Here is a 288,358-nt window from a genome sequence, read left to right as displayed (position 1 = left end):
CTCCTCCCACTCTGCCACCTGATGCAGGTGCCTCATCCTGTTTCATGGGTGGGCTGGCCCTGGGTTCTAGTGAATTCCTGAAATAACAAGCATCTAAATACTTGGGTTTGCCCCAAGTATTCCAGGGTTCACCTGGACTTACAGCTGGTTTTCAGAAAGCCCCACTGAAAAGATTTGGGCCATAGTCCCAAAAGACTGCCTTGAGAATAATTAAATATTCTAACATTTTGCAGACGGGTTCAAAAGTGAAGAATGTTAATCTATATAAATACAAATTTAGAAATCAGTAGTAGAATTTAAATTTCACAGAAAGCAAGTCAATTAATTTCTCATCCAAATCATGCCAAATTCTTCAGTTGATTTGTAGCTCACCTCCACATCATCCTTAGTTCCACAGCTAATTTACCCTGAATTAATATCACACACAGATCCTGCTCCAAATCAAATGTGCTTTCATTGAAATTTCCTTTCCCATTCACCGAAACTACCCCCACCCCATCACCTCTAGCTTTAAGGTGGAGCAAAGGCAAAGCTGCTTTCCATGCAGAGGGGGGAATGGAGCTCTGCGCCTCCCTCTGGAAGAGAAAAAAGTGGGCAGTTATGTCATTCCCCACCCCCTTGACATCATCCAGCCTGTCAGACCAAAACAGGTTACTCCCCACGTCCTGGTTTATGAGAACATCTCACAGTCTTACTTTTAATGCTCTTAATGTTCCGATACCATCCCCCCCTGCAATATATGAGCCTGTCAGTTAAGATAATCAAAATACAGCCTTTTTAGCGGTAGCACCTGACTCCAGACATTTGCGCAGCACCGTTTTTGTGGTCATTTAGGTACCATCCTGTTTCCTACAGCTTTTAATTAACAATAGCTTTTATTTATTTTTATTATTATTATTATTATTATTATTATTATTATTATTAAGGTTTAGTTCTGTGCAACTATTTTAATTCTTTTATTTGTATTATTTACAATATTTTTGTTTTCGAAGATTTAAAAATATATATGGAAAGCCTGGATATATAGATTTCTTAAATAACAAATTTCTTGCTACCCAGGACAGTGGCATCAGTGTGCATTGCTTCTCCTCAAGTAGGAAATGAGACAACATACAAGTAGACCTGGAGAAACAGGGTTTCTTGGAAGCTGGCTACCATAGTTTGCTTTTCCTGGATCAAAGTGTTGTAGTTCTGAGGTCCTGACATTAACAATTTATCACAACATGAGGCTGGCATTAATATCTAGTTTTGCTAATCCTGATGGACAGGATAAACTTGTGTACAGGTAGGTCCTGAGACATTGGATGGAGAAGTTGAATTCACTATCACAAGATGTTGTGATGACCATTAGTTTATATCACTTTAAAAGAAAATCAGATAAATTCACAGATAGGACTAACAATAGTTATTAGTTATGATAGTGAAATGGAATCTCCATATTCAGGAACAATGTGATACCATGTGAGGAAGGGCTGTTCCATGCATGCACATGTTGTTGGGCTAAAGTTTCCATTATTCCTCACCATTGGCAATGCTGACTAGGGCTGATGGGAGTTGCAGTCTCCACCAACATCTGGAGGGCCACATGTTCCCCAACCCTGGCTTAGGGCTTCTCAGAAGCATCTGATTGACCAGTGGGTCGATCTAGCAGTGCTTCTATTTCTGCAAAAGTTTTTTTTTAAAAAAAAATTTACACCTGGGGTGTTAGAGGAAAATGTGGTGCTTAATTTTGGGCAAGCTGCTTAGGTTATGGTGTTTATTGAAACAATTCCTTAGAGTTAGGTGTCATATTTTGGTGACCCCTCCTATCATATCTCACTTATATACATATCTGGCCCAGAGGGGCAGGCAGTGCATCATGCACAAGGGCCTGATGTGTAGCCCTTTATCACAACCTAGTACTGGAACCCCTCCCACCCACACCCACCAAAAAAAATTGGGAGTGCAGATCACTTCCATTGTTTAACGCATTCTAGGGTTACCCACACATTTTTTCTTTTAGGAAAATCCAGGTTAACTTTAGGGGACAGACTGGTACTGTTCAGTCAACACACTAAGCCATGGTTCAGCTGCTAACCCTTTTGCGGCAAATGGTTAGTGGGCGTGCTTAAAGCATGGTTATGTAGCCATCATGGTTAGGAATGGTTCACACAACACACTTAAGGCATAGTTCACACAACATGTTAAGCCACAATATTAAACTCAAAACACTAAAACCACCATGGCTTAGCTCAGTGGTACAGCACATGCTTTGCATGCAGAAGGTCCTAGGTTCAATCCAGTTAAAAGGATGAAGTAGCAGATGCTATGAAAGACCTCTATGTGAGACTCTGAGGAGCCACTACCATTCCCAGTAATACCAGGCTTGTCTGATCTGGTATATGTCAGCATCATATGTACCATCCTATTTCAGCATCCTGAGACCAGGACCAGAAAGACACATACTGTTCCAGGTATATGCAAGTTACTGACATGTTGCAATTTCTGGTGACCTCTGAGTGGAACAAGTGGCTTGTCAAAAACTATTAATCCAGTGTGCTCTGGCAGTGAAAAGATTAGGAAAACCAATTGAAAATAAAATAGCAAATATCACAGTATTATATTAATTTACGGCCTGATGACATTTGGCATACTGACCACTATCATCTCTCAAAGGACACAACAGAGGGGTAAAAGGTTCTGTAAAGAAGAACTTGCAGTCCCTTCACATGTCTGGTCAAAAGAAAGCCTCAGGGAGTTCGTTGGGGCTTGCTCCCAGCTCAATGGGTATATATTACAGCCTAAGTTGTTAAGAGATTGGAAGTAAGGCTAAAAGTAGTTGGAGATTTTTAGTTCAGAAAAGGCAGTGGGGGTGTTGCATGATAGAACTTTGGATTATGAGCAGTACTGAAAGAGTGAATCAAAAGAGAAAAACCTCACTGTTTCTCTTATACCAGTACCTGAGGTCACGTAGTAGAACTGACCAGCAACAGGTTCAGGAAAAATGATTGTAGTTCCACATGGTATGTAACTAACATGGGATTTGGTACCACAACTAACTTCAAAGAACCCAAAATACTACGATTAGACCAATTCATACAGGATAGTTCCATTGATGACTCCGAGTTCAGAGGCAAGTATACTTCCGAGTACATACAGAATACTTACTGCCTTCATGCCTGGCTTTGGTCTAAACTGGCAAGACACCTCAATCCTTGTGCTTTTCAGATCAGCGCCTCATTGCTCCAGCTGTGTTTTCTGAACCCGTACCTCTCCTCCAGCTGCCAACCATCACTAGTCAACAAAATTCCAAATGCTATAGACATTCAGGTAGCAGGTTTAGAATAAAAGTATGCAAATGTGAGTTGACTTATTCTGGATGCAGAATTTGAGCTTTCCTCTGCTGATACTATCTGTGTAATGGCTATGGTAAATCACTATAACGAAGCCTATACAGCCTGAGATGAATTGCAGGGTTGCTTACCTACTGAAACCTTGCTAGCAGATCTTATAATAGGAAAGGAGCTAGTGATGACATCACTGAACTTAAGCCACCATTCTAGGGAAGAAGATAACCAAGGAGATTCTACTTTTCCTGTTTCCATCTGGCCTATGGGGTGCATATGGGAATAGGCTGTATTTAACCTTTGTAAACTGCCCAGAGATACTATCGGGCAGTATACAAATGGAATAAATACTAATACTAGTAATTCACTTGACCCTCCTATTTCTTATATCTTCATTGTAGCAGCTATCTCTACAAAGTCAATACTGCATTCTAATATCATTGTACTGGGAGACCTGCACTCTAGTTCTATCTAGCAATATACCTGGTGGGTGGCCTTAAGACAAGCTAATCCATTTTTCAGTTCTATAGGAGGATTGAGGAAGGAATGATTTAACTTACTAGGTATTGTAAGGATGAATGTAGTAGGCCTTGCACACTACTAAGTGCTAGAAATTGTGAATAATCCAATTTATTATACAGCTGACTGATGTAAACAGAGTCCTAGGAGATAGCGAGCCCCTTCTGTGCTATGGCTAACAACTGATAGGGCTTAATCCTGTGTTGTGAATTGAGGAACTGTAACACCCCCGCCATGTTTGATCAGCACAAATGATTTCTTCACAGAAAGAAAACAGGATGGAAATTTACGTAGGTGGGCAATTTGGGTCAAGTGCTGTGGGGGGCTGCAGGTTATATAGATGTTCCCTGACAGCAGCCAATCTAGCTCCAAATCAGGTTCTCTCCAAATCTCTTTCTAGTGTGAACCAAGTGCCAGAAATCCCAGTCCCTTGGTGCTAACCATGGGCAGCAATTAGACAGCACACATAGCCACTCTGTGTCCAAATGTTAGTTTTATCTTTCAGCGTGAAAGATTTCACAGTATCAAAAAGTAAATGATTTAAGAACAAACTGGGAAAAGCTGGTCCACTGATGGCCAGTGGCATATAGCCCAAGCCCTCTGGGAAGTAGGGTGGGCACCAGCCTTAGAAGTGGTTTGGAGGGGGCGAGAACGAACCTGGGTAGCACCAGAAATCAGGGTCAGAGACCCACCACAGCTTGCAGCTGGAGTTAACATTGTCAAGTATGTGCGGCCTATGATGGGGGGGAAGTATTGTGCAGGCAAGATTCTGCAGGAAAGGGGCAATTCAGGGTGGTCCCCCACACCCCCCCCCCCCGTACTTCAGCAGAGACAATAGGAAATCAAAGTCAAACACCCTGGTGGGTTTGGCAGGATAGTTAGTGGCTCATAAGGGAAATTGATCGTCCCAACTGGTCTACTGGGGTGAACAGTGTTGATAGGTGCCAGAGTAAAATCCAAGGGCACAATTAAGCCCAGTACAGCTCCAGAGTTAGCTTGACAGTTGCTATGGTTTTAAAAGGAAAGGTTAACGCATGTGCAAGTCAGACTCATGGGCTTAACTGCAATGGGGCAGTAGGACAGCTCTACCCTTTTGCCCGGGAGAACCCACGGGCTTTTCCAATAGCCCTGCTCATCCTGAAGGGGCTTTCTCATTGGCACTTTCTTCAGATGGGTTGTGATTTAATAGATATGACCGTCCTTTTACCAGCGCAAGAACTGGAACTGAGGCAGTTGTGGGATTGCAAGACTCAAGAGTCTGCCCGTTGTGGCAGCAACCAAACTGCTACAAAGCCACAGGCACTTTGAGATGCCAGCGAGTGTGGTCACCCCTCAGGGTAAGGGGGATGCTGTATATTGCAGGCCATTCTGGGGGAGAGAACCAAGCACCTAGAGCAGGGCTGATTCTGAAAACTGGTGATCAGAGGAAGAAGAGCAGTGAAGGAACAGTGGAGCAAAGGAGAATGGAGTTACTTACTTTCCAGCAGAGCTAATCTGCAGCATTGTTAACAGGGCTGATTTTACAAAAGAGGACTTTCCCGTGTGGATATCACTTTCCTGTAGGAAATCATATCTACATGGTTTTGCATCAGGAGCACCACTAAGTTTATTGTGTTGTGAGAGTCTGCAGCCAATTGGTGGCATCCTGCTGTGTGTAGTCATGGCAGGGCAGACAGGTGTGCACTCATCATATACGGACAGCGCAACAAACAGTGGCCTGTGCAGAAGTGATGCCCACACAGGAAAGTGGCCGGTCCTATGGGAAGAGACCTCAAGCTCCTGTGGAATGTGCCTCAAACGGACAGAGGTGAGCTCCCCTGCTCAAGAGGGAGCAGGAAATGCTGGCTTCCGTAGGGTACCTGTTTGAGCAGAAGCTGCAGCCCTTCCACTGACACTAGGCTCCTTGAAACAGTGCAGCATTTCAGCCAAGAGACTAAGATACCCTGAGAAGGAGGGTAGAGCAACCAAGGACCGAATGACACAGGCAGTCACCAGGACATGGAGGAAAACTCTATCACCCCCCCCAGAGTTCTGGTGTTGTGATTGTGCAAGGAGAGGATGGGGTTTTCACACCCAGAAGTGCAATCCCTGTTTTCTGGCCGTGGCAGCTCCGTGTGCACCTGCCGCCCTTCTGCAAATCAACGGTATCTGAATGGAACTTGAGCGAGAGCCAGAGGGCAGCGGTTCCATCATGCTGAGTTGCTGCAACTGCTCGTCTCCGCCGACAGGGGCCACTGCCCCCCCAGCCCGCAGGGGCCAGAGAAGCCGGAACAAACAACAGAAAAGTTGGGTTTTTTAAATAAAATAAAAAATTAAAAAGTCCTTTATTGGGTGCAGCCTGGTCCCTGTGCCACGCTGGGCCTCGGCCGATCAAGACTGCCCCTGGGTTTGGGGCGGCTCAGTCAGCATCTCCCCGAACGTCGAACACTGAGAGGTGAGGGACACAGGGGCTGTCCCGGCCCCGCCTACAGGCTAGGAATGGGAGCCCCATGGGGAGGGAAAGGAGGAGGGTCAAGGGTAGGTGAGGTCAAGTGTCTGTCTATGGGTTGGGGGGCGGGGAGGCAAAGTGTGGGGCCCTGCACATATACCAGGGGTGCACCGCACACCTCACTGAGCTGCACTTGAAGTGGTTTTCTTCAGGGTGAAATTGGTCCAGTTCACAGCCACTTTCTGCCGGGTCTGCTTGGCGGAGTCCAGGCAAAACCTACAAGCACAGAAAAAAGTGAGAGGGAATGGCAGGGCTGGATGCTCATTTTACGCACTGCATGATCACCGCTGCGCACCATGGCTTATTTAAGCCACGACAAGAGAATGCCTGTGGGCGCCACGTTACCAATTAAGACCACGATTTGTTGTGTCATCCAAACCCAGGCAGCAGGGTTGTCTGTGGGTTAACCCTCAATAACCCCTGCAGCCAGAGTTTGGACAACACACTGAGGGTTGCATGTTCAAAATGGCTGCCTCCTCACACTGCAACCCACTGTGGTGGTTTTGCAAACCAGCCCCCTTCCCACCCCTCTCTCTCTCTCTCTCTCTCACACACACACACAGAGCTGCCTGTCTCTTGTGAACTTCCAACTTCCTAGATGAGCTACTTTTACAGTGTTTTAAGAGTTGAGGGGGAAGAAGGATTCAGATGAATTGTAACAGGTGCAGAGAAGGGCAACTAGAAACTATGTCCGACGAAAGATTGAAGGAACTGGGTATGTTTAACTGTGAGGAGAGAAGACTGGGGTGGGGATATGAAGGCACTTCTCAAGTACAGAAGAGGGCTGCAAGCTGTTCTCTAGCATCCAGGACACAAAATATTGGCTTTAAGTTACAGGAAGGTAGATTTCTGTTGAACATCTGGGTAAATGTCCAAAGAATCTGAGCAGTCAGACAATGCGAACCAACTGCCAGGGGAGGTGGTGGGTTCTCCATTGACCAGAAAGTAACCATCTGTCAGGGATGCTTTAAACTGGATTCCTGTACTGTGTGTGTGTGTGTCCCGACTCAATGGCACCTTCCCGCTCCAGGATTCCATAAAATGGTCAGCAATGGCATAGTGGCAGGCAAGGCCACTTCCGTGAGGCGATAAAAAGATTAGTTTGGAGAAATGCTACTACAGAACAGAGACAAGAGGGATATTTGCTGTTGGGAGGAAGGGGTTACACAGGAAGAGATGCTGGGCAGACAAGGACATTGAAGATGAAGATGTGGAGTAAGAAGTTGGCTTCAGAGGAAGGGCAGCTAAGGGACAAGGAACACGGGGCAGCTGAAGGAAGGGGGCAGAGCAGGCTGTGAGGGAAGAAGGGGTTTTCACGTGAGACCAGTGAAAAAGAAGGACCGGGGTGGGGAGGGGAATCAGCATCCAAAGATGAAGGGACCAATTGCTGTTTGCAGACCAAGAGGAGACAAGAACTTTAGAGCAGGTTTGAGTGCCATGCAGGCTTTTGAAAAGGAAAGTTGCCCTTTTTGCCACAGCTGAATTTGGGCCAAGAAACTGATAGTGAAGTGGCCATTTTGGTGGCACCAAGGAGGAGTGCAGCCCCCAGAACCATCATAATTGCCCACTCCTGCTTTGCAGGAACAAGTTACCCAAAAGAAGCCATGTAGGGGGAAGCATGGGGGTGTGAGTTAATTTGGTGAATTCCTCTGGCCCAGCTTTGGCCAATCAGGTGCCCTCCAATGTGTTTGGCTGTGATTTCCATTGTCCAGTACTCAAGGCCAATGCTGGCTGGGGGTGATGGCAGTTGTAGTCCAGCATATCTAGAGGGCTCCCCGTTGGGGAAGGCTGTACTAGAACTCTCTGACCAAGGATTTTCAGCGCCTTAGAAAAAGATGCTGCCTAAGTTCCTTTGTGGGGGCCACAACAGCCAAAAGGGAGTCCATGGCGGGGTGATTGATTGTGCCTCTTAGAGAGGATGTGGTTCTGGCCTTCTCGAAGAAGGTGGCTGGGAGATGCCTCCTGAAGACACCCTCTCTGGACCTAGGTGGTTTTACCTGCTAGCAGCCAACTGCCAATCTTCCCTCTTTGGCCGTACATCTTCAGACATTCCTGGATGAGCCAGATTACCGAGAACAGGGATAGGCAACTTGATGCCCGCCAGGTGTTTTGGACTACAATTCCTAGCCAGCATGGTTAATAGTCAGGGATGATGGGAGTGGTAGTCCAAAACTTCTGGAGGACACCAAATTGCCTACCTCTGATCCAGAACCATTTCCGTATGGCTTCTGGCTCTGTTTTGGGGCTGAAGTTACCTTGGTTGCTCTGGTGCGCAACCTCCGGTGGGAGAAGAACAGAGTGTGACTCACAGTTGTCCTAGACCTCCCGGCAGCTTTTGATACCGTCGGCTATGGCGTCCTCCTGGGTTGCTTGGCTAAGATTGCTTGTTAGGGGCAGCATGCTCTGGTGGTTTTATCCTACTTGGTGGGATGATACCAGAAGGTGCCAAGGGATTGCTTCTCTCCCTCCGCCATGGCATTTGCATTATGGGGTGCTGCAGGAGTCTCTCTTGTCCCTCATACTGTTTAATATCTACATGAAACCACAGGGCAAAGTTGTTAAGGGGGGATTTGGAGTGAGGTGTCATCAGGCTGTGGATGACACTCACCTCTGCTTCTCTTTTTTCCATCTAATCCAGATTCAGTGGATGTTCTGAACAGGTGCCTGGAGTCAGTAATGGGCCTGATAAGAGCTAAGAAACAAGTTCAAATCCAGACAAGACAGGTGATGTTGGTAAGTGATATGGTTGCCCATGAAGGTATGCGTATTGTATTTTTATTCGATTTTCTTCTTAGTTAACCACCTTGAACTTAAATTTGGTGGAAAGCCAGGGCAAATAAATAAATAAATAAATAAATCACGCACACTGATCAAGCAACATACTGAGAAACAAGGATCTCAAGCCCTGCCTTAATAATGGCTCAGAAATGCTTGGATGGCACCGTTCTCCATACTATGCCACAGGGAGTGAGGTGGCAGTTGTGATCCCATTCTCACACAGACACACCAGCTGAATTCAGTCCTGATCTCTACAGTGGAAACCGCCTGCCCAGGACCCACATTCCCATAATACACCGGACTAGAGCTTCCCCTCCCCAGCGTGTTGATGGATGACATTTTCTCTGCCCGCTACAACATCAAATGCTGTGGCATTGGAGGCATATGTGTATATACATCTATACAGCTTCCCCAGCTGCTTGCAAATCCCGGAGAAGGCAAATAGAAATACACTCTTTTCCATCCCTCTTGAGCCCGTCCCCTCCATGTGCGGCACAGATTTCCTTCCCATCTGCAAGACCCAAGTCACAGGGCCCAAGCGTAAGTGGCTCTGTCTTACCTCTTGAAGTACTCCACTTCTCTGTCAGTCTCATCCATTTCCACACCATCCAAGTCTTTGGGCAGGAACACATCATCTGGCAAAACACAACAGCAAAAGACTTCGCTGAGCCACCGTGCTTCCCAAAAGGAAGGGTCAGTAACAGGGATCTCCCTCTCGCCCAAAGGAGGCACACGCTTCACACTATATAGCAGCAGCCCAAGCCAGGAAGCTTTCCTGCAATGATGCTAAATGTGCCAAAGGCCACAACCCACGGGCCAGAGCAGAGAAAGCAGCGTGCACGTCAGAGAGTCTAATGTACTCTATCCCATGTTTGTGATTCAGCAGCAAATGATGGACGGCCCCCCAAAAAAATTCCCAGTGGGAACACAAGCAAATACCATAAATACTGTGCAAGATCCCACGCGGTAGAATCTGGGTTCAGGGGAATTACATGCATTTTATTTAAAACCAGCATGTTTCTAGCCCTCTTCGAGAGAAGTCTGGAAATACACAGCCAGGCCTAAACCAAAGGCTAGTTTGGTCCAGGTCTCAGCTTTGGGGCCCCGCATAGATCCCTGTTTCTTCTTACCTTATACTGCCCTCCTAATCTTCTACTGCCCCTTCCTCACATCAGTCTTTGCCAAAACATTCCAAATTCTCTTTACACAAAAGAAGAAGCTAGGCCCCCCAAACATGCAGTGTTTACTCTTAGGGCACAATTTGGTAGAGGCAGTGACAGAGCTGTTCTGCACCCATCAGGATGGGTGCAGGTGTTAGGGGGCAGGTGCCTTCTCCCGCCGGCCTTCCTGAAAAGTCTTGCAAAGCCTGGGCAGAGGTGGGAAGTGCCCCAGAGACTTCAGTGCCTAAATGTCCCGTTCTATTCTTCATAAAAAGCAACAGAGCAGGACATTCACCCAGCCCCCCTGACACTCACCAATGGAAGGGCTCGCTTTCTCCATTTTGTTCCTACTCTTCTTGCCTTTGCCCTTGGGCTGGGGCAAGTCGTCGGATGTGGCTGCGTGGGGCAGGTGCCGGTCCCCAGTCCCCAAAAGAGCAGGCTCGTGCTCCGCCTGATCGGCCCTGCCGCCTTCACCTCTCCGGCTCTTCCCATCCACGCTCTTCTCCTTGTCAGCTTTTGAGCCGCTGCAAGCCCAGCCCTGCCCCTGCCGCGGCCCTCTGGTGCCATCGCTTTGCTCTGTGCTGCCGCCGCTTCCTCTCGGGGCTTCGGGCACCGTGCCCCCCCTAGGGGCATTCCTCTGTCCCACCCCCTTGGAGCCGGAGCTATCACTAGTCGCGATGGCCTCCCCCTTCTTGGCTGGGCAGCCCTGCCGCTTGCCCTTCCGCTGCTTTCCAGGGGTGGGCGCTGGCTCCTGCAGCTCCGCTCCCCTGCCTGGCGCTGTGTCCTTGGACTCGTGGCCAGGCCCGCCCTCTTGCAGAGAGTCTGTCGGCTTGGGCGACTGGACCCAAATCATGCGGGAGAGGTTGGGCACAGCGTTGAGCCGCTTCACCACGCCGTTTTCGGAGGCAGGCGGCGGGGGGCGGCGGCACCTCTCCAGAGCCCTCCGCCCATCGGGGGCCCACCTCGCTACGCAACAGCGCGTGGTTATGCGGCGTGCCCAGGCTGAGCGGGGACAGGTCAAGGTCAATCTCCTGCAGCTCGGAGGAGCCGTTGAGATGGGAGAGGAGGTTCTTCTGTTCCAGCACTGCCGCTTTTTTGGGGAAGTCGTTGACGTCGAGGTTGAGGTCGTAGACGCTGAAGCTGGCACGGATGGAATCCTTGATGGTGTTCTTGATCTCCTGCAGCCGGCTGCTCAGGAAGCTGTTCACCCGCTCCAGTTCAAGCTGGGGCCACTCTAGAAGCTTCTCTTCGGCCAGCTCCTGGTCCTGACCCGTCGGCGGAGTTCGGTCCACTCGCTTCTGGGCCTCAGCCTCCAGCTGGGCCTTCTCCTTCTCCTGCAACACCAGAAATGAGCAACATGAAGCCTTCGGTCGTTCCCTCACGCCCAACAAGCAGCTGGGAAAAGGAGGGTGGTGGCGAGGGTGAAAGGGGGCGGCCAAGCTCAGGCTGAGTTGGATGAAGAGGCCCTTGCCTGTCAGGCTGGCAGTCAGTACTTTCATGCCACCAGATGGGCACGCCCAGCAAGCCACACTGGACACCCGGGAATTGGTGCCGGGAACCAATGAGATGGCACACACAAGGCCTGCGCCATGGTAACCAACCTTAGGGAAGAGGTGCACCACCAGCCATTTCCCACAGCCATTTCCCTGGGCTTACAAGCTCCAACAAGGTTGCTACATCCCCAGCCCTAAACTCAGCTCATGGCTCTGCAGCACTTGCCGGGGTGGGTGGGAGGAGGAAGGGTGTGAGCAGAGAAACACAGAGACATTTTCAAGCCGCCCGGCTCAGCTTAGCAGTCACGCAGGAATGGCTGTAGGGGTCATTTGAATGACTGAACTCACTTCCGTTCCTGACTTGTTTACACGTGAGGGGGGGTGAATGTGGATCTGTGGCAAGTTCAGGAGCGTAATGCACCTCTCTCATTGATCTTTCAGAAGTGGTCCCATAAAAGGGTCATCAACTCCTCTTTGCAAAGGCGGCAGGGAAACAAGAGTTGTGCTTTTATATGTATTTTATATAATGTTTTATACTGTTTGTTTTATACTTTGAATGGTTTTAATTTTTGTGAACCGCCCCGGAAGCTTCGGCTATTGGGAGGTATAAAAATGCAAATAAATAAATAAATAAATAAATAAAGAGAGAGTTCCTTGGCAGCAGATACACGGCGTAGGGATGGGAACCCTTTTCTCCCTCAGAGCTGCATTCCCTGTCAGGAATTTTGTTGGGGGTTATGACCCAGTGGTGGGTGGGGCTGAAGCTCCCCAACACAAACACACACTTCATACTTTTCTTGGATTCTCCACAGTAATTTCACTTTTTCAAAAAGATTCCACTGGCACCTGTGGAAGCTTTTTTTTAAAAAAAAAATTTAAAGCCTAATTGCTGCATGAGGGTAATTGGGGGGGGGGGGGGGTCATAATGTGCTTCCCCAGCTGTGACTCCCGGAATTGCCAAATTATCCCCCATGGAGCAATTAGGCACTTAAAACAAAGCTTCTGTGGGTGCCAACCGAAACTTTTAAAACCCTAATTGCTGCACAGGGGTGGGGGGTGAGGAGGGGGCATTGCAGGCTGGAGGGGGCGGCCCCCGTAGGCTGCATCCCCCCCTGACACAGTGACGCGTGAGCAATGCAAGACAGCACACAGAATCGTGTCCCTGAAACGCACTGTGTCAGCCTTCCCCGGCCTGGTGCCCTCCAGATGTATAAGACTACAACTCCCATTACCCTGACTGTGGGTGGTGGAAGTTGCATTCCAACACTTGGGGAAGGCCTGTTGATGCAGGTTAACAGCCATGTCAGCACCCTTTCAGAAAACCTCAATGAGCTACGACTCCATGGTGGAGCACGGGGGTTTTGCCAAGCCCAAGGCCCCTGATGGTGCCAGGGCAGAAGTTAGCAGGGACCAGAACGGCCTCTGCCTGAGACTCAAGAAAGCTACTGCCAGTCACAGCAGTGACTGCTGGGCTGGATTGGCCAATGATCTGGCTCGGTCTTCTGTTCAGCCTCAGGGATCCCTAACTGCATCGACAAGCTCTAGGTTCAAGATACCTGCTTGGCATGCTCACATGGATATTTATTATAAGGCAGAGTCCAGCCATGGAGCTCAGATCAGGCTGACGCGATTTGCAGTTCGACTAATTGCAGTATGTGGCAAAAAAGAAGGCAAAATTACACAATCTATTTGCAAGGAGAAAGATTGTGAGCCAATGATTTCATGACACCTTTTGGCACCTGTAGCAACTGTTTATGAAAACACATCCAAATGGACGTGTGAAAAATAACAGACTTTGTCAAATATTTCATTTCCCCTTCAACCCAATTCTTTACCTCAGGGGCGAGCCCTCCAGATGATCTGGCCTACAACTGCCATCATCCCCAGCCAGTATGTCCAATGGATCATGGGAGTTGTAGGCCAAAACATCTGGAAGGCCACAAATTGCTTACCCCCCTGATCTGCATCCATCTGCTTGCCTGACTGCACATCTATTCAGGGTGGCGGAGGACTGCCCCATTTCCACGCAGAAGCGGCAGGCTGGGCCAATTCAGATTCTACGCAAGTTCTCTCCCATCTGTGGCATCAGCCCTTCCCTTTAAGCTCATCTCCTAGCAGGTCTGGATCAGTGCGCGCTCTCCCTCCCGCACATTCTTGCGCGTACACCCGGGCCCACCTTCTTCTTCTGCTTGTGGCGCGCCCGCTTGGCAGCCTTGGCGCTGTTCAGGGGCTTCGGCTCAGTGCTGTTGATATAGTCCAGGAGCTCGTCCACGTCCCGGTGATCTACGGCCGGCTCGCCCGAGCTGCTGCTGTGCCCCAGCTTTTGAGGAAGCTCCTCTTTTCTCTTGGTCAGCCGAGAGCGCAGCTTCTCCCGGATCTCCGCGTAGTTTCGGCTCGTTGGGGCGGCTGGAGGCTGTGGACAGAGCTGGGCTATTGGCCTACTGTAGATACAGCAGACTGTATAGCGTGGAGCAGCCACCCCACTGTCACGGCAAACAGATATCATCCCCAGGATTGTCCATCCTCTCCCCTCCGCTAGCCCGCGGCTTTGCAGAGATCCCCCGAATGTTTCCTCCACGTAAGCATTTACACTCGGTTCCGCAGAGGTCCGAAGCTGAAAAAGCTCGAGCGCAAGGTACAACCACAGGGCTTTATTTCAAGGGCTCAGGACAGAGCGGCGAGGACGTCCAAGGCTAGAAGACCAGGGTGGGGAGATCGCAGGGCTACAAAGGCCAACTGAGGTGAGCAATGCGGCATCATGTTCTCTCAAGCCACCACTCCACCCACATCTAACCAAAGAAGTCTACAGGCGAAGGTCATGGGTGGCGGCCAGCCATGCGTTTACTTACCGCGTTGTGGCCAAAGAACTCACAGTAGCAGCAGTCACAGAATTTCCCATCTTTCTGGGTGGTGGAGGAGGATGTGCAGGAGCTGCGCTCGGAGCTGCTGTCTTCGTCCTCGCCCAGCCCCTCATCCGCTTCGCAGGACTGTGGCGCGTGGCAGCTTGTACCGTTGGGGAACTTGTGGCCCTTGCAGGCAGGGTCCCTGAGAGAGAAAGAAGGAAGAAAGAGCAAGCAGGTGAGAAATGCTCACCACAGTGACTCTCACCTCCCAGTGGATGTGCTGATGTCCAGAGTCGGCAATGGGCTGGATGAGAGGCCAATAAACTGAAGCTCAACCCAGGTAAGATGGAGGCACTGTCACTGGGAGGTTTGCCTGGTGGTGATGGTCCATGTGTTTGTGAAGGGGCTGCACTCTTCCCCAGAAAGAGGACGTTCACCCCTTTGGGTTACTCTCAGATCTGGCCCTGTCCTTGGATGCTCCAATAGCATCTCCGGCACGAAGTGCCATTCACCAACCTCAACCGGTGCCCCAGCTGTACCTCTTCTAGAAAAAGGATGGCCTCGCTACCCAAGCTTCATATCTTTCCAGACTAGATTTCTGTAATGCGCTGTATTTGGGGCTGCCTATGAAAAGTGTTTGGAAACGTCACCCCCTTCAGAATACTACAGGGAGATCATGAACAGGAACTTGCCAGTGTTGATCTGCACCGGCTTCGTATGTTTTCTAAGCTCAGTTCAAAGGGGTGGCTTTGACCTACAAAAACCCTAAACTGGGGGTGGGGGACGGGTGGCCCTCTTCCAGATGTTTTTAGATTGCAACTCCCATCAACCCCAGCCAGCTTAGCCAAATGTCAAGGGATGCTGGGAGTTTTTTAATTTATATTTTTAATCTTCCCATTGACAAATGTTCTCTGGGCAGATTGCAAACAGTTAAAAGAATAAAAAACCAACAGAAGTAGTTTACAGAATCAAATGCAGTGTTGCAGTCCAACAACATCTGGAGGGCCACACCATTCCTGACTCCTAATGAGCTGGGACCAGAATATCTGAAGGACCACCTCCTGCCATGTGGATTTGCCTGATTATTGAGGACATCAGTAAAGTTCCTGCTCCATGTGCCAGGTGGCTATTGGAGAAAGGACATCTTCTCTTGCTGTAGTGTCCCATCTCTGAAGCACACCTGCCTAAAAGGCCTGCTTGGTGCCTACAACTGTTTCACCTGGTACCTGAACTAAAGCCACCTTCTGTTCCCTGAGTGTTTGCTGACTGGTTATGAATGTTACTGCACTTCATTTTTTATTGCTGTTTGCTTGTTTTTAATATGTTTGATGATGTTCTAAAACAGTGGTTCTCAACCTTCCTAATGCCGCGACCCTTTAATACAGTTCCTCATGTTGTGGTGACCCCCAACCATAAAATTATTTTCGTTCTTCTCTACACGATCCATTGTCATGGGATGGTTTGCTAATGAAAATAATACATAACAATAGCTTTAATAATACAAAAGATGATACATGACATAGTTCAGTCAATACAGTTTCCTAAGACCATCAGAAATATGTGTTTTCCGATGGTCTTAGGCGACCCCTGTGAAAAGGTCGTTCGACCCCCAAAGGGGTCCCGACCCACAGGTTGAGAACCGCTGTTCTAAAAAATCACTTTGGTTTGCTTTTCAAATTGTGTTGTTTTAAAATGAACAATTTTAATATGCTGTTTTAAATCTTTTTACTGGTTTATTTCTTATGTTCACTGCACTGGAATATCATCATCATCATCATCATCATCATCATCATTATTATTATTATTATTATTATTATATTTTATTTATATAGCACCAACAATATACTATATAATAGTACATATTTTTAGATATGGAGCGGTATATGAATATTGTAAATAAAATAAAATAACCCCAGTAGCACTTCTCATCCGGTTACCCTCTTCTTAAGAGGAGGCCCAATTCCATTATCCTGTGATAGTTACAACAAGTTCTGATATATTTCCTTCATGGATAGTTATTGATGAAGGAATAAACATGAACGGTGTTGCACTGGAATACAAAATCCCCATGGACTCTGTAGCAAAGAGCTGTGTTAGATTCCTGCCTGCTCTTGTTTGCAGATCTTTCCTTCCAAATCTACATCAGTTTTGCATTCTTGTGTAATTTTTCTCACTTGTTTTTCCTCTGTGGAAGAATATGTCACGTCAGCATCAGTCCTTGATGGAGCAATTGAGGACTCAAACATCAGTGGGATGGTTAAGCACAAAATACAATTGTCCGGAGCTGGCACTTCTATTTAAGGCAGGAATAGGCAACCTAGCACCCACTGGATGTTTTGGACTATAACTCCTCGCAATCCTGGGCTATTGGCCGTGTTGGCTGGGGCAGAAGGGAGTTGTAGTCCAAAACATCTGGAGGACACCAGCTTGCCTACCCGTGATTTAAGGGTTTCAATCAAATCCTACCTGGTACTGGTTCCAGAGGGGTTTGACAGAACCCATCTCAAAACGTATCATAAGAAGCATCAATAAATCTAGAAGAGGAAATGCACAGGCTTCCCTTACTGTGGCAATAATCTCCTTATACAGAAAAGTCCCAGACTGCCTCTGGTTCCAATTCTTGAGGACAGGATTCAACACAAGCCTGCTTTGGGGGTCAGAGAAACACAGCAGGGGACAATCAGGGTTACCAGTGCAGCTGCCTATTGGGCACAGGTGAAAAGGGCCTCAGTCTGCGCCTTCTGGGCATCAGTCTGCCCAGTGTTTCTAAGGGCTCACTCACACCAAGCAGAGATAATGCTCCACGGGACGTTATTCTAAAATGTAGGCCACGCATTCTAAGGGGCACACCTCCCATGGAAGCAGCAGCGATTTTTTTCCCAGCTCGGGCAGGACTACCCCAGGGAGATGCCGGGAGCATTCCCGTTAGCAACACCGTTGGCCACTCACCTGTTGGTGCTGGGCAGCTGATGCGAGGCAGTAGGAGGACCCAAGGAGCCACTGCAATGGCCGTTGCATGGATGAGTGCAGCCTACAGGCGGTGGGATCTTCAGCAGTGGCACATTGGCAGCGGGCAGGTGGGGGCTCTTACAAGACCCAGTCGGAGGGGACTCTGCTCCTGGCTTTGGGGCTGGTGTGTGTGGACTGAGGGCTGGTGCAGGGAATGGGGCCGCCTGCGGTGAGGAGCTCAGGTGGACGTGAGGAGGAGGAGGAGAGCCGAAGGGCCCGGGGTGGGCAGGCATCTGCTTTGTCGGGAGGAGTGCCGGCGGCTGCGAGGGGAGGCCTGTGGGGCTGTTGGGAGGAGCAGTGAGGTCTACGTGCCGGTGGTGCTCCGAGGAGTGGAAGGCCTCTCCTGCAGCCAGACAGGACAAAGACACGTTAGGTCCAATCCTTGACAGCAGAAGCTTTCACGTATTACAGTGAGGGGCCAAACATCCCACACAGGGAATGCTCCCCACCCCAAACGATCAATTCCTCCCATGGGGATTCTCCCTCCTGCAATGCTTCCAAGGCTCTAAGACCCATAATACCTACACACCACAGCTCAATCCAGCCCAGTGTGGTGATCATGTTCTCAGCCTTCTCGAAGCTGTGGTACTTGCCCACACGGGGCAACGCCTCAGTGCATGCTGGGAAGCCCAGCCACAAGCTCAGGGAGCTGCAAGCTCTGAGCCCGCTGAACATCCACAGGAGGGAGAAGCAGCCGCCAACCCTTGCTGATCTGGCTTGGCCATGCTAGCACCCAAGACAGCACAAGCCCAACAAGAAGGGAGAGCCCTCAGTGGCAAGCCCGACAAAGCGGTGCTACCGCTGCCCTGCAGGTGTGGTCTGTTGGCCTTTCCCCAGGCCCCGCACATACAGACCTGGCGGGGTGGGTCTCCGGCACATGCTCTTGAACTGCTTGGGAAGCGTTTTGCAGAAGTCGAGTGAGGTAGGCAGAGGTGAGCCTGGGGTGCCGCTGGGAGCTGGGGAGAGCGCGTGGCTGTAAGGACAGGCTTTGAGCCCGCCTCCCACAGCAGGGGCCTGGTTGGCACACTCCGGAGGGAGGCCGGGGTGCTTGTCACCTGAAATGGAGTCAGAGATGGAGCTGGCTGCTCTCCAGGCCCCTTGCTCACCTGCCTATTTGTGGCACCTCTTCTGGGCCCATGAAAGAGAATGGAGATTGTGGAGGCCTCTAGTAGGTAGGCCTCTGGGGAGGAGCCCAATAAGCAAGGGCCGTCCAGTAAAGCATTGCTTGCCCCCAGGAGAAGAGAAAGACGGAGGCTTGTCTACAGCCTCCTTTTCCCTGACAGAACAAATGCATGTAGAGGTGAGTGGGAGATGTTAGCACTCCCTTTACGTAACTGAGCAACTGCCTCCCCCATGACTGTCATAACAGCCTCCATGAAGAAGCTGAAGGGAGAACCCCACAGCTACAAGGGAGGAGGCCGTCACTAGCCCAGCACCAAGACAAACTCACCTGGTACAACAGGTGTTCCCCCAAGGGAGCTCCCCTGAGCTGCCCCATTGGCATGCTGGGAGTTCCAGAGGCCCGAGAGCTTGTGCGCAGACAGGAAGGAGCTGGGGTCCCAGTCTCCTGAGTTCCCGTGGCACGAGGATGAAGATGACGAAGACGAAGAGGAGTGGGAGCCTGCCCCGCAGGACTGTGACTTGCAGGCTGTATGCGACAGTGAGACCTGGAAAGAGACAGTTGATGGTGGCTCAGGCAGCCTAGCCCAGCCAACAACATGATCAATCTGTGTGGGATAGTATCTTTGGCCTAACCCGTGCCCCAATCAGTTCCTGTCTTGGGCCTGCCATGGTGCCTGCCTAGGAGAAGGAAGGCAGTGGACTCTTAGTAAAGAGAGGCCACCCTGCATGGCCTTGCCTTCGCTCCTATTTCCCTTTACCACCACCACAAATGGGGACAGAGACAAGGAAGAAAAGGTTCAAAGGCCCTGCTGTTGTAGCAAATGCATCCACTAATGCCACAGTTGGCAAGTCTCACAGCTTGGAGCTCAAAGCAGTTAGCAGGCCGTTGCATAGCACAGCCACCTGATTCTTGTGAGGGGTGTGAAGTTGGACCAGGAAGACCAATCCAGGTGCCAGCTCCATCCTTTGTTACCCACGGGCATCTGGAATGCACTCCGTGGGGTCCAATGCTTACCGCCAGTGCCTGCTCCTGGACTGCCCTCCTTTCTTCCTCTTCTACACTCTGCCTGCAACTCTGGCAGATCCACAGCGGCATCTCTCCCAGCAGGTTCTGCACCAGCGTCGGCACGAAGTCCGGAGGCAGCCGCTCGCCTGGGGATACCAACCCATTGTGGGATGGCCCTCCCCAGTCTTTACGCTCCCGGTGGCACAGCAAGCAGCACGTTTGCACCGACTGGTTGGAAGTAGGCAGCACCTGCAGCAGGGCACATACAAACACATAGCGCACGTTGCTGGCACATAGGCTACCACTTGGCCAAGGTAGGCACCCTAGGTGTCCGCCTGGTGCATTAACCCCCACAGCTTTAGGCAGGGCTCTTGCAGAGCCACAGGCACACTTTGCCAACAGGCGATGCAGACCCAATGCCCAGCGTGTGTTAATTAATTCAATGTGTATTCCTCCCAGGACCCCAAGGCGGTATACATAATCCTCCACTCCATTTTACCCTCACAACAACCCTGTGAGGTAGGTTAGGCTGAGTGTCAGTCACTGGCCCAAAGCCACCCAGTGAGCTTCACAGTAGGGTGGGGACTAGGGTTGTCATGAGCGTCCAAGAGGGTCTATGAGGGCAGAGCACCTCCCCCACAAATGGCCCTCATGGACCCAGTCAAGCGCCCTAGCAGTGAGCACGGATCACAGCCAAGCGCTTGTGAGGCCCTGGCATGCGCTCAGCAGCCCCCCGCAGCCGATGCTGAACTTGTGCCCTTCCCCCCTCCATGTTAACGGTGGCTGCCATTGGTTACCCTTATGTCAAGGGGGCCTCTAAGGCCCCAATTGGCATGGGGGGTGGGGACGGACATGATTTCCCAAGGCTCCGGAAATTGCACGTTTCCCCTTTCACACTAATGGCGGCCGGAAACTGTGTGTAAAGGAAAACAGATAGACTGCACTGAGCAGAAGACCAATGGGTTATGTAGTTAGCCTGATATCAGTGAATACAAATTCTGAATGTCAAAGAACCTTGGCCAGCCACCAGGAAGCCAAGGGAGGGGTGAAACAGGAGTTCAGAAGGGTAATCCTGTTTAGCATCGATATGCACCAAGTCTGCATCACAAAGGCCCTGGCCGAGCCACCTGGAGGGGGAGGGCGAAAGGAAAGGCGGGGACACAGGTTTATAACTGAGAACCCGCCCCCAACCCTCCAGTTCTGATCTTTTGGTGAAAGGATGTGGAGAGAACCACGACGAAGGGCGTGAGGCCCTACCTGTGAGTAGACAGCAACAGTTAAGGTTTTATTGGTTTTTATGCTATACATGTTTTCGAGTTATTCTTGCTTAGTCTTCCCATGTATTTACCCTACCCTTAGTCTTCCTGACTGTTAGAGCAGTGCGACAATGGAATCAGCTACCTAGGGAGGTTGTGGGCTCTCCCACACTAGAGGCATTCAAGAGGCAGCTGGACAACCATCTGTCAGGGATGCTTTAGGGTGGATTCCTGCATTGAGCAGGGGGTTGGACTCAATGGCCTTGTAGGCCCCTTCCAACTCTGCTATTCTATGATTCTATGATTAATAAAGCTTTTTTGCTTTACAATCTGTGAGCCCCCTTTGTCTTGGCTTGGGTCCATGCTAAGTCCAGTATGAACAGGTCACAGAAAACCGTGCTCAGTCTTGACACTGTGCACTTCTCCCTTTCATACCAATGGCAGCCACCACTGACGTGGAAAGGGGAAATGCGCCACTGCGGCACCTGCTGCCAGTGGCTTGTGAGCACTCGGCAGAGGCTCACATGGCTCGGCAGGGGGCAGGGGGCGGGCAACAGCAGCGGTGAGGCAAGTGCTCGCTGAAGAGGACCTGCGTGATTTCACCCACCCCTAGTGGGGACTAGAACCTGGGTGTCCTGAGTCCCAGTGCTAGGCTCTCAACCGCTACACCACGCTGGCTCTCAGGAGGCAGCTAGATGCTTTCAGGGACCTTTTCTAAGCCCCACTAGATAACTCTGACCCCTTCCTCATCAGTCCCTACTACTACTGCAATACAGTTCACACTAAGCATCCCAAGCCAAAGCCCAGTTCACATCCATTGGCACATCAGCAGAGTGGCAGATACCAGAGTGAGGAGAGAGAAAGAACAGCCCATGGCAGCACAAGAGAGGCATGTCAACAAGAAAGGCATCTGCTTTTCACCCACCCCTTTCCCGCTGATATCCAGGTTTCGACTCCTGCCTCAGCCCAGTCGGCAGCTTTCCCCACCCAATACTTTCGGCACTGTCCCAAGGCCCTGTGGGCTCGGCAGGCAGACAGCCTGTCTCTTGCCCGACACTTTGTGCGACCGAAGGACGGAGGAACAGCTGCAACATGCAAGGCAGGGATCTTCTCCTTGCTGCTCCTTTCATTCTTCCCACACTACAAGGACTGGCCTTGGCTTCCTGTCTGGCTCCGGGGCGGAAGCCAGGCGACACATCGGACTCAACTCTGCTTAGAGATGGTGACAGGCATGAAGAGTTAAGGGCAGGGTCGCATTGTCTCCCCCACCAACTGAGAAGCCCGGGACAATAGGCTATGCATCTCACTGCTGCCGCAAAGCAGATGGTCTCTCTCAGGCTCAAGGTGGGACAAAGCAAGTGCAAGGGGGCAAAGAGTACACTAAGAGCAGAAGGGAAACTGGCCGCCTCGCCCCCACCGCAGGGACAGGTGTGCTGGGAAGTGGGTTCGCAGCAAAACAAGCTACAAAGGAAACGTTCCGCACCAGGACATGGATTGGCACTATCAGACCATGCCCGGTAAATCAGGCACCACCACCCCCTAAAGGGTGAAAAGAAACTCAGACCTAACTACACGCCAGCACGTGTTTGGGAAGATGATTATAAATCCATCCCCTGGCTATGTAGATAAAGTGAGGGGCTGTTTTTAGCCCTTTCATTATAAAGCCTAAACATTCTCGTCATCTTAAAAGCAAGATGACTTGTCTTCTCCTTTATCATGGAGAATCTACCTTGTGAAGGGCATAAGTGAACCAATGTCCATGAAGAACGGCTGGACGATAGTGGTTTTAAAGTGTTTGCACTGAAGGCAAGTGTTCTGTGTTCGCAACCCCCTTCTGTGCCCACCCAAAAATATGTTTAAATTATCCTTTGACATATTGTAAAAGGGGTGGGCAGAAGGTAGATCTCCAGTTGTTTTGGACTTCTACTTCCAGGAGCATCTGCCAGCATGGCTAATCATCAGGAATACTGGCCCTCCTCTCTCTCTCTCTTGCTGACTGATGATGCTGGATATCCATAAAGTAATTTCCCCAACCCCCATTTTAGTGAGCTTTCTATTTCCTTAAAGGACAAGGGGAGCCTGTGTGGCTTTGCACCATCCTGTTAATTTAACACAGTAATTCCTCTCTCAGATCTTGGATGAGGCTGAGTATCACCAGCCAAGCAACCTCTTTGGTTTGTCTTAGGGCTGATCCAGATAATATTCGCTACCAGGTGTAGAAAAATTGTCTTGCAGGGTGTTTCCACTGCAGTTTTTATGTTGGGGTGTGTGTTATTTGGAAATGTTCCCACATGAAAATTACACCCATTTCACAATGCATCCCTCTGAGAAAATGCTGACTTCCAAGACTCCTAGTGGAGGTGGTAAAGGGGCATTGAGAGGTAGTGGGCTAGATGCAGGAAACCTAGGCTGTGTACCTCTAAATCTGAGCCCATTGCTCCTTCCCCTCCCACACAGCTTGAGCTGAGCTTCAATGGCTTTGCAACCCATTTAACACATATTAATCAATGAATCCAATTTTGATTCAGGACTCCATCTTGCCCTCCTCCCACTTCAGGCAGGCTGCCTGGTTTAAAAGTAATGTTTTGTTTCAACACAGCATAAATGTTCATTCACTTGAAGGTTCATCCAGAGCCCTATATGATCTTTTTAAAAATTTAAAACTCTGAAGGGTGAATGGAGAAAGTGACAGTGACATCACAGGGACTAGCCAATCAGCACTCTCGATGACCAGCTTCTGCAGAAAGAGGAAATGTTGGGTTCCCCAGAGATGGATCCTTCCTGCAGCAAAGTAAAACATTAGGGGTGTTTCTATGAACACCCCACAAGCACTGAGGAAGAAAGCAATGCCATGCCTATGCTCCACTGGTCGCACATGAGATGGGCCCCTACCCATGAACCAATTGCTATACCCATGGGGGGCAGGGAGGGATCCTGTGCCAGTCAGGGACTTCTCTCGCATGGAGGAGCTTTGCAAAATTGGGCAAAGATGTAGCACATATGGGTCATCTGAGAAGCAAGAGGGTGTTCTTCAAACTGTTTAATGTTTAATATGAGTTAAAAAGGGTTGGTGTCAGACTTGAGTCTCCCTCCCCAGGATCTCTATGAGATACATTTCCAAGTGGGGGACTGAATGCATCTTGTATCTGATGCGCATGCAGGTCAATGAGTGCACACAGGCAGCATGCAGTGCACAGTTGTCCATTTTGCCCACATGGGAGACTTATTACAAATATTTATTTTATTTATTACATTTATATCCTGTCTTTTTTCCTCCAAGGAACCCAAGGCGGCATACATAATCCTCCTCCTCTCCATGTTATACTCACAACAACAACAACCTCCCTGTAAGGTAGGTCGGGTTGAGAGTCTGTGACTGGCCCAAAGTCACCCAGTGGGTTTCCATGGCCGAGTGGGGACTAGAACCCAGATCTCCCGACTCCCAGTCCAACACTTTAGCCACTACACCACACTAGCTTAAGACAATTATTTTTTTCTAGTATAAAATTATTTCCTTTGTTCTTTCGCATTTATGTTCTGCCTTCCACCCAGGAGCTAAAGATCTCCCCATTTTTATTCTCACAACAATCCTGTGAGGTACTGTAGGTTAGGCTAAGAGGAAGTGACTGGCCCAAGATCATCTAGTGAGAAATAGAAGGCATTTGCTAGTCCTCCTCAGTGTCATTCCTGTCTGAGTGAGGCAGTCTGTGTCTCTTTCTGAGGGAGTGTGTATACACATGTGTGTATATGAGAGAGAGAGAGAAAGAGCTTTAATGGGTGTTTATGTTTTCTGTGTGCTGCATGCTGTAAAAGGGGAAGCTTGTATTTGCATTCTCTACCATGGAAAAGATTATTCTTTTGCTTCCACTTGATGTCCACTAAAACATGTAGTAAAAATATTTTTGCACTCTCCTTGTACATTGTTGACTGTGTGTGCATGCACAAATGTTGTGTGTGAGTTCAATATTGGGAGCAGAATAGGGGGGATCATTACAGATGGCTAGTCCTGGTCCCATCATGGCTTTGATCCGGCCATGCATCTGTACACAACCTCAGAATCAAAGCCCTGATCAGCCTGGAAGCTAACTGGGCACAGTCTCTTGCAGCCTAGATAGCCAGCCCCACGGACACTGCTTTGAACCCCTTAACACAAACAACAGCAATAATAAAAAATGGAAATCCGTTTTTACATAAGCAATTCTACCCTGTGAAAGCTGAAGTGATACGGTTCCCCCAGAACTCTACCAGCTGTAACAGGGTCTTTATACTGGACACTAGTTAGAGCAGAGGAGACTGAAATTATATTTTTAAAATGTATCATTGGGCGGGTTCGGACATCACTTTATTATTTATTTATTTATTGCATTTTTATCCCACCTTTTCCCCCTCCAAGGAACACAAGATGGCACACATAATCCTCCTCCTCTCCCATTTTTATCCTCACAACAGTGACTCTGTGAGGTAGGTTGAGCTGAGATTCTGTGCCTGGCCCAAAGTCACTCAATGAGCTTCCATGGCTGAGTGGGCACTAGAACCCCCACCTCCCAACTCCGAGTCCAACACTACACCACACTGGCGCTCTTCAAGCCATCATGGAGTAATAAGCTATGAACAGTAGCTTATTTTTTAAATAGTCCGCAATCCCACTCCACACGAATAAGCTACACTGTTTGTACCTTATTGAGCTCTCCCCCACCCCCACCCCCACCCCCAGTCCCACTGTAGTCCTCCTATCTTGAGCATGCTGGTATCCCATCTTACCTTGCGGTGTTCAAGCCCATTTAAGCCTCCCACCCAAGTGCACAGAAGCCCATTTAAGCTGTTTCTTGTGCCCCAGTAGCGCTATTCCACTCATTCACACAGTTGAGCATTTAACCCATAGACGCTACCACAGTATCCTGTTTAAGCTGTTCCCTATGCCCCAGTAGTGCTATTTTGCTCGTTCTCTAAAGCACAGTAGTGCTATTCCCACTACACAGAGATCTCCCTCAAAGAACAGACCAGCAGCAGCACTCTGAAATGCTCTTGCCACGCGTCTCTATAGGCGAGCAAATTAACCCATGCTGCCCAACAGATGACATGATAACTCACAGTGAGTTAAATAACCCTTACTGCAGACTGTGTGTTATCAGAGTGGGTTATTTAGGGCAAATAAGGCATTGTGGATTTAAAAATTCCCAACGAACAGCACAATGGGTTAAATAAACGATCTTGGTTTATTTAACCCATTGTGCATTATTATGTCATCTGAACCCAGTCTATGACATGTCATGGGACTGGAGACCTCTTTAGTAAGAAAAAGGTTTGATTTCATCATGACTGGTGCCTCAGTTTCCAGGATATGAATCACTTAAAAGGGCCTGTTAGGTCATGCTCACCCTACTGACTTGGGGCTAAGCAAATTATGTGCTGTATTGTGTTCTGCACTTTTTAAAAATTATTATGTTAAGCAATCATATGTACGAAAACTACATTCATATCAACCTTCCCTCCCCTCATGGCAGGACTCATAACACTTCTTACAAAAAGCCTCTCCAACGGATTCCAGTCCTACCAGCATCACATGGAACTCTCTCTAAACATCATCAAGGTCTTAGGCATGTGGTACAGCTACCTTGGAAGAATTTCATGTACTCTGAGGCACATCTCCAATTTACAATATGACACATAGACAATAGTCCACCCACATAGAATAAAAATACCCAGAAAGACCTTTAACATGGAATAAAGTCTCTCCCATGGCAAGTGTTTCTATCAAAACACCACCCAAAACACCACCATAGCAACTACAAGGCACAGCTACCACTGTAAGACTTGGTATTTATTTACTTATTATTGCATTTATGTTCCGCCTATTTTCCTCTTAAGGAGCCCAAGCCGGCATACATAATCTTCCTCCTCTCCATTTTATCCTCACAACAGCCCTGTCAGGTAGGTTGGGCTTAGAGTCTGTGACTGGCCCAAAGTCACCCAGTGGGTTTCCATGGCCGAGTGGGGACTAGAACCCAGATCTCCCAACTCCCAGTCCAACACTTTAGCCACTACACTAAGAGACTTCCTTCAGCAACATTCAGAAATACATTGAATAATCTCCAGATTTCTTTTGACCAGCATTATGTTAAACAGAAAATGATACTCCGACACTGACACTTTATAAAACAAGAACAATTAATACTAACTTCAGCAGAGAAAAGTATTTGGTAAAAGAGCATTCACACAACCATCATTTAAAACATTTTCCCAGCCACATCCCCCAGCCCCCCCCCCCAAAAAACACCCCATATAAAAGCCAAAGTCCTAACTAGAGTTATATCTATAATTTCAATAAAGTCCACCCCTTCTTGGCCCTACCCCCAACCAGCAAACAGAATGACTGAGCATGCTCAGCAGATCCTCAAAAGCTTCATAAAGGAGATAGCCATCTTTTAGGATAGTAGTAAAGGAAGGCACTGTATTCCCATCCCTGCTGGAGTCTCTGAATATATGCTTGAAATATAGCTGAGCAAATAGATTTATTAATTATTTTTCTTCAAAGTTTGTTATAGATCTTAAGTGTAAGCTAGCTTAAATACATGCACTTTAAACCCTTCTCTGGCTATAACATGTGCTACCTAGTTTATGCTGTTCTTCTTGCTAACACTTGAGACTATATTAAGATATGAAAGCTAAGCAGGTAAGCCCCTAGAGAAGCCCTTTTAGATATTTGGGGAGTGAGGATATACTGAATAACGCAGCTCCTTCCGATTTTTGCTGCTGTTCTTAAAGATGCTGCTTTTCCTGTAGGCTTCAAAATAAGAGCCTATTTTTCTTGTGTTTTCATAGCTAGTAGCTGAAACTCCTCTGTAGTATGGCTGTCATGCTTAGTGTATGTTGAGATGTGTTATTCCCCTGGGATCCTTGGTTGATTAGTAAGGGACTAGTTTTCCCAGAGAGGAGATGCTAACTTGTCGGATAGAGCCAGTTGGTCAAGTTAAAAGGCTAAGGCTACACAGCATCTCCCCATCTCTTGAGAACGGGACTAATTTTGATTCCCCTCACCTGTAGGTAGCCTGTTCATCTCAGAGTTGAGTATAATGATGTTCTCTGAAATGTGGATGATTCACTTGCCCTTTAGAAAATGAAGAACACAGGTGTTTAGAGTATTGGGAAGAGTGTTGGAGGTGGTGAAGATAGAAGAATATCCATCTGAATTAAGGCTGCAAACAACTAAATCTGTAGGTAAATCAGCTAAACCGTTAAGTGATTTGACTCGGGGGGAACTTTAGGTAGTGGCGCTGTTTTAAAATCTCATTTTTTTATTTAAGGCAGTTTTAGTTCTGATATATTACTGCAACAGGGAAATGATACAATACTATAAGGAAATGAATGGTAATTTACTTTCATGTCATGATCCTAATGCTCTATTATGGTCTAGAAGCATGCACATTTATGTAAATTTACTATTTAAAGGCAGGTAAATAGTTCGTTTTAGTTTAGCTGACAAACCTAAATGGAACAGTGAAACAAGTATGAGATAACTATTAGAAAACAGAACCTAGAAGGACAGGTAATTTGTCCAGGCAATTAATTGTTTGATTTTATACTTTGTTCTTATTATAATGCCCTGATAAAAGCTGCTCTAAAAGCTCTGTTAAGACAGAAGGTTATTTTAAGTGAATAATAAGACCCAAACCTATTTTTCCATATCGGAGAACAGAAGGAGCATCTGTCTATTTGGGTCTTGACAGTTAACACAAATGCGTTCATCCAATGTTGGTCTAACTTAAGTCCCATTCATTTCAGTGGGTTTACTCCAAGTAGGACTAACATTGGATACAATCCAAAAGTAGCTACACTTATATGAAGTCAAATGTTGATGTCTTTTAAATCTTAAACTTCTGACTGATTGGGTGGTTTCCTGCTTAGAGCAGGTAAGCTTTTAGATTTAGTTCAGCAAAGCTTTTGGCTTTGAGCATAGTGGACAGCTTATGTCAAAGGGTGTATAGCTGAAGGAAGAATTCCAGCTTGTCTTTAACAAATTGTTGAGGAGCAGCACTGCTGTGCAATATCTGAGCAGTCCAAAAGTTGATAACAAATTAGCGCTGATAAATGTCTGCCCAGTCTCTTGTTGATTCTCCATATCTCTAAGCTAGTCAGCACCCTCTCTACATAAGGACCGGTGGGGTGGGGTGGGGTAGAAAGGGCCATTTTATAAATGCTTACAATGGGGAGGAGGGCTTTTAATCATTTTATCATCAACAAACACATCTGAAATGGTAACTTACTTGCTATACTTCTGTCATAGAACCTGTCTGTGATTATTCTCTTCTTTCTGTGATGGGACCTTCTTTCAAAGTGAGCAATTTTAAAGACCAAGATATGTGAATGGACCAAAATGGCCAGCAACTATGGAATCTTGGCATATGCAAAGGAGAAAGATCTTACGCAGTAATTCTTAAGTCTTTATTGCTGTGTCTTTCTCTCTAATCTGGGCTTTCATCCAGAAGTGTGTGGGGACTTCCTTTCAGCAGGTATCAGCTGAGCACCCGAACTGTGATCTTCTTTAGAACACCCCTGGATTTGAAAAGCATTTTGGTACAAGAGCTGCAGATATCTGTATATGCATACTGGAGCAATTCCCTCTTGCAGGAGATTTTGCACCTGACCTGCTTTTCGAAAGTGGGTATTCAGAAGTTTGGCTCTGCCCCAGCCCCTTTCCAACCCAGTGTCCTTGATGTAAAGAGCTACTGGCTGTTTAATTCTGGAAAAGAAAATGCTGTGCACATTTTTCACCATTAAAGAGTGTGTCCTAAGAGGGGGGTGCAAAGACATGCTTGCATCTAGAACTCCCACCTCTTGGTGCTTAAGCACATACAGTCTATTAGGGTGAGGGAGTTACCCACATGCATGAGCTGCTATAAGGAAAGAAAATGAGATGGCAACTTCTCTCTCTCTCTTTCCTGGCCCCCACCCCTTTTACCTTAGACGACTTGTTCTGGATAAAGAAACCTTTCTTGGTGTTCTTGTGCAGAGAAAAGCTACACAGGTATCCGATGTGGTTAGAGCGTTAGACTGGGATTTGGGAGATCTAGGTTCTAGTCCCCACTCAGCCACGAAGCTCACTGGGTGACTTTGGGCCAGTCACTGACTTTCAGCCTAACCTACCTCATAGGGTTGTTGTGAGGACAAAATAGAGAGGAGAAGAACCGTGTTAGCTACCTGGGGTTCCTTTCAAGAGAGGGAGAAAAAGGATATAATTGTAACAATAATAAATAAATAAACTGACTTCTAGTAGTTGGGACAAGTAGCAAAGATTACCACCGATCTCTGCCACTACCTCTTGGTTGCTGTGAAGTCAGCATTGTGCCATCCCCTTGCAGCCTAGGCAAGCAGTGGTGGCAGCCTCCCCCCCCCCTTCGTCTGAGGGAGGTTATCTGATCCTTGACTGTCCTTGTCAAGAACACCCACTAATACCGAAGCACTGCTTTCAGCACCAGGGTATCCTTTCCTACTGAGTGGCAGGAAGGACAGTGGGCTAGCCTCTTCTATTACCCAGAACAACAGATGAGGGATCTGGCTTGGAGGGTGGTACACCCCACACCCACCCACAGATGAATGGTTGGCGACACATGGGTGGTTGCTATAAGGTCTTTTGCATCTTCTCCTAACTGCAAGTATCTTCCACTACTGGGATAACGGATTGCAATAGCAGTGAGCACCATCATAGCAAACTGAAGCACCAGCACCCTTTTAGCACTAGTAAGGGGAGGAGAACCCCACCTGTGGCTTTTATGCCTTGACTCTGCAAAAGAAAATGTCACAATGTGGAAGTTTCATATATCGTGCACAAGTGCATGTTTCCCCACTAGTGTTGGGGTCATTAGCTAAAGAGCAGAAAAGCACAATCAGTCCCCAAATCGTGGCTGTATATTAAGCCAAGCACTGTGGAGGCCTCATGCTATGCGCTATTGCTGGCATGCAGTTGGCCATTTGGGTGATCACCCAGAGGTAGTTGCCAACTGCAAGGCTGACTGGGTGTGACAGCTGCTGAAAAGAAATATACAAAAATAACTCCACTTAATGCACCTCTGGATCATGGCCCTGGATAGCAAGATTGTAACTAGTACTTCAATCAGGGAGGTGGTGGTGGGGTGTTAAACAGCTCTATTAATTCAAGTTAGTCAATCTGTCCGGCTAGTACAGAAGCTGGTCTAGTACAATGGGAAATGAGCAGGAATCAGACAAAGATGGCACAACAGCTATGCGGAAATTGGTTTGAGCATAGATAGCCAACTGCAAATAAGAACTAGCGGTGATCATAAGGCAGCATTCTGAAAGGAAATTTATACGGTTCTGAATTCCAGTGACAGTGGTCACCTTTTACTGCTTACAGCATCGTACAATCGGTAACTGTTGACAGCTGTGCCTATGAGAAGCTGGATCAAAAATTAGGAAAGATCTGAATACCTTCTGTATATTAAAGCTGAAGAATCTGGCTGCAGTGCTGAGCAGCATCAAGTTATAGAGACGTCTTTCAGTATGTCTCCCCTGTTCTAAGCTATATGGCAAATCAAAGTCCTACTTTGTGAGCCTGGGGGATTACTACTACCACTAGTACTACTACTAGTGATGATCTGTTGTGCAAAACTTGTATAATACTAGCTCTGATGTGCTGTCTGGCAGCATCCCTGTTCCTTCTGCTTGGAGGACTAACTTTCTTTTTAATTACTTTAATTAGACTATTGTAAGTTACCCTCCATACAGCTCACTAATAAGTGCTGTGAAGGTCAGCTCTGCCATTACATTCCTAATTGGTTAGAAATGAGTATACAAGAGCAACTTGCCTCATTGTACGGAAGTAGGGCTGTCACTTTAACTGCAGGCTCCTGTGCCTTTAAAACCTGCTTAAAAGGGAGATGATCAGTAGAGGCTGTTTCTCTTAGCGCTGTTGTGGGAGAAGATGCATCTGCAGATGTATCTTGCTACACAGCTTTTAAAGGTAGGGAAGCTCTGTCCTGTACGGTGTAAATGGCGACAATTACCTTGTCAATTTCCAGCTTGCTCTAGAAGTCCTCAAACAGAGAAGGGGAGAGTGTACATATGTGGGGCTGTGTGTGTCCAGATTCTATGCACACTAATCAAATTTTAGCTCTGCTTCAGAGATGCATGGAGGGAAGGGAAATGCTGTCCCAAAATCTCACTAGTTAGCCTGCCAAATGTGCATGTAGCTGCACTGTCCCTTTCACAGAGCACTTGTAGCATCCATAAGTTACAGGCAACCTTGTGTTTATCTATCTCCTCAAACCCCTGAACTACTAAACATTATACTTCTTGATTAAATGAAGAAGCACTTGTTTAGTATAAATGAAACTGGATGTAAAGCACTTTGACCATCTAAAAGCACTACATAAATGCTAAATGTGTAATTTTATTCCTAATGACGTGTGCAAGTGTACTACCTAGTTGAATCTATTAATGTATCCCCATCTTATGCTCAAAACGAGGGCTCTGTGATTGAGACAGGACAAGGACAACAAATGCACAAATCTATACTAATACACTCTGCCTCTCAGCATTCCCTTTCTGGGACTTTCAATTCTTCTGGGAGTGAACCATGTGTACCAGCAGAAAGCTCATCTGATCTCAAATTTCTACCAAGGTGAAAATCGCATATTGCTTCTCCATACATGTGGATTGAATCTTCACAACTACATATGTGAGAATCATCCAGGAAGCAGAAAGGGTGAAACTTTAATTCAGTGATTCTTCCCCACCTCCTTGCCACATCATATCTTAACCAGTGATAGGTAGCTATTCTTTCTCTGTTCCCATAGCTCAGGGGCCACTGCTTTTTGCTCATTAGGAACATAGGAAGCAGCCTTATATTGTGTCAGACCATTGTCCATTCTAGCCCGGTGTTGATGACACTGACTGACAGCACCTCTCCAAGGTTTCACGCGGGAGACTTTTCTAGCCCTACCTGGAGCCAGGGATCGAACCTGGGACCTTGTGATTGGAAAGTATGTGTTCTACCACTGAACTACAGCCCCTCCCCTTTCACTAATCAACAATGCTCTGCAAATGTATTTGCAATGCTTAGGTACTCCACATGCTGCAACTTCAAGTATCTTGAGATTCTGTTCTCAAACTAGCTCTCCTGATCTAACTGGATTTCTAAGACTGTTCTGGGCTTCCAACTTCCACTGCAGCTTTAAATCGCACTTCATTATACTTGGAGCCATTAGTGCAACAGCTTTGTCAAAACGCTACAGCAATTGCTCTTAAGTCTGCAACAAGCTAATCTTTCTAGTGACTCTATTTTGTGTTTAAAGTATTGGAGATATAAAAATGGCATATTATAAAACTGATTACAGTAAAACATAATAGATCTTTTTGAAAAGTTGTGTATTATCCTGTGCTTAACCAGTGGAAGTCAACTCCTCACCCTACCTGCCTGTGGCTCTGTTCACATGACACCTTAAACCACGGCGAATGAGGTGTTTTGCCTTATTCACCGTAGTTAAAGCCATGGTTTAAGGTGTCTACTGAACAGGGCCACACGCTTCTATTGCTGTACTCCACTCAAAATGTTTCAATATCTTTTGTGTGAACCGGCTAATTTCAGAAGTCTCTCTCTTGGTAGTGGTAACGCGTATTAGACACCCACCCAAGCATTTGGATTTAGGCCTTTAGAGGGGCAGGTTACAGGACTGCTTTGAAGTGTATTTTTCACAAGTATTTCTTCCAGTCAACCACATCTTTTTGCTAATGTTCTAGCTCACATCCCTCTGAACCAGCAGTATACCTGAACCTGGATTGTAACCTCCACAAGGAAGAGATCATGACACTACCTGAAACAGATAAATCATATAACTAAATTTAAGATGAAGAGATTCATGCCAAAATCTTTAACAGGTGGCGGATCTACCCTGGCTGAGCAGCTCAAGGCCCAGAACCCTGCTCCAAACATTACCTTATTGCCCCAACAGCTTTGCAATGAGTGCTCCCATCACAAAATGTTGAAAGAGAAGGGTGTTTGCAAAGTGAAAGGTGGGGTTGGGAAAACTGTACCCCCTTCTCACATCAGGGTGACACCTCTTCACTTCCCAATGGAAAGCAAGAAACAGTGTAATTCCCTATCTACTTCCCCTGTCAGGTTGGGATTGTAGGATGCACAGACACATCTTTTCATGCATGTGTATGAGAAGCATCAAGAAGTCATACCTTCTTGCAGCAGAGAAATAGGGGCAGAGTCTGGACATTTGCTATCCTTGCTATAGATAAGAAGGACCAATACCAATCACCCACCTCAGCTCTCAAAGCTGCTGTGCTGCATCTTAACTGACCTGTCTGTTGCACATCTTTGTACCAGTCTTTTGAAACTTAGTTCTCAGCAAAGAATGGGGCAACGCTTAAGCACCAAGGCAAGTCACCTCCGGCTGCTATCCTATAGTCACTTACCTGACGGTAAGCTCCAGTTAAGCACCAAGGCAAGTGGTCCCAATCCTACTTTGATACATTGTAGCAAGGAGCTCATTTCTACTCTCAGAATTACGGAGATGGCATATTCCGCAGAGGATCAGATCAGTGTTTGAATTTCAGAGGGTCCAGAGCAGGCCTGGCTCTGTTATCTTGGGGGCCAGACCCCCTTGTTACTTTGATTAGGGGGCTAAAGGGGGAGGGGGCATGGCTTGATTAAAATTGGAGTAGATGCACAGCTGTCACAGCTGTGTGCTTGTGGATTTCACTAAGGGACCCCCTACCTTTTCACCCATAATTAGGTGTAGTGGTTAGATAATTGGACTGGAACTTGGGAGATCTAGGCTCTAGTCCCCACCAGGCCATGAAGCTCACTGGGTAACATTGGGCTAGTCATTGACCCTCAGCCTAACCCACTTCCCGGGGTTGTTTTGAGGATGTGAAGAGAAGGAGGCCCATGTAAGCTGCCTTAGGTTCCCTGCAAGAGCGAAAAAGCTGGGATAGAAAAGTAATAAATAGATAAGACAGTAGCTCCTGCAGCAGGTGAAGACAAAGAGGCACAAGCAGACAGGAAAGGTTCACTGTCCTCCTGGCACAGTGGGCTTGCTTCCAACCAACTCTATACGCTGGCAGTGTGCGAGCCACACAAATATTCTAAGCGAACGGCATCCTATCCATGGATAAAACTGCTTCTGTGCTTGTTTCATCTGAAATCCCCAACCATACAGCTTTTGTTCACCGTGCTGGAAAATGTGTGTAGCCCCTCGAAAGGCTGCGAATGTCTTGCCGACTGGCACAGAATGTAGACAAGCCCTCACTTCCACATATTCCGTACAACTCTGGCTGAGGCTCCTGCAGGACTGCTGTCTGCCAACAGCAGCCCAGCTTCCCAGAAGGCTAATTCCACAATCCTTAGTTAACACAAAGCTGTCCTGGGGATTTGCCACCTCAGTGTATATGGTTAACAGTACAGAGATAGGAACCATTTGCCCAGTCCCAATAGGGTAGATGCTACCTATCCAGAACCAGGCCCAATGGGCACACCAGACAGTCTGCTGCACATCCTCCTTTGGACATGCCAGGTTCTAGCTCTTTCCTTGGCTCAAACTGCATCCTGCTTGCAGCACAGCTCCTGTCCAATTGTCCCACAAGAACTCTGTGTCGCCTCATGCCCACAGTCCAGCTGTAGAACTCAATTCTGGTTAGAGGGCAGAACATCACTTACACAGTGACTTTCTGTGGAGTACTGGTCAAGGCTGTCCGCTGTCAGCCTCCTGAGTTCTCTATCCACACATCTCCCCCCACCCCAATTACTGCAAAACAGCCTCAAACCTCTCTTCTTGGCAAGCAGCAATAGTACCCTACTCCACTGTCATGCAATGATCTCTTTATTGTTTAGCACAAGTCTGGACTGCACAAGATCCAGTTGACTGCCATCCCTTACTACCGGCTGGAAAGGGATGCATGCATGTATCCAAAACAGGCCCAGACACAATCTGAAGGACAAGATGCAGCATGGTCCCAGGGCAAGGTTCCACGAAGAAGCAGGTGAAATGGGGAGAAATGCTCCAAATATAAGCTGTAGGTGCTAAACACTGGCTGGCATGGATGGGGAAGGCCTGATAAAGATCTAACAAGGCGCCTCAGTAGCTGCAGCATACAAAGAATGTGTGGGTGCTCTAGCAAGAAAAGCTAGGTACCAGGTTTAGGGTAGTGGTGGTACAGAACAAGGTGCATCCAACATATGGAATAGTGCTTCCCTAAGGAAGCTAGAAAGGGACACGGAAGCAAACGTACAAAGCCTTTTGCATGCTGGGCTGCACAACGCACTGCTCTGTGCAAGTAGAAAGGTGACATGCTGCCTAGAAGTACAGCAGATAGGGTTTGAGGTGTGTAGGTTGAGTGCCATATGTAACAATGGGCTGGGTGAATGAAGACAGCACTGGGCATGATTGATCAGTGAGGATCTGGGCCTGACGGGTGCTGGATATACGGGGAGCAGGTGGCTTGAGTGGAAGGAGGGGGGAGATAGAGGACACAGGCACCCTCTGCTGGGTCATGATCTAGACAGCCGGGATTCAAGGTGGATGTTGAAGTGACTGCAAGGAGTCCGGTGGGTGCTATGCTAGATGCATGGTGGAATGGGAGGGTGCTCGAGCAATGTGTTGCGGGAACCGCATTCAGGAGGGCGATTCCGGGAGGTGGGGGAAGCGAGGGCGAAAGGGTACCTCCGATGGCTGAACGTGGGCGATCCGCGTGCAGACGGATGAGTGCAGTAGGGATTTGGGTGAAGGGTGGATCGCGCCGCAAATGGATGCGGCGGGGCAAGCGATCTACGGGCAGAGGGGTGTGGATGCAGGCTCGGATCCGGGGGCAAGGCGGGATGGGGGCGCTCGCGCTCGCTCCCCGTACCTGTGAGGCTCTGCTCTGCTCCGCGCTGCTCGCCGCCGCCGCCGCCGCCGCCGCCGCCGCCTCGGGATTCTCTGGAAGGCTGGGCCCGGTGGGGGGCGCGGGCGGCTCTGGGGGGGCTGCTCCCCCCGTCCGCTCCCGTCGCGCCCCAGCCGCGCCCACCGCCTTATTCCGCCTGCGAGTCATGCCGGTCCTGCGCCCCACGCTGTCGCGCTCTCGCCGCCGCTAACGCCGCTGTCGCTCCCCGCTGCTGCTGCTGCTGCTGCCGCTGCGCCGCCGCCGCCGCCGCCGCTGCTGCTTTCAGACAGGACAACAGCCAATATGGCGGCGCGGCCCGTCCGGCCCCTGCCCGCGGGGGGAAGCCTTCGCCGCCATCGCCGGAGCGGGCAGTGCCTGGGCAGCGCGCCCCCCAGCGGCTGGAGGAGGTGCCGCCGCCATTCCTTGACAGCGAGCGCGTGTGGCGGAGAGGAGGCGCGGAGGTGGCTGAAGGATGGGCCCGCTCGCTTCTGAGGCGACCCAGGGCGGAGCGAGAGGAGGACCCCGATGAGAGCCCCTTTACCTTGGAATAGTCTAACCCTGCCCAGGGTGCTGAGAGCCTCGGTGAGAGGGAGAGTTCGGGGCCCAGCCCGAGAGTGGAGTCTCGCTCTCCCGTTTTTAAAAAAAGAACAAGCAAAAACTACCCGAGCCCTCCGCGTTATTGCACCGCCTCGCCAAAGGGTTGGATCTGCAGAAGCTGTGCCGCCGCCGCCGCCGCCGCCGCCACCCCGCACCATGTAGGCCTACACTTCTTGTCGCTCCCGTCCTGACTTTAAAAAAAAAAAATCCTTCAGCATTACAGTGCATAACGCTCGCAGATATACCGTGCTTGCTGGGTGTGTCAGTCCCTGGGCCTCACCATCTCTTAGCTGATCACTTCTGCATTAAGGTGCATGCAGCAGGTCCGGGGTGCCGGATGGAAATTTAAACAACCGAATGGGGATGGTTTAATTTACAAGCCTGTTATATAACCTGAAGTATTACCAATGATACAATTAAAGATTGATTAGGGGAGGGGGTGGGAGAAATAATATATACCAGTACGTTGTAGTACACATTTATTGCGGGTGGGAACATGCCTCCATATAAATCTAGAAAGTGGATTGAAGATGTATTATAACAGGAACCGGAAGTCAACATATCTGAAAACCATGTTAGATCAAATCCCTATATTTAATAATATTGTATTTGGTGGGGGGATGTTATGTGCAGAATAGCTGCAACAACTATTCTTGATCCAAAAATTAGATCTTTGTACATTGGACGTTACTAATGTCACCACAGTGACAACAAAGGTCCGCATAGTTAAAGCAATGGTATTCCCCGTAGTAACCTATGGCTGCGAGAGCTGGACCATAAGGAAAGCTGAGCCAAGGAAGATAGATGCTTTTGAACTGTGGTGTTGGAGGAAAATCCTGAGAGTGCCTTGGACTGCAAGAAGATCAAACCAGTCCATACTCCAGGAAATAAAGCCAGACTGCTCACTTGAGGGAATGGTATTAAAGGCAAAACTGAAGTACTTTGGCCACATAATGAGAAGACAGGACACCCTGGAGAAGAGGCTGATGCTAGGGAAAGTGGAAGGCAAAAGGAAGAGGGGCCGACCAAGGGCAAGATGGATGGATGATATTCTGGAGATGACAGACTTGACCTTGGGGGAGCTGGGGGTGGCAACGGCCGACAGAAAGCTCTGGCGTGGGCTGGTCCATGAAGTCACGAAGAGTCGGAAACGACTGAATGAATAAACAACAAAATGTAGTTACAGCGGTAATCTTATGCACACTTGGAAATAATTCCCATTGAACTCAGTAGGACTTCTGAGTAAGCATGCATACAATTGTGCCCACCATACAAGGAGCTCATCAGTTGCTGCCAGGGCCTAAGTCCTACTATGCAGCAGGATGAAGCAATCTGCTTCAGGCAGCAAGCACCATTAGGGGTGGGAGCTGGATGGAGGGATTAGTGCTTGAATGTTTCAGCAGCACTTTGGCCCTTGTGAGGTAGACTGGAGACCACTTGAATTCTGCTTCGTACAGTAAAATATCTTGGGCCGTCACTAAGTGTGGGGAAAGTCTGATTATTACATTAGCTAATTATCCTACTGAAGTGAAAGCTCCAACATTAGGACAGACTCTGGCCTAATACAGTGTAAAAGCCACTTCATGCAATACCCACCTAAAGTAAGTAGCCTTGTATAGGTATCCCAGGGTACAGCAGCTAATTGGGAACTCCCAGCAGTAAGTACCTGTACCAAAAGTGCTGTGTTAATATGTTATATTTACTTTTTTAGCATGTACAACTAAAAATGTCAGGTGCAATCCATAACACTGTTGCAATGTTGCGGAGCAACTGTGTACAACCCCCCCAGCTCCAATATCTCAAGCAGCATTGACGATGGTTTTGCAGCTGCTGGGTTGTGAGATATCTTTGACATGAAATTTTCTGCCTGAACTAACACTGGAGGGTCATTGACACTCCACTACATCAGTGCTGATTTAGGGGCAGACAAATATGTCAATTTCAGTTTCTCTCTATTTCTCATCTTTCTAATCTTCAATTCAGTTCATCTCGAACTTTGAGAATTTCTTCAGCCTTAAATTCGGTTCATTCTGAACTTAGAGATTTTGTAAAAACAAACATGAAAATTAGCACTTTGGTGCACATATCTCTCAATACATGCATTTTGCCTAATATGCATATGTTCAGAAAGCAATTTTCCTTATATATTTATTTTTGTACACATTTTTAATTGGAGAACTCCATTGCAAAATTTGGAGAAGTGTGAATTTCTAAGTTTCTGTTCACATTGTGTTTGGGAATGTGTAATTAAATAAGTCCCCCTTAAAATGGACCAGGTTTACATTAAAATGCAAACTGAATGATTTTCTTCCCCCATCCCAAAGTGTTGTACAGAAGAATTGCAAGATATACCTTCAACATATGAAGTATGTTGTGAACTGCCCAGAGAGGTTATTGGGCGGTATAAAAATGTATTAAATAAATACATAAATAGCCCCTGTGATCACAAAATAGAGGTGGATGCTTGTTAGGAGGAAGAAACCTTATTGCACTGACCTTCGCAAAAGAAAATCACTGTACAAAACAATGCTACAGATCAAGATGGTGGCCAATTAAGATCCAGATCACTTGGATGAAATTGATTTTCTAGATCCATTTCAATTGAAGTTTCAACCTTGTTTCAGCACTAAAACTACTTTGATCTCCTTGTGGAATGATCTTTGCTGCGAGGACGACGGGGGAGTGCAGCCCCGTTGATTCAGTTGGGCCTCTCAGCAACTTTCAATATCATCAACCATGATATTCTTCTGGAGAGGTTAAGTGAATTGTGGGCTGTACAACTGTACAGATGTTCCATTGATTCATAATGTCAGTTTCTAGAAGGTGCTGCTGCAGGATTTCTTTTTGTCTCCATGGCATTTATACTTTGGAGTCCCACAAGTTCCAGCTTATCTCCCATGCTCTTTAACATCTATAAGAAACAGCCGGGTGAGATCATCCAGAGATTTAGAGTACAATGCCATCAGTATGCTGATGACATGCAACTCTATATTTTTTTCTGATTCAGGTGAGGCAGTGGAAGTGCTTAATCACTGCCTAGCCATGGTAATAGTCTGGATGAAGACCAATAATGGACTAAATGAAGGCCAATAAATTGAAGCTCAATCCAGACAAGATGGAGGTACTGCTGGTGAACTGTTCATTTGTCCAGATTAGTGGTGTTCAACCTGTTTTGGAAGGAGTTGTGATCCTACTGAAGGACCAATAGATCTACCTTTGTCATTAGAGACACAAGTGTCCTTTGCAGCATGGAGTGCCTTTTACCAGCTTGGGAAGGTACACCAGCTGCATCTCTGGATAGAAAAGGTCTGGATTCAGTGATCCTTGCTGTGCGTGGTACCATCTTGTTTAGTTTACTGCAATATTCTGTATGTGGAGCTGCCCTTGAAGACAGTACAAAATATATTTTTGGTACTGACTGGAACTTGGTATTATGGTCATTTTACTCCAGTATTGTATCATCTTTACTGGCTCCCACTTAATCTACAAAACCCTTCACAGCACAGGGTCATAGTACCCAAAGCAGCTCCTCTTTCTATATATTTCTATACAAGCCTGAAATAGTCTGAGTGCCCTTGCATGCCGAGGTGGTTACTTGGGGGCAGGCCTTTTCAGTAGTAGTCCCCCAATTACAAAATACCTTCCTTGGAGAGGTCTGCCTGCTGCCTACTTTGTTACCCTTTTGGTGACAGAATACAAGAACACTGTATTCTCTCCAGCCTTTTAATTCTTTATTACTTCTGTTATGGTGTATTTTTAAGTAGTTTCCCTCTTTTATATTTTTAGTTCTTGTAATGACTGTTCTTAGCCTGTGATTTTAATTGATTGTTCTGCTGTTCGTTTGTTTTATGTGAATTTTGGATTTTGTGTTTTTATTGAACATTGCTCTGAAAGCTATTAGCTACAGGGTCATTAATAAACCATAGAAATAAATAGAACAAAATAAATAAACCTGCCTGAGACTACTTACAAGTAGCATGTAAGTTCTATTAACAAATTGAAAGAGAGCCCCCACAAAAAACATGGTTATATTTTGCCATATGTTAGATTCTTGCACTGGATTGATAATGGACTGGAAAGAGTTTATAGTGGAGGGGGTTGGCAGAGCAAAAGGTTGATCTCCAGATGTTTTGGACTTAAACTCCCATAAGTTCTTGCCAGCATGGCTAATGGTCAGGAATGCTGGGAATTGAAGTTGAAAACATCTGGAGATCTACCTTCTCCCCTCTGGTTTATAGAACTTCCACACATAAATGTTCATGGGTGTGCTTCCACTTTGGCATACAGCAGAGGGCACTGTCCCTTCATTCCAGGCAACATTAATATAACTTGTCCTACCAGTATTCTATTCAACCTGCATTTATTTTATGGTCACTGGCCAAAATGTGGATTGAAGCAGAAGAGATCTGCCCTTTCCATTTTGGGGAGTGGTTGGCTATCCAAAACAGAGCTATTTGGCATAAATTTCATAGGTACTTCAAAAGATTGTACTGGATCTACAGATATCTACTTGACGATATATTTTAATGTCTGCTTTTTCTTGGGCTCTTCCAGATTCATTCCTTATTTAAGCTATGCGATTGTGATCTTAATTATTTCATTTTTCTTTGATGCCTCCAAACATACCCATTGCAACTGTAGACCTTTTTGTGCTGAGCATGATAAACAACAGATAGATCATCAGTTTTCAGAGGCCTTCATCTGAAAAATCTTCATGCAGTGACTTGTCTCGGTACTTCTATCTCTCTCTCTCTCCCTCTCTCTAGTAATGCTTATTTCTCAAGAGACCTGACCTTCATGGCTTCTTTCTTCTCAATGTCTTCCTTTTTCTTCCCTCCAGTATTTATCTGTAACTGGCCCATGCTGATTAGGCCTTGGTCATATGAACAGGGACGGGTTGCAGTAGGACTACATACCTATTTTATTTATTTATTTATTTATTTATTTATTTATTATATTTACATCCTGCCTCTTTTTTTCAAGGAACCCATAATTCACCTCCTCTTCTTCATTTTATCTTCACAACAACACTATGAAAGATGTTAGGACGAGAACCAGTGACTGACCCAATGGTGAGTGGCATCTGGATCTCCTGAGTCCCAGTCCAATAGCCTGACAAATACACCAATATCTTTAAAATAAATGTTTCTGTGAAGCTAAAACATCTGATAGGCTGTCTGCCTTGATAGCTAAACTACCTATCCCTAGTATTGTTCTCCCCCAATTTCTCCACCACTCCTGCCCCCGTGTATTAGTTTTGAACTATACAGTGAGTGTTAATGATGATGAAATGGTTCTGCTTGATCCATAGTTTAATACCACAAGCTGACTTCTGGAATATGAGATTCATTCATGAGGAGTACTTCTGAACATGGGTGGAGTGCATTTCTTTCTCCAACAATCATTCCCTACATGGCCAGGATAAGAAGGAAGGGAGTATCTGGGGCATTGTGTGTGATTTCCAGGCAGACTTGAGGCTTGGCATGTTTGAGCTAGTTGAGGCTCCTTCTGCAAAACAAAGCACAAAAGAGTAGCTTAAACATGTCTTGGTGCAAAACTATATAACTAACACACAGGTGTTCCAAGACACTAGCTCAGATCTGTAAAACATATAACATGTATTTGCTTTTTACTAAAAGACTGTTTCTGTTAATAGGTGTTGCATTACTAGAGAGTCTTGTGATACTTTTAGGATGCAATCTTATGCATCATTAGAGAGAAAAATATGATACTGGAGAATGCTGGGAATTGTAGGGCTTTTTTCTGTCTAAACATGCATAGTATTGCACTCTTAAAGACTAACATGTATGTTGTAGCATATGTTCTCATGGACTAGAGACCATGAGAACATATGCTAAATCTTGGAAGTGCCCTCAGTTAGCAGCTACGTATATAAATGGATAAGAGGAGGGGGGAAATGAACAGTGGGGCCAAAAGCCATAAAGTGCAAAAAGTACATTCTGTGACATTTCTCTGCAAACTTCAAATGTATACAAGATAAGCACAGTTAACATTCAAAACAGCAGCCATTGATGATAACACAATCTTCTTTGATCGTGGCCTAAATTAATAGAATCAAACTTGCTAAACAAGATTTTATTAAAAAATGTCATGCTGGAGTTTCCTATTGCAGGTTCCCTCCCCCACCCCTGAATATTGGTGACAGCAGCAGTTTTTTTCTGTCTAAACATGCACAGAATTGTGCTCTAAATCTGTAATTTTATGTTACCACAGGACTCTACTGGTTTTGCTTTAGCAAACTAACCTGGCTAACTCTCAAGGACTGCCAAATATCTTTATATTAAAGACTGTCACTTACTACAGACCTTAATAGTACATAGTGAATACTAGAGCTGTATATCAAGGCAGATGGCTCCTTACATTTATATTAATACTTTATTGAATTATTCTTCTTGTTTTACAATGAAACTGTAAGTCAGTTGATGTGGAAGGATAGAGGAGAAATAGATTGTGGAAGTTGTTTCTTTATTACTTGATATCCTAAATTTTATCTACTTTGTCAGACTTCAGGGTAGACCAAGCAACAGTTTGCTGTGTACTGAAGAATAATTGCAGTGTTGTTTAGCAATAAGAGTTACAATTTTTCTATCCTGGGCTTCTTCAACTACTAGTCTATGGGTGTTTCCAGATGGAGGGCTCCTACTGCTAGCAATCAGAAGGCACCATACAGCAATTCCATTTAAGAAAAGAAGACTGTTTCTTTGTGGTAAAGAAAACAATGGAAGAACAGTAGGAAAGATGGGAGTGTTAGGAGTGAAAGATGTCATCGTCTGGAAACACACACACACCCTTTAAATTCTCTGAATGAGACAGGGTGATAGTGCCATTCAAACCTTGTCTGGAAGCACTCTTAATACCTTCAAACTATCATTTGATTAAAACATCTTGATCTGGATTACTGGAGGAGGCTATACAACTACTAGATCTATTACGACCACATACTGTATGTGTTTGCTTTTTAAATGGTTTTCTATGATTGAACTACTTGATATTTAGTATGCTTTTCTCCTTGTTTCTTACCTGTGCTGTGGATTTTAACTTAGGATGTTTTTTTCACAAGCTACTCAAAGTGATGCAAAGTATGTAGTTGAGGCAGGCTGCTTGCTTTATACCGCTAGGGTAATTTAGATTTTTCAACCTGTAATATGGATAGAGGTCTATTGTATTATCCTGCTGCAGCATAAGAGGTTTTGTGCATAAGCAGTGAAAGGGGTTTCCTGAAAAATGTTGAATTGGAAACTTTCCGGAAAGTTTTCTGCTGCCCTAAATCAATATATACCTTGGTATATCTGTTTGGCTGTTTTTGTGAAGAAAATTGTATGTCATGTTTAATATGCTGTATAAATTGGAACGTTTTTCCAATAGCCAAAAGTAGTTGCTGAAATATTTGATTAGGAAACATAATATTCAGCAATGTGCACATAGTATGGTTATATTAATTGTTATTTTAAAAAAAGAAGTTTAACTGTTTTTTAAAAAAATAATATTCAAAGACATGCAACCGTTATCTTTAAAATCTAAATGATATTAAGTGGGGGAAGGGGAACAGAGGCACTGAAAACTGTTAACATGCTAATTTTAGCATGCTTGAAGGACTGTGCATATGCATTCTAAGGGTAGTCACCTGAAAATTTAATTACAGTTTAGACTAGCATTGTATCCATTGCAGTTGCTCAGTTTGGCTTGAACTGTATTTGTTCATTATGTTACTAATTTTGTGAAAATACACTTCTGGAAATGGAACTTTTTCAACCTCACATGCACAAATGGACAAAGAATTCTTGCTCTGGGTGCCTTATTGATGATTTGGAATCACTATATGGGTCTCTGGAGAGGATTCCAAACTCATTTTAGAGGCATCTAGCGAACACACAGGCAGGCTGATTTACAGCCCAATCCTAGGTATATCTACATAAAGATATACTTACTCCTAGGTAAATATATATAGGATTACAGCCTTAAATACTTTCTTCTTACTAGAATAGAAACAGAGAAATACAGATAAGGTGAGTTAGTCACGCTCAAAGCAGAGATCTCGCATATACTTGTACTTTTGGACTATTTAAAAAATAACTGCTATCTAGTATATTTTACATATGTTTCTTAAAAGAGTGAGCAGTAATGTCCTTATTGTCCTACAAATTTTAATTGTAATCAAATACACTAGTTGCTCACCTCAAGCTCATCCCCTGGGTTGTCTTTAAGTAGAGACAGGATTTTAGTAAGACTCATCAGGGATTAGTGGGTTGGGCCAAGTTAATTTAGGGTGCAATCCTATGCATGTTTAGACAGAAAGAAGTCCTTCAACTCCCAGCATGCCCCAGCCAGCATGGCTGGAGTTCTAGGACTTTTTTCTGATTAAACGTCCATAGAATTGCACCCTTAAGCTCCTGTTAATTTCAGTGGTGTTCAGAGTTCATCCATAGGCTATATTGCAATTATGGCTACTGAGGCTATAATCCGATGGGACTTATTTCAGCTAAGCATACTTAGAAAATAATGGGACTTACTTTGGCATATAGGATTTTGTTGTGTAATATATAAGATCATAAGAAGAGCTGCGCTGGATCAGAGTAGGGTCTGCCTAGTCCAGTATTCTATTCAAACAATGGCCAACCAGCAGCTCATGGGGAAACCCAGAAACAAGACATATGTGCAACAGCAACTGATATACATAGACATACTGCCTTGATACTGAAGGTAGCATATAGCCATCAGGACTCGTAGCTAATGATAGCCTTATCCTCCAGGAATTTCTCAACTCCCCATTAAAAGCCATCAAAACTGGTGGCCATCACTACATCTTGTGGTGTAGTGCTATGTGAAATTCTTTTAACTGGCCTGAATCTCCCTCCAATCAGCTTCATGGGATGACCCCGGGTTCTAGTATTATGAGAGACGGAGAAAAATGTCTCCCTATCCACATTCTCCAGACCATGCATAATACTGAACACCTAACATATCTCCCCTTACTTACCTCTTTTCTAAGCTAAACGATCCCAGATGTTGCAACTTTTCCTCAGAGGGGAATTGCTCCAGCCCCTTGATCATTTTAGTTGCCCTTTTCTTGATTTTTTCCAACGCTTACAATATTCTATTTTAGGAGCAATGACTAAACTGTACGCTGTATTCCAAGTATGGTTGCACCATAGATTTGTATAAGAGCAATATGATATTGGCAGTTTTATTTTCAATACTTTTTCTAATTATACCTAACATGAGATCTGCCTTTTTCACACTAGGTTGACATTCTCATTGAGCTGTCTACCACAATCCCAAGATCTTTTTCTTGGTCAGTCACTGCTAGCTCAGTTCCAATCAGCATATATGTGAAGTTGGGATTTTTTATCCCAACATACATCACTTTACACTTGCTTACATTGAATCACCTTTCCATTTGATGCCCATTCTTCCAGTATTGCTAGTCAACTGTTGGGGTGGCGGACTAGTGGAGAAAAAATGCTTCAAAAAAGAAAACACTAACTTGTGAGACCTTCCCCAAGTCCTGTACAGTCACTAGCGGTGCAATCCTATTCCTGTCTCAGAAGTAAGTCCCTGTGGGTAAACAGCCTATGTTGTATTTTTGGACAATCAAGGGGCTATGGCAGCTTTCCCTAACCTGATGCTCTCCAGATGTTTTGATCTACAATTCCCAGCATCCTGACTATTAGCTATGCAGTCTAGGGCTGATGGGAGTTGGACTCCAAAACATTTGTGGGGCACCAGGTAGGCCTATGGCATCTTTTCTCATCTTGACATCCCTGACTGTTGACACCACACCCTCAGGCTACAAAATTCAGGAACAAATTTTGGTATCCTTTGCCTTCTACCCCAAAGCACCACATACCGTATTTCTTCGATTCTAAGACACACTTTTTCCCCCATATAAACATCTCTAAAAATGGGGTGCATCTTAGAATCGCGGGTGTATTTATTATTTCTTAGAATCAAAGCTTTTTTTCTGTTGGTGGTACTGAAATTAGTGTGCGTCTTACAATCAATGGCGTCTTAAAATCGAAGAAATACGGTACTTCCACAGTGTGCTAAAGAGGTGCTTGTATCAGTAGTTGGGTAGCTAAATGGTATTGTTAGGAAGTCAGCTCTAGTCTTGACTGTGGTATTACGTAAATTGCATCACATTATTTATTATGGTGGTATCTCTTAAGCTTCTTACCTACTACAGCAGAAGCTTTTGTTGAAACAGAAGATGACGGGAAGTATCCTCGGGGAAAAGAGAGATTATTATTATTTTATTGCCAGTGTTTTAGCTCAGGGACCATTCTCCAAAGGCTGGACTGGGTGGGACAATTCTAAAGTGAGAGCTTTTTTTTGTTTTTACACGTTGAAGAAATAAGATTTCATTAAACAAGTTGAAACAATTATGGACTTTTTAAACAAACAGAGATTATCTAACAAAGAAAAGGAGCTCTCAAACTTTACTTGTGAAAAACTATTTCCCACCAGTTCTAATTAATACATATGCAGAAAGGGTGCATGTTTACAGCCTGCCTTATCTCATGGGTCCTTTCCTCCAGCTGGTGTCCAATGAACTAGTTTTTTCTCTTAACACATTAGATACCTTGGCAAACAAGAAGAGGCATATTAATATCGAACTACTTTGATATTTTGTATAAATGTAGTATATAAATACTATAAATAAAAATAGATTAACCTCTCCAGCCTTATTATTTGCATTGTATTATCAATGCATTGTGCTCTCTGAACGCCTGACTCTGAGCACAGGTGTCTGTGGCAGTTTAAACAGGAAGTGACTACAGCAGCAGGAGCTCTTCCCTTCACCTACCAGCAAAACATCCACTCAGCCAACAAATGTACGATTGCCAGCAGAACCCCCAAAGCAAAAATTGCATAACTACTTGAGGAAATGTTACATAATTAGTTTTAATGCAGTGCACATGGGAAGATAGAAAGACACCAGTTTAAGCCTTACATCGGAAGTACATAATCTTCCCTAGCATTGTTACAAAATATGTCGTTTATAGTTGCTTACCAAATGAAATTAGTCATAATCTGAAGTTTTTTTAATTCAATTTATATCCCACCTATATACAGAATACCCTAGGCAGTAATAACATTCGGTATGCATATATTTATTATTCCTCATTGCGAGCTGACGAATTGGTTGCTGAACAAAACGGTGCCAGTTTGCAGATTAACATTGAAAATGTAATTGATTGATGGTGCTATATAAATAAATAATAATAATAATAATAATAATAATAATAATAATAATGGGGAGAACTCTGTGCCTGCCTGGTGGGTGTGCTGAGTTGTCTCAACCCTAGAGCCTGTTTGAAGGCCAAATCCGCAGCATAGAATAGTGCTTCAGAACAATCCAAAGGATGCCTTTCCTTCAGACTGAGTGTCTACAGCTAACCTCCACACAGTTGGCATTAGGAGACAACAATGGCAGGCAAGTATGAGCCCAGCCAAACATGTAGTACAACACATCTAGAGCACACCAGGTTGGAGACAGCTGATGTAGCTCTCAAGTAAGTTCCCCCCTCAGGCTATCCCTGCTGCTCTCTCTGTGGCCAATTCTGTCTCTGATGTTGGTCTGAGGGGCAATCCAAGGGGTCAGCAACCCAGCCAATGCTTCTCTCATTCTTGCCCTTCTTTATAATCGAGGCAGAACGCCTACAGGTGCAGCTGCTCCATCCCAGTGCCCAAACAGCTGTTTAGGGAATCTGGAAGGGGCAGTGCTCCCCTGTTATGTTTCAGGCACATGTACCTTGGTCTTGGGTTAATTCCCTGCATTCTATGCAAACAGCTATTGTTGAAATGAAATAAGCCCATACACTACTAGGTAAGAATCCTAAAGCCACAAAACCCTTTCCTTCAATAAATAAATAAAAAAGATGTATCTGTGTTCATTTACCCTCCTTTAGTAACACTGCTGTAGTCATTACAGAGGAGAAGTATGGGAATTGTTTTTAATATTCTTTTCAAAATACACAATTGAACTTTGCAGCTGGAGGCAGGTTGTAGGACATGGTCTGGATGCAACAGCCTGACATGAACTTAAGCAAGGCTGAATGTGGTCAGTTAGTGTCTGGATGAGAGACCGTTTGAGAAACCCTCAGAACACTGCCTTGGGTTCAGCCTCCGCCAACCCCGTGCTCTCCAGCTGACTTGGGCTACAACTCCCATCATCCCGCTGCCAGCATGGATTGGCTGGGGTGATGGGAGTTGTAGTCCAACCGGCTAGAGGGCGCCGGGTTGGAGAAGCTTGGTTTACAGGACTGAAAAGTGTAATAAATAAACCTAACCACGCCTGATTTTATTCTCTCCAGTCATGTGAAATGGCGTCCCTAACTAAGCCAGTCAAAGCGGCACGTGCAGCCTCTCATTTTTACCACATCTATTATGCCTACACCGAACTCAGCTTGGCTACTAACCCGGCCAAGCTCCACCATGCACCAACGGCCTTCATGGAAAAAGGAAAGGGCTGGATGATGTCCGTCCGGGCTTGGAGATTGAGCGTTAGAAAAGAGTCAGGCAGCTCCGTCTCTGGCTTCTCAAACTCGGAGCGATCCTGCGGAAGACGAGGAACGAATGTGCGGATGCAGCCCTTCCCGGCCGATCCGGTTTCACCCCGCGGGACGAGTGCTCGTTCGCAGGGAGCTGCAGTCGCCCTCAAGCCGTCCGGGCTGGGCGGAGATCCGACCCGGCCGCTCTGACACTGCGACCTGGTGCATGCGACGCCCCTGTCACTCCCGCCGAGCGCCAGCCGGGGGAGCCCATCCCGGCGCTCACTTGCCGACCCGGCCGCAGGAGCCCCGCCTCTGGGCGGTGCCGAGCGCCTCAATATCCCGCCCCGGGTGCCAGAAGCCCCGCCTCGGGGCGGTGCCTAGCAGTAGCCGCCCCGGGCGGAGAGCCCAGAGAGCTCAGGTGAGTCGACCGAAGCGCCAGAGAGCGAGGGTGCTTTCTCCGGCCGCTGCGCGCCTAGCCCGAGCCATGCTGCCCGCTGCTGTCCGGAGGTGGCTGCACAGACCCAAGGTGAGGCTGGATGTTCCTCCCGGCTACAGGAGGGACTCTTTGTACCCCGGGTGGAGGCTGCCGGGCTGCCTGCCTCCTTGCCTCTCTCCCGGATCCACAGCTCAGTCTCTGGGCCAGACCTGCCGCGGGGGCTTCTCTTTCTGCTCCCGGCTTGTCTCCTTTGGGGAAGCATCTCCAGTCGCCGGTCTTGCCTTCGCCGAGGGCAGCCTCTAGTCGCAGCTTCCTCGTCTGATCCGCTCCTACTTTCGGTCAAGGCTCCGAACGCAAGAGGCAGAAAAAGTTCTAGCTTTGACTTCGCCGAAGCGGTGTCTTCTTTTTGAACCTTTACCCTATCAGGGAGGAGGAGAAGCGGGGGCAGTGCTAATAATTATACTTCAGAGTGATAAATAGGATTGATTCATGCAGATGAGTTACTTCCCCAATACTTGAAGCTCCCTTCTTGCTCTTGTTCATAACCGGGGTGATTAAAGACTGAGAAAGGGGATCTCCCCCCCCCCCACCTTTTCAGTGCCTGCTTATGAATGAAATGGGGATTTCCGCGAGCGTAGAAAAGGGCGTAGGGGCTCTGCTGGGGTAACTTAGATTTACAAAGGTGTGCCTGTGTGTACGTGACTATGGAGTTGTTTCTTCAATTCTCCACCCGCTTTGTCCTCTGCCCCTTGTGCATTTCTCCGCCGTGTTGGTAAACTTGGTTCCTTTAAGTTCTAAGCAGATGAGGTGTTGCCGTTGCACTCAGGACAGCGAAGTGCGTGTGCTCCCTCCAGCGGCTGTTGTCTCAGGGTGTCAGGATTTCTGCTTTGATGGCCGTGGGACAGACTGGGGGGGGGGGGGGACTGTTCCTTAGCTCCAGGGCAAGCAGGTATGTGATGTGCCTCTTTTGCCCTGTCAACCTATGCCAGTAGCTGTGCCGCAAGACGTTCTCCCCACGCAAACAGCTCCGTTCCTGATGCAGCTAAAGAAAAGGCAAAGTTTGACAACTCCAGGTAGGCGTGGTTAATTTCCCTCCTCTCCAACATGTAACACCATGCTCAAAGCAGCCAGCAACAAAATAAGGGAAATCCAATCATACGATAAACTAAAAGCCAAAATGGTCCAATAAACAAGAAGCACGACAGATAAACAGCAAGTTTTAGGAGCCACCCAAACAATCATGAGGTTGGAATGGAAGTGTTCTAGTCTGATGTCTACATTCTGCGAGGGAGAGGGCTGGGGATGCCTGCCTTGGTAGCAAAAAGACCAGGTGTTTAGGAGGGGGCGATCTGGGATGGCTGTGGGTGGAGCTGAGGGTTTAACATCAATGTGAGATTTGGATTTGTGCCATCACTACTCTGGAAGGCTGAAACTGAAGGTGTGGGTGAATGCAACTGGCTCTACAGGGAGCCGTGTTGACTATTGGCTGGCAGGCGATTGATTTCCTGCTGACTGGTTTATGACTCACATTCCACTTGGCCAAGTATACGAAGGTGTAATTCAGCGAGAACAGTATTTGGTGTATGTCAGTAAACAATTAGGATTGCTTGCTGTAGTATAAGCAGGGATGGGCAGAGTTCAAGGTTGTGGGACTGACTTTGTTGTTGTTTGAACCCTGAAGTCTACCAACTAGAGCCAGGTGTAAAATAGTAGCTTAGGCAGGTGTATATAAGCGAAGAATGATGTAGCTGGGTGCCTCTGAGCACATGCTCAGCCCAGGAATTTGTGATCAGTATCAGGACCAAGATCAGTATCGGGACCAAGTCCTTTCAAGTACAAAACTAGTCTTGGTTTTCCTCACCACTGCCACCCACACATTCTTTTCCAGCAACCACATTTGGCGGGCAGGGGGAGGAAGCTTTTTAGTTGTTGCTGTTGTTAAACTATTGGGAGTCAGAAACTCTTGCTGATCTACTGCAAATCACCAAGCGATCTATATGAGTACATCCCAGTCTACCCACCCCTGGTCTAGGAAATACACCTAGGTCACTGTTGTGTGCCAAGACAAAAATTCATCTGAAATTGTCAGTACCACCTGATTTGCTATGCTGGAGGAACAATCATTTCTCAGAACTCTCTTGTCTTATGTGTGAGAGAGGAACACTTCTTCGCCAGAATAAAGCTGGAACAGGTTTGGAGAATTGCTTATGATCCAGAGAGTTATTTAGCAGGCAATGAATAAATAAGATTATTTATTTGTAATGTGGCTGAGGCAAACAAACACTAGTCATGGCCTAAAATGGATTTTGACAGGCTAGATTATTTGGAGCTGGAATAGTAAATGCCTACAGACTTTTGGATGAGATATAAATCAATCTCTGATTTTGGGGAATTGAATGTCAAGTTGGTGGGGTGGGGTGGGAGGCGAGAGAGCCATATGCTTTGTCAGTGGGTCTTGTCTTTTAGAGTAAATTAGAACATTATCTAATTTGAATTGTGCCCAAAAAATCACAGTAAAGCCTTTGCTGTGACATTTTTGACAAGGTTCCAATTGGAGATTGGATCTTTAACTAGACAGGCAACAGAGCGATCCAATCCATTAGCTCTTGTGCTATGTAAACAATGTGTAGCAACAAGGGTGATATTATATAGAGGAATTCAACATAAATGGAATGAGCTCGAAGACTGGGAAGATGAAACTCGTAGTGTAGGTGCTTGGATTTTGAGGCCAGTGAAGTAGTCAGAACTATGCCTGTATAGTAGAAGATGATTGGTTCCCTCTTATGCTTCTAATAATGAAGTTGCTTTTAAGTCCTTTCTGTTTAGTTGTTGGGGCTGAGACCAGGCTGGACCCAAGACATTTTGCTGCCTGAGGCAGAGCAGCAAGTGGCACCTCCCAATCAAGGTGCATAGTACCCAAGACTTATCAAGTTATGTTGACACTGATATTCCCAGAAGCACCTCTTTTCTCCACCCCACCCCCGGCAGTAAAAAAAAATACAACAATAATAAATTAACCAACAACTTGCTGCCCTTTCATGACATCTAAAATCAGCTGCCTGAAGTAGCTGCCTCACTCTGCTTAACAGTAAGGGCACATTTATTTTTTAAAAAGCTATTTTGGCTCTAGTGTATTCCTGTAATAGGGAATGAAAAATAAATTATTAAAGATGGTTTTTTTCCTTCTAGCACTGTGGTACCTTTTTTTAATTGGATTGTAAATTTTCTTGCTCTTTCTTCAGTAGTCTTAAAAAGGCATTAATATAGAAATGTTGGTAATAAGCAGGATTATTTACATCTGATAGATAAAAAGCCAGATGGTGAATTGATGAAAACATTTTAATTGGTGGACGATCTTCCTAATATGGAATATTTTGAAAATAGTGTCTAGATTTGAGGGCTGCAACTGACGGCAGAATCAGTCTTTCCGTTAGTATGTTCGCTCTTTATGGTTAAAACGTGTCATATTTCTTACATGAACAGGCACAGTCTCAACCTCAGCTGTTATGATAACCATCTCTTGTTCTTTAAAAAGGCATTTAGTTCCTCATATTTATTTTCCAATAATTTTCTTATTATTCACTGTAATCTATCTCTTAAATTTCCCGTTTATTATGAAGTCAAGCATCTGGAGCATTTTAGCTTTTCTGTCCTATCAATTATAGCGGTTCCATAATTTTGAGGGTGGCTCCAATATTTAATATTTATTATTTATAAAGTTGGCATCGTTCTGAACTGGATACCTGCGGTGTTGGTTTCAGCACGGCTTAATACACACACACAAAAGAGCAGCCCGCAGGTCACTATTGATTATGCTAGCATAATTCTAGCATTGTTAGTTACATTCGTGCTGGGATCTGCGTAACTAGTCCTGCAGGTGTTGTTTGATGACTTGGGCTAGATCTACACTACTGCTTTATAGTGGTATTGAAGTGCACTGATAACTTTGGGTCACAATCTACATTCCATATACCACTTTCATAGTGTTATATCCTGCTTTTATTTCACATCTGGCCTTGGTCCCACTGACACAAGAGAAATAAGCTGAAATCCCTGTACTCTAATAGGACTAGCCTACAGATTGCACTGCCCGTGCTGTGGCCAAGAAGAGGTACTTATGATTAAGATGGCAAACCTGAGTCTGGGTGTATTATTATTTACATTCGTATACCGCCCCATAGCCAAGGCTCTTCAGAGTATCACTCCAGAGAGAAGGAAATGGCTTGCATTACTGCATGTGATACACTATATATCTCTTTACGCACAGAAAACTAGACTTCTCCTTGAGCTCCGCTTTCCTACATGCATGGATTTTCAGTTCTGGCTTGTGGGGAACATTCAGTCATTTTTGTGGGAGGGGGTTGGCATTCAGTCATAGGACCCCACAGGACTGTGGCACAGCCCAGATACAGGCTAACCACCTCAGTGAGATCTAGGCCACAGTTACATGGAAAATGCTTTTCATGACCAGATATTTATCTATGAAAATACTACTGATTGTACGGAAGTGGTTCTTCCAGAAAACACTTGTACTGCCAGCTGGACATCTATATATCTCTAGTAGTTACCAACTCCTGAAAATCCAGTTCTTGTTGTTTTTACACTGAAGGAACCCAAAATAGGTTGTTTCCATTTACCACCAGTAATCTTTGGTTATGAATTAGGAGCCTAAAATTGGGGCTATGCTTCCTCTTCAGAGATTTCATAATCTCACTAGTTGAGTATTTTGTATAGGCATTTTTTATTTCTTAAAAAATGTCAACAGTATAAGCAGCAACAAAAAAACACCATCCCACTTGCCCTTACTGACTGCTTTCCCTGAGACTGAGTGAAGAATGCATAGCATAGAAATGAAGAAATGGCAAGTCAGTATGAAGGGGGGCAGGAGACGGGACAATTGTTTAGGTTTTTTAAAAATATAGCATTGTACAGAGGGCCTCAATGTAACTTTGTCTCAGCTGCAGAGACTCCAGAGCATTCGGATTTTTGCTTGCTGAGATCACATTTATTTGTGCATGAGTGGGACATAACTTATGTCTGTTCTGAATTTCCGTGGTTCAAAAGCAGCCTTCCCCAACCTACTGCTCTCCAGATGTTTTGGACTACAACTCCCATCAGCCCCAGTTACTATAGTCAAAGGCCAGAGATTATGGAGCTGTGGTCCAAAACATCTGCAGGTTTAAGAAAGTTGGTTCAAGGGATGAGGTCTGCATTTTCTTGATCATTGTGCAGTCCAGCAGATGAACAATTTGAATAGTTCACATGATGAGAATTGGCAGTATAAAAGCAGTTGCCTTTGTGCAAGGCAAGCCATGATAGCTACACTATTGCAGGAGTGTTGCTGAAAACTTCATCTGCATATAAGCATCCCTAGAGGCAGCCCAGTTGGCTTGTAATGACCCATAGCATGCTAATGCAAGATGCACTTCTAGTACAGGAGTCCCAAAAGGAGCAGTTGATTTAAAAGTGTTATGAACAATGTAAATAAATGTAGCTAATTATTTTAGGTTGCAGATGTGGCCTAAGACAGTGTTTCATGAGGTATGGGCTAATATTTTCGTTTTGGTTTTGGTTGGATTGCTGACCTACGTTGCTTGAAGTCCACCACACTGTGCTTGTCATGATTTGCTAAGACACTAAGGCTAAAATCTTATATTCTCTTACCTGGAAGTAAGTCCTATTGAACTCAGAATTACTTTTGAGTAGACATGTATAAGATAGCCCTGTTAAACTGCAATTCTATGCTCACTTCCTTGGGAAAATCTCCCAATGAACACAGTGGTAGGCGTTGTTCAAATTTAATACTTGGATACAAATTATTTTCAAAATTAGCAGGCCTGGATATTGATGTGTAGTATAAATAATGAGGAACAGAAATAGGTCATCACTGCATTATTTGGATAGAAGCAAGATTATTCATAACTTGCCGAGCATGTCTGCCTTCACACTGTTTTTAAGTCTTTCGGCATGCCTTTCTAGCAACGTGCTTTCTGTTTGCTACCACAGTATGGCTTAGTTATTGCTTTGACATAAACAGCCAATTTAATTCTTGCAGTAATGGATTCTGTATGGCACCACCCTTGTCAATGTACCTATGAGACTTACTTGTTTTCAGAAGCATAGGAAGTTGCCTTCTACTGAGTCAGATCATTGCGCCATCAAGCTCAGTATTGAGCGTTGACTGGCAGCAGCTTTCAGCATTTTCCAGTTTTCATAAGGTTTGAAGCACTGGGTTGTATCCAGTGCTAGTCCCACTTAGAGTAGACCCATTGAAATGAATGAGACTAAGGCCTTAGCTAGACAGGGCAAAATTCCAGGGCGATCCCTGGGATCATCCCTGTGCATTCACATGATTCACAGGGGATCCTGGGATCATGGAGGGATGATCCCTCCCTTGCCCTGAGATCTCACCCTACCCTTTAGGCCCAGTTTTTCATGGTCTCAGGCTGAGCCCGAGACCGCAGAATGTGTGGCTGGGCACTGCAGTTTGTCCCTGCTCCTCGCGAGAAGCCAGGACCTGCGCACAGGGCACAGAGCTCTCTGCACACATCGGGGGTGGGGTGGGGTGAGCAGGAAAAATATATATTTTTAAAAAATACTTACATTTTGCGCTTGTGCACTCCAGTCGCTTTAAAAATAAAAAAATGGCAGGTGCGATGCCTCTCCCTCTGAGGTCATCGTACGCCGCATGTGAACAGAGGGGGAGATCTCACGATAAAAAAATCGCAAGCTCTTCACAACTCTGTCCCACTAGACCACTAGGTCTAGCTAAGTCATATAGCTTTGTTAGCTATATGACTTAAGTCCCGTCCATTTCAATGGGCCTACTGTCACATTGGGAACAGCCCACTGGCCCTTGCCTATTGTTTTCATTTCTATCCTTAAGGGCACAATCCTATGCATATTTAGACAGAAAACAGACCTACAACTCCCAGCATTCCCCAGCAGCCATGTTGTCTAAACATGCATAGGATTGTGCCCTAAGCTTCTCACATGACGAAAGGTCACTGTTTCCTAGAATGCGTATAGTCAGATTATTAGTATTTGGATTCTGTCTCCTGGTGGTTCAGAGGTAGGTTGCTGAGAGAGAGAGCGCTAATTAATGCTACCCGGACAACCCAAGCTTCCAGCTCAGCTATGCTTCCTGTGCCAGTCATGGGAATGGATGTGTCATTCAGTATGCCGAGGAAGAAGGGATTCTGTGGATGACTGGTAAGAGGCTGTGTTGGCTAAAGTTGATGGGCTGGCTGTACAGGTCACTGTAAGGCCAGTCCTGACGAAACACACTATGGGTGTTTTTATGATCTTGTGTTTGTGATGAGCTCCAACGAGACAGATGAGTGGTCAGAGAAAATCAGAACCGACCAACTAGACAGTAGTAATCTCTGGAGAAGTTCTAAAAGTACTGCATTCTTTTGTGGCTTTTATTTCGATGGCAAAGGGTTTAGAGTGAGTGCTGGCTAAGAGAGATCTAGAAAGATCAGGAGAGGTGAGAATTCCTCTTTCTTTATATTTACATACACACATCTTACCCTGCTCTTCAGTCCTTCCCCCAGGGGTTCCCAGAGTGGCTCACAGTGTAAATAATCATTGACATAGACCAAATAAAATTGTGACACATCGTAACATTAAAAACCAGCAGAACAACAAATAGATGTTAGAACAATATAAATCCACATCCAAGCAGGGGATCAAGCATCTGCTAATGCAAACATCTAAAATGCCAAGGCAAATAAAAATGCCTTCATCTGGCACTGAAAGGACATTGGTCCGTGCCCAGCGAGCCTTCCTGGGGAGAGCATCCCAAGAACAAGGTGCCACCACCAAAAGTCCTATCCCACCTTGCCTCCAAGGGCTGTGGGGGACACACAGAAGGGCCTCAGAAGAAGATCGCAGCATGCAGGCAGTTTCATGTGGGAGCAGGCTGTCGTTCCAGTGTACAGGCTTTAAAGGTTGAGAGTAGCACTTTGCAAGTTTACATTGTTCCCAGAAATGGATTAGGAGCCAGTGTAGTTGCTTTACAAATGGTAAGATACATTCCAAATACCGAGTTCCAGTCAATAATGGCTGCGCTAGCTAAAGTTTCTGAACAGTTTTCAAAGGCAGCCCATATACAGCACATTACAGTAATCAAAATGGAGTGTTATCAGAGCATGAATAACTGTAGCCATGCTATCTCTGTCTAGGAGGGGTCATAGTTGGAAGCCATAGGAGCCATTTGAACTTCCCAAAACAAGGCTGAATCTAATAGCTCCCCCAGACTACAAATATGATCCCAATTCTGAATGTACCCCCATTCAGAACACACTGAACCTCACTTTCCTGGTCAAACCAGATTACCTCTCCCCAAATACTTTTGCCTTGCCTGGATTGAGCTTCAATTTATTGGCCTTTGTCTCAGCATTTCCGCAGCTTCACATGAATTTAATGAGAAAGAGAACTGCATGTTTTCAATATCCTCTCCCTCCGCCCCATGACGTCTCTCAGTGGTTTAATCGGGAACAAAATATTGACCCTGGCACCGCAGAACAAAAGCACCCTAAGACAGAGCACCACCTTTTGGAAACAGCCATCCAGATCAGAACAGAGCCACGGAAGCGACGCAGAAGCCCCCAGTCCCCACTTCAGACAGCTGTTCTAGAAGGCTACCATGGCCAATGGTGCTAAAAGCTCTAAGGCAAGTGGCAGAGTCAGAGGCCCTTTCCACACCTAAAGATTATCCCAAGCAAATGGAGGGATTGTCCCTGCCTGCTCCCGGGATCCCCTGTGTGTCATTTAGATGCACAGGGATGATCCCGGGACGATCCTGGGGAAAAAGGCAGGTATAGAAATGGCCAGAGTCACGCTCCCCATGTCCTTCTGCAGCAACTCTGTTACCTATTAGAATACCCAAAGCTAGAAATTAAATTGAAATGGATCCAGATAATTGGTGTCATCCAAGAGTGTCTGGAGTTGCACAGCCACCCCCTACTCAAATCCCTTGCCCCAAATTTGGCCTGCACGTTATCCCAAACCAATCTGTGGAGCCGCCTGGAGCTCCTCGAAGGAGTGGGGCATAGCCTCTGAGCAGGGCCGGATTTACGTACAAGCTAAACAAGCTACAGTTTAGGGCCTCACATTAGAAAGAAAGAAAAAACACGTTTACAACATTGCCACCAGGAAACCATGAACATCATACAAAATGAAGACCTCTTCAGTGGGGGAATAGTGTTATGTGGTTGGGGTCAGTCTAAATTATCTCCAGGGATCCCTTACTCTGTGCCTCTGATCGCAAAGAGATTGAGGATTTCCCCCAACTCTGTTACTCTTGAAGCATATTATATTGTTTAATTGTGTTATGTGTTTGACAAACTCTTAAATAACGTGCACACATATAACTTGCATTTTTAATACCTATATTACAGGACTATCAAATTCTGTTTAATTGTACAGCCTTTATTTTGCATTTTTAAAAAACGTTATTTGTTGAAGAAGAGGAAAGGGCCTCATTCATGTGATAGCTTAGGGCCACAACAAGTTTAAATCCACACCATCCCCCTGAATGAGTCTCCTCTGAAGTTATCCCTGTGGTTATAGAATCATAGAATAGTAGAGTTGGAAGGGGCCTGTAAGGCCATCTAATCTAACCCCCCGCTCAATGCAGGGATCCTGATCTGAGACTGGAGATTGCTGCACGGCAGCAAGAATTGGCCCATGCTGGGAAGAGAAGCTACTCTTCTCATTGCAGGCAGAGTAGCTTAGTGCGGCCCCTAGGGGTCATCACGTGAAGGCAGCCACGCTTCCTGGGCAGGCTGAGTCCCTGTCTTTGCCCAGCACCTCATGAAACCAAGTAGCAGCTGCACCATCCAGCTCCTGCTTAGTCCCTTTCTATGTGCTGGAGGAGGCATGGAACTCTGTGCCTCTTCCAGCACAGAGACCGAAAAAGGTGTCGGGGGTGGGGCAGATGACATTCAGTCCTACACACCTCTGATGTCATCTAGGCTGCAGTGGGCCTGGTGGAAGGCAAGCTGCCCCCACCCACCCTGAAAAAAGTCCTGCACCTGATTTTTTTTTTTTTAAAAAAAAGCATCATGGTGTAGAGAAACTGGTTTTGGGAGTGACCACCCTCTCTCACAAAGAGACATTTTATCACCTCCTGGTCCCACCCTGTCAACCCACTCCAGTTCAATATAATGTCCCTGGAGAGGCAAAGCTCGAGCAAAGAGGTGGTAAGACCCTGTCCTCCAAGCATCTTGTCTATGTCCTTGGCAGGGCTGGGCAGAGGGGGGCAGTGGGGCCAGTTGGCATGGGCCTACGATTTTGAGGGGGCCTGCTCCGAGTCCCCCTGGCAGAGGCAAAGAGATAATCAGAGATAATCTCTTCTCCCAGGCATTTAACAGCATATGCTGGGTTTTTTAACTGACCCCAGAATAGTTGTGTTTAAATGGATATTGTCTGTTTTTGTTTGTATTTTATGCTTTTTATGGTTTTAAATTTTGTATATTTCTTTTTAATGTTCACTGTTTTTAACTTTTGTAAACCGCCCAGAGAGCTTCAGCTATGGGGTGGTATATAAATGTAAATAATAATAATAATAATAATAATAATAATATAATGGGAGATCCTTTGGTATAGATTTGTTACAAATTTGTTACATTTGTGGACTTCTTGATTTTTGTAGCACTTTAAGCAGTTTGATGAGAATGAGTTGTCACAAAAAGCTAATCAATTTCAGCTGCGATACCCAAGTCATATTTCAACTGACATTCAGAGTGAAATGCTTCTTAAAAATTTTTTTGATGTGAATTTCAAACTTGATGCTGTTTTACCGAAGGAAACTTATGGTCAAATGTTGAACTTGAGATTGGGCAATATTTCTCCAAATGTCCTCATCGTATTGCTCATTTTTCTGTCATTGCCAGCAACAGTGGCCTCTAATGAGAGGAGCTTCAGTGTCCTAAAACGAATCAAGTCATACTTTCGGTCCGCAATGGTGCAAGAACGTTTGAATGGATTAGCAGTTTTAAACATTAACATTGACAAGGCAAAGTTGCTTGATTTTTCTGATGTTGTTGATGAATTTGCCCAAAGAAAAGCACGTAAAGCATTTCTGAATGTGAAGAAGTGATCTTAGATACATCTTGAATAAAAGTGCCATTACCTTTTTAAAAATATAAATCGTTCTAGTTCGTATGTATTTAGAACTAATTAAAAATACTTAATGAGCAGTTTGAAACTGGACCTACATTTCCCATCTGGCCCGGGCCTATTACCAGCTTTGCCTGGCCCTGGTCCTTGGGCTTCCGTCACTGAAACTCATCCAATAATACCTTGTTCTCTGGACACATTCACCGGCACTGCCGTCAAAGTAGCATCCAAGCAGATGCCAATCTGAGCTACCTGAGCATCAGGCACGCTTAGCAAACAAGCCACCACAGGCCTCAGAGGGATTTTAACAGCTCACTGCGGCCCAGGTGGAGAAGGCCACGCGCCGCCTGAAAAAGCTTTGTGGGGCAGCACTGTGAGGATGTAATGCGTCTTGGGATGTTGGCCTGGGTTCTGGCACCTCTTGTTTCTCCAACTGGTAGTTTTGGCCAAGGAAGTGCTGTTTTCCCCCCTATAGAACTCCATGTTTCTTGGCACTGATGTTCACACCACCCAAAACTTTTGCTGTTCTCACAGCTTCTGAGAAACTGAGGCACCAAGTAAGCCCATGATAAACCTAGCATCACAGGAGAAAATCTTTGTAAAAGTTCTAATTTAACACAGGCCTACGTTTGACCCCTTCCCACTAGCCTCCCACAACCTGGCATGCTCCAGAGGCGTTGTACTACATCTCCCATCACCCCTGCCAGCACAGCCAAAAGTTTGCTGGCTGGGGATGATGGGCATTATAGTCCCACACTCCTAGAGCATGGCAGGTTGTTTGTGGAAGCTGCTTCGGGCCGTGCTGTTTCTCTGGCTCTTGATCTAACTGCTATGTGAACTCGAACTTGCATCATCAGCTAATATTTGGGTGGAGGCTGCTGGCTGTGTGGAAGTGCGCTGTTTGTGCTTCTGTGATTATCTTCTTGTTTGCGAGAGCTTCCTGCCCTCCCAGCATACCTGAGAGGGGTGTGCATATGACTTCATGCCACGAGGCTGTGCACATCCTGAGGTGGCTGTATGATTTCATTTTCTGTTCATGCTGCACAAAACCACTACAGAGTCAGCTATTTCAAGGATGATCCCACATGTCGCTCCTGATTATGTGAATTTGTGGTCCGGACTGAAGTTGGTTCTTGGTTTCTTGTGGTCTTACCTGTCTGGGTCAGATTGGAGGCAGAAACGGAGGTTCTGCCTGACCAAGAGTGCTAACCTGTCTGTGTTGTCTCCTTGAAAGGCCTTTCCAGACAATAGTATAACTGGAAATCCTTTTGAAAAAGAAACTACATCATTGACCATGTGCATCCAGTGTCACAGTAGAACATTGCATTGGAGGTGGCTAGCCTTTCTGTGGTGAATGGCACTTAGGACATTTTTTAGGAACAGGTCTGGTGCCCCATTACTGGTTTTGCACAGGGGGATGTACAGGAGGACAGTGGCACACACCTTGCAAGGAAATTTAAAACTTCAACACTATCGCAGCTTTTAAAGCTCAACTAAAAACTTTTCTTTTTCCTAAAGCTTTTAAAACTTGATGTTGTGCAGACTTTATACTGTTAGTTTTACCCTACCCTGTGCCTGCTTACCCTACCCTGTGCCTGTTTGCATTCTCTTCCCCTCCTTATTGTTTTACTATGATTTTATTAGATTGTAAGCCTATGCGGCAGAGTCTTGCTATTTACTGTTTTACTCTGTACAGCACCATGTACATTGATGGTGCTATATAAATAAATAATAATAATAATAATAATACTGAAATGATGGGACAGTGGATGGGGAGCGATCGCTTTTGTGGCTTACTGAGGTTGCTGCGGGCTTTAAAAAGAAGAAGATTGCTGGATGAGAACCTATCTCTAGTTGCCGAAATGCCTCTTTCACAAGTGGCAGAGTTGGCTACCTGGCTTGCTTGCTGAGGAAGCCTGGCTATGGTGATGTGTTTGTCCCCAGTGGGAATGCTACAACAGTTCATGAAGGATTCTGAAAGATTAACTATTCTTACATCCCTTTGGCCTCCTCTAGTAGCTTGGGATCCTGGCAGTACTATTTGTTCCCGCTGGAGGTGGGGATCATTAGAGGACACCATCAATGGTTACCAATGAGCCCGCTTTGTGTGTGTGTGTTTGTTTCATTTACATGGGCAGACAATCCAACTGTAGCGTTGTACTGGTTTCTACTCTTTTGAAGACTGCCAAGAAATTATCTGCAGTTGGCATTTGATTTGCCCTTTGATCAGTCCGAAGGCCTGTGGTGGGTAACAGGGTTTGTCTGTAGCAGCAAAAACGCAGTATGCTGTCACACCTCCTTAGATTATTTTGGTTCATTGTGGCACGAACGTGCTCAGGCAAGAGCCTATTTTGTTATAAGCCTGAAGTGGATGGAGAGGTGCTTTCTCGCTGAGTGGCTTTAGAAGCCAAGGGATGTAGCTAATGTCCAGTATCTGAGGCAGTAAGCCTGTTGCAGGCAGTAAGCCTGTAAGGCAGTTGCTGGGGAACATAGGTGCGAGGGTGCTGTTGCACCATGTCCTGCTCATGGGTCCCTGGTTGACAGCTTGTTGGCCACTGTGTAAACAGAATGCTTGACTAGATGGACCATGATCTCATCCGGCAGGGCTCTTCTTATGTTCTTATGTTAGATCTACTTAACGTAGAACTGTTGAAATGAATGCTAGACTAAAATTGGATACATCACATTGGATACAAACCCAATACTCCTAGAAACTCTTTCTAGATTACTCATCCTGTTTATTGCAAAGATGAAGAATCACTAACCTTTGAACATAACCTGTGAGTGACCCTTCTAGTCAATAGAGCCAGGGGTGTGCAGTTAGGACACTGTCTGCTGTCCAATGGATCCATTTTCTTCTAAAGCTGCTGAAAGGGAAGGGCAAATGCAGAGGCGCTTGTGCGAAGTGAGTTGCTTGCTACTGGCTATCTGGCACCTTTAGAGCAAGAGTTTGAGATTTCTGGCTTGGCCCGCGAGGTTAATTTACTCAAATATGCTGACTCTGCTGGCATGCGGTGGTGATAATCTTGCATGTATTATTCTTGCCTTTGCCTGTTCCTATTTGGCAAAGCCTGTTATATGTAATTGCATGGTAGAGATAGTAAGGACTGTCTTGCGAAGAGGTCCAGAAAACTTAATTAGCGCACACACATTTTTACTACCTTGCCTGGATTAGCCACTTGTGAGCTGAAAGGAAAGTTTCAGTACCCAAAGAACTTTAATTCCTAGAGCTCATCAGGAGAAGCCTTGACAGGTAGTCCCACTTTAAATTGGTTTGGTTTACAGTGATTCAAGGACATCTGATGCCTTCTGATGCCTCTGATGGCGTCATTTCTGGTATCAAAGACCTACGTCATGGGACTCCGAGGGGCTGTGGCTCAGGGGTAGAGCAAATGCTGTGCACGTAGAAGGACCCAAGTTTTGATCCCTGGCATTTTCCAGGAAGCCTAGAAATATTCCTGCCTGAAACCCTGGAAAATCACCTCCATGCAGTGTCAACAATACTGGGCTAGATGGACCTATGGTCCGACTCAGAATAAGGCAGCTTCCTATGCTTGATGTGTTAAAAACTGCATGGGAGATGTGGGGAGTCACATTCCAGAAGATCAGTGAACCACACTGTGGCCTAATGAACCCTTTTGTTTGGTTTTAAGCCGGAGTTAAGGACATGTCCTTGAAACTCTGCATTGTTGGTACCTTGCCCCCATACGGTTCCATCTCATGAACAGTTTGTATTTGGCATCTCTTTATAATTCTCTAGCAACCATGACTATTCTCTTCCTAATGCCCATCCCCACCCCCTTGGGCCATCCATTTTTGGAAAGGCTCATTTGGCTGCCTACATACAATATCTGATAGTGGAACAGACTGCCAAGGCAGGTGGCAGCTTGTCCTTCACTGGAGATATCTAAACAGAGGCTGCATGGCCAGATGCCAAGGGTGCTGGTGTTCAGGGTGGGCGACCTGTAGCCTAATTTCATGCGGGCCTCGCATTACTTCTCTACAAGCAATCAGTTCAGACCTCTAGCAGCAGCCATTTCCCCCTCCCCTGGCAGCCTGCTGGGCTGGGTAGAAGGGGATATCAGGGTGAGGGAGAGAGACGGGGGTGGCAGAAAGGGAGAAGAAAAGGGTGGTCTGCCCACTGCTGACTTTGGCCCAGCTCATTGCAAATATGCATCCCCCGACAGGTTGCATTGTAGATCCTGCATTGAGCAGGGGGTTGGACTAGATGTCCTCCAAGCTCCCTTCCGACTCTAACATTCTATGATTCGGTTCAGCTGATGTGATAACTTTCAACTCCTTTGATCATATTGTATTTTTTTGTCTCAAAACCAGACATGATATCTTGATTTATGTGGATTTACTGTTTCCTTTTGTATTTTACATTTGTATCATGTTGATAAATTCAATTAAAAAAAAAAGAATTCTGGTAAAAAAGGGGGGAAGGGGGGAGCCCAAAAGCTCCCTGGCAGCCTGAACCAAGCACTGACACTTCTGTACAATGAGCTTTTATTTTTTTTATTTATTTTTGCCATGAAGTGCCACCATCCGCCTCTCCTCCTCGGCTTGCCACCTTGTTTCTTGCTTCCGCCCATCTCCCATGGTGAATATTTCTACTGCTTTTGTAGACCACTTGTTGAATTGGGAAATTTTAAATCTTGATTTGTGTGTGTGTGTGTTTCACAAAGTATCTTTTCAGCCCACTATGGACGCTTAATCACTTTTCTCGCCTTCTTCCTCCCATCCCCCACGTTCTTTTTTTCAGCTGTTATTTGCCACAAATCGGCTTAGAAATCAGTCATCTGGAAAGCCCCTTCCATCAGGCAGGCCTAGGCAACTTCAGCCCTGAGGGTCACACCAACATTTTTCTTCTGCCAGAACTGTATTACTCTTTTCCAAAAACAAATAGCACAGAATTGGCCGTGTGTGTGTGTGTGTGTGTGCGCGTCTGTGTATGCTTTGGTGACCTGGATGTGGTATAGAAATGTAATAAATAAAATAATGTAATAAATAAATAAAATTAAAGATTTTCTGTTGCTTCTCATTGACATAAAACCCAGCTACTGGACTGGATATGACAATTCCAGAACTACCTAAACATCTTTTGTGCTAGATCTCTGTAACATATGTTAAAGGTATAGATGTGAATGCATGTGTATAATGTCTGACTATGCAAGGTCACTCTCCTAAAATGTAGTTCTGGTGATGTCTTGGAACTTGAAATAGATGTCAGGGCTGGCCCTCTCATTAGACCAGGGGTGGGGGACATGTGGCCCTCCAAATGCTCTTGGACTTAAACTCCCATCAGCCCTCACCATTGGCTGTACTGGCTAGGGCTGATGGGAATTGCAGTCCAACAACTTCTGCAGGGCCACACATTTCCCACCCCTGCATTAGACAGAGTGAGGAGGCAGGGAGGAGTAACAAGGTGATGGAAGACAGTGTGTGTGCTACGCGGCCTGCCCTGGCCCTCCTAAGCAAGCACGGATTGAGAGACTAGCTCTGGTGCCGATAAAAATGATTAAAATCTTTAATGATTCTTGTCTGTGTCTGGAATGCTCGACGTTTCGGATTTGAAATAGTCCTGCTGCTCCTAGGTGCAGTAGGGGATGCTGTCACGTTGCCCGTGTTGAAGTTGGATCCAACAGCCACCCTTGTTGACTTTCATACACGGAATGAGAGGGTGCCAACTTGCCTGTTGCTTCAGGCAGCGAAATGTCTTGGGGCAGCCCTGCTAGATGTCTTCCCACACCACTTAATTGACTTACGGGATTTTCTTCCACAGGATGTGGTGATGGCCACAGGTTGAGGTGGCTTAGATGAAACCTCCATATTCACAGCCAATAAGCCACTATTGTGGGCCTGAGGTTCAACAATGCTGCTGTAATCTCTTCTGCTAATAGTACCTTTCACCTGCAGAATCTAGTTTATTTTCTGCTAAAATATACAAATCAGCTTCTGCAAGGGGTCATTGGAAGCTGTATTTGAGCTAGTTCTCATAAACGGAAGATGAGACAGTACACTTGTTTCTGGGCTGTACCATTTAAGTTAGACTGCAGGTGGGGGCTCACATGACTTGAAGCACCTTCATGCAAAAATAATAATCCTGCATATAGAAAACCAGCACATCAGGGAGAAGCCTAGGCTAGAACGTTTCTCCCTGGCATCTAGGTTTTGTGTGGAGGGAATGTCTTTATTTGTATTGGGATACAAATGCTATGTTCAGCCTGAAGTGGCACAGTCCAGAAACAGTGTTATTGTTATGTCATGAGTGCTAGCCCCTCAGGATGTGTGGCTGTGAATAATCTGCATTTTCCTCTCTCCGTTCAGCGTTCTGATCCCAGACTACTATCACAGTTTTTTTACGCTGATGAGCGAGTGACTCAAGTGGTAACGGAAATCAACTGCCTGGATGTAGAGACAGATGCTCAGCAATACCTGGCGCTACTAAACCAATTGCATGTTAGTCAGGTAAGGCGTTCTGTTTTTGGGTTAAACTAGATAATGTGATAGTGGACTAGTGGTCAGAAGGGGCCGTGGTGGAATTTTAAAGTGCAGTGTTGGCAGGCAGGAGCTGACCCGATCCTCACCCACCCACAACCCCAGTTTTGCGTTATGCAGGCAAAGATTTTCTAGATGATTTTCTTCTGGTGAAGCTCCATTGCTGGAAGTAACCTTGCTGGGGAAAAGAAACACAGCCTTAAAAACAAGAGGTTTCCCATGTGACAGGTGTTCTGCTTTCCCATCCCCCTTACGCTGCACCTTAAATTATGTTCACCACAGCCAGCCCTTCCTGGAGGCAGGATGAATCCTTCACCTCAGGTGGTGGATTCTGAAGGGGTCCTTCCTTAGAGCAAGGCCTGGTGGGGAGGTGGTGCTGCGGATCTCTAGGGGAGAGATCTCTAGGGGATCTCTCTCCACTCAAGCAAGGCACTGAGGGAGGAGAGAGGCCTGCTGCCAATGCCACTGGGAAGAGGAGGAGGCTAACAACCACTGCCCAGGAAGGTAGGGGGTCGAGGAGGGGGGGCATTGTGGCTGGGGGTAGAGAGGAAAGAGGGCAGAGGTGGGGGAGGAGGAGGTTGAGTGGCAGTTGCCATCATTGTTATTGTCAGGGGAGGGGAGGAGGAGGAGGAGGGGCAAGCGCCTGCCTGCTGCAAGCATGGCCATGGCGTGGGGGGTGAGAAGCGAGAGCTGTAGTGCCAGGGGGGAGGAGGATGGCCAGCCAACCACCACCACCACCATTGTTGCCAGGGGAGGGAAGGGGGGAGGAGGAGGAGGAGGAGGAAGAGGGTGGGCAGCAGCTATCCCTGCCCCCATCATTATCCTCGCCCCCATGATTGTGGCCAGGAGGGCAGAGAAGGGAGCATCAGGGAGGGGGAGGAGTGAGGGATGTGGTTGCTACCGTTGTGGGGGGGGGGAGCAGGAGGGCAGGCATGTTCAGGGGGAGGAGGAGAGGAGAGAGGGCAACAGCACAACTTCTCGCTGGTTCTTTGCATCTGTACGCAAGATAGTGTTGTGGTAGTTTTTTTAAAAAAACTATCCTTCCATTTTAAGAGTAAGTTTCTAGCCCTCAACTACAGGAAACTAAATAAATCATAGACCCTTCCCACATTCCTCCCCCTCCTGGCCACATAAAACTCTGAACCATGCTTTTCTGTTACGGCTGGCTAAATCCTTGTTGCTCAGTTCCCCTTTTGACTGAGCCGTTAGGCTATGAAGATGTCCTTTATTAATGTTCTGGGAAGAAGTGACCTCTTGTCTACCAACATGGTGGCTATGCCTGGAATGTACCAGAGTTGAAGGGTAGCAATGTCTCTCACTAATCTGCCAGGCTGAACTGCTGGCCATCATAGAGCAAATCATGGATGAGTGCATCCCCAAGGAACGTCATGGCCGTGACTATGTCATCAAATTCCCTGAAGACCTTCTCGTGGACAACCTCCGGAACCACCTGCTCTTTGCTGCTGAGGTGAGCCATGGGGGAGTGATATCTGGGTGCTTCCGTGGCCCGTTGGGTGTGCCCTGCTGGACTGGAACGTCTCATGGGTCTTTATTTGTATGTTCTATTTGTATCCCAAATGGGATACAGCATGAAGCACTGTCTGGTGCTTGGCCAGATGGAACCATGAGCTTTCCCTTTTTGCCATCCCATTAATCATGGCCTGGGTTTCTTTTGCTATGTTACCACCGGCTCCTCCTGAGAAGATGAGGGCTGGACCTTAGGGGAATGTTGCTTTATTGCTTTACCGGGACGTCATCTGGGACAATTCCTGGAGTTCAGCATCGGCCGTTCGCTGGAGTGCTCATCCTAGCCGTGAAATAACTTCAGTGATACAGTGGGGCGAGGCAGCCAAAGGAGCAGGAGTGTTCCTGAACTGTCGGTCTTCTCTCCCTTCAGTGTCTGATGGCGCGCACCTATATTGATGTGGAAGAGGCAGACGGGATACGGCTACGACCACTGGCCAAGGATCTGCTGTGCAGCTTGGAGTTGGTGCGGACGGTACTCCGGGAGCAAAGCCTGAGCCAACCTGGGCCCTTTTCAGAGCCTATCCGTAGGGCTTTGATCCGCTTTGATGCACTCTTTGCTGAGTTTGAGCTGAGGTATTTGCTAAGCTCCCCCAGTATTGATCAGCATTGTCCTGGCTTGGGTGCTTCCCAGAGGGATCTGGTTGGACCTTGTGGAACTAAAGAGGCCTTTTGTCTGATCCAGCAGGGCTCTAATGTTCTTATGTTTTAGTGTTCCAGCCTAAAGTGCAGGAACAAGACTGTAGGCTGGCTGGTTTTTAGATAATATACTGAACTGAGGTATGGAGCAGAAAGTGGGCACCAAGGCAAAGCTATTTCAGTGCTGCTCTTTTGATGTAAGCAAAAAGGTACTAAAAAGCAGGCTTGTTGGCCCCAATCAAAGTTGTTGTGGGCTGGAAATGGGAATTTCTGAGCAGGATCAGTGCTGCTTTAGATGTACGATCCCAAATGCCAGCTGGAAAGACAAAATAGGAGATGAGGCAATGTCCTGGGCTTTGAATGCAGAGTAGGTACGTGTTATCTGTGTGTGGGGTGGGGAGGGGGGAAGGCTGATCTGGTTTTTCAAAGCCTGTTTCTTTTCTAGCTACGTGTCGTCGCTAGTCTCGGTGAAGTCACCTGAAGAGATCTATAGGCAGCAAGAAATTGTTGTGCTCTTCTGTGAAACTGTGGCCAGGTGAGGATTTTGTCAGGATGTTGTCAGTACCCTTTGTGGCTTGGACAAGCACCACCAACGTCTGTGACGGAATAAAACCGCCTCTTGTGACGCAAGCCTGTCAAAACCCCTTTTGATGCAGGAATCATGGTCCAGCTTATGTCTAGGATAATTGGCGGCTTGGACTGGGGCATTTGACAGCTGCCTGTGTTGTTTTATTTTTTCCCCTCATCCTCTGCCCCTTCTCTCCCTCCCTCGTCTAGAGCTTTGAAATGTGGCTACTTGACTCAGGAGATGATTGATGGGTATGAGCCCCAGCTGATGTTCACCATTCCCCGCCTGGCCATTATTAGGTATGTGGTCTTACCAGTCATCTTGTGGTTGAGTACAGAACCATGTAGCAGCCTAGAGCTTCATCAGCCAAAACCTCTGAAATGTTTGACATGGCTATGTCAAAGCTGGCGGGAGAGGCGTGTAATCTTAGCGGAATAAATTGGGACAAGTCTGATTATGTAAGTGGAGTTCTTGCTATTGCTTCAGCGTTGAGTGCCTTCTCACGCTCCTTGCCACTGCCATGTTGAAATTCCTCAGGGAAGTTTGTTGCTCTACCAAAGAGTGCATTGCAATACGGTGAAACCCTTCTCCCTGTACACTAAGCAAATGTGATCCTCTTTATTATAGCTTACAACTTGCTTTGTAACTAAACGCCTTCGCCATTGTTGAGAACAATCCCCTCTGGAGCCTTCTGGAAAACCTATTCCAGGTCAACGTTTATGGCGTGATGGCTGCAATTTCTCCTTTCAAGCACCCCCTTAACTTCAAGCAAAGTTCTCTCATGGCTTGGTGTCCCTTTGGTAGCCTTTCCACCACATAACTCTCACTTGTAGCCTTTCATCTAAAAAGTTCTCTGCTTTTATGTTCTTTGTCATGCCTGTCAGCTTGTTTCTGTTTTTAGAGCACAGGAGGCAACACCTCCTAAATGCTCCTCTCTGGGTGGGTGGGTCTGGGGAGGAGGCTGTGGGCCTTCTAGGTATTCTCTATAGGGGTGAGGTAACGGGTGGCCCTCCAGATGCTGTTTGTCATTCCTCGCCACTGACTATGCTGTCTTGGATTGATAGGAGTTGCAATCCAGCAACATCTGGAGGGCCACATGTTTTTATTGTTACATTTATATCCCGCCTTTCTCCCTCTTCCAAGGAGCCCAAGGTGGCTTACATGGTACTCCTCCTTTCCATTTTATCATCACAACAGTCCTGTGAGGTAGGTTAGGCTGAGAGTCAATGACTAGCCCAAAATCACCCAGTGCGTTCCATGGCCGAGGGGGACTAGAACTGAGATCTCCTGTGTCCCAGTCTAACCACTACACCACACTGGCTCTCTCTCCTGCTCTGTAGTCTATAACTTGATGCAGTTGATGAGGTGAGACTGCTGGTTAGTGATTTGTTCAAAGCTTCTGGACTGTCTCTCTGTTCAAATTACCATCCTGCCTAGCCCTCCTCATGAGGAAAAAGTGACAGATTTATAACTGTAGTCCTCCGGATTTTGATAGGGGCAGCTGTTGCATGAGGGACCATTCTTAGACAACATGGCTGTTCACAGGAGTTCAGATAAGGATAGGCAGAATGCATAAAATAAGAGAAGTTGCATCTAAATTGGATAGGTAACCCATATAAGGGGAAGAGAGGGTTATAAAAACTAATCATGAAAGTGATTAAGATTAACATTTTTTTCCTGTTTGGGGAAATGAAAAGTATTGTTGTGATTATTATTTTTAAAGCATTGAACAGGGTTCATGAGTGTTTCTGCCTTGTTGTGTTGTGCTGCTTTCTTCTTGTTCAAGGAGCCCTCATAGTAATGTTCCTTATCTCCTCAAAGGAGATAAGGAAAGGGCAATTCTAATTAGGCAGTTCTAATTAGGCTGTCGAAAGCTCCCTCCTGTTAAAACTCTTCCTGAATGAGTTTTTTTAAAAAAACATATTAGGTCGCTCTATCTTGTCTTTTCTTTTTCTTTTTTTTAAATTGCCCTCTACACAGTGGTCTCCTGATCTATCCAGATGGACCCCTGAACTTGGACCGGAGGCCTGAGGAGATATCCCGAGTCTTCAGCCCCTTTTATGTCTTGCTTAGAAAAATCAGGTGGGTGACTAAAAAGCAGCAACGTTGCACAGGAACCTGACTGGAACTTGACTAAAATAGGAGGCCTTCGGGCCCTTTGTGGAAGTGGGATCATCTGGGAATAATTTTCCTGGATGCGTGTCTCCACATATTATTAAGCTGCCTCCATGTAGCAGATCAGACAGAAGTTGTAGCCTGACCCTTCTCCCAGAGGTAGTATTTAACACATTCATGGGGATTCCTGCTCCCAGTAGTATTTTCTCATGTGATTTTGCTCCAAATGGTTGATCAGTTGTATGTTAAATGCTTAGCATGGGAGGTATTGTAGAGATGACAGTGGAGGTAGCTTTCTGCTGCAGACAGACATGCAGTTCACTGAGGTTGAAGTGGGATATTCTGACAGCGAGGTCAGACTTTGTGGGCATGTTAGGGAGAGATGATCTAGTGGGCTGGGTCTTCCATGGGCTGCCTCACTGGGATGCAGAGTACATACTAGCATAGGGCCTGCAGATGTGTTGGACTACAACACCCATCATCCCCAGCCAGCCCGGCCAATAGGGGAAGCTGGTATATACATTTGCACATGGCATGTCTGGTGCAAGCCCCCTCTTGCAGGCTTGGCTTCCACATCACACTTTGTCCTGTTTTCCTAGATGCCTCCTTTATAGGCCTTTTCCCTTTTAGGGACTTGCTGCGTGTGCTGTCCAAGGAAGAGCTTTACAAGTTGGAGAAACGCGTGCTGAATCAAAGCGCTGCGGATTCACAGACCTTCATTGATGTGGACTCTCCTGATTTCCGGGGCTTTGCGACTTCATGCGGCTGCCCACCTGTCCGAAGGTGCGACCAAGTGCCTCTTATTTCCCCTGCCCCTCCCCACCCACCCCACTCCAGTGGACTACTTGCTTCCCTTTATGTATTAACTTTCTCAGTTGACAGCTTGGATGCTGGGAGCAGAGAGGAAATGGGCTCCAATCTAAGCCACATGACTCTTTTTGTCTCCAAAATGTCTGAATGTTGCCAGTAGTTGTTGCTGTCCTCCATCACAGCATCAAAAGACTGTGGCCAGGGGTTCATAACCCAGAGGTTCTTCTGCAGTGGTGCATGGTGCATTAGGAAGACGTTTGTGGCTTTTGATCAGTGTGAAGTAATCGTGAGGGGTGGGTGTGGAAGGGCGGGGTAATAGTGGTAGCCAGGTCGTAGTAAACTACAGCCCCTGAGGCCTGATTGAGCAGCAGTTGTACTGTACCTCTGTCAGTATTTTCAGTCTCTTGGAAACAGTAAGAGGAGTGCATCCATGTTATCTGCCCCAAAGCTAATATGATGCACATGAAGTGCATACCTTCATTGTGAGTAATGGCCTTTCCTCTTTCCTTTGATGGTGTTCAGATATCTGTGGCAGATAATGGCCTGATGGAACCCTCCCTTTGAAAGAACAGGGGGTAAAGGGTCAGAGAGTAAGCACTTTTCACCTCTTCTGTTTGTTGTCTTCTAGTAGCACCCAGGTAGCAGCAATCACAGACGTTCCACAGAATGCCCGGTGGCTGGAACTGCGAGCCCGTTACAACAATACAGAGGACATGATACACACATTGTTTGTCTGCATCTCTGGTGAGTCCCCTACTTTTGCCAAGGACAACAGACTAGCTCTCCATTGCCCCACGTCCCACAAAGCAGTAGGGGGAGAGTGGTTAGCAGGTGTATTGTAAACAGGAGCTTAAACAAGATAGGATCATCTGCATTCGGTCTCTCTCCGGAGTCTCCTTTTCCCAAGATTTTGGACAAAAGCAGATGTGTTCCAATGAAGGAGTGGTGCCACCAAATAATAATACTATCCACCCTCCCAAAGTGGTGCTTCCAGAGAACAAAGGGCTTAAACCATAGGTTAAGCCTAGCCATGCTTAAAATAGAGCTAGAGAGATCTGTATGTGGTATGTTAAAACATAATGTTCTCTGTCCTACACTCCTATTAAAATTCCCTGTAGCTCAGAAGATGGCAGTTGTTGGTTTATTTACACGTTGTGGGAGTAATAACTATTTTAAAAATTATTATTTCTTCGTTGCATTAATACTTCACTTTTACTTAGTGCAGTTCGCTATGCATCATACTCCTTAATTTAGGGAGCTTTGGAATTGCCCACCTTATACGATTGCCCTGTATTGCAGACGTGGGGCTGAGAGTAATTTGCCTAAGAGTTTGAACTGAGAATGTCCAGGTTCATCTCTGCCATTGCACTGCACTGAACAGTGAACATTTTAGTGCACAAAGTAGTGTTTTTTCCCTTTATTTAAAAAATATAAACATTTTAATATCATTTTCAGCCCTAATAATTTATCATTTTTATCTTATAAACCAATTTGGGATTTTAAAAATGAAACACGTTATAGAAATTCTCAGAAATAAAATAATAGTTTGATCAAATTAGTCATTCCAGTGCCTAGACTCTTCAGGCTGGATGCCTATGTCAGAGAGATCAGTGAAAATGAGAGTTTCTAAATTCTCCCCTCCAAACACACAATAAATACAAGGAACCAATCCAGGGGTTTTGCATTTGACCTCATTGAGCTGGAAACACTGTTATCAAACTCGTCCAAAATATTCTCTCAGCTCCAAGCGGGTATCAGCCAGGTAGGTCAATACATGCATTCCTCTGATGAAAGCATCACAAACCTGTCATCACCTGCCACTTCTACCTCCTCCCCTCCCCCACACAACATCCAGAACTTTCTAGGGGCTTTTCTCAACTTTGTTAATTGAAGGAATGGTTCGTCCTCAGAAAAGACAACCATAAAGCTGACAGGAGATAGATGAAAAGGCCCCTTATTCATACTTTCCTGAAGTATGTTTTGAATAAAAACATAAAATGATTCCTAAGCATCTCTGTCCCTGAGAAGTGCTTTTGGGAAGGGAGCATACTTGTTGGTCCAGACTTCAAATGGAAATAATTGTTTGGTTAGTGAGCATCGTGAGGCTGTTTGCTTCTGTTTCTGACTAAGGAAAGAGGAATTTTGTGTTTGTTGACTGCAATTCATCATTATCTCTTGGCCTTGTATCATTGTTCAATGGATATACTCAAATTGCTGTGTTGTGCATGGGCAGGAGTGGCAGACCAGCTCCAAACCAACTTTGCAAGTGACCTGCGTGCCATTCTGAAGAGTGTGTTTAAGATTGTGACATCGCGGACAGAGGAACTGGAGGTGACAGACACAGGCCGTGAGTGACTCTCCTTGACTTGGGAGTGGTTCAGTATTCCTTTTTTTAGTGTTTGCATGAAGACCAGTGTGAGGGGCAGATGGTTAGGAATGGTGTACACACCATGCTAGGGGAGGAGCTGTGGCTCAGCCTTAAAGCACATGTTTTGCATGCAGGAGGTCCCAGGTTCGACCCTCGTCTTCTCCAGGTTGGGCTAGGAAATAATCCAGCCTGCAGCCCAGAGCTGCAGCCAGTCAGTATCAACCATACTGGGTGAGATGGACTAATAGTCTGACTCAGTATAAGGCAGCTTCTGATATTCCTCTGCCAAAACTGTTTCGACACATCTCGAGTTGCGATGTTGTAATGCTTAGATCAACCACGTTTAATTTCCAGCATTCTGGGGCTGTTTCCAAATTATGGAATAACTTGCCCCAAGTGGCTCATTCCCACCCCTTACTCCTTACTGCCTTCTGTTGCTTGGTGAAACCTTTCCTGTTCTGACAAGTTTTTGTCTTGCTGGGCAAAAGAGGTTTTATATGGTGAACCCTGTACAGGGCTTTATACCTGCTGAGCCTGTTTTTATATTGTTTGGTTTTTACGTCAGGGCTTTTTTTTGTTATGGACTGTGGCATAATTTTGAATGTTGTAAGCCTCTCTTGAGTAATGCAAATGCATTAGAAGGGTGTGAATAAATATTTATTCCTTTCAGCATTTATACCCTGCCTTCCTATGACAAAATCAGACTCAAGGCAGTGTATAAAAACCAAATAAATAATATATACAATTTCATTTATGTTCACCCTGTTCTGGATGGGGTTGCACTCCCCTAAAGGATCGGCTTCGTAGTTTGGGGGTGCTCTTGGATCCAGAACGGTCACTTGAGGCACAGGTGAACTCAGTGGCAAAGAGCCTTTTATCAGCTTAGGCTGATATACCAACTGCGCCCTGATCTGGACAGAGATAGCCTAGCTATACTTATCCATGCTCTAATAACCTCTCGTCTGGATTACTGCAATGCGTTATACGTGGGGCTGCCTTTGAAAAGGGTCTGGAAACTTCACCTGGTCCAAAACAGGGCAGCACATTTACTAAAAGGGACTGGCCAACAAGACCACATCACGCCAGTCCAGATCCGGACCCGATTCAAAGTGCTGGCATTAACATTCAAATCCTTAAACGGCTTGGAGCCAGGCTATCTGAAGGAATGTCTCCTCCCAGATGTACCTGCCTGGACGCTAAGGTCACCCTCAGGGGGTCCTTCTCCATGAGCCCCTGCCAAATGATGCGAGGCCTTCTCTGCTGTGGCACCCTGACTGTGGAATGAGCTCCCTAAGGAGGTTCGCCTGGCACCTACACTATACTCTTTTAGATGCCAGGTGAAGACCTTTTTATTTTCTCAGCATTTAAACAGTCTATCAAATTAATTTTAACTTTGCTGTTTTAAATTTATATTTTAAATCGATATTAATTTCTGCATTGCTGCTTGATTTTTTCCTGGCTGTGTTTTTTATATTGTATTTATATTATGCTTTTATACTGTTTGTTTTATATTTTGAATGGTTTCTATGGTTTTAATTTTTGTATACCGCCCTGACAGCTTCAGCTATTGGGCAGTATAAAAATGCAATAAATAAATAAATGAATAATTAAAAAAAAAGGAATCCCCAGCAGTAAAAACTGCATCATAAACTTCATATGGGCGACAGTAAACTAAAAACACTATCAGGGCCCTAACTAAAAAATGTCTTCCAGAGTAAGTCAGGGTCAAGAGCTCATTTTCAAGTTGGAAAAATGGAGGTGGGGGCAGATAGACCACTCTTGGAAGGCTGTTTCATAATTAAGGTATCACATCCGAAAAAGCCCTCATCTCTACCAACCGCACCTGTTGTTGTAGGGGCCTTAAACATAGCACAAATTTTGATCAGATTCGTCTTGGAGGAGGTGATTCTGGAGGAACGCTGATCCCAGATTGTTGGGGACAAATCCAGTACCTTGAAGTGAGCCTGGAAATATGCAGTGAAAGCCTATGAAGTTGGCTTAATATGGTCCATTCTGCCAACCATGCTAATTCATGGAGAATGTGGTCAATTTTGTGCAGCAAGGATGTGGTGTGTGAAGTGGGCACTCTTCTCCCTTGGGTGTATGTTGGCACAGCATGATCATCCCTGGAAGTGACTTGCAGAGACTCCGGCTGCTTTGAGATAAGGCTTTTATTATGCAATTGCCCTGTCCCATTCACAGAATTTTACATGCATTTGTGTGTCCAGGCAACATCTTCTATTTGTAATCTTTCCATGTTTTCCCAATGCTTCTTCTATCTTTTTTTTACTTACCCCCAAAAAATCTGTTAAAAGAAAAATAGAATGGCAGCACAATGCTTTTTGACTGGTAGCAGTAAGACCAATCCATCTGGAAGTTTTTATTGGGCTTTGAGCAAGATTGTTGTCAATATTCTTGCTGCGGAAATCATGCCTGGTAATTGTAGTGTGATGTTGCTCAATCCAGATTCCTGATACTTTGCCTTTCAGATGTGTCTTAGGAGTCATGCTAGCATCAGTGAATGTAGGGGTGCATGTTGAGGTGATGAACGTGGAGTTTTGTCTCTTAATACAGGCACTGGGTGGGGGAAATATCTCAATGGACTGTGTAGACAGTCCGTGGTGCTTCTGGACTAGCCTAGGGGAGGCAGTAATGTTTTCTCCATCTAATGTTTTAGGGTCAGACTACATGTTTTGTGAAATATGTTTTGAATTTCACTTAAAAAGCAGCCATGGGCACCTTCCCCACGTAAACTGAATAAAGAGCAGCAGTGATGGGAAAAGGAGTGTTGTTCCTCCCCTGCCCCATTTTCCTGATCTCCCATAGAAGAAAACATAGGGCAGTATCTAAGAGGGCCACTAAACTCTTGCTGATTGGTTGCTCAGTAGGACCAACTGCTTTATAAAGGAACCTCAGAACTGAGCAAAGATCATAGAATCATAGAATAGCAGAGTTGGAAGGGGCCTACAAGGCCATCGAGTCCAACCCCCTGCTCAATGCAGGAATCCACCCTAAAGCATCCCTGACAGATGGTTGTCCAGCTGCCTCTTGAAGGCCTCTAGTGTGGGAGAGCCCACAATGCTAGTTTCTGGATCATGACTGCAAGCTCCTCTGACTTATCCCGTTCCAGAAATGAGTATTTCCACTCATTTCAGGTTGCTTTATGAACGGCTAGCTCTCCATTGCACTAGCGGGATGTTCCACTGGCACACGGGCAGCATAGGATACTGCCTATTGATACTTGTGTGTTATATTATGTCTTCTCCAGTGGGGCAAATAGAAGGTTCAGAGGGCAATTTAGGTGGGGAAAATGGTGAAGGTTAAAAGCCCACTCTGATCCCTCTCACCAAGTCTCCCCCCACCCTTTTAAGGATAACAGACGCTGCCTACATGGGAATATACTTCTGAGATAGCTGTGAGTGTTGTCTGAGCTCTGGCATAGATGTATTTTCATGGGGTGGTAACAACCTGGATAGTAATATAGCTTTATTTTTCTTTTCAGAGATGGAAGTCTGTTTGGCACCAACAGCTCCTCACCTGGCAGACTGTGCTCTCTGCTCCAATAGCAGGGAAGGCACTGGGAGAGAAGGTGAGAGCCTAGAGTGTGAAATGAATAATTTACAGGCTTCTGCTTGAGCATTTGTGCTGTCCCAGGGGATGTTGCACCTGCACCCACTCCCCTCTCTCGCTCTCAGCCCAACATTCAAGAAAAGTTCATCCCATGCTCAGGGTTCTTTTAGGCACAGCCAGGGACACTTTGGCTTTGCTGACAAAGAGTTTTGGTCTTCGGCTTGTAGTAAAACAGAGATCCTGCTCATTATCCACTTCTTGCCTTGCAATAGCTTTCCCTCTTTTAAGATGCTATGTTGACTACACCTTGTCCTACGCTTGAGCAGATGGGCTTTCCCTGAATCTTTGTGCTGCTTGAGCAGATGACTTCTAGCCTGCAGCTCCTTGTAAACCCCAGAAAATCTCTATTCTTGTGCTTTGCCATTTAATAAATCATTGTGCCTGATGTTATATGCTGTGGCCAGATGGGCCCCATGCATTTACACTGAATGTAAGTTCTCTTAACACTTTTAGCTGGGGAAAGTTATAGGGCTCAACCTTTGGAAGAAAGATGCGTAGCCATGTCACTGACTGCCCTTCTGCTCCCTTTCAGATGCCTTGGTGCCACCAGACTGGGTGCCAGACAGCACTTGCAGCCACTGCATGGCTTGCCACGCGTCCTTCACCTTTCTTCGTCGAAGGCACCACTGCCGGAGTTGTGGGAAGGTAGGAGAGCAGGGCTGCACAGGGACTCTTGCCAGCACCTTCATTCTGGGGGAAGCGAGAGCAGCAAAATGGCTAGACAGACAATGATTATGCATGCTTTGACCATACTGTATCTTGTCTTGGGGGTAATGGTTGGATTAGATCAGGGGTGCAGAACGTCTTTCAACGCAAGAGCCAAATTCAGTTTCAGAAAATTGAATTGGGGGTGGCGCATTCCAGTGGTGGGTGGGGCCAAAGGCAAAAGGGGGGCAGGGGTACAAATACCAGCATATTTTAGCTTAAAGCTCTTCCTGTCAGTAATGAAGGCTTAGAAGAGGCATTTCACCTTTTAGAAAGGGAGGGGAAACATGCAACAGCCAGGAAACCATCAAACGATTGCTGGTTGTAGGCGGGGGTGGCCCTCTAGGGAGGTGTAGAGGGCCAGGCTGGGACTCCAGGAAGGCCAGATTCAGCCCTCAGGCCTGAAGCTCCCCACCCCTGGATTAGACGATACTTTCAGAGGGACCCCCTTTCAAACTACATAAGCAAGGGCTGTGCTCAAAGGATAGCTGGAGATATAGCGTCTCCAGGTGGGACAAAGTGGGAAAGGCGGCAGCTGCAAATGGAGGCAGCTGAGCTCTCAGGCAGCTCTAGGAGAGATTGGAGCAAAGGAGATTCTGCACATCGCAGGCAGCATATTGGGTGTGAGGAAAAGACTAAAATTAATCTTATTGGGTAAGTCCATGGCGAGATCTAGACTGGGTCATGGTAAGTCGTGTCTGAGTCTTGGCCCAGGCGGTTGTTGTTTTTCCTCCAAAGCGAAGTGTGGCTGGTAATACCAGGTAGCTCTTGACCCTGCCTGATGCAGTTTTATTTTTCTGCAGATCTTCTGCTCCCGCTGCTCATCGCACTTGGCGCCTCTGCCCCATTTCAGGCAACTGAAGCCAGTTCGCATTTGTACGCACTGCTACACCACCCACTTGCCTTCCACCAGCAAAAATGACGATTGCTTGTGAGCATAACCTCTGGATTGGGTCTTCAACAAATACCACCAGTGCCTGAAGAAACATGAGATGGGAAGGCAGCCACAGCCTGTACTTGTGGGAGCAACCACACATGTGACGTGTCTTATTAGGATGCACGTGGGAGCTCTCCGAAGGGCTTTTGGTGGCCAGGGCTTGGAGAGGGGGAGTGCATGGAAGAGGGAACTCCAAGGCTTCATAGATGGGGATGAAATCTTCCATGTTTAATGTAAAGAACACTTAGGGCTCATTTGGCTGGAGCTAGAATTCACTGCAGAAAACCTTTGGGAAACTCTTCTAAACGCCATGAAAGCTTCTTTCCCCCGTGTTCTCTTTTCCTGTGATGGAGTGAACTCTGGTCCCTGTAGGCATTGTCTGGTGCTGGTTACCTGGCTTTTGGCAGAGCCTAAGGATAATCTTCTGTGCTACAGATGTATTTTTTTACAAACCTGTGAGGTTGCATTACCAGATTGGGTATCAGTGCAATAGGGGCGTTAGGGTGCCTTTGACTGGAACTAAACGGCAAGCTCTCGCATCCAGCTACGACTGCCTTGTGGAGGATAGCCATGATCTTTTTGGTCACCAGCTTCTGATGTAGCGAAGGGCTTCAATGATCTACATACGCAATGTACTTTCTGTCAAATTCTCTTGCCACACCGTTGTGTGGAAGATTCTTTGGAAACCTCTCTAGGAGACTTACAGCTCCTCCTTTTTGAGACCAGTCTGAGCTGGTTATTCTCCTGAATACTTGAATAAATGCTGTCTATTACTATGGCCAACTTGTCTTCTTTGGCTTTAAAATATCTAATTTTGCTGGAACAAGCTGTTGGGTGTTGAGACAGAATCCGCTGCTGTGTTCTTCCTTCAAAAAAATGCAAATACAAACTAAACCGGGTTGCTGTGTTAGGTTCTTTGTTTTCTCTCCAACCGCCTCCACCCTTCACTCATGCCCCTATGACTCTGCGCATGGTTTGATTGGCAGCAACACCTGTCATCTCGCAATAGAGAATCTCTCTGATATAAGTTCAGCAGTGGGCTACATTGAAAGTGTGTGCTGGTATTCATTTGTTTACTCACTGTGCAGAGATGTATGTATACACACCAGCATATAGCTATCCAACTTCATCATAGTGCTGACAACACTTTTGCTGAGATAGAGAATGCCCATTGGAATTCATGAAAGCCAGGGTGATGGATTATAAATGTTTTACGATAGCGATTCTGTCATTCATTTAAATATGTCTCATGGGTGCAGAAACATGTGAATGCATGTCCATCAAGGTACTAACTGGTGAAAGGCCTGCCACTTCCCACATTGCAGCTGGTACATTTGCTTTGAACTGTTAAATATGGTAGAAAATCATAGTCATGTTCACCTGTCATAAAGCATATACAACTCATGCAAAGCAGATGTGCAGGGCATTGTGATAGCAAGCGCTTCCCCTGATATACACATATTCATTGCACTGTCTGGAATGTATACAGCGATGCATCTGGACGGCTCTTTGCGTATTTAGAAACCAAGGAGCCTGAAGCTACCCAGTACATTCATTGTCCACATGTCAAAACATCTTTAAAGAATTTAGGTTCTCTATACTAGACCACCATATGCTCTTAAATAGTGACCACACTCCTACTGTGGCTAAGCTGAATTTTTATTGTCTGGCTAAACAATATTGACAGTGTACAGCTTTCTTCTAGTAAATTCATATCTCTCTCCAGCTGTAATGTTGAGTTTCATTTATTTTATAAGAAGTAAAATCAGCTCTATTCTAAGTTTATTATTTTTAATTACAAAGGAAACAATTATGGTCAGTTTACTCCTTCCTCTGCTTAAGAAACCAGTGCAGGAGATGCTAGTGCAAAGCAATTGAATATTCAACCCAAACATGACAGCTTTCAACAGCCTGAATGGCATGTATGTGGCGAGAGAGGTGTTTAGACTGAGGGGACACTGGGGCTAGAATCCTATTACCTAGAAGAGTTTCCCATTGAAATCAATGGGAATATGTAGACACATAGTATTGTGCCGTAGAGTTTCTACTTTAAGCGGTGAAATGCATTCGATTGTATACCCATTTCTGCTTTTTCATCAATGTGCATCTTTCCATGAATGTGCCAGTAAATAAATTCAAATGTATTATTGACTAAAATATTTTTAAACTGCCCTTCACGTTTGCAGACATTAGGAGGTTTGTAGAAGAATGATAAAAACTGTCCTACAACTACAATAAAACCACATTGCCATAATATAACCAAGGAAGGCAGAAAATGTGGGGATGCCACAACAGAGAAGACTCTCTCCCTTGTCACATAATGTACTTGATGTACTTGGAGAAGGTCCTCCCCTGATCTTAATGCTTTGGAGAGGAGAGGTGCTTCTGCATATATTTGGGTTCCAAGTAGCGTGGCCATGTATACTATTTTTACAGAGGACAGCTTTCCATTTGAAAGGCTATCTGAGGGCAGTCCTCTGTTAAATACATGTTCTAGTTGAAAGTCAGTCCAATCCAACTCCGATTTAAAAATAAAGGCCCCTAAGAAGGCAGAGCAAGGAGGGGCCCTGAAGTTTCCCCATCAACAGTTAACACCTGGACAGCAGACGGAACAGGTATGCAGGTCAGTTGTTCCCTACTATAGTGAGATGTATTGTATTTCTATTTAAAATATAGCAATTCTTTCTAAATAGAATGTCTACAGAGATTAGCACATGCCAATTGTATACAAATCTGTGTCTTTTTTGGTGATATACATTGGCAAAAAAGAGGAATTGCAAGTGGTCACTCTAGTTTCGAGCTGTTTAGAGCTTTAAAGGTAAGCACCAACCCCTTAAGTTGGGCTTGGAACAGTGCAGCTCCCTCAGAATTGGAGTAGCATGATTTTGATTATATGAAACACTATTGATTTTTTAAAAAGTAGTTAAAAGTAATATGAATGTGCAAATAACCCACAAATCTGGTCTCTATCATATACTCAAGAGGGCAGGAACATCTTATAAGTGCTACAGATAATTGTCAAGGTATGTATATCTACACTCGGGATATTTTTGAATTATGCTCGGCCATTTATTGTGTAGTTAGTATTTGCTTAGAAACAGGCTAGTTCATGGAGAATGTGGTTTAACTGTCCTGCATTTTCATGTAAACTGTAGTATACTTTCATTGTGAGAAATTATTTTCCCTCCCCACAGTGATGAAGCAGGGGACCTAAATCTTCTATAAATGCCCCATTTATGTGGTACCGAAATTTCTGTAATGGCAATAGGGGACACGTATGCAAGGTCACGCAGTTTAGGGTGACAAGAGGGTGCTTCCTTGGCACTCTCCCTTGCACTCTTTCTGCACACGGACAGGCAGAAAGCGAGGATGACAGGAACGAGCCCGAACTCAGAGCAGTTATTGCCCTAGGAAAACACCTCCCGTCCCCGCGGCCGCTCGCTCGCTCGCTCGCTCACTCACCCACCTACCTACGTACCTACCCCTATATTCCCACCAGAGAGCGCTGGCCCCGCCTCCAATTCAAATTTGAAGTCTCTTCTTTTCCCGCCCGAATTTGTTTTGAAAGCGCAGTGACGTTTAAATGTCTGGACACGTCTGTCAGCCAATAATAGCGCTACTTTTCCCTAGCCACGCCCAGCGCAGGTTGAGATTCAAAACAATACAGCGGGGCGCCTTGCTCTTAAGAGGGAGGGAGGGAGGGAGGGCGAATGGGTGTCCCGGTTCCGGTAGTTCCAAACCCACCCCCTGCACGCGCACGCACACCCGGCCGGGCCTTCCTGCTCCTGATCTGCGCCAAACCTAAACGCGATCCCGAAGTCGACGACGGCCCGGGTTCGAAGGGGCGGGCTCAGAACCTCGGAGCGTTCGAAGGGGCGGCGTCGAGCCCGGGTTGGCTGCTGAAGGCGGTGTCTGGGTGGTTGTTGCGGTGTCAGTGGCCCAGAGCCCTTGCTGGGTGCGGGGCCCCTTGTTGTCATGGAGCTCATCGCTCGCAACATCCAGGTGCTGCTGCAAGCAGCCGAGTACCTGGAGCGCAGGGAAAGAGGTAGCTAGCTGCCCGTGGGGGTGGGGAAGAGGCGTACGTTGCCTCTGCTGCCCGCTGGCTGGACTGGTTGCCCTCCATGAGAATTGGGGGTGGGTTGGTGGGTTTTTTTGTCAAGAAAGTGGGTGGCGGGGGAACCCCAGGCATGGCGGACTAGTTTGGGAGCCTCTGGTTTTTCCTCTCTTAGAAGCTGAACATGGCTATGCTTCTCTCTCGCCTTATTGCGGCCAAGACGTGTTACAGGCGCGGAGGAGGCCGAAGCCTCGAAAGGCCCTGAATAGCCTCAGGTGAGACTCCTTCGCTGATACCCTGGGCTTTAGAGGTGGCATTCCCCCCTCCCTCCCCTGTTTGACCTGTGTAAACGGGCCCTCCATTGATCGTAAAAGCCAAATATGGTTTGGAACAGGGGTGGGCAGATATCAGGGTTATGAAATATACTTCTTTTTTGTGTATTACTAGAACCCCCAGAATCATCAACTGGAGCCCGGTACATAAGACCTACGTTTTGAATTAAAGAATTCTGAGCCCAGGAATTAGTTATGAGCACCAGAAATGAACAGAGCGCTCAGTCCTTCCATATAAAAATGCACACTTGATTTTACCTCAAGCTTTTTTTCATTTCAGCAGTATTATTTGGTGGGTGTGGGTGGGGAGAAGTCGATTGATGCTTCTACAATTGGGAACAGGAAATCCTTGCCAATCACCATGAGATCTGATACCAGTAATTTTCCAAATGCCCACCCCTAGTTTAGGGGAAAGACTTAATTTGCTCTAGGACTGCTCTTCACTCTGCTATTCTAGATTTGTTTTTGATATCTTGCTGTACTGAGGATAGCAGAAGAGCATTCACATAAAAGAAGGCTAAAATGTGAGTGTAGGAAGTCATCCTTTTCAACTAGAAAAATGGAAGATTATGTAGCCAAAAAGAGCGGAAGGGGAAGGTTGAAACTTCAAGTGTATGTGACATATGGCCATCAATGCAGTTATTTTTATTATTATTAGTGGTTAGCGTTGGCTCTGGTTTAAGAAAACTAAAATTTCTTCCCTCTGTGATTTTCCCTTGTTCTGAAATTGGACTAGAACTAGATGCTTTGTATTGTTTTTCTATTTTCCTCTGAGGCATGGCTTATATTTCAAGACAATGAGCTGGTTTGCACAACACGACAACCCACCATGAAACCAGGCAACAACGGGTTGTTTAAGGATTAGACAACCCTCAAATAACCCACAGCAAATTTTAAGGCTGTTGTGTTGTGCAAACCAGGCCATTGCCGCTGAGGTAATACCCAGTAGGAGACAGAAACCCTAACTACAGACAGAAACCTGCTTAGAATTAATATTTGTACATCTCCCATGAGATTGTGCAAAGTGTGAAGACATGTATCCCTAAAATAAGCAGTTAGGAATATTCCTATTATCTAGTACTTTAAAACCAGTTCTGCTACTGTTGCATAGATGCAAGCATAGGACACTACCTTATACCGAAGCAAACCATTGGTCCATCTAGCTCAGTATTGTCTGTGCTGACTGGCAGAAACTTTCCAGGGGTTCAGAGTCAGAACTATTGTTCCATTAGATACTCATTAGATAATGTCTGCATTATCTTGGGCTTATATCTGATCACCTTAGACTTGTGGACTTCTGGTATTTATTACACATTTCACAACTGCTTGAATGTGGAGGCCAATGTGGGTTGTGATGCTGGAGAAGGAGCAAGGAAGGTCTTGAATGAGAGCAGTCCAGTGCTAATTCCTGACCTTCTCCATAAACTGCTTCTGGGACATTCCCCTCCCCACCACCTGCTGCTTGCACGCTCACCACATGGACAATAGAGGAAGAGTTTGGGGCAAGGAGGGATTGGATGCCAGCTTAGTTTCTCCCTGCTTCACTAAGCAACGTGAACACAAGTAACTATCCATTTGTGAAATCTAAATGCAGTCCATCAACCTTATTTTCCTTCTCTCTCTCTGCTATCAGGTCTGTGCACAATGAACTGGAAAAGCACAGGTAAGCTTTTGTAGAGGAAAGTACAGGAACAATAAAGCATGGTTTCTCTCTCATTTCACTGGCTGCAGAGAGAGTTTAGCAGGAAAGGAAAGCTAATAGCACTAAGATGGCTCTAAGGTGAGGGATGTAAAAACATCCGAATGTATAAGTAGACTGCACCAGGTCACCTCAATGATACCTGCTAAATTTAAACGTGGGCACAATTCTTGTATAACCAGTGGGCATGCTGCTGACTAGTAGTCTTACAGTACAATCCTATGCATGCATGTCCAGAGATGTGAAGGCTTGGAAAAATTCAGGGGGGAAGTGTTTTTTTCCACTGACCATTTTTGTTTCCCCCCCCCCACACAAAAAGGATTATGAAATATCTTCTAGAATTTAAGATAAGTTACTTAAGTTACTGCCTTTATTTCTAAAAACTACTCAATAAGAACACTTTTATCGGAAGACTAGAGTTGTAAAATGTCTGGAAAGAATGAACCCACGGGGGGAAATGTGTTTTTTTTTTAATCCTGTCTGTAAGATTCCCAGCATAGTTATTTCTTCCATTCCTTATTAAAATTATTGATCTAATGTATATTTTATTGATAGGAAATTGGGATGCTCCAAGTCATGCCCACTTTCCAATATGCGAGTAGAGTCACCATATTATAATATGGGGAGGAAAATGCATTCTTGACAGTTTGGGTTTTGTTCTACAGAATTCTGTATTTCTGGGCTTGTTCTGGTTAGATGCTGTAAGCAATCAACTAATGTAGTTCTAATTCAAAGCCCACACATAAAGAAAACACTACAGGTTATTTGCCACTGTCACCAGATCCAACAGAATAGCGCATGGATTATCCCACCTATTTTCTTTGTTTAAAAAATGAACTTTGAAGCTTAGGTCTGTAGAATCCATTGCCACAGATTTAATAAAGTTCTCAGTTAGACCTCACCAGTAGAAAATGCTGCCTCAGCTATAAAACCTTTTAACTGCTGTCACTAGAATATCCCTCTCTACCTAAAAGACAGTAACCTGTGGCATATGTATGGGATTGACATTACCGCTAGAGACAACCTTTAAAATGAACAAAAAATAAGTTGTGCATTAATGGAAATTATTTATAAAATGAATAAAATGATCCATCAAATCAGATTTCCACCCCACAAATAGGAACAGGTTTAGGAATTTCCCTAAATTTCCTTGCACGTAGAAACAGATGCTGTACGCCAGTCTTCCTCTATCTCCAGTCCTTCCTGCTTCTTTTGGCCTCTAGGTTGCTTCAGATGTTTCAGGGACTAGTGTTGATTTTAACATTAGCATTAAAATATGTTAGATCTTGATTTGCTCATAACATTTTCATGTTTGGTGTATTAAATTTAAAAGCATAGTTTATTGAGACAATAATTATGCATTTACTACCTGAGTTGCATTTTTAAAGTTTGTAAATATAATGGTAAATTTACGAGCAAACCAATTTATACATAATATAGCTTTAGGACAATAAAGGTGCTTTATGTCCTTGAAGCAGATCTCCACATGTTTTGGACTACAACGCCCAGCATTCCTGACCATTGGCAATGCTGCTGGAGGCTGATGGGAACTGAAGTCCAAAGTAGCTAGAGGCACCAGGTTGGGGAAGGCTGTTCTAAAGCAACAAAGTTACTTTCAATCTGCAAAGAGCACTAAAGAAATAAACATTGTTTATTTTTCCATTCCCCCCACTGTAATTTCTGTCTTTCCTGTGGGAATGTTTATTCCCCCACCCACCCACGGCTTCAAAATTTCCAGAAATTTTACTATACATGTCTACTTAAAAGAAAGCCCAGTGGGATTTTTCCCCAGGTAAGTGTGTGTAGAGTTTTTAGCCTTAGGGATTTTATGCACCCCCCAGGCAATGTGGTTTTTTTGAGGGGGGATGGGGGGAGAGGTTAGTTTGGCTTCCTGCGTCTGACCTTGCCTTGAAGCCAGGAAACCACGCTCCCCCTCTCCCTTGTAGTTGGTGCGGACAGAACCAAACCGGACCAGCCACCTGTCTGTGCTCGGAAAATGGGAGTGTGGAATAATAATAATAATTATTTCTTACCTGCCTCTCCATTTTGATCGAGGCGGGAACAACAGTAAATTTAAAATACAGGGGGAACCAGGGGGAAGGAGGTGTTTGCGAGGAGGGGAGGTGACTGGGATGGCTGCAATATGCTGTATCCTATGGTCTCCCCCTCCTCTTTCTGTTCCCCTCCGAGGTGCTGCCCATCTAGCAGAAATCACCTGCTTAGAAGAAATGCAGAGCAGGCTGGATGGCCTTCACTGTCTTCCTGCTATCTAGCCTCCAACTTTGGAGCCGCTGCCAATCCACATAGGATAGCTCCCTTAGAGATATTGGGTTTTGTACTGTCACTGGAGGAAATCGCACTGGAAAAGTGCCAGAGGGCAATGTCATTGGGGTGGGGGTGTCATGAAAGTGCCACATGGGAACATCATGGGACTATACATATTTTTTCTTTTTTGGTTGGAGAATTACACACAGAAGGGAGAAATGAGACAAGGGAAAATGCCCCGTAGCCACCAGCCTCAGCTGATCAAATGAAAAGTCAGCCTGCCAGCCCATATACCACTTCGGAGCATTTTCAAGTCTTGTATATTGGGTCTTTCCAAAATATCCTTTTTCAATTTAATGGTGTGATTTCCCACATGTAGCCTCCATTGGGATTGAAAATCTGCGTAGAGTTTCTAGCTTTGTTCTTAATCTCAGAGTCAAGGTAGATAACGGAAGTGGGGACCCTGCAACAAAATATTTATTTATTTATTTATTTTTTATTTATTTTATTGCTGTATGAAGGACTTCTGTTCAGTCCCAGCTTCTCCATTCCATTCCACACGCACACCAATAGTTCACATTTTGTGCCTATTGAGCACACTCAGCCCTCATTGAGCTATTTTCTCCATTCTGGATGTGTGTGGATGCTTGTGCCCAATTCCACCTGCATTGTCAGCTTTGATTTTGCTGGTCAACTCGTGGATGGGTGGGTGGGGATGCCTAAGGTGAAACTAGCCACGTAAAGATTCCTCTGCAATGGGAACGGTGGGTAAATAAAGACATGGAAGCTTCATTGGTCTTGCCTGTGACTCAACCATTCCACTGATGTTACTTATTCGAATAGTCATCTGCTGCCTTTAACCATCCATCCATATGAATTGACAAGCAGACTGAAATCTAATTCTGCTTCCACTTTTGTATAGCGAGTTTATTAATTAAGGCAGGAGTGGGGTGCATGTGGTCCTCCAGATGATGTTGGACTGCAACTATCAGCTATGCTAGCTAAGGCAGATGGGAGTTGTGGCCCTCCAGATGTTGGACTACATGTTTCCCCACCCCTGGATTATGGGGTATGGGACCTGACCTACATGGAGGACTGTTGCTCTTTTGCTAGACACTTAATGGGAAATATGTGCCCATCTTGGAAGGTTCAAGGCCTTTGCTGAGACATGCAAGCTCCCATGCAGTCTCCTCCATCAAACCCAATGGTGTACTCTTTCTCATTGGCAGGAGGGCCCAGCTGCGCCAGTGTTTAGAGCAGCTGAAGCAGCAGGTCCCAATGAACACCGAACATTCCCGTTATACAACCCTGAATCTTCTACACCGAGCCCGGCTGCACATTAAGGTCAGTGGCATGTGACACTCCTTATAGGAGGCTGTGATGTTAGCAGTAGCTAAATGTTGCCTGCCTTACTGGCTCTGGTTGTCATGCTTTGAAGGCTGTGTGACAGGAGGCCTTGGACGGTCATCCTTTATTTGTTCTCCCTCCCCCCACCAATGTCCTTCCCCTTTAAACTTTGAATATGTGGCAGGACAAGTGTGTATGAGCAAGACCCAGCAGATGTACCAAGCAGGGCTGGGAACAAATAAAATACCTCCCAGGCTCCAGGGAAAACGCATCACATCATTGCCTAAAGGTTAACTTGAGCACAAAAAGGAGGAAGTTTAATATCCACTTCCAACCAAATGTTTGGTGTTGCTTTCTAAAGGGTGTACAATTTCTTCAGTTTTCTGCAGCTGCAGATGAGAAAATGCACGTTATGGGCTTAATCTCAGAATGTAACAGCTGGACCTTACTAGTCCAGCACCTGGTTTGCAACAGGGACCAGCATGAGGTTCTTGAGAAGCAAATAAGCAGAGCATCAAGGTCCTCCTGGTCAGCTCTGATGAAGTACAATGTTGCTCCAAAAACTTGCACAAGCAGCTAGCTGAACCTGTAGGGCGCCAAAGCGTTCACGCTAGTGATTGGATAGTGTCCTTGACGCCACACACACACACACCCTTTCCACTTCCAGAAGCTGGAAGAGCAGGAACAGAGAGCTCAGCAACTGAAGGAGCGGCTACGCTGCAAGCAGCGCCACCTGCACCAGCGGCTGGAAGAGCTGCTGGCCCACTCCAGCGTGGAGCGGCCGCGAGCAGACAGCCTGGACTCTTCCCGGTTCTCCTCCGAACACTCTGATTCAGGTAGGTGCTGCCTTGCAGCTGGGCTGTTGCAGTCCCTGCGGCTAGAGTTATGTAGGACATCAGCCATCCCACAGGAGCAGAGAGGGGCGCCCCCCCCCTTAATAATAGGCCTTGGTCCCCTACACGGCAAACCATCCATCTAGGCCCACAGTCTCAGGCATGAGATGGGACCCCTGTGTGTGACACTATTCTGCTTGGCTGGAGATCTGGGCTGAGGTTCTTTTCCATTACAGAAGATGCCGAGGTGGATGTGGAAGGTCTGGTGTTCAGCAGCATTGAAGAGGACGTTGTGGCTGCCTTCAGCACCGGGCGGGAGCACAGTTACTCCACCTCCAGCAACATCTGGTTGTGATGGACAGAAGCCTGGGGATGAGACCAGTTCTCATCCAGACAGATCTCCACCCTGCCAGCCACGGCTTCATGCCAGTATAAACGGAATGTGGCTTGTACCAAGACTGCTTTCTCTAAGTAAAGGAGGAACCTCTCGCCTGGTGCAAAGGACAATTCTGCTCACCCTGCACCTCTACTTTCTGCTCAAACCCAGCCAGAGAGACTTGTGCAGAAGCTGGCTAGCTTTCCTTCCCACTACTTGGTGACGGGTGAAAGAAGAATGAAGCTTCAAAGCACTTGATCTGTAGCCCGTGGCTTAAGCTATGTATTTTGGGGTGGGGGGTTTATATTGTTCCATTGCACCCTTCTGTGATGAAAGCTTACTGCATATCTCATCTCTGGGTTCTCTTCGCAGAGATTTGGACGGGCAAGAACTGGACGCAAATCCCAGTAATGGCCAGAATTAGACAATGGCATACCTGATCCTAGAAATTTTAAAGTTTTATAGAAAAGATGCACTTAGTGCTAGGCCTGCAGGATTAAAAAAAGCAAAAACAAAACAGGAAGCTCTTATTTTCAGTTCTTCCAAATGAACTGAGTTGTGCTATAGCTGATTAGAGTTGTGATTTAGTAACAGAACTGGGATTACACTTGTGGAGGGAGGGGGGCTTGTATCATGACAAAAATCCAATTTATTCAGATATTCCAGCTCCCCTGGAACAAAGCTGGTTTCCCTTGTGTGACCCATTCCCATATTTACTTGGCCGTATTTTAGTAAATATTTTTAATGACTTGCATCCTATGCACCTGGTTTTCTCTTACGAATGCAAAAGCACAGAACAGGCTGCTGTTGCATGTTTGCTATTCAGCAGCTGCCAGTTCCCCTCAACCAAGTTCCCCTCAACTAGTATACAGACAGAGGCCTCCACATTGCTAAGGAGGGAAGTGGAAACAGGGAGACTGACATTATTTAACCACCGTCCTGAAGAGCAGTGCCCACCTGAGGAACAGGCCCTGGCACTGGATTGAATGGAAGTCTACTCCTTTAATGATAATTACACCTTTTAGAAAGAAGATGATTGTCAAATTTGTACAGTTTCGATTTTTTAAAAAACATAAAACCTAGACACACTGGTCAGCGCTTGTCTTCCAGGGGAAGAGAAGCATGGGTACAGGTGAGCCTTCCAGTATTACTATGCTGCAGTGTGCCGGAAGCACTCCAGTTCCACAGCAGGAAAAACTGTTTCTTCACACATACTGTTGCTTCTTTTTAGTAGCTGCCTTGCTAGCCAAGTCCTTTGCTTTTTCGGTGGCAGCCAAGGCAGTCTCCTTGGCTTTCTCGGTGGCTTCCTTTGCCGTCTCCACCAGTGTTTTAGATGGTGCTTCACCTGTAATAGATCACAGCAGACTCATGAGAGTATCCCCACTGAACAGAAGCCCTGCTGGTAAATAGGATTTTGTGCTGAGTTCTAGTCTGTTCCCGCTACTTCGGTCAGCACTATACATAGGACTAGAGTCCTTAGTTGTGTGGAATGAGATCCACATTGCTAACCTATGTTTGCTTTTTTTGTTTTTGTTTTTTAAGTTTCTAGGCCTCATGTTCATGAAAAACACAAGAACTTGCTACACCAGTCTAGCTCTAAACTAGCACCAAATAGGTGTGGTCCATTTCCTTTTCTGCAGTATTTCCCAAGATAATCTTCTGTTGCTAAAAAATAATAGGCAGCCTCCAACCAGCTCTGCTACTCACCTTTCTCCACAGCAGGCAGGAGTTCTGCATATCTCCTGGATATTTGTCATGGCTCCCAAAACCTCTCCTTTTACTACAAAACAAATTGTTTCCCCCCAAAGTCCATGTCTTCATTAACCATAATCGGGGTGGGAGAGACAGGAGGATACACAGAACTCTGAATTTCCTCTCTTCACTCACCCCATTATTTGGAATGGTGGAAGTGCTCTTGAGCATGACTACCTGCTAGCACCACAAGATTCTCTTGGGATTTCCTGCAGGGGAAAAAAAAAAAAAAGGAAACAAGCCACACCTGTTTGGTGCAAACTTAAGGGCTAGATTGGTGTAGCAAGTTCTCATGAAGGAGGTTCACTGCTCTCTGCGCAGTAAACCAAGGGGAAAACTTTGGTGCTGCGCCATCCCTTTTAGAGCATTCTGGGAAAACTGCAAGAGGAAGGATGCCAATCCCACAAAACTGGAACACGTACCAATCCCTTGATCTTTAATTTCAAGGAAAGGAGGTGCAATCGACAACATTCAAGATGAACTTGTGGGCCATGTTGGACACCATCCCACTCTTTGCTAATGACACAGGTCCACGGCAACCCTTTTTTCCTTCATTGCCACCACCACAGATCTACTCACCTTGCATTTTGGCCAGCACATGCTCAAACCCTTTGGTGCTCTTGGTCACGTTGCTCTTGAACCTGGCCAAGCCAAACTCCTAAAACAAGAGCACAACCAGTCTAAGATGAGGAAGGGTGGGAGAGATGACCAGGGATCCCGTCTGTCTATTTGTGCAGCCTGAACTCTAAGGAATTAGTCTGGCCCTTCAGCTATGTAGCCAGTAGTGCCATAATGTTCATTTCTTGCAGGCAGGCAGACTCACACTCCTCATGTATCAGGCTACACAGATCTGTGGCCCACTCACCTGGACAGCACGGGAGACACCAAACAGACTGGAGGAGACCCAAGCTTCCCGCTTGACTTCTGTCCAGCTACTGTTTTCTGGGTTCTCACTGTAAACACACCGCTCCTCCACCACCTGCATGGGAGACGGTACAGCAAAATGACCACAGCCCCTCCATGACAAATGCCCCCAGCGCTTTACGCCACAGCACCCACCCTGCAGAAAGCCTGCTGCTCACCATAAGACGTGCATGATTGATATTCCAGGTGAACGTGGTCATGGTTCGGTTCTTTGGGTCCACAATGGAATCTTCAAGGATGTAGACAGAATGGCCGACATTGGATGGAAAGAAGCGCTCTGCCCAGCGGGGCATCCTATTGGTCTTGGTTAGGAGCCGCCTGGAAAGCAGCTTCTGGTCTTCTGTCACCTCTCGGTGCAAAATATCTTCTGTCAGGACATGTTTACTGGGGAGAAAAGGGAAAGGTTATTTGGGGTGTCCATTCTAAGCCATCCTAAATGAGCCTGGTTCAGCCATAACCAAGTGGCCGAGTAGCTAACTCACTGTCACTGGAAGCAGAACTCAGCAGGGATGGAAAATGCTGCTTTTAGCTGGACTGGTTTGCTTTCTGCTTCCAGAGCATGAAACCAACTTGCTTCTACTAGAGAGCTATGAATAAGTGTGCTACCAAAAGTTTGGCCAGGGTTCCTTGGGGGAAGAAGGAAGTCCTCTGGGACTCACTCCTGATTGCTCATGGGGCGTGATTTCAGCCTATTTTGAAATTTCACCTTGGCCACTATGCACCTATCATTCCTGACTCAACCTCTTCAGCAGTGATGAAGAGGAATGTCTTGAGCATATTGATTCATACATATAATTAGGGCAACCCACCTGCATGCATTTTGCCTTTGGGACAAGTAAAATATTTTTTATTCAGAAGGTTTTTTTATGCCGCTGTCTGATCATATTCCCCAGGAGGTTTACAAAACGAATAAAACACAAAGTAATCTCAAAGCTACAAAACAGTAAAGCAGCATTAAAACAGCAGGATTAAAATTGCACTGCAAAAACTCAGGAAAAAGGACTTTGGGAGTTGAATGGACAATGACATAGGTGCCAGGCAAGCCTCACTGTGAATGCGTTCCACCACTGGGAAGGCCCTCTAGTAACCACCCACCTTGTCGCCTCACTTATGATTAAAAAAATCCCATAGCCACTTACTCTTCCACATACACAGTCTCTACACTGTATTCACATCCGTTGCTTGGACACAGCTAATAAGAGCTGGAGGGCACACATGCACACAGATTAGCTTGCCTGAGCTGCACTATTTTAAGTAACATAGTGACTGATCATGGAGAAGCCACCATGGCACCTTCCCCCGCCATTTGCATAATTACCCGCAGTGTATGTTGCTGTGTCATCGGAACCCACATGGGTGGCTTACAAGCTTTACAATCAATGACTTGTCATAAGGGTTGTGGGGTGGGTAAGAAGCCACCCACACACCGTGCTGGGTTCAGAATTACCCTCTGCGGTCTTGCGGGTAATTCTGTAAATGGTGATTGTATACGCAATGCGCACGGGATGGGAAAATGTCACAGCGGCTTCTTTTCACCCTCTGATCATCCAAATGTGACCACTGTATAGCCAGTTTGGGTAGAGGGTAATTAAGGAAGAGATCACTGACAGGGCAATTGTTGAGCCTCAGAGTGGTTTGTCCTACTGGAGCTTCTAATTTGTATGAATCATTTTCCTCAGTGTGTGTAATTGACAAATATAGGGATAGGCAACCTGGTACCCTCTAGATACTTTAGATACAACTTCCAGCATGGTCAATGGTCAAGGGATTATGGGAGCACCAAGGTGACTAAATTCAGGTTCGGACAATCACAAGTGTAAAAGAATCCATCATGGCTTCTTTCTACCCCTGTGCATGACCATAATTTGCATAATTAACGTGCTGCAGTGCAGGCTACTGTGTTGTCTGAACTCCGCATGAAGTACAGATGACTTTGTACCCCTCCTACAAACCATGATGTGCAGTAGGGATTGTGAGGTGGGTACGAAGCCACCCCCACTGTACTGGGTTTGGACAACACAGCAAGACATGTTGCAATGTGGGTAATTATGCAAATTACACACGCATAGGGGGGAGAAGCCACGATGGCTTCTTTTACACCTGTGATAGTCAAAACACCACCTAACACATAATGAGTGCAAGAGTGTATGCATGCCAGCCTTCTCCAACGTGGTGCCCTCCAGGTGTTGTGGATATCAACAACAGTCCATGCCAGCATGGCCAATTGCCAGGAATGCTGGAATTTGTGATCCAAAATATCTGGAAGGCACCAGGTTGGGGAAGGCTGAAGCATGGGCCTTTAGCTCCAGCCCTGTGTTAAGGGAAGTTTCCTCAAGGAGTTTCCTTATTTAGCAACTTGCAGAGGCAAAAGGATCTGCATTGGTGGAAGGATCCTTTTCCAGACAAATCTTTAGGCCTGTTTTCTATAAATGCAGACTGATGGCTCCAGCATATGCGTCTGCACTGATCCCAGATCTGCCCTCAGCTAACAAGTCTTTCCGATCTTATTTAGTCCAGTCGCGTGTAGAAGAGCCCCCCGCCCCCGAAGTCCAGGTGACCAGCAGCAACGTGCCACCAGGGCTAAGCAGCTCTCTTAAATTAGGGTTGATCTAGAAAGGGCGCTCAGATGGCAGCAAGATCGCCTAGCACCGCTCCCACCCTCCCTCCATCTAGCGGATGAAAGGTTCATCCACCGGCCTCAGCCAATGCGGACGAAAGGGATCGGCTTTACAAGCACGCGGCGTCCTCCTGCCTGTCAGCGCCGCCCTGTTTTGAGATCGCCACTGGGCGGAAACCCAGGTCGCCGCCGATGTAAGCTGATCAGATCTGGCTGCAATCAATCCTATATGCGTACTTATCGAGGAAGTAATCGCGAACAGGATGAGGTTGCATAGTTGCACACCTGGGCACATTTATCCGAAAGCGAGGCATCGGGAAGTTATTTATTTATTTAATTAATTACATTTATATACCGCCCCACAGCCGAAGCTCTCTGGGCGGGTTGGGACTTACTTCGGGGGTAAACACCCACCCACAGGACCAAGCTTTAAAAATAAAAGGCATCCTACAACTTTGCAAGTTGCCGTCCAGGGCCCCTTGCGTAGAAAACACTGGAAACTCCCCCCCCCCCCGCAGGAATTATATCCTTCCCCAACCTGGCGTCCTCCAAATGTTTTGGACATCTAGCGTTTCTGACTACTGCTTGGGGCTGATGGGAATTGAAGTCCAAAACATCTGGCAAGCCTCCGGGTGGGGTCAGTGTAAATTAAGTCCCATTCATTCCAATGGGTCTACTCTAAGTAGGACTCACCTTGGCTACAGCCCCGCCCGTCCTCCTGCCCCCGCATCCTGCTCGCACTCACCTGTAGGGATTGGGATAGCGCTGCCAGAAGGCGGCGAAGACTTGGTCCCAGGGCCCCTTGAGGACGCTCAGGGTCAGGAAGTACTTCCCCATTAGCTCCGCGGTCACCGATCCTGCGGGAGACGGAGAGGAGGAGGGCTGGTGCTGCTGCTGGAGGTGTTGGGGCTGGGCCACGAGGAAGGGGCTGGCTCGGCCCGGCTTACGCTCCCTGAGCCCTCGGCCCGCCTCAGCTCCTCACCCGACACACGGGCGGCGGCGGCAGCCCTAAGGATGGCAGCGGCAGCAGGAGGCGCCCAGCGGCCGCCATGCGGGGACAGGGGAGCGGCGGCGACTTCCGACGTCCCGCTCGGGCTCTTCCGCTGCTGGTGCCTCGCTCTTCCCTCCGCCCGCTCGCGCTCCCAAGCCCCGCCCCTTGGGACGCGCTTCCGGACGCGGTGCGAAGTCCCGCCCCCGGTGGTGCCCCGGGAAGCTGCTCGGCCGCGCCAGCCACGGAACGGGCTTCGCCGCCGCCGCCGCCGCCCCGTCTCTGCCAGTGGTAGCCGGCGGGCTCCAGCGCCATGAGGCCGAGGTGAGTGCCGCCGTCCCGCTGTTTTCTTGGTCCACCTCCTGGCTTGGTTCAGGGTGGCCGCCGCCGCCGCCCGTACTTGGCCGTCGGGATGTCGGTCCCTGCCCGCGCTCCCCGCCGTTCGGTGCCGCTCGATAGCTGATCCCTCTCCAGCTTCCGTTGAGTCCACGTCGGGTCCTCCTTGACCCCGTTCTGGGCTGCATCACTGATGCCAGACGCGGCTGCCCAAGTGCTGCCGTCGTCGCCTGCTCATGCCAAGATTTCGTGGCTCTGGTTTGGTGGTGCGCTTGTGCCATCATAGGTCAAGTTAATGAAGGCCCGGGGAAGTCCGCGGGCCCCTCTTGACAGATTCACACACACACCCATGACAAGCAGACAACATAATTGAGTCACCCCTGCCATTAAATCTGTGTTGCTGAAGGACCAAATGAGGTTTATTTGATGATGATGATCATCATCATATCCTGCCTTTTCCCCTCTTGCAGAGAACCCAAGGCGGCTTACAAGGTCCTCCTCTCCATTTTATGCTCACAACAACCCTGTGAGGTAGGTTAAGCTGAGAGTCAGTCATCCAGTGACTTTTGTGGCTGAGTAGGAGCTAGAACACTGCTTCTCATTACCCTCTTTAATAACTTTGCCCTTGGGGAAAACTGCCCTCTCCCTCCCGCCAACCAATCCCCTCCCCCTGTCCCCAGCACTGCTACTGTGTGCCATTCACTTTGCAAGTGTCCTCATGCACTGTGGGTGCTCTTGATGGGGCAGGGCACTGGCATGTGTTTGCCTCATACCTGTTGTGATCCGGATTAGTGCTTGGGGGTGATGTGGGAGCAGGGAGGTGTATTTCTACTGCTCCGGAATCACTGTATTTCCTCATCTACTTGCCTACAGGTGAGCTTCTTCTCCTGAGCTGCCTCTCTCTTTGGCTGCTCCAGCTGACCCACAGAGGTGGGGGAATTTGGGATCCCTCCGGAGGGGAGCTCTTGGCTGCTTCAAGGGCAGGAGAATGAGTGGACAGCGTGTGGATGCCAAAGTTGTGATGCTGGGCAAAGAGTACGTGGGCAAGACCAGCTTGGTGGAGAGATATGTTCACAATCGCTTCCTGGTGGGACCCTATCAAAATGTGAGTGTGTCCTTTTCATGGCAGAGGTGGAGGCAGTTGGGCTGAGTTTCTGGACTTCCTCTCTCTATTCCTAACCCACCCACCCCACCTTCTAAACCTTTTTTTGCTTTTACGCTTAAGATTCTCGGGATATTTTTGCGAGGTGTGGTTGTAAACTCCTGGGAACTTTGGGCAGCAAGAGAGAAAGTGAAAGTACTTAATCAGAGGGGGCCATATTGGCTGGAGGAAAGAGAGGAACAGATAATGCCTATTGAAGCAGTCTTGCGATTCACAGAATTAAAAAAAAATTCAAAGAATTGCAAAATTCACAGGCATTCCTAGTCTACAAAAATGCTTGCTTGCCTGCCAGCGCATATCTTTGTTAGTCATCTGTGACATAGTGGCCTGAAAGCTGGAGTGGGGGGGGGGGAGGGAGGGAGGGAGGGAATAACTTCCTTCCCATTTACAAAAGCCTCCCTGTTTAGGCCACTGAGAAGTGATACTTCCTTGCCAGCAGGGACTGTTTACAAGGGGCTGATGGGGTGTGGTGTAGCTGCTTCCATATACAGTCTTCTTGTTTTAGACAATAGGTGCTGCATTTGTGGCCAAGGTGATGCCCGTGGGAGGCCGGACAGTGACCTTGGGAATCTGGGTAAGTCGGACTGGAGGTGGAAGCTATATTGGCTGTTTGCAGTAACCTGTAGCATGCAAGAGAGCCTATGGTGCTTTGGCCATACAGCAGCTTGCTTCTTATTGTAAATATTGTAAACACGGCTGTGATGAAAGGAACTTTCATGGTGAGGGTTGCTGGCCTTCCTGACTCTAGACTTCTGCCCCAAGTTCCTTAAACATGTTTGTTTCCGTTCCTCCGTTTTGATCATCCTGTTTTGCACTGACTGGAAGAGGGCTCTAGGATTCTTTGCTGCTGACTCCTTTTCCACTGCCATCCTCTAGGATACAGCTGGCTCGGAGAGGTATGAGGCCATGAGCCGGATATACTACCGTGGGGCAAAAGCTGCCATCGTATGTTATGGTAAGAGCAGGCTTGCATGCTGACACAGGTTCAGGGTAGTGCTGGATCGCCAGCGCTAGGAGGACATGCTTCTCCTGAGTGCATGCATGGGCAAACTGGGGTGAACTGAGTAGACAGAGTTGGCAAGGGCTGAGCCATTGTTCTGAAGGAGTTTTGTGTGTAAAGCTTTGAGAGTAATATGAAGCTAACAGAGAAGGAGTATAATCGTTGAGTAGTATTACATCGGAGTTTAGTGTTCTGTGCATAATTAGGCCCTTCTATCAGTGAGTGTCTTTTGAGGGTCTTCCAATCCCTCTCTCCTACCATCACCTTCTTACGCTGACAGACTGCCCTGGAGACGAGTTAATTCCTCTGCAGGTGTATGGCAAAGGTGTCTAGCTGAGAACATGCGTTGACCAGCCATGGGCATAACTCCTCAGGAGATGGTCACTTAGCCTCTGCTCTATTTGCCTGGAGGGCTGCTTCTTTCCCTTCTTCCTATGTTGCTGCCCGCACCAGTTCCTCCCTGCTGAGGAACTGCGTGCTCTGCCTCAGGATGAGCAGCATGAGAGAGATCCTCATGCAACATTATGGAGGTTGCTTCATTGTACTTCTGTTTGTCTCCCTGATAAGACCCAGGGCCAGCCATTCTGCTGCCTTAGGCAGAGCTCAAATGGTAGCATTTCCCTCCCGCCCCGCCCCGCCACTTTAAAATAGCCTTCCTCAGCCTGCTGCCCTCCAGTTGTTGTGGACTGCAGCTCCCAGCATGTCTGACCATTGGCTGGGGCTGTTGGGAGTTGAAGTCCAAAATGTCTAGAAGGCACTGAGTTGGAGAAGGTGCTTCAACAAGTCTTGCTGCAGCATCCAGACACCCAATTCCTGCATTCAGCTATGTCTTCCCGTCTTCTGTCCTTCCCAACCCCCGCTTGCGGTGCCACCTGGAGAAGGTAGTTTCACGCTGCTGCATGGCAGGGCCGGTCCCAGCTAAGATCTCATGCTTGCTACTATCCAAAAGAGAGGTACAAGGCTGCCTCTGCAGCACTGCTGTGTTAAGAGGGCAGTGCTGTGGAAACTGTACATCTAGTTCCATCTCCTCCATGAGCAGATGTTTTGGTGGCCGTTGAGTTGCTTGAGGGCAATCATTAGTTGCCACAGTTTAGTCATCACTGGGGAAAGCTTTCTGATGTTTATGTATCTAAACACGCAACTGCATGCATGCTGTAACGCTGAAATTGGGCCTTAAGAGGAGCAAAAGCTTCTCAACCCAGCCTTTCAACATTGATTTGGTGGACGTGATGCAATCAAACCATGCTCCTTTGGGTTCCTGAGCCATAGAGGCTGGGCAATTCCCATTAGCCTTGCTCTTCTTGGGAGGAGGGCTTTTTTGCCTATCTTAAGATTATGTACACCAAAGAATCTCAGAGACCTTTGCAGTGGTTCTATTAGGAACCATTTATGGAAGAGAGCAATGACTCATTGGCTCCAATCCCTTGATGTGTGCTCTTCCTGCATAGCGGTGTGTGGAACTGCTTTATGTATTTTTGGGTGGGATCTAGTCTTGACACCTCCCCACTTCCACAGATCTTACTGATAGCAGCAGTTTCCAGAGAGCAAAATTTTGGGTGAACGAGCTGCAGAACTTTGAGGAGGTAAGTAGATCTCCATTTCCAAGCAGAGAAAAAGCTATCCATGATGTTTCTGGGAGAGCAGCAGGGAATGTTACTCTTGCAGAGGCCTGCGTATGAGACTCAATATGGCTACCAAAGCGAGACTGCTGGGATACTGGAGAGTGGTGTTGGTGTTTATTGTGCGTTTGTATATTTGATTTATATCCCACTCTTTGGAAAGCTCAAAGTTTATATGGGGTTTCCAGACAAGTCTCCCATTTAATTTCTGATCAGACTGAGGTCTGCTTAGGTTTAATAGTGTAACAGCATCAAGTGTCCTCTGACCATTTACTCCCTGATCTCTGTTAATGGTGTTGCCCTGGAATTTCATTTTGGGCATTACAGGGGACAGTTTCAATGTATTAATGGGTTGCTTCTGGAGGTGAGCTCAGTTTGGCCACACAGTTTCTTAGGACCAGGTGAGGGCATATATACTTGCTAGACTGACCGTATATCTGCCATGTTCTCTTCCTCTGCAGAACTGCAGGATCTATTTGTGTGGCACTAAGAGTGACTTGTTGGACGAGGATAGGCGAAGGCGGGGAATTGATTTCCATGATGTTCAGGACTATGCTGATGGTGTGTTTGTTTCTTCATTTGCTGCTAAGAGGGTGTGTGTGCTCCATTGCTGGGGTCTGCGGTGGTGTCCCTTCTGAGTTATGCATGGGGCAGTTCAAGTTGACTTCCCAACTTACCATTAGGCTGAATATGTGCTTGGAACGTTGTTTGCAGCAACCATTTTAGGGAATTCATTCATTGACCCCACTGTGCCTGTGCCTTCTGAAACGTCAGGGTTTGGGAGGGGTGAAGGGGAGGGGAGCTGGCCACTTCCACGGGTTGGGAGAGGGTTGTGTTGAACACACAGGCTCTAGAGTCCACACCCAGCTTGAGGACCTAGGGTTGGGTGGTGTATCATCTGCCACTGATGCTTGGGGAGATTTCCCCTTAACCTCTGCCTTTGATGTACTGTAATTTCAGCGATCAAAGCTGAGCTATTTGAAACCTCGAGTAAGACCGGGCAGAATGTGGGTGAGTATCCTTTTTGGAGTGCATTTAATGTCTTTATGCTAAACAGGGTTAGGGAAACTCTTTCAGCCCAAGGGCCGAATTCAGTTTCAGAGAACCTCGGGGGGGGGGGGGGGGCAGCATTCCAGGGGTAGGTGGGGCCGAAGGCAAAAGGAATGGAACCAAAAAAAAGGGGGGGAATACCAGCCTATTGTAGCTTAAAACTCTTCTTGCCTGCGACTGAGCCTTAGGAGAGGCATTTATTTCAACCATTCAGAATGGGGGGTGGGGGTGGAAATCTGCACAAAAGCTGGGAAGAGGAGAGGCCTGGGGGAGAGGAGAGGCCTGGAGGAGTGGGCAGGGCGATACAGGGAACTTTGGAGGGGCCGATTGCTATCTTAGGAGGGCAGAGTTGGCCCCCTGGGCTTGAGGTTCCCCATCCCTGTTCTAAAGTGCAGCTAGTACATGTGGACATCCCAGAATGGGCAGACTTCTGGAATGATGTGGACTAGACTGATGCTCTCATCCTCGGACCTTCTTCTTTCCCCTATTTTGCTACTCTCTGAGCATGTTTATTCAAAAGCGAATCCCACTGAGTTCAGAACTATCACCACTGCAGTCTGCGAGTGAACAAGTGGGATGAATGGCTGGCCCACGAAGTATGTCTATTAATTTGGGTGCCTCAGCAATTGCTCGGAGTTTGGTAGGAACACCTGAGCAGATCTGAAGATAGCTGTGGGTGGGGCATGACCTTTTGGCGTTGGTTTTTGTTTTAGATGAACTCTTCCAGAAGGTGGCTGAGGATTATGTGCAGTTCGCTGCCTTTGAGATGACAGGTGAGCTTCTAAGCCAGAGCCTTCTGCTTTTCATGCATCTACACGCCCTGATGAAAATGCTTCTATCCTCTGCTGTAAATTGTTTTCCTGGACTGGCATGCACCCAGCACATTCCCTTCACATGGGAGTGAGTCTTGGAGGTGCTCTCTGAGTAAGTGACGTTGTTGTGAGGCTGTCCTAAGGAATGCTCACGTTCTTGTTATATACATAGGAAGCAGAGGGTCCATGAACATCACTCTGCTGCAGATATCTGGGCATCTACCTTCTGCCCACCCCTGCCCTGCTGGCTTGGTGGTAATGTGGAGGGTTGGAAGGTGGCTAAAGAGGAGGGGTGTTGAACCTTACACCTTGGGTGCGTCGAGATGATCGGAATGGGGCACAGTTCTCCCTTGGGAAGCAGAGGTGTCCTTAACAGAGCCATAAGGATCCTGCTGCCACAGGTCTGTGCCACTTGCCTAATCCTTGTATATGTTTTATTTTCAGAGGAAAAAGGAGTCGATCTGAGCCAAAAGAGCAGCACCACCTACTTCTACAGCTGTTGCCATCACTGAATTCTATCCTTATTTTGCCAAAAGCAGCACTCCCGTTTGAGGTTAGCCGTTCATGCTCTTCCGACGGTTCGTGCCTTTTACCTGCTATATGGCATGCCTTGCCCTTCGGACATGTAGAGCATCACTAGCACCTCTCCATGGAAGAGGGCAAGAGAAAATGCAGCAGACCCAGAATTTGTCTGCATATACTGCAAGACTTGCTGCCTTGTTGCCCAGAGACCGTGATTGCCTTGTGCTCCCATCCCCTCCAGAGGCTGACTAAATTATTGAAGCGTGTCAGGAATTGCTATTTTTCACAACTGGCTTCATGCAGAAAGACACCCTGTGCTGGCGGTCGTTGATTCTGCTGTCTTGAAGATGTTGCCTGATTCTTTGCTTGTTATTTAAATAGCTTCCAGTAAGTTATATAAATGTAAATAAAAGTGCATTGTGGTTCTGTGTTGTTGAGGAACATGGTCAAGTTTGTGTTCTTGGTGGAGCAGTTTCTGCAGCTGAAACTCTCCCCACGGCCCGAGTTCGATCTCAGCGGAAGCTGGTTTCAGGCAGCCAGCTTGGGTCGACTCAGCCTTCCATCCTCCCGAGGTCGGTAAAATGAGTACCCAACTAGCTGGGGGAAAGGTAATAATGGCCGGAGAAGGCAACGGCAAACCACCCCCCTATAAGGCCTGCCAAGAAAACGTCAGCGAAAGCTGGCGTCCCTCCAAGAATCAGTAATGACTCAGTGCTTGCACGAGAGGTTCCTTTCCTTTCCTAACACCGAGGGGCAACTGCAAAATATGGTGGCTGACTTTCCATCTGCAATTACGATTGGAGAGGTATGCTTTTAATCTATGGTTATTTTTACAAGGGCTGTCCATGAACTTCCAGCATTTTTCTGTGACGATTGGACAGCAAAGACAAAAGTTTGTTTTGGGTAAAAAGGCAAAAGTATGGAGCTCAGGCATCTACCGAGATCTTTTATTGGCCAATTTCAGCTGATGAAGGTGTACATGAGTTAAACAAGCCCAGTTGATCCTGTCCTGTGGAATCACCTTTTGTTATTGCTAACTGCTTGTATGTACAAGCAATGATAGGGTTGTGATTATAAGCAGGGATTCTTAAATCTATGGTTGAGCAGAACCCCATGGGTGCCACTGTGCACATCAGGTGCTACTAGGGAAAGCAGAGCTGCCAATGTGCTTTGGCATCAGTGTGGAAGCTGGGAGCATGAAATAATAGGCTCAGTGGGAAAGTTACAGAACTAACGCAAATATATTTGCCATTTGACAGGGTGGGTTATTTCATCAGTTTCCCCCTATATGATGAAACACTGCAGTGTTATACCTCAAATGAAATAGTGGAATGTGAACATAATACACTACCATAAGTTCATCACCCCAAGCAAATGGCTTTTCTCCCTTCATAGCCTTTGTTTTATGCTTTAAACGTATGACTGGAAAGCTTTTTACTACAATACTAAAGAATACCGAGACCTGCGTATATGGCACTCTCTGACACTGGGGTTATTTTCTGGACCATTTTCCCCCAAACATCCTTAATTCCAGATATCATTCTGAAATACATTTGTACTAGGATATAGTCCCTCTTTTGCATGGGATGGCAATCAGAATTATTGGGCATATTCCAATGAACCTGAGAATTTCCCCATAAATAAGCCTCTCAAGCTACACTACAGGGGAAGATAAGGCATGGTCAGGAAGAGTGTGTGCTGTTCCTAATCTCCCAGCCTTTTTAAGAATATGGACATGTTTATAGGTCTGATGAGCACTTGTAAAATCAGCAGGTATAGTCCAGTGGTTCAGTTTCTTTTTATTCTAGCTATTAATGTATGTGCAGTGTAATCCTAAGCATGTTTACTTAGAAGTGAGTTCTACTGAGCTAAATGGATGCGACTAAGGCTGCAATCCTATGTACACTTACTAGGCAGTAAATGCCACTGAACACAGAGTACTTACTTCCAAGTAAACATACATGGGATATTCCAGAACACTCTCATCAATTACCTAAAGGTGGCAATTCTTGAACAAATATCAACATGAAATTGTTGGAAATACAATGCATCAAGAGATTCAATTCTATTTTCTGTGGTTTGAATGAGCATAAACCTTTTTTTTAAAAAAATCACACTACATATGTTGATTGGTACACCACTGAAATTATGATTCTCTTATCGTCCAACTTTGTTTTGTGAATGACAGTTGTTAAACGTAATTATCGCTGTCTTTACTTCCTGCATTTCAATCCTTCACACAACACAATTTATCTCTCCGGCCCCCGCCCCGGCAGCATGTGTATATAAATCTACCAATTTGAGGTTAATACTTAATGCATCTGATGAAATGGACAATATCCAGGAAAGCTTATGCCAGGAAAACATTGTTAGCCAGAAAAACCACTTTTTGTTGTTTTTTGCTGCAACAGACCAACATGGCTGCTCTTCTGGAAAATGCACGGATTAGCTCTGCATGTTGGTTGTTTCTCCACTGAGTCATGGAAGTGAAAATAATAGTCCAAATTTTGTTCCACTATTAACTATTGCTTTTTGTAAATTTCTGCAACTTTCCCAAAGCTGATGCCCTCCAGAGCTGTAGGGACTATACATGACTATGTGAGTTGCAATCCAATAAATCTGGACAACACCAGGTTGGGGAAAGGCTGAATTACTGCTTTGATCCAGAGGAGGTTCAGCAATCCCAACTATGCCCTATAGAAGACAATGAATTCAAGGTCCCGGCCTTTCCTGGCACAGGTCTCTCTTTACCAGCTTCTTTTTGAGGTTAAGATGCTAATTAGAACCTATTCTGCCCAGCCTCAATGAAACAGTACACACAGTCAAGAGTAAAGTTACACTTTACTTTACAGTAATTGCTTTCTTTTATATACAAAGAATTACAGTACATATTCTGGGAACACCTGGATAGGACAACCTTTTTTTCCATTATAAGTTTCACATACACAGCCAACTGGGAAAGGGGGAGCAAAATTAAAGTGATCCATGATCCAAAACTCTTCCTCTTCTTCCAATGTAGATATTGTAAACATTTTTTCCCTTGCCAGCTCTCTAAAGAGAACGCAGATGAGAATTGGGTAGCTCTGTATAAACATATTAAGCTTGACTGTGGCTAACACCACTATATGCTCTGTTGACTTCCTTTTCCATTATCCATGCAGAAGCACAGCAATTAGTCAGCACTGGAGAGTCACTGCAGAACAGGGGTTTGTCTAGGCCTTCTCCTGCAACAGCTCTGCTCAGTCACAACTCCCATTGAGGCACTCTCCAGAGTCAGCAAGCAGCATGCCTGAGGATGAAGCAATACAGATCGCTTGGAGAAACATAATCTTCCCCCTCCGGCTCATGTTAGCACTGCTCAAGACTAATTTCCTCTCTTATTTGATGTTACTTCTCATCTAATGGAGTGGGAAGAGCCCTCCAACGCAAGCCCTTTCAAACACAACACACAGGGGTAGTCTGCTAAGCTTGTACAGAAGTAGTTCTCTCCAAAATACTACTGACACATTTAAAAGCACCACACCACGCAGTATATCAACATGTGATTAAGAGGGGCATCCTTCTCCAGCTGCCCCAGGGATCATCTTTCCAGAGAAGTAGGGGAAAGTTCTCTGTGACGCTGCTCAAGAGAACTGGGAGGAAAGGCACTCGCCTGCCCCTCAAGGCATCTGCATAGTACTCACTCCCGCATTCTAGAACTCTGGATGCTTCCAAGGTGTTGCTCTGCGCAAATGCAGAACCCATGTGATCACAAAGAAGAATAGTTGCTTGTGCAGGTGCAAGCGTACACTTTCAAAAAGCCACCACATCAGTAGCGAGAGTGCACGGGGAACTAGGGGCCCATAGAGACGCTGATCCCTACCTCCCTGAAAAAGGACAGAGTTTGGGAACTTAGGAGGCAAAGTTGTGGCCATCATTAATGGATGGTGTCCATGTATGCTTATGCCACAATAAATTTGCTTGTCTTTAACGTGCCACAAGTCTCTCCTTTGTTTTTGCTTCAACAGACTAACACAGCTACCCCTCTGGAAACTTCTACTTTGTTATTTCTATCATTACTTGAGAAATGTACTCTGAAATATCTTGCTCTCCAACATGAAGTTAACCTAGGCACATGTAATGTAAGACTGTTAAAATGTCACAGTTCACTTCCAGTGTCACCAACCCTCTGTATCCCATAGATGGGGAATTCATCAATACTGTAAAATGTCACATACTCAACACATCAGTAACAAACTCTTGTTATCATGTAGGCCTGTTAGAGTAGCTATGCAGAATTGAGGGGAAGGCTCGATCTGCTTTAGCACAGGGGGGGAAAGTGCGCCGAAGGTTTAAACGCCATTCCAAATTTCCAATTTCCATTAAAAACTCCCAACTCCACTCCACACTATACATCCCAAAGCAAGTAAATTGCAGCCAGCTTATCACCCCAAAAGTTATGCATCCCAAAGAAGCAAGGACCATTTGCAGGCACAGTTAGCAGCACATTACTGAATTGCACGGGCAGGGAGTCTCCAGATATTTCAACTGCTCTGGTTACAACCCTACCACTGGAAAAGGGAAGGAGTCTTGTAACGTTAAGATTAAACTTTAACCATGACAGGGACAGGAACTGAATTTAGCCTTACCCTGTTCAGGTGCCAAATACCCCACTGCTTAAAAAATAAATATTAACATTTTTTTAACAGACCTAGGCACCTGCAGGCTTTTGAATCACCATTTTTCTTCCCCCAAAAGTTAGGTCACAACTTTCCTATGGGAAGAAGCAAAAAGGCACAATTCTGCTCTCCAGGGCAACCTGCAGAATTCTGAATAGTGACCAGCATTGTAACATTATTTTTTCACATGAAGTACATTTAATAAAGGGGGTTGCAAATTTTAAAAAGGAGGAGGGAAGGCCTTTTGCGAGATCCATTATGAACAATCCCTCTCACCAATCTAGGTTGCAAGGACAACTACCTGGCCCAATATATTTAGGGCTACAGGTATTTCATAATTCTGTGAACATACTGAGCAACTGTAAAATCTGGTACTGGACATAGCATTCAACATCTTCAAAATCTCAGCTTTCAATTAAAACAGTTTCTAAAGTTGCAAAAAAGAAGTGGGGGGACAATTCCTAGTTGAATTTCAGATGTCCATGATGGAGAGATGCGGAGTCAAATTTGCAGTAGACACTAGTTCCTTGCCCCTTCATGTTATGGCCAAGAACAGAATTATGAAATAAGTAAAATGTGTGGAAAATCTGCTTATCCTCATGTCACAGAACAGACCATCATGCCAGAAGGAAGAGTCAATTTTGTTTCTGCCAGCCCTGCTCTTAGCAAAGGTAGTTTCAAATTCAGGCTAGAAAAGGGCAGGCAACGGACACATGAATATTGAATCCTTCTTCCAACACTTTTCTGCCTGTTGTCCTTTTGGCCAGCCATTCCTCAAAGTATTACAACACGCAGCCTCTGCTTGGTCCTCCTGCCTCATGCAAGTGAGCAACTCTTCCCATTTCACAGAGGAAACGACTCATGCCTTGTGTTGACAAAGGGCCAGCTGCTGCTTACTGTTCCTTTGCAACATTTCTCTAAGCTGTGGTTTCCTTGCTTACCCTAATGAACTCGACACCAGCCTCTGTACCTGAAGAGGTGCTTTCTACGTCGGATAACACTGAACTACAGACATGCACGGACACACACACGCACCAGGTGCAGGTCTCTGATTTTTTCACTTCAGACGCTTAGCTTCAATTTAGCCATTTCTCGTTTTCATGAAACAAGTCATTCAGGGAGGGAGCAGGGCTGTAAAAATGAATCTGTACAGAGACTCTCAAGGGGGAAGAGAAGGATAAAGCCAGTCGCCAGGCAAAATGTTTAAAATGCCATGCAAAATAATAGTATTATTTTTTAAAAAAAATCCACCTAAATTCAAAGAGTTCCTAGCCAAAGATTCAGAATGTGCTGCTGCCTTGAATCCCCTTTGCTACAGTGTCACATACTTGTTCCCTAGAACCTGCACTTAGAAGTGATTCAGAATGAAATGTTCTCTGTTTCAAAGATTTTAAAATAGCCTCCACCAAAAATATTCACAGTTTATTATTTTTCCATGAAACAAATAGCTAGTTAAAACACATGACATTGCAAGAACAGAGTTGGACAAAGCAGTGCAGATATCTTTCTTGTTACAGGTACAGCTGGCTGGGAGGGGCTGGCACAAAGGAAGCCCTAAACACACAATCTACATGACGAAGTCCAGCTCAGGGGGGGTGGGGAGGCCTAGATATGTGAAATTTAGAGCTTTGTAGGGGGCTTTCCCACACATTTAATTTGCTGAGCCTCATGATTGGATTGGCTTGCTTGCTTGTTTAAAAAGATGATCTTTTCATTTAAAAAAGAATGTTTTAGTTTTAGTAAAACACCCTTGGCTTCTTGTTTCTGTCTCAATTATTCAGAAGAATTGTCCTGTTTCCTTTTCTTTTGTTCAGGAATCACGCAGGAACAAAAGGTGTTTGAATCTCCCCATTTTCAGCAATGAGCAGCCCTCGGCCTGCAGGTCTTCAAGGAAAACCAACTTTAAGCACTAAGATTCCATTGGCCATAAAGCTTTTACAAAGTCACTAGTTGTACTTGGAGAGGGTGAAATGATTCAAAGGAGAGGATGAGATGCACAACTGCGAAGGGAATATTTTGCAGTGCCAAGCAGGTACCGTCATTGTGGAAAGTCAACATTGGAAAACGTTACGGATCAGAATTTGAATGTATAAATTGTAATACTGGTAGTAATTGCCTATAAGATCTGAAAACCCCAGCATTACATGTTCCAAGGTGAGAGGATCTGGGTGGGGATAGAACTAGGACTCGCTGCTCTGTGCAAAAAAACCTGGAAATCTACAGAGGACAAAACAGGAGCTGGCCAAAAGATTGCTGCTTGAAGCTGGAGCATGACAGACTGTGTGACTTCAGCTGTGCAGTCAAGTATAATCTAAAGGAGGCAAATGTTCATAGGAGGGGCGGGGCGGGGGGGGGCAGTGAGGTGATGGTCAAGCTGCTTCCTGACATCCTAGTGTTGAACGGAAACCACCATGTGAAATACCTGCATGGTATGCCTGCCTGTCTCTACGACATCCAAGATCAGCAGAAACATAGCCATTTTCAGGCCCAAGTAGTAACTTTTCTCTGATCCCCTAGTGATAATTCTAGAGTGATACCTGATCAGTATCATAGCAAGCTGCATTTCAGTCTGCAGGTAACATTTTTGTCTGGTTAGGCAACATTAAATGTTTCCACCAGATTTATACAGAATACAAACCTGGCAGTCCAGCAGGCATGAAATGTTGCACTGACCATAAAACGGAGATGAAGAAAAAGAACATTGATCTCAGCCAGATGCTGGAGCCCTTTGTGTTCCAGTGTGAGAACTATGACCTCAACTACCTCTGTTTCTGACATGCAGAGACTCCTCAGTGTAGCCCAGTTAAGTTCAAGTCATCTTCCAGTCTTTTTTTGGGTAATACAAGAGATGCATTATGCCAGAGACTAATCAGGTAACATTAACAATATACTTTCCATCTTGGACACATATATTTTCTAATGGGCTATCAGTTCTGTTCCATCTTTTGAATTAGGCTATCTTTTAGCCAGATGAACGCACCAAAGTTGCTATGACTACTGCAAACAATGTAAACATTATATCTAAGACCATGTTTGCAATGGAAAAGGGTAATGTTAGGTTCATCAGTCCACAATGACTGATAATTGTGGCTGTAAAGAGACTGGGTGGACAAAAAATGTTAAGAAACAGCAATGATGCACTGCAAAATCCAGTAGAGATATTTACTCATTTCTCTAACCTCCGGTTGCTCTTAGTGGTCAAAATTCTGTGGAAATGGGAGCTCTGACTGCACTGCACTAAAGATCTAAGTCCCAAAATAAGAATGCTGGTAGATGGTATCTTTGAATTTCTTTTATCCCCACCTCCAAGTGCAAGGCCTGTCAGAAGACCTCAGGTGTTCACAGACGAGTTAATGGTTCTCTCCAGCAGAACTGGACTTCTCATCTAACTTCAAGTAACATTTCCACATACCCCCCAAAAGCACCTATATTTGCCAAGCTCTGCCCTGGCGGCATATTCTCAAGCAAACAATTCTAAAGCAGAACTGTGAGGAATGAGAATTAGGGAGAAAAAAACGTCAAGTCCCTTCCCTTCTCCCAAGAACTGATTTCATAAGTTAAATGTTTTGGAAAAATGAAGTGCCAGTGGAAATTAGCTGGCTGCATCTATGTCTTTGGAACTATGTTGGGATAAATCTAGGAAACACACCATTAATGCAGGTCTGTCACTCAGAAATTCAAGATTAGTAATTTGATTATTTCAATGGAATTAGAGATTTTATCCACAGTGGATTCCTTTATTTTAGCTTTATTGTTTGCAAAATGAAGAAGGAACAGACCGTCTACATTCTTGCTCCTTGGTTGGGCATCATCCAGATTTAGGCAAGTGTACCTGTATAGGTTGGGTGGGTTGTTGTTGAAGGTTAAGGATCTGGGGAAGTGATTTTTTAAAAAAAACCCAAAAAGAAAATACCTTTCCCCATACAATTTAAAAAACAAACAAAACAAATATGGTGACCCGTCTGGCCTCAAACTGGCTTCACTTAGGTTTAGACTCAGTAGGTTCGTGGCCAGGAGAATCCTGGTTCAGTACTAGCACCGCATTTTGTTCAGACAAAGGCAAAATGTCCTGCCCCACAGGTGTTTGTGCTTTCCCAGAGAGCCAAGAGATCTGCTCCAATGTCTGAATGTTTCTGTTCAGCCACGACGTTTGCCCAGAAGGCAGTGGAGCTTCCCTTCCAGGCCAAGGGGGCTGTTCGAATGCACACAATCTTTCTGTTGACCAAAATGCCTGCTCCGTGGAGGGTGCAGGCGCCGCTTCTTGGCCTGGACAAAGACTGTGCTCAGGAGACTGCCGTTTCTCAGCTGTCCAGAGTGATTGCTCCACAGATGGCAGCCCTTTTGCACTAAGCCAAGAGGTCTTTTCGTGCATTTGCAAGTTCTCTAGGGGGCAGCCTGTTTGTCCCACATATGTTGAAAATTTCCCTGTAGGTCTACAAGACTGCTCACCAGACACAGATGTCCGTTCTTTCTGCTGAGGATTCTGTTCCACAGTCACAGAGCCTCTTTCTTTTGGCTGAGCATTCTGGTCAACAGGCCTCAGTGCTTTCTCTGAAAGCAAAGGCCTTGGATTTAGTGGGGCAGGAAGCCGGTCTGATAGCTGTGACCTCAGGCCTGTGGTGGTAGAAGGCTTGTCTGATGGCACAGGGCGAGCATCCACTGGGGTAGGAAGCCTATTGGGGGTTTGAGGCCATGAGCCCACAGGAGTAACTGGCTTCTCTGATGGTTTAGACCTCAGGACTATGGGGGTGACTGGCCTGGCCAAAGGCTGAGGCCTGAGACTCAGGGAAGCCACAGACTTTCCTGAAGGCTGAAGCAGTGGGCCAACAGAAATGGCCCTATCCAGTGGCTGAGGCCTCAGAGACTCAGGCTCTGCAAGCTTGTCCAACACCGGGACCTTTGGTGTCTCTGCGGCAGGTAGCTCATCTAACGCCTGAGACTTAGGAGTGTTTGCAGAAGATGGCACGTCTGGCCCCTCAGGCTCTGGCATTTCCACAGCAGCACTTTGGTCTGTTGTCTGAGGTCCTGATGCCTCTGTGGCAGGCAGCTTGTGCTGAGGTCCAGATGCCTCTGTGGCAGGCAGCTTGTCAGAGGGCTGTAGCTCACGAGCTACAGTGGCGGATAGCTTTTCTGAGGGTTGCAACTTCTGAGCAAGAGTGGAGGCTAGTTTTTCAGAGGGCTGTAACCTCAGGGCCACAGCGGAGGGAGATTTTTCTGAGGGATGTACCCTAAGAGCCACGGCGGAGAGTGGCTTGTCTGATGACTGCAACCGAAGGGCAAGGGCTGAGGACAATTTGTCTGAGGGCTTTAGCCTCAGGGACAGGGTGGAGGGCAATTTGTCAGAGGGTTTTAAACTCAGGGCTAGGGTGGAGGGCAGTTTCTCTGATGGTTGTAGCCTCAGTGCCACTGTGGAGGGTGATTTATCTGAGGACTGTAGCTTCAGTGCGACAGAGGAAGGTGGCTTGTCTGAGGACTTTAGCCTCAGAGCCAACGAAGAAGAAGGCGGTTTATCTGAGGGTTGCAGCCTCAGGGCCACAGTCAGAGGTAGCCTCTCTGATGGCTGAGATTTCGGGCCTGTAGCCGCCGGCTGCTGGTCTGATGGCTGAGTGTTTTGGCAGCCAGCTGCTGATTCTGTGGGAGGCGCATACTCACGAATCTCTCCTGGCTCTAGAGGGTGAGGTCCACAGGGATCATGTTCTGTGCATGACAGGCGTCCATCCAATTTGGAGATGAACAGCATGCCTTCTCGATGCTGCTTGCAGAAGGACCTGGGACACATCTCGCAGAAGGAAGCCGCTTCTTTGTTACACATGTCACACTGATGCCAAGGACACTCCCACTTCCCTGCAACATGGGAGAAGGAAGAATTAAGAGAGAGGATGGATAGGGCGACTCGCTTGCCAGAGAAGAAAAATACTGAGAGCAAGAAACAGGAATGCCCTGCCTGATGGAAGCTGTTTAGGGAATGTGTCAGCGAATTCAGCTTCAGTTTACTAGGCATCCAGCTGCTAGTATACAATTACACAGTGTTTACAGAACATTCAGAAACCCAACTCAGTACTGATTAAGTTCTAATCACTGTATTTTAACATATCTTTGTTTCAAGCTATGAAAAGGGTATCAATTCAAGTTAAAATTTCAACCTCAGTATATATATTTTTCTAAAGAAGAAAGTTAATTTCTTCAAGCTATTTTTATTGTTTACCAAGGTGTGAGTGTGTGTTTGTTTTTAAAAATAGGGCCTACAGCTAACATTGCTCTGTGAAGAATGGAGCTTGATGAGGAGCACTGAAAACATGGAATGGCCTTATCATACTGACAAATGCTTGTAGGAATCTGTGTTTATGGAAAAAGCAAAGAAGGAAAGAATCCCAGAGAGCAAATGGACATTGGGCAAGGCCTGAAAAGAATGAGAATTGAGGAATTGAGAAACAAGTACTGCAGACACAGCTGGGGTGGTCATCCTGCTTCACGAGAAGCAACTTCTTCTTCTACTACTACTACTATTATTATTATTACCACCATCATCATCTCTCTTTTCTCAGTCATGGCGTTTTTTCTAGATGGACATGACGAACATCATCATCATCATCATCATCATCATCATCATCACTACTACTACTACTACTACGCCTGTCTACAACAGGGATTAAAGCATACAAACATTTTAAACAATTTAAAACAGCTAAAACACAAATAACATAGAATCATAGAATAGCAGAGTTGGAAGGGGCCTACAAGGCCATCGAGTCCAGCCCCCTGCTCCATGCAGGAATCCACCCTAAAGCATCCCTGACAGATGGTTGTCCAGCTGCCTCTTGAAGGCCTCGAGTGTGGGAGAGCCCACAACCTCCCTAGGTAACTGATTCCATTGTCGTACTGCTCTAACAGTCAGGAAGTTTTTCCTGATGTCCAGCTGGCATAGAATACCAAGAGATGATAAATCAACAAAATTTAAATTTAAAAGCCCCATCATATGCTGTCAAATGCCTGTGAGTGGATGAAAGTTGGCGTCAGAACCTCGCTGGGGATAGCATTCTTTGCCCCCCTTCTTAGGAACCTCCCTTGGAGGGCTTGGGGATGTGCTAGAGTGGTGGCTTAAGGGGGAGCGGAGCATGTCTTCGTAGAGACATAAGGAGTTCCATCTCTACCACCCACCTTAAGGAAACATGCCAGAGATGGTGTGGGTCTCTTTGGGTTCCAATTGCTGCTGCTTGTGATATGCTGCCTTCTAGATTCACTCCCACTTCCTCTGACCTGGGTCCCTTCCTCACCCTGGTTCGTTCTAATGGCACAGGCCACTTTGGGTATCAATTGCATGCCCACACAGCACAGACAATTCATATCCAAAAAGCCACGTAAAGGGGGAATCCTAAATTATTGTATCTATCTGTTGGATGGGAAGTGGCATGCAACTGCACAATTTGTCTGTGTGTTTTTTAATAAACGTACCACATCACAAAACTTTTATATTTAGTCAGCATGAAAAACATGTGGCAAAGGGCATTTATCTGCATTTTCATACAGAAATTCCTTTCTTAATGTGATACGGCGCATCGTTTGCGAAGAGAGGAGCTATTTTTTAGAAGTCTGCCCCCAGAATTTAATCTTTTAGCAAACACATAGCACTGAGGGGGGGGGGGGGAGCATCTAGCAAGCACAGAAGAGATGAAAGGGGGGGGGGCTAGTGTACATCTGTTTATTTGGCGCTTTGCCCTCTTCAGTTGCACATTGTATGAGCTGTCATCAGCTACTGAAAATCCTGCTAGCTACAGAAGCATCTTACCTCCGGATCTCAAAGGCCGCATCATCAGTGCAAGTGTTACACTTTGTTTCAATGAATAGCAATGACAATGCATTACTGACCTGCAGGCCGCCTGGTCAGATTGAGACAGTCAGCATGGTACACTTTGGGACAGCCTGGCCTTTTACAGGAAACGAGCTGGCCGCCATCCCCACAGCTGAAACATTCATCCTCTCGCTCCTTCATGATTTCTGCCTGTGACTTGCGCTTCCCATGACGCCTCTTGAATTTCTTGGATTTCTCTTCTGTGGCAGGTGGCTGGTTCTAGAGACAGAACAATTCCAGTGAGCAATTGTCCAAAGAGAACAACTGCCTGTCCTCATACCTCTTTATGTCAAACTTCTTTAGCTGACCTAATGAAGTACCATGAGGAAACAGCGACAGCCACAATCAGAATTTTTCAGGGATAATAAGCAGTCCAATCCTGAGTAGTCCAAGATTAAGTTTTCCTAGTGTGAATAAACCCAAAGAGGGAGACGTCCCCCCTGCTATGAAATGTAGTTATATTGGTGATGTAACAAAACAAGATTTGTTTTGGCCCAAGGAGACATTGGAAGTGCAACATTATTCCCCCTGATCTTTCCTCCAGGACAAAGGGGTATGAGAAAATAAAGCATTTAACATAGATTTATCCTAGAGTTGCCTTTCTTCTAGCTATTGCTTTTTCAACTGGTTTAAAAAATGCAGTGTGGCCAACAGCTTTAAAGGGGTGTTACTTGCAGCAGCAGCAATCCCACAGTGAATAACATCCTGTAGAAGAGAGCCATGTGAACAGGATTTCCATTCATTAAATAACCAGTGAGGCCAATGCAACTCAATAGTACAAAGGTGGAAAGAATTCCAAAGACGGGCTGCTGTACCTTTGGCCGTACTCCAAGGAAGCCACTGCAGTTTGGGGCACCACATTTGCAAACTGTCTTCCCGTTCCCCAAACACTCCAAGTTGTAGTTGAAAGTCAGCTCCGTTCCTGGTAATCAGAGAAATCAGTGAGATTCACCAGGATTATAACATCTGACTTCTAGTAATGGAATAAAAGTTTAAAAACTAACCAAAAACAGGATTTACAAATGCTGAAGCGCAAACTGCTTCTTCGACTTTCTATTGTGTTCGTACGCACGTGTTGAAATTCAAGGGCAGAGTAGCACCAACAGTCCAAGACTGGACTTAGTATGTTTTCATGACCTTACCTTCTAAAGGCCACTTCATGCAGGGCAAAATTTCGAAATGCAAGATGAAATTTCCTACATTGTGAATCTAGCATGGAGTTAATCAAAAGTGACAAAGCTGTTGCTGATTTTCTGTTGCATGTACACATATATGAAACAAACAGAAGTGCACAGGAAATGACACCTCTTGTAAAGTGGTCTTAAGTGTCATCTCAGTGGATTCTGGGCAGTGATAGCTCTGTACTACTGCTTTACGTTGCAGGCTTAGGTGTTTCACTCCTCCCAAGCATGAGGGCTTTTATACTGGGCTTTATCAGCAACAAAAGAATAGTTAAACATTCAGGCACTGTATAGTATAGAGCCTTTCATTTTTGGACCCATGCCCCAAAACATTTAGAAACAAACCTTTTAAGGAGGAGGGCTGCTTACCTGCTTTGATAGCAGTAAGGGCGAAAAGTCCAACCCGAGTATCTCCATTCACTGACCACTTCTGAGTCTCACAGTTTGGCTGGCAGCAATGGTTCATAAAGCGAGCATAATTACCCTTTGGCCCAGCATCAATGATTCGATCCTAAAAATCACAGGAAAGGAACTCAGCCTCTTAAAAAGACAGCTAATTTCCCCCCCCCCCTCAACTATATCTATATAGATATGGATTGTGGCATGGCTGACTCAGACCTGGGCCAGAATGACTCTTTAAAAATGAAGAACTGATATTGCATAATGTAAAGACCCTATGGAACCAACTGATTTTAGGAAACCCTAAGCATCTCCAGCCGTTGTGAAGAAGCTACATTGGGCTCTTCAGCAATGGTGTACCTGGAGGAGCCCCTGGTGGGCCCCCCTGAGAGCTGTACCTTACCTATGGAGTTAGAGTAGGAGGCCAAGCATCCGGCCAGCCCTAGAGCATGTGGGCGCCAGACCACCACCTGGAGGCAAAGCACGCACCTTAAGACCCACAGCAACTAGGCTTGTTAAGAGTAAAGTTCTACTAGAGAGCAAGGATCTCTTTGTGAAACCAGACCTAACAGCTTGCAGCTGCGCCTGGGTGTACAGTGTACGGCTGGGAGACTTAACTATATAAGCTCTCAGTTGATACCTGAGATACCTGGAACAACATTGCACTTCAGTGCTCAATGCCTTGCAACCTAGTTTTCCTGACCTTGCTTCTTCTTTGGACTAGTCTCTCATTCTGCTGAGATTCCTGATAAGACCCTGTTCCTTGGATTGTGCTTTTCTTAGACTGCATGCCTGCACTTGGCTTTAGTTCTGCCTCAGGCCCTGCTTTTGGAACACGCTTCTTCTTGACTGGTAATACTGTGCTTCTGATCTCTGCCTGCCTTCTGACTTTGCTTCAATGGATCTGCGCTATACCTTGCTCCAGGACTGACCATAGCAGGACAGCATTTGACACAGGTAATCCTGGACTTCACATGTATATGCAATCAGCAGTTCTTGTTTTCTAAAACTAATGCTAACAGGACTAATATTCCAGTTAGCAATGGTCAATATAAGATGAAACATTTATATTTCAAGCACCTGCTTTTCTGCTAAACACTCCAAATGCTGGATATTAGTCACATAGAGCCGTATTTTATGGGATACAGGAAACAGAAAAAATTCCACACACCTTGTCCAAAGTCAGCATGTAAAAGTTGGTAATATCATGCTCTTGAGCGTGGCGGATTCTGGCCCGACATTCCTCCTCATCTATGAGTTCTCCTACATATTCATTCACAAACTCACCCTAAAAGTGTGGGGATGGGAGGAGATGAAAACAACAACTATTCCTACTCCAGATACAAAGCTGAGATCAACCCAAATCAAACAGTTTGAAAAAGAGATATCTATACTTACAAAAGACACACAAAAAATGCTATTCCTAACTTTGATATATGCTATTCATGAATGCCAAACCTTTAAGTACTCCTTGGAGAGAGATTCTAAGGAAGCAACATCTCTATTTTATGTTCAGAAATGTAAAAAACAAAAAATACAGTTCTAAAAAAACCTGTACCCGGAGAAAAACTGCACCCCCCACCAGCCAAACACCCCCCTGTACCCGGAGATGTGGACTGAGGTGTCATCAATATGCAGATGATACCCAGCTCTACCTTTCCTTTTCATCAAACCCAGGTGAGGCAGTGATTGCTCTGAACCTGTGCCTGGGCACGGTAATGGACTGGATGAGGGCTAACAAACTGAGACTCAATCCAGACAAGACGGAAGTACTGTTAGCGGGTGGTTCATTTGTCCAGCGAGGTGATGTTTGCCCTGTCCTGGACGGGGTTGCACTCTCCCTAAAGGATCGGGTCCGTAGTTTGGGGGTGCTCTTCGATCCAGAACTGTCACTTGAGGCACAGGTGAACTCAGTGGCAAAGAGCACCTTTTATCAGCTTAGGCTGATATACCAACTGCGCCCTTATCTGGACAGAGATAGCCTAGCTACAGTTATCCATGCTCTGATAACCTCTCGTTTGGATTACTGCAATGCGTTATACGTGGGGCTGCCTTTGAAAACGGTCCGGAAGCTTCAGCTAGTACAAAACAGGGCAGCCCGTTTACTAATAGGGACTGGCTGGCGAGATCACATTACGCCAGTCCTTTTACAACTTCATTGGCTGCCAGTCCAGGTCCGGGCCCAATTCAAAGTGCTGGTATTGACATTTAAAGCCCTAAACGGTTTGGGGCCAGGTTATTTGAAGGAACGCCTCCTCCCATATGTACCTACCTGGACCTTAAGATCATCTACAGGGGCCCTTCTCCGCGAGCCCCTGCCAAAGGAAGTGAGGCAGGTGGCTACTAGGAGGAGGGCTTTCTCCGCTGTGGCACCCCGGTTGTGGAACGAGCTCCCCAGAGAAGTCCGCCTGGCGCCTACACTGTACTCCTTTCGTCGCCAGCTGAAGACCTTTTTATTCACTCAGTATTTTAACATTTAATTTTAACTTAAATTTGAATTATACTGTTTTAACTCTGTATTTTAACCTTATATCAATTTTGCTGCGTGGTTTTATTCCTGGTTGTGCTTTTTATATTGTATTTTGTATTTGTGTTTTTAACTTGTTGGTTGTTTTATGATGGTTTTAATTTTTGTGAACCGCCCAGAGAGCTTCAGCTATTGGGCGGTATAAAAATGTAATAAATAAATAAATAAATAAAAAATACCGTGGCAATTTCACTATTGTTATAGTCGCACACCGGTTACTTTCAGACTACATCACTGTAATGCTTTCTATGTAGGACTACCTTTGAAAGTTCAGAAGCTTCAGCTGGTGCAGGCAGTATATGTGCATATGCTGATTCCGCATCAGTTGCATGGGTTACCTATTCACTTCTGAGCTCAATTCAAAGTGCTAATTTTAATCTTTAAAAGCCCTTAATGGTTTGGGACCACGTTCTTTGAAGGACCACCTATTTACTTAAGTTTATAGCCCCCCACTCAAATGAATTTATATTCTGCCTACCTACTCATCAGCCTACTTGGGCCCTATGATCAGCCTCAGATGCCATGCTCTTTAGGCCACCATTAAGAAGATTAATTTAGCAGCGCCCAGGGATGCGGCCTTCTAGGGGGTGGTCCCACATCTTTGGAACTCCTTTCCCTAAGAAACCTGGCAATTCAAGCCACGATGGTAGTTAACTTGTATAGCGAACACTGGAGAAAGCAGATATTTTCTTGAAGCAACTTTTGCTTAATAATCCACCCAGTTTAAATACAGCATTTAAGATCCTTTAATGTAGAAGACATTTTTTGGACTTTTGAGTAATAAATCTGTAACAGTTTTGGCATAAGAACACATAAGGGTTAGAACAGTCTATTAAGCAGTCCTTTTTAGTCTGTTCTTAAAACACAGAATTATCATGATAAAAACTGGGCATTCAAGAATTTGGGATGGATGGATGGGAAAGCAGCGTGGCAATCAATGCTAACGAAAATCTTAGCATAAACTGATTTTTACTAGATGGAAAATAAAATAGCAAAACCAAAGATACCTTTTTAATATCCCTTTTAGCTTGTAATCCCCAGCCTCGTGCTAGTGTGCGGAAGATTTCCACTTCAGGATACTGTCTCTTGGTGAAACACTGGTTTTGGCAGCGTTCCCCAGCTGGGCAGACTGCAGGGTGACACTCATACAGCAGCATGCGATTAATACACTCAGAGTCCAGGCCACAAGGGTTTTCATCTGCAGGCTTGCAGTTGCAACGTGGTATCTCAGAGAGATCTGCAGTAAAGATCTGCACTTTGCCGATGGGACGGTTTACCTATAAACACGAATAGACAACACCAAGTACATTGGTTAGTCTAACTAAGTTTTATTGTGAAAACAGAGCTTGGCCTGACGATCCAGCAGTATGCTGAAATCCATCTTATGTATATAGAGATCAAAATTAACCTTTGCTATTGCGGAAGCCATGTTGGAATGGATCGATATTGCACTTTTATGCATACCGCAAACGCATTACCCTTGACAACAGCTTCAGGCACAACTCGACTGCTTATGAAGACAAGCACAGAAATTGCATCCTTCACTTCAATTATTGTAATGGGCCTCAAAAAGTTAAGGAGCGCTCTCGCAGGGATGGTGCAGACAACTGGCAGAAATAACATGCATCTTCATTGAACCAGGAGACTCAAGTCCCAGTATCAGAGAAGTTGAAGTGCAAAATAATTCTTTTTATTATGCAAACTACAGGTAGATCAGCAGTTCCTCAGGTTACAATCAGAATCCATGAACAGCCCTGAAGTCTCTAGAAAGCTTTACATAAGATCGTTTAGTCTACAAGCAACTCCCTTTGGTTAATGCACTATGTGAGATAGATGCAACAAAAACTTGTACCAGCTATATCTAGGTCAACAGCTGACCTAGATAACCCAAACTGGGGGGAATAAACCAAAACAATTTGGGAATCATTTAACATCCCTGTCCACTGTGTCGCAGTCTGTCCACTGTGACACAAAGTATCACAGTCTGTCCACTGTAATACTTTACTCTGTATAGTAACATGTAATGAGGTACAAGTAAGAGATGGGCTAAAGGAGTGTATAGTTAAGAGCATGCTATGGTTAGTTAAGATTGGCTCCTTATCCATGACCAAGACCGGAAGGGGAAGTACATGACCCTGGGGCCCACTCAATCCAGCATGTTGAAGGGACTGGGAGCATCACATCGGCACAGGCCTGCCACTGGCCATCATATCCTGCATTCTGACCTTGATATGTTTGTAAGGCGGGGGCTTCTTATCGTTCTTTTTGTCTTCTTGCAGCTGCCTCAGTTCCTTCTGCGCTTTTAGCTCTTCAAATCTCACAGCAGCTTCCTGCAGAGCTAAATTAAGAAAACTTTCGTATTATATTTGAAAAGGCATTCAGTCATTTACAAATACTTCTCAAGAAATTTTAACATGGGTAGAAGGGTTTTGTATTTAAATTGCATTTTATTGTATGTGAATATGTGCATTAGTAATGCACTTGCCAGGGAACTCTGTAGCCAGTGGAAAAAGTCAACTCAAACCAACAGAAAATGCCACAGAGCCTGCCACACAATACACAATACAACGCTTGTGCAGGAACTCTCCTCTGCACAACATGGATGTTCTACGTGGAGTATTTTCCCCAAAAAACCCTCCACTGTTGTGTGACATTTTTTTCCTGCCAGACAACACATTTCTCAACAGTGATGTAAAAACTCCACTGTGGAATTCTAAAACCACTATTGAGAAACGTGTTGTCGTAACTGAGCTGAACAGTCAAATGTATAAACTACTCTGGGGGCTTCACTTCAAGAAAATTCGAGGAAAATTAGGTATACATGCTTAACTCCTCCAGCTGCTTCACAATAAAGTTACACATAAAATGAAGTAAACTGTGCTGGTCCACAAGAAAAATCCCAAAATCCACAGTCAGGCAATACCTTTATTCAGACCAGTCAATAAAACCTTATTGTCACATTATGCAGACAGGAAGAAGCAAGACCAAGGAAAGTTAATTTGCTAGGATTCATAGTCTGTCGCAAAACTGCAAATAATACTGAGATTTCCACCTTGGCAGAAAACATTAACATAACTTTGTTCCAAGGTTGTAAAAAAGTAAAGACAATTGTTCTGTGCAATGCAAACAACTTGAAATCATTTGTTTCATCTTTACATCCTCACATTAGTCAGACATCAATCCCCAACAAGGACAATCTACACAACTGTTGAATTCTTACATCAAATGAGGTCTCTTTCAGGAATGATTTAAAAATAACTTATTGACTCAGTTCAGACATCACATTATAGGCAAAGCTTCCAAACAGGAAATCAGGCAAACCATAGTTTAGAACTGTTTGTCTGCTTAGCACTCCTGTCCAGTGGCCTCCAGAGGCAGAGCAACAGTGGTAATGATAGTTTGTCACATTTCAAATCATCATTTCCAATTCTGGTTTGATAGCCAATGACAAACCATGGTTTGTCAATTTGGACCTCATGCCAAGTCATAGAGCTAAGTTTCCTCAGTGGTGTGTGACCCAAGCCACTTTCTAATAGCTTGTTTCCTTAAAATAAGTTTTTGGTTATTATTTGATTTTGTTAGGTTTTGTCATCTTTTTAAAAAAATCCTGACTCAGGTTAAAACTAGTGAAAATGTTCAAGTAACTTAGACTGAATCTAGTCGAAGTTACTTGAACATTTTAGAACTCTAGTCACGGCTTATACTGAAATATAAACCTTTTAAAAATACTATTTTGAGACCACAGAAATACATGGCAAGGATTATTAGCTTTTGTGGGTGAGTTACTAAGCACTTCCTTAGAGCAAAAACAAAAAAATGTGTTTACCCTTCTTGTAAATGCCATCAACTCCCTTTGCCATCTTGTCCTTGCTGCTCACATCTCCTTCCATATAGGGAAAGACTCGAGCCTGGTGGGTCCAAAGGTAATCATTTGATCCAAAAAAAAGCACCGGAAATTCACCAATGACATGCTTCATCTTCTGGATGTTGATAGGAATGGTCCTAGGGTGGCAAATCTCAGCCGGCCACCACCTGGTAATAAAGAAAGCCAGGAAATGAAGTTTAGCCCATGGATAAGTTCTGGAATGTCTGTTTCCTAGATTCACTTCTTTGGAGGTATATCACCTGTATAGTTGTTCTCTTACCACTGTGGGGACAACCACAGGAGTACCCATGCAGGTAAGCCAAGGGTAGGGAAGGACAGGTGCTTGCCTGTAACTGCAGTTGTTTAAGTGTTTGGTCATCTGTGCAGTCACACATACAGGCTCAGTGCCTGCACAGACTTTCCATCGGAATCTTCTAGAGCTGGAACTTTGAGGCAGGAAGCCCATCCCATCTCTCTCCCACTCATGCTTAGAGCGTGGTGCTCCTGCCTTTCCCCTCAGAGGCTATCAAAGTGACTTCCTCAAACTGAGGGGATAGTGTAGTACATACCAGAATAGCTGTAGCAGGGTAGGAAAGTGGGTTGTGTGGCCTCACAGATGACCACTCAAAGAAATACAGTTACAGTTAAGCAACCTGTCATGTGATTAATCACTCATTAATCACATGAGTGATTCATGAGCTGACTTACCAGGAGGAGGAGGAAACAGGTCAATTCAGTATACAGGAAAGCATCCAAAGAGGCATCCTTTCACGCTTGAACGATCAAGGCAGCAGTGTTTAACAAACACCATGGGTCTGGACCATGTAGCAGCCTTGCATAACTCTTGGGAGAGACACACCTCTCAAATAGGCAACTGATGATGGAACAGCTCTGGTGGAGTGGGCAAGTAGCAAATGTGGTACTGGAAGCTAGCCAAGGCAAATCAAAGATAATTGTAGAGACCCAAGCAGAGAGTCTTTGTGTCAAAATTGAGGAATCCTTACTCCCCACCCACCCTAACAGATAATGAGTTTCAGGGCCTTTCTGAACGAAGCCATCTGGTGTAGGTAGAAGGCAAGGGCCCCCTGAACCTCTAATGTGTGAAGGAAGGACTTCAAAGCTTTGGAAAAGAGGTCACCTCAAAGATTTGGAAAAGAACGCAGGGAGGATAATGTCCTGGTTGATATGGAAAAGAAACCACCTTTAGCAGAAAGGTCAGATCTGGTCTGAATACCACCTTGTCACTGGAAAACAGTAAATGGAGGGGTGGAATGGAGAGCACCTGCTCTTCATTCACCTGCTCTTCATCCAGAGGTTATGCCCACAAGGAAGAGCACCTTAAAAGCAAGGAGATGAAGATTGGAGGTAGCAAGAGATGACTGGTCAAAATGATGGTGAGGCTCCAGGAAGGAAGAGGCTTGGAAACCTGGGGGTACAGATTTTTAAGTTGCTTGAAGAATCTCTTTGTAACTGGACATGAAATAACAGTAAACCTTTGAATATCACAGTGGAATGTGAACATGGCCACTAAATAGATTCATAGTGACTACAAGGCAATTCCTTTCTTGCGGAGTTTAAAGAAAATCTGGACAGCATGATATGAAGAGGAAAGGAAGAACAGGAATGGAACTTATATACTGTAGGGATGCTCACCACTTTAAAGCACAGGATAGGCAAGTACTGGGCTCTCTGGCTGTTTCTAACACTTATTTTATGTCTTTTAGGATGGATGAGGGCGTCAGATCCATCTGGCTAAGAACCAGAGTGACCCTCAGTTTGGGTGTTGAACTCAGCAATTCTTCTGGGTTAGAAGGGAAGGTGAGTTGGGCAGTGTGAATCTGACTCCCTGTCAGGGACTATTCCCTAATACTCACTTTAACAGGGACAGCAGGATAGTAAAACCATCAGAGGTGGGAAGAGATTATCCACCAGTGGAGGAAACATCAGACCAAATCGGGTAGTTGTAACTGAATCCAGTTGAATGCAGTTCTGGGTGGAAGGCGATGAGAACATATGTCTGGAGCAGCAGCATTCAGAGTCTTGCAAATGGGGTGACAGAAGTGGTTGCTGCCATGAGTATGAGTAGGTGCTGGATAGCAGAAATATAGATCAAACTCTTGGATGTTATGGAGCAGGTCATCAATATCAGTGTGTGTGTTTGTGACAGAAGGAAGGAAAGCTCTGGTGTGTTCTGCGTGCAAAATAGCTCTGATGTACTGGATTCAAGTGCTTGGAACAAGATGGAATTTGGGTATGTTGACACAGGAGCCTAGATGCGAAGTTGGGTAGAAAATAGTGAGTATGATGGAGCTACAACGTGCTAGTCATCCATATGTAGGAATGCCGTAGCACCCTACAAGCAAAGGTGGAACAGCAACTACTCTGGTGGTGGCAGCAAGACCAAATGGCAGCATTCAAAATTGGTAATACTGCTCTCCAAAAGCAAATTGGAAATATCGATGAAGGGAAGGGTCAATGGCTATGTGGAAACCGGCTTCCTTAAGATTCACAGAGGTGAGCCAGCAAAGGGAGCATGGCAGTCAGAGTCACTGTCTGAAACCTTTCTGGTTAGATAAAGGAATTAAGGTCCCTTAAATCTAGAGGGGGTTGAAGGCCCCCATCTTTTTTCTCTACCATAAAGTACTGGGACATGAAACTCATGTCATTGTTTAGGGATTAACTTGCTCAATGGTCCCTTTTTGGAGCAATGAGGTGACCTCCTTTTCCAGAGGAGTAGAGGCCATAACATGTAGAAATCCTAAGGTGGGATGTGAACTAATTCAATCATGTAACTGTACTGTAAAATGGCAAGTGCCCATTTGTCCATAGTGAGGCATTGCCTACTTAATGGGTGCTAAAAATTGCTGAGTTGGTACCCTCAGGGACCCATAGGTCAAAGATGCTACCCTGATGAGGCCTGCCTGGCGCCAATATTGTTATCTTTTCGGCGCCAGGTGAAGACTTTCCTCTTCTCCCAGGCATTTAGCAATATGTAATTAGCCTGGGTTTGTTTTTGTGGTTTTAAATTGTATGTTTTTGTAGTTTAAAGTTTTTGTGTATTGTTTTTCAATGTTTTTATCCTATGTAAACCTCCCAGAGAGCCTCAGCTATGGGGTGGTATACAAATGTAATAAACAACAACAACAACAAGAAGTCTGTCATCCTGTTTCTGTCACGATGTTGTCTGAATCAAGTTGAGGGGAAGGATCATTTGGACTGTTGGGATCCTGCCTTTCAAAAGGAGTAATCCACAGAAAAATAAGCTGGTTGATGCTGGGATGGAGCCTTATTCCTAGTGAAGAGTCGTTGTATTTCACCAACACCTATCTTTTTCACTGAGATCTTTACCTTCTAGACAGGGTCAAAAGTATCTGTCATTGAGCTGAATAGAGCCTATTCATCAAAGGGTATAAATTCTCTTCGAGACTGAGCTTCTTTGGTGAGGCCGGATTGTAACCATGCATGTCTCCATAGGGTGATGACTCTCGCCATAGATTTCACGCTGCAATCTGCTATGTGCTTTGCCATGTTAGATTGTTGTTTGGCTAAGGAAATGACTTCACTCTTAAACAAAAAATGACTTTGTTCTTAGGCAATTTCCTTCTTGCCTTCTGGCAGATATTCAAACACAGGGGCCATCTTTTGCCACAAAAAGAACTGGTTATCAAGTCACGCAGACTTGGTAGTTTGTGATACGGAATGACAGTGCAGCGGTAGAATAATTTTTGCATTCTATCGCATCCAGATTGTGTTCTTCCTGGTCGGTTGGCACCAAGTAAGGCTTTGTTTTTGTTGTTTATTCGTTCAGTCGCTTCCGATTCTTCGTGACTTCATGGACCAGCCCACACCAGAGCTTTCTGTCGGCTGTCACCACCCCCAGCTCCCCCAAGGTCAAACCTGTCACCGGAGACCTTATTAAGACCAGACAAGACATGCTGGATTTGGCCAAGGGTCCATCTAGTCCAGGATTCTGTTCACAAACTGGCCAACCAGCTGCACACTGGAAATCTACAAGTGTGTGTTTGGGGTTGGGGAAAAGGCCCTTCCTTGCAGCTTGATTCTGCTGTCACCACCCACCACCCCACCTGACGGACATCACCATCAGCTGACTAGCCTCTCCTTCCCAACAGGTATAAGGGCCAGGCTGCCAGGGGCAGCGCCTCTGCGTTGCGCAAAGTGCGACACTAAGTGTGCACTTGGTGTCGCACTTAGCATCACAATGAGCAGCAGCAGAGGAAAGAAGACACCAGTCCTGCTACCTTTGGTTAACAACCAGATTAACAGCAGCAAGTTGTGGCGTTTTATCTCTTTTTATTTTATTTTACTATTTGTATTTTTAAATATGTGCCTGGGGAGCACAGGGGGGCAAGGGGGTGCTCGCATAGCTGTGGTCACGGGTAAGGGGAGGTATGGCGATGGGGGAATAACAGGCCAGATGAGGAGAAGAGGGGCTAGATTTCTTACAGCTATCCCCTCTTCTGGTTTTCCCCCCAACCAAATGGTTCCTGGCAGCCTTACCAGCTTGCCCTCAGGTTTGGTTGTGCTTCTGCTGAAACGGATTATCCTTGGCAATGTGTACAAAACTTTACCGCGTGTCTTTCACCTAAGCTGTGACTATCTCTTGGTGGTAGTTTACTCCCACAATCTGCACATTTGCAAAAAGGTGCGTGAAGCACCAGAGGTTTCCACTTCTGGTTTCCCCACCTGTGAGGGAACCACAGAGGTGGAATCATGCTACAAGAAAGAGAAAAAAAAGCTAAAATGTTGTAAAGGGGGCAGAGAAGAGAAGAGAAAACACAGTATTAGTAGTAGAACAAGCTCAGCTCAGCCTCCAGAAGATAAGTGATTTAGTTGACGAAGGCTTTCAATGCCACTGCTACTGCAACGGTAAAAAACAAACAAACAGGGAAAAGGTGGGGGCACCGCCCAAGGGCAGGGTGGGCTTCCTGCATCAATGTTTCAGCTCTATTTAGATCTGATGGAAGCTCTGCCCAAGCGCAGAACCCATATGCGTAATACACAGAGATCACGAAGAAGAACCTGTGTCCCTCCAAGTATTGCTGGACTACAACTCCCATTATCTCTGATCAATGAATATGCTGGCTGAGGCTGATGGGAGTTGGCATCCAGCAGCATCTTGAGGGCCACAAGGTCCTCACCCTGGTGACAAGCACACATGTAAAGGGTGTGCATCGTATTAGGGTTTACTGCAATGTGTGATTACAAACAGACATTACTACAAGCAGAAATGAGCAGGCTCAAACTTTCCCAGGGGGCAATGATTGAGACATGAAATAGTCCTGTAAAAGCAACAGAATTTGCTTTCCTTCACTCACCTGTAACGGCCCACCTTCACCCAGACCACCTCCTTATAATGGGGTTTCTTGCCAGCCTTGCAGTCATTGCAGTACCAGCTCCCTTCCGGCATGTCAATGTTCAGGCACTCCCGGTGGAATGCGGCAGGGCACGATTCACAGCACAAAAGGCTACCACCTGTGAGAAAGAAAGGAAGACATGGCAGGAACACCAAAGGTGTTTTTTTTACCTTCTCCAAACCTCAAATCACCCTTCAGCTCTCAGGATGGGAAGTGGGTCAAAACAGTGTCATGCTGGTTTTCAGCACAAAGTAACCTTCACCCCAGAGTTTAGTTTTACAGGCCTTGAGTGTGTCTAAGCCAATGTAATACATCCGTGTTCAAAACAATCCTACCAGTTTGCAGATATATGCACCTGCAAGCCAGGACATTTACCTCTTCCCAAACCAGCAGTGTTTGTTTCTTATGCTTTTTCTATTATTTCATCACCCGAGATGTTGTAGGGTTTTGTAAAGGAGAACATAAGACAATACTCTATACAGGACTGTCATTCTCTCCTTTTTCAGTTCCCTAATTCCATAAAAAAGTTTTTCACTATAAGAGTATATCAGACTCCCAGGACCTTTATTCTGGGCTACTGGGAACTCACAGCTCTTCTGCATTATAAAGAACCAGTGAGAGCCAGTGTGGTATAGTAGTTAGAGTGCCAGATTCGGACCGGGGAGACTTGAGTCTAAAACCCTGCTCTGCCGCAAAGCTTACTGGGTGCCTTCAGGCCAGTCACCATCTCTCAGCCTAACCCACTTTCACGGGTGGTTGTGATGATAAAAAAAGTGTGGGAAGGAAGATGACCATATATGGTGCCCCATGTTCTATGGAGGAACAATGGGATAAAAATGGAGTTTCTGATTCAGCCAGCCAAACCTACTCAACACATTTAATGTTAAGTTTTACTTGTGAGTGTGGAGAGAGTCAAAGATACGTTTGCTTTTTTCTGAGTGCTGTCTTTACCACAAGCTCTAGCTTTCCCACAAACTCCCTTCCTCAATAACGTCCCCTAGTACTCATTCAGAGCAACGGTTGCAGCCAAAACACACTGGGCTCAACTCAGAATACATTACCTTCTGAACAAACGAAGCACCAGCTGACATTTACATGCTCATGGTTTCTGCAGCCCCTTCGAGGGGTAAAATGGTTGGGGCAGATCATGCTGTTGGAAGCAAGGATCACCGTTCCAGCAGCGAGGCAGAAATCATTTGAATGGTATGCAACCGGGCATCGGACACAACGCATCAAGCGACCTAGCAGTGAAACATGATGAAATTACATTTTTAAAAAACAACAACACTCGGATCATTTATTAAGATTCAGGTTAAAGGGGGAGAAGAGAATCCACTCCAAGTTCAAAATATCCAAGAACAGAAGAAATCCCAAAGAATGTTAGTGCAGTTGAACTGAATGTAGAAAGGTACTTTTACTCTACCTTTAGATGCAGAGATATTTGCGGGGTTAGCTGCGTGGCAAGTCATACAGATGTGCAGTGAGCAACGAAAGCCCTTGTTCTGCATGACTGTGGGGGGGTACTTCTGTATACACTCTTCGTGATAGTACTTCCCACACAAAGGGAGCAAGCAACGCTTCACATTTTCTCCACTGTTCTTGCATACAAAACACGTGTGCAGCCCTAAAGGAGAGAGCAGCAAAACAGAAGAAGGTAGCATTCAAAGTACAGAAGGAAAAGAGTCCTGAGAAGCACCAAAACATGACATTATGAAAAGCAACCATCACAGCAGAAGGCAACACCACAAAGGAACTAGACTGTTCCAGTCTGGCTGACAACAGAGCCATCCGCTCCAGACAGCAAAGCCATTTGTTTTCAACAACTTTTAGACTTAAAAGCAGCACAAGAATAGAGCACATTGTCAGTGGTCCTGGTCCACCCACCCAGGTACTGTACCTGTGGAGCACTCCGTGCAGATAAACTTGCCCTTCGGCATTTCTGAGAGCCCAAGGCACTGTAGGTGAAACGCACCACAGCACTGAGCTTCACACAGCAACAATTCACCTGGCTTTTCACAGATCTGTGAGGAAATGAGATGGAGCATTATCTCAGGCTGGTTTTAAAAATAAAATTAAAAACCCTGCCTACATACATGTTCAAAAGCACAGCCAAAGGGTTTTGGGGGGGGCGTGGTAGTTTTTTATGTGTGTGAGAACAATATGTTTTGTCTAAGCACATAGCTAACTTTTGTGGAGTTCAAATAATTAAAAACTCCCGTGATTTATCTCATTTCAGAATTCCCATTCAAGTCCCTCCCTACAAGGCACAATTTAACTCGCAATTCCTGTATACACACACACACACACTCTATCCCAGAAGTACCAGGATAGCACATGTAATAAGCACTGCAGACAGAAAACATTCATGTCAAGGTTAACAGAAACTCAAAAGGCTTGTTTGCAAAAGCTTATGTCAGGGCAAAAGAGCAAGCCAAGCCAAAACAACATTACATGCAAGTTCTACAAAGAGTTGGGATAATATGGGTTCCTGTTAACCCAATCTGTCCCCGGGTAGTCTAGCTGCTGCTTCAGGTCATCTTCACAGTCACCAGTATTAAGCAAAGCGTTTGTACCTGACACACATTCTCCTTGAGGGCGGCTCCTCCTCCTCGCTCTCCCTGCATCCTTTTGGATGAAGGCACTCCAGGGTCATTCTCAGACCCTTCCTCTGTAGTATCCTTGGGGCTTCCAGCTGTCCCATGAGTAGTTCTATCTCCCTTTAAAATGGGGGAGAAATGGGATTTTTGACAGTCAAGTTTTCTCTTTAATCTGCCCTTTTCTCTGGGCTGCTGTTACTCTGGCTACAAAACAGATGTTCTGCCAACCTGCTTGCTGAGCTGCACGAAACTCCTCTAGCCCTAATCACTCTGCCTGCAGAAGATGCCTCATGCTGTGGCGCTAACTCTCCTCACACTGCTCCACTTTAAGGTTTCACTGAAGGAAAGAAACATTCTGAACTTCAATACAAAATATAAAATATATCTATTTTGCTCTCCTACTGCAGTATCTTTACTAAACAGCTGCACTGGAGATTTCCATAACCACTCCAGAGCCCCCTCATACATATCTATACACAACACAAATCTATAGAAAATGAGCATGTTCAAAGGAGGCGGTTCATTTTTTTCACCAGTATGAACACATTAGTCTGCTAATAAGAGTAATGCCCCATTGTGAGAATAGGGTGAGTTATCAATGTGACCATAAAACAAATATAGGAAACCCTGATTTATAGGCTGGAACCCTTCTGCAAAGGAAAAGTGATGTACTTTCACCTCCAAACCACCAGTGAATGTTGCCCAGGAAAACCCCAGAAAATGTACTGATTGCCCTTTACTAGCAAAAGATGGCAGAAAAACAGCGTACATTCTTGTTTCATGAAAGCACCACAGAGCAGAAGAAAGGTTTTATAGCAAAAGCACATTCCACGTTCTTCTGGAAAGAACAAAATACATGAAGTCCAAAGTGTGCCGCTTACATTTCCACTTCAGTATGAAATAAGACAAGAGTTGAGAGACTATGATAAAAAGCATTCTGATAAGATAACCTTTCAAAAGTCAAAGCAAATTGTCCGGTGAAAGTTAGCATACTAATATCTGAAATGGACTTCAGTGGTGAAATTGGCCCACCGATATCCCTAAAAATGAATTCGAAGCTTAAAGCAGTCTTTTAAAGTGACTGCTTTAAGTTTAGAAAGACACAATATCCTTTGACAAAAGTCTCCATATTTGCTCTGTTTGATACCATTCTCAACCCCCTGTGCAAAACAGGAAACAAGTAGTCAAGTGAATCATTTCACATACTTAACAGAACCCAAAGATTAGCAGTACCTCAGAGTTTGACGTTTCTCTCAGTACATCTTCACCCTTTTCTTTTTTATATGGAGCTGCAGCAAGAGTGCGCCGCTGCCGCTTTCGCCTTCTCTGTTTCCCAGGTACCTTTTCAGCAGCTGTAGTAGGGAAGAGCACACCTTTCAAGACAACCGGGAAATAACTGCAGCCCAAGACAATTCTGACATCTCTGCTCCTCAGATTTAAACACCAGAATCGCTTACCATCCTGTGCAAGCAGGACACCGTATATCCAACCTTAACTCTTCATCCCACTCAAAATGAATGGCTGCAAAGCTCTCACAGGACTGCATATAGTGTTTAATTGAACATTCATATTGTAGTCAGTATATGCGGATCAAAACAGAGACTAGCCACCTCCTTGTTTTATTATTCAATTACCACCAGCAGGAAGAAAGTGCCAGTGAATTTATAAACTGTGTACTTTTAGGTATCCCTTTGAACACCACATAGCAAAATAGCTGAAGTCTAAGAAAACACCTCAACTATCTGGAAGTATTTCATCCTCATGATCATGAAGAAAAATATGGCCGGTGTCAGCAAACAATTCAGAAAGTCAAGTCAAAGGAGACATTTAAGTGTCCCATGGTGACTTATCCCTCCCCTACTGTTTGAACCGTCTTCTGGTCAGATCCACCTTTACATTTTCTGTCTTGGACTGCTCTTGAATCCATTCACTACACTTGGATTTCTGGGTAGCCAAGACTTTCCCCCACACCCTTTTAAAGCTAATTCAGTCTAATGATACAAATTTGGACGTAGTTTACATAGAGATACCTGCTTACACCTTAGTTGCTTATGTGACAGAAGAATCTTTTAAGCTTACTATTAAGCCCAGTCCAGGCCCGGGCCCGAATCAAAGTGCTGGTATTAACATTTAAAGCCCTAAACGGCTTGGGGCCAGGTTATCTGAAGGAACGCCTCCTCCCATATGTACCTGCCCGGACCCTAAGGTCATCCTCAGGGGTCCTTCTCCGCGAGCCCCTGCCAAAGGAAGTGAGGCAGGTGGCTACCAGGAGGAGGGCCTTCTCTGCTGTGGCACCCCGGCTGTGGAATGAGCTCCCTAAGGAGGTTCGCTTGGCACCTACATTATATGCTTTTAGACGCCAGGTGAAGACCTTTTTATTCTCCCAGCATTTTAACAGTCTATAAATAAATTTTAACTTGGTGTTTTAAATTGGTAATTTTGCATTGCTGCTGTTTTTATCTGGTTGAGCTTTTATATTGTATTTTATACTATGGTTTTATACTGTTGTTTTATACTTTGAATGTTTTTAATTTTTGTGAACCGCCCAGAGAGCTCCAGCTATTGGGCGGTACAGAAATGTAATAAATAAATTAAGACCTACTTATGTGTTCCAAAGACAGTAGGAGTGCTCAAGGTGGGGATGGGGCCACACACACTGGCCCTGCCCCCCAACATTCTCATGTGCGCCAGGCTCCGCCCCTTCATACCCTGACATGGTCACATGGAGTGGCAAGGTCTGGAAGGAGCTGAATGCAAGTAGAACCCTGCTTCAGGGAATGAAGGGGTATCCCTGTCCCAGCTTTGAGCCGTCCCACATTCTTCCAAATGTGTGAATAGGGCTTTACTCACTCACAGGAAGCTGAGTGCTTCATTCTACAAAACACAAGTACCACCTACCTTCACCAGTGTCCAGAAGCTGAGATGTGGAATAAAACTCAGACATTTCAGTATCCAAAGGACCAGCCTCGGAACACTGCAGATAAACAACATTGACAATTTACCAAGTGAATTCACATACCTATAAGGAGATGCATTTCCCTGAGCTCATTGTCAACATATTTACAAATAATAATTCCAAGCAGCACTTCAAATTACTATAAATTGATCATCCAGTATCTGGAACACCGGATGGCAACAAGTACGGAGAATCGTATTTACTTAACTGTAAATGTTGAACAATCTTTCTGTACAGCTGAAGCAGAAGAAAAATCATAACTTTCATAAAACAGGAAGATACTAATAAATCCAGGGGTAGGTGGGGGTGGATGGCTCCAATTACTACAATGCATTATACCGTTTTCACACTTTAATAACATCCAAACTATTATAGTTGCCTTTTCTTTTCTTTTTTACTTATGTTTTCAGTTTATTATTATCAGGCACACCGTACTTAATCATTAACTTAAAGAGCAATGATATAACCTAGCTTTACAAACCACAACTCCAAAGTACAACAGATATTCTTAAAATCACATTGTCAAAAGGTCTATCAGTGCGAAGCTGGAAAGCCTAAACCCATTCCAACACTGAATTAACCCCCCACCCCCTTTCTGTGGAAATATCTCCTTCACTCCTATAAATGTTCATAAGCTATGGTATTATTCACTATCATACTATTCCATATTTTTCATCTCCATTCACTGAACGATTGTAGAAGGGCAGATTTCCAACCTTTTGTCAATTATATGCATGCCTCAGTTAGCATGCAAAAAAACTTTACAATATGTTATTTACTTATATGTTTATCTACTGTCTTTAACAAATTAACTTGAGTAGTCAGTTGGACAGCATGGCCTATTATCTCTCTAATCCCTTGTATAATACCTAACCAATATTTTTTAAACTGAGGCAATCTCATTGGATATGTTCAAATTTTCCACTCCCCCTTCTATATCTCCAGCATAGACTTGATAAACTGGGGTACATTCTTGCCAGTCTAACTGGCTTATAATACCATTTACATGATATTTTGAAGAAGTTTTTGTTCACTGCCACATTTAGAAAGAGGTTTTTGTTTTTCTTACCAACACATACCCAACCTTTGTCAGAAGGTCTAATACAGGGGAGGGCAACTTCCAGCCTATGGGCCTAATCTGGCCTGCGAAGATTGCCCATCTGGCCAACTGAGGCTTGGGATCCTTCTGTGGGCCCTTCCCAAGCCCCATCTATCCCCAACCACTACTCCTTGGCTTGGAGGCTACTGGGGTCTTTGGGAGGAAGCTGTGATGGGAATCCCCTTGCTATTTCCAACCATCTTGAAGGGCAAGTGGTGTTCCAGGGAACCCCTTCTTATCCCTGATCATAAGGGGTTTGGGGAGCAGCCCAGCCTCTGCTTGAAAGAGTGATGAAAACTTTGCTTGCCTTTTGACCTTCCCAAACTGGGGAGCGGGGGAAGGATGAGTGATGCCAGGCAGTTTACTACTTTGACGCTTGCAGGAGCTTTGTACATGGAGGCTGAACAACATGTGAAGCCAGGCAGAACAGTTTTACCAACCTTGTATCTTCTCCCTAATGGGAATAGGCACAGGGCAGGTGAAGTGGCTTTGCTGCACACTGGGTTTCTCCAACTGTTCGAGACAAGGCTATCTCAGAGACTACCTCTTTCTGTATCAGCCTACTCAGGTGCTTTGCAACATCCGAACCCCCGTTGAGAGCCCCCGTCGTTTGCAGTACAACAGATGAAGATGTGAGACAGGGCTTCCTTGATTGAGGGACCAAGCTTGTGGAATACTCTTCCTTAAAGAGATCTCTATGGCCTTAGCTAGACCTAAGGATTATCCCAGGCAAATGGAGGGGTCGTCCCTGCCTGCTCCTGGGATCCCCTGTGTGTCATTTGGATGCACAGGGATGATCCTGGGACGATCCCGGGATATAGGCCTTGTCTAGCTCCTTGTATTCAGGCAAGCAGTCAAAAAGAAGCTTTTTAAAAGGTGGAGACTTTGGTCTGAATTAATTGTCTGCTGTGCTGCAAAGATTTTGGCTGTTTTAACTGTTTTTCATAGCTACTTTTATTGTTTATTGTGCTCAGTTTTACTGTTCTGTTTTTATCAACAGACAAAAGACGTTTTTATTCTGACAGTATTTTAACAATTAATTTTAACTTAAATTTAAATTTTACTCTTCTAACTCTGTATTTTAATCTTATATCAATTTTTGCTGCATGGTTTTATTCTGGTTGTGCTTTTTATACCGTATTTTGTATTTGTGTTTTTAAACTGTTGGTTGTTTTATTATGGTTTTAATTTTTGTGAACTGCCCAGAGAGCTTCAGCTATTGGGTGGTATAAAAATGTAATAAATAAATAAATAAAGTTTTATTATTGTGAGCCATCTTAAGGGTCGTTGAAAGGAAGGCAAGATATAAATGTTTTAATAAATAAACTTTGCAATGTCAAGCACACAATCATTTTAATGGGATTACAAAACTAAAGCTGTATCAAGCTGGATTTAATTTCCAGGAAATGAAGAATAAATATTCTAATGTCGCCCATATCACAGGGGGCTGGCAGTTACCAAGAAGGCCAAAATAAAATGTTGCCATTAGTACCAGCAAACTTGAAAAATGAAGAGACACATTTTTAACATCATCATAACCACAATTTCCCATAGGCAGTGTTCAAATTCCAGCGCAGGAAGTTTTAGGATATTAGTTCTGCTTTTGAATTCTAGCATTTGCATTTGTTTTTTGTTTTTAAAACACAACAAAACAAGAAAAGAAAAAGAAGAGATTTTGTATATCAGAGGTTTCCTACCCTTGATGACAAGCCAAACCACTACCATGGAGGGCACACTCTAATGAGCAGTGCACCTACACACTCTCAGCTGAAATCAATGAAGGGTGTGCATATGTGTGGTGGATTGCAAGACGGGTCATTATAAAAAATCCATAGGTTCAAGAACTTACATGCCTAATTTCCGCTCAGATTTGATAATTATAGTTTTGTGTGTGTGTGTGTGTGTGTGTGTGTGTGTGTGTATGCACACATGTATGTGTTGTTTAAAAAACCTGCAATGGGAACTTTATAGATCAAGTTCTGAATTACTTTGTGTGCAGTTCTTTCATTAGCTGTGATGCCTTAATGAATGCTGCCAAAAATGCTACACAGTTGCAATTATTTAATACTCCAAATCTTTATATTCTAGAAACATTTTGAAGCTGAAGGAAGGAGCGTACCTTCTTTGTGGAAGTCCATTCCCTCTTTGGTATAAATGTAGTATCCAAATCATTGGATTCTAAGAGCTTTTTAGTTGGTTTCCTCTGGCGTTTGCTCTCAAAGCTCCCTGCAAGAAAAATGCAAATAAGCCATTTTCCCCCCACTAGATTCAAACGATTTGTTTTACTAGAATCAAATAACAACTAGAATACTAACAGTGATATCCTTTGCTATACCTTCTCTTCCCAAAGCTAAGAAATAACCAGCAAAAGTAAATGAAATCTCCCATTGATCTGTTTGTCCTTGGGCTCACTGCCCTCCATTTTCCAGCCAAATACTTTTTTCACCTTTTTCCTGTACAAGCATCTTTAAGTCATTCCTCAAATCAGAGCACAACTAAGAGCAGAATGTTGTCAAATTGCTGAGATGCAAGGTTCTAATGGAGTCCTTGAAGGGTTCAAGTGCATCATATAATTATTTGAATAGACCCAAACATTAAAAGGCACCATAACGGCCCTCCACTTGCCACCACATTTCAGCAACAAGAAATGGACGACCAAAAAAGAACTACAAGGAGTGTTCTGGGGTGGAGGGTAGAAGGAGAGTGGCACTGTTGATCCAAGGCTACCAGTTAAATATTGCTAGAGCCTAGACTATCCCTTCTGATAACTGGGGCCGGGAGAAAGGAATCCCTCTAAGAATTCATTAAGGAAATACAAAGCTAGGTAGACTTTTAGGGGAGCCTCCTTCCTAGCCTTTTCAAAAGCTCTTCAGTAAAGCCTGGAAGGATTTGGGTAGCTTAAAGAACCTAGCAAGTCTTAACTACAGTCAAATAGAAGTCTTTAGTCCTCCAAGCAACTCACTTCCTAATGAGATGGAATCAGCTGCTTCCACTCCTTGTTTCTGCTTACCAACTGGCCTTGAATTTTACTTCCTGCTCCTTTCAATCAACTCTATTACAGAGCCAAGAGCTTTGATATCAAATACTTAGATTGCTGCTCCCTCCAACAATCACTTTAACAGAGCTCACACTCTCCTCTCCAAAAAATTACTTCAAGCTTAGCCCACCGCCCCCTTTCATTGGATTGTGCAATTTCTTTCTTTCTTTCCTTCCTTCTTTCCTTTCTTTCTCTTTTTCTCTCTGGAGACAAGGCCACGAGTAACACTCATATGTGCAAGATTACGTTATAACTGGGTTTAGGACAGACCTATTTGAAGTATCTCATGCATAATACATAGACTTAAGCCTGTATTGATTTGAAATGGAGATGAAAATAATATTATTTATTTATTGTATTTTTATCCCACCTTTTTTCCTCCAAGGAACTCAAGGAGTACATAATCATCATCCTCTCCATTTTTATCCTCACAACAACAACAACCCTGTGAGGTAGGTTGGGCTGAGATTCTGTGATTGGCCCAGTCCACCCAGTGAGCTTCCATGGCCAAGTGTGGACTAGAACCCAGATCTCCCAACTCTTAATTCGACACTCTAACCACTACACCACATCTTACCTGATTTCTTTAATTGTTCCTCTCCCTGTGTATGAGAAGCAGTAGCAGTTTCCAACACACTTGGTGAAGACAATGTCAAAACTGGCATTTCAGATCTTGGTTCCATGGAAAGAGAGTCGGGTTCATCTGACAGTGAACGCTCAGCTTCAAGGATTGGAGGAGATTCTTTAGATGAAGAAGCCAATGAAACGGAATCCAAAGGCTTATTTTCTAGAAGTTTATTATGGGCTTGCTTGTCATTGCTGCAATCCTGTTTGGTTTCAGACTTCTCTACACAACTTGCCTATTAGTAGACACACATAAAAAAGAAAATACTAAAAATACTGGTCAAACCAGTACAAGCAAAGAATGCTAATAATGAGTTTAGCCATTCAGGGGCATAGCTACATTTCTGCAGCGGGTGAAAATCAAGAGAAATAAAATTTCACAGCTTTGCCAAGAAAAAAATTAAGCAGATAAACAGAGTAGAGTTCTCCATTTTAAAAATACAGGGTTGAACTGGAAGTTATAGAGGGCATGGTGCTGCCACTGAAAAGGGAATTCCTTTGTCTAGTTGCTCTTCCTCCCACTGCTGGTAATATCTTACGGATCTCACACACACCCCATAACATGATGTCATCACATTGTGAGCTTCTCTAACTCCATTCCCCATCTCTGGGTGCTACTGAGCAGGGTTGGGGAAACTTAATAGCCTAGTCACTTCATGTCAGGGAGTGAGCATCACTAGACATTACCAGAGATCGAGGGAAAACTAGTCATGGGGATGCCGTTTCAATGGCAGCTCTGTTTCATCCATAACAACCAAAAATGTACTTTGAAAAAATAACATTCTTCTAATATTGAGAATTTTGGGATTATTTGGTTATCTTTGTATTGATTATTTATTCCCAAAAATAACTTCACCAATTCAAACTATATCTGTTTCACTACTAAAGTAAGAAACATTAGAAAAATATTAGAAATGATAAAGTAATAACAAAACTCTCTCAAATTACTTATTGCAGTCAGAGCCAAATAATATTTTTTTCGAAATTATACATTTGATCATTTAAAGCAGCATGAGAATCACTCTAGCATGAAGGTTAAACATGATGTGCTTAAGACAGCTAAGCAAGCTCAGCTACAAATCAATCATTTCCTGGTTGTTGGTGTGCTTCAAATCCTAACCATTTGGAGCAAACAAACATGAGCCACAATTCAAGAACCTGCCAAGGATCTTGGGATTTCCTTGCTTTACTCAAGGGCTGAATTCCGTTTCAGAGAAGCTCTGGAGAGCTGCATTTCAGTGGGTGGGTGGGTGAGGCCAAAATACCAAAGGCAAAATTGGGCAGAACCAAAATACCAAACTATTCTAACATAAAGCTTTCATTTCCAATGACCAAGGGCATGGCTAGATGAGGATGTTTGTGGAGGGGGATGATCTTGCGATACGATGATCGCGAGATCCTCCCCCTCAGTCTGCAAGCGACGTATGATGTCCCGGGAGGAAGAGGACGTCACGTCTGCCATTTTTTTTTAATCGAATAAGAGTGCAGGAGCACTCCATCGCAAAATTGAGGTTTTTTTAAAATCTTGTGGCAAAGGTCAGCAGCCAGAAGGAAAATGGGCTCTCCACACACACGCACATGCACACACACTAGCTCCTTAATTTTTAAAATCATGAAAATTATGTAAAAATCCTACTTAGATGAAATTCATCCAGTTCTCCACAAATTCCAATGCCAATTTGATTGTGCAGTGTTTCACCCACCTTCCGAAATGGTTCCTGGCTCCTCTTTTTTTTCTTAGGTGCAAATATGTGATCATATTCTTCTGCATATTCCAGAAGCCGCTTACTTGGCTTTCTAAGGCGTTTCTTCTCTGAATGTGCAACTGAGAAAAAGGGTTTAGGGTTAGTTGCAGGGTGAGTTTTCTTGAGAAGAGCAATGGTGCTGGGATGGAATACACCATTATGACCTGGTTCAATAATTCGTTTAATAAGAGGTTTTCATCAATCTTTTCTTGCCAGATTAGTTCAAAAGAAGCCCTTTCGTTGCTTCTTCCCTAAACATTGGGCCTCCTCTCATTCTTCAGCAGAAATCCACGCAATAGTCCCAACTCATGCAAACTCCATAACTGCCACCTCACAAAGAGGAATCGCCTACATCCTTCTTATAGCTAACCAAGGCCCTTTCTACACCTAAGGATTAGCCCAGGCAAATGGAGGGATCGTCCCTGCCTGCTCCCGGGATCCACTGTGTGTCATTTGCATGCACAGGGATGATCCCAGGGGGGAGGACTTCTCGATTGCACCCAGCCTGATTTTGCAGTGTAATGTACAAGTCAAGCAGGAAAAATGCACCGCCCTCTGAGAAGAGACAACTGTAGGGTGAGAAGCCATAACTGAAAGAGCCTATAGCTGTGTCTGAAGCAGGAATTAAGTCATATCTGCGCAACTGTTTCTGACCTTACAAAGCATTGTGGCTTATTTCCTGGAGTGCCCTCCTCAGATCTCAGTGGTAAAGGGGGAATTAGCATGGCCTCCTGTATTTTATCTTGTCTTAAAACCAAAAACTCAGCTATTTTTAAATCTAATGTCAAACTGGGCTGCACAAATTATAGGTATTATAAATATTTCTTTTGCTCTCCCCTTTTTACAGCTTTGGTTGCCACTGCTAAAAAAAACGCATGGGAAAAAGCCACACTCAGAAATAGTAAGTATCGATATTGTAAACAGAAAGAAGGTTGGATTTAACTAACACAGTATGAAAAAAGTCCTGAACCAGGGATACTGGGGTAAGGTGGCTATATACCCAGAGAAAGGACTTAGAAGTAGGTTTTCCTGTTCAGCAAATATAATTTGTGTTATTATTAAAATACATATATAAAAAGGATAGGATTCAGAGTGTCTCTTCCTTTGTGGAAGGGACTGAGATTTAGGGGAGTCTCCAGCCGGAAGGCGGCATTTTTCACTGGTTCCCCCTCATCCCTGCAGCCCCCAGCGCCCCCCCCCCCAGGCTGTTCCAGAGGGTCCCCTAACCCTCTGGAGCAGCTTTCTGTGGACCATAGAAGGCTGCAGGGGGAACTGGCCAGACCTCCTTCCACCCTTCTTCCTCCAGCAGGATCATCCCATGAATAGAGTTCAGCTCACAGGAGCTCTGGATCCAAACAAGTAAGCAGAACACAGTATTATAGTCGAAGGCAATATATCTAATTTGATACATTATCTTCAAAATACTACTGTGGTCTTGAGTTAAACCTTGGGAAATCCTTGTTTAGCCATAGACTTTGGGTAGCATTAAAGGACATACTTAAAAGAACGGAATCAAAAAACAGGAGGGGAAAAATGCAATGGAAATCCAAGATGTGCAAATTTATCAGAATGAATGCATACATTTTATTATCTGCACTTATTTCAACTGCAGGGCTCTACTTCACAGGTCGAAATGTAAAATTTCCAAAAATGTTGAAACCATGAAAAAAACCAGATTTATTTTTCAGAACACGAAAAAAGGAAATTTGGGAGAAAATGGAAAAACAAGTAATACTTTTAGAAAGAACATTTTACATGTCTACATTCACTTTATTGCCTTAGGACAGCCTTCTGCAACCTGGTACCCTTCAGATATTTTGAACTTCAGCTTCCATGAGCCCCAGGCAGCATGGCCAATAGTCAGGAATGCTGTGTGTTGTTGTCCAAAATGTCTGGAGGGCACCAGGTTGAGGAAGTCTGCTTTAGTAACATAAATGTTATTATATATATAATTTGCTGATAAAATTATCCTTAAAATTTAAAACTTTAAAAAGCAAACTCAGTAAATGTGTAATTATCATCTGAATAAACTAGATTTTTAAAATTTAATATATCAAACATGGTAATTTTATGAGAGAACCAAGTTACACATAATGCATTTTTGGTTCTTATTTTATTCTGACCAGAGGGAATCAACAAGTAGTCCCTGAAACATCCTAGAGGCCAGAAGAAGCAGGAAGAACTGGAGTCAGAGGAAGTCTGGTGTACAATATCTGTTCCTGTTTGTAAAGAAGTTTAGGGAAAATCCTAAACCTATTCCAGTTTGTGAGGTGGAGTTTAGGGAAATCTGGACAGAAGGAAAAATTGAGCTTTTATCTAGTTGGAAAAGACTAATCTTAGGAATAGTAAACAACCATATTTTATTTAAGAACCTTTAAGTAATCTCAACTTACTATCTGAACAGTGACATTTTATTCACCTTTGTAAATAACTTCCATTAATAAATACCTTTTTTAATTTTGAAAGGCTATCTCTAGTGGTAGGGCCAATCCCATGCCTATGCCATAGGAACCAGGCTACTGTTTTCTTTTAGGTAGAGAAGGTTTATTCTAGCGGTAGCAGTTAGATTTTATAACTGAGATAGCATTGCCCAGTGGTGAGGTCTAATTGAGAACTTTGATTAAAAACTCTGGCAGTAAGTTCTATAGAACCAAGCATCAAAGTTATTTTTTAAAGAAGAAGCATAGATGGGATAACTCACACGGTGTTCCATCGCAACTGCTAGCAGTGGTGTGATAATCTACAGTGTTTCTTTCACATGTAGGTTTTAGATTAGAATTACATTAAATGACTGTTACATCTAACCAGAACAAGCCCCCAAACAGAAGACTCTACAGAACAAAGTCAAAATGGTTGAGAATACACATTTTCTTCCATATTATGAAATGGTGACTCTATATCATAATACGAGCATTACTTGGAGCATCTTTAAATGTCTATTGGTAAGAGATATATTGGATCAATAATTTTAATAAGGAATGGAAGAAATAACTATGGTGGGAGGATGAAAAGAGGATGAAAAACCGTTTGCCCCCATGGCTTCATTATTTCCAGAAATTTCACATCTCTAGTCTTTTCTATTGAAGTCTTCTTACATAGTTTTAGAAAGTAAAGGCTAGTTAACAACATAGGAACCACTTGTCTTAAATATTTTACTCATCCTTCTAATCCAAGCTGTTCAATTTTTCCAGTTTTTTGAGAGAAACAAAAATGATCCGGGGGGGGGGGGGGAATTCCATTTTTTTTCCCTGGGCCTTCATATCTCTATTAAGGGGGCAAGAAAAAGTTACCCTCTACCAAAAAAAAAAAAAAAAAAAAAAGACTGTAAATCTCTCACTCCCACAATGGAAACTAATTTTAATAGAAGATAACTTCTCCTTGTTCATTGATGAAGAATCCAGTGCATGAAATATCTGCAGACTTTTATTATTTATTTTATTATTGCATTTATACCCCACCTTTTTTCCTCCAAGGAACCCAAAAACATAATTCTCTTCCTCTCCATTTTATCCTCACAACAACAACCCTGTGAGGTGGGTTGGGCTGTGTGTGGTGTGACTGGCCCAAAGTCACCCAGTGGGTTTCCATGGCTGAGTGGGGACTAGAACCTGGATCTCCCAACTCCCAGTCCAACACTTTAACCACTACACCACACTGAATTCATTCTAATAAACTAGGCTTAGGAAACTGGCTATCTCAAAAGAGGTCATGGTGATAAACAAAAAGTGTCCACCTCTATTCTAGCTGTAGCAGGAGTCAACCTTATTTTGATATCAATGAGAATGACTGTAATCTGGAATACTATACATCTCATAGTTTCTAAACCAGGAATGCACAGCCTGCACACACACATATGCCTTTTACTGCAGCCCCCTAAGGGTGCCCTGACACACACTCACAAATCCCACCTTGTTGACTCTACTTCCACCCTTTGCCAAAACTATTATAAGCCAGGAAATCTCTGGTTCAAATACATCCTCAGCCATGATGCTATGTTTGGCTTCAAGCAATGCACACATTCTCAGCAGCACCCTCTCCAAATCTGCAATATGAGAATATTGGCCTACCTTACAGGATTATTGTAACAGTTTCTTGAAATAATATAGGTGAAGCACTTTGCACACTCAAAGTACTATATAAAAGTATTATTGGGCCTATTCAGATGACACTCCAGGCTCTGTAGTTAGTGAAACTATGGTTCTCCGGGGTTAGCACTAACCACAAGCCATGCTCTCACACTCAACACTTTAAGCCATGGTTAGAGCCGCTAACCCTGCTACAGATGGTCCAACTGTGGTTAGTGCATGAGCAGGGTTTAGCAAAATGCATCGCACAAGACACCTTAAACCCTCCTGCTTAACCAAAAGCCTTAACCACCAGAGTTTAAGGTGTCTTCTGAACAGGCCCACTGTAATACTTCTCAAAGCTTTGTCTTTAAAAAATGCTTCATTTAACTTCCTCTCCTTTGTTTTGCCCAATTAAAAGTAAATTTCTTGAGGAATAAACTTTAACAACACATTTAGATCTATAGCTATCCTCAATCCACAGACGTCTTGAATCTGAATCCCGAAATATTATTTGGGGCCTTCTTAAACTGTGTCTGTATAAGCATATGTGATGGGAAATTATTTTCTAACAAGCTCCCAAAACGTATCCTAGTGAATCACATACTAATGTATAGACATGCTATCCAACACTGCCGCAACTTAATAAAATAAGCATCAGCAGCATCAAACCTAACCATAGGTAACTGTCAAAGGCGATGCTGACTAGTGGAAGCAGGCAAAAATATAGGAAACTCTCTCTAGCTGATGCATGTGAAGAGATATGATGCAGCTAAGGGTGCAATCCTATGTGGATAACTGGCAGTCCCCAAATGTGGAAGCTGCTGAGTATCCAGTGGAGGCGATCTTCGCCTCCATGCTCAAACTGCCTTGCATTTTTGCTAGACCAGCGATTCCACCTGTCTAGCAGCAGGACCTCGAAAGTGGAGGGAAGGAGGCTGGTGCGGCCATAGAATAGATTGTAGCAAAGCCACCCTGGTCTCCTCCCCATCCCCAGGAATGCCCCCTTTCCTCTGTCTCCATGCTTTGTTTTCCAAATGCAAAGAGGTAGCCAGGGCATTTTTTTCCGCGTCGGCTACAAGGGGGAGCGCAGTTTCCTGTCCCTGAGGTCAGGGCCCTGTTCTCTGACCTTGGAACCAGGAAACCAAACTATCCTGTGCACACCCTGCCAGACACTGTCAGTGGGGGGCATAGGATTGCTCCCTAAGAGGTCTTGTTCTCAAAGACAGCAGATGAAGCGTTAAATCTGTGTTTGGACTGTTCCTCTTACTTCAGTCTGCAGATGAGGGCTCACATAATAAAACACTCATATATATGCTGCACTTAGAAAACTAACATATCAGAATCACCTTCTCCCTGATATGCAAGCTTTCTAGGTGTACAAAGTTAGTTGTTGTTGTTGTTTTAGCAGTCCATTATGTAAGCCTCCACCTTATCTCACAGGGTCCCCTTTTTCGAGGCCTAACTTTGCACTTTGTGGCATACCACTCTGGAGTGTCCCTTGACCTTGGCAAGATCTGCTATGCACATGCAACACTTCGAACCCAGGTGAGAGAGAAAAAGTTGTATATTTTTCAAAGCATCTTTCATCTTCTGCAGAACCCCAAAATTTGGACATTTGACTCATATAAAATGTATTTGAGAAAAATGCTAAAGTGAACATCTTCAACTTTTCCTGTGTTTTACTGTAATCTATGAATTTTATTGAAATCCTTTATCAAATATGCCTATTCCTCAGTGCATATTGCAAAGCCATGTAGTGGGAACTGTTAGTATATAGTCAGGCAAGTGTCAAATCCGGGAGAAGTTTAGCTATGAGTGTGACTAATTTACCTTTTATAAATTGTGGTACATCAGACAAGACTCCCATCCTCAACTCACACATTTTGCTCAATCTTGTGTTTTCTGTGACTGCCAACTTGTCTTTCACAAACAACGGACCAGACTTTTCCAACCTGTTGCCCTCCAGATGTGCTAGACTGTAACTCTCATGCTGGCTGGGAAGGATGACATTGGCAGCCCAACACATCTGGAAGGTACTAGGCTGAAGAAGGCATCAAAAGACCCAGGAGGGGACAGCTTCTGCGATTTAGTATATGTTGCCACCGACAGGACAATCACTGATTAAAAATATACTAACAAAGAACTACAAAACTGAAATATTAAACACCGTGGAAAGTAACATTCACTTTTTAAATTATTGCAGTTTATAGTAGGAACAGAGGAAGCTGCCTTATACGGAGTCAGATAATTGAACCACTGTCAACACTGACTGTCAACAGTGGCTCTCCAGGGTTTCAGGCGGGGGGGGGGGTTTCCTGCACTACCGGGAGATGCCAGGAATCAAATCTGGGACCTTCTGCATGCAAAGCAAGTATTCTATCGCCGAGCTATGGCCTAACTTGTCTTATTTACTGCATCAGTTCTTTTTCACAGGGAGAAACAATTAACATTTTCATTACTACTGAACACGATTTATGTTTTATCCTGCAATTCTGCATTCAGGCTTTATCTGCACTTGCCACAAAATGGCAATAAATTCCAGAAATGGCAAAATAGATTATACAACTGCAGACTTCAGGTGAGGCACTATTCCTCCACCTCCCCCATGTTTACAAAATATAAATGAGGGGAAAGGGTTGTAGTGCAACCCATTCTCTACAGTGCTAGTTTTCTACTCACAGTAACTTTTTCACATCAGGGAACACTAAAAAATGAAACCTGCAGTTTGAAGTGATGCAGCCCAACCACATCTATCTCTATCACCTCATTTTCTAGCTGTGTGCAGGACTGCAGCATTAAGCAATCGAAAGTCTCCTTCTCTTAAGTCTCCTATAATACTGAGTAGCATGGCTCCAACGTGGCTTACTTTGTAAACAAAGCTTCTGCACAAGGTAAGAAAAATCAAATATTTTTATTTCCAAATCAGTACTAATTCTTAAGGAATGTTGTTTTATTTATTTTTTAAAAAAATGGAATTCTAAATTAAGCCAAGAAAAAGAGAAAAGCTAGAGTGAGTACCCTCATTTCAATTAGATGCACTAAGATTTTGCTGTGCTGCAGCACATGACTGGAATAAAAGATGGTAAAAGATTTTATGAGCTGTACCTCTTTAGACTGCAGGTGTGGGCTCGTAATTACTCAAAGATTCTCCGTACCAATAAATACATAACTGCTCATGGGAAACTAGATGTCGGAGAATTAGGTTCTAACCCAGCCTTCTCCTTCATGAGTCAGTTGTCTGGGTGCAGGAATTATTTATTTTTAATGCAAGACTTCACCATATGAGTGAAATACATGATTTCATGACTTCATTCATATGACTTCACCATAGGACTGCGGAGGACTGCAGCCTGAAGTGATGCAACTCAGAGACTTCTTACCTTGTACAGAGAGCTCAAACTCAGGAGTCGAGCTGCAAAACTCTAATTCTGTATGAACCCTATTGTATGAACTCTTATTTTCATTTCACTTACCATACACAGTGAAACATGGCCCAACTAAGTGTCAGTGATTCTCACTGTTCTTGCCTGTTAGGGCCTCCCTTAATCATCTCTGAAAGAGCCAGGAGAGCCCTGTGCTCCAACACTTGGTTTTATTCAGTAGAGGCCAAAGGCATGTAACTCTTCGGCTTCCCTAGATCTACTGATGTGCTTACCAGCTTTAGCATTGCTTTGGTTAAAATGCTGCCATCGCTTTTTGGGTGCTACGTGGCTTACATCTTTAGGCTCATCACCCAAGGAGCCTTCTCTATTCAGTTCTGAATCCAACTCTAGGCACTCCCCATTTTCAAAGGAGCTGTAGCTCTCCCTCTTTTTATCAGATTCTGATTTCATTCTTATACGGACTAAACTGCCATCAGAGGAGCTTGCAGAGTCTTCAGCAGGGGAGTGTCCCATCAACTCCCGAGATACTTTCCTCGCAACATCTTCCTTTGCATTGTCTAGAGGACTAGCAACTGAGCCTTGGGTAGCTCTATGCTGGTGGGGCACACTCTCTGCTGTACTGGATAACCGGTTTAGTGATTTGCTCTTTGATGTTGCATTAGCTACTAGTTTGGATAGCTGCTTAGATTTTGGACAGCTGCGCCTTGCGGTGCAGTTTGTACCAGAAACAGTAGTATTTGTGAGTTCCCTTTTGTTAGCACCGGGATCGATCAACTTGGTTGCGATACCATGTGAAAAAGAGGACTGACCTTCTTTGGATTTCTGACACTGTGCTTCTTGAACACTATCTTGTTTGTTTTCTAATTTATGAGTAGTTCCCATTGCAGGCAAAGATGTCAAATCACTCGGAGTGTTACTTCCAGAACTATCGCCGCTGCTAGAACTCCTATAAGAGGCTATGTTCTGAGTAGTCATGATCTGTTTCTCTTTCGTTTTACTATCATGCATGTCTTTCAACATCATTAATAAGGTGCTGAATTTATAATCGGGCTCAATAGGCAAATGATTCTGCCCAGAGACAGATGAAAAGAGTAAGGGCACGGTGGTCTTAGGCGGCCCACTGTCTTTTGCTTCATCATTCATGGATCTATACGACAACTCCTTCAGTTCTGAAAGCACATGTTTCACAACTGCCGTCTCTATTTCAGCAGAATCACGGGAGTTCTCATTAGTGCTGTTCAGCAGCCCAGGGCCATCAACCTTCCCACTTTTGGCAGGTGTCTCTAACTCAGGCCCAGGAGAACCTTTGGTAGCAGAAAAGCAGCAGTCAGGGCTACATTCATCTTCCTTAAGGGAGGACTTCGTCACAGCAGCAGTTTCTTTATGCTTGCATTTTATACTTCTGGACTGAGGCTGTTTTGTATCCACTTGAATTGCAAACCCCTTACTTTGGAGTTTAGTATGCTTATCTACAACGGTAAGATTGTCATTCCTGTAAGCTGAAGCCACCTCAGCTGCAAGGGATGGCTTGTGGAATTCCTCACCTCCTGCTTCTTCACCACGGGCATTCCTATCTGGAGAGCCTTCCAGAGGTTTGCGACTTCTACTGCTGCTTTTTGAGACACATGCAGAATGTTTAATATTTCTTTGCCCTGAAGACAGTTCCTTTCCTCTTTTATTTACAGAGTCACAATTTTTCAGGACACTATAGGTTGCCGCTGCTATACTTTGGTCAAAGGAGTCTAGATCACAGGTCCCGTTATCTGATGAATCAGAGTCCATTGGTTTCCTTTCAGCTCCAGCATCAACTGCAGAATAGTGCCGCTGTAGCTTTGAATTACCCATGAAGTCCACCTGGGCTTTCTTTTTCTTCAAGTCTACTTTGGGTGTCTCCTCCTGGCAGTCCCTATCAGAGATCTCATACTCGGTTTTCTTAGATTTATTTTCAAATTGTCTTTCTCCAAAAGAAGAGAGCAAGTAGTTTTCCATGGTGCCTTTGGATCCCATTAGGCTCTTTGCTATTCTGCAAAGTTCATGAGACGCCTGCTTATCTGGCAGCTCTGCAGCGATCACATTTTTAACTTTGCTCACTATCACTTTTCCTCCACTCTCTCTCTTGGATGGCTCCAGCTTGGTGCTACTTTTTCTGACTCTAGTCCTCCTTCTGGTATCAGAGCCCTTCTTTATTCGTGATTTAACAAACATCTTCCCCTTATCGTGAGTCAAATGTTTAGAGTCCAATGGTAATGATTTCAAACATCCATTTAGTTGCCTGCTCTGTTCATTTAAGGAGTCCTTTGAACAAGATCCCATTAAATGCACATCCTTCTCACTGTCCAGTTTGCTAGAAGTCTGGATGCATTTTTGAGTACCATTCTGTTTAAGATATTCACTTGTAAGTCCGACACTGATCTCCCATTTAGCCACAAATCTCTTAGGAACCTTAAAGTAACAAAAAGAAAAGAAAAGAAAAAAAGAAAAGGGGGGGGGAATAAGTTACAATATATACTTATAATATGCAAAAGGATACTGCCACACAGAGAGATGAACTTATCTTCCTTCTCAGAACGCAGCTGTGGCACACAACTAATTAAAGTACATGGCTAAAAGCTAGGTTAAAGGGCACAAGCCCAGAGGACTTGACAAATTCCAACAATGGCTTAAATGTAGCAAAATCTTTAGAGTCCCAGTCATTAGAACTGGGACAGTCTCAAAGGACTGATTGCTTTGATATTTTATGCCAGAACCTTGGAATTGGAAATATTAATGCGTAGCTAAGATCGAAAAACAGGAAACTGGCTTCTAGAAGAGTATAAGCTGGAGCCTAATATTGTGAAAGTTTTCCATCCCTACCCATCTTACCATATATTTGCTCTTCAGGTGCACGGGTTTCTCCATTTATAACAATGTGACACGTTCTCAAAAGTTGTCACTTATGTTCCATTTGCTTTTTGAAGTATAATGCTCAGATATTATTCAAGCTTACTTTCCAAACTATTCTTGGGCAGCTATATGGACAAGCCAACATATGTAAGGCATTCTTTTAGCAGCAGCCTCAATGTCTAAATGTCAGTCTTAGGGCAGCAACTTCAAAATGTTATGGGCACACTCCAAAACTGAGCATTTCTGACATCCCGTCGATTTCAGTGACAGAATTATGCACCTGCTTAAATCTCTTCAACTGTGATTTATGGGGCTTTGAAAAAATGCTTCACTTTCACTGGATCATGCCTTATGTTTTCCACTCTGACGGGGACATCCAAGTACAAAATACATGAGAACAGGAGTTTTACCTTGTGCCTGTAACCTTTCTCTTTTTGCTTCCCTCTTCTCCGAAGGACAGGCAGTTCTTCAAATTGATGTCTTCCTTCAAAGACTACAATAGCTTTTCCTACAACCCAGGCTCTTTCAGATGGGTCTCCCAAGGCTTCCACATAGTACTCCCGATATGGCCTGCGATTGGAAACTATTGAAATAAAATTAACAAGATTAGCATTTTGGACCAAGGCATAGGAATGGAAGCGCATGAACCTCCAACTTATGCTCAAAAGAAAAGATGTTTTCTAAGCTAGGTCTAACAGGTGGGATTTGTTACAAAACTTTGGAATGTATTCTCACCTCTCAATAGGACCGTTCCTGTTCCAGCTAGCCAACCATGCTTTCCTCCAGGACACTATAAGTTATCAGGGGCTCAAGACAACCAATTCACTGTTCCCACTATCACCACCATATTTTTTTTCCAGCAAACACTTCGTATTTCCAGTATTTATGGAATGTTCAGTCCTTTTTTTGGGTTTTCACTTTAGAGTGTTTAAAAAAGATGTTTTGTATTCTGTAAAACTTGAGCATGCTGATAGATCCCTCTAGTTTCTCAGTGGCCCCGACTCCATTTTTGTTGGCACTCACTACCTAAGTTCACAATTAGTTTATTAAATAATAAACCTATCTCTCTGTAGAAATCTTGGGAGACTATTCCAAAGCCCACAGTTTTTTCTGAAGTTGTTGGGCTCTCTGAATTCACTGCAGCCTCTGTTCTACTTTATGAATAGGTAAGAGGTTGAAGTGAGTTTGGGAGTTGTCATCTTAGGATAGGTAGCCAATTGCGTAAACAGGCTCTAAAACAAGAGTGGGGAACTGGTGGCCTGTGAGCCAGATGTAGCCCATGGCATCTCTACTGGACTGCACTACATCCCTGTAGCAATTAGGCTTGAAAAAGCCTCCCAGTGGATTCAAGCCTCATTGCCACACGGGGCAGGGAATGGGTGGTGGTGGTAATCCTTCTCACCCCTTGCTGAGAGTGAGCAAGTGTGTAAATGAAACGTATGGTGGCTTTGGACCCGCCCACCGCTGACATGCATGCCCTGGAAAGTTACCTGTGACAGAATGCAACCCTATAGGGTTAAAAATGTTCCCCATCCCAGCCCTATAGGAAAATATCTGATGTGTTAATATACAGGTTTGTGGTATATTTTCCTTCTCCACTTCAGCAGAAATCTCTCAGATACTGATGTGATCCTGCTTGGGCAAGGGTCTAGAGTAGGAGAACAACAATGTACCTTTAACTATGGTTCTCTCCACCACTACCCATTCTATTTTAAACCTTCATTTTTATAAAGAACAGTTGTCCACTTCAAACAGTTTCCTAGGTAAGAGCACTTTAAGAGAAGCTCTTGGGAATACAGGTAATTTTGTACAAACATTTATAAATGGCAGTAAATTCTCTGTTGCAATTTGGTCAACCACAAACTTAAAAGAAAATGAAAGTTCCTTTCTGCCCTTGCTTCCACCTCTCCTGATTAAATAATAATAATAACAACAACAACCATCTTTTTTCCTCTTGCAAGTAACCCATGGCCTCAGCTAGACCTACTGCGTCTAGCGCAACGGAGGGGTGAGGATCTCGCAATTTTAAGCACACTGCTGATTTCACTGGAACATAGTTCTAAGTATGCCTGTTTAGGACTGGTTGTGCAGCTATTCCTGTCTTTTCCCCCTTAATAGATTCTTTTTCTTGTAAGAAAAAAGATGGAAGAAGCAGTGGGAAAATGGGAGGGTGACAAGTAGAAGATGATGACATCTGGACCCCCTGTAAAATTCCATGTTTGAGTAAAGACAAATACAAGATAAAGGTCTCTTCTGGAAGCATCCTGCGTCTTGTCATTTCTTTTGCCACCCTTTCAGTTGTTCATGGCCATTCTCGTCAATACTCACTTAAGGCAGATCATTTGCAAAATGCGACATATGGTTAACTAATGTTCTTATCATGACATGCAAGGAATATATTACCTTTCATTTTTGAATGTGTATCTAGCACAGGATCATGACAAATTTTACAGGGCCACCATGGACGTCTGTTGAACTTTGCCCAGACAAGATCTCCAGCTTCATATTTTACTGGAGAAGGCTTCTTCTTAGTTCGACCCTTTGGAGAGAAACAAGAAAGTACACTGAGATGTGTGAATCTCTAGTGGAAGTAGCATAAGCTACCAGGCCTTGCAAGCTGTAATCAGCTTAGATCAGTTGTTTAGCTGGCGGGAATACGAGCTGAAGAGTATACTTGTTTTATTTTTGGTTACTGTAATAAGGACTGGGAAAGAAAATTCTGCAAATGATATTTTATTCCAACATTACTCTTGTTTATTACAATTTTAACAACATTTATGTTATAATTTGAAGATTTGCAAATTGTAAATAATAATTATTTTATACTTCCTTTTAAAGAAGTTAAATCAATTAATTGATTAAAAGGCAGATCAACTAAACATTCTTTAATTAGTTAACAAACCTATAACCTACCTATGTGCTGGCCCAGCAACCTCATCAAGCCAAACAAGGAGCCAAGGGCAAAGTACTCCTACTGTAACCCACTGGGATTACTACATAACAATTACCTCTCCTAATAGAAAAAAAGCATGGCTCTGTATACCAGTTGTTCAGAACACAAGTGGGAGGGTGCCATTGCAATGCCTGTCCTGCTTGCTGGCTTCCTATTGGCCACTGTGTAAACAGAATGCTGGACTAGATAGGCCTCGAGTCTGATCCAGCAAGGCTGTTGTGTTCTTAAATTTGTGCACCTATTTCATTTCAAGAATTGCTTCTCTTTCTGGTTCTGGATAAAGATGGGGAAAGGAGATTTTACGAATAAAACTAAGGATTTTTTGGTTCCTGAAGATACTTTGTGATAAAATTCTCACTTTGTGAGTAGTTGTAGCTCTCCAATATAATTCCATGGTTAGGCCGGAATAGTGTCGGGAAACAATGTTATTAGCAATAAAGGAACAAAGGCTTAGAGACAAAGATTCACAAGCAGGATTCTGCTTGTGCAACAAGGGCGTTCCCACCCGTTCCCCAATGCAGTCCACTCTACACAACCAGAAAACAGCTCCTGAGGGGTGGAGAACCCTCCGGGCTAGATGTGGTAATGGGAGGAAAGGAAATGGCAGAAATTGGGAAGCCACCCTGCACAAGCAGAAATGCTTTCCTCTGACAGAAGAGCATCTTTGCATCCAAGCATAAACTTCCTCACTCATTTTCTTATGGATTTTGAAAGATGTAAACAGAGGTGGGAAGAATCCTTCAGATTTTGTGACCAGTTTTATTTTCAAATTAATGGCATTGCAATGAGGAGTGGCTTTTGCACCAAATGTGGCAAATTCATTTATGTCACATACAGAAGAAATGTATTTTGGATTTTAATCACTATCCATTTACAAACAACACTGTGCCCTCAGCTAGAACAGGGGGCTGTACTGCGCCGATCTCGCAATTTTATGAACGTGACATCGTCGCACTGGTCTACACGTGGCGCGAGACATTGCGGCCACCATATTTTTTTTAAAAAAGGAGCACACAAGTGCTTGTGCACAGAAGGCTAATCTTTTTTTTTTTTTAAAGTAATTTTCCCCACACACCCTACCCCACCCGTTGGGTGCAGAGCTCCTGAGGAGCTTTGTGCCCCATGCGCGGGTCCCGGCTCCTCGTGAGTAACCACGAGGAACTAGGACAAACCGCAATGCCCACACACACATTCCATGGTCTCGGGATCAGCCTGAGACCATGGAAAAAGCGAACTTGAAGGGGAGAACGAGATCCTGGGCCAAAGGAGGGATCATCATCCCGGAATTTCACCCCATCTAGCTGTGGCCTGTATGGTGTTACATACAGGTTCCAAAACAACTGGAAAACACCAGGTTGCCTACCCCTGCTTTAAGGGTTATCCAGGCCATGTTTTAAAGCAGCTTCATAGTGGCTCTGTTCAGACAACACACTAAACCACGCTGCTTAACCACAAAACACAAACAAAGTGGCTTATTTAAATTGCAGTGTGTGCATGGCATGATTTCCAGGTGCGGCTTGTTGTGTTGTCTAAACCCAGGTGGCATGGCTTGTTGGAGGGGGAAACAACCTTCTAATAACCCATGGGTTGTTGTAGGGTTAGTGGAGTGTTATTTTCCCCTCCAAGCAGCTATGCCACCTAGGTTTGGAACATGACAAGCTGTGCCTGGATGGCAATTACAGAAATTACATCCAGCTTGTGCCACAATTTAAGTAAGCTATGGTGGGTTTTGGTTTTTGATAGTGTGAACCAATTCTGTAGCTCCTGTTCCCAAGACATTGTGGATTGAACCTTTTGGGGAATCTATTGGATAACTAAGGAATATGTTTACTTGCAATAGCCCCAACAAGCTTTGAGCCACTGTATCATCAATTTGGTCAGATGTGTGCAGATAAAAGATCTAGGGATGTAAAAGGTAGGATCTTGAAGTACAAACAGGGTGTTCTTGCACCATGTCCTGCCTTGTTGGTCCCTGGTCGACGGCTGGTTGGCCACTGTGTGAACAGAGTGCTGGACTAGATGGACGCTTGGTCTGATCCAGCATCAGGGCACTTCTTATGTTCTTAAACATGTAAAAACAGGAATAAGAACACAAACTCCATAGAAAAATATTTTGTTGAATTCTAACGTTCAGATCAGGAATAGTATTTATTTTCATTGTGTTAGAAAATATTTTTGATCATAAATGCAATAAAACTGATTTGAAGAGTATGATACCATTAAAGATGCAGAAAGCCCACTCCTCTTTTGCACTCTTTATTCTGATGTAGGGAACATTTAAACACTCGGGTAGTAATCCCATGCATGCTTACTTGGGAGAGAATCCCAATTCTGTGACTATATCTGGTCTGGTTTTTGTGTCTCTATCTGTGTTACAAGGTCTGTTGCTTATGGTAAGCACCTGTTTTAGGTTCAAGGGCTGTCTGTAAGCAAGAACAGGCCCACCACCCATACATAGCCTGTGAGAAGGAAACATGGAACAAATCACAGGCACAGGATCTCTTTGGCAGATCAAGATGCCAGCTCTGTCCTCATGTCTACTCTGGCAATACTATTCTGGAGGCTAATAATGACATTCACAGTTCATCTTCCAATGTGATATATGGTATCATTTGCCACCAATGCCCGACTGCATTCTACACAGGACAAACAGGCCACTCTATACAAAAAATAAAATAAGTGGGTATGAATCTCGTATTAGAAATGGCAATGTTCAAAAACTAGTGGGGAAACACTTCAACTTTCCAGGACACTCTTTCAATGAGAAACAGCTGAGCTATAATTCATCAAGAGGTTCAGCTACATCTCCTGTGACTTGAATAGGGACAACAGTAGATTTTTTTTTTTAAAAAAATCAAACTACATGTGATAATTAACTCACCAGTGCAAGAATGGCTGTGTTATTATCTAACAACTGTTTCGTAAATAGCCACTGTTAAAAAAATTATTACTGTCTGTACATTCTGCATTTCAATTCCCTTTGACCTCAGTGTTTACAATCCCCCCTACAACCATACATGTATGTATGTATGTATGTATACATACACACACACACACACAGAGGGGGACTTGGAACTCAGGATAACACTTCATGCATATGATGAAGTAGACCGGGGTGGACAGAAAGTAGATGTTTTGGTCTTCAACTTCCAGTATTCCTGACCATTGGTCATGTTGGCAGGGGCTTCTCAGAGTGTTCCCACTCTGAAGTAGACTGTAGTCCACAAAAGCTTATCCTATAATAAATGTGTTAGTCTGTAAGGTGTCACAAGACTCTTAGTTCTTTTTCCTCCTTCCACAGCACTCTCATCCCCTGAAAAGCCACCTCCCCGCAAAGGCTGGAGGACCAGAGCTGCCTCCATGACGGGCTGCTGCCAGAAGACAAAACTCAACAAGCCCCATGTGTGCATGGATGTTTATGTTCCTCTTTGTATTCTGAATGCCAAGATTCTGAATGCAGAATTATTACAGGGAGACTTCAGAATTTTAAAATTAAGATCCCTTAAAAAAGGCTATTAGAGTTAGAACCCACCCATAGGAAATAGTCGCTCAAACAAAATGCAGAATTATTAATGTAGCACCAACTTCTGCTGCATCAGAAATAGTTGTTAACGTATATTCATCTCATATCTTGGAACACTCACTTCCTTTGAGGGGTTTAAAATCTTGCCATTAACTATGTTAATTCACTTCACTTCAGCTCATCCCAAAATCAAAGATAAAAGGCTGGGGCTGGGGACTTTATTGAATCTTGTCTCACTAAAATAGTTGCCATTATTTAGAGTACATAAATACTTGTTAAGTAGAGAGTGAAATACAAAATTTAGAAAATGGGAGACTGTATTCATAGTTTAATATTTTTACAACACAATCGTATGCATGTTTACTCAGCAGTCCCACTGAGTCCAAGTGTGTTCAGATTATAGCCATAGGCATTTATTAAAGATACTTATTAAATACATCTTTGAAAAGACATCATTTTTTTTTCTTTTTCCTAAAGCTTTTAAAACTTGATGTTGTGCAGACTTCTACTGTTACTTTCTACTGTTAGTTTTTCCCTACCCTGTGCCTGCTTACCCTTCCCTGTACCTGTTGGCATTCTCTTCCCCTCCTTATTGTTTTACTATGATTTTATTAGATTGTAAGCCTATGCGGCAGAGTCTTGCTATTTACTGTTTTACTCTGTACAGCACCATGTACATTGATGGTGCTATATAAATAAATAATAATAATAATAATAATAATAATTTCAATAATCAAGAATTTTAAATGGCCATTAGGAAATTTTTTTTGGCTTAGCTGAAGTAACCATTGCTCACTTCAAACTTCATGCCAATCCATGGTCAATAAAGTTTAGCTATGGCTTGCTGTGATATACGATTTGTCAAACATAGTCTGCAATCAGCCAGCAAAGCAGAATCCAAAATTATGGTATGAAAACATGATGTCTGAATTAAAAAACCGTAATTAAAGCCATAGCTCCAACTCCAGGAGCAGCCCCAGGAATGCTGAGCAGACAAAAAAAAGTCCTATATCAGACTTGAAACGTGGTTATGGATGATTTCTGAACTGAGCCTAACTGTATGTACATTGCAATAGTGCCTCCACAAAGTGTATGGGCAGAAATCTGTCAATGAAAGCAAGTCCTTTCTTCAGTTGCTTCCTTAAACTAAACTTCCTAATGGTTAAAATCAAAAGGCATGTCTAAACCATCTTTTTATAACACCACTGTAAACTAGTTTTCAGCTCCAGTGGTCTCATTGGTAGCAGCAGAATGAATCAAATATTTGCATAAATTAATACTTTGGGAGATTGCCTGCAGCAGGGGTGGATGACCTTTTCAGCCTCAAGGGCCATATGCAGAGCCAGGTGAAGAGTCAGGGGCCGCCCATGCACACACGTGCTCACGCACACAACACACCTCCCTCCACCCAAATCACAGTATGCAGGGATAGGGAGGTTTAATGAGATCATTAAATGGGATCACTGGGAGTGGGCAGCGGCAGCGGCGGTGGGGTGGGGGGGAAGAGTCTAAAGCCCTTCTACCTACCTCAGTGATCCTGATCACTGAGGATCAGTGATCCTAATAACAGGATCACTGTTATTAGGATGCTAATAACAGTGAGGAAACTGCAACCTCTGCATCAGAACTGCTGGGAGGCATAGTGGCTTTCACCTTCACCCCAACCCACCACCTAGTGATCCTAAGCCAGACTGCTGTTTCCCAACTGCTATCTGTTCCACCCACCACCACACCTAAGGGCTGATCAGCTGGGTAGATGGGAAATGTAGACCTTGGGGCTCTGTGGGCTAAAGAGAGAGCAGCCCCTGGGCCACAGGTTGCAAAAATGTGGTCTACAGGGGGTATAATTTCTGTGGCTTTCTCTATCTCATGAACAATTGTGATTTTCGTTGTTCTTTAAGAAAGCAATAAGGTATTACAGAGACTTTCTGGTCCCACACCAATCTGAGTATGGCTTTAAGTGGCCCTAGCACCCTCTCCTTTGCAAGCTCTATTTGATTTGGATAAAACTATTTCTATTGCACTTTTTAAAAACACAACTATAGCCAGGGATCAGAAATGTTTCCGGTTCACTCAGATGCTGGAGTTGTAGTCCAACACATCTGGAGGGCACCAAGTGGGAAAGGCTGTTTTAGTTCTTGGGTTGGAACCAGCAACCAGAACATTCCTCCCACAGATGGAAGGCCTCCTTCTATCCACAGCAGACTTCTGATCCAGCAGGGAATTCTGCTGGCAGAATGGGAGAGACAGCCATTTTAGTTGATTCTTCCCTCCTGCTGCAGTCCCCTATGTCCTCTGAAAACCTGCTCCCAACCCTATCAGCAATCTTGACTTCCTCATCCTGTCCCATTTCCCCACTCGACTGGCTCAGCTTCTTTGCCATTATTCTATACTAGGTAAAGGGGCTTGCATGCTGCCATACAGAACCATTTTGTTATTACAGAGCTCAGCAACAGCAGCAGCAGCAGCAGCAAGTGTAACTGTCACTTAAGTAATTCACAAAGAAGGATCTTCAAGGCACAAATTACACTCCCTCTTGACATTTTGTGGGATATGAAAAATGTTCCGACCAAACTGCCAAGGTACACTTTAGTCTTCATTTTGAAGAGGACATGCAACTTCCTTCTAGGCTAGATGTTACCTGCGATCAACAATCAAATCATACATTGGTGTCTAGCAAGGGAAAATTCCTTTGAGAAGTGCAGCTGGTAGTACCATTCAACCTCAAACAGAAGAAAAATATAGTGCTAGATCCTGAGTTCTCTTCTACAAATGGAACAGCTTCTTCTTTCCACAGAATGGACCCTGATCCAGTGGAGGCTCCCACTGGAGAAAGAGGTGAGACGAAATGGTTTTCACTTATCCCCTCTCCTCCTGCACCACTATTCAAACGAGGCCCCCACCCTGTGCTCAACATCTAAAGTCCTCCTCCAAGTGCCTACTCCGAGGGAAGCTCAGAGGATGGCAACAAGGGAGAGGGCCTTTTCAGTGGTGGCCTCCCAATTACGGAATGATCTCCCCAACATTGTTATCTTTTCGGCGCCAGGTCAAGACCTTTCCCTTCTTCCAGACATTTAACAGCATTTAACAACATATGCTGTTTGTTTTTTAATGGACCCCAGAACTGTTGTTTAAATGGATACTGTTGTTTTATACTGTTGTTTTTATATTTTTTTGCCGGTTTTAAATTTTGTATACTTTTTACTGTTTACTGTTTTTCACTTTTGTAAACCGCCCAGAGAGCTTCAGCTATGGGGCAGTATATAAATTTAATAAATAAATAAAGCAGATATTGGGAGTGCAGGGGGCTGCAGAAGGACTAAACTAAAATAACCCCTTGAGCGGAACTCTGCTGAGTGGATACTCCTGGCCATTCATTATGAGCCAAGGCAATGTTAGCAGCCAATAGTCTGCGAAGCTGGCTGCATGGCTGCTGGCGGGGCGAGTGCTCTGCCTGTTAGCAGCCAATAGTGCAGTTAATGAAATACTACTGTATATCGAACTTCAACACTGTAGCCACAGGATACAAATTATAAATATAGGAAAGAATCCAACTGTGCCTGTGGACTAGCACTATTGATGTTGCACTTGCATAAACTGATTCTTGTACAATGTCAGTAGTGCTACAAGTGCAAGAGGAAGCCTGGTGGCTTCACAGCAGCAAAAAAGGGGGTTCTTTTTCTTTCTTCTTTAAAAAAAAAGGTGCGCTGCAAGTGTGTGCCTTGTTTTCAAGTAAATCTGCACTCCTTGAAGCCTCCCAGGGGTGTGCTTTTGTTTGAAAAAGAAGTGCGCACTCCCCGTGCACCTTATTTTAAAAGAAAATCATGGCTTTTTTGCCCCTGTGCCAATGAATTTTCTGTTCCAGTAGCAAGCATGACTGATGTTGCGCAAGAGTTGGTGTATGCTAGCTTGTCAATAGCGCTCACACATGGGCACCATTGGATCCTTCCCGTGAACACAGAGAATGCTAAGAGAATGGAAGGCCACCACAAGTTTGGGCAGAAGCAAAGTGCAGGACAGACTACAAAAAGGGCAAATCAGCTGCTGAAATATTTCCCTTAGGCAGAAAGTTTGCCCATGTTGAATTGGAAGCATTTTAGCCAAAAAGTCTTTTATCACCATTTAAGTGTTCGGGGAGGGGAGGGGGAATAGACTGACTGCATGCTCACAATCCCACTTCATTAATTTAGTTTCCTAGGAGCTAGCACACCAATTATCTTTAAATCTTGCATAGGACAGCAGTAGGTGGGAAGGTGTAGGGCAGTGAAGGGGTGAAGTAAGAGGATTTTACAGATTACCCTAGAAAATAGATGGGAAATGGGAACACAAGGTAAGAAAAAGAATGAATGAAAAAGTGGCAAAACGAATAAAGCACATAGCAAAGATATAAGTGGGCTGGGGAGATGAAGTATGGGAAGTAAGATTTAGACTGCAACCTTCAGACATTACTTGGGCACAAGCCCTTTATCATAGCAGGATTTGCTTCTGCATTAATGACACATGGGATGGGGCTGTGTGTTACTTTTAAGATGCAGTGTGTTGACATTAGGTACAGAAAGCCATCAAAGCTTAAAAAGATCAATCTCACTGGACCCCAAGGAGGAAGACAAACCCTGCAGAGCCATCATTCTATAAGAGAACACCAACATACATTAAGCTTAGCTCATTTGCGTTATGAGCAATTTTGTGTTATTTCAAGAGTTGTAAAGCTATGTGTAGATATATACAGAATGAGACCACATGCTGGCAAGGGACATTTTGGCTTCAGAAACACCAATGGCATTGATTGTCTCACTGTTTCGCTAGTTATGATGTTTACAGTATATGCATATATCCTTGACTCAAAAATCTAGCAAATGAAACTCAGAAGGAGAAAATGGCCCAGGTCAGATTTTGATTTGCTTCCACAGCTAACCAAAACATATTTTCCATTCTTGGGCCTCCAACTTTAACAGACCTATATGTGAAATGAACTAGGAGAGCACTGGAACTGCATGCACAATCCAATTCTTTCAATTACAACAACATTCTCTGAAGTGAAAAACAAGATTTTGACCATTTGGTAATGAATCCATGAGACAATGTGTGATCTGCATTTGGGGGGGGGGGGTTACTGCAAAAGTGTGAAACCATTATTAATTAACTGTTAAATCTTAATTGCATTCATGTAATTAGAGCTCACTTGTATCAGAGTTAGTACAATTTGCTGAATTGCACATACAGCTGTAATGTTACACCTGTAGAAGATTAAAGATTCCTCTTTCAGTGACAGTACAGAGCACACTCCACTTGAGTGTCATCTTCTCAGGAATAAATCCCAGAGTTGCAACAAAACTGCTTCTCCTTTAAAAAAAATGATTTGATATTGGAATAATCCCATGATGTGTGACCATGACCTACATATTTGAATATTCACAGACACCAATGTGCATTATTATCCCACTCTTTCCTTAGCAGAAGGAAATCCAGCCTGGTATAAATGCTACAACTCCATATGAGTTCAGAAAAAGCCTTCGCAGTGTTTCAGGGCCCTGCGTAGCTTCTAGCCCTTCCCCATGACTAGCAAAACTAGAATACATAATGCAAAAGAGTAAATTATGCAAAATCAGAGACATGATGGAAATGTGCAAACTCTGAATTCAGCCTCTCTCACCAGAGAAGTTGGACTGCCCCCAGGTGCAGATTTTTTGGGGGAGGTATCATATTCACAGGGAGTGCTTGTAGCTCAGTGATTGAACAGAAGGTCCATTATAGGGATATTTCCCCCCCAGTATTGTTGAGTAACTAATAACTAGTTGGTTCCATTCACACATAAGGGCAGCAAATAATGTGTTAATTAACTCAGGTTGCTAGGTCACATGCCCTGAAAGTGCCACTACTATTTTGAATACGCAATCTCTGATCAGCCTGATCATCATAGGTTGCTGTGTGATGTATGGACCCAGATGCCATGGGTTATTTGTGGATTTAACAATCCAAAGTTAAGCTAACAACTAATTGAAGGTTAACTTTGGGTTGTTTAACCCACAAATAATCCATAGTATCCAGATTCATATGTTACATCTGGACAGGGATAACCTAGCCTTAGTTGTCCATGCTCTGGTAACCTCCAAATTAGATTACTGCAATGCGCTCTGTGTGGGGCTGGCTTTGAAGATGGTTCAGAAGCTACAGCTTGTGCAAAATGCAGCGGCTAGATTGATAACTGGAACCAGAAGGTTTGAACATATAAGACCAATTCTGACCCACTTGCATTAGCTGCCTATTCATTTCCGAGCCCAATTGAAGGTGCTGGTTTTAACCTATAAAGCCTTACTCACTGTTTTTAACTTTTGTAAACCGTCCAGAGAGCTTCGGCTATGGGGCAGTATATAAATGTAACAAATAAATAAATACACAGCAAGCTACAATCGGGTCAATCAGAGGTTGCATTTTCAAAACAACAGCAGCGCATGCATGGACCCAGCAAATCCTTAATTAACTCAGGATTTATTGCCATTACATGAGAATCAGTTCATTATGTTACCCAGAACACATTTCAGTATCTGGAATCTTTATTTTTTATACTTCCTACATTTCCAATGTAGCAAAGTTCTCTCAACTGATTTTCTAATTACACTTTACTACTCCAAACTGAAACAACTAAACCACTAAATTGTACCACCTCCTTTGCCACAACAGTTCACTGATACTGAAGAGAAAAGATACACTCTCCAAAATGGAGAGTTTTGTGTTAACCCAAAATTATGTCTACACAGTATACCTGAGAAATTAGAAAATGGAAAATCTGTTTGTACCATGGGATTCACTATGAGGTGCATTCCTTATGCTGAGTACATGATATATATTTCATTACTTAAATAGTAATACATAATGTAACTGCAATGATTTTCAGTTTTATCTCTCAGGTTTAGAACCCTTCTTTCCCAAATGTACTGAAATCCTTAATTAATTACTATGCCTGATGTTTAAAACATTGTGCAAGTTGGCTGTCCTCCTCATCAAAGTATGAATTAAGCAGAGCAGCCCAACCCTATGGCTAACACAGTATCCAGTGCTAGCAAAAATGAAATAGAAGACATCCAACCGCATGCAGAAACTTCATTCAATGCCCCCCACCCTATTACATCAATAGTGTACAAGATCTCATTGGTTGGAGAGAGAGAGGGGGATTGGACTATATAAATGGAATACTAGCTCCAGTAACATGGAAGCTTGGGTCCCATGGCCAGAGTAACGGGACAAATTGTTTTCTAGCAACAGGACAGGAGATCAGTGAATCAGAATCCATGCACCTTTGCCTCAGTTAGCACTAGAATCTCATGGTTAGTTAATTATTTTATTTATTATTTATTCCATTTTTATACTGCCCATCAGCCAAAGCTCTCTGGGCAATGCACAATTAAAAACCATGAAACAAGTATAGAAAAATTTAAAAACATAAAAATTATTATGATTTTATTAGAATGTAAGCCTATGCGGCAGGGTCTTGCTATTTACTGTTTTACTCTGTACAGCACCACGTACATTGATGGTGCTATATAAATAAATAAATAAATAATAATAATAATAATAATAAAAACCAGGGAAAACCTGTGTAAAAAGGTATGTTTTTAGGAAGCGTTTAAAAGATGTTAAGTTTTCCGCCTCCCAAACTGCACGAGGGAGGGTTTTCCAGATGGTGGACGCCACCACAGAGAAGGCCCACTGCCGAGGTTCTTCAGGGTGGCATTCTGTTAATTTTGCAATGGCCAGTAGGACCATGCCACCTGACTCCTACTACGATGATTATAAGCCTCTGAACTCGGGACACTTACAGTCGTCCCATGCAGGGAAGAAGTAGTGATGGAGGCGATCTTCATCCTCCCACCCTGAATTTTTATTAGATTGGCTTTTTTTTGCCTATGTAGCCTTAGGATAGCTTGTATCCTGGCCTCTCCAGTCTCCTCCCCATCCACCAAAATGCCCCCTTTCCCCCCTCAACAAGGTTGTGTTCCGACCTTGAGAGAGGCAGCCAATGTGGTTCTTTCCACACCAGCTGTAAGGGGGAAGGGGTTGGAGCTCCAATTCCTAGCTCCAAGGTTGGAGCAGGGCCCAACTCTGATTTTGGAGCTGTGAATCCAAGCTCTATCCTATGGTCCCTCAATCCCTGTCTTGGGGTTACAAGATGTTCCCTAATTTTTTAAAAAATCCAACCATTTTTTGTCCAGCAGAAACACTAAAGTTTATCAACAGGAAAGAAGTATTTAAAGAGGAGACAGGAAAGAAGGATTCACACATATCAATGACCCACAATTCAACAATAACCCACGTTTCAACAACAATCTATACTCTGGGTTATCGTTATGCGCAAACCAGGCCTTCAGTTCTTGATGAACATCAGAGAAGGAGTCTACGAACTTTCACTTTTGAATTTCATCATAGTTGGTATTCATAAAGCTTTGAGGCTCTAATCTTTTCTTAACCAGAAATACCACAAGTCATATGTCTATTATTTATCAACATGCATGTGGAGAATATTTTTTATTAAAGCTATTTTTAGTGCTGATCAGAAACACACACTGACTGAAAGCATAGGTCCCAAAACAACACTACGGTTTATTTTAACATCTACTTCTAAATTTCAAAGCTGTATTGCTTTTCACATCATTCTAGTAAAAAACACAGAAAGATTAATTAAACTATGATAAAAAACCTCTTCCAATTTCCACCAAGCAGCATGTTTATTAACAGTTCCTTGTCATCAGGCATCAATTAAAAATTCCCAAATTTCTTTTTAAAGAGTTGGCTGCAGTTATTCAGACTACCTCTCCCTCATTCATCTTGCAAGAATATTTTTTGCCTTGTTTTTATTGTATGTAAGCTGCTCTGGGAGACGTTTTGGCAGAAAAGCTAGGTAAAATAGTTTGTTTATGTAAAGGTGCAATCCTATGCATCCTTAAGGCAGAAAAAGTCCCTACAACTTCCAGCACTCCCCCATTGTCTTCTATGAAGAGAGAAGAAAAGGAAAAAGCTACCAGGGATATTTGGGTACCATGATCTGGCCAGTGCTCTCTTGGTGTCCGTTTTGCCAAAGCACACAACTGTTTTCAAGATGTCTTCCCTCTTGCTCTCATCTCTGAGCTAGGAAGAGAGGGAGGCCAGACTGCCTAGGAAGGATAGTAGGGAGAGGTGGACAATGAGGGGATCATAGGAAAGAGGAATTTTTAAGGCGGGCACAGCAGAGAAGGAGGCATTGGGAGTAGGTAGGGGCTGAAAGATGAGACCGATTGAAAAGACAGATTGTGTTCAAGGCACCAACTGTAAATGTTAGATCAAGGCACACAGAACCAGTCGTCAATAGGAAGCATCAAATATAGAAGGTGGTATCCAACACTGGCCCTCAGCCAGTGAAATGGATTCCCCCTCCCTCCTGCAGCCTCCCCATACCCCTAAATCAGCTCCAGAGCATTGGGGGTGCTTGAGGGCTGCAGGGAGAAGAGGAAGTCCTGTTGTGTAAGAGGAAGTCTACTCACATGACATTGGATTTAACCCAGAAGTATTATGCATTCCTCAGAAAGGAGTATAGTAGCTCTTACTGCATTTAATGCATTGGTAGTTTATATATAGAATAATATAGGCCAAATTATATGGGAATATTTAAAAAGCAGTGGCAAGTAATTATTCTCTATCTGAAGCAATCCATTCATTCTGATCTCCCACACAGAAGGAAAGAAATACAATGAATTTTGAAAACCATGTAATAAGTTGTTGCAATTATTTTACCAATTTAGGTAACGTTCTGGGCAAGTTGTATATATATATTTGATATGTGATCTCAAACCACAAGAGATAAACTACTGGCAAAATTAACATAAGTAACTAAGATATATTATTGTCAATTTTATAAAATCTACAATAAAGTGAAAGTTCAGGAGAAAAAGAAAAAGAAATACTTTTAACAGTACTGAAGTATAGTGCCTAGATGGCCCTAGAGAATTTACTTCTCCTTTGGAAAAGGATTTACAAATGTATTATATCAGTGAACCCATTTTTCCACATTACAAGCAAATGTAAGTTTATTACATTTAGTGGTCCACTGCTTAGTAGACTTTGAAATGACATGTACTACTTAACACCAAGTCTTTTTGTCCAAATATGCATTTTTGTAACTACTATGCAAACAAGACAAAGCAGGAACTCAAATCCATATCAGTCTTCATAACCAATTAAAACCTAGTTCAGTAAACAGACACTCAACTCAGTCAAGGTATGTCCCCGGAACACATCACAAAGACCCAGTTACAGGATCACAGTCAATAAAATGAGAAACCCAAGGCCAGAATGTAAGAATAGAAAAAGAAAATAAACATTTGTATCCAACCATGTCTGCCTGCCAGCAGAACTTACACTGTTGGTGGGATGGTCCCCCATCACCCCAGAACCGTATATGCCTCCTGAAGTTTGGAGGTGCACAAAGGCGTTCAGTGAGGAGAGGAAGGGGAAGTTCCACTGCATGAAGAAGTCCACTCATATGAGACTGGATAGAACCCAAATATATTAGGACTAGAAATAACACATTTCTTTCTTCAAAAAAAATAAAATGATATGAAAACTTATCAAACTGATGTGTGGATAATACAATGGAAATGTCTGATGAAATCCATATTTGAACTATATGTATCCTGCTTTTCCTATTTTTTGAAGTGAAATAACTTCAAAATAAAAAACTAAGAAGGATGACACTTTCAGGACTATGACAGAATTCATATTGCTCTCTCTTTTAAATTATGACCTCAGCAACTTTTCAGGAAAATTGACTTGAGGTGTTGTAACACTTTTAAATTGTGTATCAGTGACCATACAAATTTAGTAAATAAAATAAATATCCAAACATACAGATTTTTCCAATTGCATTATGAAATCAGTCATGTGTTTCTGAACAGTATATTTACAGCCATTCCAGAGGTAATTTAAGAGAGTAATCCTATGGCCCCTAGACATCATCTGAGAGGCCATAAGATATTTCAGATTCTTGGATCCAAGGTCAGAGAGCTCTCCAACCTCAGATTCAGGAATCCATGCTCCCCTCCTCCTCACAGCTGGTGCAGAGAACCACAATGGCTGCCCCTCCAAGACTGCAAGAGTGACCTCGAAGAGGAGATAAAAGGGTGCTTCTGTGGGCAGGGAGCAGAGGGGACTAGAGACAGTGGCTTATGAAATATCCCCAGACCTCTCCAGCCCCTCCAGCTAGATGGGCAAAAAAGCCCATCTAGCAAAAATGCAGAGCAGGAGGAGCACAGAGACAATCATCACAGACTCCTGGGCAAACTTAGCAGTCAGGGAATAAGAGGAGAGGTCCTCTCATGGATCAGTAACTGGGTAAAGAAGATAAAGAGAGTAAGAATAAATGATAAATTCTTCCAATGGAGGGAAGTAAATAGTGCGGTCTCACATTGATCTAAAGCAGGACAAGGCTTTTCAATTTGTTCATAAATGATCTGGAATTATGAATTAGCAATAAGGTGGCCAAGTTTGCCAATGACACTAAATTATTTAGGGAGGTTAAAACAAAGAGAGATGGGGAGGAGCTTCAAAATGATCTCTCCAAACTGGAAGAATGAGCATCCAAATAGCAAACGCGGTTCAATTCAAGCAAGTGTAAAGTGATGCATGTTGGGGGTGAGTGGGTGGAAATCCCAATTTCAAGTATAACCTGATGGGATCTGAGCTAGAGATCTTGGGGACAGCTCGATGAAATGTCAACTCAGTGTGCAGCTGCTGTAAAAAAAAAAAAAAAAAAAAGGCAAACTCCATGTTAGGCATAATTAGAAAAGGAATTGAGAATAAATCTTCCAATATCATGCTGCCCTTATTCAAAACTATGGTGCAACAACACTTGGAATACTGTATACAGTTCTGGTCACCATCCTTTAAAAAAGATACCACAGTGCAGAAAAGAGCAACTAAAATGTTCAAGGAGTTGGAGCATCAACCCTATGAGGCAAGGTTACAGCAGCCAGAATTGTTTAGCTTGGTAAAAAGTAAGGTTTGGGGCTTTATAGGTTAAAAACCAGCTTGGGGACATATTGGAACTCAGTGTTATACGATATGGCCTATATATCACACACAAGACAACAGTCAGGCTTCAGCATTTTGCACCAGCTGTCATTTCCGAACACTCTTCAAGGGCAGCCCCATATAGAATGACTACAACACAAAGAAAATTATACCACTATAAAATACTGTTTGGTGCTGCTAGGGGGAAAAATAGGCTATTGCAACAGGATGTTCATGTGAACGACAGGATACTTCATCACCACTTGCTTACTTTGTACAATTACCACTTACGAAGATTCTGGCATGAGATAAGGTTTACTTTTAAGCATCACTGTCCCTAGAGGTGTTAATCCCAATTAAGTATATTTGTCAAGAAGCAGTATTATCTCTTCCAATACAAAACCAAAACAAGAACACACACACAAGATAAAAGTCATGCCTCTGCCTCCGTGAAAAAGAATATCCCAAAAAGGAAAGTAGTCTGTCAAAGTTGCATATATCAAGTATGTACAGGATCTCATTACACATTATGCTATAGTTAACACTTCTACAAGAAGGACAAAAATCAATGATATTTTTTTAAAAATTAAAAACCAGATTTAAAAAATTAAAATCAATGTTTTGTTTTAAAGAAACATAATAAACATGTTAAAACTACACTTAAAGCCTCGCAAAAATGAATTTGCCTACAAATAAAAAATGCTCATTAATTCCAGTTTTTCATCTGTAAAAATGGCTCTGTCCAGCCTAACAGCTCTTGCTTATTTCACTTCCTGGGCCTTCAGTTTCTCTGACTAAAGACACATGTGCAAAGACACAGGCTAGATGTGACTATTGTTCTGTCCTTATGTGGTGGTGGAGTTGAGTCAAGCAAGGCATAAGAGTTAGTTAAAGCATAAGGATGAATGAAAATAGATGCATAAAAACATCCCCAGAATCAGATTTTTAAAAATGTAAATTGGACTTTTCCCCACTCAATAACTATCAAACTTTGGTTTGACATATTAGCTATGGGCATTTTGTTTTTCTTTGCTGTGTGTGTGTGTGTGTGTGTGTGTGTGAGAGAGAGAGAGAGAGAGAGAGAGAGAGAGAGAGAGAGAGAAAGGGCAGGACTGGGCCAAGACAAAGAAAAAGAAGCAATACTGGTGGGGGGGACAGGGGGAGGGGGTGGAGAAGAGAAGACAAAAATTTCCAATATGCATCTTCCTGCTTCCTCATACTAAGGCTGCAATCCTATACCCACTTACCTGGGAGTAAGCCCCACTGAACTCAATGGAAATTATTTCTAAGTGATCATGTATAGGATTGTGTCATTAACTTCAAACAGTCAAGAGTGCTCCACATAAGAAACACACTATATGGGAATATATTTTTAGCCATTCCTCCTACAGATAAAAAAGGAAAGCTTGCAAAACATATACAGTGACTTGGTTCACATGACACACTGCCACTGGGTTCAAGCGATTGCAGCAGAGGAAGCAAACCTCGTGTCTGCTCCCCCTGCCCCTATTTGCATTATTCTCTACACTGCAGCATGGGTTGGCATATCGCCCAAACCTGGCATGTGGTGTATGTTTGTACATCATACACACACACACAACTCACAACATGCCAGGTCACACATCACATTTGGACAATACACCAATCTACACTTCCAGCGTGGGGAATAAGGCAAATTCCGGTTCCATGTGCAGAGAGAAGCCATGATAATTGCTTCCCCCACTGCAATCATCTGAACGCAGCCCTCAGTTCACCATGGTTTATGCAACCCACAATGAGCTGCAGCACCCATGGGAACCATTTTGCATACACAACCCCCCACTGGGGTTGTCACGTCATCTGTACCTGGCTATTGGGAGTTATGTGAGGGTCATATATAATCCATTGCTTGTTGTAGGGTTATATTAGGTTTGTATAACCCCTGATAGCCAGGTTCAGATGATACATGGCAACCCCCGTTTGTGGGTTGCAGATTCAAAATGGTGGCTGACACACACCACAGATCCTTGAAGATTAATTAACCCACAATGGGCTGTCATGTGAGAGAAAGAGAAGGAAAGCCTGTTGTTAAGAATGAAACACTGAAAATAATACTCTATTTAATTGTAAAGTACCATGGCTTAGTGGTCGAATTTGCATTATTGTTCAGGAAATATATGTAAACCGCCCAGAGAGCCCTGGCTATGAGAGCGCTATAATTTATTTATTTATTTATTACATTTCTATACCGCCCAATAGCCAGAGCTCTCTGGGCGGTTCACAAATATAGAAGTGTAATAAATAAATAAAAAAATAAATAAATGGTTTCAATGGAAATTTTGATTTAAACCAAATCAGCCTTTTTTCTTGCTGACCCAAATTGTAGTTATATATGACTTAGAAGTATCACGTGGTACAGCAGCAGGGGTTATCCATTACAAATAATTTCAAGTGATTTCTCTGAAGTGAATTTTTTAATACTACATCTACTAAATTCCTGGACAGCAACTAGTTTTACTGGATGACTAGCTAGAGGTGAACCCATGGCCACAGCCTTCATATATACTCGTAGCTTCTGAACTGGGAACTGGAGGGGAGGCAGATAGCGTCCACAGAGACTAGATTTGGCCCTGGGAGTGCGAGTTGCTGATCCAGATTTTAAAGGATTAGAACTAAGCCTCTCCATTGGTTAGAGATGATTAATCAACTAAAATTCTTTAATCAGTTGATTGCATTTATGTATGGAAAACCCCAACATAAAGTATCATTTGAGATAACTTAAGTTAGCAAAAGCTACCATTCATTGTTAGTAGGAAAGCCATCTTTAGCATATATTTTTTAGTTTCCTATTACAAACTAACTTCAAAAACAAGCAATAAACTCGTCACTCCACTGGTTATTGCTCATAAATTAAAATTGCCTTCCACCAATTAATCAACCACAATCCTGATGCAGTTAAACTGCCAATAGTCACTGAAATCAATGGAATTAAGGTTACAAACGTAAACTCATTTACTAGGACATAAATACCATTGAACTGAAATGGTACTCTCTTCTGAGAGTACCATAGGATTGCATGTTAAACTGTCTGTACACAGCAATGCAGCCTATGGCTTAGAATTAGATCAAGGGTTCCCATGAATGGAATGTCAGTCATGAGGTGCTCATGTTGGAAGAAGTGGGGGAAGGAGAGAGATATGTTTCCCTTCCCCTTATAGCCCTGTGCCCCCTAAAAGCCGGTGTAAAGGGTTAGGGACCCTCTGGAAGAACATGGGGGGTATTGTTGTTGGGGGTGCAGGAAAAGGAGGAACCAGTGGAAATTCCCTCCCTCCTCTTCCTCAAGTGAGAGGTTCTGCTGGATCAGTCCCTTCCACAAACAAAAGGAGCCCTTCCATTCATGTAGGAAGACTCTGTATCCAACCCTCAGTCTTCAATTGGTTTAGTATTTCAGGCCTAACTAAGACCATTAACTCTACTACAAATGCACGCTATAGAGAAGGCATAAGATTTCTCTGAAGTAAATAAATACAATATCTTATCAAGGAGAGAAAGATTACATATTAACAACCCTCTAAGAAGCAGGATCCGCTTGGAAGAACTTCCAAAAGATGTGACAAATGCTTCTGTGCATGGTGCCATACATCATCCCTTCCCACGGAGGCTGTTTCTCATATAAGCTCCCCATTGTTCCCTTCAGGTATCCCCAAATTAGTTGCCTTCTCTGTGGCCAAACACCATACAACAGCAAAAGGACACCACTGTTGACAACCAAAAGGGATCCCAGCAGGGATGAGTAGACCCTTGCTTGGCCTTGCTGCATGCAGACATTCTATCCATCCACCTCTTGGCTTGGGAAGCACAGTTTCCCCTCATATCCCATCCAACATATCTTTTTTTTTTTAGAAACAACATCAATGTTAATTTAAAGTAAGTGTGTTTTCATATAGAAAGTCCAGGTTCAATTCCTGATATCTCTAGTTAGGTCTAGTAAAGATTTCAGATCAAACTCTAAAGCAGGGTTGAGCCACTGTGGCCCTCCAGATATTCTGGCCTACAAATCTCATAGTCCCTCACCATTGGCTATGCTGACTAGGGCTGATGGGCAGTTGTAAGCTAAAATACTGGGAATTGCCCACCCCTGCTCTAGAGAACCACTACCTGTTACTGTAGACCAATGGCCATACTAGCTCAGGTAATGAGAGTCTTTCTCCAACACATCTGGAGGGCACCATGTAGGGGAAAAGCTGGTGTAGCTGATGCCTTACCATCCCCAAAGCCAAGCTCGCTTGTTTTTCATGTGAGAACCACAACAGTCAAGGCCATTAACAATATAGTATATGACCTTGCACCAAATTAATGTTTACTTAAAAAAAAAACCTACATATTTGCCATGGTTCTTTATTTACATAAAAAGGAGCATTTAATTCAATATGTTTGACAGTGGGCTAATGACTTTGTTTTGAGACACAACAACAAACTTTCAGATGTAAAAGCACCATGGAAAGCCTCAGGCTTGTGCCTTTCTCCTTCCTCCACATGCAAGTGGATGAGTCAAACTTCTGTTTCCAACTTGGAACCGTTTTCCAGTTTCTTCAAGTATGGCAAACTGTAGTTTGTACAAACCATACAATCCGGATCAAACTGTGATAAATTAATGGATATACAACCCAGAGTTTTCCATATTTAGATGAAATGGGGAACTACCATTTGTCTCAAACTGTAAATGGAAGCTTTAAGTCTCCTCCCCTCCTATGCAAAGGAGGGAAGGGGATCATTCAAGGCCAAAGCTCACCAAACTACGACTGAATGCAGTACATGGCAGACTTTGGACAATAATCATATCTTGTCTTAATAAATGAAGAGATGAACAAGTTCTTTGTCCGTGTACACAGTCCCTTCATGTGGGCCAGCAAACAACTAGTAAGTTTTCAATTAACTAGTTTCCTGTTTAATCCAAACCATGAAACTATGGTTAACAATTTCAGAATAAAACATTATATTAAAACATACTGAATTAATATCCTGGTTTGTTCTGAAGCTGTTAACCATAGTTTTCTGGCTAGGACAAAATGAGAAACTATAGTTAACTGAAGACTTCCTGGTTTGTTTGCTGGTGTACATGGATTGCAAGTGTTGGCAAAAGGCTCATTAATATTTAGACTTATTATGCTCAGATATGATCATAGAATCATAGAATAGCAGAGTTGGAAGAGACCTACAAGGCCATCGAGTCCAACCCCTGCTCAATGCAGGGGGTCATATAAACCTAGCCAATAAGAATAAGTTAATGTATGTCTATCCAGATTTAATTCTAACCAGGCTATTTTTAAAAAGGAGAAACTTATTTTTTTAAAAAACAAAAACATTGGTTTGGGGGGATTGTTTTCAACAATGGTGGTTGCCAGGGGGAGGAACTACCCAAAATAAACACATTCATTTTAGCAGTATTGAGGGGCAAAAAAACCCTGATCCATTAGCACTTCACATGAATCTCATGGCTATAATAATGACATGTATTTGCTAATAGTACCACTGAATTCCTTGAGCAAACTCATGGTTTCAGCCAAAGCAGCTGAAGCGACTGAAATTAAAAAACACTTTAGACATATTATTACAATGGTACCCTGAAAAGTAACAATTCCCTAGACCTAAGACATCCCTATTTTGAATGCATCCATTCACCACTTAAAAATATCAAGAGAAGATGTCAACACAACTTTCTTGTTAACTTTTAAAACCTATACTGATCCCATGCTCAGAACCCATTGCAAGAGCAGTACTATGAAACAATCACAAACAAATTTAAGTTATGTATCCAGATTTTCTGATGTTATCCTCTTGGTAAGCTCTCTTCCATTTTACCTATAAAAATCTAGCTTTGCAACCCATTTCCAAAGAGGTATATCCCATCAATAATTATGTAAATGCATTCTATTTTTCACAATATTTACAGTTTTAAAAACCAGAAATGTGACAAGATGACACGATCAAAAGAATTCTGCACAAATAAGAAAACAACAGATCTTACTAACAACAAATCTTCTCATGCCTGTGAAAAATGTTTATATTGGTTTTCTATTGCAGCAATAATTCAAAAACCAAAGAAAAAATACACCACATTTTGAAATATTGAATCCATTTTGGAAATGAAAATGATGCTGTCATGAATATAGCTCTGCATAGAACTGAGTCATGCCTATTTTTTCTTAAATTGCAATTCCTTTTGACTTCAGCTTGCATTTAAAAACTATGACTCTGCAGTCACAACAAATATTTTAACATTTGTTTTTAATGAAAGTAGCTATAAAAAAACAGGTGGCAAGCACTACTTAGGAGGTATTCTCATCTCACAAATGAGGGAATGCCTCTTTTAAGATAATGTATGCGTTATCTAAAAATACTTCTTGTTTCAGAACAATTTCATCCTTGTTTTTAATGGACCCCAGAACTGTTTTTAAATGGATATTCTTGTTTTTATGCTTTTGATGGTTTTAAATTTTGTATACTTTTTAATGTTCACTGTTTTTAACTTTTGTAAACCGCCCAGAGAGCTTCAGCTATGGGGCAGTATATAAATGTAATAAATAAATAAATAATGCAAATTTAATCAATAGATTGACTAAATTAATATGATTAACCATATGATTTCGATTTCTTTAACTGAGTGAGAGACTAAAAATTATTACCATCATCATCATCATTTTCTCACTGTGTGTGCATTGAGATATACACACACACTATATTACACACACACACACACACACACACGTTATCACTTCACACAACCAATGAAGTGGGATCTGGTCCACAGAAGTTAATGCCATAATAGATTTACTAGTGTACAGAGCGCCATAGGATTCTGTGTTGTTTATGCTTAACAAGCTAACACAGTTACTGCTCTAGAATGAGTACCAGTCAGTAAAATAATAGCAGATATAAACAATTTGGGAGAGATATTATTTTGCATAACAAGCTTATTCCAAAGCCAGGTGAATTCTAATGTAATTGCACAAAACACTAAGAAGTGTACCATACTTCTTCTTTCTGCCATAGTACAAAACACAGGCTTTCCCAATCCTAACCACTATTGAAATAATTTTCAGTGCAATACTATGCATATTTACTTAGAAGCCAATCACACTGTGTTCCCTGGTGCTTACTCCTAGGTAAGGGAGCATAAGATTGCAGCCATGTGCACTCTTTACAAAGTTACTGTTCATAAGCTGTATGATTGAAGAGGTATTGTCAAAATCAAAGAGATATTAGGCACTTTTTGCCTAATTACCCAATGCACAGTTTGTTGTGTCATCTGAACCCAGGAGACATGGCTTGTTTGAGGGGAAACAACCCTCAAATAACCCAACAACAGGCCATGGGTTATATGAGGGTTGTTTTCCCCACAAACAAACCATACAGTCCAGGTTCAGATGACACGTTTAAACCATGATGATCATGCAAACCAGGTCAATGTCAGTACCACTCAAAGGCAACACACAGGCCAGCTCTTCTCTTATAGTTCACAAGAAAGAAAAATTATACAGCATGCACCAATTCAATCTCCAAAACAAAACTTAACATAATGCTTCAGACCTATCAACTGAATTTTCAAATGAAATTGTTCCATTTTACTAGTTGAGGAATGTACTTTCTTACCAGGGCCAATTCACACATGATATTTTACCTACATATGTACACCTGGACATATTGTTTAAAAAATATGTTCACATCACCATGTGTAAAATACAATGCATGTCTATTTTACCACATGTACATGTAGTGAGAAGCCACAATTGACAGCGTGTCTGAAGAGTGTGCCTGCAGCAAGAGATGAGCAAAGATCACACATAACTCTGTGCACTTTTTCTTACTATCACCTTGTATTTAAAAAAAAAAGTGTGAGGCAGCCCAGATTAACCTTTTAAATCCAGGAGGAAAATGTTTTAGCACATGAACCTGTAGTACGGTTTTTGTGTGTGTGTCTTTACTCAGAATCTACTTAAAACTAGAGATGTCAGAGCAATTTCTCTATTGCAAGAATGTATTGCAGTTTCTCTATCCCAAGACATTTTAAAATACCTCATTTTAGCTAATAATCAAAACTGTTAAATACAAATGGTTTTGAGAGTGAAGCATGTTTTCAAATAGTTTATAATGTAATAAAAATCATAATTCTGCCAAGGTGGCCATCAACAACCAGCAGGAAAATATTACAGTTCCTGTATGTGTGTGTGGGGTGGTGGTGGTGGTGGTGGTGATAAATTTTAACTCAGCTTCTATAATAAAGCTATGTTTTACCCTATGCCATCTCTCAAGATCGCATACCAGGTGGAATGGCTATGAAATATTTTTGCTTTTGAAGCTTTCATACTATTTATCTTACTTAAATTAATCCCACTTTGCTCTGCAAACTGAAACACATGGAAACCCAACAACCTGTTAGCTCCACCCACCTCCCACTCATGCTTCTCTACAACAGAGAAAGACCAGGGGAACACTATACTAAACTTATTTCCACATAAATAAATCTGCAGAGAACTTAACTGGTACCCCAAGACTGCTTACAGATGGTAATCCTGTTGTTGATGGTTTTGAAGTAATTGATGTTTCAAGCCTTTCTATCAAGTTTCCTAATGTGACGGGACTTTGATTGGAATCTTCTCTTTCAGATACCTTTGTAAAGCTGTATTGTTCTTCTTTTTTCAGATCTGTATGTCCAGGCAAATAAGACACTGGGTGTAGGTCTACTTTCTCAGTTCTACGTCCTAAAGCAGACTCTTTGCAGGTGTTACTTTGTATTTGCTCTGGAGGAACGGGGGTTGACAACAGGGCAGAAATTGTCTCATTGTGTCTAATTTCTATAGAGCCTCCTAGGTGGATCAGTTCTGTCCCATTTTCAGACTCTGCCTCCTTACTGCAGCTGGGTGTAGCTCTGCTTGCCATCATAAACTTAATTTCTTCTCCTGGGTTTTCCTCTGCTGTTAGGAACGCAGTTTCAGAATCCTCCTCCTCCTCCTCCTCCTCCTCTTCCTCCAGACAAGGCGAAAGACTCCCAAAATCCAGAAGTCTTGCAGAATCTTGCTGGGTGAAATCTTCTGGGTCGGCTAACACTGACGAGCTGCAGAGCTCCGGGCTGGAGTCGCTCCTTCCCAGTTCCTGCAAACAATCAGAGCCATCTTTTGAGCCATTCAAATATTTTGCATTGAGCATGGCGGCCAAATCCTGCAGCCTGCGCAGCGGGATGTAGCAAGAGGAAGGGTTCTGGCCAAAGGCAGCCTTGGACGCTGCTGTGGGTAACTGCAGGGTGCACCCATTAGGTGGCTCGGGGCTATGTCTCTGACCCTCCCCCCCGTAAGGGCTGCCCCCGTTCTCCTCCGGTGCATCTAGCGCCAAAGGGCTGGCGAAAGGGGGCAGGCAGCCCCTCCTGCTCGCTTCGCAGGCCTGATCCATCCTGTGCGGCGGGCATCAACCTGTGAAGCAAACACAGCAACAATGGGGTCAGGCAATCCCTCCAGGGCCTTGTTCTCCAAAATGGCAGCCACTTCTACTACTACGGCTACTGCTGCTCCTCCTCCGCTCGGCGGCGGCCCGGCAGACGCCTCCTGCTCCTGGTCCGGAGGCCGCTGAGCGCCTACAACGAGCCGGGTGAAGGTCTCTTCTCCCAGCCTACCACTTCCAGGCAACGTTGCCTCCTGATCGCCACAAGCAAACATTGCCTTCACAATAGCGCAGCATCCATCCTGCTGTTGCTTGCCGGGAGCGCAGCAGAGCAGGCCTGGCCTGGCCTCGCCGCACTCTCCCCCTCCCCGCCCTCGCGCGCTACCTCCTCCCCCTCTCCCCGAAAGCTGCAGCTGCTAAACAGCGAACGGTTCAGCAGAGGCTTCTGGACCTTTCATGCCTCCCCATTCTGTCACTGCCCGGCTTCTTCACAAGGCCCGACACCGGCTGGCAAAGGCTCCCCCCACCCCATTTCTAAAGGCCCTCCGGGGGTGGGTTGCAGCGCCCTTGCAAGGTCCGGGTGCAATCTGGCCGCACAGATCAATTTCAGCCCTTTTTTGGAGAACGGGAAACTCGTTCCTGCAATTTACCTGCCCCCTCCCTGCTCGACTTTGGCCCCCCAATGCAGGGCCAAAGTGAAGAGGCGACTTGGCTTCTCCGGGCCCTACCAGCTCCGTCTCCAGCACAGCAGCCAGCCAGCCTCTTTCGCTTGCTCGCTCCTTTCCTCGGCCGCGCGTCCCCGCGCGCCGCCGCCGCACGCGCGTCCACGTCGCTGTTCCCCCGTGCGCGCTCGCGCGCGCCCCCTCACTGACTCTTGGGGTTCAGCAACAGCGAACGCTGCGCTGTCCAATCAGCGCGCGCGCCTGCTCGCCCCTGCGCACGTTCTCCCCTTTGGGCACCACCACAGCCCCTGCGCTTGCCGCTGCCCCCTAGTGCTCACTTCGGCAGCCTCTCCCTGCCCCACCTATTGCTCCTTGCACGGACCACCCCCCGAGCCTGCTCCCCAAGGCTGGTGTCGGCTTGCAGTCCTGCCCGGCCTGGTCTCGGCCGGCCTCCCTCCCTTCCCACGGCACATGGCGCCGCAGCTCTCTTCTCTACCCGCGCTGGACAAGCCCTGCCTTTCCCGCTGCCAGCGCCCAGCACCAGCCTTCCCCGCAGCCTAAACACGTCGCTTCGTACCAAGCCACCCCGGCAGGGCGCCGCCTGCGAGACCAGGCCTTTGCTAGCTCCCCCGCCAAGTGCTGCGGCAGAGAGCAGGATCGAGCAAAGATGGTGGCTGTTGAGCTCGCCCACCCACCCGCTGGGCAGCCGCCGCCGCCGCTCTCCTTGCCAGCCCGAAGAAGGGGAGGGGGAGCCCCTCAGACGCCCCGTGACCGCCAGCCAACCGGGCTTGGGGCTGCCCCGGGGTTCGTCTCCATGCGCATGGTGCCGCTGGATCTAAGCTGCTCCTCACCACATACATGATGGTGTCCAGGGAGCCTAGGCGGTCTCGTAAACCTGTCCCACCTCAGGCGGGGGAGAGGGGCGGTGGGAGGGTTCCTCTGCCACTGAGGTTGGGAATAGGACGAAGCCAGGCCCCATATTCCCGCCCAAACAATGGGGGAAACCAAACAGGTCAGCCTGTTCCCTTATCTCCAGCCATCAATGGGGATGGAGGGGGGTAGATGAAGAAAGGCTCCGTCCGCTCCGTCTTCCCCCGCCCCACCCCCTCAGACGATGGAGGGGAGGGGGGGCAACTCCTAAAATAAATGACTGGACTAGGGCGTGAGATCCGGCTGCTCTGTGGCCCCACCGGCTCCTAGAGGGGGCCAAACTCTGCGTGCGGCAGCAACGGTGACAGGGCCAAGCACTGCCCCAGGCATAGCTGGGGAGGCGGCTTCCCCACCTATGCAGAGCGAAAGCAGGCCGCTCCCTAGATGCTCAAAGAGGGGGGAAGGAGGGGGATCCACTCCTTAGCCAATGACTTGCCCAGCAACGAAGAGCGTCTTGTAAGCTCTTATTCTTCCCCACAAACTAAGCGAAGCTTCTCTTGCTAAGCGCACTCTCCTCGTCACCTCAGGCGTTGAAAGGCCAGCCCACCCCGCCACCTCTCCCGTTCCCGCAGCTGGTCTCCAGGGCCATCTAAAACGCTGCTGCGTCCCCCGTTGTTCCCCAGAGCAGCGCTGCCCTGGGCGGCTGCCATGGTCGTGTGCGTGTGTGTGTGACAGGGCAGCTGGGAAGCTAGTAAGGACTAACCAGAGCTTAGCCCCAGCAGCGGCGCCCCCGTTTCTGGGGGCCCCGCTGTAGAGCCCGGGCCCTGCTCCGGCTTCTAAGTGCACCCCGTTTCCAACTCCGGCACAGACGTCTCAGCGCCTTGACATCGGTCAAGAGCGACGGGCCTTGTCCGCACGGCGCTGCCTTCTCTTCCTGCTGCAGCTCTTGTGAGCAGAATGCCGCCGTCCTCTTCCCCACCCCACCCCCGCACCAGCACCCGCCGCCGCCGCCGCCGCCGCAACCTGCCTCGCAAAGCCAAGCGGCCATTAGAACGGCGGGCCAGCCAGGCAAACCTTCCCGGGGCAAACCCTTCACCCCACCCCCGAGCAGCAAGGAAGCCCCCGCCAGAGGAGCTGAAGACGGGAGTGGTTGATTGGCTCGTTCGTTCTACCTTGAAATCCTCGCCAGCGATCCGTCCGCAAGGAGCCTGCCGAGGGAACCGGGATCGCCGGTTTATTATTGTTTTGTTTTGTTTTTGTATTTAGCTTCAGCAAAACTCCTCCGTCGCTGAGTGTGTGTCAGATGTTAACGCTAGTGAGGCAGAGAGGAATGGCTGCTGCGATGGGGGCCCAAGGCCGTCGTAAGGGTCGAAGGAGCCTCCTTGGTTTGGGGTAGCGCAACTAATGTGTAGGATGTTTTCCAGAGAGAAAACCGTCCTCGTGTGTCGAGTCCGCCATCCAAGGACAAGCAGGCAGAGGGGGGCGGGGGAGAGTGGGGGGGGGTGCACGGAGAGTGGCCAACCTGCTGCATAGCAGGTTAAAATATTAATGGTAAATCTAGCACTGGTGGGGAGGGGGGAGAAGCTGCATTTACAGGCTTCCTTTGCCACAGACATTTGGAGCAAGCTTGGGCAGGTCACTTAAACCTTAATTCTGACACTACCAGTGGAATAATTAAATTAAAAGTGGTGCTACTACATGGAGCCCTGACATAATTAACTGCTCTAGGGCAGAGGTGTGACCCTCCTCCAGATGTTGTGGGACCCCCCTCAGCTCTAGCCAGCATAGCCAGTAGAGAGGGATAAAGGGTGTTCCAGTCTCACATCTGGAGGGCCACACATTCCCCACCCTTGGGGCAGAGACTGTCATTTTTATCATCTCCAAAATTCTCCAGGTTAAGGCAAATGACCACTGGAGCCTCCCAGTCAGAGTAGACAATACTGGGGGAGGTGTGTTTAAATGGACCAATAGCCTGACTCGGTATAAGGCAGTTTCATATGTTCATAACCAATGACTGATTGGCTGGGCAGTGTTCCTTGTTGTCCTTGGCCAGGGCACAAATCGGTCTAAATTAAAAGATGTAAGTGCAGTGGATGAGTAAGAGTCTTATGAACCTTATAAGCTCGCTCACACACACACACTCTTACAGACACAAGTAATTGGCATAATGGAAGTAAGGAAGACTGGGAACGGGGGAGGGGGGAGACATGTTCACATGCTGGTTTGGATAGTGATAATAAATATCTTTATCATGCTTTCAAGTGTTCAAACCGCTCTGCATCACCATCTTGGGAACACTTCCTTTCGGGGGGGGGGGAGAGGGCGAATGTTTGTGCCTCCCCACGACTGCCGATGCCTCCCTTGGGAAGTCTGCTTCATGTCTTTGAGAACCTTCACTGTCAATCAGACCACTGTCCACTTCCATACATACTCAGTTCTTACTAGGGACCTGGAACCAAAGATGAGGCTGGTGGTGCACATAATCAAGCCAAGTGCTGCTCACACACCCCTCAGTCCCCCTATAGATTCCCTAGAAATACACTGGTCCTCCCTAGACTCCCTTGTCCATGAGGGCATAATATAACCAATAGTGACGCTAACTGGTATTTGTCCGTGTCCAGTGCATATCCTTCATGGAGGGAGACAGGATCATGGCTAATACTTCGCCTTGCTCCTGCCTACTTGGCTTCCCTGACTCACGTGTCAATATGATTTCCTCCTCAACTCTGTCCTAGGGATTTCCCCTGCTCCCTTTTGCTTTTCACTGGCCTCTTCTCCCCTCAGCTCCATGTTGCCTACTTAATCCCTTTTCCCTTTCTACTTCCTCTAGACTCCTTCCCTCAAGGCTTGGCTTCTAAGCTTACTGTCTACTCAGTTCCTCTTCCTTCAGCCAACTTACTTCCTGTTCCTTACTGACAGGGCTTCCAAATGTAATAAATAAATAAAAAAAGTCCCTTAATTCTCCTTCCAGTTGGGCCCACTTTCCACTCAGTCCGCTTCTGTGGCACCTTTATCTCTCCACATTGCTCCCCTTACCAGACCACAACACCTCCAGCCCAAACTGGTCTTTCACTTACCTCACAGAGACCACTGTCAACAACCTGTGGGCTTATGCTTCCTTCAAACAAGTTAGGATGTTTATGAGTATCAATCCCATGATATTACAGCAACTCAGCTGTTAGCTGGGGACTGGCAAATAGATTAATATACATCAGATAGGCAATATTAAATGCTATAAGTGAAAAATAGCACAATTTTTTAAAAAGAAAAACACCCTGCAATAATTCCAAAATAATGAAGTGAAACAACTGTACTCCAGAGCCGTTCCACTGAGCATGACCTCATTGCCCTTTTGCTTCAGTTTCTAAATGAGTAGAGTAGACGTGCTTTATATTGCAGGGAGCTTTGATAGCTGTCAAGGATCCAGGAACAGATCCAGGTGAGACATGTTCCTCACACTCAGACCCAACCCTAGGGTCTTTTAACAGGCAAGAACAAGAGTGTGCTAACCAGCTTTCACCCTAGCACCTCACTCAGGAGGTGAAACATTTCAAATAATTCAGAGCAAAAGCAGGATATGAATTCATATATGCTGGTTCCCAGATTCCACCAATGAGTGTCTGGTGCAGTACACCCTTTTCTGCTCTAGTGTGCATGCACACCAAAAGCCTGGTATAATTAAGAGGTGAGAGGTACTATGCCATGATGCATTGTCCAGGTTCGCACAATCAAAACAAGCCTCGGTGGCTTGTTTTCATCCATGGCAAGTGCTGGGCAACATTCCTACAAACTGCCCTCCCAAGACTGGCTTGGCATGTCGTTCAAACCCAAGTGATATGGCTTGTTTAAGGGGGAAACAACTCTCTATTAACCCATGGCTTATTGTAGGATTATTTGAGGGTTCCCCCCTTAAACAAGTTATGCTGCCTGGGTTTGGATGACATGACAAGCCATGCCTGGGTAGATAATTAGGGAAAAGGCATGTGTCGGGGGTTAAAGCAAGCCACTGTGGCTTAAGCCACAGTATTTGGTTGTGTGAACTGGCCTATTGCCTCCATCCAAAACAAGATCACTGCAAGTCTGTCAGTAGGTCTGCCTTATCTGTCAGGCTGCTGTGCCAGAAGAAGGATCCCAACCCCCTCTGTTGCAAGAGCTCCCACTGTGTTCCCAGTGAGCTGGACATTGCTTGTTGGACATGCATCTTCTCAATAAATACGAGAATGCCCAGAGAAAAAAATATGTCCTTATCAAGCTGGTTTGGAGTCTCTTAGTAAGAAAATAAATCTCAAAATGTGTTCTAACTTAGTTCTGCAATGAGTTCGAATAATGTCAAAATCAGGGAGATGATGGAGTTAGAAGACATCAGGATATGACCTTGCATGTTTGAGTCAAAGTCTTTTCTTCCCTCTCTAGCATGTGGGAGAGAGTTCTGTCAAACAAAGGAATATACCTGTGTTCACAGTCAGGTCGATTATGCAAAATGAAGACAATATCTACAGGTACAACTTTTTTATGGAATGCGGAATTGTGGGGTTTACGTTTGGAATGAAATTACAAGCCATATTATTTAGAGCCAATCAAAAGCATTCAAGGTTTAGGAATGACATGTGAAATAAAAATAAAGATGGTTAGCTTAACACTAGGCATTGCCCAATGAGAGTCTGGCCTATCAGCAGATGTGACTTGTTGTGGAATCTATACAATACACAGACAGGCAGAAGATAGGCTGGGCAGTGATCTCAATATTTTCCCAGACAAGCATGGCTTTAGTTACATACAGCATGGCTTTAGTTACATACAGCATGGCTACATTATGGCAAAACAGGAATACAAAAATTAATATACTGAATAAGCATAGGCCCATTTTCTCCCTAGTGCTTTTATATTAAACCACGAGGAATTTGGATTATGAGGGCTATAGAGGTTTTGATCCCCTAGGGAACAAACCTAAAAGAAAGGTAGAATTTGTATTATAGTTTATCCCTGAAGAATATGCAAGGGATAGTGCCTAATAAGATGCTAGTGGAAACAGTGTTGGCATAACACATTTTGCTTCACAAAAAAGATACATTACTGTGCTGGCCCAGGATTCCTTGCAATCCAAATTTGTACAATTAGATCCTCTGTGACATTGCAAGAGATCCCATGGAATGCCTCTTGATTTGTACACACTTCGCTGACATCCAACACCGCCCCCACCCCCAAGTGTTACTGTCCCTAGCAACTTGGGTTGCTTGTGCCATCTGCTTAGACCTGGGTGGGAGCTGTGAAGGCTTCTATTTTATTTGTTTTGCCATTAAAGTGCTTGGCACTTTATAGAGTACTAACAAAAAAGCAGCCCCTGCCCTGAAGAGTTTGCCATCTGAAATTTGACATAGACAGCAGTAGTATAAGGAGAAGAAAAAGACAGAGGCAGGGGTAAATAGGAAGAATAATTGATCAGTTCAATAACTGTCTGGAAAATGATATTGCTGCAAGATTGAGGGGGAAAATTCTTAGGCAGGTGGGAAACCGGGGAGTTACTAATTTTGTTTCCTTCATCTGTTGTCATCGTGGTGTATCATCATAACAGGGCCTGTAAGGAGTTGAAGTGTGTTGAGTTTAGATTGTCTTAGGTAGATATATTTAAGCTTTGACTGATCACATTAATATCAGTTGTAGTTCAGTATGGTGCTTGTAAAGGTGTGGACTCTCAATTTTTTGTAGGCCAGATGTGGTTAAAACGAGACCTTTCTGCCATTTAGGGGATGGTGTAGCAATGAGTGCCATTGTGCTCATGCCCTACTTAGGGGCGTCCCAGAGGCATCTGGTTGCTCACTGTGGAAACCAACTGCTGTATAGGCCTTTGGTCTAATCAAACACAGCTCTTGTTATGTGCCTAACAATAAGAACGTAAGAAGTGCCCTGATGCTGGATCAGACCAAAGGGCCATCTAATCCCACACTCTGTTTACACAGTGGCTGACCAGCTGTTAACCAGGAACCCACAAGCAGGACACAGTACAACAGCACCCTCCCACCCATGTTCCCCAGCAACTGGTGTATATAGGTTTATTGCCTCTAATACTAGAGGTAGAACATAGCCATCAGGGCTAGTAGCCATTGATCGCCTTCTCCTCCAGGATGTTATCCAAGTTCCTTTATCCAACCCCCTGTAGTCATAGCCATCCAAATTGGTGACCATCACTACAAGTTTTGATAGTGAATTCCATAATTTAACTATGTGCATTGTGAAGAAGTGCTTCCTTTTGTCTATCCTACATCTCCTACCAATCAACTTTGTGGGATGACCCCGGGTTCTAGTATCATGAGAGAGGGAGAAAAATGTCTTCCTATCCACATTCTCCACATCATGCATAATTTTTACGTCTCTATCATGTCTCCCCTTATCCTCCTTTTCTCCAAACTAAACAATCCCAGCTGTTCTAACCTTCCCTCATAGTGGAGCTGCTCTAGCCCCTTGATAATTTTAGTCACCTTTTTGTGCACTTTTTCCAGCACTACAATATCTTTTTTTAGGTGTGGTGACCAGAACTGTAGCAGAATATCATCACAAGCAACAAGGAACAGGCTATGTAGCATCAGGTCAAAGGTCAGGGAGATGTGGAAGGCCTAGGAAACCAAATGGCAACACTGTAAATATTGGCTGTGATCTGATTCTTGACGGTCCTCAAAGAAGACACACATTTATGACAGAGGACTGAAAGCCAACCAGTTTTTGTTAATAAATATCCCAGCCTTGAGCTTCCTATGAAGTACATGACACATTTTTGGCCATTTTTAGAATAAGTCCTGCTGCAAATATCCTGAGCGGGAAGGGAGTACGTGAGCACAAAATCTTGGAGTGGGAGTTGAGACTGTCAATTGGGGAAACTGACTGAAATTGCTGAAGAGGAGAAGAGATGATCTGACAAGCGGTCAGATAACAGGAGTAGAGGAGAGAACTGGTGGATCACAGTGGCCTGATGGATTTATTCATTTCTAGATCTATCTTCTCAGGGATACCTCTTACCTATTCCTTTTCTTTAATTGTTCCTATGTTTTGTGTGCTCCCATATGATAATTTGTGTGTATGAGTTTTTTAATTTCTTTAATCTACAGCTATTTTAACTCTGTTCATTTTTATTTACTAATTCTAAAATTATTCCAGAGTTCCTATAATGTGAGTCAGTTTAAGTGGGAGTGTAAAATCTTCCCTATTGTTGATGCGAAACTGTGAGCAACTCACCAAGTGGGTTACATTAGGACACACCCATGCCTATAACTGAAACAATACGCTACATATATACAACATCCCAACCAATTTATGCAATATTTTTCAAACAACATCCTTTCTCATCATGACAAACTTGATTAAGTGATTTAGGACTCCAGTGAACACGTTTTGACTGTGACTAAGGCCCTTTCTACACCGAACGGTTATCCAAGGGAAGTGATCAACGATTATCCAAGATCATCCCTGCCTGCTCCCAGGATCTCCTGTGTGTCATTTGGATGCACAGGGACGATTCAGGGGGAAAAGACAGGTGTAGAAAGGGCCTAAGGAACAACCATCTAACCAAATCCCAGAAACATGGGGGTCAGAAACTTCCCCCCACCCTCCCCAGCAATGGAGTTTTTGAAGACAAAACAAGAGGAGCCTAATAGTGCCACTGGAACACATACATCGCTGAAAAAGGGTCTGTCCTGTGGCATCATCCCTGTCACAGCTGTTACACTTTCAAATCCCACCACATGAAATGGTGCATCATGTTGTGTATCTTTGACCACATCCCACTCTGAAACACAGTGTTAGTTATGCATGATAGTTCTTGTTCACACTTTATGCTTCAGTCTGCATTTAGAGCTGCATTTAGACTGCGTAGTCACAAAACATTTATTGAGTTTTTTAAAAAAAGCTGGTGGTTTTTCTCCACTTGAATAGCTACAATCATGAACAACTGTACAAGGCTGGAGCGGGTTTGAACTACTACAAATGTACACGACATTCAGAACCACAAGGCTGTAGACATAATTGTGATTGTTTCCAGCATGTACATGTATGTATGTGCACATGTATATTGCTTTGAGTGCTTCCCCCTTCTCAGTAGTTTGGGAAATTGATTCATTCTATTTATCACTTGCCCCAACCACAGGACATTGCAACAGTGAAACATAGTATGCAAACATTATACTGTATATATTAACACAGAACAATAATAAGCATGAGTAACTTAGGAAAATATACAAAACATTAGAAAATAAATAAATGCCACACTCTCAGTATCTATCAAGGTTTTAAATCCCAATATCAAGAATTTTGCAGTAATGTCAAAAGTTAAACTATTATTGCCAGCTTCTTTCAAGTATTTGAGGCTGCACTCCTATCCAAATGTACCTGGAAATAAGCCCCATTGAACTCATAGAATCATAGAATAGCAGAGTTGGAAGGGGCCTATAAGGCCATCGAGCCCAACCCCCTGCTCAATGCAGGAATCCACCCTAAAGCATCCCTGACAGGTGGTTGTCCAGCTGCCTCTTGAAGGCCTCTAGTGTGGGAGAGCCTACACTAGGACTTATCGTCTTTAAAAAAAAGTATCATTATCATAGCAAAAAAAACCACCTTGTCATTGCTGATTACACTCACAGCTTCAAGTATAACGTTAGAGAAGTATTTATCAAACATGATAGTAACAAAAAGTGCAATCTTTTGTAGGGAGGAGGAAAGGCTTAGGAAAAATTCTGAGGGAAATAAGTTGGAGTCATCTTGTAGGATCCTTCCATAAGCACCAATGGTTACTAGCTGGTTGAGTAAAGTCCCTTGTGCTTATTATCAAAGGAAACAGATACCAATTTAATCGAAAAAGTTCTCTTCAGCAAGTTCCTTAGCCAAGCGGCTTTGCTGCATGAGTAGGGTGACCATATGAAAAGGAGGACAGGGCTCTTGTATCTTTAACAGTTGCTTAGAGAAGTGAATTTCAGCAGGTGTCATTTGTATCTATTGAGAACCTGGTGAAATTCCCTCTTCATCACAACAGTTAAAGCTGCAGGAGCTATACTAGAGTGACCAGATTTAAAAGAGGGCAGGGCACCTGCAGCTTTAACTGTTGTGATGAAGAGGGAATTTCACCAGGTTCTCCATATATACAAATGACACCTGCTGAAATTCACTTTTCTATATAACTGTTAAAGATACAGGAGCCCTGTCCTCCTTTCCATACAGCCACCCTATGCATGAGCCTCTCAGCCAGTGCTATTTGTCATACACTATTGTTCCTATCATTTACAGTGCATTTTCATACCATTTTCCAGGGTAATGCTATTCCATGCTATTATGGGCAAACAGAGTATCACATCCTTGTGCAGCAAGTCCTTTTTATTGTCATTGAATATAATTAACAGAGCTAATCTGGGGTGCTTGCAAATGGAGGGCTCCTAGGATTGCATAACTATTTCTCCTGAATGGATTTCTGCAGTAAGAAAAAAGATGGTGCAAAAACATGGAAGGGTTACAAGTGGAAGGAGGCATCATCTGCCCCCCTTGCCCAACTCCACAAATGATGCAGGGCAACGGCATGATAAAAGCCTCGCCTTGAAACACTCTGAAGTTGCTTTTCAATATTTTGGAAATGTCACTGAAATTATACAACCCAATATCTTGCCACCACTTCACACGCCCACATGTGGCAGTAGCTTCCAATGAAGCCCTCCAGCACAGTTGACTGCAGTTCTTGTGTATGTTACTGATCATAACCAGGCTTTTATGTAATATTTTCATAGCACTTTCTCAAATACTCACAGAAACTCAGGCCTTAGCTAGACCTAAGGTTTATCCCGGGATCGTCCTGAGGTCATCCCTGCCTGCTCCTAGGATATCCTGTGTGCTATTTACATAAACAGGGATGACCCCGGGACGATCCCAGGATAAACCTAAGGTCTAGCTAAGGCCTCAGTTTTGCCGCATTGGATTCTGCTCCAGAGAGTGAATGGTGTATCCAAAGTCTTTCTCCCACACAGTTTTTAGCTCTTCACTTGAATCTCCTCAGTTCCAGAAATAGTGAATTACATATCGTGAATGGCAACTCTTTCTCCTTGCTTGCACCCTGTAATACAACTTTGAAACTGATAAGGGGATGGGTTCCTTACTCTTCAACTATTGGGGTATTTATTAACTATTGGGACCTAATAAGTATGAGACCATTTTTTTTCCAAATTAGCCCTGACAAAAGAATTGCCTTTCCTTTAAGGATCACATTATGTGAAAATACCACAGCCCTTCCAACTCTCAAAGCGTGCTTGGACAAATCAACAAAGAGCAGGCCAGCACAAACCGAAGACGAGGGGAACTCAATGAGACAGGCAGGCAAATATAGGATTGTGCTGTGAACTGGGGGATCTACGCTACTGCTTTTAAAGTGCTTTAAAGCACTTTGAAAATGTTTTGAAAACTGTATATGCAGTGTGTCCTGGGTCCCAACAGGTCAAAATTGTTATAATGCACTTTAAAGCGCTTTAAAGCAGTAGTGTAGATTCCCCCCCCCCCCGAGTCCTTGTTTTGCTGCTGCTAACGCAAAAACATGGCCTGGTTTGGAAAGTTTAGGATATTTATCACACAGATACTCAGTATTTAAAGGGGGAAGCCAGGACCCAAGGAGCAGGGCCAGGCCTACCATTAGGTAGGATGAGGAGACCACCCCAGGCAGCTGATTTTGGCTGTCCTGAAAGGGAAGCAAATTGTTGGTTATTTCATTTACTATTATTGTAGTACTACTGTCAGGAAAAAGAGGATTTTCTGTGTCAGGTGCCAGGCTTGGCCAGGCTTGGGTACTGTGCATCATTTATTTATTTATTTTATTACAGTTATATACCGCCCCACAGCCGAAGCTCTCTGACTTAGGGAAGGGTGGAGGGCACCATGTGCTATTCTGCCTTGGGCCAGCCCAGCCAGTGATTGCTCTGGGAGCACCAGTCCTACAGTAATGGTGCAGCTAAGGGCAAAAAAAAACCATGATGTGGATCTCCCAAAATCTTTTTCTTTTCTTAAAAGCAACTGTGGGAGGAAAGAGGATTTGCAGTGGTGTTGTGAGAAGGTGTGTTTTAATGCCTTTCCCCCCCAGCACCGTTTTGAGAATTTAAGTGCTTTCCCCCAGGTTGCTATTAGCCATAGAGTGGTGGGGGAGGTGGAGATAGTCATCTGTATTATATCTGTCATTCCCACTTCATGATTAATAGCAACTTTAGAAGGGGATTTAAATTGGGGAAATGATGCAACCGTCAAGGGTTAAAACCTTCCCCATTGCTGTGGCCCTGATCCATGTGCTCCCCTTCCCTTGCAGCTGCTTTTAAGCAAAGAAAAGTTCATCAGGAGATTCCTTTGCATCTAGCTTCATCCTAGGGAGGTCTGGATCTGATCAGGGCCTAGATCAAAGACCACTAGGAGCACCATGTAAGCCACTCTGAGCCTTCATTAAAAGTGTAGGACAAAAAAGATCATTCTCAAGTCCCCAAAAGAATAGATATTGAGGAAGATCCTCTTTTGTTTCTGATAGGGTGACCATATGGAAAGGAGGACAGGGCTCCTGTATCTTTAACAGTTGCATAGAAAAGGGAATTTCAGCAGGTGTCCTTTTTATATATGGAGAACCTGGTGAAATTTCCTCTTAGTCACAACAGTTAAACCTGCACGTGCCCCACCCCCTTTTAAATCTGGTCACTCTGGTATAGCTCCTGCACCTTTAACTGTTGTGATGAAGAGGAAATTTCACCAGGTTCTCCATATATAAAAAGGACACCTGCTGAAATTCTCTTTTCTATGCAACTGTTAAAGATACAGGAGCCCTGTCCTCCTTTTCATATGGTCACCCTAGTTTCTGACCCACATGCACAAGCATATTTAATAATTGGCTTTAAATCGATGCCCTACCATTACTCAGATCTTTCACAGTGGTTTAAACAATAACACCTCTCTCTCACTCTCTCTCTCTCTCACTCTCTCTCTCTCTCTCTCTCTCTCACACACACACACACACACACACACACATCCCCTATGTGAATGTAACATTTCTCTGTAGTGTTTTGGAGTAAGTTGCTTCAGTGTAAACTTATTTAACGGCCCATTTCATTTCATTTATTATATTTCTATACTGGCCCATAGCTGAAGCCCTCTGAGCGGTTCACAAAAATTAAAAATCATTAAAGTACATTATATAAAGTATAAAATCATTCATGTAAAGATATAAAACAGCACACAAAACAACAAATATCTAGAACAATTTAATACCATCAGCCGGTAACAATCCAGGACTTGTTCAAAAAGAAACTTTTTGAACACTCTACCCTGTGCCTGTTTGGTGCATTCTCTTCCCCTTCTTATTGTTTTATTATGATTTTATTAGAATGTAAGCCTATGCGGCAGGGTTTTGCTATTTTATTGTTTTACCCTGTACAGAACCATGTACACTGATGGTGCTATGTAAATAATAATAATAATAATAATAATAATAATAATAATAATAATAATAATAATTTGCTTCATTTGTTTAATTTCTATACCACCCAATAACCGAAACTCTCTGGGTCATTTACAACAATTCATAAAATAATAAAATACTATATAAAAATGCAGCATAAAAATTTACATATACAAAATTTAAAAGCAATTAGACAGCTAAAAACAGATTCAATAAAATATTCAAACTGTTTAGATGACTGGCATAAATGCACCCATCATATGGCATTAAATGCCTGGGAGTAGACGGCAGTCTTAATGTGATGCTGAAAAGATGACGCCTCTCCCGACGTGAATATACCCGGTCACTACGTTCAACATCTAAGGTCCTCCTCCAGGTGCCTACTCTGAGAGAGGCTTGGAGTGTGGCAACGAGGGACAGGGCTTTTCGGTGGTGGCCTCCAGACTATGGAACGATCTCCCTGACAAGGCTCGCCAGCCGCCAACACTGCTATCTTTCCGGTGCCAGGTTAAGACTTTCCTCTTTGCCCAGGCATATAGCGTGCCTCTTTGCCCAGGCATAGGCATACCCACGTTTAGTTTTTAATGGCTTTTAATGCTTTATGTGTGTATGTTCTGTGTTTTAGAATTTTAAATTTTGTATACTCGTTTTTATCTTAAATTTTTAGAATTTCTGTAAACCGCCCCGAGAGCCCTGGCTATGGGGGCAGTATATAAGTGTAATAAATAAGTAAATAAATAAATGACAGCGTTTGCTCCAGGTGGGGCCTGAGTTTTGAGCTCATTCCATAGTCTGGGAGCCACCACAAAGACTCCCTTGGAGGAAGTACTTAGAGGGGCCTCCCAGATGTTGATCGTAGTGTCCAGGTATGTTCAGGTCGGGAACATACTGCCAAATGCCTGAGAGAAGAGGGCAGTTTAACCTGGTCCTGTAAAGTTGATCAATGTTGGCATCAGGGGGGGATCTACACTACTGCTTTAAAGCGCTTTATATCAGTTTTGACAACTGTTGGGGCCCAGGACACACTGCATATACAGTTTTCAAAACATTTTCAAAGTGCTTTAAAGCGCTTTAAAAGCAATAGTGTAGATCCCCCCCTGGTGGACTTTATCTGAGAGATAATTCCATAAATGGGGGTGCACCACCAAAAAGACCCTCTCCCTTGTTGCCACCCTCTGATCCTCCCTCAGAAGAGGCTCCCGGAGGAGGGTCTTGGATGCAGACTGTATTTATTTATTTATTTATTTATTTATTTATTTATTTATTACATTTCTATACCGCCCAATAGCCGGAGCTCTCTGGGCGGTTCATTGTACAGGTTGGATCATGCCAGGAGAGGTGTTCCATCAGGTACTCTGGTCCTGAGCCATGTAAGGCTTCATAGCTCAAAACCAGCACCTTGAATTGGCTCAGAAACATGCAAGCCCAAACAGACAAGATGTAGCAAATCCAAGACCAGATCCCCCAATGTTTTAATTTTTTACCTAAAAAGCACCCAGGGTGGTGGGGTAGGGAACTCCAAAATTTGATTGGAGCTGTTGTATTGGGAAAGACATTTTTACAACCTTTTCTCCGTGTCATTCCCCAGATCTAAATTGCCCCCATCACAAAGCTGCTATTAGCCCTGCAACAGAAAACAAATGAAAACACAAAGTGATCTGAACTTGGGTGTTCTATATTTTACCTATTTTGGTCCCAAGCATCATATTGTATGGATGTGTAAATGGATGCCACTATGGCTTAAATGGGTGTCTAGATGGCATCTGATTCACATACTTAAGCACATTGTTTTGAAGAGGAAAAAATCCCTCCTGAAGAGGCTATCAGGACTGAAGATGCAGAGTGAGGGAAATAGTGCTTAACCCTTTTCCCACCTCCTGTTTTCCTTGCTTCAGTTCCACCCCCATAAGTGGCTCCTCCACACTGTGTGTGTGTCTTTGGGTGCACTTATGGGTAGTTTTAACAGAGAAAACATGTGACAAGGACTCCATTCCCCATGTATCTTCAATCCAGATTGCTTTTCTAGAAGCAGCTTTTCTTGTTTTTTAAAAGCTGTCATGGGCCTGTGAATATAATATCTTGTTTCTCCCTCAGCTGTATTCAGATGACATCTATAGAACAAGAAAAGGAGAAATTACAATAAAGAATCATATTAAAATACTTGAAAAAATGTGATACAGATTAAGCTTTTCTACATGAGGCTGTTAATCCTCTGTATCTACTTTCAGTTTCATTGCAGAATTAAGATCTGAGCACCACATGATGAATGTTTCCTTTCCTGTTATTCCACTACATAACATCTAAGTGACACTATGGTATAACGGAATAGTGCAAATACACAAGAGGAAATCACATTTTCTTTCTCTTTCGCAATTAAATGGCACACTTTCCCCGCTCTAAAAAAAGTCACCAAAAATGCTTGTTAGACCCAGAAGTGAAACTCAAGGGTCACATCATTGAAGAACCTGTAAGCAACCATGAGTAAGAAATGACAAGCACACAATAAATGCCTTGTGTAGAAAAGCCCAATAGGTTTCTCTTCTTTTTTCTTGTGTGCCTGCAGAGTCTGATAAGATTTACCCACCCACCCCAAAAGCTGGGCAAATCTCACAACTACCAGCCATGGAATTGAGAATTCACAGGAAACTGTCATAATGCCAGAAGGCAGCAGAAAAGCACGTACCAGCTTTGAAAAAAGTAAAAACCCAGGAAAGTGCAGACTAGTTAAATTAACTTCTCTACTTGGGAGACATTAGGCCCAAAAAGGAAGTGACTTGTTTGTAAGCAGCCACAGAAATGGACTGACTACTAGATGCCAATTTGGCTTTATTAGGAATAAACACATACCAGGCCAATCAGTTTCCCTTTTTTAAAAAAAATAAATTAGCTGGTTTAGTAGATAGAAAAAAGCAGAGTAATATAGTAAAGGCCAAATTTGATGCAATCAGGACTAGATGCCAGTTGCCCTGATTACATCTAGGTTGCCCTGATTACATCTAGTTTGGATTTTAGTCACTTTCTGCAAGTGACTTAGAGCTCCATCACACCAGTGATTTATTGCACACTCGCCATTCCTGGTATGAGGATTTGCAGCATGGTACTCACAATGATGTCATCCCTGTCCTCCACTCATCTCGCCCCTTCCTCGCCTTGTTGCATTTTATTTTGGTGCAGGGAAAGTCTGGATTATTTTCCCCTCTTGTTTTTTCCTTTGTTGGGTGTGTGTGCTAATGGAGCCTTGATGATGAAAGGTGAAGGTGGGGCAGTTCTCCTCCTCCAGTATGGTTGTTGTAGGAACTTGTTTCAGTTGAATGGACTTTTTATTGCTCCAACTGCCTGCCCCCTCATTGCCTGCAGAAACAGAGCCCAGAGCGAGGTGGGGGAAGAGCCCACGCCCATCAGAGTACCACAGCCAATGAACTGAAGGAGGAAGGAGAAGGGGCGGGGTGGAATGGAAGAGCAAAGTGCCCCCCCTGTCTTGATGGTGGCGCTTTGGTGCCATGAGGCACCTGGCTCCTGCACTTGTGTTCTTTCCCGGCATCTGCATGGGAAGGAAACTTTCCTCACTCTGTACATTTTTTTTTAAAATGGGGGGAGGAAGGAGAGGAATGGGGCTGTTCTTTCCCCCTTTTCTATTTTATTATCTGTATCTGCACAGCTGCACAGATACAGATAATAAAAAAATTAAAACCTTGGGGGGGGGAGGAATGAGGCAGCCAGAGGAGGACACAGGAGACGGATGCCAGGTGAACCACCTCTCCTCCCTCTGACCTCCCTCTGGCTGCCCGTTCCTCCTCCCCCCCCACATTTTTTTTTGTTTATCTGTATCTGTACAGCTTCACAGGTACAGATAATTAAAAAAAATTAAAAGGTGGAGAAGAATGGCCCCATTCCTCTCCTCCCCGTTTTTTTTTTTTTTTTTTACAGAGGTGCGGGGCCACCCCCTTCCCTGTCCAGCCCATGGCAACCAATCAGGGGGCACCATGGGCTGTGACAAGCCTCCGCTTCCAAAAAGGTTGAAATAAGTGCCTGACTTTTTGGAGCAGAGTTTCTGGGGTTTGCCCCCAGATGGCTTCTCAATGGCAGCTGCGTCACGTTGATGATGTGCCACTACTGCGAATCCACCCTGGGGCAAACCCTTCATGTAGACATGCCCCAAATGAAAATCCATGTGAAAGGGACCATGTGTGAGGGAGTCCTTACAGCACTTATGAAATGGAGGTAAAAAACTCGGAGACAAACCAGAGGGGAAAAATATTTACATTTTTATACCGGCAATTAGCCGAAGCTCTCTGGGCAATTCACAAAAATTAAAAATTAGGTATGATGGAGCCCTTAGTCACTTTCTTAAGTATATATTAAGCATTGTATAAGGTTTATTAATAAAAGCAAGAAAGAAAGTATATAGTATAGAGCCCAGTCCTCCTTTTCAGATGGTCACCCAGTGTCATTATCAAATTGTGGCAGTTCAATATTTTCTGTGCTGTTCCCACATATTTTTCAGACTTGATTTACAGCCCACATTCCCCCCCCTTCCTAAATAAAATTCAATTACAATACCAGTCTGTTCAAGTGGGCAAGTGAGGTGCTATTGACTGAAGCTTTCCAGGGCCCTGCGCCTTTAATTAAGTCAGGCCCTTCCTGCTTCATTTCTTCCACTTTGGTTATGACTGGGGATTAGCCATGAATAGCCTTTCTTAATTGTCCCAGTGTCAGTTTCCTTCAGGCTATGGGGGAGAGTTTAATTACTGATTTCCTCTCATTTTAAAAAACAAACATTTTAATAGCAAAAAGAACATTAAAATAAAAATAAAAATGCAAGGCAACCAGTAATTAAAACACTCCTGCTGGGGAAACAGAATGCAACATCGAGGCAGAAAGAGATGCTAACTCAGGGGTCTCCAAACCTTCTGGGTTGGTGGCCACATTTGGGATTTTAAGAGATTGGGCACTCTCACAAAATGGCTGCCGTGCTGCTGTTGCTGCTTGTTCATTCATAAAATGGCTGTCCTGGAGGGCATAGCAAGTCAGAAAACACTCATTTCCCAGAAAGCAAACTGGTAACTGGTTACTGGTTACTAAAAGAAAAATAACTTGTCCAGGAACCTAAGTATGAGGCAGAAGTGAACTTAAGACCAAGGGTCCATCTAGTCCAGCATTCTGTTCACACAATGGCCAACCAGCTGCCTGTGGGAATTCCACATGGAGGACATGAGGCCAGCATCAGGTGACCATATGGAAAGGAGGACAGGGCTCCTGTATCTTTAACAGTTGCATAGAAAAGGGAATTTCAGCAGGCGTCATTTGTACACATGCAGCACCTTGTGAAATTCCCTCTTCACATCACAACAGTTAAAGCTGCAGGAGCCCTGCCCTCTTTTATATCTGGTAACTCTAGTATAGCGCCTGCAGCTTTAACTGTTGCATTGAAGAGGGAATTTCACCAGGTGCTGCGTGCTTACGAATGGCACCTGCTGAAACTCCCTTTTCTCTACAAATGTTAAAGATACATGAGCCCTGTCCTCCTTTCCATATAGTCACCCAAGACTAGTACCACCCATAGGTGTTGTTAAACAGATTAATACAAAGATGCCACACACCTCTCCAGTACTCTGAACCAGGATTCAGGGGAGAGGCAAGGGCAAAACATCTCACCCCTCTGTTACAGTGGAGTACAGAAATCCCCAATGCACAAATAACTGCAATAGGATATTTTCCTGCTTGAACAGATTTTGGATGGCAAAACGCAGCCTTCCTCAACTTGATGCCCTTCAGATGTGCTGGACTCCAACTCCACAGCTGGAGATGATTAAGTTGCAGTCCAACACATCCAGAGGGCACCACTTTGAGAAAAGCTGGGATACAACTTCTAAAATATCTTGATGCTACAAACACACATGCTTAATCATCCCTGGACCTGAGGGACAAATGCTGATTTTGAATAAGAGTGCAGGGGAAGTTTGCATTATTTCATGTTAAATATGGATAGGAATATTTACAGAGCCACAAGGGTGCATCATTTAGCAATATGGTTGCCACTTTACCTTCCTGTTACCTTCCTGCCTGTCACACAGCTTTTGAAGGTGCAGGAGATTCACCAGAGTGGGGGAAGGGAATGACAATGCTATATCTCCTTTGAAACACTTTGCAACTCTCCCAACATATTTACTTGGGATTCACTTAGAATTGCTATCCAGTATAGAAATCATATACTGCTCAAAAGGTAGAACTGAGTGATGTTTTGGTCTCAAGTAGAAGGCAAGGAAACTACACATCCTGGATTTGGCCTTTGTGTGTGCAGTCCTTTAGAAACTGGAACACGCACCACACGATTTCACTGGTTTTAGTCCCAGATAAGGGTGCCCTCTAGTGTCTCAAAGCAGAAGAGCGGCCTGTGGTGGTGGGATGACAGTTGGCAGACTTTCAGTAATGCTGTTTCCCCACCACCTTCTGTGGCACAATTCTTACTCCTAGTGCTACTTTCATGAGCCTGTAAGCTCACAATGGATGGGCACCTTTTTCTTCCACCTCTGTATTACACCCACAGGGTGTGAAGGGTAAGGATGGAGGAGGAGCATCACAGTCATGAACCTGTTGCTCTGGTGACTCTGAAATACTATTGCTGAGACAGACAGTACTTCAGAAAGTCGGAAGGCCTCATGAAAATGAAATCTCTGCTTATGATGAGTGCATTCCTCCCATTTATTTATTTATTTATTACTGCATTTATATCCCGCCTTTTTTCCTTCAAGGAACCCAAGGCAGCATACATAATCTTCCTCTCCATGTTATCCTCGCAACAACAACCCTGTGAGGTAGGTCGGGCTGCGAGTCTGTGACTGGCCCAGTGGGTTTCCATGGACAAGTGGGGAATAGAACCCAGATCTCCCCACTCCTAGTCCAACACTTTAGCCACTACACCACACTGGCTCCATTTTAGCCTCTGATAAAGAGGTCTTCAAAAATGTTGGTATTGTCTGAACACATGATTGACCACAGGTAAGAGTAGGGGGCTGTCTAGATGTTTTAAAAGCTGTGCAGTTGTGCTGCATCAGTTATATGATTCAGCCACCAATTCACTGCTACCATGGGGCTTTCCCGTGAAGCTGCACATTTTAGAAGTTGGGGACACCCCAATTTTTTTACGCTGGAGTGAGGTCACCATGGCTCTTCCACCATCTGACTTTGCTCCAGTGTCAAGTCAAGGGCAATCTCGAGTGGAAGACGACCTCTGATTGGTTGCTGGAACCGGGGCAGACGGTGGGCATGGTGAGTCAAATGGCTGCCAGAATGCCCATGCTGCCTCTTGCCATCGGGATTACCCATGGCCACCCTGCAGCAGTGAAACCACAGGGGTTTCCCCAAAGTGGCCGCAACGCGGCACCGTGAAGGCAGTGAAAATAAAAATGCATGCACATAATTGAAATTGAAGCTTTTCTCAAACCACTGTCTTAAAAACCATTGTCTGTCTCCAGTCTGTGACTCCAATCCTATACACTTGCTTGGCTGTAAATCCCATGGAATTTACTGAGACAGACCATGTGGCCCAGTACTGTCGACACTGACTGGAAGCAATGGCTCTCCAGGGATTTAGTCAGGATTTCTTCCCAGCTGTACTACATGATGCTGGAGAACGAACCTGGGACCTTCTGCATGTGAAACAGGAGCTCTGCCACTGAGCCATTGCCCCTCCGCATACATAGGATCAGGGTGCAGGTAAGTAAAGCTTTGCCCCAGCACCAGGGCATCCTGTTTTGTAGCTAGGCATTACTAGAATTATGAATGAATGAATAGTTTATTTGTTTGTAGCACAAAGACCATTACAAAATACAGAATTGCTCACATATAGTAACACACATTATTTAAAATATTCAAAATATTTGAGGTACAATCCTTTCTCAACCAAGAATTTCTAGAATTATAGAATAGTAGAGTTGGAAGGGGCCTTTAAGGCCATCGAGTCCAACCCCCTGCTCAATGCAGGAATCCACCCTAGAGCATACTTGACAGATGGTTGTCCAGCTGCCTCTTGAATGCCTCTAGTGTGGGAGAGCCCACAACCTCACTAGGTAACTGGTTCCATTGTCATTTTTCCTGATGTCCAGCCAGAATCTGGCTTCCTGTAACTTCAGCCCATTATTCCGTGTCCTGCACTCTAGGATGATCGAGAAGAGATCCTGGCCCTCCTCTGTGTGACAACTTTTTAAGTATTTGAAGAGTGCTATCATGTCTCCCCTCTTCCACCCACCCACCTGTGCACCCTTCTCCACTCACCCCAGTGAAGGATAGGAGATACTGCTTTTGAAGAACCTTTAATCCTGCTTCTAAAGATGGCCTCTCCTGGCCCAGTCCCTCTCATGACAACTGTTCTTGGGCCTCACCTGTGCACAGTCGTATCAATTAAGAGACCTTCCATCCTCTTTCAATTGAGGAAGAAGAAACTACACAGGTGGTTTTTTCATGAAAAACTATCAGGGCTAGCTGTAATCCGCACAACATGCAAGTCAGGTGAGAGTGATTTATTGATTAGTTGATAAATTATTTATTTATTGTATTTTGAATCCACCAAACAAAAGTTCTCCAGGTTGATTATAAAGCCAAATATTTGTTATATACTCAGAATGTTATATAGTGAAGGGGAGCTCAGCTGGGTTATTATGGACTGAAGAGAGGCCGTTCCTGAGAGCTACAAAATATGGTGACTGCAGCTGACACTATTTTGTATAACTATGTATCAGTCATTTTTCAGAAAGAATACAAAACTGAAACAAAGGATCACAGAAAATCAACAAAAATAACCAGGATAACACCATAATCAATAGAATGTACTCCCAGAAAAATGTGCATAGAATTGGGTTTATCTGAGCGTAAGCCCCATTTTACATAGTGTAATTTACACCCAAAGAACAGCTTTCATTGGTTGCAGCAAAAACAACAGTGTTGTGACACTTTAAAGCCTTAATACATTTATTGGGGTATAAACACTTGCATGAAGTGTTATCTTCGATGTAGAAGGTGGTCGTGGGGAATAGTAAAAGGAAATAAATGGCAATGAAATACAATATTTATTTATTTATTACATTTCTCTACCACCCAATAGCTCTCTGGGTGGTTCACAGCAATTAAAATCACAAAATACAACATAAAATACATTTTTTTAAATTAAAGTTTAAAACTACAGTATAAAATAAAAATAAAAATCAGAATAAAAACTAGTGCCAATGCAGAAATTTAAATTACAGTTTAAATATCTACCAAATAAGTAAAGTGATTATTCCCAACAGTAATAATTAGTGATAATAACAGAATCATCAAAGCGTCATTGGTAAGTAAATTTTCTTCCAAGTAAACATGGATAGGATGTCACAATTAAACTGCAATCATATGCATATTTAGAATAGCTGTTTCTCTGGTGTTCTAGTTTTCTACATGCAGGTAGATGGTTGTTGTTGATGATGTTGTTATTATTTTTAACACAGTGGAGTATTCTAAAATATCTCTCTCTCTCTCTCTCTCTCTCTCTCTCTCTCACACACACACACACACACACACACACAATTTAAATTGAATTCACCACTCACTCACCATAATAGGAATAGTTTCTGCTTGTCATTGGGTCACAGAGACCAAATTCACTCTCAATTTTTTAACTTTTATGTATTATTGGACTAGCTGTACCCTGCCACGCATTGCTGTGGCTCAGTCTGGTTAAATTGAAAAGAAAGAAAAGACAAAGCGGATGTTTCTAATATGTTTAATTTCACAATGCTTGTGGATATACCATATTTTTAGTTGTTCCATTGTCTGTGTAGATATAGAGATTGTCTGGTTTGCCCACTCTAGAACATGCAACATATAATTGTCCATGTGAGAAGCAATCTGTGTCTAGATCTAAACCGCACAATTCTAAAGATTGGCCCTGAGCTTTGTTGATGGTGATTGCAAACACCAATTGAATTGGGAATTGCAATCTCTTAAATTGAAATGGCATATCCGTTGGAATCATAGGAATGCGAGGAATGAGGACATCTTCACCAAGATTGTTGCTTCTATGACCTATAAGAGCTAATAGGAGAGAACATGCAAATAGGAGAGGAGGCAGAGGCAGTGGATTGGCCTATTGTTTGGTTTTTTCATAAGGATGTTTTTACGGTGAGGAGGTTAGTGGAAACTCCTGGCAGTTACCTTTCTTCAGATCATGTAACTGTCACAGGTGTGACATCTATATTCACTCAGCCAATTGTGAGAGAACATGCAAATAGGAGAGGAGGCAGAGGCAGTGGATTGGCCTACTGGTTGGCGATGTCACAATGACCTATAAGAGCAAATAGGAGAGAACATGCAAATAGGAGAGAAGGCAGAGGCAGTGGATTGGCCTACTGGTTGGCGATGTCACAATGACCTATAAGAGCAAATAGGAGAGAACATGCAAATAGGAGAGGAGGCAGAGGCAGTGGATTGGCCTACTGGTTGGCGATGTCACAATGATCAGCAGGACTGGTTTTGAGGAGGCCTATTTCTTCGATTTTAAGACAAACTTTTGACCCCATATAGAACACAGTTACGTAACAACGCTCGCATATTCAAATGCAACGTTGTGTCAAAATTTCAAAGCAATCGGTGAAGAACTTTCGGAGATATAACGTCTGTTTCGAACAAACATTTACATTTTTATTTATATAGATTTGTATCCCGCCTTTTTCCTGCAAGGAACCCAAGGTGGCATACATAATCCTCCTCTGCATTTTATCCTCACAACAACAACCCTGTGAGGTGGGTTGGGCTGAGAGTCTGTGAGCTTCATCCCACGTACCTGTTTCCTTCAAATTATCCCCTACAGTGTTCGGCTTTCGTTGTTGTTGTTGGACCCCAGGCGGCAGCGCTTTGCATACCAGGAAGAGGGTTTAAGGGGGGAAATGTAAAAAATATATAAAAAATCAATGGATGACCCAATCTGATTCAAATTTGGTATGCTTAAAGCTCTCCTTAATATCTTTTACTATGCCAATTTTGATGTCTCTAGCTTTAAAACTTACAAAGATGTAAGCATTTGTTTATTTATTTTTTCAAATCCTGCTCCTGCGCCCCAATGGCCGCTCGGAAGATATGCTCGAAAACTAGTGGCTAAATACAGCGAGGCTTTTTCCTTTATAGCACAACTAAAGCAGGATGCATGGGAGTACTTCACAGTCAAAGCAGATTATAAGGTTGAAAACGTCTGAGTCCTTTGCACGCAATTCACAGTGATTGCACAGTATAACCCTGGTGTGATAAAGCTCTGTGACTGGCCCAATGTCACCCAGTGGGTTTCCGTAGCTGAGTGGGGACTAGAACCTGGATCTCCTGACTCCCAGTCTGACACTTTAGCCACTACACCACACTGGCTCAAGTGTTCAGCAGCTTTCCCACCCTCCCCGTATGTGACACATAGACATATAATCACCACGAACGTGCATGGTGTTTGAAATACCCTAAGAATATTACAAAAATAATGTTACACAAGAGAAAACATGGATGAACTGTGTATTCATTATCAAATCTGAAAGCTCTGGTGTATAAGTATTGTAGTATGTGTATTTCAGTTACCTTAAAAGTAATTAAACAAAAGCAAGGCAAAAATTAAAGAACTATTATAGTGAGAAGGTGCACAGTTGCAGGTGATTAACAAATTTGTCTACACCTCAGTGTTTCAGTAAAGATCACTTTTTCAAAAGAGATAAGACATTATTCAATATAAAAAGCAACGATCTAGCTTATTGTTAGGAAGGAAGGGAGGCTCCAGCAGATGCATACTGTGTTCATGTTTAACATTTATATCGGATGTGTGTGTATTTGTGTATGTGTGTGCCTGTTTTGCATTTCTGTTAACTTAGGGTGCAATCCTATGCATGCTTAGATGGAAAAAAAGTCATACGTGGCTGACTGGGGAATGCTGGGAATTATAGAACTTTTTTCTGTGCAAACATGCATAGGGTTGCACCCTTAGTCACACACACACACGCACACACACTCAAAGGTCACTGTATTGACCGTAAGAGAAATGGCAAAAATTGATAAGTATATAAAAATCACAAGAATTGTGCAAACTTTCGAGATATATTTTCAACAGGCAAGGCGTTACAAAAATTGGGTAATGGTAATAGGGGAGAAAGTAAGAAAAATCTGACTTGATGGTCAAGTCAGAATCTCTGCATGTTCAGAGTCCCAAGATGGAGTGGAGAGGGGAGGGATGTCTGCACATTCACATTAGGCTCTGCAGGTGATGTGTGATGGTTGGACCAGCAGCTGGGCCAGATCTATGCCAAGCAGGATCTGACACGTTGAGGTTTGAAAACTGTATATGGAGTGTGCCCTGGGCCCCAACAGTTGTCACTAGTGTTATAAACCATTTTAAAGCAATAGTGTAGATCCTGCCTAGGATTGTTGAGAACCAGAAAGCTGGAAAAACGCACCACCACAACCCATATTCTGGAAATATAAATTGAACTGTGTTTCCATTCTGTTGGGAAAGCATATTGGCCCCTTTTACCATGGATCAGAGAGATTCACTTTCATCCACTGGTAAAATGGGGACAGTTTAGTTCATTGTGAAACACATCTGAATAACAGATGGGTTTTATATTTCTAAAACAGGGGATCCAACCATTTCCCCCCTGTTACCTTAGGGTGAAATCCTATGCATGTTTAGACAGAATAAAGTCCTACAACTCACAACATTCCCCAAGCAGCTTTGTTGGCTAGGGAATGCTGAGACGATGGAAGTTTTTTCCCCTGTGTAAACATGCATAGGATTGCACCCTTAGTTTATCTAGTGGCGTACCTCAACCTATGCACATACACCCTTCTTGATCCACTTCATGCATTTCATCCAGTAGCATGTGGCCATTGGCAAAAGCCCATTCTGCAATAAGCCAATTATGGCTTCATTTAGCCCTGTCCCATTTATGCTCACCATTGAGTACAGTGAGTACATTATGCAGCAGCCCTAATTATTGCAATGAAAGTCATTGGGTTAATCCAGTAGCTGCTGGTGTAGCTTGGGCAACTCACAGCTAAAGCTTCAGTGACAAATATTCACACCTTTTATATAAGCTGCTATCCTATATAGTGTTTAGTGTCTAGAAAAAGCAGGTGTTATGGTTCAGGTCTTTCCGCAAACACTCTCTCTGATCTGAAGGGTCTTGCTTGCAATACCCAGTTTGTGGGGGCACTCTGTGAGCAACCTAGGGCCCTAGGGGGCATGCAGCTGTTGGCTTAATTTCATGTGGTCCTCAGCCGAATTTCAAAAGCCCACTGCATGCAGTTAGTTCAGTCCTCTGACAGGAATGTTCTGTCCTTTCTCTTACAGTCTTCTGGGTAGGAAAGAAGAGAAAGAAAAAGGAATGGCAGAAAGAGAAAGTGGTGGCTTTTGGCTCTGGCCCTGGTCTTGGCCCACCACTGGCTTCAGCTTTGTTTACCAATGATTTGTTTGTTTATTTATTATATTTATATTCTGCCTTTTTTCCTTCTTAAGGAACTCAAGGCGGCACAAATCCACCTTTTATCCTCCTCTCCATTTTATCCTCACAACAACCACCCTGTGAGGTAGGTTGGGTTGAGAGTCAGTGACTGGCCCAACATCACCCAGTGAGCTTCCATGGCTTAGTGGGGACTTGAAGCTGGATCTCCCGACTCCCAGTCCAACACTCTAGCCATTGCACCTTATTATTATTATTATTATTATTATTATTATTATTATTATTATTATTATTATTATTATTATTATTGAATTTATAAACCACACTGCACTGAAAGGTATTGGAGTAGTATACAAGAAATTCAAACAGAAAATACTCAAAAGTTACAATAAAAGCAAATAGATCAATAAAACAGTGGCTAGAATTTACTCATCAGTTAGGATGGAAAGGCTTGCCTGAACAGAAAAATCTTCAGCAAACACCAAAAACCCAAGTGTAGGTCTGCATACCTGACCTCAGTTGGAAGAGCATTATATAACGTGGGACCCATCACACTAAAGACTGTGTCCTGTTGGTTTCCAAGTGGATCTCTGTGTGGGATCACTAGGAGTATCGCCCCAAACAGTTTACCAGGAAAGGGAATGTGACTCTCAACAGAAAATGGTTGTGCACCCCTGTTGTAGTTACTCACTGGGGAGGAAAAGACAATTTACACACATTCAGGGGCATTTCATCTATATTTTCATCCTATGTTCCAGTGTCGTTAAGCCCTAGCACAGAAAACAGATGCTAAAATGAGCCCTAGTGAACCCAAGACAGCATAGTGTAAGACTGTTGGATTAAAACCAGGGAGAAGCAGATTCAAATCCCTGCTCAGCCATGGAACTCACTGGGTGACCTGGGGTTCATTTACATGGGTGCTTTGCCCCGGTGTAGCTTCGGAGTGGTGGCAGGTGATCTACATGACGCAGCCGCCACTCCAAAGGGACCCAGGGGCAAAGCCTCAAAGCTCTGCACTAAAAAAGTCAGGTTCTTACCCCGACTTTTTATTATTGCATTTATATCCCACCTTTTTTCCTGCAAGGAACCCAAGGTGGTGTACATAATCCTCCTCCTTCTTCTTTCCACTTTATCCTCACAACAATAACCTTGTGAGGTAGGTCGGGCTGAGAGTCTGTGACTGGCCCAAAGTCACCCAGTGGGTTTCTATGGCTGAGTGGGGACTAGAACCCGGATCTCCCGACTCCCAGTCCGACACTCTAGCCAATACACTGACTTTTTTAGCTTGAAGCCAGGCTCCGCATCTCTGCGGAGCCTTTTTAAGAAAAAATAAATTAAATTAAAGGGGGTGTTGGAAGGAGGCAGACAGGAAACCATTCTCAAGAAACCTACTCTTGATAGGCTATCTCTGTCTAACTACCGACCTGTCTCTTTGTTGCCGTTTGTTTCAAAGATCCTGGAGCGGGCGGTCTACTCTCGCTGTCTTGACTTTCTTTCTAGTAACTCTGCTTTGGATCCACTTCAATCTGGATTCCGTCCTCTGCATTCCACCGAAACAGCCCTTACTAAGATCACCAATGATCTCCTTACTGCCAAGTCTAAAGGCCATTATTCCGTTCTTATTATCCTTGATCTAACTGCAGCCTTTGACACGGTTGATCATGATCTTCTCTTAGATTCCCTTCATGACCTTGGATTTTGTGGCTCTGTCTATAACTGGTTTGCCTCCTATCTAGCGGGTCGCTCTTTCAGCGTGTTGGCTAATGGCAGCTCGTCTTCCTCCTTTCCCCTTTCAGTAGGGGTTCCGCAAGGCTCGGTGCTTGGCCCGTTGTTGTTTTCCTTATACATGTTGCCCTTGGGCAAGCTTATTCAATCTCATGGCCTCCAATATCATCTGTACGCCAATGATACACAACTATATCTGTCATCTCCGGAACTTTCTCCTGATGTTTATGATCGTATCTCGGCATGTCTTTCAGATATCTCAGCTTGGCTGCTTCATCGTCATTTGAAACTCAATATGGCAAAGACTGAATTGCTCGTTTTTCCTCCTAAACCTTCTCCTCATCTCTCATTCTCTCTTACTGTCAATGATGTTACGCTTACTCCGGTCAAGGAAGCTCGTAGCCTTGGCTTTATATTTGACTCCTCGCTCTCCTTTATTCCTCATATTGAGGCAGTAGCTAAATCTTGTCGATTTTTCCTGTATAATATTGCCAGGATTCGATCATTTTTGTCTGTCTCTTCTGCCAAGACGCTTGTTCATGCACTGGTTATTTCACGGTTGGACTACTGCAACCTTCTTCTCTCTGGCCTTCCTTCTTCTCACATCAGTCCGTTGGTTTCTGTTCACCACTCTGCCGCAAAGATCATCTTCTTGGCTCGCCGCTCTGACCACGTTACTCCGCTTCTGGAATCTCTTCATTGGCTTCCAATTCACTTCAGAATCCAATATAAACTTCTCCTGTTAACCTTCAAAGCTTTTCACGGTCTAGCTCCTTCCTATCTCTCCTCTCTCATCTCACACTATTGCCCCGCTCGTGCTCTTCGCTCCTCTGATGCCATGTTTCTCGCCTGCCCAAGGGCCTCTACTTCCCTTGCTCGGCTCCGTCCATTTTCTTCTGCTGCCCCTTACGCCTGGAACGCTCTTCCAGAACATTTGAGAACTACAAGTTCAATCGCAGCTTTTAAAGCTCAACTAAAAACTTTTCTTTTTCCTAAAGCTTTTAAAACCTGATGTTGTGCAGACTTTATACTGTTAGTTTTACTCTACCCTGTGCCTGCTTACCCTACCCTGTGCCTGTTTGCATTCTCTTCCCCTCCTTATTGTTTTACTATGATTTTATTAGATTGTAAGCCTATGCGGCAGAGTCTTGCTATTTACTGTTTTACTCTGTACAGCACCATGTACATTGATGGTGCTATATAAATAAATAAATAAATTAATAATAATAATAATAATAATAATAATAATAATAATAATAATAATAGGAAGCTCCAGGCTCCACACTGTAAATAAATAAATATTTTAAAAAAAACCTGGGGTGGGGGAGGAGAGGAACGGAGCATCAGGGAGGCTGCTGCCCCTGCCAGAACAAGCACCAGATGCGAACCTTCACATGCGAACCTTCACATCTAAAGATAAAAATTTTAAAAATGGAGTGGGGGAGAGGAATGGAAGGGTGGGATAAAAATGTAATGAATAACAATCTCAGAGCTGTAGTTTTAACAAAGGGGTTAAGAAATTCTCATTAACTGCTCAAAACATCCGTTCTCATGGTTCTCTGGGGGAAAGCCAAGACAGTGCAACCAATTTCAAAATGGTTAAAATAAGTAGTGCTGATGTGCTCTAAATTAGCACTAGGGAAATTCCCATCCCCTTCTGGTCCATGTGCATCATAATAAAAAAATACTTAGCTTTTGCTTAATAGCGTCCAAAACACTTCATAGACATTAACTGGGGCCAGATCTACACATATAACACTTTGAAAGTGGTTTGAAAACGGTACATGGAATGTGTCCTGGACTCCGACAGTTGTCAATACTGTTATAAACTGTTAAAAAGCAGTTCTGTAAATCCTGCCTCAGTAATCTTAACAAAACTTGTACGGTAGGTCGGTATTTTTTTATCCCTATTATTGCAGAGAAGATCACAAGGAGTGACTTGCTTAAGGCCACTTACAGGGCAGACCTATGCATTTTGGCTCAGAAGTAAACCCCTCCGTGTGCTTAGGATTGCAGCCTTAGCCTCGGTCAAACTGGCTCTCAGCAATCAGGTTCCTGAAGGAACCCCAGTACCATACGGACAACACTGCTGAATTGAACAGTATCCAGCAGAGGGCAGAGTTTCATCACTGTGCCCAGGGCCATGATATAAAGGATGTAATTCCCCCACCCCCATTCATTTCCCACCCGTGTGAAAGGCTCTAAGGAAGTTGCTCATTTCCTAGCTTAGAATTCACCTTGAATATTGTCTCTTTCCTTTATAACTGCTTCATGAGAGTTTTCTTACCCTAATTTCGGCTAAGCCTGGCTGAGAGAGCCTAGTAGGTCTGGCTGTTCTTCTGCCCTCTGTGTGGCAATAATGTCCATCTCTTTGTGGGGAGGTGGTTGTTTTTCTGCATGAAAGAGAAAACCAATTATTTGCAGAAGTGCACTTGTCAGGCTTCTCAATGGGTTTCCTCACAATGCCAAACCTCTCTGTTATTGAGCACTTTCTACTGAGTCCACGGCAATGTGGGCCTCAGCTGAGTTCAAACTTTATTTATTTATTTGATTGATTGCATTGCATTTTTATAACACCCAATAGCCGAAGCTCTCTGGGTGGTTCACAAAAATTAAAACCATTCAAAGTATAAAACAAACAGTATAAAAACATGATATAAAATACAATATAAAAACACAACCAGGTTAAAATCAGCAGCAGTGCAAAAATACAAATTTAAAACAGCAAAGTTAAAATTAAATGTATAGACTGTTAAAATGCTGAGAGAATAAAAAGGTCTTCACCTGACGTCTGAAAGAATGTAGTGTAGGTGCCAGGCAAACCTCCTTAGGAAGCTCATTCCACAGCTGGGGTGCCACAGCAGAGAAGGCCCTCCTCCTGGTAGCCACTTGCCTTACTACTACTACTACTACTACTACTACTACTACTACTAACCCGCCTCTCCCTTTGGATTGAGATGGGGAACAATGCTAAATAAAATAAATATTATTATTATTATTTATTTATATAGCACCATCAGTTCACGGAGAACGGCCCTGAGCGCCTAGGCAGGTACGTATTGCAGGAGATGCTCCTTCAGATAGCCTGGCCCCAAGCCGTTTAGGGCTTTAAATGTTAATACCAGCACTTTGAATGGGGCCTGGACCTGGACTGGCAGCCAATGAAGCTGGAAAAGGACTGGTGTGATGTGGTCTCACTATGCCAGTCCCTGTTAGTAAACATGCTGCCCTGTGTTGTACCAGTTGAAGTTTCTGGACAATTTTCAAAGGCAGCCCCACGTATAATGCATTGCTGTAATCCAAACAAGAGGTTATGAGAGCATGAATAACTGTAGCTAGGCTATCTCTGTCCAGATAAGGGCGCTTTTTGCCTCTTGGGGATTGCTTTTCTCAAACGATGGCTAGGATCCAAATAAGCCCCTAACATATTCTATGCGCTCAAGGATACACTGGCCTTGTGTTTCTGGAATAGCAGTTCAAGACTAGCCATGCCATTAAGCAGAGGAGGATTTCCAGACGAGATCTGTATTGTGCCTCCTCCCTGCCTCATTCACATAATTTTACAGGAGGGCCAGACAACAATGTCTTCCAGACACAACTCTCCCGTGTTTTCCCACACTCCTTCCACCTTTTTTCTTACCACAGAAGATCTGTTAAGGAAGAAAATATGGGATTGCTGCACAGTGCCTTCAGATTCTAGGGTAGCCCTGTGTCCTCTTTTACAGTCCTCTATTTGAAGGGTTCTGCTATCCCAATTTAAAGATAAAGGACCATAAGAACTGATGGCCATCAACAGGTGAACACACAGCTTACCTGGTCTCAGAGCTCCATCAGATGAGCATTTTATTGCATGCTCATTACTAGGCACTCATGGATTTTTGTGGGTTCCACTCACATAGGGTGCCCATATGACCCGGATTGTAAACCGGCAGATCCGGGAGGGGGAGGGGAAATCCAGGTTTTTTGCAAAGAGCAGCTCTAATGGGAATTAACAAAAATGCTTATAACTCCGTCATTTTTTAAGATAAAGACATGAAACTTGGCACAATGGTAGCTCTTAGGAAGGGCTTTAGTCATACCAAATTTGAAACAGATCTGTTCATCCACTGATTTTTTAGGAATTTTTTAAAAATTAAGGTTTTAAAATTATTATTTTTTAAATCGTCATTTTTAAAGATAAAGAGATGAAACTTTGCACCATGAAAGGACTTAGGTAGAGCTTTAGCCACACCAAATTTAAAACAGATCTGTTTATCCATTGATTTTTTAGGAATTTTTTAAAAATTGAGGTTTTAAAATTATTATTTTTAAAATCATCATTCTTAAAGATAAAGCGATGAAACTTTGTACCATGATAGGATTTAGGTAGAGCTTTAGCCACACCAAATTTGAAAGAGATCCGCTCATCCATTGATTTTTTAGGAATTTTTTAAAAAATGACGTTTTAAAATTATTATTTTTTAAACTGTCATTTTTAAAGATAAAGAGCTGAAACTTAGCTTTTAGGTAGAGCTTTAGCCATACCAAATTTGAAACAGATCTGGGGCCAGTAGCAAACCCTGTTAACAACAACAGCAGCTTGCAATGAGTGAAGATACAGTCAGAAAAAATATTTGAGGGAAGGGGAGAATGTAACACTTTTTATACTGTTGTTTTTATACAGTTTTTATGTTTTTTAAATTTTTGTATACTTTTAATGTTTACTATTTTTAATTGTTGTAAACCGCCCAGAGAGCTTCGGCTGTGGGGCAGTATATAAATGTAATAAAATAAATAAATAAATAAATAAATAAATAAATAAATAAATAAAATAACACAAAGAGTATAGCAAAAGCTTCAAAGTACAGCAAAACCTACAAAAGTAGGATTGAGTGAAGTTAATTTCAGATACATTGAATCTCTCACTTGTTCTTTATTTCAGTGATTTTAACATTAAGATGTTATGAAGAAGAGATTTGTCTTAAATGTGTGCTGTAAAATCAGACATGTGACCAAGGCTATGTTCGGGTGGGCACGCCCCCTTGGTGCTGGACACGCCCCCTTGGGGGCGACCATGTTGTCCTACTTTTTGTTTTCCAAAATATGGTCACCCTACACTCACAATGTCATCTGCCTCCTGCGCATCTCCCGCCCCTTCTAGCCTTCTTTACGCCACAACCCACCCACCCCAGTATGTCCAACTTATTTTTAAAGACGGAAGTTGCCACTATCTCCTGCTGTGTGCAGGAGAAGCAGCGGGATCAAAATGGCCCACTGAATGGGCCATGTACAAATTGTTTACTTCCTCTTTCAAAAGAGAAAGTAATGAGGGACCAATGTGCAGGCGGAGAAGTGACAGTAAGCAATGTCACTTATGTATATCCTGACTATGATGGGATGTAGTCTATTTCTATTTAAATTATAATAATTGTTTCTAATTTGCATCTATACATATACATTAGCATATCCAAATTTGTGGCCTGTTTTGTCCTCTTTTGGGATGATGCATTTCCTCTTTTTTTTGTTTGGCAATTCCTAAGTGGCCACCCTAGCACTAGGACCCTCTGTCTAGAACCCCCACCCTACCCCACAGTGAGACGGTTGCCTCAGGCACCTGATTTGAAAGTATCATGGAAAGGCAGCAAATGTTAGTTATTTACAGAGCAACCCTCTGATTCACTTATTCTATAAAGCAGCCTTCCCAACCTGGTACCCTCCAGATGTGTTGGACTGCATGTATCACCAATGGTGATGCCACCATTTCCCACACAGTGAACAATTTGCCTACTATACTCAGTGGGCAGGGGAGTACTTTATCAGCGCAAGATATGGTCTGAGTGCTCAGAAAATGTTGTTTCCATTCAACATAAATGCTACCTTGAGGAAAGTCACCTAATTATCATGAGCCTCTCATTCACTCCTCCATGCTAAATTGTTTGGAAAGCCCTTAGTTCTGTAGCAGCCTCATGAGAATCTTCCAGGAGGAAGGATGATAAATGGGGGAATAATAAATTCACACTAATTAAAAGACAAAGGCCTGTAATAGTCCAGAATCTTTCTATGGTAGCCCAAAGCTAGTGGTCAAAGCAGACATTAGTTTAAATCTCTATCTAGCAGCTGTGTCTTTTTTCATTTTTACTCTATAGGAGGCATAGGAGGCCTGATCTGGATTGGAACCCTAGCATGGGGGTTGGGGTGGGGTGGCTTTAAAGATCTAGATCAGGGGCCTTGCACCTACTCTGTCTAAAAAAGGTTGTGGGGATGGGGGGAAGATGTGGCTGCTAGAAATGCATTTAAAGTAATGTCTGTTTTGGGCTAGAGTGGGCCCAAACAGTACAACCATTGTCTTCCCTGCCTTAATATTAGGGGGAGCTCTAGGTCAGTGGTAGAGCACACACTGCATGTTCAAAGGGCCCCAGGTTCAATCTCTGGCCTCTCCATGTAGGGTGGGAAGAGACTTCTGCCTGAAACCCTGGAGAGCTGCTGCCAATCAGTGTAGACAGTACTCAGATAGATGGGCGAATGGATGGAGTCGGTAAAAGGGAACTAGCTATTTATTTTATTGGGGTCTTCATCTAGTGGGGGAAAGGCATTGCGTTACCCAGCTCCCCATCAGATAAGCCATGGGAAGGCCCAGGAAATAATAAAAAGCCTTATTCCCCGAGTCTGTGGCACTGCTGTTGGCTGCTGGACAGACAAAGGCAAATGTCATTGGCCATTAATCTGCTGGCAAGCACTTTCCCTGACCATGCGCTGGGTGCAGGAAGTTATTATTTGTAGCCCTGACCTCATTGACCCCACGCACCAAGTTCGGTCCTTGTTTTCATTTCTGTTTCCGTTCAGGATGTTACTAGGTTTTGACTTTTGACCCTTTAAATCAACAGATGGCAAAGCCATTGAGGGCTATCACCTTCTCACCACTGACACCCCCCACCTTTGACATGGGGGGGGGCAGTGGTGGGCGGTGTGTGTGTGTGGGGGGAGAGACAGGAAACATTTCCAGTTAGGAAGGGGAGGTCTAGTGTGCCAAGGAGGAAGCAGGTTTGCTGGTGAAATACGAGGGATTACATTTAGCTGAAAGTGAGACTACCTTGAGGAAATGAACCGGGATGTTCTTTACAAGCACTGGAACCACATTTGTAGAGTTAATGAGACTTAATTGCCCTTTCAAGACCAACGGAACATTACAACAGGGAACGATATATCGTTGCTGGGAAAATTCATCCCCCCCCTCCCCAGCTACTGTGACAATTGCAGCTCAGGGAGCAGGGAATTCTGGGAATGGGGCTGGCAGATGATGTCAGCAACAGCATTCCTGCTAATAAAAAAAGTGCACGTTCTGGGTTCCTGTGAGCCTTGCCTCCATCACACCACTGGAGATCACCACTTTAGATCAGCTTTTTCCAGCACTGGGTCCCCTCGCATCACCCATGACTACAGGCCATGCTGGTTGGGGATTATGGGAGTTGTAGTCCAAGACCATCTGAAGAAGATGTGACACACACTTGTGGTTTTTTTTAAAAAAAAACAGGCTTGGGCTAGGTTTCCTTAGATTTACAGTGCTAGTTCAGCCTCTCCCAACCTGGTGCCCTCCAGATATTTTAGACTACAACTCCCAGCATTCCTGACCATTGGCTATGCTGTCTGGGGCTGATGGGAGTTGTAGGCTAACTTAGCCCATAATGGTTGGGCAGGAGGGGGAATGTGAGAAGTATCCACATCCAGAAGCTGGTCAAGGAAATATGACGATGAAAGAATTTATATCAGTATTAAGAAGCCCCATCTGTGACAAACAGAGAGTGAGTGCCTATTTATTTATTTATTGCATTTCTATACCGCCCAATAGCCGAAGCTCTCTGGGCGGTTCACACCCCTAACCACCCTCGGTTTCCCTTTCTACATTTGTATTCCTTAGTTCAGATTTTTACCAGCAGATGGCAGCATTTCCTAATCCTGCAACAAAAATGAAGGCGTTTATTTTAAAACATGTGCAGTGACCAGTATCTGTGACCAGCCCATAAGGGACCTTAGAATCTACACAGAGGAGGGTTTCTTTGGCCCCTTAAGGAAGCTGCAACAGACCCTCACATTCATGGCAAGTTTACTTGGGAGACTGTGTCCTTGAAATCCAGGCTGAAAGTGAGCTTGCCATGAACCTCTTGAGAAGCAGAGACACCACAATTCTTCTGCATGCAAAATGTTCAAGCCAAGCACAGCCTGAGCTATGAAAGTGATTGCCCTCACCAGGAGTTCTCTAAACCCCATGCTCAAGTGGTCTGTGATGTGTGGGTTTACCTTCATGGTCTGTAGATCAAGCCTACAGTTGACTCATGGCCTGTCCCCATATCATGGATGCACCCTTTACAGCAAAACATTTAAAAAATGAACAAGAAGCACCCTACGGTAAGTGGGACCTGGGCTGAACTAGATGTTATCTCTGCCCAGGCACAGTTCCCCCAAGCCTGCATTTGCCAAGATAATGGAAATTAGGGGGATAGAGAGCATTTACAAGAGAGAGTGGACAGGTGGGTGTCAGGGGGAACCCCTCCTGCACCCACCAATTCTCTCTTGCAAATCCTCCTCCAGGTGGTTTCCCTCTAACCATGTTTAGCTCCACTTGGGGAGCATTTGCCAGGGAGGAATTAAGCCCCTCCCTGCCTTCTGCTTTTGTCCCCCTGCAAGTGCCCCCCCTCCCCACCATACATTAGCACAACAGGGGTTGGAGCCTGCCCTGGTTCTCTGACGAGGCCTAATTCTGCTATTTGTAGAAATGTCGAAAGCAAACACATGGTCCAATGTTGCAATATTTTCCTCCTCCATCCCCTTCGTGGTGGGTGGGTGTGAATCGTTAGTTTTGAATCATAGTCAGTAGAGACATCCCGATGGTTCTTCAGATAAAATTGAGAAAGGGTGTAATTTCTTCACACCAGATGGTTTCAAGTCCACTGCACTGCCTTCGTTCCAGAACCATGAAAGTGGAAATGCATCAGAACGTCCTGGATTGCAGCCCGTGCCAGGATATGGAATTCCTTGGAAACGGATGGCATTTGTTCTGTTCGTGGGTCAGATGAATGCCCAGTTTAAGAGCATTCTGGCTAGTGACAGCAGCCAGAAAGATGCTTCTGAAAAGCAGGGCATGATGGCAATATACAGTGTTTTGAGAGCCCTAGAGCAAGACGGCTTCAATGGGGCCCCTCACTCAGTGAGCTAGCCTTCTCACTACCTTTGTCACTGGCTGCTTTTGCTCCTCTTTCCTCTTGCCAGGAAGTGAGTAGGCAGGGGCATCTCCTGCTCCTCTTCTCACCACCGCAGTTGCGTGGGCTAGAGTGACAGGTGGCTGAATGAGCAGGTTGCAATGCTGAGGAGGAGGAGGAGCACATTCTGGGGGGCTGTTGTCAGTGAGCCCGTGCTAGGAGGTGGGCCGCCTGCAGGTGTCCAAACGTGCCCACTCTTGACACTGGCCCCTGGCAATATATATCCAAACAATGCTGCTGCTGCTGCTGAAATCCCCTATTCTGTGCAAGTGTTAACAGGAGATATGACCTCTCTTGCTTCTGGTCCCTTTACCTCTGGTAAAGAGGGGGCAGCACCGGGCCCTGCCATTCTTGAGAGAACCCAGAAATAAAACATGGAAGCCAAGTGGCCTAGCAGAAGTAGGATGTCCCGTAACTTAGGGGAGAGACCGTGGCTCCATGGGAAGGTGGGCGCACTTAGCATGCAGAAGGCCCCAGGTTCAATCCCTGGCAGCTTCTCCTTTGAAAGGGGTCAGGTCACAAGGAAGCAGAAAGACCTCGACCCAGGTCTCTGGCGAGCCACTGCTGGTGGGAATAGAACAGCCTTCCCCAACCTGGTGCTCTCCAGATGTGTTGGAGTGCAACTCCCATCATCCCCAGCCAGCACACGATGGGAAAGGCTGGAATAGATAATGCTATGCTAGATGGGGAAGGTTCCATCATTACAGGTGGCTTTAAAGTAATTGTAAATAGGTAAAATGAAACGGACATATTGTCCGACTTGGTATAAGGTAATTTCCAACTTTCCCATACTGGAAGAAGCTGATTCTTACGTCTTCCCTTGCATTATACACTATCCCATCTCAAAGTCTAAATATACAATCCTGTGTATATTTAGACAGAAAACAGTCCTACAACTCCCAGCATCCCCCAGCCAGCCGTGGCTGCAGAATGCTGGGAGTTATAGGATTTCCCCCCTGTATAAACATGCATAGGATTGCCCCCTAAAGCCATATGGTTTTCTACCTGTTAGCCATGTCTTCCTTGAAAGAATCCTAGGAATTGTAGTCTAGTGAGGGTGCTGAGAATTCTCTGTGAAAGATGTCCCCTTCCTTACCGGACTACAGTTACCACATTTTCCTGTGTAGGGAGAAGGAATATCTGTTAACAGACTTGTAAAGATTTTCTACATGATGCTATTAATCCGCTGTCAATCCGCTCTATCTACTTCTGGTTTTGTTACAGAATTAAGATACGAGCACTACACGAGAAGCATTTCCTTTCCTGCTTTTCCATTACTTAACCTCTAGTTGGCACTGTGGTATAGCAGAATAGTACAATCACACAAGAGGAAATCACACTTTCTTTCATTTTTACAATGAAATGCCACATTTTCCCTGCTTTAAAAATACTCACCGAAAGGGCTGGTTAGACACAGAGGTGAAACTGGAGGGTCACATCTTCATCTAAAGAACCTGTAAACAACCATAAGTGTGAGGAATGAGGTGCGCATGATAAATGCCTTGTGTAGAAAATCCCCAGTCTGTCTTAAACACCCATGAACGTGGCATGATAGTTCCAGACCTGTGGTCCCATTTATTACTGTTGTCATCCCCTTGGTCAGTCTATTGAGAATGCAATCATTTACTATTGCTAAGGGACAATGGAAATAGTGTGACATTCGTTTTATATTACAAGCCAGGTCCCATGTGGGAGGCTTTTTCCCAGGGACCGGTTGTGACTGATTGATGAAGTTTTGCCTTAAAGGGATTATTCGGCTGATTTAGCTTGAGTCTAGCGCCCTCTGGTGCAAACTATTAGAAAGGCAACAAAGTTTGACTCTTTTTTCTTTTTTCTAAGGAAAATGTTTTGAAAGAGCTATTGAGGATATGTGTGCAATAAAACCAGAAACGTGCTCAAAGCATGGGCCACTGCCGGATGCTGCCGCCCCAGCAATCCACCCCCCCACACACACACTTTGGCTATTCTACTGAAGCTGCAATCCTCCAACTAGGTCCAGCCAGCTCTGTTCTCCTTGAGCAAGTAAGAATTCACATTTAAAGTTGAAATGAAAACTCAGAAGAAAGCATTGGCTTTAAGAAAAGGAATTGTGAACATTGGAATAATCTGACGTTCTTGAACAATGTGCTAATTGTGCTCCCTGATTCATTTTGGCTGCTTCATGAATTCTATCGGTATTTCTCTTTTGTGAAGGCAAATTCAGAGGACAGAATTAATTTATGGCACATTCCTTTGCATGTTTACTCAGAAGTAAGTCCCACTTTTTTCCGGAGGGGCTTGCTCCCACGCAAGCATCAGGCAAAGCAGGATTGACTTTGGTTTTTTTACTTGAATCCTGAGCTCCACCAACCAGAACCCGGTGAGAAATAATAGCTCAAGCGGGTGGAGATAAGCTAAGAATGAAGGAACAGGATGCAATCAGTATCAGAACCAAGCTCACTTCCTTTCACACACAAAACCACTCCACTCCCTGGTTTCTCCATCCCCAACCCAAGCACTCTTTTCCAGCAACTACATTTGGGGGAGGAGGAAGGGGGGAGAAGCATTTAAGTCATTGCAACAGTTAGACCAGGGATAGGTAGCTTGGGGTGTGTGTGTGCTCTGGGTGCATTCTGGCAAGTTTAGGCAGCATCCTGAGCACCATCACAAAATGGTTGCCGTGCAAGGCATGGCTAGTCACAAAGGACGACTATCCTGGCCAAAAGGCTAAGTACAAGGATGGCCCCAACACCCTAAACAACTCATTTGAACCCATAGCTTTCAAGGTTCCCCTGAAGGTTTCTCCCAGCTGCTCCTCTCAGCCCTTGCTGGCTGCCCCACTGCTCTCTTTAGTACCTACCCCACTCCCAGCTTAAGAGACAAAAGTGACAGGAGTACCCTTTTCTCTCCCCGCCTTCTTTTTCAAGTGGGCTGGGCACAGTGCAGAGGAAAGCATCAGCCTGCAGCCCCACATGTAGCCCAGAGGCATTCATGAGGAATGAGTGTGGCCGTGGCCCTCACTTTGCTTTGTAATCCCAGCTACCAGTAAGAAAATGTGTGTACGTGTGTGTTTTTAAAGTGGGAATGTTAGGGCATCTTGGTTGGTGTCAAGAAAGGTGCCTGGGGAGCACTATCACTGTGTTAGGCAATTGGGAGTCAGAGATCATTGCTAATCTACTTCAAATCACCCAGAGATCTACCAGCAGGTCTTAGGCTGCCATCACACCAGGCTTTTTATCCCACAACTTACTGGGGCTTTTGCTTCCAGATTCTTTGCTGGTTTAAGATCAATGCCTTTACACAGGCAGACACATGCTTTCATTCATTTGTCTGCAAGTTCTATATGTTCCATTATATTGTCACTCCTCATTACACACAACCAATATATTAAATTAATGCTCCTTGCCGTGTTATCTCCGATATTTTTAAAAGCGGGATAAAGGTCAACATGCACGGGAGACATCCTGGAGGTTGACAACATCCCCACACGCTTCTGCGAGTGACTAATCACAAGCATGTAATAAAAGTAGAAATGCTCTTAGTTTCCATTCTCCCTACTTCTGCCCTCCACTGTGCTTTCCCTGGGGCTGATTATTTTCTCAAGGAAGTACAGTCCTTCTTCCCTCTCTGAAAATTACTGCTTCTGGATGCAATACACTTTATTATGTGTTAATTGCTATAGGGATGCAATAATCAGCATGCCATGTTCTTGGCTTGCCAGAGAGCATGTTAATTTAATTCAAGTTGTGTTAATTTGGATCCTTCCAGCAATTTCACTGTAGCGATCTCTGCTCCTGGCAACTTGGTGATGAGATTTCTGTTGAATGAAAAGCGGTAAACAAATGCAAGGGATGCAGAAAAGAAGCTTTGTGCCCCAGACCCAAATAATTCTGGGCTTTCACATGCATGTCCACTGACAGAAATGATTAGCATGCTAAATATTGTAATGTTAATTAAACAAGTATATATGAAAAAACACATAAACGTTACAAGGCTGCATTGATAATATTGATAATATATATTATCAAATATTGATAATATTGCACTTAAAACAAACATTCCTCCTTGCCTTGTTCAAAAATTCTATAACCATCATTTTCCAGAAACTGTAAAAAGGGAATGTTCCAGGATTGGGCCTTGGGCAGCCCATCTCTGACTCTGCTCCTGAATTAGGATGCAGCCCTATCCACACTTACCTGAAAGCCATTCCATTGAGTTCAATGGGATTTACTTGTCAGTAGACATGAATGGGGTTCTGCTGCTAGAATCATATGCACAAAAATGGTTAGTTCTCTTACTATCTCCTGTTTTGTTCTCAGTGAGACCCATCTGTGAGTAGGGTGACCATCTTTTCCACCTGCTTCTGTAGCTATGCCTTTGACAGTGGTGCAATCTGTAGAAATTAGCAGGTGAAACATGGTTACTATAGAACATAAAGCCTCAAAAAGGTGCCACATTTCAAAAACATGCCACATAGGCAGTGGCAATCCTACTTGCGACTGGTTTGCCATGAAATCATAACTCCCCTCTCAAAAGGGAGGTAATGGTGGCAAGGATAAAAATAGTCCAACCTACATGGGGAGCAACTCAGATGGACAGTTAATGTATGTGTGTGTGTGTGTGTGTGTGTGTGTGTGTGTGTATTATTTACTACAAGAACATAAGAGCCATGCTGGATCACACCAAAGGCTTGTCTACTCCAGTATTCTGTTCCCACGGTGGTCAACTAGATGCCTCTGAGAAGCCTACAAGCAGGACATGAGAGCAATAGCACCTTCCTGCTCATACTCCCCAAGAAGCGGTATTCAGAAGCCTGCTGCCTCTGAACCTGGAGGTAGCCCATAGGCATCCTGACTAGAACCCACTGGGCCTGTTCAGACGACATGCTAAGCCATGGTTAGGCCCCTAACCCTTTTGCAGCAAATGGTCAGTGAGCAGGTTTAAACTGTAGCCACCGTGGTTAGGAATGGTTCACATGACATGCTAAGCCATAAAGTTTAGCTCAAAATGCTTAACCACCGGGGTTTACTGTGTTGTCTGAACAGGGTCATTGACTGAAGATCTCCTCTGAAGAGCTCAAGATGGTTTGTGCACAGCCCATTGGGGCATCTCCCCTGCAAGTAGCTTACAGGGCCAAACCTGCCTTAGCTTCAGCAGTAGAACCATAGAGTTCCACAAGAGGCTGCACTCACTCAGTTGTTATTCTTACATTGGTCTATGAGTGGAGGGAGTGGGGGCGAAATCCAGGAATCAAGGTTGAGTAATACCTTTATTAGGACCAACCAAAATTCCACAAAAATGTGCACACTTTCAAGTTCTCCAGAATTCTTCATCAGGCTAGGTGGGACACCAGCACAGGAACAGGTGTGTTCCGCCAACGGCAAGAAGCAGATCAGAGTTACACTATAGCCGCCGGTCCTTGTGTTTTCAAAAATGGAGATCAACCATTGCTGCTTCTCTCCCCACACCCCTAAATGTAATCTGATACCTGTAACATCTACCACCGACTAATTCATTCAGACTGCAAATCTTTATTTTAAGACTGGGTCGATCTAAACTGCAGATCTCATGGCCACAATTTCTGGCCATTTTTTAAAAACCTTTCTGTTTCTTCTTCCATCCCTGCATTTTTTTTAACCATCTTTCCTGATGATGAGTTTTGGAGAACTCAAAAGCGTGAACATTTTTGTGGAATTTTGGTTGGTCCTGATAACTGTGGATCTCACTTATTGTTGGCTGCCAAAGGCACATCCATGAGAGATGAACAACATCATGTGTACTCTGTTCTCTCTAATCAACAGCCGGACTCTCGTTCAAGAAATTGGGTGGATCAGCTTTGAGTCACAGACAAAGCTGTGAAGCTTCCCACATCCTGTGGCTTAGGAAGTGAGTGCTTGAACCCAACTTGTCATTTTTATTTGAACACATTCCACTTCTCTTGCATCTTGATGCTAGAAGGCTGCCCCGACCCCCCTCCACCATACAGCTCTTACTGTGGTGTGACTGGATGCTGTGATCTCACTGCTGAGTGCATGCTGAGGGCCGTAGCTCTGTTGACAGCCTACATTTGATGGGATCTGGGTGCTGGCATGAAGCAAACCAGCTGGCCTGGCTTCCAAGGCCACACCCTCCCCACCCCTAACACACAGAGATATTCTGACCTGGAGGGCTCCAACAGCTGGTTTGGAAGTGAAAGAGACAGGAAGATTCCCAGAACGTTGCTGATCAAAAGGCCTGTCAAAAGCACGGAGGAAGGGCACCAGGGTGGGGCGGGATGGCGAGTGGAAGCAGTGCGGAGGGCAGGCTCTGCATGCCAAGAGGAAGTAGGAGCTCCCTCTCAAACGAGGCATCCACAAGATCACATTTAGCATTATTAAACTAATATAAACACCGCCACCTCCTTGCTGGTTTTTGCAATCACTAGTGATTAGAATCACTATTCCACATATTGGAGCACATCACAAAAACATTTCAAATGGGTCAGTTCTAAGGCTAAATGTGTTTTAACCAGTGTTCATATGACTCTGTAGAGCTGTGACATTTAATGGGTAGATTGGTTAGATCAGCCTTCCCCAACTTGGCACTCTCGAGATGCTTTTCTACACAAGGCATTTATTGTGCGCTCATCATACAGTTGTTTATGGGTTCTTTAGAGGCCGCCATGACCCTCCAGTTTTTCACTAGCACTTTCAGCAATTTCTTTTAGAGCAAGGAAAACATGGCATTTATTTGTGAAAGTGAAAGGAAGCACAATTTCCTCTTCTGTATTTGCGCCATTCCACTATGCCACAGGGCAATCTAGAGGTTATGTAGTGGAAAAGCAGGAAAGGAAATACTCCTCGTGTAGTGCTCGGATTTCAATTCTGCCCCAAAATTGAAATTAGATACAATAGATTAACAGCCAATTAACAGCCTCTTGTAGAAAAGCTGTTGGACTGCAACTCCCATAATTCCCAGCAAGTACAGTTACTGCTGGCTAGGAATTATGGGGGTTGGAGTCCAACACATCTGGAGGGCTGTGAGGGGAGGCTAGGTTAGATTAATCAACTGAAAACCTTTTTAAGTGACAAAAAGGAAATCCCAGGTTGTTGTTGTTGTTGTTGTTGTTACTACTTTACTATAGAAGTATTAAATAATACTGCAGATGGCCTGTGCTATCTTAGAAGAAGGCATTCCACCTGCACCCTTATTCAGAAGAGAATCCCTCAGCTAAGTTCATATATATATATATATATATATATATATATATATATATATATATGCACCATACGAAAACAACAAAAATGTTGTCATCATATAAAAGCTTATGCAGATTCATTTGAATAACCAGTGTAGATTGCTTCAGGCAGGAATCAGTCCTAAAAAAGCTGCACTGTTAGTGGTTGGTAAAAGAGCGCTTTTTGAACCGAGAACCATTATCAAACTGTACATGATTGGTGTGTGTTACAACAGTGTAGCCATGGTTGCAGGGGGAGTGGCTGTTGCTTTGCTTTTTTTTTTTTTTTTTTGGTAGTGCTGTCATTACCTCAGTATTTCTGATGGGTGTACATTGGATCCCAACTATGAGCTGTGAATCAGCTGTTAATTCACTGTATTTTTAGTTTCATCATAGAATTGAGATCCTAGCACTACATGAGAAGCATTTCCATTCCTGCTTTTCTCCTACATAACCTGTAAGTGGCACCGCGTTATAGCAGGATAGTGCAAATCACAAGAGGAAATTGCACTTTCTTTTGTGTCCCCAATAAAATGCTGCATTTTCCCTGCTCTAAAACTTGCCCAAAGTGCTGCATAGACACAGAAACAAAACTGGAGGGTCACAATGTGGTCTAAAGACCTGTAAAAAAACATGAGTAGGGAATGATGAGTGCATGATAAATGCCTTATGTAGAAAAGCCATATGTTATGCTGACATTATGCTGGCATAAGCTGGCTTCTGGCCCATTCATGACCTTGGATTTTGCGACACTGCCTATAACTGGTTTGGTTCTTATCTAGTGGGTTGTCCATTCAATGTGTTGGCTAATGGCAGCTCATCTATTTATTTATTTATTTATTTATTTTATTTATTACATTTTTATACCGCCCAATAGCTGAAGCTCTCTGGGCGGTTCACAAAAATTAAAACCATAGTAAAACAACCAACAGGTTAAAAGCACAAATACAAAATACGGTATAAAAAGCATCTTCTTCCTTTCCCCTTTTAGTTGGGGTTCTACAGGGCTTGATGCTCGGCCCGTTGTTGTTTTCTTTATATATATTGTCCTTGGGTAATCTTATTTGATCTCATGGCCTCCGATATCATCTGTATGCTGATGATACCCAATTATATCTTTCATCTCCAGAACTTTCTCCTGATGTTCAGGATCATATCTCGGCATGTCTTTCAGATATCTCAGCTTGGATGCTTCATTGTCATTTGTAACTTAATATGGCAAAGACAGAATTGCTTGTTTTTCCTCCCAAACCTTCTCCCCATCTTTCATTCTCTATTACCGTTAATAATGTTACACTTAATCCAGTTGAGGAAGCTCGTAGTCTTGATTTTATATTCGACTCCTCACTCTCTTTTACTCCTCATATTGAGGCAGTAGCTAAGTCCTGTTGTTTTTTCTTACATAATATTGCCAGGATCCGATCATTTTTATCTGTCTCTTCTGCTAAGACTCTTGTTCACGCTCTGGCCGTTTCTCAGTTGGACTATTGTAACCTTCTCCTGACTGCCTTTCTTCCTCTCACGTTAGTTCATTGGTCTCTATTTATCATTCTGCTGCTAAGATCATCTTCTTGGCTCATCGCTTTGATCATGTCACTCCACTCCTAAAATCCCTTCATTGGCTTCCAGTTCACCTCAGAATCCAATATAAGCTTCAAAGCTTGTCACAGTCTAGCTCCTTCTATCTTTCTTCTCTTATTTCACATTATTGCCCCATTCGTGCTCTTCGCTTATCAAATGTTATGTTTCTAACCCACCAAAGGGTCTCTACTTCTCTTGCTCGGCTTCGTCCATTTTCTCTTGCTGCCCCTTATGCCTGGAATTCTCTTCCAGAGCATTTTTGGACAAGTTCAATTACAGTTTTTAAAGTTCAGTTGAAAACTCCCCCCCCCCTAAAGCTTTTAGAACTAGATTTTGATCTTACTTTTATACTGTTAGTTTTATTGTCCTCTGTGGCTGTTTGGTGCATTCCCTTCCCTTTCTTATTGTTTTACTACTATTTTATTAGAATATAAGCCTATGTGGCAGGGTCGTCCTGTTTTATTGTTTAACTATGTACAACACCATGTACATTGATGGTGCTATATAAATAATAAATAAATAAATAAATAAATAAGGTTGGAAACACATGTTATTTGTAGATACTTTGGGTGTATCTACAGAATGCTGGACTAGATGGACCTTTTACCTGATCCAGCATCTTATGTTCTTATGTTACTTTAACTGAAATGTATGCAAAATGACCCTTCACATAATTGGTGATAACACAGTCATGTAATAACATGTCACTTGTAGCTCCACCCTAAGTGATCTTGGTTAAAGTCCTTGCCTCCACAGAGAAAGCCAAACAGGGATTAATTGATTTTTTAGTCCTGTTCCTTGTATCACTATCCAAACACTCTGTAGAGCACAAGATATGTGGCCATTACAATCAAAGACTTTTTAATAGGTTGCAAGCTCCAGTGAGTTCATTATTATAGGAACTAATATGTATATATGTTGTTCAAGTAGCATATGGAAACTAAAAAACATGATTTAAATCAACTGTTTAAATAGATTTTATTTCATAGTGAAGTAAATCAGTCTTAAAATTGTCTTGATTTGAATGAATCCACCCTGTCACCATTGCAGGCCAAGCTTATGCACACTTAAGAGCAAGCCTGTGAATAAAGGAAATAAACAGTACCCAACCCATTCTTCTTTATAGGAGAAGCACAAGTTGCACTTAGGATTTATAGCCAGAATTGACCAGCATGGACCCATCAACAGTGGCTGGCCATGGAGAGAGCTAAGCCTCCTCATGCTCCCAGATCCTGCCTGATTGATGAGCGATGCTGGCGGCCCATTGTGTTTTGGGAGAGGAGGTTACTCATATGACAAATTTGCAGCTCTGAGAGGCAATGTAAAAAACCAAGCAGGAAAGGCCTCATGGCTGGGCTCTTTGGATGGTAATTTCCAAAGGACACCCACACCCAAACATCTCCCTTATCAAGGCTGGGAGAGAAATTGTCCCTGTTGCAGACTGGCTATGTGATCCATTACTAATCCAGTTCCAGTTACTGCCTCTGGCATAGGGCCCCCTAAGAACTCTGTTGATGATAGTCTCAACATTTGTGATTATGATGTTTTAAACATTTATATTATTTATGACCGCCTTATTTGCTAACAAGCCATCAAGGTGGGCTTCTTTAAAGCAAACATCCCACAACCTTACTAGGCTTTATTCTTGTGGAGACTTTCCGGAATTACAATGGGCACAATACACGTGCCTCGCCCTTGCTCCCCTTTTTTTGGCCATTCCTTTCTGGGGTAGTTCCATATGTTCCATTTATACAGCCAGTAGATGGTGAGTTAAATCATGGCAGAATAAAGCTAAAAAGTGGTGGGGGAGGCACTGGATAATGACAATGCCATAAAAAGGACCCGCAAATTTCAGTGAATAACTGATCTTGAACACACTACATAAGTTCTATATGAAGGAGGCCCAAGACTCTTTGACCATGTGGGGTCACTGGTTTCCTTCATTCTCATCCTGTTGTATGTGGTTCTCCAGCCACATCCATGTCTTGGCTCCCCTGCCTGGTGTTTGAGTGTGTGTGTGTGTGTGTGTGTGCTTTACTTCCAAGCAGGGTTTTACTAAATGTTACTCAGAAGGCTATCTGGGTACAGAGGATTGTTCTGGGAGTGTACTGCTCCCTTCCTCCTAGACTGCTGAAGTAGGGGGGTGGGGGTGGGGAAGAATGGACCACCCATCCACCAGTCCTAGTGCAAGCTACTGCTTTCCCTCATGCCCATTGGTGCATTGTCTTGTTTTTCCTTCCACCCTTTCATGCACCTCACTCGTGTGTCTGTGGGGGCTCAGCAAGGTGGGGTTACCTTCTGGACCCCCAAACAAATTTAAACATTTCAGCCTTAACAATATTTTTAGCCCATTTGCCTAGAACAAGAAGTTAGGCAGAGAGGCCTGTAAATTCATAATCCCCCTTTTTTTAAAAAAAGTGTGCCATTGTGTGCCTTTCAGTCTGGAAGGGAGTCTGATTTTAATTATAATAAGTGATATATTTTAGTTAATAGTTAGGAATGTGAACTCCTAAGAACTCCTGGGCCAAAGCCACCCAACCCTCATGTTTTATTACTATTTAACTTGTCATTGATGTGAAGTGAACAGATTCAGTCAATTACTTGGGTTGCATGCCTTATTCTCCTAACTACATGATTTTATTTGCTGTCTTCACGAAGGACTGGGAGAAGAGTGGAACTCCTAGTAAAACAGGGAAGAGAATCATGCTATCCAACAGCAAAGAGTAGGAATGGAGAGTTATGGGGTCATTCAGCTCTGTTCAGAGTTCAGGTATACTACAAGATCTGGGTAACTATGACAAGACAGAGAAAGAGATAAAAGTAAGGAAAATACTTATTTTATTGTTGATTTTAGGAAGGAGAAAGAATCTTAGAACATAAATCCTAGCAAATGGCTGCAATGGTTACTAGTCATGATGGCTATACATAGTCCCTTAGGCTATTGCTGGGAAATACAAATGGAAGGCTGCTGTTGCACTCATGTCCCGCTTGTGGGTTTCTTGCAGGCAGCTGGTTGGGAACAAGTTGCAGGACTAGATAGGCCTTTGGTCTGATCCAGCAGGGCTCTTTATATTCTTAGCTTGGGGAAGCGTTTGCTGAAGTATTCAAGCTACACTGGTTATACGTTGGATACCCTTCCACTTTATTTGCCTATCTATATAGCTAACTGAAAGGGAGGTATTGTGGGAAGAAGATGAGATTGGCATTAGAAAATCAGTTTTCTCACTAGCTGAAGTCAGGGCATATATCTGCTGCCTACGAAGTCTGCAAGATACTAAATAAATAAAAATAAATAAAACAAGGAAATACTGATACGTCTGGAGTGACATCACAATCTTGCTGATGGCCCTCTTGTGGCCTTGGTCATCTCTGGTCCCAATCCTCGGCATGTCACTGTGGCCATGGGCCACTGAAAAGCCCTTGAGAAGCAACTGAAACTGAGTGGGGTGTGGGGTGGCGGTGGTTCCTTCTGGTTGATGTAGGCCCAGCTCCAGTCCCTTCAGCTATGAAAACAAAAGTGTTAGAAACTGCTATGTTTTGACTGGGGGGTGAGTCCTGGGAATTGGGCTGGGGTTACCTGCCCAAGAGAGGTCAGCAAACCCTCACTCAGGTTTCAAGATTTAATTATTTAATAGCCACTCTCCCTCCTCCCTGTTGGGCACTGGAGCAAGATTAACTAACGGCTCTTTTGCCGAAAAGGAGGGGAGGGGGTGTTGGAGGCAAAGTTGAGGCAATCAACAGCCTGTTGTCCCAGGTGCTGCCCGAGTTCAAATTTCTGCACTGGGAAAATAAAGAAATATTTCCTCAGATTAATGACCCTGTTTCCCCCTCCCCTACCCCGCCATTCCCAAAGAGAGCGACACAACTGCGCCCCTCCCCCCACGACTCCCTCGCAACACGGATTCCTTGGGATTCAGTTTAATTCCCCTCTGGCAGATGGAGCCGTTATTTTCAGTTTATTGCCCGAGTATCCAGTGCAAGGTACCTACTTAACCTGTGCCAAGGCGAATGACAAAGGCCTAGTGGGCAGAGGGGAGGTTGCTCTGGACACGTGCATGGGGGAATTGCATGAGAGGGCAATTTTGCTGCTTGTCATCTACAACCGCAGTGTGATTCTCAGCGTCCAAGCTGGCAGCTCTTGACTATCTCTTGGCTCCATCTGCTCCAGAAATGAGCTCTTTTCAGAGGCAGGCAGCTGTAGCTATGCCAAAGGCCCTGCTGGCATGATTTAAAAGATGGAATCAAGTGGTGAGATGGGATGTACCAAAACCATTGTATAACTGGGCTAATTGCAGCAGTGATGCTATCTAAATGGGTGCAGGGATATACGCCTCTTCCCCCAGGTTTCAGTGAGAGATGTGAAATGCTACTGGGGGCTAAATGAGGTATGAAGAAAGACTTTCTTGAAACTACTAAATGTAGGGCTAAGAAAAGGGTAATCCATTGCTGAATCCTTGAGACTTTGTTCATGGGAGCAGGGATAAAGATGGCTGGTTCTCTCATGGCAGAGACAACAGGGGTTTAGATTTCCTGAAGGAAAACTTAATTATGGCTGACATAAATAAAGCACAGCTTGTGCCCGTGAAGGTTAGAGGGGCAATATCTGGGAAAGGAGCAGTGGGTGCCAATGAGCTAGCTCAAAGAATGAGAAGCCGGTCCCTGCCTAGGCCTCACCAAACTTCCGTTCCTGAAGGCAAAGGTAGTCATATTGCATAGGGATCTTGAAATCTTCCTTGTATTCTTTTTCCAGGTAGGACAACCATAGGGTTCCTGTATCTTTAACAGTTGTATAGAAAAGGGAATTTCAGCAGATGTATCTGGTCAAGAGGGCAGGGCTCCTGCAACTTTAACTGTTGTGATGAAGGGGGATTTTCACTTGGTGCTGCATACATGCAAATAACATCTGCTGCAATTCCCTTTTCTATAAAACTGTTAAAGATACAGGAGCCCCACTGTCCTCCTTTCCATGTGGTCACCCTATTTCAGGAGAAGGATAATGCTTTGCATAGAATGGCACCCTTGGTATGGCTCTCTTGTGTTTCCATCAGGGAACGCAATCTTTTAACCTCTACTCCTGGCTCCACTCTTTGCTTTGGAACTCTGTTCAAGATGGGCCTGTCATCCATGCCTTCATTCAATGTCCTTTGATGGGTGAATTGGGCACCAACAGTGAGTTGCGCCCCGACCTAAATTGGGATGCAACAGTAGCAATGATACCATTTTTCTATATAGGTGGGTTTTTTTTGGAAAGACGGAGTACAGAGAGAACTGGGAGAAGGAGCAAGGCACAGAATGAAAAGACAGGAAAGGAGCTGGACATAACTGGCACATGCAAAAATAACCCCAAAGTGGATGCCATATTTCATGCTGGGGTAAAAGTAAGTCTTGTATCTGAAAAGCTTGAAGACTTTTGCTCTGGGGTTTGTCTGTTAGCCAACAGGATAGCCTGCCAGGGCCGGGTCAGCTCACCATTGGTGGGTGAGCTGGCTTTTGCTCACTTACGTATCTGCATGCTGTTTACACGTGAATATGTGGCTGTAGATTTGAAAATTGCCAATTATGCTAGCTGCAGAACTCAGACTGAGCATATCATGCTCAGGGGAGTTCAAGTAATTTTTAAAAAACATACTGTTATATTTTACTTTGTTTTTGTAAACTGCCCTGCAAGCTTCAGTGAAGGGCAGTATATACAGCTTTTAGTAAAAGAAAATGCAACTGGGAGTCGCTTGCATATTACATTGTTTATGTGTCTGTCTGTTGTTGTTTTTAACCATGGTTACTTGTGTTTAGAAGCTTTTAAACACGAGTAACTGTGGCAAAACAGATAGCAATGTGATTTTCTCACATAACAAGCTTTATACATTGGTACAGGTTTTCCTGTAGGAAAAATACCATGTTATGAAGTGGCCATTTCCTTTTCTAAATGTACACAGTCTTCTGAATGTTTTCTGCCTGATATACTCCCCTTTGCAGTGCTTTGGAATGCTGCCTGGGCCCAGCATGCTGCCAAAGGTCTTGGGAGTACTTCCTACTGCCCAGGGGGTAACCCTGACTGATCACTCAGGGAGTGGAGTGACCTAGACTATGTCAATAAAAACTTGTTCTAGGATCCAAAGTACCTTCCTCTCACCCCCATTTGCCCCCATCTCTCCCCTTAGTCAACTTTCCACCAGAGCTTTGAGACTGTCACTCTGCAGTACGTGCAAAGATTCTGCATTATATGGACTAAAATGGCTGCTCTGCCCGCTGGCAGCCATTCTCCAGAAAGCACAGTATAAAAGGATAGCAGTTGCTTCTGGGAAGAACAGATGTGGGAAGAGTCAACTGACATTTTGGTGGGTGACAGTGAAGAAGAGAGAGAAGCATACATAACAAAGCCCTGCACAGAATACAAAAGAAGGTTGGAGCGTGTGACAAAGAGATCTATTAACGCCAAACCCCTCCCACTGGAAGAGGGTCTTGTGGGGGTGTGGGGTGGGAAAGGGCCTATGCCCATTGTAGGGGCAGGAATAGGGGGCATCCCTGTACCCTGTATGGTGGGCAAGACCTGGCAGCAGCTGGGAGAGTGTGTGTGGGAACCCCAACTCAGGAAACTAGCTGGATTTACTGGGCTACGCTCTAAATCCCCCTTCACAAAAGATGCCTGTTCAGTGGGAACAGGATGCCGAGGATTCAGCTGCATTTGTTTGGCCAGTAGAGCCTGGTGGATTAGGGACAATTGGTTCAGCCCTGACAGAAAATATCAGGAATGTTAAACAATAAAACGGCCTCCAGTTGTTGTGGGCTTGGAGGGGCCTTCCCCCACCCGGGGCAGGACCCACATGTGCCTCTCCGTTGATGTTAGTCTGAAGCTTTTGCAACTAGGAAAGCAGCAGGGGCACTATTAGCTCTTTGGGTTTTACTGATTATTTTGCTGAGCAGCAGCATGGGATACCATGGCGACGTTGTTGTTGTCAGGCTCCAGCGAATCAGTATAGCCCCTTGCGGAAGGCCTGGGAGGGTGTGGGGCGCAGAGGGGTATTAGAGATGTACCCCAGAGCCTTTCTTGCATATAAGCATGATATGACATTGGGAAACAGAGAGGAGAATGTATCTGCTAATTTTGGCATTTAGAGGAAAGATGCGTAAGCTTTCTCCCGAAGACTGAGTGGGCAGGCATGTGTGTGGTGTTGGTGTTGGTGTCGGTGGGGAATATCTTCCAACATTTGACAAAAGAATATAGGTACACGTTTTAAGTCAGATAAAGGAAAGTGTTCACAATGTAGCCAAAAGCAAGTCATGTAATGAATTAGTCTGATGGCATGCTCTGCCGTATAATGTTTGAAATGTTAGCATATAGGTTCTCTACCCCACCAAAAGCAGATGTTCATATTTAGATGCTATATATGTGTATATTCTGCCATATATTAACATGGTCAGAGTTTTAACGTTTCGTACATTATTTTAAATAAGTGTGATTGGTTTTTAAGATTCAGCATAACATTGTGGGAACCGTTCCCAGGCTATAATACAGGAGCATTATATAGGGGCAGCCAGACAGGTATGATAGGTAGGTGAGTGCTGGTAGTATGTACCAGTTCAATATACTTCAGTATCCAGTAAACAATTGGACTACACTTAGTAAATATTATTTTTTAAATACTTGAAGGAGATGAACAATTATTGAACCTCCTGAACTGTAGCAAGGGGGCTGTCTTCATGGCACTGAGTTGGCACTGCCAACTCCCTCCCTAACCCCACACTTCCCCTCTCCTGAGGTGGTGTCAGGTGATCCTGATGCCAATGAGGGGGCGCAGGGCTTCTGGGCTGCCATACAGGTCCCGGAGCCCCCCTCTTCCTGGTGGAAGGTGACCAATCGCTGGTCACCTTCCATCAGGCTCCGCCCCCAGGATTGGCCATGGAGTGATGTTGCACGGCGGAAGGGCTGGGTTCATGTCTCTCCCTTTGAAAAAGTCGGAGTAAATCCCTGACTTTTTCAAAACAGATCATCGCAGGGAAGCCCTGCGGTAGCTGTGACCCTGCTCCTGTGTTGTCTAACCATGTGTATGTTCACTTTATTTCCTGTCTTGCAGAACAGGAAGTGGCAGAAACTTCCCCTCTTACTTTGCCATTATAAACTGCCTAAATTACATTGTGTATGGACTGTGTGTGTGGTGATTTAAAACATCCATGGCTAACCACAGAGCTGCCCGTGCTACACCCATAAAGGGGCAGAGCAGCACCCTGCATCTGACAGTCAGAAATGTCTGGGCTTGAAGAGTCAGTCCTAGAGAATCTTACACCTCACCAAACAACTGTCCGTTGGTTAGAATGGGAGGCCCACCTCCTTGCATTTCACTGTGCACAACTGCTCTTAGTCTGAGTCTACCTAGGGCACAGCAAAGGTTTACAGTAGGGGTGAGCCCCCAGTCCCCAGCCCACTGGGACTCGGCACTCCTGCTGCTACCACACTGTTGAAATTAAATAGCAAACCAGCTATTATTTTGAAGCCACTGCAGCAAACATGGTGGCGGGGGCCAGTGGGGCAACACAAAAGGCAATGGGGGCACATATATAGGTTGTCCACCCCTGGTTTACAGGAACCATGTATTCAGACCTAGTAACTCTAGGAGTGGCACATCTAGCACCTTGGAGAATATGCATAAACCCTACAGTACTTCCTTACACTGCACATAAAAGGTGGAATTCACTTGCACAAGATATAGCGATGGGTGCTAACTTGGGTATCTTTGAAAGGGGATTATACACATTCATGGATGATAAAGCTATAATGGCTACTAGTCATGTATATATCCTTCAGTATCAGAGGAAGTATGCCTCTGTATGCCAGTTGCTGAGGAATACAGCTGGGAGGGTGCTATTGTGCTCATTGTCCTGTTTGTGGTTGGCTAGTGTGGGACAGGATCCTGGACTCTGATCTGATCCAGCAGAGCTGTTTGTATGTTCTTAAATGAATGTGGATAATCTGCCATCATGAAAATTCAGCAATGCTCATCCAGTAGCAAAGGCCCTTAAACAGGATGGTAAAGACTCTATCAAAAATCTGGCAACATTAATTACTCAAAGTCATGTATTTTTAGTTGACTTCATAGGTAGCCAATTTCTGTTTGACTCTTGATTATGAATAAGTCAACATGCAGCAGTGAGTTTTGAGACTAATTGTATAAAAAGTGTTAGCATACGGTCTCCAGACTGGGATATGATAATCAAAGCTGTAGCACAGTATGTGAAAGTGCCATTTGTTTGACTATTCTTTTCATACTTCCCCAAAGGGCAGTTGAGATGAAGGATAAAGTTTCCATCTATATGGAAGATCATATAAGAAGATCAACAAGATATACAACCCTCCCCAATCATGAGCAATGCAGGTAAACACAATATATGTCTTGGGCTGGGAGATGGTTGCCCCCTCGCTAGTAAATTATTAGTAGACTGTAACAAGCCATGTCTGTTCGGAATCACTCAGTGTTTTCATGGGAAGAAATTCCAGCTGAGGCCGAAATTCTCTGGGAGTCACCCCAACTAGTCATTAATTATCTGTAGATTGTTCCTGGTGTCCCGTACCATTATTTCTGCTCCTTGCTTGCATGAGGAATTTAGGATTAGGCAGAATGGAAATCAGAGCTATTTCAAGAAGGAGCTGGATCATTTGGCAAACTTTTCTACTGTCTTAGATTTACATACAGATCTGTGAGATTGTAACTGCCTAAAAGCAAAAATGGGTCAGAGAAGTGTTGGCAGAAGAGACAAAAAGGAATAAACAGAAGCCAGGCAGATTGGTGGTATAGATCAGGGATAGGCAACGTGGAGCCACAGGCACCAGTGTGCCCTCAGTCTCCTTCCATTGTGCCCACCAAGACATCCTACTCTTCTGAATTTATATTTTAAAATATTTTTTATATTTTCTTAATGGTAGCTGAGATTAGTTCTCAGTGAAGCACGAGTCATCTTAATTTCCCATGAATGCTGCTGGGTGGTTTAATTGTCCTTTGTGATTAGCCATGGCAGCCATTTTATGGTTGTAGTCTGGGACAGTTTCTCACACTTTTTTTAAAAAAGTGCCCACAAGCCCCAAAGGTTGCTTACCCCTGATCTAGATTAATTTTGGCAGTATTTTCACACCATGGGCCAGATTTGTAAATAGCCACTTGCCTGGTTGCCTATGGCAAGTAGGATTTCTCTCCAGATGATCAGCTAAGGTAGCTTTGGAAAAGCTGGACCCTTTTTTCTTTTTGGTTAGAAATATGGCAGGCTGAATTTGTACAAATGCAGTGGATTAGTAACTTCAGTGAATATTTCTAAGCTGAAAATATTTTTTAGTTCAAAGTGACATATAAATTCATCAAAGATAATAAATGTATATTTTAAGGCAGCCATAGGCCTTGATCTACCTGATCTCAGAGATGGGCATTACTCTAAATCAGTGGGATTTAGATTGCCCATTCTCTAGCAGCTGATGCAGAGTTGCAGGCCCTTCTGTCACTCAGCCATTATTGTATTAAAGCTTGTAAGTCGATCACAGTCCAGAAGCAGTCCAGAAACTAAAGAAATAGAGGCTTGGTCATCCATTGTCTGTGAAACCTTTCCTTTACCCAACATAGGAGTTTGTAATAGGCAGAGGAATCCTACTGGGTTGAGGAAAGGTGAATCCATGATGGAGGAACCACCAAACCCAAATCCTGCCTCGGCTCAGACTGGCTGGGCAGACAGTGGGAATGGGGCTAAAATGCATATGTCAGTTTCAGGACTGGCATATTTCCACCCCCATTCCATGGGCATGTCAGGAGGAATGAAAAGGCTGTGGTTTTGCAATGCCAACCTGCCCCAAGTATGTCCTTGCTTGGCATTATCACTGTTAGAGCATCGATGGTGGAGTGGCAAAGAGTAGCAGAGTTTTCCATGCCTGCAATAAGAAGACTCACAAGGATGGATCTCCCTCTCCACTTATAGATCTCCCGCTCATTGGTGGAAGGGAGATCCACTTTATCTTATGGCTCTTGGGACACCCTCCCAGGGAGCATGGATTGCAGCCTTAAGTAATTTATTTGCAAAAATATCTATATTGTTATATTATTTATAAATAAGGATTTTCATTTGCAAGGCTACCTCCAAGGCAGATCTCCTTCCACAGTCCTCTATCAGGGTTTCTTCTAATCTATGGGCCTGTTCAGATGACATGCTAAGCCATGGTTAGGCTGTTAACCCCTTTGCAGCAAATAGTTAGTGAATGTGTTTAAACTGTGGTTATGTAGCCACCATGGTTAGAAATGGTTCACACAACACACTACGTCATGGTTCACACAACATGCTAAGCCATAATGTTTAGCTCAAAGTACTGAACCAATGAGGCTTAGCATGTCATCTGAATAGGGTCAGAGAGATAGGGATGTCTAGAATCCTGGGACCAGGTTACCTTAAGGACCTCTTGATCCCATATAAGCCGGCCTGAGTCCTGAAATCAGCTTCATAAGCCCAGCTTTCAGCGCCATCCCATGGGGTTCAGTGTATGAGCAGAAGAGATGAACCCTATTCAGGGGCTGGGTGTGATTCTAGAATGCTCTTCCAACTGAATTGTGTCTGGCCCTCTCCCTAACCTCATTTAGACAGAAGTTGAAAACCCATTTGTTTTGGCAACCTCTTAACATTTGATTTGTTGCTGCTTCAGTTTCTAAGCTATTTTATTTATTTATTTATATACCTCTCCCCATTGAAAATTTTGGAGCGGTGCACAAAATAAAATAAAATAAAAACAGAATAAAACGCTTTAAAATAGATTTTAAAAGATGCAAATGGTTTTATGATAACAAATGGCTGATTTTATTATATTTTATTACTGGATTTTTGTATATATGTTTGTTTTTGTGAGTGCAGAAGAGTGGGATGTAAATAAAATTATTGTTATTATGGCTTTACTATGCTGCTGCTGCTGCTGCTGCTACTACTACTACTACTACTAATAATAATAATTTTGAGGCTCTGCCTCCAATACTTAAGGAGGCAGTAAACCGTATTAATTAACTGTGCCTGAATACAAGTTAAGTTTGAATCATCTGCTAGGATTTTTCTGTGAGAGAGGCACTTATGTGCACCCAACAATGATGAAAGTGGGTTACATGGAGTGTTTTTACCCCTAGACCTCCTATAGCGATTTCCTGGCACTCTGTACATTCTGTGATGACATTTTGGTGAAATAATATTCTGGAACTTCAGAATGCTTTTCTGAGGAACTGCACCTGTTTATCCCCTTTCTGCCCACTTTCATCACTGCCTGAGGGCCAAATTACATAATACAAAAAATGTGTGATCTCCTTTCACATGTTTTGGTTTGTTTGTTCTTTTAAAGAAAGAGCAGATGCAGGGGGGATCAGGATCAGGACCAAAGTATGTTGGAGGCGGTTAACCCTTTACCCCCCTACACTGCAGTCCGGATGACTATTATATGCACCCTGAATCTGCTACTCACCCTGGGAGAGAAGCTGCTGTTGGTTACCCATATCTGAGGGGCAAAATGGATAGACACATTACTGTCACGTAAAGCATTTAGGTCAGGGTTACCTCATAGGCTACCGTAGAACACAAAAAACAAAAAAGGGTATCCAAAAATACACAGTTGGGCAATACCTTTATTAGGACCAACTAATATTCCACAAAAAATGTGCAACCTTTTGGGTTCTCCAGAACTCTTCATCAGGCCAGGTGCTAAAAAAAAAAAAAAAAAAAAGGCAGGGGATGGGGAAAAGAAATAGCAATGTCCAAAAATTTGGCTAGGTGTTGCAGACGAAGAGTTCTGGAGAACTCAAAAGCTTGTGTATTTTGTGGAATATCAGTTAGTTCTAATAAAGCTATTGCCCAATTGTTCATGTAACATGCAACACTTTGCACTGGAAGCAGATGAAGGCAGAGTGGGGAGAGCAAGATCACACCTGTTGGCCTCACTCCCTACTTTCACGGCTTGACCAGCTTTTCTGCACAGAGCCTGCAGACTTACCAGCTGTACATGTAGAGGCTCTCCTTACATGCAATCTGTACACTGCATCTATAAATCCCTGCATCTGCCAAACTCTAAAATATGAAGGCAGGACCTCCTGGTTATTCTGTAGATGGAGTCTTCAGCCTTGGGCCCCTCTTCTGTGCAAGTCCTGCCCTTATTTACACAAATTACTCTTCACACCTCATTAATATTCTACAAAGAACTAATTGGTGCTTCCAAGCAGAAAACAAAGGGGAAAGTGCTTTGAACGAGGAAGCTAATTTGATGTCCAGCTTGGAGCAGCTGCGACTCCCTCCCTCCTGCCCTAGCTGTGGCTCAGGGTCAGAGGGATTCAGGGAAGGAACATCTGCTCTGCTTACTAGGAGCACCGGACCTGCCCTGCTGAGGTGAGGCAGAGCTCTCTCTTATCACACCAGAGCTCTGCCAACCATGATAACATGCCCTCTTCAACTGCACCTCTGTTCTTAACAAAAGGACAAGCTGCTGGAATTTGTACCTAATAACTGAAGCTTACCTACTCCGGCATGCTGTAATATTTTGGGCAGCACCCAAGACCATCTGCTTTCCTTGGAGACTAGATTGGATCACTCTGGTAGTGTATGCTGAGGCCGTTTCTACACCTGCCTTTTTCCCCAGGATCATCCCTGTGCATGCAAATGACACACAGGGCATCCCGGGAGCAGGCAGGGACGATCCCTCCATTTTCCTGCGATAATCCTTAGGTGTAGAAAGGACCTGAGGCCATGGCTAGACAAGGAGGTTTGAGGGTGACGATCTTGCGATTTTATGATGTCTACACATGGCTGCGACATCCAGGAAGGAGAAGGGCGTTGCGCCCGCCATTTTGGTTTTTTTAATCAAGAAAGAGTGCATGAGCGCTCGTGCATAGAAGGTAAGTTTTTAAAAACAACAACAACAATGTTCCTGCTCACCCCACCCCACCTCCTGAGGAGCTCTGTGCCCCATGCCCAGCTCCCAGCTCCTCACGGTTACTTGCGAGGAGCCAGGACAAACCACGATGCCTGGCCACATGTTCCGTGGTCTTGGGATCAGCCCAAGACCATGGAAAAAGCAGGCTAGAAGTGTAGGGCAAGATCCCGGGGAAAGGGAGGGATCATCCCTCCCTGCATCCCCTGTGCGTCATGTGAATGCACAGGGAGGATCCCGGGGTTATCCTCGGGATATCGCCCCATCTAGCTATGGCCTGAGTGTTCTGATTCAAAAGCACTTAGGATTTTGCCATGGAATATTTGGGGGCATAAAAAATGTGCTGATTTCTAACATCGAAAGGCGAACGTGTGCTTTATCTACTGGAGGGGGACGCCAATGTCTGAAGTTCGCATTCCAAAATGTTTTGAGTGCCATGACATTTGGCTTTCTCTCTTGCCTGCTCTGGATCCCCTTTCCTCTTAAGTGGAACGATTTTTCTTAGTCGAATGCTGGCATTTCATGCCATATAGGCTTTGTCACGAGGAGGAGAGGTCTGTATACTGGTCCTTCTGTTCCATTTCATCTCTATACAAGCAAGACAAGGCACTGGACCTTGGCAGCCAAAGTCAATACTTCACATCTGCGCACATGGGGCAGGTTTCGTGGCGCCGGCGGGGGCTCCGATAGCATTTCTATTCCTGGGCTGGTGGCAAGCTGCCTTCTATTCTGAGTCACGCAGGCACACAGGTTCCATTTCAGTCCCGGCTGGCTGCCTTTGGCTTGGGTGGGCAGAGGATGTCGAGCTGCTCCACCACCATCAGTGCCGTTCTTTCTCCTGCCTACAGAGCTCTTGAAAGGCGCGGTCTGTGTGTGCTTTAAAATGGGAATGCTAGGAGAGGCCTGAATGGAAGAGTGTAAACACACACAAGCCCCGTTACACTCTTTGGTGGCCTACCAGCTCCGCACACACAATCTCCTCCTTGTCTCTCTCCACCTGGCTTGGAGCTTGCGTTCAATATTAATGAACTCTCCTCCTTGCCTCTGTAATTGACCATGGCGCTGTTTTCCAGGGTTTTTTGGCAAGCCGGAGAAAAGGGGAATCAGAAGGGGTGGGTGGGGGGAATGCAGAAGGAAAGCAATAACACACAAACCAACAGGGTGAGCGGAGCGAGCTTCTGTAACCACATCCTTCCCCTGAAATAGAGAGCATTTATTCACCTGGGCCCACGTAAAGCTGGACAAGACAGCATTGTCAGGAGCTGCAGAGGGGACAAAGATGCAGGAGAGCTGACGCGTTGGGGTGCTGGGCAGGGGGTGGGAAAGGTGTGGTAATGTGGTGTGCTGGGACAAGGGTGGGATTTTGTAAAGATGAGGTGCTGAATGAGATGCATATTGAGCTGTCTCCTCTCCCAATGCTGCTCTCTCCCTGCTCCATAGTTTAGTTTATTTATACAGAAATGGCACAGAAAGCCTTAAGCAAACAACCTCCATCAACCCCTAACCCCCTCCCCTTGATCCTGAGTGCCTGAAGTTGGACCAAGCTGTTCAGGCCGGGACAAGAAAGCCCCTACTGGCAGCCATTTCTCCAGCTCTGCTCAATGGACTCATTCACCGGCTGTGATGAATGCATTGGTTCTGGCACATTAGCAGGCAGCTGGGCTTTTTCACTGGGCCACTAAGGCTGCTGGGGCATGGTAGGATTCACACCTGCTGGTGGTCTGTCTGCTTTACAAGGGGCAGTGGTGGTGTTGGGGGGGGAAGGGCCTATGGGCATGTAGGCGAGACTGTTTCCAGTCCCCAAGGACCCATTTGATGGGCCCACGCCTAGGCCAGAGAGGTACCAAAGGCTTTGTCTGATTATGGATCCAACTTACCAGGATGCTGTCAGTAGTTGTTCCTTTCATGCTTCTTCTTCTGCCCACTAGCCTATTGTGTTGGGTTTGTACTCTTGGGGGAATCTACAACATGAACTCTGGATAGGTATTCAGAAGATTATGTGCACTTGAAGCATTTTGAACACACTTTATATGCTAAATGGTAATGGCGATTTTACAATGCCTGATTGTTGCAGTGTCACCTTCAGAGTTGCTGCAAACAATTCTAGAACAGCCTTGCCCAACCTGGTGCCCTCCAGGTGTTTTGAACCAATTCCCAGCAACCCTAGCTAGCATGGCCAATGGTCAGGATTGCTGAGAGTTGGAAGTCCAAAACATCTGGAAGTCTGGGGAAGGCTGTTCTGGAAAAGACCAAGACTTTGGTTGTGAATTTACGATTCCCTTGTTCAGGAACTTAATGGGAATCCAAGGGATTTCATCGCAGGCACACAGAAATGCAGCAGCCCTGACCGCTTGCATGCAGTGCTTCTTGCACCAATGTAGCACACTGCACAGTGACATTTTGTTACTGTGACAGAACCTATCAGAATGGTAAAAGTTTATTGTAAGACCTGGGGTTTGTTGGAGCTGAAATTGACTTGGGGCCAGTGTTGTGGTGGTGGTGGAATATATTCAGAGAACATGTGGCTAAAAGGAATTCTGGGACCTCAACTTTATCAGGAGTAAGAGAGCTTTGCCCTTATGTCAGCTTTGCCCTAGGGCCTAGTGTTTGTGCATCTACAGCGAGAACTTCCCAATCAGAAAGGATGTACCATGTGACTGACCACATGGCACTTCCAGCCAATGCTGTTTTTTTGTGGGGAGTCTTTGGGAAAGCTGAAACCTGTTGGCAAATACGAAATCTGGATACTGCCCAGGTGGACACGTTCAAAACCTTTGGTGACTGGCATAAATGTATACGTTCTTTATGAATCAGCTTTGTTTTACCCTCAGCCTTGGAGAGGCTTGCCATTCTGTTCCCAGATCTGTCCTTTCGAATAACACATTTCTGAATTCTGCTCCCAGTGGTTCTTGGACTTTTAATCAGGGAAACCCACAAATCTATCCACCATCACCAACGTATTGTAGTTCCTGTTTGGGATTCAGCTGTCGCTTCTAACAGTCAACCCAGAAGCAAACCCCCATTAACTGTTTGTGCAGTGTTGTCTGAAACACCCATGGCTTGTGGGCAGGTTGACAACCTATCATAGATTGTGTGTCAGCCATTCTAGTGGTTTCTGTGGCTAGGGAATTGGCATTGATCGAGGACAGGATGCTAGTCTTCTCTTAGTAGGTTAACAGGTCTCTTCCAAGTGAGGTCAAGGAGGACAGCTTGCCTTTCAGAAGCTCTGTCAATTCCATTTCAGATTAGTTACAATGTTTTGGCAGAAAAAGCTGTGTAAAAGCTGTCAGCATCTAAGGAAAAGGCCTCCGAGGACTTGTTAGGAGCTAGCATGATCCACGTTGGATGGGATGAGAAAAGTCACAGGAAAAGCAACGTTGCCAGCTGGATCATTTACAGTGTTCACCAATCCCAGCCGGAGCCTATTGCTGACCACAGTGATTCAGAAAAGTGCCAAATCCCCTCCTCACTGCAACTAGGCAGATGTTTGATAATCTGCCCTATTATGGTCTCATTTTTAACTCCCAATTGCTGCCTGGCAACCCATAAAAGGAGAGTGTATATCCCCTAGCATTAGCTGTTCTAACCCTGATCCTGTCATTCATTAAACTGCCCAAACCCTTCTGAATCTTGTTATGTTTTTGGTCTTGGCTATCTTTGAGAGCCACAAGTTGCAAAGGCGAATTGCTTACTGCAGTCGAATATTTGTCCAACCGTCTTTGTGCTTACTGGTTTTGCTGAATACCCCCCTCCAAGTAACAGCCCTCGACCTACTTTTCTGTCCTATTCAAGGCCAGCCTGCTCATAGGGCAAATGAAATATCTGACCTTGGTAGCAGCCCTGTGAGTGGTACTGAGTTAAGCAAACTCCACCCCAGTGTCCTCTACCACTGGGAGCTGATAGGTAGTGATAACTGCTATTGCAGTTAAGCAAATGGCCAGGCAGGAGCAGCAACTTGGGTAGGGAAATAAGGGACAATGAGTAGGGGTGGAATCCAGGAAAACAGCTGGAGGAGGATAGGCAGTGACCACTTAGGGTGCATCCATGCCAGGATTCGTTTCAAGATTCATTTTTTTTTTTTATCATGCTCCATCTTAATCAGGGCTGAAGAACCTTTTTTCAACCCAAGGGCCAAATTCAGTTTCAGAGCAGCACCATCCCAATGTGGCCAGGGCAAACAGTCAAAGGGATTGGGAGTAAAAAATACAACCCCCACCCCAAAAACCCGCCAGCCTTAAAAGCAGCAGCTGGACAAAGATCTGTCAGGGTGGATTCCTGCATTGAGCAGGGGGTTGGACTCAATGGCCTTATAGGCCCCTTCCAACTCTACTATTCTATGATTCTATGAACTAAGCCTTAGATAGGCATTTAAACATTTCAGAATGGAGGGAAAGCAAAACAAAAATCAGGAAACCATGAAACGATCAGTGGTTGGGGGAAAAGGAGATGGGGGCCATGGCCATCTGGAGAACTCGGGGAGGGCGGATCTGGTTCCTGGGCCTGAGGTTCCCACCCTTGGTGTTAATTATAAAATGAAACAATGGCCTTAGCTAGAAAAAATGAGCCTAAAGGGGAGGGTGAGATCCCGGGGCAAGGAAGGGATCATCCCTCCCTGATCCCGGGATCCCCTGTGCGTCATCTGAATGCACAGGGACGATTCCAGGGATCACCCTGGGATTTCGCCCCATCTAGCTGTGGCCAATAATTCACGTGTGTGACCAGCTGAGCTGGCTACTTCTATGGGAAAGTACTGTCCATGTGAGCACATAATTGGCTGATGAGCGAAAGCTCTAAATTCCTGCATAAGGTATGTCCAACTGTGTAAGCAGGAAAAGGAATCCCCAGTATTGCCATCAGAATAAACTAGACAAATAAGACACAATTGAACCAAATTTTTCAGTTAGGAAGAAAGATGGAAGCACGATCATCTGGTGCAAAGGTATCCTATTTGTTTTACATGCAATACCGGGGATTTTTCTTGGGCAAAAATAAGATTTTTATTATTGTATTTGTTGTTCATAACCTGTTTTATTGTGGGAACTACCCTGATAACTTTTTGTTGCAAGGTGGCATATTAAATTAAAACAAACTAATAAATTCTAGATTATTGGATCAGTGTTGGGGCAGGAGAAATATCCTTGGGTGGTGCTGGTAATAGTACTCTGATCACCGACAGCTTCTCACAGGCTCCTTTGGGTTCCGTTATCTGCTAAAGAGGGACCCAAATTTTTCACAATGGAAGTGGAGATTCTTAGGGAGTCTGGACAGAGCATCAAAGTTTTGCCCCAGCTACCATAGCAGTGTAGATTCCTAGACCATGCCACCACTGTGCCCCATTTGTCACCAGTTAAGCTCAGCCCTACTATGTCACGCCTCTTGGTTGGAAACTGAAGTAGGCCAAACTGAAATATCCATCATGCTGGCTTACAAAAGCAAGCTAAAAAGCTCTGGATCAGCATGCCTCTGGAAACTGTTAGTAGGAGAAGTCCCGGGTTGGATTGTCAGACGTGCCCAAGTGGCCCATCCTAGTGTACGTGCAGGGCGGATTCTCCAAATGGAAACACAGGGAGCTGAAAAGATTAGCAACAACTCATACATATTGCACCTGTTGCAGCATCTCCAATGCCCTTGACAAAAGCCTTTGGGCTGACCTTAGGAGCCCCTGCCCCCAAGGTCCAGAGACTTGCTCCAGCTGCCCAACATGCAATCATGATAGCAACATGCAACCACTTGCTCCACTTCATTCCGGCGCATTGCTTTGAGACTGAGGCGCAGAGGGACAGGCAGCTTTTGGAGGGGAGGGAGCCATTGTTTCTCATCCCATCACCCAGCTGGATTGGAATGGGCTACAGCTGGGGAGAGAGGAAGCAACGCTGGGGAAAATGGCCCATTGAAACCCTATCCCCACTGGGACGGCAGGGACTGCGATTCCTTCACAAGGTCTCTTGTGAAACTCTAAACCATGTGGATTTGGGGTGGGTGGGGGAGAGGGACAGCTGCAACTGCCTCCTGGGGCTGAGCCCATGCTTTGCGCATAGCTCAACAGTGGGAGGAAAAGGAGGTAAACCACCAGGACATCTAGTATGTGAAAGGGGCCACAGTCGGAAGCAATAAATGGTTAAATGCTTCCCCAAAATATCTTTCTCCAGCTTCCTGGCATACCAGATCCCCTGGAACCAGCACTAAGCAAAAAGGAGGACTTCGACGACTCCCCTTGATACCATTGTGCTTGAGCTGATCACTAGCGGGGGAGATAGGGTGGCAGTGGGGGGTGGGGGCGGAATATTCCCACTGGGCTTTGCTGTACCCTGAGATAGATTCCCAGGCTCTGAAAGAGTGGCCAGTTGCTGGATCAATTTCAGGGAGATGTTGGTAGCGGAGTTCACGGTGGCTTAAACGGAACAGCGGCTAATGCAGAACAGATGGGTGAGTGCTTTGTGCGTGAGCAAGCTAAGGAGGAATGGAAGCTTTACCGCTGCCCCCTGCTTCTCCTTTGCTATGGGAGAAGTACACAGGTGCACACACTCTTGTGTGCAAGCAGATAGCACAGGTGCATCTGTATGCACACACTTCTGCCTGAGCTCAAATCTAGCAGAGAAACAGCTGAAGCTGTTGGAGGAGATACGGCCTATATCACCACTATCACTATCACCCCCACCACCACCACCCCCCTTAAGCCGTGCCAGTGCAGAGTCAGTGACCAGCAAATCAGACTCCCAGGATGCTTCCATGGGTGAAAGATTGCTTTCACCACCAGTGTACCAAAAGAGAAGCCTCTGTATATTCCCCCTCTTTTATGCCCTCATTGATCTCCCCAGCAAATGAGCTCTTTGAGAAATTGCAAGACTTGAAATTCCCTTGTTTGTCAGTTGCCCAACAAAAGATTTGGCCAGGATCTTGAGGCTTGGATATGAGGTTAAGGACACTTGGGTGCTAAGGAAAATGCCAACCCGCTTCTCTCCCATAGATTATAACAGGAAGAAGGAAAACATTGTGGCTATCTATCAAAGCACACAGAGGAATGAGCAGATCCATGAGCACGCACCCACCCACCCACCCCTTCTAAAGCTGCACGTACATTCACCTAGACAAAACCCCAGTGATGTTGCATTGGTAACCCTTGACCTTTATAAATTACTGACGCAGCTATGCCAGCTAAAACCAAAGTAGTCTAGAGCTGCCTTCCCAACCCTACAGATTGGAGACAAAAGATGCCTTTGGGAGATGGTGGTGCTTCAAGTTTCCCCAGCAGATGGGTCCTAGCCAGGCCAATGCTTCCCTGGGAGCAGGCCAGCCCTTCCCAGGAGCAAAAAAACAAAACAATGCACCCCGCCCCCAGCAACCTCCAAGCAGAAGCTCTATTCCAAAAAATAATTTATGGGTGTAGATAATTCATGTGCATTAGAAATGATATGTACATAAATATTTATCTCTAGGGTTATGTACAAGGGGCAGCAGGAGCCAGAAGGGAAGGTCCATGCCCTGTGTTGGATTTCTGTCCTTGTTGGCCATGTGTCCGGATGAGGATGGGTGGCCTGAGAAAGCTGGCTGGCTCCTGCCAAAGAATGAGATTTTATAAAAAATATTATTAATTGGGAATAGTGTCAAACAAACAAGCAGGGTGCCCTGTGGCTGGGGAGAAGGTCCCACAGCTTGGGTAGGAGCACAGGCACGTAGAAAGTGCTCCTCTCCCCAGGATTAGGTTCCTCCCTGCTCATCTGGTCCTACTTCTCCAGGCAGCTGGTGGCATCCAAGGCTCAGCTAGAGCAACAGCTTTGAAGGAACCTGAGATTACAGAGGGCATGGAAGCACCAACAGGAGTGGCAGGAGCACCTGCAGAAGTTTACAAGGAAAGCAACCTGTCCTCGCTGGGGAACCTTGGGTTGCTTATGTCCAGCAGGCTCCAGAAGCTTGGGATGCAGACTCTTGGGCCTTTGCTGATAGGCGGCTCCCAACTCTTTCCTCCACCAGGGACAATGTGAGAACTTCTGTTCCCAAGCTGCATAATCCTCTAGGAACAGAAGAAGACAACCACAAAACACTCCCTGGGGTCCACGGCCTGCCCCTGTCCTCATGTCCTCACATTGTGATAGGGGAAGAGGCAAGGAGTGATGGGCAGAGGGTCATGGGTGAAGACTGAGTCATCAGAGGAGCAGGTGCTGGTAGTGTCCTCGCAGGATGGGGAATACTGTTCAAAGGGCATCGACAGGTCCAGGTACTGGAAAGAGAGAGAAAGGACACCCATCAGTATTCATAGGAGATGTGGGCCTGGCTCCTCATGAAACCACTAGTTTTTATCTGTTGCAAATAAATGCAACTGTTTAAAACCTCTCTGTGCCACTTCCTGGAGGTTTTTACCTACCTCTTCAGAGACAGCCACCAGGACCTTATCCAGTCCCTCCACTAGCTGCTTGAAGGTGGGCCGTTGGGAAGGCACAGCATGCCAGCATTCTCTCATCATCATGTACCTGTTTGGGAACAGGAGAAGAAGCTTCAGGCACTGATCAACCACCTTAGTCTATGTACCCTTTAGTCTAAGGAGGCACCATGGCACTTACAGTTCATGGGTGCAGTTGGAGGGCTTGTCCATGCGGTGGCCTTCTCTCAGGAGTTTGAAGAGTTCTTCCACGGGGATGCCCGGATATGGGGAACCACCCAATGTAAAGATCTCCCACATCAGAATTCCAAAGGACCACCTTAAAGCACAAGTGGGTAAGAAAAACATAAAGATCTGCAGAATGAAAGTATCCAGCAAATAAACAATGCTACTAGCTAGCCTTAGAGGTTACCCCCTTACCACAATGAAACGTGCAAAACTAATCTCACCAGAATGAAATTTGTGACCACAGAGGTGGAGTTTGGGAAGTGGAAAGTAATGACCACACATATGGTGGGAACACTTTAGGATGACAGACCAATTTACAGGGAGGAAGTGACTCTACTTCATGTGTTCTTTACCACAGGTAGATAGCTGGGGCTGTTGTGCTCTGGTTTTGCTGTCCTCTGCCAATTATAGCTAATTCTTTACCATTTCTAGGGAACTGGCAAATATGGTCAGTTATTCTCTTTATTCTCAGGAGAGGCCACAGCTCAAGGTCTCAGATTCAATCCTTGGCATCTCCGAGTAGGGCTGGAACCATGGAAAGTCGCTGCTAATCAGTGTAGACAATACTGAATTAAATGGACCAATGGTTCAATCTGGTGTAAGACAGCTTCCTATGGTTGTTGTTTTTTAAAAGATCAGAATCCAAGCGGTATATAGACAGCGGCTTGTAGCACTCAGGCACAGCTATGCAGGCCGATTTGATTGTGGGAGCTGGTAACCATCCCTCGCAGAATCACACTTACACATCGCTCTGGTGCGTGTACACCCTGTCAAAGAGGGCCTCTGGCGCCATCCATTTTACTGGCAGACGGCCCTGCAGAAAGACATTAAAAACCCCTCATTCGTTGCTGCCTTCTCAAGGTGATGCCCCCTCTTCCAAGCTGTACCCTCTGCCATCCACTGAGCAGCACCCACTCCCACAGACCTTTCCAACCTTGCTTGTTTTCTGCCTTGCTTTGGATATTTTGAAAGTGGAGAAGAATGAAATCCCCTTTCCCCACTAATACACATGGCAGTGCGAGCATGTATGTGTCCAAACATGTATGCACATAGAGCTAGAAATGCTTCCCCACCCCGTTCCACAGCCCTAATTTCCCATCACTACTCTCTCTCCCTGACTTTCTTTTCCCTACAAAGAAAGGTCCTTGCCTCCCATGGCCATCTAATGCCTCTCACTCACGTTGCTGGTTTTCTTGTAGTAATCTATGTCATGAACTCCGCGGGCCAAGCCAAAATCAGCAATTTTCATGACATTCTCTTCTGTGACAAGGACGTTGCGAGCAGCCAGGTCCCGGTGAATGCACTGCAGAGAGAGAAAGAAAGAGAGAAGGCAGAGATTCAGACTTCAGGGAACCCACTGCAACCTGGTCTTCAGCTGAGTGCCGGAGATTTGCACGGGTAACATGTCGTTGGATCTCCCATGAGGGTGAGTAGGATCTTCTGTTCATCTCTCCTATGTCCTTCTACTATCCCCTCTGCTTTACCTCACTCTAGGAACATAGGAAGCTGCCTTATATTGAGTCACAGCATTGGTCCATCTACTCAAATATTGCTAACACAGACTGGCAGCAATGGCTCTTCAGGTTTTCAAGCAGGATTACTTCCTATCCCTACCTCAGGGCCAGATTAAGGCCAGCTGATGCCCTAAGCACAGCCCAATAATGGCGCCCCCTTGGCCCTTCCATTGCTTAGCCAGCAAGACATTAAGAATAAGTGCTGAAGGTGAAATAAGACATTAAAAACTCAAGTTTCTTCAAGGCCATTCCCCACACCAGAACACACAACTATATTAAATATAAACTGTTTTTATTACATTTATTTAACACTAAATAGCTGCAAGCAATATAAGCCAATTGCCTACTTATAACTAGGGCATTGGGGGGGAAATACAATTTTCCATCACTGTTTTATGCATTTTTTAATAAAACTGTTATAAGGGGGGAAATGCAAATGCAAAAATTTATTGAAAACTATTTTTAATCTGGAATTCCCTAAAATCAGATGGCTACAGGTATGGTAATGGTATTCTGTGGTTCCCCCTCCCCTTGGTGCCCTAAGCACATGCTTATATTGCTTAATCCAGGGCTGCCCTACCTGGAGACAACTTGGATTGAACCTGGGACCTTTTGCATGCAAAGCAGGTGTTCTACCACTGAGCTACATCCCAGTATGGCTGCCCCAGGCTTGGTGCAAAGAACCCTTCATTCTTCCTTGATTCTCAGGCAATTCATGGGCAGACCTGACACTCCCATAGCGAAGCCAAGAGACAGATTGTCAGCCTAGAACCTTTAATATGCCAGCACATATTAGGCCCGAAGCTTTAACTGGTGCACTCACTCTTATAAATGACTCAGATGACACATGGCCCCTAGACATCAGCCTTCTCTGACTACATGAAGGGAAGATCTGACCAGGCCATCCTAGCAGACAAGGAGGCCAGCTGTTTAGCCCGACTGCTCTTACCCGTTTGGACTCCAGGTACTCCATGCCACGTGCCACCTGGTAGACACAAGAGACCAAGTCTTTGAAAGACAGCTGCTCCTCAGGCATCTTGGTAATATCGAAGGTGTAATCAGGTGTGGGAGGGCGACGAGCACGCAGGTACTCCCGCAAGTTCCCCTTGGCAGCAAACTCCACAATCACATAGAGAGGCCCTGCAGGTAGAGACTGTAAGTGACCCTCTGTCCTCACAGAATACCCTTCCAAAATCCCACATAATGCTGGCTCCCAACTCCATTGGGTGCCATTGCTCCAGTCCCCAGTCTCAGCATTCCCTGCCACAAGCTACAGTTGCAGCTCCCCTGTTCCCCCCACACACACACAAGGGGCCCAGCATTTCCTGATCCCATCATACCTCACAAACATCCCTGCCCCTTCCCACATAGCACACTACGTCCTCTGCCTCCCAGCCCAGCAATGCAATCACTCACCATCCTGTGTACAGACACCCAACAGGTTGATGATATTCTTGTGCTGGTCCATCAGTTTCATCATTTCCATTTCTGAGATGAGGTCGGCCAAGTCCTTGTCAGTGGCATTATCTGGTGTAGCAAAGAAAGAGGTCATTATGACACCCAGGCGGGGAATGGGGAGGCCCATGCACTGGATTAGGACTAGGAATGGATAGAGAGAAGCCCAATGAGACAGGCGTCCTTAGCCATGTAAGCTCCATTCACCTTTCAGCATCTTGACAGCAACAGTGATGGGGTGCTCTGGCCGTTCTTGATCAATCCCATAGGCTTCTGCTCTCACCACCTGTCCAAAACAGCCCTCGCCTAGTGGCTTGCCCAACACCAGCCTGGGGGAAGGAGAAAGACAGTTTCAAGTCAACATGGAGATGGATGCATTTGGCTGGATGGGACCAAAACATGTGGGTATGATAAGCAGATGTATGTCAGAGAGTTAGTGGCAGCTGGGATGTACATGGTTGCAACAACTGATATAGAACTCTGACCCAATTTTGATTGTTTCCTAGGCCCATCCATGACCTACCCCAAATTGTGAAGGGATATATTTCAGCATCCCTGACTGGGTTCATCAGGGATTGTACAGGGCATTGATTTAGCATCCAGAAATTCCTCCCCAAGATATAGTCCACAGGCACCCATTCAAGAGACAAATTGCAAGCATTTTGATATCCGACCAGTCTTCTAAGTTGCTAGGTCACAGAGCTAAATAAGCTGATTATGGACCTATTCCAGTTTGACCATTGATCTTTAAAGAAATGTCACCAAATGCTCTCTCGTATCCTGCTTACTCTACTGCCTTCTCTGTTCTGGAGTATTTAGGTAATCTGCCTGTTGCTCTCACTTGTGTGGAGGAAGCAGCATGTGAACAGAAGCTCATGTGTTTTTAACCAGCTATATATGATTGCTGTGATCATGGCAACCAGATTCATGAGAACTTCCAGCTCACTTGCTACTTATTCTGTGTGATTGCAGGCAAGCATGAGCCTTAAGAGATTTCTGGGCAGAAAAACTGGTAGCAGCAGCACATGTGGGAGCCAAACCTTTGTGTTACAATAAATCCACATCTTGACACTGGACTGGTGAGGCCATTCAATGACCGAAGCCCAGAAAACATTAGCCCAGCTCAGTATCCCCACATGCAGACAAAACCTACACTCCCAGGTGTACCTGTCTCGTGGAAATTCCCACTTGGAGTCCAGCGGCAGCTCCACTTCCATGACCCCAGCCAGCATGGGTGTGCAGCTTGATGAGAGGCGGGTGACGCGCATCAGTGACGTGGTGGACTTCCCAGACGAGCTTGATTCCAGGGAGAACTATGGAGACAGAGCAAAGATTCATTGGACTGGCCCACAGACACTGCTCTAGAGCAGAAATAGATTGGACACTGGCCTGACGTAACAAAATAGAGGTCTCAGGTGGTTGAGCAGAGCATGCAAACCTAAGATCATAAGGAGTGCCTGTGCTAGATCATCTAGTATAGCATTCTATTCCTCCAACACGGGCCAGCCAGATGCTGCCCTGACTCTGAAGTTAAGGTGTCATGTGAAATAGCTGTTGATAAACCAGTCTTCCATGAATTTGGAGAGATCTTTGTGGATCTCTTTACAGTCACCCTGGGATTACTATCCTGAATCATTAGGTGTGATCTGGTTTTGGCTACCTCACAGTCCACCACTGATTCTTGTTCCGATCCTGGAGACAGCACTTCACCCAAGATTGTGGCCTCTTGAAAACTATGGCAGCGGCACAACCCTGATTGTTCAATCCCACCTTAAGGGAGGCCATGGACCCTGGTACATACCTGCCGGATGAGTGGGAATTTGGAGAGTTTGTGGACAGCCATGGGCTCCAGGGGCTGCTTGTTTGTCTGCATTTGCATCCGGCACAAAATAGCAATGACGATAGCCATTGCGACAGCTAAACACCCCGAAGTGTAGATAATGATCTCGGTGTACTTGATTTCAGGGGCAATCACCTCTTGCAATTGTTCTTCATCTGCAAATAGCAAATGAATCCCAAGTTAGCATGCTCCAGGGTTACGCCACTTTTGACCACCTGCAATAGCAGGGATTTGTGCTGCTGCAAGTGGGGTGGAGGTATTAGGGGAGAGTAAAATGGCCAAGCTGCACAACCTCCTGCAAAGGCAGCTTCTGTACTCGACTGCAGCCCCTATCAGAATCATTCATATGATCACACACATACAGGCACAGGCACAATCCGTCCAAAGTTAAGCACTGACATCCCATTGATTTCAATGAGAGAATTCAGTATGCGCTCAGAACTCTTCAAAGTAAAGCAAATGGGCTTAAAAACTTTGCCTGGATCATGCCCATAACCCTTTTCTCAAAGTATTACAGAATGCTGTCATGTTGTTTATTTATTCATTACATAAATAAACCTATGCATTCACAAAATCTTTTAACAACATTTTTTTTAAAAAAAGGAATAGATTCATGAATTTGTTTCACTATTTAAATTAGACAAGAGTACTGTCAATCATTTCTCTGGCCATATATTTGAGAAATATATCAGAACATCTGTCATACAAACCCAGTCTTCCATAATATTTTAATAAAGATTTATAGACCTTAAAATTTAGTATTTGCATTGATTTTCCAGATTTTAGATATTCATTCTTATTTAGACATGTTTGTAACTTCCATTGCAATCCTGGCATAGACGAACAAGTTCAGAACAATAGTACGGTATTTATCTGATGCACTGTTTTTCACATAATTTATTAAACACACCAGTGAATCATAGGGCAATGTAATATCCAGTATGTCATTTGTTGTTTTCGTTGACAGTCAGTGTTGTCCATTTACAGACTGATCCATTTCAAAGAGTTTCCAGGGAATAAGATACTATATTGCATAGACATTTTAAGGCAATTTACCTTCAATAAAACCAGAGAGCAGACATGGGCAACCTAATGCCCTCTAGACATTTTGTACTACAAATCCCATAAGGCCCAGCCAGCATGGCCAATGGTCAGGGATTATGGGACTTATATTCCAAAACATCTGCCTATCCCTGACCTAAAACCTTTGCTAGACTGAAAGTTCCAAACACCTTCTAGAATTGCAGGTAAGACTGCATAGGACTTCAGCCATAAGCACATGCTTACATCAATCCCATTCAAATCAACGGACTGAAAAGTGCTTCACGTTGCCTGGATTGTACGTAGTACAAAACAGATCCAAAGTCCGGTCTTTCTTATACGGTCCCTCAGGATTTATACGCCGTACAACTTTTTTGTATTTGGCAACAGTAGATTGTTCTGTATATTCCTACAATACTTAGTTTTGTTATATTAGTTGTTCAGATATTTATTGAAAGTCCACACATCTTTCCATTGATTAACAGGGGTTTATCATTTTTTCTACAGATTAAGCTCATTCATTCACAGGCATTTTAGAACGCTTGTTTCAGTGCCCTTAGATCTTTGCTGTTAGTTTTACTCTGGTTTTGATCTGTGCTATGTGTTGTTGCTTATTTTATCTTGTATTTTATTTTAATTTATTTGCCTATAACCAAAAACTATAATTATCGGGCAGTTTAATATACACAATAAATAAATGGGAGTGGGAGGGGGCACCCCAGGGAGTACAGTTGCTTTTCTTCTCCACTGGGAGAAGAAATGTCTAGTTATAGGTATTACAAGTAGTAATTATACAGTCTGCTACTAACATACTAAAGACTAGACCAGCCTTCCCCAACCTGTTGCCTCCAGATGTGCTGGACTGCAACTCCCATGTTCCCTCAGCCGGTTGTGGAAGGCTGGACTACACTGCAGTAGGTAATAACCTGCTACCATTAACATTTGCTTGCTTCCCACCCTGCCAATGAAAATACATCAGAGTAACCAGGAATTGCTTTGTGTGTGTGGAAAGACTTTGAGGTCTGTTCAGTTCTGATACTCAGAACAAATTCCTGGGCTTAACGTTCTTTAATTCTAAGTGAATGATTTCTGCACTAGGCTCAGTTGATGAATCTTGGGGTTCCAGTAAAAAAACAAAGTAGCTCCCGCAAGCATGAGGTCTGTCCCGCCATGCTCTTCCTCACCTGAAAGCACAGTAAGCCAGGCCGACTGGTAGGAGAGGCCGATAGAATTCCCTGCCAGGCACGTGTATTCACCAGCATCTTCCATGGAGACATTGTGCAGGTACAACACTTCCACCTCTGAACTGTTAATATCTGCCGTCTGCCAAGGTAAGTTGTTGGATCGGGGAGGGTTGTAGCGGGGAAAAGTGATAGACAGAGAAGCATTAGCTCTGGATGACGCAATAAGGTTATTCAGATTTCCCTTTTGATGGGGAATACCTTCCTTGTTGCCAATAAATCAATCATGTATATATCATTATCTTATGAGTGCTTGATTGGGTTCGCATAATCCCTTCTCTGATGAGGATAATCTAATCAAGTGTGCTATAGCTGTTGCTAAATGTCACTGTTTCTAAAAGACTCTTATACGGAAAATTGAGTAAGAAGCTCTAGGCGTCAGACACAACTGTGTTTGTTGTTCGGGTAAAGTAACACAGCTGGGACAATGGTACGCCGATTATGGAGTTCTCTGCCAGACAAGGTACCACACATATGTTCTGCCCTGCTGACAGAGTTGGTGCCACTGAAGGTATAACCTCAACCATTCTTGGATCCCGACTCTCTTTTTGGGGGGATCAGCACAGCAATCACTCTTGTAAAATGTTAGGTAAAGAAAAAGTCATTGTTTGAAAATTACTGAAGAGTCACACACTGCAAGGTGTACAATTAACGCTTGTAATAGTTGTGTGGATGTGTGCGTGCTTAATTACCCAGACTTAGGGTCAGCAACTGGAGGCCCTGGGCCAAATCTGGGCCATTGAAAGGAATTACTCTACTCTCTATTCCGCTGCCCCAACCCCGCACACTTCCTTGCATTCCATTGCCAGCCAGGAAGTGAAAGAGATGTGGATAAAGTAGCTTTTGTGGCAACTGAACTTTCCAGTAAGGGCAAAGACTGAGGCACTTGCCCATCATCCCTTACTTCCTTCTCCAAGTTTGCCTTTCATAAAAGTTAGTTGTTGATTAGGGCAATGCAATCTTTGCAGCAATGCAGACCAAGGCATTATGGAGCAACGTGCTTTCCTGCTTCCCATCTCTGCCTCCCACAAAAGCCAGAGTCGTTACCTTAAGCACTTGCACGTAGGGGACTCCGTCTGGGCCGTAGCTGCTCCCATTCACTTCAATGTGCTTGAGCCACTGGATGTGGGGCTGGGCATCGCTGTAGACCTTGCAAAAGAACTCCACGTTGCTGCCCACCACTGCTGTGGTATTGGCAGGCAGGCCGGCTTGCAAGATTGGTCTGTGCGGGGATCTCTCTGTCAGGAAGAGAGCGGGGAAAGTGTTGTCCAACACAGTTGAAGACTGCCAGGTCTCCCCAAGCAGTTAAGGTCATGCTCCACAACACATAAATCACTAAGGATGTCGCTGATAATGGTCTTGTGGTAGGCCGGGAGGGCAGAGGCACTGTCAGCTGAGAGGCAGTTTCCCCATCTATCAAAAAGCAGCACTTTCCTAGTATGGCAGGATATGTGGTGCTGCCCAAAGTCTTGGTGGGATCTTGATTTCTTCCCCATCTCCTTTTAACCCAGCAGCACTGGCTGCACTTCTGATATTACTTAATACCGCAAGCTGAACTCCCACCCAGCACTGGCTCCAGAGCCTCTTTCCGGCGATTACAAGTAAGCCCAGAGAAGACAGATAATGAGGGGATGAGAGATAAGGGAGAAAAGGCTTAAATCTAGGCCTAGAGATCCAGACATGGTTAATTAATTTCATCTGACTTTATGGCCCAGGAGATCTCTAGCTTCCTTTGAAGCTGGTAGAGGGCTGAGGTCAGGGATGGTGGGGCCCACTCCTTCCCACAGGAACCTGGCAGGCTGCCGGGGATTGGGGTCTGGCATGTCCCACACAAACGCAGAAGCACTCCCTCCTTGGCAAAGGGACAAGGAGCTTCCCAAACTCACTGGGGATGGGCCACTACATTTGTGTTTCCATTTGTTATTCCAGGCTCCTGAGACCCCAATCCAAAGTTTGCATGGATGTAGGGGAGGTATCTCACCTAGCACATCCAGGAAGTAGCTGTAGCGGATGCTGCCAAACTTGTTCTCTACCAGGCAAGTGTAGTTGCCTCGGTCGGAGGGTACCACACTTTCCATGACCAAGCTCCAGTGTTGATGCCTCAGCTGGGGAAAGAGAAGTAGGCAGGCATCAATCTGTTAGTTGAGGCTTCTCTCAGTTTATTATTTTTCCAGTCTTAAATTTGGGTCATCTCAAACTTTTGAGAATTTCTTCGGTCTTAAGTTTGGTTCATCCCAAATTTTGAGGATTTAATAAGAAAAGAAAAAAAGATGACATCAAAATTCACAAGCATTTTTGTGCATATTTTCTTCCGAATTACATGCATTACATACCCTACCCTGTGCCTGTTTGCATTCTCTTCCCCTCCTTATTGTTCTACTATGATTTTATTAGATTGTAAGCCTATGCGGCAGGGTCTTGCTATTTATTGTTTTACTCTGTACAGCACCATGTACATTGATGGTGCTATATAAATAAATAATAATAATAATAATAATTTTTGGCTAATATACATATTTTTGTAAGTGGTTTTCATAATAGAATATATTTTTCATTATTTTCCCTAATATATGCATTTTTGTACACATTTTTTTTTAAAAAAACGGAGAACTCCATTGCAAAATTTGGAGAAAAGTCCATTTCAAAGGACAACGGAGTTTTGGTTCACACAGTGGTTCGGAAGTGGAAAATTAACATGAAAATTGAGTGAATATCTCAATTCACTCAAGACATAACCTGATATTACTACCAGGGTGTCCCTTATTTTAAAGGGCCGCTGATTCTTCCAGAGCACGACTGCTCATAGAATGAATCCCCCTTTATTATTTATTTATTTACCGCTCCTCTTCACAATCCATCAGAAAATGGGTTTACAAATATTTGTTGGGGAATATTGGTTTGATGGAAATTGGGTGAACAGAATAAAAGTGGATCAAGAGCACAGCAAGTACACAAAGGGCCTTGGGAGCTTCTAGCTTGAGAATGAATGAACACACACACACACTCACACACACACACACGATAGGGGAGACTAGGTTTTGCCTCCTCTGTAATTACTGAATATGGCATGTTCCCATCCTCCCTGCTCCCGACCAAATCATAACTCATCAAACCTGGTCTGCAAGGCAACTGTGGTCTGAAAGGGGAAAGAGGACAAGGCGGGGGAAAGTCCGGCCTCTTACCCGGATCCCGCCAATACGGTGCTCCCCTCGGAATTCCCGCCCATTCTTCAGCCAGCGGATGGTTGGGTTGGGGCTCCCTGAGGCTGGGCAGCGGAACTTGACTGTATTTCCTGCCGGGACTGCGTACAACTTCTTGTCCATTCGATGGGGATGCGTCCAGTAGGGAGCTGAAGAAGACATTGACATGCTCAGTTCCATTTTTTAAAATTAAGGCCCAGGGAATGTTTATCCCTTAGGGATAAACGCAGGTTTCATGCTCTAGCTGGCAGGGGAGAGGTGGGAGGAAAGCCTTGGACTGCTCTAAGAGAAAGGGAAGCCAACAGGCCAAGGGAACAGTGAGTGTCACCCATTATGGTAGCCTTCCCCATGCTGACTGAGGATGATAGGAACTGTAGTCCAATGCATCTAGAGGGGCAACAAGATAGGGAAGGTTACATGATGCCATGGAGTGGTGTAGCCATGGTAATCATTTTCAAAGCCCTGAGGGAGAGGCGAGCCCATTTAAAGAGATCCTTCAGTTCCAGCAAACCTCCATGCTGTTAATTTGAAACACTAACTGTTGTCAAACCATCTTGAACTCCCCAGGATTTCTGCAGTGGAGAAGGTTGGGAAGGAAGCCAGGAAGATGTCTGGCTGTCCTGTGTGGCAGGACCAAAACGTCCTTTCCTTTGCTAGATCTACACTACTATAGTGGTATTGAAGTGCACTGATAACTGTTGGGGTATAACCCACAGTCCATATACCACTTTCATAGTGTTATCTCCTGCTTTTTATTCCACTGTTGTAATGATTTGACAGAAGGTGTAGATCTGGCCCTTGTCTCTTGTGGGTTCCAGCATGATTATACAGCACAGCACAGCCAGCTCGGCCTGGTACTGACCTCGCCGGGTGTGTATGGGCTCCTCGTTGGAATCGACATGGGCACTGTCTGCATCACTGTCTTCATCATCGTCACCCGAGGCCAATGAATCTGAAACCAGAATGGGCACGAAGTGATGCTTTGTAGTACTGCCCCCAGCCCCAGCCCAAAAGAACCACTGGGCACCAAAGACATGCCACCTATTGAGAGGGTCTGGCTACAGTGACGTAGAAGGCAAAATGCTATCAGGAGTGTGTTCAATGGGGAGTGGGGAGAAGAGGAAGGGAGGATGTTGACTACTGAAACCCCTAGTTCTACAAAGTAGGGAGCGGGGGGCAGGGGACTTCACAGGATCTGGTGGCTAATTTTCATTTCCCTGGATCACACTGGGGCCTGCACATCTTTCCCCCCTCCAACAGCCAAAATTGCTGCTCTTGTGTAGCTAAATCGCCCTTGAATTTTGGCAGTGCAGCAGTGGTGACAGCGAAAATGCCACATTTTCACTCTAACACAAGGCAATGCCTTGTTATAAAGGCAAATAGCACCGCTGGAAGACCCATAAGAGTACGATTTGCTATTGAAACAAGGCACATGCTCACAACGTGCCTTGTTTTAAAGGGGAAATGCATCTTTTTGCCAAAATGGCAGCAGCACTGTGAGTACACCTTGGGGTGGGGGAGGGGAGAACAGGGCTTGGAAAATAGGTCAGGGGGGGCTTCATGTGGCATGCAGTTGCATGTTGCCCATCCCTTAATAAATGGTTATATTATAGATGTTGGCTTGTAGTGGGAACTCCAAGTTATATCAATTCTTGCTGCTTTAGATGGGGCACCTATGTGAGGCCGCCTGTTGTAAGGCTGTGTTGGTTAAGGGCCATATCAGAGTGGCAGTGCACAGGCTTTGCATGCAAAAGGTCCCAGGTTCAATCTCTTGTATCTCTTAAGTAGGGCTAGGAAGGAGCTCGTTCTGAAATCCTGGAGAGGCACTGCCAGGCAGTATCGACAATATTGGTCCAAATGGACTAAGGACCTGACTCAATATAAGGCAGCTTCCTATGTTCTTTGGGGCTACATTTGGCCTTTTCCAAGTGGGAGGAGTTCTGAGGACAGGTCAGAGCACCCAAGTTCTTTCTTACCCACAACAGAGATGGTAAAGTTATGCAGGCTTTCCCCAGTGCTCCGTGCCCGGCATGAGTACAGCCCTGAATCTTCGTAAGTGACTTCAGAAATCTCCAGCATGCTCTGCCGCATGTGGATGCGTCCACTTGGGAAAAGCTGCTTGGCTTCCTTATACCATGTGATAGCAAGGCTGTGGTTGGTGCTGCAGTAGAGCTTCAGCAGGCTTCCTGGGTCAAGTAGCAGGTGCTCCTCCTCTGCCTCCAGCATGTGGCTGTGAAACATCTCTGTCCAACACAGAAAGGGGACAGTGAACACAGTGCACAGTGAACACAAATTATGGGTGTTATGTGCACATAACAGCCATAATACAAATGCTCTGGGCTATGGGGTGATTAACAACACCAGCTACAAAACAGGGACGCCTTTACCCCAAGCATATCCCAGGAAACAACACATTTCCATTTCTCCCTGGACCACCAAAGAGCATGTTTCTGTGTGTGGGAGTGAGGTGGGGTGGGAGTGCAGTGCGGGGTAAGTGGCAGGCTTCCCCCTGTAATTGTACAAGAGCAGAAAGGCCTGTGACACATTGGAAATGGATGAATGGTTGGTTGTGGTGAGTATCCTTGGTTTGCACAAGTTGTTGGTTCTCCCATGGCCAAGAACATCCAGCCAAGTGAGCCATCATGGGCAAAGGTGGTGATGCTAAAATGGCAAACATCAGGTCTGGCTGAATTCTGCACTTTGTGGCATTCCTAGGGGACTGGTTCAGGAGAGGAGTAGGCTTATTCAGTTGGGAAGGAGAAGTGCTCTGTATATGCCCTTCACTTCTGTTATTCCAAAGTGGAGTCTCAGCAAATAAGACAGCCCTTGGGCCAAGGTCCAACTAAAATCAAAACTTGCAGGTGGATCTTCCATTGTTCCCAGAGTGGGCAGAGCCTGGAAGGAGATCCTGTTTTGGAATGTTTGTGGGCTGCATGAAATTGATCAATAGAGCAGCATTGTGCTTGGGAGTAAAGATGTGAAGACCTAGGATGGAGAAAACACTGGACCATTTTTCTTTTTTAAAAAAATGGATTTAGTCTCCAACCGCACCCTAGCCTCGACAGAAACATTGGAAATTGAGGAGAAATTTTGAGGGGAAAACTCTTATGAAACATTTTCTCCTTCAGCATAAGGAGCAAAATACTCTTAAAACAGTGTTTTAAAATAATATAGCTACATGGCCAAGTCACACACTTCCTTAGATCCATGATTCAGGTGGTAACATTCATGATGACAGAATTGCTGACCCAATTGGCTGCAATAACACTCTTTCAAAATCATCTAAACTTCCAAGGGTTGCAGAAAACAGAGCATGTTCAGGTATTTGATCGAGGAATGAAATCTGGGAGTCTGCCAAGCATATTGTTCCCGCAACATGGTGGCAAGCCCTTTGTGAAACATATAGCCTCTGACTGCACTTGCTCACTTTCCTCAGTATTCTGCATTGGGAAATACACTGATGCATGTTTGAAAGAAAACACACACAGCTGAAGGACAAAAAATGAACTTGAGAAAAATGTCTATATGCTTGTTTCAATTGATGCAAATCTCTCATTTTCTGAAGTCCATGAAGCTCAAAGTGAAAGTTTAGAATAAACTGAACTTTCAGAAAGATCAGAAATATTGATTCTGACTGGGGAAATCATATTATGCTATTATTGTCACGGATATATGATATATTATTAACTGGGATGGAATGGGACATAAATACATTTTAAAGGGCAGCTAATTTTATCTACCTATAGTTACTATGACTCTTGCAACCCAATCCTGCGCATATTTACTCAGAAGAAATTCAGCTCAGTGGGACTTACTCCCAGATAAGTGCGCATACTATAGCAGCCTTATAGCACTGAAATCTTCAATGTTCAATAAATTATAGAAGTACAACTGAGTCAAATGTATTGCTCTTCCTTACATTATAGGGATGTTTACATTCTGAGCCCTTTCTCTTACCCCTCCGCCTCTAAAATGAATGTCTTCTGTTTCTAAGTCCATATAATGAGCCCATATAATAAATGCTGATGTCTAAATACTGTTCCTAAATCCATCTAATAGCTGCCATGTAGCATTTGCTACCATGTAGATGGCTTCTATTTACAACGTTCTCCATTTTCCCCAATTAACAAAAATATATACTTGGGTATTCCTTAAAGTACAACAGTTTTCAATGCCAGCTCTAACACTAACTACATTGGTAAATATTGTTTTTTAAAAGCCAAGGCTAGAGAAAACAGTGTTGTTTTACATGGTAAGTTATACACAATAGGTTATACACTATCTATTTTATGTTCTTATATTGCAAATCCTATGCATGTTTACTCAGAAGTACGTCCTACTGAGGAACAATTGTATACATGTATAGACAGAAATAAGTCCCACAACTCCCAGCATAGCTGGCTGGGGGTTGCTAGGAATTTGTAGGTCTTACATCTCTCTAAACATGCATACAATTGCACCCTTAAAGTAGTAAAATGAGATTAGGTTTGATAAAAAAGTAGTAACTTCTCAAACCTAATCTCATTTTGTGAACTCCCCACCCCGTTTTCTTCTTCAGCATTTCTAGAAATCTTGTGTGTTTATTCTGGAATATCTGAAGAAGTCCAGTGCACCAAATTTACTCCCAAAAAATTAAAGGCCAAGCGGGGGAAGGGTTTCACACGAAGGACTAGTGTGAGGGATATTCACATGGGCATGGCTCTCTCTGCGTCTGCCCACCATCAATAGTGACTCTGTGGGAAAGCACAGCAATTTCTGGCTCTTTCTATAGAGAGAAAATGGAGGTAGCCAAGCAGGATTTGAAACTAGGTTAGAAACATTTTCTCCTCAGGTCTCAAGCATTTGTGAACAGGGAGTGGCTGACTGAACATGTGTCACCAGGTGCACAAGCCAGTGGGCAGAGATTCCACAAATCGTTATTTGGAGTGTATATTCAGAGCCGATGCTTACTGGGGATTTTGCTGTTGGTAAATATTCTTACAAACATGATGGGATTTTGAAGTAATTGCCAGGAACCATTAGCAGAAGGATCTAGAGTCGCAATCTCCCCCCCCCCAGCCTCTCCCTTGTGATCTTCTGAACCCTGTTCACAAGCGCCTTTGTCCTGGATTCCCTCCTTTGCCTCTTGTTCTATGGAGCAATGATGTCATCAAAGCTCCTCTCTTGCCAGTCCTGGACAGGAGAAAGGATCCCCACGGACACTGGAATATGACTTCTCTGCTCAGCCCCCTCCCCCCGCCGCTCTCTCTGTGGAGGCCCTCAATTGAGTGGTCACTCCCGCAGCCCAAAGTGACTGTTTTGACAGATTCCAAAATGAACATGTCAGGGAGCCCCTGACCGCTGCCCCTCCCCCTGCCGCCATTGTCCTGGCCACACTGCTCCTTTTTCCCGTGCTCTCCCTGCCCCAGCTTACAATAGGGGCCAGCCCCCTTTCAGCAGACGGCTCTGTCATTAGCTCCAGCTCTGCATTTTGGGGGATAGGGGAGAGAATGAGATAAGGACACACACACCCATCAACGCTGGAGTGGCACGCACAGCTTGAGGCAAAATCCCATTGAGAAACAAAATGGCAATCCTCCTGTTTCTGATGACTCCGACCTTACTCACCGACAGAACCCCTTTCTCTCGCTCTCCCTTTCCACTGAGCTCCATTCTTCCTCCTTGTGTCTCACTCCCTCGCCCCCTTCCTCCCTCCCCCATGGCATGAGTGGGAGTGAGAAGTTTCACACTCAGCTGACTCCAGAACTTCCCGCCTCCCTGTTTGTCTAACCTGGATTTGAACTATAATTGCTTTGGTGACCCATCCTCCTCCGACATCAGCTTGGGTTGTGGGAGCCTTACCATCTCCCCCTTTCCCCCCTCAAACCAGCTCAGTCATAAACCAGCTCCACTCTCCACACTCCAAGGTTGACTGATGCTACACCTCGTCCTCCCTGCTGATGAATATGAGCCTCTCTTCATGAGGGACACAGTATGCTCTGCTGTTTTGGCCCCAGATAGGATACTTCCAATCAACAGTAAGCATTCCTTCTCTCTCTCTTTCTCTCTCCCACCCCACTCTCAATCTCCACTATCATAAGAGGTAGCGGTTATTATTATTATTATTATTATTTTGCAACACTTGTGGCAAGCAAGCAAGTCCAAATCATGCACTCTAAACCTCAAGACCAGCCCAAGACAGTGTGGTGCAGTAGTTAGAGTGTTGGACTGGGACCCAGGAGATTGGGGTTCTAGTCCCCACTTAGCCATGGAAGCTCAATGGGTGACTTTGGGCCAGTCACTGACTCTTAGCCCAACCTACCTCACAGGGTTGTTGTGAGGATAAAATGGAGAGGAAGATGGCCATGTAAGCCACGTTGGGTTCCTTGCAAGAGGAGAAAAGGTAGAATATACATGTCATAATAATAATAAATAAATAAATAAAATCCTACAAGTGCCTCTCTCTGGGAGTAAAAATACAATAATAATAAATAAAATAATCAATGGTTTGCTTCCCTTTCATGACACCTAAAGGTGAAGAGGTGGGGGGAAACCAGTTGATGCATGGGAAAGTCTAGGGATTCCCCTCACCCAAATTAGAAGTATCTTCTCCCAGTTTAGTGGCACTTCTACATAACTACATAATTTAGTGGGAGGATTTGATCAGCAACTGATGTACCCTTGTGAATGTTACTTCATGCCTTCATTCTTATGAAGTTTCTGTGTAGTGGGGAATATGTCCCCACTACATAGTAAGGTGAGAGCTTTATCAGGATGACTTCCACCTTTGGGAGAGCTTTAAATAGATATGGAGCCTATTGATTGGGAGCCTAAGTGAACAACACATCAAACAGTGGCCCATCCTGAACAAATCTGGAAAGATAAAGGACCCAGTTGCCACGTTGCCCTCCTTTCTCTGCCCCTTTGTCGATATCACGCTCCTCAATTTCCGGATGATTTTGTTAAAGCGTTCAGATGCTACCAAAGACTTTTACAGACCCTGTTGCCTCCAGCAGTCATCAGAACCATCAGGAGCAAATATGAGATTGCACAAGTGTACTGGCTAAGAGAATCCCAGTTCTGGGAACTGGAGAAGGTATCTAGCCAAACTGTCAGCTAGCAATGGACTTTCACACGTGCAGTCAATGCTATGAAATGTCTAGCATCTGCTGCTTGGAATAAATCTCCAGGGCCCATGCATGCAGTGTGAGCAGACAGGTGCAGAATTACTGAATATAGTTTGCCAACATGCTTTGGACCCTTTGGATATACAGTTCAGTTTTATATTCTCAGTAATTGCTTATGTATAAGCAGTTCCTATCCCCACAAAATGCTTTGTGGCAACACAGAAAGTGCTTTGGACCCAAAGTACTTTGGACTCTTCAGATATAGAGTCTTTGTATTGCAAAGTATGGGGGGGGGTGTTGAATGGGCAGTTAAGACCCACTAGCTTCGGAATATCTTCTCCTGCTAGAATTGGTTTGATGATATGGATCAACACAGCTGCCGGCATTTTTGGCCTCTCTTTGGGGTCGTGGCTATGAGGACTGTCATGATGAGCACCTGCACTTCAAAATGTACCACTACACCACTGCTTAAACCTGCCTCCTCAGCCCATTCAAATTGATAGCTGAATAGATGATGGTGGTGCACTGAAATGATCAGGGTGACATGATAACATCAGTAGGGGCACATCAACAGCTGGTTGGCACAAATAGCAAATGCCCCATCTGTTCAGTGGTTAGGCCATCCCTGGAAGAAATGCCTTTTCTCAGGGATGAGTGATGGTGCCAAACACCTGGCATGGCAATTTGTCCCTCACCCTGCCAGGGAATTTTAGAAATCCAAAAGTATTCAAAAGCATCTGCAACCCTGGCAAATTAGATTACTCAGAGGGCCAACCATAAAACAACAGATAATATTGGCCATATAATGGAAGCAATTCCTCAAATGTCAAACTTTGCACTTATAATGTGGTTTGTCTGATAAGTGGAACCCTGTGTTGAATCTGTTCACATAGCATTTGGTGCCACAGCAATGGCTCCACAATCAGAGCTACCATAGGTGCTTCAAAAAAGCACAAAATCTCACCAACTCATATCAGATGCATCAACCCTGCAGGGTAGCAACATACTTGGACTATACAACCATCATACACCAATCCCCACATGCCTACTTGCCTGAGGTGTGCTTAGTTCCATTCTGTCAATCCCTTATCAACCAGGTTAAGAGATGAGATAATCAGGAGGCAAGATCACAAGTAGATCCAAGGACGGACTATCTACTGAGCCCTGATTGTGAAAGGCGAACACATGCAACAGAGATGGCCATGGCAGAGAAGCAGAAATCAGCAGAAATCATCAAGACCTTGCATACACAGACCAGTTACTGCGGAAAATCTTTGAAGGATATCTGTGCTTATCGGTAGTTTGGAGGAAAATTGCATTTATGTTTTGCCTTACTTGCAATAGGCTCTGTTTAAATCACAGATTTGAATCAGGGTGTTCCAATATGTTGGAGAGCAGGAATAGCAAGCTCCTATGTGAACACTTTGTCTATTGCAGGGTCGGACAAGATTTGCTGGATTTACTTTGTTGTTTTTATTAATATCCACCATCTGAAGCCTGTACAAAATAGTGGCTTGGTTGGTGGGGTACAAGGGAGAGGAAAACACAGATTTATGGAACAAGAGTTCCTCTGAGCACATGCTCCTCAGCTAAGGAATATATTGTCAGTACCAGAACAGAGCTCACAGTCTAGTAACACAAAAATCCACACCAGGTTCCCCCCACCTCTGCCAAGTAGCCTAATTTAGAAGAGAGAAAATAAGTCTTCTTTTTGTTGTTCTTACTGTTAAACAATTGGAAGTCAGAAACCCTTGCTGATCCAAGAGAAATCTACCTGTAGATCCCAATCTACCTTCTGACTACCTCTGCGATATTACACACAAAATATCCTCTAGAAACTGTACTTTCCGCTCTATGGCCATCACCACTGCACACTGCTCATGTGCTGTTTGCCCATATGAGTGGGAGAGAAGGAAGGAGCTGGGCAGATCCAAGCATTATAAGCAATTCTACTATGAGTCTGATGTGACACCCACTGTACACATCACATTAGTCTAAAATGATTCTGGTGCTCACATACGGAGAGGTTCTTGCATTCACACAGCCTTCCCCAGCCAGATGTGTTGGACTGCAATTCCCATCATCCCCAGTCAACACATCTGGAGAGGGCTGCATTCTCAGGTTAAGGGAGGAGGCTTGCATCATACTGAACCACTGCTGCTACCATGACCCCAAAACAGCCTTGGCAAGCAGATTCCAGAACTGGGAGAGCAGATCCTAGTTTTTACCCCTGCTATGGACTCATTATGCAGCCTTGACAAACCACTGTCTCTCAGCAGAGAATAATAACTGCCTTGCAACCCAGAATTCTCTTGTTACAGCGAACCCAGTAAAAGATTAAACAAACACTGTAAAAATGACAAGGGCTCTATAAATTAAGTCACTGTCACAAAACCTTCATATCTGGGGTCCTGCCTCTTGCACCCAACACAGGCTAATCCAGCCTTCCCCAACCTAGCAGCCTCCGGATGTGTTTGGCTTCAACTTCCATCATCCCCAGCCAGCTATGATGGCACATCTGGAAGCCCCCCTGCTGGGGAAGACTGGTTAATCTTTCTTCCCATCAGCAGTGCCTCCCCCCCACCCCCAGGGACTCTCACCTGGATCCATGGTTCCTTCTGTGGAAGAAGCTGGCCAAGCCCATGTTGTTGCCACTGCAAGGAACCTAAGAAGGCCGCGCAACAGGGCTGTCATCCTGTTATCTCTTCTTATCCCTTGGCTCTTGGTTGGATCTTCAAGCCCTAGATCAAGAGAGGAAAGAGGCAGTCACTCCTTTGTCCCCTGGGTTTTCCATCACAACACATCGTGAATGTGTATCCTGTGTCCATAGCCACCCAGCCTTCCCCAATCAAAACCACTATCTTTGGGGTGGGGAGAAGTATATTTACTGAGCCATCTGGTCCAGAAAGCCATTCAAGGCTCCTGGACATTCTCTTCAGAAGAAAGGGGCTAGCAGTGAATGCAGTCGTTATTTGTTCCCAACCACTCCACAGTATTTGATTTTGACAATCCAAAGAAGATGCCCATCACCACACACAAGCAAGCCAAGTTCTGAGATGCTGCTATGGAAATGAATGCATTTTTTCCTGAGAGCCACACAGTTTGCGGCACACTGCAGCTTTACAGCTCTCATCCAGAGAACTAGCTGAACTCTCCAGGTATTGCAACATGGGCTGGAGGTGTCATTCCAACCTCCAGAGTCCTTCATGCCCAAAGTCCACCAGGTGAGCTTCAGGGAACTCCTGCCTGGACAAGGAACCGCCTTGGATCAGCCCCAAGATGTCTGGCCTTTGGGAATAGTCCTGCCAACCTCTGCTCCCACCCAACAACTATTCCTTTCTGCCACAAACCTCAGTGGCACATCCTTCTCATGCACGTTGGCAGTGATAAAGGGGGCAAGGGGAGAGGAGGAGATCTAAGAAGCTGTGGTTGCCCAGACGCCTCTGAGAGGAAAGCCTGGCTACAATGTGGGGCAGTGGAAGGAGAATCGTGGAGAAAGAAGGTGGTCTAAGTTTGAACAGGCTGCGATTATTTCTATTATATTCATGTCCGGAGCGCGCGTGCGTGTCTGTACGCACGTGCATGGCACAAGTATACACCGGGAAAGTTAGATGCAGGATTATGTCCCACCGAAATCCATGGGATTTAAACGCACGGCGAGGACCTTACGCCTTGTTCATTCAAACAGGATTTCGGGCTGCGTTTGCGGAAACGTAGTAGAGCGCCCGTGGCGTGGGTGTGTAAACACCGAGCGCGTTTCTTCGCATGGCGCGAGGGTGCCGCTTGCTTTGATGGCGTGTGTGTGTTCGCGTGTGTTCGGGCTATGTTTTCTTGGAATGGAGTGTGTACGTGGTGCTGCGAGTGTACGGCGGGGGGGAGGGACCAGTGCCCGAGCAGGGGCTACGACGGCAGCTTAATCTTTAATCCGAGCGACAAAAGGGGTTTTCCTGCGCTGCGCCACCGGACACTGTGGCCACCGATTTACAGACCCTGCCGGTCAAAGTCCACTTCGTCACCCGCCGCGGGAAGTCAGCTCTTCGCTCCGCCACACCCCAGGGAGCCTCCTGTGTCCAGGGACAAGATCCCCGGAAGAGCTCCACGCCAACCCGGCGCGCCGCTGTCTATCCGCGATCCGGGCTCCTCGGAGCCTCTCCATCGGGGCCGTTTCCATCCCTGATGCCCAAAGGCGGCCAACCCGCAAGTGGGGGGGGGGGGAAGAACCCACCTCACCTCCTTCGGCCGCCTCAGCGCTGCGCCGCTACTCCGTGCTGCGGGGCGGGCTCCATCCCTCGCTGGACAGCCGGCTGAGGAAGGCAGCTCGGCTCCAGTCCCTCGATCGCAGAGCCCGGCGGCGAGTCCCGCGTAAAGGAATAAATCCGCCCGAGCAAGCGCTGTCGGTCTTTCTCTCCCTTCTCCGTACCGTCCGCCGCGCCTGGCTCTTCCCAGGCTAGCAGGAGCGAGATGCCCAGCCGCGCTCGGAGCCGCGCTCCAGTCCCTGCGCCTTCTGTCGGCTTCAGCAACAGGCGCTGGGACTTTGTAGCGAAAGCTCTCAGGTTACACCCCCGCGCAGCGCCCAGCCGGCCCGCTCCGAGCCAACAATGGGCCGCGAAAAGAGCCGGGCACGAGGGGGAGGATCAGAGGGGCCCTGCCCCGCCTCCGGCCTTGCTCCCTCCCTCCGCCGCCAGCGCCAGGGCCTTTTCACACTCACATTAGCTAAATTCTCTCCCCCAAAGCTCCGGCAAAGGGGATTAAGCAGAGTTCATTCTCTGCCGGGGCTTTGCTTCCTCTCTGCTCGCGCTGGTAACTGGAGACAGCGCTCATTAAACTCCGGCTCGCAAGGGGCTCGTAGTGCGGAGGGGGTTGCCCGCTAAAGGCAGAAAAGCTGGGCGGGGGGGGGGATTAAAAGCTCATTGAATAGGGGGTGAAAAAAAGGATTGTGGGTGGGGATGATCGTTTGTTGCAATACATCCAATAAAGTGCTTTATAGGAGGTGGAAAAGCAGAAGCGTGTACCCGTGGAACTCACTGCTGCATGGTATTTTTCTGATAAAAGAAATTAATTCTTTTTCTCTTCCTCCAGGGATGTCCATAATATTCAGATCCCACTGAGCACAAGCTTACCTACTTCGGCTATGGGGCACTATATAAATGCAATAAATAAACAATAAATAAATGTAAGTTATTAGGTTTGATGGAACCCAGGATCTACCACTAGGATTGCACTCATCTACACTCAGCCAGTGAGACTTGTAAGCATTATTATCCCAGCTGTAGAAGTAAAAGCAAGGCACAAAGTAATCCCTCCATCGTGATACCAGGAGGCCAGCATGTCTTTGAACGGTGCATAAAACATTCCCAGTTAACTGCAAGTTAATGGGAGGGCTTGTCACAGATGACTTGTCACAAATGTAAGCCAAAAATCATTATGGGAACATGAATTTAGGAGCAGCTGCAGTAGCTGGGAGGCAAATGGTTAATCTGTACTCAGACAGCTGCAGATGGACACAGCTAACGGATTCTTTCTGCAAGACCCTCTGTAACCCAACTAGATATTTTAGGCTATGGAGGGTAAGGGCTAGGAGACTAAGTTAGGGTGGGGTGGAAAGGTACACAGAACTTGTTCTAATGCTAAGGTCTGCCCTGTAAAAAAAACAGTGTCTCAGAGCATGTGCAGAATGCCTTCCAGTTAACTACAGTGACAACATGGATGTGGTTTTCAGATAATTTTGAGCTCAGGCCCCTCTTTTTAAAGTAGTGTTAGCATGTGTCTCTTTAATCTACATCTACACAAAGGCTTCTCTGAACATCATTTTTCCATTCCACAACATATCTCTGTTTCAGGCAGTGTACACACTCCAGAATATTCGTTAATTTGAAGATTGGAATTTAGCAAGATTTTGATTTTGATGGCTACAACCTGGCTGAGGGAATCATTGTAGATCCTGGCAATTAAGGATCACACAGAGTGAGGACCATACTCCATGCATCTGATGGTCTGGGCTTGAGTCCACAAAAGCTTGTCATCATAAAATGTGTGAGTCTTTAAGGTACCACAAGATTCATGTCTTTTGCTGCAATGGACAGTCACAGCTACACTGCTGGAAATATATTTTCTATCCTTAAGGTCTATGAAGATGGCCCTGGGTAGTCCACAGGGATTCATGTTTGGAGAGGGAGATAGAGTGATGTTGGTACATTATAAGGGCCCTCCAGGTCTCCCCCCACAATCTTTTAGAAAGAACAAGAAAATCAACAGCAGAGGTTTCCCCTGAGGCTTTATGACACCAGGAAGCATTTGAAGGAGCCAAGTTGTCTGTGCATGTTATCGCAATGTGAGGAAGGTTATCCACACGAAGGAATTTGCCTCATCACTCTTCCCAAACGACCAAGCCACGAACTGTCCATTTCTATGCGTCGCTGCATTGCTGCAGCTGCACACCAGCAACTCGGAAGGATGGGCTCGATCCAGCCTTGGGAAGAAAACATCTAGTTAGCCAATGGCAACACGGGTCGGTGCTTGCAGGCTAGCTGCAGCAGGAAACACCCTCTCCAGTAACCTGCCAATCTGGTCTTTGGTAGCCTCGTCCATTAGGCACGTGTCCTGGCCCTGGTGAACCAGCCTGAGAGGAAGGAGTGCAGATGGAGGCCCTGATGGAAGGGACTGAAGAGAGACTCACCAGTGCAATAAGCAAGGGAGGGAGCACACCAGTTTGTCATGGAAAAGTTAACAGAGGGTTGGCTTTGTCAAAGGTCCCAAGAAGGCTAATGAATGGACAGCAGCCACAGTTTTCCATGATGAACAGGGGCCTATTGAAACTGCTGATTAAGCCTCTCCCTTAGCATCCAAACAAACTCACATTCCAAAGTAACCCCCCCCCTCCTCTGAGCTGTTCTTCCTGAGCAGAGCTTCATCTGTGGAGCATCCTCCTTTCAGTCCAAGCTCTCCATATCAATAGGCTCTCAGAATGGGGGATTAGCTTTGGCTCCTCATTCAGCAGGTAACTGTGGCCTTTGGGCTTGCTCTGGTGGACACTTCTTAGCCCACTATAATGGCTCCTCTAATTAACTTAGGATGCAATCCTATGCATGTCTTGATGGGAAAAGAAGCCCTACAACTCCCAAAATGCCCCAGGTACCTCTCTCTCTCTGTGTGTGAATTGGCAGGGAATGTGTTGATTGCAGTAAATGAAGATTGTACCTGCAGGTTGTTGCTTAGCGTAGTCGCAGCATGGGAAGCTGAGACCATTTGTAGGTTTCCATCACAGGTGCCTGCAGTGCTGCCCTTGCAGGTGTAGCCCTTGCATGTTGCAATCTCCATGCGAGAGTCACCCTAATTTCTAAACAGAATTGCCTTCTGTGGAGGAATCCTATAACGTGTGAAGTGGCCCTGTGCAAGTGATTTTATCTGAAGAGAAGCTTTGGGGTGAGGGGGGGAAACAACAACAGCACCCCATTCTCTAGACCCTCTGGTTTGAGTGTGAGATATTTACCTGCCGGAAGGGGCCAGAGAGCTTAGTGCCAGGGCTAAGCTCTGGAAGATGTGAAGAAATCGTAATAATGCCTTGCAAAGCATGTCGTCAGAGTACCCTTCTTTCACTACTGAGCAAATAAGAGAAGGCCTCTGGGATTAAAGGAAAAAGCCTCCCAGGTTAGAGTATATTGACTTTTAGGACATACTTCTCTTTTTTTAAAAAAATAAAAAATAAACGTGGGGTGGGGGAAGACCTATGCCTTCCTCAAACTTCCACAATACAAATCTGCTTGCTTGCTTGCATGTCAAGTTTTAGGAAAATCCTTCGGTAAGTGCAAGAGAAATACCTGTTTGTACACCATTCGCTGGTTCAAAAAAGTGGGTGACCAAATTCGGAATGCGTCTTGTGCTAAATGCCTGCACCCACCCCCAAGATATCATTTCATTCCTTGGCCACCAGTTTCCGGCGACACCAACTGCTTCTAACCAAGTTTAAGCTCTCGCTTTCCAAAGAACAAAAGTTTCTCGGCTTTCTGGGAGTGAAGAGCTTCCTTGATGTGGGTCCTCGACTGCAGCAGCAGCTGCCTGATGGACATGGATCCTCGGCAAAGGGGATTGTGTAATTAGGCAGAGAAATAACAGAGGCAGAGAAGCGTATAATGTGCTCATATTCATCTCCAGGGCTTGTTTGCTTCAGGAAGTTCCATCGCGTCAGGACAGCAAAGCAGGCTGGGCCGCCGCCTTCGCTGCCTCCCGCATTCCAGGGCAGTTTTGCTCCTCCGGAGCGTTGTCCCCTCCCCCTCCTTCCCCCTCCCCTCCCCTCCCCTCCCGGTTGCCACCGAGCCCTCGGAATTTACAATGCAAATTACCCCGCAGGTTATGCAAATGACGTTCATGAAAGCACAGATCGTATCCTGGGGGGCAGCCCCAGCCCAGGCGGGGGCTTTGCTCTGATCCCACAGGAAGTGCTGTGCTTTGCCGGTGGGGGTCTGACACACAGAAAGCAATTCAGCACAAGTGGCGCTTTATTATTATTAACAAACATTATGGCAGCTCGGAGGGGCCTCCGCTGAGCTTGGCACTCGAGTGCCACCGCGCTGCATGCTACAAAGGAAGCCAAACACAATCCCTGCCTCAAGAGGATCGCCGCGCAGGCAAAAGGCGGAGAGGGGACCGAGGCTCCTCAGAGTGGGGGCACGGATGGGTCAAGGTCAGGGGACGCAGAAGGTCAGTGATGGGAGCCGGAAAAGAATTACAGGAGAAGCACCCGGGCTTGGCTTCGGCCTTCCTCTGCTCCGTATCTGGGCTGGAAAACCTCAAGCTGTAGAAACTCGTTTGACATAGGGCATCGCACAGCAAACGGCCGCTCCAGACAAACGTTTATGCAGAGCGCTGTGATGACTTTGAAATGAAGGACCTCCTCTTACTCACTGGCAGACACCCCCACACCCCCGGTGCACGCAAACGCGGCCCTCTCCAGAATAGAAACACTATTTAGGGAAATGTCCCAGCCCCTGAGTGTTACAGATAGGAGAGTTATCTACGCGAGTGCTCTGCTGGCAAACGATGCGCGGTTTTGGCTGTGATCTTTCAAGTGCTGTGGTCTGACACGTACAAAGCGCTGCAATATGCGGCCAATGCTTTGTTACTGTTATCAGGCATTCCGGCAGCGTAGAGGGCCCCATCTGAGCGTGCTCATCTGCGTGTGCTAGCATTGGTCTGCGCACGGAAAGGGTGGGAGCGCGCAAAAAGTCAGCGGCAGACCCAGGCAGCGAAGCGTATTTTCATGCTCCGAAGTTCCAACGTGGCTCTATTCCTGTGGCACATTGCACCCCTATGAATCTTGGTCATATCTGGCACAAAGCAATATGACCTTGAAATGTAAGTGATGCTACAGGGTAGCACTTGAACTGTGTCTCCTGTCCCTAAACCACAATAATTGAGCAATGTCCTATAAATGAGTGAGCAGTGAAGTGGCCAAGTTTGCCGGTGATACCAAATTATTTAAGGTTGTTAAAACACAAAGGGATTGTGAAGAGCTCCAAAGGGATCTCTCTAAGCTGGGAGAGCGGGCATCCAAATGGCAGATGCAGTTCAATATAAGCAAGTGTAAGGTGGTGCACGTTGGGGCAACCCACCCACCCCAACTTCAGGTATAACCTAATGGGATCTGAGCGGGCGGTGACCAAACAAGAAAGAGATCTTGGGATTGTGGTGGATGAAAATGTCCACCCAGTGTGCGGCTGCTGTAAAGAAGGCAAACTCCATGTTAGGCATTATAAGAAAAGGAATTGAGAATAAAACGGCAGTATCATACTGCCTTTATACAAATCTATGGTGCGACGACACTTCGAATACTGTGTACAGTTCTGGTCACCACACCTAAAAAAGGATATTACAGAGCTGGAAAAAGTGCAGAAAAGGGCAACTAAAATGATTAAGGGGCTGGAGCATCTCCCCTATGAGGGAAGGTTGCATCAACTGGGATTGTTTAGCTTGGAAAAAAGGAGGCTAAGGGGAGATATGATAGAGGTATACAAAATTATGCATGGTATGGAGAACGTGGATAGGGAGACATTTTTCTCCCTCTCTCATAATACTAGAACCCAGGGTCATCCCATGAAGCTGATTGGTGGGAGACCCAGGGCTAATAAAAGGAAGGACTTCTTCACACAGTGCATAGTTAAATTATGGAACTCACTACCAGAGGATGTAGTGATGGCCACCAATTTGGATGGCTTTAAAAGGGGGTTGGATGAATTCCTGGAGAAGTCAATCAATGGCTACTAGACCTGATGGTTATGTGCTACCTCCAGTATCAGAGGCAGTAAGCCTATGTATACCAGTTGCTGGGGAACATGGGTAGGATGGTACTGTTGCATCCATGTCCTGCTTGTGGGTCCCTGGTCAACAGCTGGTTGGCCACTGTGTGAACAGAGTGCTGGACTAGAGGGACCCTTGGTCTGATCCAGCATCAGGGCACTTCTTATATTCTTAAATACTATCCTTTTGTGCCCTCCTTGGCTCAAATCTTGAATGCAAGGCACCTCCTGTATTTCTGACAGGTGCTTAGCTCTGTCTTCCCCATCCTGGTGCCCTCCAGATGTGTTGGATCAGAATAAAACCCATGAATAGAGAAGTGTGTTGGATTACAACTTCCACCCACCCCCATGGCTTGGCCATGCAGTCTGGAGATGATGGGTGTTGCAACGCACGATATCTAGAGGGTGCAAGATTGGGGAAGGCTGGCTTAGCTTATTATCATACAGTTCTGCAAGTTTTCCATCATTATTATCATTATTGCAACTTCCATTAAACATATACTGAGCACTATCAGTGTCTTAGACAATCTATGGAAACGGCAAGGGCCTTAACCCAAAGAAGCTTGTGCCCTATTTTACAGGAATAACACAGAGATGACATTTTTCCCCTCCCTCTCTCATAATACTAGAACCCGGGGTCATCCCGTGAAGCTGATTGGGGGTGAGATTCAGGACAGATACAAGGAAGTCCTTTTTCACACAGCACATAGTTAAGCTATGGAATTCGCTACCACAAGATGTACTGAAGGCCACCAGTTTGGATGGCTTTAAAAGGGGTTTGGATAAATTCCTGGAGGAGAATGCCATTGATGGCTAATAGTCCTGATGGTTATGTGCTACCTCCAGTATCAGAGGTAGTATGCCTATATACAACAGTTGCTGGGAAACATGGGTGGGAGGGTGCTGTTGCACTTGTGTCCTGCTTTTGGGTTTCCCATGGGCAGCTGGTTGGCCCCTGTGTGAACAGAATGTTGGACTAGATGGACCCTTGGTCTGATCCAGCAGGGCTCTTCTTATGTTCTTATCAAGCAACTATCTGAGGAATGAAAAATTGCTTGTGAGGACAGGAGAGAATCAAGAATCAGGTGAAGGGTAGGTAAAGGGGTGTTGGGGTGCTTACACGAGAAATAGCTTGAAGAACAGAAAGAGGAAGCACTTTTCAACAAAAAGAGGGACATTTGTCCATTTAAGTCAGAACTGTCCACACTGTGGAGGTCTCTCTCAGCACCTGCTACTTGATCCTTGAACTGGAGATACCCAGACTTTTGCGTGCAAAACATGGGCCCTGTCACTGTACTGGGGTGGCCCCACCCAGTGCACTCCCTTCTGTTCTGGTTTTCCCCTTGCAGGAGCTTGTTTTGTTATGTCTTGTTGCTTTTTAAATACGGATGCATTCAGACTCTGATTTCTTCCACATGCAGTCTGAAGTGGTATAGTCCATCTACCACCTCAAGATTTCACAGTGGCCCCATTCAGAAGACATCTTAAACCATGGCTTTAATCATGGTGGTTAAGCCAGAAAGCCAGGCTGTGTTCAGAATACATCTTAAACCATGGCTATAACCACAGTGAATAAAGCAAAAGGCCTTATTCACCATGGTTAAAGCCATGGGTTAAGGTGTCTTCTGAATGGGCCCTACTTCATTGCGCTGCATGGGTAGAGCGGGCCTTGGTCTTATGCCTCATCGCCGCTTACTCTTTTCTGTTTATCTGCCTTGTTATTGGTACCCTACTCCTGCCACTGCCCTTTGCCTTATTGTCTATACATCACCTTTTATTCTGTCTATATAGCACCTAGCACATCACTGCTGTTTTAGTAACAGAGCCACTGTGGTGCAGTAGCTAAAGTGTTGGAATGGGAGTCAGGAGATCCAGGTTCTAATCCCCACTCGGCCATGGAAGCTCACTGGCTGACTTTGGGCCAGTCACAGAATCTCAGCCCAACCTACCTTACAGGGTTGTTGTTGTGAGGATAAAATGGAGAGGAGGATGTACACTGCCTAGGGTTCATTGGAGGAAAAAAGGCAGGATAAAAATGTAATCAATCAGTCAATAAAATACCTGTGCAAACAACATTGTATTTTACGCTCTTAAGAGATACTTTCCTTTGGGTAGGCAACCTGGTGCACTTCAGATATTTTGTACTACAACTCACACGATCCTGGACCATTGGCAGTGCTGTCTGGGGTTGATGGGAGTTGTAGTATAAAGTATCTGGAGAGTGTTCAAAGGCACTTCTTTCATATAACTTCACACAGGAAAGGTATCCAAAATGGGTTACTGGTGAAGTCCTGAGGAATCCCTGGCTTCAATTACATCCTCTGAGTTTGTACTATAATCCCCATAATCCCTGACCATTGGCCATGCTGTCTGGGGTGATGGGAGTTGTAGTACAAAATGTGGAGGACACCAAGTTGCCTACCCAGCCTCCAAGACACATTCTCCTTTTTCATCTGGTGTTTTCTCTTGACTTTGATGGTGTTCACTTTTCTATTACTCCAAGTTAGTGTCTCCTTAAGTCTCTTCTGGCTCTTTTCTTGCTTAAGTGTAGAATCCATCAGACCCAGCAAAACTAAGGGGACAGTAGAAGAAATTATCTTTTATGCCTTGTCCCAGGAACAACCATTGATAGATGGATGGGCTATAGAGTAAGCAGTCAGTGCTGATGAGATGTCCCTTGTACACGCTCAGGGGTATTCTCTCCACATATTTTAGGGTTAAGGTCTGGTTTTGAAATTAGGTTGCATGGCTAAGCCCTACCACAAATTTAGCCCTGCTCTAATATGTAGTTATCTCACTCACTAGCCTAGGAGAGAGCCAACCTGGTGCCCTCCAGATGTTTTGGACCACAACTCCCATAATCCCTGACTATTGGCTATACTGGCTGTGGCTAATGGAAATTGTAGTCCAAAATATCTGGAAGTTTCCCATTTGCCTACCTTTGTGGGCCTAGCCCATATAATTTCTCTCCACCCAAGGAAGTACTTCCACAAGTAGAATGACAAGAGGGACAATCTGCTTGGAGAGCAGGTGGCTCACATTTTGTCTCCCCACAGCTACCCCACCCCATAACCTTCTTGGCTCTGACTCAAGGTCTTGCTTGGTGTGTATATCTATCTTCTGTCCTGATGGTCCTTAGTTGGGTGTCCCTGTGGTGGAGGCAGCTTGCTTGCAAATTACTGCTGTAATTAGCTGGGTGTTATCACTGCCAGCAACACCATAAAGTGGCTGTGACCCTCATTAGAGCCCTTTAAAGATTGTCATAAAAAACTAGGCAAATGTGTGAGCCTGGGGTTAAACAGCCCTAATCCTCCCCACAGTAAACACTTTGCTGCTGATTTCCTGTGATTGCAGCTACAGCAAGGGCTCCCTGCTTTGACTAATTGGACACAGAAACTTGCTGTGGACACCACTTGAGGCCTTCGCCTTCGGCCCACCACCTAACCCAAGCCTCAATCTACTGGACTAGATGGACCTTTGGTCTGGTTCAACATGACTCTGCTTATGCTCATACATTGCTCTGGAGACCCAGGCCTCTCTCTCGTAACACAATCTGTGATTTGAAATGTTGACAACCCAGCTCTCTTCTGTGCATGAATATATTTATCTAGAAACTTATAAGTTGTGTCTCCACCAGAAATGGAGATACCCTAAGCAGCTCACAGAATGGCAATAAAACAATAACAACATAGCAATCTAAAGTATAACAAATCAGTAAAATACAAAAAACAGCAGTAAACTTTAAAAGGTTAATATTTTTTTAAAAACCATCCAAACCTGAGAGCTACAAATAAAACAAGAGCCAAGACTAAACAGAAAAGAGAACCCCCGGCAGCAGATGAATTAAAGGCTTGCTGGAAAATCACCAGCTTCAAGCAGAGGCAGAGAATGCTGGCAAAGTGAAAGACAACTGAACATCCTGGGGCAGGGAATGTCAGGCTTTAAAGGTGATAATCAGCACTTTGGGAAAGAGTTGGAACTGAAGCACATGTTTTGTGTACAGAAGGTTCCAGGTTTGATCCCTGGCTTCTCCAGATTGGGCTGGGAAAAACCACGGAGAACTGCTGCCAGCCCAAGAAGACAACCCTGAGCTCGCTCGACCAATTGTCTGACTTTGGTATAAGACAGTGTCCTGCAGTATGTTCTACCTTGAATTGTTCCAGCAGCTGGTACAGGATCCCAAATCCTGATACAATATCGGAAAACAACACAGGGATGATTTTCAACCAGTCCTTTTTCAGATGCTCCAGACAGGAGAAATCCACTCCTGCCATCTTCACGGGTTGCTCACTTTTCTATATTGATGAGCTACAACTAATAATTGTCAATGTTTGTTCCATTTCACTTAACCCTCACCCCCCCCAACACTTCCTGGTTTAGCAAAGGTGCCTGGGAGGGTCTTAGCTTTGGTTAGCCAGTAGCACGACGTGCCAGGAAAGGCAAACTAATCCATGTATGAAATCATGGGGCTGTTCTGTGCTATTGCTTCCCAATCCCAAACTAGCCCAAATGAGTTCTCAGCCCAGTGTCAGGTCTCTAGCCAGCATCGTGCCATGCTGCAAGCAAATTCCACTCCTAACTATGTTCCCTGGGGAGTCCCAAGGGTGTCTACCTGCAACTCTTGGATGTGCATACAAAAAACCAGGAGGATTGCTGCTGCCTCCGTAGAGTCAGAACTCTCCACACTTGACTGGTTTCCCTCAGTACTGGAAAACAACAGTCTGGGTCCAATTTTAGTAAAACTGTGAAGTTCAGTCAGGATATGAAAGGCCAATTGGATAGAATAAAGATGAGTGTGGAAAAGTAAGAACCTACCCGCTCACTGCGCTCTACATCTAAGGTCCTCCGAGGGAAGCTCAGAGGATGGCAACAAGGGAGAGGGCCTTTTCAGTGGTGGCCCCCCCAGTTATGGAATGATCTCCCCGACAAGTCTCGCCTGGTGCCAACATTGTTATCTTTTCTGCATCAGGTTAAGACCTTTCTCTTCTCCCAGGCAGTTAATATGTGCTGAGTTTGTTTGTTTCTAACTCACCCCAGAATAGCTGTTTTTACAAGGATACTGTTGTTTTTATGCTTTTTATGTTTTTAAACTTTTTATATTTGTTTTTAATGTTTACTGTTTTTAACTTTTCTAAACTGCCCAGAGAGCTTCGGCTATGGGGCAGTATATAAATGCAATAAATAAATAAATAAATAAATACTTCACAAAAAAATGAAATATGAACACAGTTCCTATTTTGAGTCTATATCATCCAGCGTTCTAGGTCATGGTGAGTGTTATCTTTTTCCATTTTTGCTGACACAGTGCCTGCGAAAGTGATTATCTCTTGAAATTAGTCACCTCAGGGTCAAACTACACAATCATATGCAAATGTGTGTAAAGAAGCTCTGAAACCATTAAAAAAAAAGGAGGAAGCAATCTCAGGGCAGGGCCATTTTGAATGGAAAAGCAGTAAAGGTTGCTTAACCCTTCCCATGCTGGCCTTTCACCCACCCACCCTTAAAATTGTCTCACCAACAGGTTCTCCTCCCCTTGCCCTCCTTGAGGCTCCAAATTAATGTTTGCCAAGGTAAATATGTATCTGGAACCCTGGAGAGAAAAGGCAAGCTGTGTGGGGATGGAGCAGCACTGGAAGGGTTAAACTCCCCTCCCCCTCGCCTTCCTAGCAATTGTAATTCAGGCGTTATGGAGCAGCAGCTGGAGTGTTGGACTTGGACAGGGAAGACCAAGGTTCAAATCCCTGTTTACCTGTGAAGTGGACTGGCTAGCCTTGGCAGTGTCACACACACTCAGTCTAATCTACTTCACTGGGTTGTGGTGAGATTAAAATGTGATAATGCTGTGCACTGCATGCCATCCTGATTTCCCACCTGAGTGTGGTAGCCCTTGGGATAGCATTCATTGGGTTTGGGCTTAAACAATGGTTTCACCCTCAGTTTGTTATATGAAGGTTACCCTTGTCTGTGAGCTGCCCAGGAGGACCACATTAGTTACTAGTTCCCTGTTCCTGATTCCCACAAAAGTTCAAAACAGCTGACTGAGCAGCCACTATAAGGAGCTGAAGTTTATAGGTCCCTGTGCCTCAGCATAAACTTTAGGCTATTACTCCACATCGTAGATCTCCATGATCAGGGGATCGTCCCCTTAGAAATCCATAAGAATTCTTTCCAAACAAGAGGGTTGTTTTTGTACAATGCTTCTTAACATGTAATGGCCCCAGGCAACAGGACAATGATAAGTCTCACCAGGGCCTTTGCTGACATGTAGGAAGCTGTCTTATACCAGGTCAGACAATAACCTGGTTGGCACATAATGCAAATTCACGAGATGTGTGACCCATGAATTGATGGGCTGTGAGCAAGTGAGTGCATCTGTGTACCTATCACTTTCATTTATTTATTTATCTATTTATTTATTGCATTTCTATACCACCCAATAGCTAAAGCTCTCTGGGCGGTTCACAAAAATTAAAACCATTCAAAGTATAAAACAGCAGCATAAAACCATGATATAAAATACAATATAAAAGCACAACCAGGATAAAATCAGCAGCAGTGCAGAAATACAAATTTAAAATACAAATTTAAAACAGCAAAGTTAAAATTAATTTATAGACTGTTAAAATACTGAGAGAAGAAAACGTCAGCTTTAATCAACAACCCAGGAATGCCCTGTTTCTGCGTTGTTTGTTGTGACATCTTGAACCCAGAACTCTGCATTGTTATGTGTGAACCAGGGTCCAGTGTTGTCTATTCCAACTGGCAGTGGCTCTCCAAGGTGTCAGAGGAGTCAGGGGCCTTTCACACCATTCACTACTCACTCCTGTTAACGGGATATACGGGAAACTGAAACTAGGATCTTCTGCATTTAAAGCAGGAGTTCTACCACTGAGTTATATTTCTACCCATGTCTAATAGCAGGGCAGCCCCTGAGGAGCTTCAATGGAGCTCTAGCCGGAGGCCCCTGGAAATGTGTTGATTAATCTCCTTTGTCCTACTATCAATGGCCTTTGACTTAATGTCCATTAACTCCCTTATCCTGCCCTCAATGGCCATTGTTTCCAGCAACCACTGAAATATTTGGACATTTTTGATGCCCTGCTTCACCAGGCCTTCCCTTTTGAGTATAAGGGTGCATTTGCACAATCCCTTTATTAATTTACTTACTTCTGACAATTGTGTGCTGCCCCATAACATAAAGTTTCCTAAACATTAGCACTGCTGTTTTCTGAGAATCCTGTATATGTTGATTCTCTGAAGTCCTCATTCTTGGAGCGGTTCCATGAGTCCAGGAGTGGTCTTTCAGTCTCCAGTTAGAGGATGGTTGTGAGGATCATCCCATAGCAGGGCCAAAGTGCTGTGTTAAGGCACCCTTAGAACATCCAGCTCCCTCATTCTTTCCTTGCTCGGTAAATTCTTTATCGTTATACTCATTCTTTGCGGCACAATCCCAAGTAAGCAAGGCATCCAAAAACCAAACACAACACTGCAGCTGTGGTCTAACCAGAGCTGAGCAGAATGGAACAATCATATGGGGATGATATCCTTGGGGTTAGGCTGAATTAAAAGAGAAATCAGAGTGTAGATCTGGGTCTGACTGGATTAACGTAATGCACAAGATTCTTAGGCCTGACCAGTGCTTGTGATATGCGTAGCAAGAGGAAGTGGATCTTTTCTGCATGGTTGGATACTCCAATTTGAGAGGGTGTGTGTGTCTTTCTCTGTGCATGTGTTGCTTCAATTTGAAATCTCTCTCTCTCTCTCTCTCTCTCTCTCTCTCTCTCTCTCTCTCTCTCTCTGTGTGTGTGTGTGTGTGTGTGTGTGTGTGTGTGTGTGTGTGTGTGTTGTTCATCTTGCATCATCCCTTTATCTATTTTAAATGTTTATTTTATTTTATTATATTTTGCCACATGGCTAGCTTCTCTTTTTATCTGCAACATGCAAGGCAACTTTCAGTGGACATACAGGGCCTGTTCAGATGATACGCTAAGCCATAGTTAGGCCGCTAGCTCTTTTGCAGCAAATGGTTAGTGAGCGTGTTTAAAGCGTGGTTATGCAGACACTATGTTAGGAATAATTCACATGACATGCTAAGCCATAGTTCATACGGCATGCTAAGCCGTAATGTTTAGCTCAAAATGCTTAACCACCGTGGCTTAGCGTGATGTCTGAACAGGTTCACAAACAAACAAATAACAAAAGCACATGCTCCTTAGCCATTTTCCTTTGCTGCGATGAGGTGGCGATGAAGGATGTGGCGAATGGCAATTCTTCCATTCCAGTTCAAATTTTCAAATGCAAGCAACACGGATATGGGCAGACCTTGCGAGAGCACATTGCTGGAGCAACCATGGAAAGAAACTTCGGCCTCAGTGCTGGACGTCACCACATAGCAGGAAGCTCAGGACTGAGGTTGGCTCAGGTGCTCTGAGGGCAGAAAACTGGAAGATTGCAGCTCTTTGCCTGCTGCTCGGCCAGGAGGACGTCCACCCAGGGCCGGCACTACCGTTAGGCCAACTGGGCAGCCACCTAGGGCGCAGACCTCAGAGGGGTGCAGTACTGACCTTTAAGGGTCACAGTTTTATACAAATTAGCTGTTTTAAGAAAAAAGCATAAGTTCAAGTTTTTGCTTTTTATTTTTTCTACAAAACATCTGTTCTTAAAAATCAAAGTTGGCAATTTTGGGGTGTGTGAGTGTGTATGCAAGTAGCTTGCCTTGCCTAGGGCACAAAGTAGTCCGGCCCCGGCCCTGCGTCCACCTTCTCCATATGCGACTACAAGAACAGTGAAGACAGAACACACAGACAGACAGATAACGCACACACACTTCTCCAAGGTCTTCACTGTGGAGTTGTGTTGACTTTTCAAAGCCAAGGGTTAAGCTCAGCCTCAATAAGCATTTCTGATAGTCTGAGCCCAGTATAAGGATCTGAGGGGTCTCTGCAGGATGTTATTTCCCAAACCTGGTAACTCTGGTTATGGAAAACTGGCCCCTTTGGGTGCCCTCTCCACAAAGGCAAAGCTAAGGAGCCTGAGGTCACTAGAAAGCTTCTCTACTGAGCCCATAGGAGGAGATGGGCAGGGTGAAAAGGGCCTGGTGTTTGCAGAGGGGCAGTGGGAGGGAGGGTTCTTAAGCTGGATGGAATTTGTTTGATTTGGACAGCTCAGGGTAAACAAGCAGGGAGGGCCCCTGCCCACCCCCCTGCTGACTCTGGGAGGATGGGGGATGGGGAGCAAAGGCACTGGCCATGCCTGCACAGGGCTTTAACATCTCTGTCAACCTGTATTATTATTCCACTCCCCATTGGGATGGAGATGAAGGTGCAAAGTGTGTGAGAGAATGCAGGGCCTAGTGGATAATCCTGGAGGAATGAGCTTCAATCTGCTCTCCTTCTGTAGTTCCATTTAGGATCCCCCAAATATCTATGGGGAGGCCAAAGCAGAACTAGCCTGGGAAGACAGCATGTTGGTCCCAAGCTTCCTGCTTGGAAAAGAATCCTTTCTAGGTTTCTGGGGCAAACAATATCTTGTGTTGTGTAGCCAAATCCCAATTATTTTTTGAATCCAAAACAGCAGCCTCAGGAAGTAGCGGTTTTGTGTAGAGAGGTTGGGGGAAAAGGCTACTTCGGGTGCAATCCTACACATGTGTAGACAGAAAGAAGTCCTACAACTCCAGCCATTCTGGCTGGAGGATGCTGGGAATTGTAGCCCCCCCCTCTAAACATGTATAGGATTGCACCTTTAATCTGTTTCCAC

General features: G+C 44.7%; 7 protein-coding genes across 14 annotated transcripts; 3 read left to right on the top strand and 4 right to left on the bottom strand.

The window, feature by feature from the left end:
• Window positions 1-6,136: 6,136 nt before the first annotated feature.
• Window positions 6,137-37,199, bottom strand: FAM193B (family with sequence similarity 193 member B). Its single transcript, XM_063120987.1, is given in 10 exon segments — window positions 6,137-6,549; window positions 9,671-9,746; window positions 10,587-11,191; window positions 11,193-11,605; window positions 13,941-14,177; window positions 14,614-14,809; window positions 17,557-17,959; window positions 19,067-19,283; window positions 19,754-19,993; window positions 36,871-37,199. Coding segments are annotated over 10 exon segments (2,667 nt in total). The 5' UTR covers window positions 37,054-37,199; the 3' UTR covers window positions 6,137-6,452.
• A 13,236-nt stretch (window positions 37,200-50,435) lies between these two features.
• LOC134395031 (lateral signaling target protein 2 homolog) lies at window positions 50,436-82,135 on the top strand. Of its 2 annotated transcripts, none has more exons than XM_063120986.1 (13): window positions 50,436-50,523; window positions 67,891-68,031; window positions 69,392-69,529; window positions 69,959-70,161; window positions 70,670-70,759; window positions 71,002-71,091; window positions 72,773-72,874; window positions 73,538-73,690; window positions 74,349-74,461; window positions 75,951-76,064; window positions 79,588-79,674; window positions 80,248-80,360; window positions 81,224-82,135. In XM_063120986.1, the coding sequence occupies exons 1-13, from the start codon at window positions 50,482-50,484 to the stop codon at window positions 81,353-81,355; spliced, it is 1,518 nt and encodes a 505-aa protein (XP_062977056.1). In that variant the 5' UTR covers window positions 50,436-50,481; the 3' UTR covers window positions 81,356-82,135. The 2 variants fall into 2 exon arrangements, with proteins under 2 accessions (XP_062977056.1, XP_062977055.1); XM_063120985.1 differs by having other exon boundaries at window positions 74,346-74,461.
• A 3,108-nt stretch (window positions 82,136-85,243) lies between these two features.
• MXD3 (MAX dimerization protein 3) lies at window positions 85,244-93,013 on the top strand. Of its 2 annotated transcripts, none has more exons than XM_063120983.1 (6): window positions 85,244-85,402; window positions 85,587-85,686; window positions 87,377-87,406; window positions 90,937-91,051; window positions 91,722-91,890; window positions 92,127-93,013. In XM_063120983.1, exons 1-6 carry the CDS (start codon window positions 85,333-85,335, stop codon window positions 92,240-92,242), a joined length of 600 nt encoding a protein of 199 aa, XP_062977053.1. In that variant the 5' UTR covers window positions 85,244-85,332; the 3' UTR covers window positions 92,243-93,013. The 2 variants fall into 2 exon arrangements, with proteins under 2 accessions (XP_062977053.1, XP_062977052.1); XM_063120982.1 differs by having other exon boundaries at window positions 92,124-93,013.
• A 232-nt stretch (window positions 93,014-93,245) lies between these two features.
• On the bottom strand, window positions 93,246-98,576 carry PRELID1 (PRELI domain containing 1). The gene is made up of 5 exons (XM_063120981.1): window positions 98,302-98,576; window positions 95,098-95,323; window positions 94,881-94,994; window positions 94,595-94,673; window positions 93,246-93,608 (listed from the first exon to the last, which is right to left on the bottom strand). The coding sequence occupies exons 1-5, from the start codon at window positions 98,391-98,393 to the stop codon at window positions 93,469-93,471; spliced, it is 651 nt and encodes a 216-aa protein (XP_062977051.1). The 5' UTR covers window positions 98,394-98,576; the 3' UTR covers window positions 93,246-93,468.
• A 181-nt stretch (window positions 98,577-98,757) lies between these two features.
• Window positions 98,758-111,600, top strand: RAB24 (RAB24, member RAS oncogene family). Of its 4 annotated transcripts, none has more exons than XM_063120980.1 (10): window positions 98,758-98,868; window positions 99,754-99,985; window positions 100,548-100,616; window positions 100,919-100,997; window positions 102,558-102,625; window positions 103,123-103,222; window positions 103,622-103,672; window positions 104,425-104,484; window positions 104,968-105,076; window positions 111,518-111,600. In XM_063120980.1, the coding sequence occupies exons 2-9, from the start codon at window positions 99,869-99,871 to the stop codon at window positions 105,033-105,035; spliced, it is 612 nt and encodes a 203-aa protein (XP_062977050.1). In that variant the 5' UTR covers window positions 98,758-98,868; window positions 99,754-99,868; the 3' UTR covers window positions 105,036-105,076; window positions 111,518-111,600. The 4 variants fall into 4 exon arrangements, with proteins under 4 accessions (XP_062977050.1, XP_062977049.1, XP_062977048.1 ...); XM_063120979.1 differs by lacking the exon at window positions 111,518-111,600 and adding an exon at window positions 108,207-109,025; XM_063120978.1 differs by lacking the exon at window positions 111,518-111,600 and adding an exon at window positions 99,351-99,411 and having other exon boundaries at window positions 104,968-105,475.
• NSD1 (nuclear receptor binding SET domain protein 1) lies at window positions 111,425-182,106 on the bottom strand. 2 transcript variants are annotated; one of them, XM_063120975.1, is made up of 23 exons: window positions 181,870-182,106; window positions 180,347-181,251; window positions 155,694-155,829; window positions 153,701-153,873; window positions 150,680-152,849; window positions 142,916-143,037; window positions 141,166-141,448; window positions 139,671-139,777; window positions 136,395-136,470; window positions 134,730-134,848; window positions 133,473-133,616; window positions 132,797-132,920; window positions 132,323-132,523; window positions 131,961-132,140; window positions 130,861-131,017; window positions 125,486-125,691; window positions 123,885-123,997; window positions 122,667-122,936; window positions 120,304-120,420; window positions 119,103-119,244; window positions 118,368-118,474; window positions 117,570-117,771; window positions 111,425-115,547 (listed from the first exon to the last, which is right to left on the bottom strand). In XM_063120975.1, the coding sequence occupies exons 2-23, from the start codon at window positions 181,229-181,231 to the stop codon at window positions 113,683-113,685; spliced, it is 7,899 nt and encodes a 2,632-aa protein (XP_062977045.1). In that variant the 5' UTR covers window positions 181,232-181,251; window positions 181,870-182,106; the 3' UTR covers window positions 111,425-113,682. The 2 variants fall into 2 exon arrangements, with proteins under 2 accessions (XP_062977045.1, XP_062977046.1); XM_063120976.1 differs by having other exon boundaries at window positions 180,326-180,937; window positions 181,948-182,093.
• A 67,571-nt stretch (window positions 182,107-249,677) lies between these two features.
• Window positions 249,678-272,796, bottom strand: FGFR4 (fibroblast growth factor receptor 4). Of its 2 annotated transcripts, none has more exons than XM_063120974.1 (18): window positions 272,536-272,796; window positions 270,911-271,051; window positions 263,181-263,447; window positions 262,067-262,156; window positions 261,187-261,353; window positions 259,986-260,109; window positions 259,052-259,242; window positions 257,948-258,086; window positions 255,684-255,877; window positions 255,050-255,195; window positions 254,090-254,211; window positions 253,844-253,954; window positions 253,377-253,567; window positions 252,094-252,216; window positions 251,657-251,727; window positions 250,867-251,004; window positions 250,671-250,776; window positions 249,678-250,526 (listed from the first exon to the last, which is right to left on the bottom strand). In XM_063120974.1, the coding sequence occupies exons 2-18, from the start codon at window positions 271,002-271,004 to the stop codon at window positions 250,380-250,382; spliced, it is 2,421 nt and encodes an 806-aa protein (XP_062977044.1). In that variant the 5' UTR covers window positions 271,005-271,051; window positions 272,536-272,796; the 3' UTR covers window positions 249,678-250,379. The 2 variants fall into 2 exon arrangements, with proteins under 2 accessions (XP_062977044.1, XP_062977043.1); XM_063120973.1 differs by having other exon boundaries at window positions 272,541-272,796.
• Between the last annotated feature and the right edge of the window lie 15,562 nt (window positions 272,797-288,358).

This window comes from Elgaria multicarinata, chromosome 3 (assembly GCF_023053635.1).
Source record: "Elgaria multicarinata webbii isolate HBS135686 ecotype San Diego chromosome 3, rElgMul1.1.pri, whole genome shotgun sequence".
Lineage (NCBI taxonomy): Eukaryota > Metazoa > Chordata > Lepidosauria > Squamata > Anguidae > Elgaria > Elgaria multicarinata.
This window is presented reverse-complemented; position numbering and strand designations above follow the sequence as displayed.

Excerpts from the sequence above, each read along its gene's own strand:
- LOC134395031 (XM_063120985.1), top strand. The coding sequence starts at position 50,482 with ATGCTGCCCGCTGCTGTCCGGAGGTGGCTGCACAGACCCAAG. Across the intron at positions 50,524-67,890 it reads GGTGGCTGCACAGACCCAAG|CGTTCTGATCCCAGACTACT; the intron begins GTGAGGCTGGAT and ends CTCTCCGTTCAG. Across the intron at positions 70,760-71,001 it reads TTCTGTGAAACTGTGGCCAG|AGCTTTGAAATGTGGCTACT; the intron begins GTGAGGATTTTG and ends TCCCTCGTCTAG.
- MXD3 (XM_063120982.1), top strand. The coding sequence starts at position 85,333 with ATGGAGCTCATCGCTCGCAACATCCAGGTGCTGCTGCAAGCAGCCGAG. Across the intron at positions 85,687-87,376 it reads AAGGCCCTGAATAGCCTCAG|GTCTGTGCACAATGAACTGG; the intron begins GTGAGACTCCTT and ends CTCTGCTATCAG. Across the intron at positions 91,052-91,721 it reads GAGCCCGGCTGCACATTAAG|AAGCTGGAAGAGCAGGAACA; the intron begins GTCAGTGGCATG and ends TTCCACTTCCAG.
- PRELID1 (XM_063120981.1), bottom strand. The coding sequence starts at position 98,393 with ATGGGGAAGTACTTCCTGACCCTGAGCGTCCTCAAGGGGCCCTGGGAC. Across the intron at positions 94,995-95,097 it reads TCAATCATGCACGTCTTATG|GTGGTGGAGGAGCGGTGTGT; the intron begins GTGAGCAGCAGG and ends TCTCCCATGCAG. Across the intron at positions 93,609-94,594 it reads TGTGCTGGCCAAAATGCAAG|GTGAAGCACCATCTAAAACA; the intron begins GTGAGTAGATCT and ends GATCTATTACAG.
- RAB24 (XM_063120980.1), top strand. The coding sequence starts at position 99,869 with ATGAGTGGACAGCGTGTGGATGCCAAAGTTGTGATGCTGGGCAAAGAG. Across the intron at positions 100,998-102,557 it reads AGCTGCCATCGTATGTTATG|ATCTTACTGATAGCAGCAGT; the intron begins GTAAGAGCAGGC and ends CCACTTCCACAG. Across the intron at positions 102,626-103,122 it reads AGCTGCAGAACTTTGAGGAG|AACTGCAGGATCTATTTGTG; the intron begins GTAAGTAGATCT and ends CTTCCTCTGCAG.
- NSD1 (XM_063120975.1), bottom strand. The coding sequence starts at position 181,231 with ATGGATCAGGCCTGCGAAGCGAGCAGGAGGGGCTGCCTGCCCCCTTTC. Across the intron at positions 136,471-139,670 it reads AATGGACTTCCACAAAGAAG|TGTTCCGAGGCTGGTCCTTT; the intron begins GTACGCTCCTTC and ends GTTTATCTGCAG. Across the intron at positions 120,421-122,666 it reads CTAAAAGGGATATTAAAAAG|GGTGAGTTTGTGAATGAATA; the intron begins GTATCTTTGGTT and ends CCACACTTTTAG.
- FGFR4 (XM_063120974.1), bottom strand. The coding sequence starts at position 271,004 with ATGACAGCCCTGTTGCGCGGCCTTCTTAGGTTCCTTGCAGTGGCAACA. Across the intron at positions 262,157-263,180 it reads CTTTACCATCTCTGTTGTGG|ATTCATTGGCCTCGGGTGAC; the intron begins GTAAGAAAGAAC and ends TTCTGGTTTCAG. Across the intron at positions 251,005-251,656 it reads TACACGCACCAGAGCGATGT|GTGGTCCTTTGGAATTCTGA; the intron begins GTAAGTGTGATT and ends TTGTGCTTTAAG.